Genomic DNA, 288,358 nt, shown 5'->3' with positions numbered 1-288,358 from the left:
GTGCAGAACTTGTGGATGTCTAAGCGTTTCAAGGGCTCGGTTGCTATCTTAGATCCTCTTTTATAAGGCAGATAAGGCAGTTAATCTATAAGTTTGTATTTATTTAGGTTGATTCAAGATCTTTTTATTAACTGTTTATTTAATTTTAGCCACCCAATGCGGTTCTGGCAAGCTCTCAGCATACTTCTGGCTGTCTTGACTGTCTAAAGAGACTTTTGGCAGGGTCCTAGGTCTGGGATTTGCACGCTTTTTCCATCCTAACAAGCATGCTTGAGGCGCCTAACCATACTTAGAAAATGAAAAAGGAACAAACTTCACTTAACCATGAAAGGAGTAGGAAGAGAATCTGTCGCTGCCGTTATTACCTCCGCAGGCCTTGATCTAATTTGGACTTTGATGCTGAAGAAACGCCAACCTGGTTTCTCTTGCACTTAAAGAGAGGCACAAAAGCATAATGAACTGTCTTTTTAATTATTACTTGCTTTTATTTAAAGGAGGAAAGTGTAGCTTTCAGGCTATAGCTGTAATATTTTTCAAATATTCATAGTTATCTGGCAAGGTAACACGTTGCCTCCGGAACAGACTGCAAGCCTAACTTCATATTTTGAGGCTTTTTCTTAAATTATTAGTTGTTTCCTGTGGATTCAGCGCTACTGACCTGAGTTTCATATTAATATGTGTGTGAACTATCACCTTTGGAAAATATTTGCAGCTCCCGTCAAAGCTGTGAATAACAGCTCACAGATAACTCAGTGCTTAATAACACATAATCTTGACTTTTCTTTCTCTTGATGTTGGAATTGGGTTTCTCGGTAGATCCGATGCACAGTCAGAACATGGACGTGGTTTTTAACTGACCCCAACTGAATTATTCAGGGCATTGTGAAGCCAATGGCCAAGGGCAGTCTTCATTTAGAATAAGACATTGGAAATTCCATGCACGTTCTTTATATGGAAATGTTTATACAATATAAACTTCTGCTTAGCAAAGCAACTCTTTTTCATCTGGACAGTCTCTCCACACAATGCATCATGCCAGACAATAGATGAAGTGTTTTAATGGTGGTAAGCAGTGTGCGTGTGGATGTATATACATATTAAAAATATATATTTATAGATATTCGACCACATGTGAAATGTCCTTTCATTTCCTGCCTTTTAAGGGGAGATTGTATCGCAGAGCTACCTACCCCTAGTAGGATGTTTAGCTCCCACATTTGAATGCCTCCGAGCTCATTTTTTTTAATGAGAGAGAGACAAATTACCTCCGTGTTATGAATGGACCAATCTGTCCCTTAGAAATTGGAATTAAAATCCACAGGTTTTGCTACACGTTGCAAAAAAATACAGGAGAAATCACTTTGTAATGGTGATAGCATGTGTAGTAGCTGTTGGAAATCCTGCTACTAATACTAAATTCCTGAATACAATATTGATCTCATGCATACACTTTTGCACGGTCTCTGTGTAGCAGTGGAGACGCTGTATTTCCCAAAATAAGTTTTACTGTTTCAAATGACTGCACGTAAATATTGCAAAAATTGCAAACATCTTTGTCCTTTGTGCTTACAGACGTGATTAAAAATATATGTATTCTAAAACCATTTGTTTACAGTTGCTTTTAGGGATGAAAGGAAGGCGAAGGCAGCACAACAGAGCACTCTTTCTGTAATATTTATGATTGTGATGTAAATAATTTAGTCTAGATTATATTCCAATATTTTCCTCTTGCGTTAAGGAGAAATGGAAAAAGCCTGTCCCCCTCACCTACCGCATGCACTGTCCGAGCGTGGATTCTCTTTATTTAACCATCACATATCCAGCTCTCCGTTCCTTGTGTTAAGAGATGGTCATTTTCTGCATTTCCGATGTACCAGGTACTTCAGATGATACATGAACCTTCGTTAAATCAGTGCGATCTGCGTTGGCTTGAGTGGTTGGACCAGCTCCTGCAGCTTGGACATGGAACAAAAAGACCCATTGACATATTTGAAATAAATATACACCGAAGTAACACTGACCTTGCTGTGAATTAGTATGTGCTTAAGGATTTCCTTAGGGAACTGCTGCTTGCCCCACCATTCTCATTCAGCTTTCACACCAATATTAATTTTGTCCAGGGCATGCTTGTCAGTTCTATTAATGCTGAAAACACACTGAAAATTCAAATGTAGCTTAAAATATATATATTGCAATTGTTAGTCTGTGAGAATAATGGTCAGAATTGGTTCTTTAGAGCCGTAGCCATTACTTGTATCCTTGAGGGCTGTACATTCAACTCTGATGAAAAGCTTTCTTATAAAGCATTAATTTGTCACTAAATATTAGCTGTGAATTTTGAAAGTATGTCGTTCCAAACAATTTCAAAAGGTAACGTGCTTTTGGAATGGGATGGTTTTATTTTCAGTGCTGCTTCTTCAGGGGAAGACTAGACAAGTTCTTGGTAGGTTTTAGTAGGACTGGCTGAGAACGGCTTTTATTTCTTCTGTATGTCTCTTAGTGATGATGGTCATAGATTTGGTTGCCTGGATCGTTACCACATGTTGAGGTAATTTGAAAAAATGAAGTAAAAGTGTTAGAGGTGAAGGTCTTACCAAACCTACGGTTTTGGTAAGACCTGCTCCTGGAATTGTGAGTTTTAGGTGGATCCACATTGGTGGTTCATCATGGCTGGTAAAAGAGTAAAACTCCTCTGGGCTTCATTTGAGGTTTGTTATTGCCTTGTCTTGTGAAGCTGCAGCTGAATCTGGGTGGCCCATCACCCCTGAGCAGAAAGGAGCAGATGTCCTGCAGTGACAGACACCACAACAGGGATTGTCGCTACGTGTGACTGCGAAAGATTGGTCTCGTCATTATGAAATGTTTCCTGAATTTCAATTTGAGCTTGCTTTATACTGATTTTTCCTCCTGCATACTCTTAAGTTGAACAATTTTCAGCTTCCCCATGACTTGGGTGCCATTTTGTTACTCATTTCCTCGGTCCGTCTGTAGTGGTGTGTTGGAAGATGTGGCCACCTGTACCTAGGATTTTATCAGAAAACATATCGAGGTTTAGAAATGACTTTGCAGGGTTGATTTCACTCTGTGGACAAACTGGAGAGGCTGAAGGGGTTGGGGATGTTTCCAGAGCTTCACTGGGCAGCTTCTGATGAGCTGACACGGTCTTCTTGAAAGACAAAACCATCTTCATCCAGGATGGGAAACCAACAGAGGCCAGTTTTGTGTCTTACCAAGCATATGGCGTACGTTGTGTAATACAGAATGTCTCATTCATAATGCTGGGCCTTTCTAAAAATATATCCTATTTCAGACAGTGTTTATTGATGCAGATGTAAAGGAAACTCAGAGAATCTGTTTTCGCAGAAGCTCAAAACGAATACTCAGAGTGACTGACTCTAGCTTTGATATGTAGGCCTATAAAATAATAGAAGAAAGCAAACCTTACGGTATTACCTGTTTTCTTGCGTGTGTCTACGTGCAATACTTTCACAGTCAGTACGTGGTATTTTCTTGCATTTTCTCTTGCAATATGAAGGCACCTTGCCATTTCTCTTCTACAGCACTAAATGGATCTTCCTGTTGCTCTTGGATGGTGCTGAATTCACTGTTTTCATTTTTACCTTTGAAAAGTCAATATTGAAAGAACGAGAGGCAAAAATAATCTGGTTTGGTTGCCTAATATGGGCATGGATATTATTTAATTAGCAAAATAAGTGGTTTAATTTCAGATGAAGTGAGCACCTGTTTTTTGTCCCTGTATTGCTGGGTGGTTTTTTGTTCTGTTTTTATTCTTTCCCCACAGAGGGCCTGACTGCCGACAAAAAATAGCCGAAAAGGATAATCATGTTCTTCTCCATAAGCTATTAGAGCCACAAATGTGTTTTATTTAAAATGTGTAAGGTTCTCTGACAGAGCTCTTGGGCCGCAATAGAGACCGCAGCACATCTATGGGTTTCGTTGTGCTTTTCTGGGGTAGGTAGAGGTGCAGTTTATTTCGACCTGTTGGTTCAGGGAGCGAGGTGGATGGGAGAGCTTTGTAAGGCAAAATCCTCCCCGTGGGCCCTCTCTGGAGGGCAACTCGCTGCCTTTGGAGCCGGACCAGCCATTGGTGTGAACTGCAAGATGTGAGAGCGGCGGGGAAAAAATGCGTCTCCTCTGCCAGATCCCCCGCTGCACCAGAGGAATATTCCCCCCTTCCGTGCCTTGCTCCACGTTCTATCTTTTTAACAGCTTCATTTCCTTTCTTTTCAACGTATCTATCAACGAAATGCTTTCCATCGTTTCGGGCTATTTTTATCCTTTTTATCCGAGTTATTTCCTTGGGTAAATAGTTTTCTGGCGTTGCTGCTGGGAGCTGGAACGCGCGTTCTGGTACAGTAGGTACGGGCTGTGTGGGAGGCGAGAGGCAGCACAATCCTATTCTTTTCCTTGCCTGCTTCAAATATAACAGCCCCCACATCAGCAGGATGGTGCTGGTGAAAGAAGAAAAGAAGGAAAAAATATATATTAAAAAAAAAAAATAAAACAACCCCAGAAAACCCACTGCATTTATGGATATAAAATATATTCTAGAAGTCAAAAGGCAGAATAATTATTTTTTCCAGTTTGCCTGGCTGTGCAATCACTGCATGCTCTTTGCTATATTTTTAGGTAAATTTTTTGCCCTGCAGTTGCTTTGGAGCGATGATGCCTTTTATCCTGGAGGGGGAAGGTTGGTGGTGTGGATGAGGCTGCAGCGTGGACCTTTGATTAGTGTATTTAGAGATTCTCATATATTGTCTAAAATAAATTGGTGTAAACAGGTGGGGACCAAAAAACTCCACTCTGCACAGCAGGAGCATGGAAACCGTGGTACCTGTTCTTCAAGCTCTTATAAGCGTGTGATCCTATATGTGCCTTTTTATGTGCTGTTCGTTATGAGCCTATTCTGACCGGCTCCTTTCAGGTCAATTATTTAGAGGGGTTTTCATGCTGTTCCATCCAGAAAAGTCATTGTTTCCCTACCTACCTTTTTCGGAGGGGATTTTAATGAAGATTCCCTGGGAGCATTTGTTCTGCTTTGTTCCTGATGTTTACTGAATTTATAATCACTCGAAATGTATTAGGAGTGTGGAGGAGGGAATTACATAGATGCCTCTGCAGTTCTCTAGGTCTTGAAAGCTTGTTCTAGAAAATGTCATTGTTTTCCCTAGATTTATGTGAACTCAATACATGAAGTAGTAGCAGAGCAGATACTGATTTAGAAGAAGGCATATCATATGTTAAACTACAGTTTAAAGGGAAGAAAAATATATAAGCACTTTTATAATCTCTTTGAAAAAAAAAACCCACGTTGTTAGGGCTTAATTTAACATTGAAGTGTGTTACCTGTATGACTTTTTAGCATCAAGTTCTGGTAAAGGCATTTTACTCGTTTCTGTTACCTGGATCAGTTCTTGTGTACGCTATGTTAAAATTTTTAAATATTAAAAATACGCTATGTTAAAATTTTTAAATATTAAAAATACTACTGAGTTCTGTAAGACAGAAACAAGTTCTTCAGGTTCTCTGTTGTTCAAAAGGGTTGCCTTGAAGTGAATATAGATGCCTATGTAATACCAGTTTTAAAATTGTAGAGTTAGAAACCCAGCATTTGTTGTGTTTTAAATCAGGCTCGTGGTTACTCAGCCAACCTTGGTATTTATTTTCTTCACCTCCTGTGTTTCCAGCCAAACAAATGTCCTGGCCAATTGAAAAATAGATGGGGCAAATGTTTTTCCAGACTTGTTTGGTAACTTCCTTGGAGCTGCAAGGTAGATCGTATTTGATAATAATTGGATAATAAATGCTGCCTGGGAAAAATGAGACACCGAACTAAAGGCTCCAGTCCAAGGGAGGTCACAGGAGCTTGGAGCGGAGAGGTGACTCTGACAGAAGTTCATTTGATTGTGGTTGTATTTGAAGGCCATTGGAAAGAATTTGGCCGCTGATGGAATCACTTCTGAGAAAAATTCAAACTTGGATCTCTGACTTGCGTTGACTTCAATGAGGTTGTTGTTATTCAGCAGAACGTGGTTGCATTGGTGGTGTAGTGCAATATTCCTTCTCCATGATGACAGTCAACCATATCCGTATTTAAATTGCAGCTTCCATTTTATTATTACCTTAGTTTGTAACTTGATTTTAACTCTATTAATGTTCCCGTTTCTCAGGGTTCAGCCGATTCTATTGCCACAGTGCAGAGAACTCCGCTGCTGTTTGATTTTTGTTTCTGATTAATGCCTTTGAGTTATGCCATGCTCCCACTATTCAAAATTAAGGCTTTAAGATCACCTTTATCTTTGATCGCAGCATTCTCATATCCATTTCGTGCTCCTTCTATTGGATTTTTAACAATAGGTTTTACTTACTAATTTTGCCTTCTATTCTTCTAGATATAATAGCATGTATTACCTGGCTTCACTTAATGAAATAATGATCGTTACCTAAAAATAGCTCTTCAGTGGAAATGTCAAGGATCACTTCCTTGCCTTTAGGCTCACTAGCGTTTCATGCTTTTCTTTTTCTCTCCATTCCAGTAAATTAAATGTATCGATATATCAGAAATACAAGCCACAGCATTATCTGTGCACGCTTTTGATTGCAACAGGATTATGGCTTTTCCAACATGTGAGAGAACCTGGTTTGGACCCTCATCCTCAAGTGCTGAGGTGTGAACCTGCATCTCTTACTGAGTGGTCCAAGAGCATTTGGGTGCAATATTCAGGGTAGGGTTATCTCAGCCCCTTCTTTCCTACAGCCTGGTGAAACAAACATCCTCAGTGTGAGAACTCAAGTCGCTCCCGGCATTCTGCCCACAGCCTGGGTAGGAGGAATTTGGTATGAAATGAGATGTCAACAGGAGAGGAGCCACCTTGGATTGCGACATCCACAGCCTTGTGCAAGGATTTGGTTCAAATAACAGCTTGGGATGGGGCCAGCGGAGAGTTTGAGCCGCAGTGCTGCTCAGAGTCCAAAACTGCCACCGATTCATTTGTCATTTTCTAGATTTGCCTGTGAAAAAACACGGGTTTTAATTTATGCCGTTTAGTATATTCAATTCAAACTCATTACCAGGGATGGTTGAACCAAAATTAGGTTTTAATGGTTAATTTGCTTGCTGAAAAATTCACGCAGCTTTCATAATGGGGATTTTCCAGTGATCATTAGGTAACGTGTTTGTGGCAGTGAGAAGGTCTGTGAAATGACAGAACGATCCAGTTTGTCTTTCTGGCGCTGATATTGGCAAATGTTTCCCCACTTATCAGGAGATCTGCATGTGTGATATCACAGCTGTGTTGTGTGCCGTGGGGTGGAAGAGCAGCACTACGGATGAGGCTGGCATGTTGAGTCTTTATTTTAAAAACTGAGCAAACTATGTATAAGTAGAAAATCCTGTTGTAAATGGAGCATATGGGTGTATCAGGGTGTCTGTAACTTCATAGCACTATGGGAAACACTACAGAAAATCATATCAGTGTTTACTAGAATTGGCATATTTACTATGTAAGATTACCAAGAGCCAAAATTTTGCGCTTCAAGACCAAACTTCTGGTTTGTGAGCAAAAATTACCTGTACATCCTATTGACTGCTATTTCAGTAAAATGAGTGATATTGTTATTAAGCTACTATGTTAGCATGGAGTGGGGTTTTTTGCCTTCGTTTATTAGCAGCAAGTTGTGGAAAATCAAATTAGCAACATCAACTTCTGGAAATGAAATTAATTTTGAAGTAGGTGGGTAAAGAATAGTAACTTGAGCCAAGTTACCATGAGTGATTTCAACCTCCCGTGTGAATTCCAAGCAAAATACCTTGTAAAGGAAGAGTTATGGTTATAGGATAGAGATTCCCAAGGTTCCTTACCAGACCGATGGGAGTAATAGAGGACTTGCACAAATGTACTGTAGTATTAAAAATGTAAACAGTGATTCTCCAGTGATGTGTTTTCAATGCTTTTAATTGACAGCTCTCATTAATTTGGCAATATAAGCAGCAGTGCTTAATCCCAGGTAGAATTTAACAAGATGCCAGCCAGAGAGGCTGCACAAACTTGTTGTTAAAGTTCCTGTTTACCGTCAGTGTATTTATTTCCAAACCTCTCTTGGCCTCTTTCCCATCATAATGTCCTGCAAAGACCTTGCTCTGGTTTTTTGTTTGGTTTTTGTTTTTGTTTTTTAATGCTTTGCTATATGTCCTTCCCATGCTATGTGCAAGTATTTCCATTAGAGTTAATCAATCAGCACCCAATAACAAATGCTTTTAGCATTAATGGGAGTGATGGGTGTGTGAGGACAGAACCGTGCGTGTAAAGGCAGCACGAAGAGCGGGAGGAAGCGCTGGGGGGTATTTGCTGTTGGATAAATCCCAGTCGGTCCATGTTGGATTTATATAGTTACCTATTGAGACAGAGTTGGGTTAGGGGGTGGTAAAATGTTCATGTTGTTTGCTGTCATAGTTATGTGCTTTGCCAGATAATGGAAGTGGGAACGGGGTACTGCTTAAAGTATATAGGAATGGGGGGAAAAGAACATTTCATTTAAGAAACATCCCATCTTTTCCATTTATCAATATGACATACCAGATGAACGTTTTCAGCACATTCTACCTGGAGTTATTGTGGAATATTTGATAGTTTAAATAGCAATTTCTGCTTTTCGTGTAGCATCAGTTAGGTCTGGTGTATTTGCATATATCTAATTTAAGCGTAAGGAGATGTGTAATTAGCTGGTAACGCTACCCGACTTTCTCTGTGAACCTGTCATTGGAAAAAGGCCAAGACACATGGGGACCAAGAAATGTCTGTAAGTGATGTTCAAGGTGGAGGGAACATCACCTGTCATGTTTTCTGTCCTTCAGCTTTTGAGGCCATCTCAGCCTCAAAAAATTGGGAGAAAACTATATACTCGTAGAATCATAGAATAGTTTGGGTTGGAAGGGACTTTCAAAGGTCATCTAGTGCAAACCCTGCCATGAGCAGGGACGTCTTCACCAGTTGCTCGGAACCCTGACACATGGAGGCCAGCAGATGCCAGATGTTTGTTGTGGGCTCAGCAGAGGTGATGGGTGCATGAAGTCAACCAGAGCTCCTCTTGCCACCTTCAACTAACTCTTGGTTAATGCTGTAAACATAAGTGGGTCTTGCCACAGTAGGAGATGACTTAAAACGTGAAATTTATTAATATGGGGACATCTGAACAAGTAGGGGCTGTAAACTGGTGGCTTGAGTGTTGACAGCTCTGAGTGATGTCCCGTTTCATCTCCTGGCTCCTTCCATCAAGGCCCAACGCGGTTGGACCGTGGCCGTGGAGGTTTGGGAGGGGATCAGCCCCCTGTGGAGGGGATGCGAATCCCGCTATACATTGTATACAACGGATTATTTTTCCAATGATGTAATTTTCTGTTTTCTTTTAACTGTAAGACTCCCTCAGATGTGGTTTGAATTAGTGGGCACTTCAGCTTTTCTTCAACAGCAGTGAGGCACAGGCTTAAAAGCAGCTAGTTATACATCCTTGGCATTAGAGGATTTGTACATAAAATTAAATTGCCCTTTAGTCCCCTCAGAGTTTAGCTTGTTTCCTGTAGTTACACTTCCTAAATGGACATCCCTGACTAAGTATATGTGCAATATTCTTAGCCTAGTTTATAGTTGGTTGCTCGGCATCGTTGGTGCTGAACCTTCTTCTACCAGAAATTATTCTCTCGGTGCATTAGGGAAGCAAGAGCATAAGTGCACAAAGAAAACAGTGAATGTTTTATTTTTTGTAATCGTTATTGCAGCATTCAAACAAGTCCCCGTTATTTTGCTTATACCAAAGTGGTTTGTTTTATTAAGTCCTATTTCGAAGAGGTGATAAACCTAGTGATAAAGAGTATGTCTGTTTTTAAAATTATCTGAAGCGAATGGGTTTTTTTTCTTTAAAAAAAAATGTCTGAAGAGACAAATTTCATGTGAATTAAGATCTTTTTCTTAAGTTTCAGTTTATAATACTTTGTCTTGGGGAAGAAAATTCTACAGGATTAGACCAGATCTTTTCACTATGTAACAATCAATTAAAAAAAGTTACAGCCAGTACGGTGGTGTGTTTTTTTTAAAGAAACTATTTTCCATTAAAATTAGGGTAATTTTATTAGTATATTTCTTCACTGTGAAATTTTATTTATTAAAAAGGTGACTAGCGGTATTTTCTTAGTTATTTAACTCCAGTCTCAAGTGAGGGAGAGATTTTCTGTGGAGCTCTTCTTGGTTCACGTTAAGCTAAAACTGCACCTGAATTTTAGCTCCTGTTCTATTAGGCAAACACTTGTGCATTGTTTCAGTTTAGTTCTATCATGAACCTCCATTGAACATGGGTGACTTGAACAGAAATCTCACACATGACAAGTATCTGCTAAAGACTAAGGAAGTTCTGTGTAATCTTAGATGCAAATTAATAGAACTGGATATACAATATGAGTCAAAAGTCACTGTTTGGGGCTAAGGATGACAGTGTTGCCACGAATATTTTAACTAAATTCAGAAAAGAGATTTTTTTCATAGCCCTTTCCAATTTATTTCTTGATAGTTTAGAATTGGTGACAGATATTGATATTTTGTGCAGATTGCGGCAAATTAAACATCGGAACAGAAAGGTTTTTCCCTTTGTAGAAAAATAATTTGCATTTAAAAAAAACCACCCCCCCAACCGAAAAACCACACACACAAAAGCAACCAACCAAAACCCAACCAACATGAATATCTTATTAAGCACAAAAATCTGATTCCTATTGAGAGCGCTTTTCAATAAGCTTAAATGGTGTAGAGTCAAAAGATATCAGGACAATAATTCCCCGCGGGATAAGGCAACATTATTATTACCTTTGCAGGCATGTGTTTGGTTTACCAGGTGGGGTGAGGAAATAAAGGGTAAAAATCTGTTCTTTTTTCCTGTTTTTTTCCTTTATCTTGCTTAATGGGCCACATACAATTCAAATCAATTTTGCAGATGTAAGTTTAAAGAAAAATCCACATTTAGAGTATTCTTCAGTTATAATTAATAACAAGCATTATGGGTCATTCATTGTTTGCAGAAGCATTGAGACATTTATTAATGTCACATTTTGCTAATGATTTAAGGAAGGATAAGTTAATAGCTCCAGTTATGAACTGTAGATACTATTGACTCATTTAGTATTTTGTAATGTTGACTTGAGTGTACTTATGTAGCGTTAAATGTTCTGGGCTGAATCTGATAAAATATTCACACACATTTTAAATTTGGGAAGTTCTGGAGAGGATTAATCCAATTCACACATTGGTGATGGCTGCATTTTCTGTAGGACATCACTCCGGCGTAATTGGAAGGGTGTTGATTAAGCATATTTCATTAATATATAATGAGCTCCATAAATACAGTGACCTTTGAGATAATTGTCATTTATATGTTTTGATTCATTATTGCCTTTTCCTCTTGTTTATTCATCAGGTATGAAAATGTATGAATTTCTTTGCTTCCCGATGCCTAGCAATAGATCATGTGTTTTATGATAACTTGTGAGGGATTTTATAGAGAATCTTCTGCTATTTCAGATGTAAATTCAAGAAATGACACAAGATGGAATTAAGCCCTTCAATTAGCATAGCAATGACTATCCATCACTTCTTGTTCTTTATGAATTTAAATGTAAATATGGAAACAGACTTGATATTTCTTGCGGACAGGTAGATTCACGTAGACATACCCCAAGATGCTCTGCAGCTTTTCTGCTGATTCAGGAGCATCTCTGCTGCTGTGGGGTGAATATTGTGGCCGACACTGGTCATCGTCACACTGGTTTAAAGACAGTTTGGGCACGTCTACATGAGCCGTTGTTGCAGCTTATTGCTAAGGCAGACGTTTCATGTAATTCCTATATTCCTGTTTAACTTGGCAGATATAGATATATTGTTCTGTACATTGGGAGGAAAAAAAAAAAACAAACAAAACCACCCAAGGAACCACAAAAAAACAACCAAAGCAAGCAAGAACATTTCTAATATTTAAATTTCACAAATAACAGTTGACGTGTGATCCTTTCAATTTATCCTCAAACCGTTTGCAAAGCTGATTCAATTGCCATTAGTTTTCTTTTTGCAGGACACACTTAAATGTCAGAGTCTTCTAAAGATTTCGAGGTCAAATTTAATTTTACTATCTGAAAATAGTTTAAGGATAATATTAATTTTCTGTAGTTATTTTCCAGTGAGGGTTAGAGATGACATCGAATAGGTGAAGAACATCATGAGACATGTACGTAGTACATATAGAGTAAACGTGCAGTTGTGACAGGAGTGTTTCTATCCATAAGCAATACTTAGTTGACTCCTCTTAAAAATCAAATTATGATGAAAGAAACCTAAAGGCCATATCATTGCTATTATAATGGCCCAAGTTTTAAAACAAAGCTTCCATTTTCTTTTTCTTTCTCTTTGTATTAAGCTTGCATGTACCCAAAGCAGCAAAATGTTTTAATCAGAAGACCAATAGGCCTTTTTATTTCCACTATCCCGACGATTTGAATCGTTTCCAGACTATTGATTGATAGTAGATCTCATTTTATTAACTCACCATGTTGACTGTTCCTAATGGAGCAATTACCCTCCTGATGCTCTGATTCAGCAACTGTTTTTAATGCACACACATTCCTTTGATTCAATTTCTCTGAAATAAAAGGGCAGCTCCACTGGTGAAGGTTTAATGTCTTGTACCGATGAGCTCTATGCACGACTTCAGCTCACGGGGTCCTTTAAATAATTCCTGGAAGTTGTGTTTCCCTCTTTACGTGAAGTGTTTTGAGCAACAAAGTGCTGTGTGATCTGTTTTTATCTGTAATGCTCCCATAAAACTCACCTAGAGGAGCAGCATCAAGTTGTGAAGGGCACGTTTGGTCTCTTTGCTGCTTGTGGTGGAGCAGATCCCTCGTCCTTTACATGTATGTAACTTCTGGAAGGGTTCTTCAGCCTTTTGGAGATCTCATGGGGTTCAGTTTATTGCACCAAAGAAGCAACCACACGAACAAGAATCATGATCATAGAATCATTTTGGTTGGAAGAGACCCTCAGTCTCATTGAGTCCAACCTAACCAGCTCTGGCACTAAACCATGTCCCTAAGAACCTCATCTAAACACCTTTTAAACCCCTCCAGGGATGGTGACTCCACCACTGCCCTGGGCAGCCTTTTCCAATGTCCAACAGCCCTTTCCATGAAGCATTTTTTCCTAATACCCAATCTAAACCTCCCTGGCACAACTTGAGGCCATATGGACTATATGGCTAAAATGTTAAGATTAAATTCTAATACACCACGTATGAGGGAAGACCAAGATGAGAAAAAAGGGATGCAGAGGGACAGAATCCACAAGCACTGGATACCCTAATGGGGTTTCTCAAGTCTCCAGTCTTATTTTAAACTATTTTTGTACCTAAAGTAAGCTCTTGCAGTCTTGCTGATTTCCCTGTTATCCTCAAAAAAACCCAACCACCCCTTTCCCCTAAAAAACCCAAGAAAACAAACCCCCCAATAAACAAACAAAAAAAACCCCAAACCAAACCACAAAACCCCCAAACCACAAAACTTTCTTGCTTTGAGTTCCACCAATACAGCAGTCTTGCCCTTCTCTCATTATTGTTTCTTGCAAGCCTTAATATGAAAATCCATCATGTTGAGCCCTTGGAGGCTTCTTTTAGAGAAGAAGTGTAATTATCAGGTTAATAATAAGACATGAATGTGAAATTTTGATTCATTGGACTAAATCCTGACAGGCGAATGGTTCAGATTGGCTTTTAATCTGAATACTGTTATTTGTGTTGTCTGGCCCCTTTGGTCTGTCCCTGTGTTGGTGACTAAGGCAGTGATTCCACTTTTATTGGGAATAACAAACTTTTCTCAACAGCAATGACTTCAGAAATATTCCAAGAATACTATTTTTTTTTTTCTGCATGTCCTTGTATCTACGAGAAGGTCTGAATTTTCAGTAAATCATCATTAAAATGATGTTCATCTTGTGCCTTACTTAAAATGCTGATTCATACCCAGATTTAATGAGAGTCTGGATGCAATAAATGGACAGAAAGCTGCTGGAAGCAGTGACTGAGATGGACCAGCCCAGCCTGGGGGCTCCTGCAGTAAGAAGAGATTTTTCCATCTGAATCGAGGAGGAAGAGAAATACGAGTGAGAGGTTATGTTGCATACTTTATAAAGGAAGACTTGGAAGCAAATCCCATTTCAAAAGTCAGTTTGCTTCACAGTATCAGGCTGCACCGTATCTTTTTCTAGGATTTTGCACCTCGTGAAGGTAAATGTTGATTTTTTTCTGAAGTCCATATTCTTGGATGAACTTTATCGTGCGTTTTCACACAAGAGCAGGTTTCAGTGTCTCAGAAGAAAGCCTTATAGTATCTCGGTACTGCTGGTGATAGTCTTTGTTTAGATGTAAGCGATTTAGAAGTCTAGAGCGAACATGAATTGGTTTGAATTTGAATATCTTTCAATCAGGTATTAGTATCCCTTAAAACTATTCCTATGCTAATATATCATCTACCAACATAGAAATAATATGGTAATTTCTTCACACTATAGTTATTTAGGTTTCTATCAGCGTTTTATGGGTGATGGAAAACTGGCAGAGCTTGATCTGGCATGGCTGGACCAGTTGAAACGATTATCAGTTCGCATGTTTGGCATTCTTGGCCTGTTGAGTGTTGTATTTTACAGTCAGTGCTTCAAGATTAACATGATAGATTAGTGTGCTTAGTTAAATGTTTTTACAGTTTATGCTCTTATTAACTGTTCTGTTGATCCTAGGAAATGTCTTTTTTTCGTGATGGATGTCATGTCGCAGTAATACCTCAGCTTGTAAATCAGGCGTCGCTTTATGCTGTAGTGATGTCGGGTTAGAATCAATTTCAGAGGAAAAATACTGAGATAAATATATTTAAACATCAGCAAGGGCAAAAAATCCTTCTGCAGACTTGTGATATAAATTCAGAAACCACCGTGCAAGCTTTATTACTGCAGTGTTATCCATAGATATGATTAAATTTCAAATGAAAGATGCTGGCAAGTCCAAGAGGCATCAGAGTTCAAGAGACACCAAGAGCTTAAGCATCCTTATGCTTAACACCAGGATGCTTAAACTCAAGATCAAGAGCAAGCAGGGCTGTAGAAGGTACGAAGCTTCAGTTTAACTCTTGGCCTAAAGGCTGTATGTGATCTCATATGTGTTTGTGTACGTATATGCATACAATATCTGAGAGTTTGGATACTATCTATGATAACATAAAGAAGTTCTGAGGTGTGTGTGCATAGGCACTATGCAACATCTATATTTCTTTCTCAGTCTGGATTCTGGAATATTGTGTCCCTTAGAAAGCAGCTGGAGACAGAGAATTTTGGATGATATTTCCTTCAGATCTTTTTTTTCCTGGATGCTCTGGATTCCTCAGTTTCTTCTTGTGCCAATGGGCCCTCATTACTGCTGGTCAAGTTACAGAATCACAGAAAGGAAATATATATATGTATAATATCTGCATGGATGTATTTATATAGTTCAGAAAACTAAAGGCTGTGCTCTTAGTCTTTTAACACAGTCACTAATATTTCAGTTTTCTTCCAATGAAAAGGTCATAAATCTTCATTGCTGACCATCTGTACGAATAATTTCTGACAATTTGTATTTAATGATTTTTCAGAGAGAACCTGTGGCTTATTTTGCCCTTGCTCTGAGCTGCTTAAGCATGAGGAAGATCCAACCCGAAACTTAAACCCAGCTGCCTCAGTGTGTTATTGTACCTAAGGGAGTAAGGCCAGGCTCTGAGCTTTGAACTTGAGCTGGCTCGGGCAGATACGGCTCTGAACATACGCTGGATATGAAACACAAACACTGATAACATACATCTCACCCTCCGGGGCCTCGGATCGTTCTGTACTCTTTTAAGTGCCAAACACATACAGTTCTTATGTCCTTCAAAAAGAAAATCTTTTTAAGCAGGCCTGATTTCAACATTCACCTCAAAAAGAATATTGCTTAATACAAGTTAAATTGCATTTTTGAGTGTGAAATAGAATAGGAAACATCGGTGGCTGTGGTTGTCTTTTGAAACAGAATTATGGAATGATTAATTATTATTCTGCATTAATAATTACTGAATTATTAATGCCTTTAGCAGAAGACAACTCTATAGATACCAATTTTTTTCACATGAGGATCTCTAACATGTAGCTTATAGTTAGAAGATCGTGGTAGGAGTTTGTGGATCTCCTTGTTCTACACGTTCGACACCTTGTCCTTAGATGTCTAGAAGCTTCAGTAACGCTTATAGAAACTGCATTAGAACCTCACTGATACCCAGGCTAATTTAATTTCTCTCTATTGTGTAGAAGTAAATGTTAGTTTAGATTGACACTAGACAAACAATACTGAGACACTTTCAAAATAATGCAGGCAAACACTTCCCATGAATATATATATATATTTTTTCTTTTAGCAGTGATTTATTTTTTCTTGTTAACTAAAAATAGATTTTGATGTCAATATATTTCTTAGGCTGAGGAACTAAAGATCTTAGTTATGAGGTTCAGTCCTTAAACGGAGCAGAAAAACCCTCTAACAAATGTTGTGTGGGTAGGTATTTGTAAGCTGCTTTTTCAAATATCACAGTGAGGGGTTTTGTGGAGTGTTTCTTCTTTGCTCTCTCCGTTCTGTTTGCCTCCTCCTTTCCATTCTCCTGAACAGTAATTAATGCCTCGGATCAGCATGGTTGCTGCCGCCATGAGAATATAGCGCAGGGGGAACAAAAGCATGATGTATGCTTTGAAAAAGAGCCAGATAGTGAAAAATGATTACAGCCTGCTTAATTATGGGCTTTGCAGCGCACCAGGTTTAGTTTCGCAGCGCTTCAGAAACTAATAGTTTCATGGCTTTTTGAAAACAAGAGAACAAAAAGAAGTGCTGTATGTTATAAAAGGAACAGCGATTATTTTTTAGTGTAATATCTAGAGAGGTTTAGGCTGTAGAACGACTTTAAATAACTCATTTAATAAAAAGAAACAAATATCACCTAGGTTCATTTTGTTTGGAAGAGACCCTTAAGATCATCAAGCCCAACCATAACCTAACTCATAGTAGTGCTGAGGTATTTTCATGCTAGTTCTAAAATGTTTATTTTTATAACATTGAGAGCAAAAGTAGTTAAATACCACAATTCTATATGCAGGATGAGAATACTTTGTGTGCCTTGCTTCTGTCATATGAAAATCCCTAAAGTGCTTTTGGCAAGTAGGCAACTTAGAAAGAAACTGCTTTAGTGACAAAGAGTTTCAAAAATAAACCTTGAAAGTGAGAATGTGAAACCTGTAATTATTTAATGGATGAGGGAAAAGGCCTTTAAAAGCAAAACAAAAGATGGACACGGGACTTGCTACGGTTATCTGACCGTTCCACCTGCTGTGACATGTCTGTGCATTGTGGAGATGTGTAGGGCATGATTTTCCAGGTCCCCTTTATCTGCTGAATGTTTTGGGTGAGGCACTGGGACCATGAAAACAGCAGAGAAACACACAGAAAACATGTGAGAGCCTGATGTGTTGTTGTACACAAGGTTTTATTGTTTGGAGGGGGATAAATTCCCACGGCAATCTCAGCCTTGGACTGGGCCAGGTTACGGCTGCTGGTGGTACGTGGTAGGCTGGTGTCCAACCCGTGTCCTTCACAAGGGTTTCCTGCCCTTGGAGTTTGGGTCTTATGAAAAGTAGGTTGCAAAAGATCTACTTGGGTCATCAGTAAAGGAAGGTGAAGATCACTCTGAGATCTCCAGGACTCTTGGGGTAGAAGAGACCCCCGCAGCCCACCCATCCTCTCCTTCACCACTTTTACTTTAAACTTATAGTCTTTTCTTGTTTGTCATGACTGTGACTCACTGGTACACAGCATCATCACTGCAAGAGATATTTGCCTCTTTATTCATGAGAAACTCAGCTTATTCTGTACAAATAACTTGTGACCTCTGAGAACTTGTATCCATGGAGAACTTTGGTGAGAAAAAGAATTAGAAGGGGGAGAAGTTTGGTGGATCCTTTTCACGTCCACTAGTATCTGGCATTTTTTGTGGTCACTGATGTCATTCTTAACTGTGATTGAGGCTGGATGATGACTTCACCTCGCCCTTGCTGCCATCTAAAAAAGTGTGTGTTAATATAGGAAACAAAATGTGTGTCTTTGCTGTTGCAGCACGAGGTTTATGTTCATTGCTATGGCAGCTCAGCAAATGTGCCTATTTCTGGGGGCATTTGGCTGGATCATGACAAGTGTAGGTCACGGTGTCTGCGTTGCTGCAGGGCAATGGTTCTTGCATACATGTCTGCATAGGAAATATTAGTGTCAGGGAGCTGAGTAAATCCTTATTCAAGCTGATATATAGCTTTAAAAATGACTCTGCAATGTATTATGTCCCTAAGGAAAATCATAATAGTTTTTGGCTTGTGAAAGACATGAATTTCTTTACTTCCAAAATGCAACTACTCCAGATGGGGATGGGGAGCACCAGCGATTGCAACGACAGAGTGTGGTAACACCCAGAATAAAACAGGGTGAGACAGAAGGAATATAAGGAACCTTGTTAATCTGTTCTGTAGTCCTATCCAGGATAAGGTTGGGATCAGTTTCTGCCACCACTCCAGTACCAGATTTATCCTTTTGAACAGTTACAGTTCACAGCTCTGAGATGCTGCTTTCATGCCTCATGTGTTATGAAGGGTCCCTTTCGGTATTAGAAACAACTTTTGCAATTTAAAAAGTAGCTGGGAAGGTCTGCTGTTCATCCTCAAGGCATCCTACCAAGAAACTGTACGGGATGGTGGAAAGATCACGTCTGATTTAGAGTAATGCAAGGGAAGGACTTCAGTAGGTTTCCTCTGGTTTTTATTTTTTCTGTAGAAGTACCTTGTTTGATGGTTCTACAGTGAAGTTGATGTGCTGTTTTTAACCGCAAGTGTGTACGGAGGTCATCTAAAGATCTTGAATTAGTCAAGCGAAGATTAATACTATCTCTGAAGCTATTTTCTCCTTGGTTAAAGCAAAAACAAACAAAGTGAATTGCATGTGAGTGGGTATAAAGAAGCTGAGAAAACGTTTCTGATAGGCCTCTGTAAATATGCTGGATGATGTTCTATTCCTTGTGCAACTCTACTGACTCACATCCTGTATTTCTTTATCATGAAGTGAGCTTATACAGGCATATAATTAATTATCATAAACAACTTAGAAGCTTTAAAATCTCTTTTCTATCTGTCATTCATTTCAATTAAGTATCCTCTGCATAAACAACTGTGTGGTCTTCAGTACACTGCGTCATGATTTGTTTGTGTAGCTGAACCGAGGACAAAAAATGTCTTTTAGCACATTTGCAGCTTTCCTGTCCTTATGAACCCGCCCTCTACTTTTTCTCAGCTGCATTAAAAAGAAATGCAGGTGGTAGAATACGAATTAGTAGAGGTGCTCCTGTGTCTCATTTGTTCAGTTACCCATGTGGATGGTGACAGCAGCTTCTGCCTTTCTCCTGAACATCCCACGTGTGCAGAAGGATGCTGCTCACCATCCTTTTCCCTTCTCTTCTTTCTTGCCACCTCCCGGACACACCCTCCCTAACGTGGTCCATGCAGCCTCCTTTTCCACCTCAAGGAAAAATGTTGGGGGGTCCCTGGGTCCCCCACAGCCCCTCTGGTGCAGAACTGGGGTCCCAGGTGTCTCCTCGCCGCTGCCCGACCCCCTTGCAGCAGCAAGAAGAGGAAGGGAGGCCATGGAATAGCACTGGGGGGATGTTTTTGTGAGGTGTGGAGGTTGACTTTGTTAATAGGAGAGAAAAATTGGGAGAAGAAAATGCCAGGTTGGGCTATAGGGGGGAAAAAAGAGATGGTGATGGTCTCTTCCAAGCCATAATTCTCTCTGAAATGGAGGTAACTTCAGTGCCTGCGCCTGCATCTGCACAACTGCCTACAGGTACAATGAATTCTCAAGACTGTTATGAGGATGAAGGCAACAAAAATTGAAACACAGAATGAGCATTAGTCTGATTTTAGATCGTTTGCGTTTTATGTCCGTTTAATTAAAAGTTCACTTTTAAAAATCGACCCTAATTGCTTTAGAAGCATTTTCTCTCTCAAGAGATGCTCAATAAAATATAAGCTGGGATTTCAACACCTACATTTCCAGTTGCGGTGTTGTTGTGAAACGTTGTCATCGGTCTGAATGCATTTGGCGACCCACCTGCCTTTCCTTGTCTCTTCTCTTACCTGCTCGTTTCCTTTTGATGTTGATACTGAAAAGCACAAACCTGAAGAAGGCCTCCCTCTGAAAATTTGCTTCTCACATCATGTTCTCCTGCTAATGGTTATTTTATTAGCCCCCTTCTTACCCTGGCAGCAAACGCAATGACGTAGCATTCGGGGCACTTTTCCAAGCTCTGAAATTTTACAAGCAGTACACAGTGGAAACATTTACAAATCTGTTCCAAGATACATATACACTGGCTGTACATATCCAAAATGTAAATATTCAGATCTGTTTGTTAAGTTTTCAATTTGCTAACTTGTTAAAGGTTTAACGTTCGTGTGCCCATGGAGGATCTTTCTGTGGTCAAAATGACAGCAGGTTTCCTAGCGGGGGGAAACAGCCGATTTCTTATCTTGATGTTCCCCACGGCTTATCTGGAACCTTGGAGCATCCACGTACTGGATGTTGGCAAGGAGAGAACTGGCAGCTCGACCAGGGCTGCATTGCTGAGTCGTTCTTGATGCCGAGCGATCTACAAGCTTAGAGAAATCTTCAGAGTTTAAAATTCAGGTTTTATTGCTTGCTGTAATCAAACTTCTTTTTTTTCTCTAAATTACAAGGTATTGACTTGTAGGCAAAATGAACTTATGATGGTTAATAGGTGGTCAGGTTGTCTTGAAAAATGTCATCTTCCAGTATGCAAATTCTGTGTCTGATCAAAGACCTGTGTCTGAAGGAAACCTGAACTTTGAGAAACTGCAGTGTTAATGATTTGCATCTAGATTTGAATTAAACAGATCTTTATAAGAGCCAACCTCTTCCTCAAATACTGTAACCAAAAATTCATAGTTTTGCAAAATTCTGGTCCTGATTTTTACTCAGGTTTATTCCCATTCCTAGGACTTAGTATGGGGGAAATTCTTAAGGGGAGTATCTGGTATAAATCCCTTAGTTTTTAATCATCTACCAGGGAACGTCCCATCAAATGACAGTGAGGATAGAAATAAAATCTTTGAGACAAATGTCTTGGTTTAGTGTCTTTTTTTTTTTTAATTACCAGTCACTTAGTTTGAACCCATCAGTGGTGAGGACATAGATCTTGCAACTTCTAAATAATTGTTTCTTGTCAGAAATCCTTAACCGATGTTGACTTGCTTTCCTGCTCAAGGTCGTTACCTGTTCTGTGCCAGGAAGCCTGTGCTTAATGTTACAGTAAATTCAAAATCAGATAAACCTTGAAAGAATTAGAAGTTACATTGACGATGCTTGGCACGTTTGCAATAGCAATTTCTCAGTTTCTGGTTTTGATGCTGAAGACAGATTTTAATTTGGTAATGCACTTCAAATGTGCTGTGAAACGTTTGGGGGGGTTCGGTAGCAGGAGGGGACGTGATGTTGTCAGCTTCTTAAGGGGATGAACTTGGGTCTGTGGTTTGGGATAAGCCAATCTATAGCACCTGGGCTGCCTTTGAGAAGGTCGTTTGGTCCCTGGTGAGATGTTTGTGCTGTTTCTGGTCATAGTGTGAGCAAACCGAATAATCTCTTGCGTTCCAGCTGGATTTAATGCCTTTATGTAGTTCATTGCATGAGATGCTCAATTGCTGGTAAGAGCCTTAAAGAAGGGCTGGGATCGCAGGATTTGTTTTTCCATAACAACCTGTGCTGACATTGACTTAAAACGCTTGTGATACCTGAGAACCATTTGGGTTTAAAACTCCTTGAGGGCAAGATTATCCTCGTGTTCTGGGGGGTTATGGTGCCTGCAGGGCTCTGCATACATCCCTCCCCGCTACCCACGCACGTTTTACATGTCTAATGTTAATTAATTAACTAACGAACGTTAATTAACTAACGTTAATTTTCAGATTCCTATATCTGAAATATTATGATATCTGGCACATTAGAGAAGTTTGCAGATATGTGAAGTTTGCATATAGCTCTTCACTTTACAAAATTATTAAACTCAATTTCCTGGTGTCAGCATAAGCAAAAAAAGCACGAGAAGGTCCAAACCTTGGTCAGGTCACCTGAGCCTGGGAAGGAAATAATAACCCGTGCTTGATGAAGCTCATGTCTGTGCCTTTTGCTTCCTCTTGACTGAACTGGTATTTGAGAATGTCCTTAAAAGTGAGCACCTGCTCTGATACATTCCTGAATCATGGCCTCAGAAAGAGGAGAACGCTCTCTTCTTGCCTCTTGACCTTTCTAAACATCATCAAAATGCTACACCCAGCTCTGAAAAACCCATACATGGCTTTCCTGCCTGGCACACAGGTGAATCTTGGACATATTTCTTGGATGAAATGTTTTGGAGAAGAGCGGGATGAGGTGGAGACCACAGCCCGTATGTTTGGCCAGGGCATCCCGTTGGACACGTTCTTCTTGAGACGCAGCTGTATTGCAAAATGTTGCTGTAACTTATCCAGCTATAAGCAAGTTCTACCTTTTCGTGGTCTTTTCCTAATGTTACATGGTGTTATTGGTCACGTATTAACTCTTATTGCAAGCACAACTAGGGGAGGACACAATTGTAAGGTTCTGATGTAGAAAAAGCAAATGTGTAGGAATAATCAAGTAAATACAAGGTGGTATTTTTTACATCGTAAACTCAGGTCTGGTAACCCAAGTAGCCCAGCTACCTCAGCTTCAGTTTTCCTACATAATTGCCATTTGAACCTCATAATACTTTGTAGTAAGCTTTGGAAATTTTAATGAATTGTTTGCAGGGTAGAAATTATATGTCATTAGGTTAGAAAGAACAAGTTGAGTCTCCTTGATTCAGTATAAAACATGGTTAATAATTACATGTCTCTGTCTGGATTACTGTCCCTTTACCCAAATAATTAAAGTTGCAGAGAAGAACTGGATTTTGCAGAGGGAATGGCCATAGTTACCAGAGAAGACAGGAGATATTAGGATTTGGGGGAGCAACTGAGAAACAATTTCCGTTGAATTCATCTATATGTGAGTCATGGCAAAGAACACAAATGTAACATGTTCTTGAATGAAATTTCTCATCTATAACTTAGGTAGTTTTATACAAAGCAGTAAAATATTTTGGCTTTTACCAGATTCAATTCTCAATAAAATCTCTTTTATACAGTCCTAAGCCAGTCCATGAGCTCAGTTAGACCTTGATATGTTTGGGGTTTTGCTAATACAGCAGCTAAACCTACCTGGTGGCATTTGGAGTTGTTAGAGAAGAAACAAATGCACACAATGGGGCATAAGATTCACCTTTTTTCTTTAATTCAGGCAAAAATTCAGGAGCTGCTAACCTGCTGTGTGTGTTAGGGGAAAACTGACCCCAGCCAGTGCGAACACAGCTGTTTTCTAAACTTATACCAGGTTCTGTTTTTATTTAATTTAAAAAAAAAATGTTGATTTTTAGATAGAGATCACTTGTGGTCAGGCTATCGTAACAACTGTCAGAGGATGCTGTCACAGTGACAACAGGAGATAAACCCTACTGGAAACACAAACAAAAATATGCCCAATAAAACTAGAAACCATAGTCCTTTCTGATGATCCACGTGATTCTAAAGCTCATCTATTCCGAAGAAAAACAAATTACCACTTGTAATTAACTAAGTCTTGAAATGTCTATACCAGGCCTTCACCTTTTAACAAATAGCTTCTAAATATAGAATCAAATCAAATACTTGAGCAGATGGTTTGTGTTTGCACAGCAGTGTTGCAAACTTCAGCCTCCTGTGTTTTTATACAACTTGTGTCTTTGGTCTGTGCAAAATGTGTTACTAATAATGGTGGTTTTTATTCACGAAATATCCTTTTGGCTGGTCTCTTGGCTCCGGTGGCATCAAATTATAATCTCATTTTTGCAGATGCTCTGGTCAGTGTGGTGTATTGGTGGCTTTGCAGATAAACCACCGTTAGTCTTGATTGTGGGCAAATTGTTTAAATCACACTCTTGGGACAATCTGTGGACTTTTTTACCAAAACAGGGATAACTGGGTGGGGACATGTGCTAGAATGTGGAGGCTGATGTTTAAAACCTGAATTTTCTGCATGGGGTTGTACATTTTGATCTCAGGACTCTCTAGTTCCATAGAGTGCAAATGTTTCTAAATGTGAATACAAATCCTAATGTATAAAGACATTTAAAAGGAAAATGGTAAAAAATAAAATCTAGAGGACGTGAAATACTGAAATGGGCAGGTTAGAGTTTTAAAATAATGAGGAGGTGATTTTTAGCCACAACATATGGTTAAAGTCAGGATCTCCTTGCCAGATGGTTCAGCGGCTCTTAGGTGCCTGAGCTGAAATTCTCATTTTGTAGAAAGGGAACCAGAGAAATGGAGAGGACACGTCTTTTCAGCTGATAACTGCCTGAAGACTAATTAGGGAATGAAAACGGATCATTTGTGGCCAGCCCTGGGCCACAGGCAGAACTTTTCTAGGCTGTGGAGGAGGTGGAGGTGAGTGGAGCCCACCAGCAATGGGATTACAGCGTGAACCCTGCTCATTTATCTTACATTTCTCGTCCTTTAGTCATCTTCACTTAAAACTGAGGCAGCTGGGATCCAAAAAAAGGTACCCACAAAGGATCTTGGTAGTAGTGATGTGTCAAGGGGTGTTCACCCAAATCTTTAGGGGGTTTTTAATGTTCTAAAAAGGCTGAATTTTGCTTTGACCTCTCGTGAAACTCCCAAGATTTTCTGTTGCTTTCCCCTCTTCCAGCTGATGAATCATCATGTTTACCCAAATCGTCCATCACCGGCTAGAAATCAAGTAATTTATTTAGAAATGCTGACTACCACGTTTTATCTGCTAAACTAAGCAAGTGCTAAACGGGCCTCGATCAATGTGCTTCAGTCAAGGGTGCAGCAATTCCCCAGCTCTGACCTTCCCCCGTGTTTGAGACCTTAAAGACAGGGAAGGTCAATGGCAATTACGCCATTTAAGAAATTAATGGAGAGTTAGACAGCTGAATAACTCCAATGATTTAGACCAAAGCTTGATTTCTTCATCTTTTTTTTTTTTTTTTTTTTAAATATTGATATAATCCTTTAGCAGTCAAAGGTTCTTTGGTTTGGGGATGAATGAACAAGGTAGATCCAGCAGTAGTGAGTTAAAATAAATAACCAAAATCTATATTGCACCTCTAAAAACTAGACCTTTAAGCCATCTAGAGAATGATATTAATAAATAATTACCTAGTCACTCTGAAGCTGTTAAAAGACCCACACAACACTACTACAGGCTGCGATACTAGTCCTCATGCATTGGACCAGCCCAGTAAAATCTGCATTTTCAAGGTGTTTCAAGTTGAAAAATTAGAACTAGAAGCCACCAAAGCCCATTAATTTTGTTGTCTCCTAAGGTATGTGAGATGCTTTTAGAAGTTCAAAGGTTGTTGGTTTTCAACACAAAGCAAAATCATCCTTTGAAATGCTTTGCTTCTCAGTGGGTATTGTTTGGGGGATGCCTCAAGACAAAGGACACAATATGGAGAAGGGTCAACAGGTCTAAATTGTTCCCAATTTTGTAATTGACTCCTTCAAAGAATCAAAGCCAAGGTGTCCTGGGCAAGCTTTTTGTGTTTTAACCCTGTGATATGAACACTTCGAGCCATTTCATCCAGTGCAGCACAACAGAAGTAAAATTACATCTTATTTCAACAGCTGGGATAATTTTGTCTTAAGCCTGTTAATGAAAGATCACTTTCTACTCTTTCCTTACTGCACTGTGTATCTGCTGTGTAGGTATAAATGTTGTGTATAACTGCCCATCATGAAGTATTTCAGTGTCTCTCATCAGATTTTGTTTGCCATCCCTATGCGTGATGCTTTGCAGGGGTAACATCAAGGTGGTCACCGCTTTTGCCAAGTCACTGTGTTATTAGCTAAAAATTAACGTTTTCACGGGAAGTCCCGAGTTAAAACGCCCATTTTTGTAGGTGGGTGGCACTGCCACGTGTGACCGATGCCGTGGCATTTGACCCAATGGCGTTTGGAACCGTAGGGCAGCTGCTGGCGTGGGCGTCGGGTCGTCTCCACTCCAGACAATCATCATCCGGAGCAGGATTTGCAGCCTGGTTTTTCTCTGAGATGCTTTTGTTCGCTTTCATCATCTGAATATTCATTGATGCATCAAATTGCAGATTTCTCAAGGAAAATGAGGACTGAGGCTTTTCAGTGCTGCGGATTGAGATGCAAAAATGAACCATAAATCACTTGAAGAATTCTGGCTTTAAATTCCAATATTGCCGTTGCTGTAAGAACACATATTTAAACAACTATCGTCAGTGTTTTCTAAGGAGACTGTGCTTACCACAGCAAATCTGTGATCACCCATATGATGATGTACAAGAAAGAACATTTAACATAATTTGATGTTTCTCAAAGTGCTGCCCTTCCGCTGTGTCCTTTGGGTTCCCATTTGCAGAGGGATTTTCACGAGTGAGGAGACATTGGGTTTATATTCGTTATTAGGAAGTTGTGCAGATGGTCTCATTCCCTCGTAACTATTTTTCTGCAGTAAACTTTCCATTTTTCACATAATAAGTGAAAAATATTAGCATCTGGTCCGGATATCTGCGACAACAGTTGTTTTTTTGTGCATGTATTTTATTTCACCACGCTATGAACACTATTTAAATTTGTATGGAAATAATTTAATGGTGAAATAATTAACTATAGTCTGGAATAAATGTGCATACGTGTGAAGAATGTGCCATTACTGGAAAGACACATTCTTTGTGTGATGAATGCTATTTGTTTTGGAAAGATATAATGAAGAAGAGGCAGAATTATTCTGCTCTTATTTGCTTCTCCTATTAGCACCACAAATGCCTGTTTCTTACTAAGATGCTGATAGTGAGTTTTAACGAATCAATTTAATGGATGCAGGATACTGTCTAGAGGACGCTGGTTAATGTGTGGAAATAAATGCACTTCAGTGTACATGTACTTTGGGAAATTATAGCTGGAAAGAGATGAAGAAGTAAAATCAGCTTGCACAGTTACCTGTGAACGTCAAAAGCATCTTGGTGAACTGAGAAGGGAACTTAAGTGGAGCTTTGAACCCAGTAATTTCATTTTGGGTGGAAATACCTGCAAGACAGTTTATTTCAGGTGATAGTTAAAGTTACTGAAAAAAAACAATGTGCCAGATAATACTTGATTTGCATCTTTTCTGGTTGGCATAAGGGGAAACTGCAGAGAGAGTTTTGTCTCAAGTCTGTGAGGTTCAGAACCATTCACAGACTATAAGTGGTGGTTGTTTACAGTGATTTCAGGTGGAGGTGAGAAATGGAAGTAGGAATGTACTGCGGGAAGGAGAAACATGCAGGATAGAAATAAGTGCATACAAAAGATACTCCAGTTAAGGAGAAAGAATATAGGAAAGCGTTATTAGCATATATTTGAGAAAAACAAAACTGGGTTGATTTGTGTGATTTTTTTTTTTTAATTTAACTTTATTTTCCATGATAAAGCCATAACTTTATCCCACAGAGCTTTTCTTCCTTTCATTTCCAGATGCCACTTGTCCTCTTGCCTGCTGGCTGTGTTGAGCTGGCTGCTATTTTGGGCTCTTTGGTATTTCTTTAGTGTGTTTATTGCCTTCTGCATTGCACTTTAAATGTTAGTAAGGGCATAAACATTTAGGTCGGGTTCAAGCTGAGGTCTTCCGTTAATTCTTAATATTCTGCCTTGAGTAGTTGCATTCTGCTTTTGTGTGCTGCCTCGGAGGAACCTTGTGGTGGTGGAAGCGAAAATAAAGGAAAATCAGCAGGTTTTTTATAGGACTTTTTACAGACTTAGGCAAGAAAACTGCTTTGGGGATTGTAGAAAGAAAGGATTTAACTTTTGTTGCCTTATATTAAAGTCACACAGCCATGGAGATGTAGTAGGAGTATTGAATCCTCTTCAGTTCTTGTAGCCGCATAAAGGAAATCTCTACAACTCAAAGCCTGGAGAATGATATTTAACATCCTACTTTGTTGAATGATGTCCCACTTCCAAAAAGCAGTATTCTCATTGACACATTTTGAGAGGAATAGTATATTAGCCTGTTAATAATAGTGAATTGGAAAACATTTTTCTGTAGTCATTATGGACCATAGTCATCAGTTACATGTGGTTTTATTCTGTCTCCCTTAGCGTTCCCCATTACAGCCTTTTTTCCCTTCCAAAGTCATGTGTGTTTTTTAAGAAAGTGGGACTTCGGTTTATTTTGCTCTATCTGGTGGTCTTTTCCCCTTCTCGCCTACCCTTTCCAGCCTCCTCCTCACACCTTCTGAATCTTCTGACCTATTTTAACCACTGTTTCGGTGATGGGCTGTAATGTTCTTGCCAGTTTGGTGAAAATTGCCACTCAGATGGAAGAGAGAAATCAGATTAGTTCTTCTGCCAACAACAAAAAAATTGCAGTGTGGGCCCATTCTTTCCTAAACCTGCAAAAGAAGAAATGCTGTCAATGCATCTACCACGTAAAACCGAACAAAAATGTTGAACGATGCTCATGTTTTGCTAAAATCCTGCAATTCCAACCACTAGACAAAAAGCCATAGGAAACCAGCTTCATTAGTGCTTCATTAGCTTTACTCAACAGACTCAAAGGGAAATGAGCACTATACACAAGAGCTGAATACTGTTCCAAGTGCTCCAGAGTATTTTCTGACTTCTCATGAGCTGTTTAAATTGGCCAACATCTGCGAAGACAGTACAAATAAAAAGTGTCTGCTACTGGAAAATGGGAACATTCCCCTTCTGCAACCAGCTCCATGGTTCTCCTCTTCTCCCCTCGCTTTCTGCTGAGCTGCTTCCATCTGCTTTTAGGTGGCATTAGCACAATTCAGACTCTGTGAGACTGCTGAACTTTGTCATACATTGACATTCCTTAGAGTCTAAAGTATTTTTCATATATATATATTTATATATATCTGTTTGTATCCACATATTCCTTATACCAGAACTGCTGGATAGACACATAACATGTTGTGTGTTTCTTTTTTTCTTCTGCTGAGACCCTTGCATATTTATGGTCGTTCTTAGCTATATTTAGCTTCTGTGATTGAGTTCTTTCAATTTAAGTGTTTTGAAAGAAAATGTTCTGAAGTGGCCACGTGCCTCCCTCTCACATGGCATTTCTGTTTGATTGCACAGCAGCCGGTGTCAGTGGAACTGAGGCATTTAAAGAAAACACACATTATAAGCTCCAGAGAATATTGACTTAGGCAGCAATGTGAATACTTAAGAAATGCCTTTCCTCATCACAAGTAAGCAGGACTCAGGAATTTTGGAGATCTACGTGTAGTTTCTTTACAACCGCAGAATATCTGTGATTGTGCCTCTGTGCTATGCTGAATTTTTATGAAGAAAGGAGTTGCGGCTTTTTCAAGAAAAGCCATAATGAATTCTGGTACAACTTAATTTTATACTTTTAGGTCACAAGGGGTAATTTACTGTCTTTTTTTCTGCCGGCTCTTGTAAGAATTCGTGTTGCCTAATCTCCTTGCTCTGCTATTAAAACTCACCTTTGTATTTTCCACAGGCTAGAAGAGACTAATCTTAGCTCCTGGTAATTAGTACTCATTTAGTTCTTTGTGCTCTGTGAGTGGCCAACAAAGGCCTAACACAGAATGTGCATATTTTATCTTCACAGTAAGCTAACAATCCAATCAATGAAGAGACTTTTTTTTTCTCCATAATTCCTGTCTTGCCCTTTTTTTCCCCCCCTCTCATCATATAAACCTGTGGATGTATTGAGATAATGAAGCTAAGAATCAATTTAACCGCACTACCGTAGTAATAGCGACAATCAATAGGCAGAGCAGCGCTGCAGAGGCTGAGCAGAAGGTTGACAGAAATGTGTTTGGAAGGAAAAGTGTGTTCATCTGGTGCCAGACCGGCGCTCTTTCCAGGGCTGGATTTTGCAGCTACTAAAGAAACAGAGCAATGCACCTCTTAGGGTGGCATTTACAGAGCGCATCCCACGGCACGAGGTTGGAGAATCATAGAATTGTCTTAGTTGGGAAAGACCATCAAGATCGTTGAGTGCAACCATTAGCCCAACAGTGGCACTAAACCATGTCCCTGAGAACCTCATCTGCACGTCTTTTAAGCCCCTCCAGGGTTGGTGACTCCACCACTGCCCTGGGCAGCCTGTTCCAGTGCCTGACAACCCTTTCCGGAGAGAAATTTTCCCTCATATCCAATCTGAACCTCCCGTGACGCAACTTGAGGCCATTTTTTCTTGTACTATCACTTGTTAGCTGGGAGAAGAGACCAACCCCCTCCACACTCCAAGCTCCTTTCAGGCAGTTCAGAGATCAGAAGGTCTCCCCTCAGCTCCTGTTCTCCAGCTGAACCCCCAGGTCCCTCAGCCGCTCCCATCACACTTGTGCTCCAGCCCCTCACCAGCTCCGTTCCCTTCTCTGAACTCTTTCTGGCACCTCAAGGCCTTTCTTGGCATGAGGGGCCCAAATTTGAACCCAGGATTTGAGGTTTGGCCTCCCCAGTGCCCAGCACCAGGTCACTGCCCTGGTCCTGCTGGCCACACTGGTGCTGGTACAAGCCTCTTTGGCCAATGGCATCCTGGCTTGCATAAGAACTCAGATCTTGGGCTCTTGCCTTTGACCCCCCTCTCTCCCCACAATCCCAGCCACAGCCTTCTTGCTTTTCAGAAACCGGCATTTTAGAAGCTCATCCTGCAGAAAGAATATATTCTTTCCTTTCGGTTAGCGCGTTAGACCAGCGATACCTCCTGGATGAAGGCAGCAGTCTCAAACCTGGGATGCTTCATGGAAGTCTCCCGCTTCTTCCAGCTGGTGACTATTCGGTGATCTGGCAATAAATAGATTGATATCATTTACCTAGCAAAACAAACTGCTGTTGTGAAGCTTGCTATAGAAGGGATATATTTGGACCCTGGTTAACAACCAAATTCAGTGCGCCCTAAAGGTAGAGTGTGTCATGTAAATCCCTGTATTATACACGTCCATATAGTGGGATCTTTTTTACCTATATAAATCCTTAGTTTAAGAAACTGCGCTGAGGATCAAAGACAGGGAGAAGTAAACAGTCAGTTGAAACAATTTGGGAGTACATTTAAAGTAGTAAGTTTTAATGTGTGATTTTCAAACTTTGTAGGAAGGTTTGCTGTTGAACACTATGGTAAATGTAGAACTAAAGTACAGGTAGTTGGTTTTAAGATAGAGGTGCAGGACGCCGACTTTAATCCCAGACAGCAGTTACCAAACATCAGTAACAGCTCCTTGCCATTAACAGGGGAGAATTTCTGCTGTGATTTTCTGCCTTGGGAGTTGGAAGCATGACTATCTGTGCTCTGAAGTCAACCAGACAGGGAAAGCGGCGAGAGCTCTAGTAGAAACTGCTTAATTTTTGGATTTCATTTCCCTTTCCTGTACTGCTGTGAACACCCAAAAACGTTCCCATTGTTTTCGTGGGTTTCGATTTTCAGTGCCAGCGAAGGCTGAATTGTTTCCTGAGGCGACTCCAGTCCTGCCTTTGGGTCGCACAAGAGGCGTCTGCTGCTGCACAGAATCCTACAGACCGATAAGTCGCAGATAAACCTTTTTGTTTGACTTACCAGAATGGAAATGGTTCTCTCGCCCTTCTCTTGTCAGCAAATGCATTTTGTGATGTGAAAGAGGTTCAGGTCCTGGGCTTCATACTAATACTGCACCTTGACAAAGGTGTGCGGGACTGCCCAGTTGTGGGATGTCACAAGCCATCTCCTTGGGTAAAAATCCTCAGTTTTGGGCAGAATTGCAAAAATTATGCAAAGATGTAAACAGTCCACTGTTTCAGAACAGGTAAGCTCGAATGAAAAAGTGGCAGAATAAGCTGAATATTTTGAAGCAAAAGTAGAAAAAAACCTGAAAAGTTGCATCATTGCAAATACTCAGATTGAGTGTGTGTGTCTTGTGCATGACTGGGAGCAGAGCAGCACATTGCGAAATCTGGCGGAATAAGGTACGGTTTAAGGCAGTGGATTTGAAATCTCAGAAAATGTTGTTTCTGAGATCATCTAATTTTTTCCTACACCAGCCTTGTGCTCAGGGTGTCTCCCTTCCCCTCAATATGTTCCTGTTTTACTGGGAAGCATTACTGGTTCACTCGCCCTTCACCTCCCCTCATGTATTTAGGCCACTTTCCTAAGGAACTGAAATGGACTTGATAATTCTGTTGTTCCTTGAGTCTTCCAGTTCCTTTCAAACCCATTTACCAGTTTCAAATACATCTGAAAGAACAGTAAATGCATTGAACCTCCATAAAGATCATTGGCTGTCTAGGGAGAAGGTGCCCAAACTGATCTTCTCATGGAGAAGCTCAAGCTGTGGTGAGGACACTGGAGGTTGTTCAAGAATTTGTGGAAGAAACTCTGCATAGTTTAGGGGAAATAAAGATAGTACCAGGGAGAGGGATGGCAACAGGAGTAGTGAGGTAGCAGTGAAGCAGTTGGTCTTCAGGGACTTGGGGCAAACGTGGGATGTGTCATTGAGAAGGGCAAAGCACAAGGACTCTTAGTGATGGATTGAGGGGTGTATATGGGATGTAGGGCACAAATCCACAGGAGAGGCTTTCTTCTTCCATTACGGGCAGGAGAACTCCTTTCTGGTTGCACCCAATTAATTGTGGTTCTGTTTGATGAATGTTAATATGTCCCTGTCTCATAAAACTGCTGCGTTAGCATTTGTGGATTCATTTGTGAATTCAAGCAGCAGCTTGGCTGTGAGACTGGGTCGGCGTTTCGAAAGACAATAAGTGAACTTGTGCTGACTTTCCACTGCAGGTCAGCTCGTGGCTTTATTCATACATAACTGTTACATCAGCAAGTCAGGGTGGTCAATGAGATGTTACGGTGTAGGTTTGTACGATAGTTTAGTGGGGAACATGAAACACAAATCCAGATAAACAATAATTTGCTGTTGGTAAGAAATTATTTCTCTCAATGGTTTACTGGTACAGATTGTATTTGGACATAGCTGGTTTTAGCATGGAACATTTCTAAAAATATATCTTTCCCTGGAATTATTTCAGGTAGTGCATCACCCTTGTGGGTTGTACAAATCCATTTTTATATGTTTTCATGGCAGTGGCTGCTCTAGCTGCTAAATATTGATTTAAGCATTTTGATATAACGATGAGCTGCCAGCAAATCTTCTGTATGCAAAAATTAAGTAAAATTGAGCTTAACTGTCAAGATGGCGGTGCTCAATTTACATTGACAGAATGACTGTGCTGCAGGACGTATTTCTAGAATGTGCTAAGACTTCATGTGCATTTCATAGTCCAATAAAGCAAAAAAAGTATAATTTGGCAAAGACTGAAATAATTTAATCTTGCAGATTTGATAAATCTTTATTAATGCTATCATTTTGAAGCTTCTTTCATTGTCTGCGCCAGTCAAAACTGAAAATAGGGCAAACAGGACTTGCAGATTTCAAGCTGCAAGTCATTAAGTAGTTAGTGCACATGATTGATGAACAAATGGGAAAAGCATACATCTGATAAATAATATATGCGTAGAAATTGTAGCCTGCCTACAAAGAACCATGAAACAGAACTGAATAAGCAGCAAAATTGGAAATATATTTAGCATTACCTGAAATATTTTGCAAGCATCCAAGGTCAGTAAAGGTATAAACCAGAGATTACAGCGTTACAGTAGTATTAATAGAATGCCCTTCACGTTATAAGTAAAAGTAGTTGCCATATGGTTACTTCTGAGTCCTGCTGTGAATTTGGGTTTGATGAAGCATGTGTTACTGCGTCTCCTTTGGTTGAAGCGTGTGGCAAACCGAGCTTGTTTCCCAGCAGCTGGATGTGTCCCAGCAGGGCCACCTACCCAAGGAGTCACCATATTGCTTGGTGACAACTCTGGTCTGTTGGCGATTTTATTTGGTGTGAGCACTCTTCTGAATACCCGAGTGTTTCTACATCAAATAAGGAGCCCAGGGAAGTGGTGGAGTCACCATCCCTGAAGCTCGTTAAAAGACACATAGACAAGGCTCTTAAGGACGTGGTTTAGTGGCGGACTTGACCATGTTAGGTTTATGGTTGGACTTGATGATCTTAAAGGTCTATTCCAACCAAAATGATTCTATGTTCTGTGCTTGGATGCGTGACTGTTGGCAGGTCTTGCGCCCCTCCTATGTCTTTCCATTTAGTGACCTTTTTCTGACTGTGCTGGCCAAGGGGTAGATGAACACAGAGTTCATTAACATTGCTCCGAGCATCAATTAGTGGTGAAACAGAAACATGGTAGTAGTAGTGAGATAGTGGTACTTGCACAAAATGAATCATTTTTGTCCACTCTCAGAGACACGAGGTGGCAGAGACCAAGCAGGGTGGTCACATAGAACAAGAACCGGAATTATTGTTAGTCTTTAAAAATTTCTTGCAAAGAGCAGCATTTAGCAGAAAATTATAGGTCATCCCACCGGGCACCAGCTGTTGCGCAAACACAGCATTCCGTCTGAAAATGAGGATAAACTTCTTGACTTTGAGGTGCCAGAGCCCTGGAACAGGCTGCCCAGAGAAGTTGTGGAATCTCCTTCTCTGAGACATTCAAACCCACCTGGACACCTTCCTGTGTGATCTGCTCTGGTGAACCTGCTTTAGCAGGTGGGTTGGACTGGATGATCTCCAGAGGTCACTTCAACCCCAACCATCCTGTGGTGCTGTGATTCTGCTCAGTCTGTGCTGTTGTGTCTGTAACAGTTCCTCAAGACGACGCAGCCGAAGACCCTGAGCACTATTGAAAAACAACAGAAAAACCTTACAAACCTAACCTTAAAACAAAGAACACGGATACAGAGCTGCAGCTTTATTTTGCAAATGCACACGAAGAGCCCTGTAGTTAAATGTGAGTTTGGAGTAGTATTAGATGTGAAAGCTTGTGCGGCTGAGTACAGGAGGAGTCAGACTGGCTGTCAGCTTTCGTTTGTCACTCAAAGGATGTTTCTCTATTCATGTCGGGTAGATCAGAGCGGCTGCAACCCGGGGGGGGCTGCTTTAAATCAGTCTGGGTGTTGATGAGAGCCTGAGCGAGCTGTGGAGGAATCTCTTTGCACACAACGTGGGGTGGTGCCAACCACTCAAGTGGGGCGACTACCCTCAGTCTTCTCTCAGTAACAACATAGTAAAAGGATTCAGAGGATACTCGGATGGAAATATCTGAAAGTTTCTGTCCTGGGCATGTGAAGTGCAAGTTATTTTTGATGGTGCTTTGGGTCATTCTTGCGCTGAATGGTTGGTTCTTCCATTGCCGTGAACTTTTCGAGGTGAATGATTTTCAGGTGCACATCCCAAGTCACTGTGTTTCTCAGTGTCTCAGTTCCTTGTCTATATAACGGGGACATATACCTTGTTTTTCCATCCCTTTTCTCTTGTGTCAGTCTATACTGCATGCTGTTTGTGGCAGACACAATTTCTTATGAATATGTACAAAACCCACCTGGATCTCCAGGTTTGGCTGAGTCCTGGAGATGCTGCTGAATACTAATAAAAGAGCAGACCAAAACTGTATTGATAGTCGAGGTTGTGATCATGTGAATTCTTTTTCTGAAGTCTGTTTTCTATAAAGAAACTGGACCGTCTTAGTAAAAACAGGAGAACAAACCTCAGCAAAAAGTTGACGCCCAAAAATGTGAATGTGGTTATTTATCAATTTTGGTTCCTTTTCAGAAAATCTTGTAGAGAGTTCCCAGTAGCTGTCAACACAAATATGGTTATGGACAAATAGCAAAATCCAATTTCCCCAAACTGTAGAATAAATTAATTCTTCCAGTCCTTGAGGAACACACTGAGGTGGTGAACAGGAGGAAACAGAATCCCGTGGGCTACTTTGTGGGGTTTTGTTTGTTTGGTTTTGTTCTTTTTTTGTTGTTCTTCTTCTTTTTTCATTTTCAAAAAAAATATACATCCTAATTGTATGTGCTAACAATTTTTTTTCTTTAAAAGTTATCCTCAATGTACTTCAACCAGATACGAGACTGGGTATTAAGGAGGGCTTTAGTCTTAGCTCACTTATTGTGCCATCTAAGGATATACGAGCAGCATTTTTGTGTCTTACTTTCCTTACGCTGTGGACTGAAAGAGCCCCAAGCTACAGTGTGTAGATGCTTCCAACATTCTTTAATGTTTTTAACATACATAGAAAACTTGGGTGATTTGTTCCTCAGAAATGCCAAGTATCTTGCAATATTTCAATGGAAATTTAAATTAATGGAAACTGTACTTGTGTTTTGGAAGGTGATGGTCTTAATCATAATTTTTTACACTGAGGGTGGTGAAACACTGGTCCATGTTGCCCAGAGAGGTGGTGGATGAACCATCCCTGGAGACATCCCAGACCAGGCTGGACGGGGCTCTGAGCAACCTGAGCTGGTGAAGATGTCCCTGCTCACGGCAGGGGGGACACTGGGTGACCTTTCAAGGTCCCTTCCAACCGAAACCATTCTGTGATAAGCAGAGGTAGTTACAGTATTTACAGAGAGTAAGCGACTATACTACTACAGCCCTTTGTTTCTTGCCAAGAATTAAGAATTATATATGAGCGTACTTAGAAATCCATCAATTAATCAGAAGTGATAAAATATTTAACAAGTGTACTGCAGAGTTCAGATTGTTCAGACTAATGCAGTAAACATGTTCACAATTTTTCAGTTTTCGTGCCCCGCTGAGGACGTCGGGAGGACCCCGGTGCCAGCCTAGTCCTGCCTCAGCACCTGGGGGAGGAAGTTAAGCTGGGCTTTGGCTGCGGGCCATTTCTCTGCTCCCATGTGGAAAGAGCAACCCCTGCTCCGTTCCTTGTTAGAATAATGCTCTTTCCCTTTCCACAGGAGAAAAAGCAGCTCAGCACAGTAAACCTCACCCCCCCCGGTAAAGCAGTGGCCCCTGGTGACCTCCTGTCCCTGGATCTGCTGGATGGTTGTGGTGGGGAGGTGTGGGAGGACCAGACAGCCTGACCCACAGATGGGGGTTAATGCAGCTTTCCCCTGGTTTTCTCCTACCACTCACTTTTACAGTGAAGGGTCGTGTTCTGCCGAAAACCGGCATGTAGTTATTTCATCTATAAAAGGAAGAAAATGATCTCGTTAATGTAAGATGTAGAGCAATAAAATAGTAAATTATATACATAGCGAAACCTAGAGTAAATAGGAATGATAATAATTTATTCCTCTGTAACATTAGGAATTTTTTTAATTACAAACCTGTTTTGCAACCAGTCAGGAAAATTAAATATCTAATTATTCTCACTGCAGAGTAACAAAATGCCTCATTATTAATTGCATGAAAGTTTTTGCCGTTTTACATTAAAATAATCTGTGTTTTGCGAGTCACATTGCAAGCGGGCTTTTAACATCACGGGCATGTCAGTCTTACCAAGTTCCCTGGAAAGCGTCAGCCTTTCTGTAAGACCGAGCTTTGCCTTATAAGCTCTGGGCGAGATTGTGAACGCGTTTCTGCAGCCTGTTGGCCGCGGCTGCCGGGGTGTCCCAGTTTCCCTGGGTATCAATTGGCTCTATCCAGGCACCATCTGCTTGAAACCTTCTGCTGCAACTGGAAGTTCACACTCGAAACGGTGCTAGATCAGATGGGCACATTGCTCCATGCGTCTCGGTTGTTGCGCAGTTAGGAGGCAGCAGGGAAAATAGTGGGATATTTTATCTTTGGATACAGTTTTGCAGGTAGATTAATATAAATAAATGAATAAATTAAATAAAATTGGCCTATATAGCTTAAAATACTATATCTGTTTTTCTCAGCACCCTAAAATATGTATCTTTTATTATATACTATAATAATTTTAAACTAAAAAAATATCTAAGATTTTAAAACTATATTCTACAACATGCTGATTATGAATTAGCCAAAACCAGTGAGATGGACTGTGCAGCAAACCCAACTAATCTTCTTTACTCTTTGCTGCAGTGATTTAAAATAAAAACCCCAAACTTTCCCATGATCTTGAAGAAAAACGCCCGCGCATCAGGGACTTGAGAAGGAAAACTCTTATTGTTAGCTCGCAGCGGGGGATCTACTCCCAGCCAGCCAGCAGGATAATACTATCGGTAAATTGAGCAAATGTCCTTGCCTCTCCAATCAGCCAGTATTTGAAGGGTATTATCCTTGCTAAACTTGTCATCCACTTTAAATGGAAGTTGGACTGCAAATGTACATACTCTACTTACCATGACTTTTGGAGAGTTGCCTCTGCAGTTTGGGGGTTGGATTTAGTTCTTATAGACGTAACTCTGCTGCAGCTTTGTTTAATCTCTGTTTGCTTTCCTATTCTCCAGTTTATAATCTAATCAGTGTGCAGGGAAACTACTACTGAACATGCAAAGTGAACACAAAACATCTTGGAGGAAGAAAAAGGCTGAAAGGCTGAATATCAGTCAGATTCAGTTAATTTCTGTCTTGAAGTAATCAGAAAATAACTGATGCTACTGTATGTCGAGGAGCAGAAGTGATTTTTTTGACATGGAATAGAAAGAGTGATGTGCTAGAATATTCAGTGAAATTGTGGGTCGACCTCTCTAGCCAGTGCGTGCCACATAATTGGAGCTTGAAGTGTGAAAACTTCTGTTGGTTATTGCTGTCGGTTGCCCATTCGACTCCTCTGTTTTGTCCTATTATAGTGACTTTTAAGCCAGATGAACCCAAATATTTGTTAGTCTCTTAATTCCATTGCTTCCTCATCCCAAGACTTGACTATCCAAATCTCTTGCAGAGGAACCGCAGTTTCCAACAGCTTTAGCTGATGTCAACTGATACAGTGTAGGAGGCACATTTTTCCCCTTTTAACATGTATATAATAAATCTATCTCTAAATATGTAAATATATATATTATATTTATATATATATATATATGTAAAATGATGAAGGACATGAAGCAGAGTCTTTGCAGTGCTTAGGCAGTGACTTAGATTAGGTCGTGGTTTCTTATTGCTTATTTTGCATCCCTAGGATATCAGCTCTCTTTCTCTCCTAGCAAAACACATACATATTTGATCAGTTTGCATCAGGAATTCATCTTTTCTGCTTCGGCAGAATACTGGCAGCTGGGGATTTCCACCCAGGGCCTATCTTCCCACCTAACTGTGCGTTATAGAGCAGCAGTTCATCACATCGGTGAGGTGTTATGATCTAAAACTGCGGGTTTATGAACCAGAAAGCACCGGTACGGCTGAACCAGAGGTGATTTAGTAAATTAGACAATACCTAGTGCTCCTCAGTTTCTAAGTAAAAATGAGTTTTTGTGAAAGAACAGACTTAAACTGAGCTAAAGAAATTTAAGTGTTCCGAGGCTGCAGGTGGAGCGGGTGGTTAACCATGGTTTGTGCTCTGTAAGATCTAAAGAGATCCAATATCACAGCTTGGGACAAAAATAGTGACCTTTTGCCTTCCTGCAGCATCAGTTTTGACCAGGTACAGTATTTCTTTTTAATTCATATTCCAAGTCATGGAACCCTCAAGAAAGACGTGGATTGTTACGCAGCTGTTGAACTTCATTCTGGAAGTGGTGCCTTATCAACTTTGGGCATTTCCAGGATGGAATGGAGAGCTGAGGAGAGAGAAGGGAAACCAAACAAGTGTTAGAATTTCTTCGGTAAAGTCTCATGTGCCAGTTCTGTAGAACTAAGATACTAACAAAATGTCTTTGCCTTGACTTGTTAATCAGAAGGTACAATATTAAAAAAGTCATTATTTCCTTCCTAGTAGAATGTTATTGACTTAATCTCCTGCCAAAAGATTTTTGACAGTGCTCATGTATTAATGACCTTTTTTTTTGTCACTCTTTGTACATGAAATAATTAATAATTTTGATGTTTCAAAACAGAAGCCTGAGTAAAACCAACCCTGACATGAATTGCTGTCTGGATTCTTCCTATCAAAAGCTCAGATTCACTTGAAATTGTGATATTTAGCTCTGACAAGGTTGTCTCTGGTGACCTGGATGAACATAATGATAACCTCCAAATATATTTTCATACTAAACTCCACTACAGAAGAAGGTTATTTTTCAGCATTTTCAAATCTTTGGACTTATACAGGTGAGAGGTAATAAAGGGCAGAAAGAAATGAAGGGAAACACTTGGGAAATGTCCCAATATTTCCAGGTGACTCAGCAAGAGGCATGAAATGTTAATTTTCTTCTTTGGGATTTGGGATCTTGTGCTTTGTGGAGATCTTGAAAGATAATCCGAACTGACTGGAGTCTGGTCCTGTGCATTGATTATGATAAATTAATGAAGTAGCTGAAAGGGAAGTCCAATTTAAAAAATGTACTAACGGTGAACAAAGGAGTTGTCTCTAAACCCTTTCTCTTTAGGGAGGAACAGTCCAGTGCTGCTTTGGGAATCACATTATTAGGCATGACACCTATAATGAGGGCTTTTGCCCATTAGTTTAATCTACTTTAAAAGGAAGAGAAGGGAAAATGAATTTTGTGGCAATATCGTGAGGACAGTGTTGAGCAGACGCTCCAGGACGGGCCGCTCATTGCTTAGTTCCTTATTGTCAGAGCAAGGGAGATGCAGTTCAGATTATGAACTATCATTTACAGATCTATTTAGAATGTATAAATTCACGTAAGGTTTTATTTAAAGAAAATAATCTATCAGTATCTAGTCATATATTTGTGTGAAACCAATGATAAAGCACCAGACAGTAGGAGAGATTTACTGTGGGGATGTCTGACACGGTAACTCTATTGAGTCTCGTGAAAATATCCCCGAAGGGCAGTACTGGAGACCTAGTGACCTAGAAATGGTAGCGGCCACCCTTTGACAGAGTCAGAAAGTACAGCACTGAGCAGCAAAGGGCTTTGGGGTTTTAAAATATAAAGTAATTGAAAGGGACTTGCCCTGGGATGACCCGGCTCACCATGTGCTTCCAAGTCCCTGTTGCTCCATGAGAAAACACGTCCAGTTTCTGACTCTGCGGGTGGCAGGAGCGGAACGTGGAGCCGAGACACCGTCCCCACTCTCTAGGAAATCATTGCAGTTTTTCTGCTCTTCACGCCTGTGGCAAAGTGGAGTGTTAATCGGGTGACAAAATTTCACACTCGGTGCCGATCAAAATAGGCTCAGCTTAATACAATTATTGCCTTTCAGGCAACGTAAAGAACTTTGTGAAGCTGTTTAATGCAGTTGTGTGCACTGGTATGAAGGTGGAGATTTGTAGGACACCTCAGCCTGTGTGTGGGGACCGGAGAGGAAGGGGTGACATTATGAACCTCAAGAGAGAGGGATCAGTACCTCGTATGGCCTGGATTAGTGTCTGTTTTTCTCACTTACAGGATAGATGATGATTTTCCCATATTCTGTGGGGAAAATGGCAATCAAACCCATGAGAAAAAAAAAAAAGACAGTATAATAACCCAAATAATTATTGCCATAAAATGTCAGCAACGTGCATCTTGCAATTGTGTTTTTGATAGAGTGGAGTCCCTCAGACTGCATTTTCTTAACCAGGTCTACATAGCTATAGAAATAACTATATATAATAGCTATAGCTGTTGCATTTATGATCTCCCAACAAACAGCAGAAACACCCAGCACAGTGTGGAAAATGAGTTTGTAACACAAAGTGGATTTGGGAAAATAACGGTTGAAGGGTTTGATCTTTGCAACAAGAGTATTTAAAAAGATACTTTCCATGTAAGGTGTTGGTACTATGGCTCACCATAAAGTTAAAAGCTGCTGACCTGATCACAAATGAGCCAACAAGAAAAGATGTATTGGAGAGAATATTGTGTGGGTCACTCTCGCTGAAGCAGTTGAGCGACAAGATTTGAGATGCCAGATTACAGAACTTTTAGTCCAGCGCAGAGATTTATGAGTTGGGTTTAGTGGCTGGTGTTTGACAACTGGCAAAATTGTGCTCTCTCCTCCTCTATAAAAATCTCTGTATCTATAAAAGTAGATGCTACACTGTAGGAAGTGTAAGAATTACAGGTGGCTGAGGCAATATGTATTTTTCAGCATTTCTTGCAAGAATATGGAAGCTCAAGCCTAATGAAATTTGTATTTCTTTTGGATCATACTTGAGTTTTTTGAAACGACCTGACCTTACTGAATCCATTTAATCTGAATACGTGATCACTCCAAACAGTCTGGATGGCATCCCAGAACATTTTATCTTTTATTTTTGTCAGAAAAGACTTTCTTATTTTTTTTCATTGCAAGTAACCCTTGTACTGCAATTTTGGGAGCCCACATTTACTATTTAGTTCACAGCAGATATAACAGTGAACACTTTCTGCTGAATGTGTTCTGCTTTTACTTGTAAAGCGCTGCGATCCAGAAGTAATGCTTGGCTTTTATAGGCAGTTTTATACATTTCTTCTGAGAATCTCAAGTGCCAAACGTGGCTCTTGGCCACCGTGCATTCTAGGGTGGTTTTCAGGAACAAGTTAATTCTGTGTGTCTGTGTAATTGCAATAAGCTCCAGTCACAAATAGGTCCCTGCAGCCTCTAAGGATTGTTTCAGTTCATAGTGCTCGGCTAAGAGAGAATAATTCAGTATATTACCCAGTGATCTCTTGCTTCTAGAGTGGGTGGATTTAAACTCATATTAAAAAAAAAAAAAGAGAGAGGAATCAATTAATATTCAAAATTATTGTGTCAGCTTCTTTGCAGTAGAGTGATGGCTGATGAAAGTACAGCCTAGACAGTCTTAGGTCTGAGTTTAAAAACTTGCAAGTGTTCCTGGGTGGGGAAGTTGTTATTGCTGGAGGCTTTTTTTACTATATCTCTACTGTTCTGGTTGCAGGTCAGCTCAGTTCTCTGTTTGAAGTCCCAGAACTGAATGCTGAGCTGAGAAGAAAACCAGTTTGCATACCACCTTGGGATTGTTGAATGAAGTGCTCTCCGCCTCTGACACTTGTATTTCATAAATATTGCACCGAGGTCAAACGTAGGCGAGCACATTGTAAAAATATATGGCAAAGATTTAGAGATTTCCTGGCCATAATTTTAACATGTCCTGTTTTATGAGTTTTCGTGTAGTTGTTTCTCAGGAGGTTGCTTCATTCATGGAGTGCTGGTTTTCTACGGATGCAGAATTAATTAGGCAAGGGCAGTGTAGGAAAGGGGTGTGTGACTTGCTGTTAGGAATTTGTTTCCTCCAAAATCCCATCATAATCCTGTTTTCCTGCTCTAAGGCTTTACATACTCCATTTAGTCTGCATAAAAACACCTACTGATGTGGATGGTCAGGAGAACGCATCAGCAGGTCTTTCTCTTTCAGTTTGTGTTCATTGAAACCTAGGAGTTATGCAAAAAACCACTGTTTGCCCTTGTGGATTTATTTGAAACAGGAATAAACTACTCAGCTTCAGAACAGGAAGAAATAAAGCTGTTTGTTTTTCCTTTTTATGATATGAAAACTGATTCAGATGGTTGTTTGTCATGGGAGGGCTTCTTGTCCCGTCAGGTTTTTGAGCCTGTTCTTGATGCATCTTTAAGTAGCCGATGAGACCCTGTAACTGAAATTAAACTGAGGTGTCGGATGAGGCCGTCTCTGCAATGGAAAGTACTTAATGCTGGAAGCAAAAGTAACTTTGGAGTTTGGAGCAACAGGTGGTGACTTAAATGTCAGGTTTTTGTTGCTGACCGTCGCTGTCTCACTTGTGGGACTTTGTGTCCCCACATCCATCAGCTTTTATCTTCAGATTTAGCACCTAGGGGAGACAGTCTGTTGGTTTTGGGCTCACACAGGCTACGTTTGTGCTGCTACATAAGAGCTGGGGTGAATTTAGCCACGATGCTGCCTGTGAGCAGGTCCTGGGGCAGGTTATCCCTCCCGTGTGTGCAACATATCCCATGGACCAGGTTCTCCTTGGGTCCCTCGTCCTGCACCCTCCTCTGGCACCAACTGGAACCCTGGGCACCCCTCGATACCACAGCCCAGGGCATGAAACGCACACCCCGAACCCCCTGCCGTAAAACTCCCGGGCTGCAATGCAGTCACCGCGTTATTTCAGGCACTTAACGGCCAGTGAATGATTCCTGGCCCTGTTTTATTTAGCCGTAGTCAAGGAGACTAGAAAGATCGGGCCGTGATTCACGAGCGGAGATAAAGCTGGCAGGGCCTGGTTTTCCCCTGGTCCCCAGGGAAACAGAAAGCGGCTTTAAGTGAATGGGCAATTTCTGCTCGAGATAAACACCAGTACTTAAAAAAGCAGCATCTTCGAGTGCCGGTCGCTAATGCTGGTACTGACCCCCAATCCCTGCGTTGCAGTCGGGGCTTCCACTGCAGCTCATTGCGGAGCAGCGGTGGTCACAACTTTTCCCAAAATCACGGTCTACCCTGTTCACACACTTCTGGGCAGTTGGCAGCAATTTCTACAAGCAGCCAGGTTCGGAAAAGCTCAAAATAGAAATAGCTTATTGCTTTGTAGCCCATGCAAACGATCTCAGGGAGATCTCACCTGTGTTTCCTTAGAAATAGGAGCTTATTGCTTTGTAGCCCGTGCAAACAGTCTCAGGGAGATCTCACCTCTGTTTCCTTGCCTGGTGTCAGTGTGTTCTCCTGGGAATTGCTGGGAGTAAGGACTTTACATGATGTGGTTGAACTTGGCAGAGGTGCCCCAAATCCTGAATCCCAGTACAGCAAAGTGTCCCTGTCTCTGCTCTGTCAGAGACTGAAACGAGAGTGATACACTTTCTGTTTGTCCTCCTGTGACATAATTCTTAATCGCTCTGGTAAAACAGAAGATATTCTGGTCGTTTCATAGTCTATTGTCTTGGTGGAATGAAAGCCTCTTCCACCCTTTCCTTCCTCCACCGAGTTAGCAAAAGCATAAAGCAAAATGCTTCAAGTGAGACTTTTCCCTTAGAAGGGAAAAAGTCCTCGCTCCCAGCAGAGATTCGAGGAGATCCCAGGACTGAGCTTAGTCAGTAAGCCTGGCTTGGTATCTGCAGGCTGGCTGACCTGTCAGAAAGCCGCTGGTGGCCGTTCATCATTTCGAGGTTAATGCTTTTGATGTGCCGAGGCCGGATGCTTTTCTTGTGCGTTGTGTGACACAGACGGCGTGTGGGACTCGAAGGGTTTGCTGGACAACCGACTAACCCAGCACATGCTGCTCAGACCTTTCCAGCTCAGTTTCTGCCTGAATAACCTTCCTGAGTAATTGTTTACTTTTGAATCATAGGAACACACTTTAGCATCCAATGAGTAACAGAGAGTGCGGAGCTGCTGGGGATTAACCAAGCGTGTGCAGTCGATTCAGGGTATTTTGTTTCTTCCTAGTAGTATTTTTTAATTAAGTGAATACCAGGCTTTGAAACGCTGGAAGCAGGATGGAAACACACAGCACAGGTGGCAGAATATTCTCTTTATGTGCCTTGACCTCACTGTAGAGCCAAGTGCTGCGAGTTGCGTGGTGTTCAGTTCTTACCCTTTAATCAGTCTGTATTTATTGTGAGGTGAACAGCTTTGCATTAAGAACTGAATTTATTTCTAAGAAATAGTCAAGAGTTTTCTAGAATGTTGTTTTATTTTCTAAGTCTCCTATTTCTTACTTATTTAGTGAGAGTGGAAATGGTAATTTCGCTGTGAGAAGTTCCCTTCAATAGAATCAGCCCATCTGGTTCCTTGCATATTGGCACCTGCCCTGTTTGTACAGTAATGCTGCAATAACTTAATTTTCTTAAACACGGGGGCAGCAGTTGGATATCTATTTGCATTACCAAAAATGTAGACCTCATTTCCAGTCTAAGGGTAGGAATTTCCTCAGATGCCTCACCACTGCCTAATTTTAAAGCATTTTCTGTGATTCTGCGCAGAATCTTTAGACCTTCACAGTGTAGACATGTCAATTTGAACTGATTGCCTTGGCTCCTTTTATAAAGAACAGAATTACGCATTTTAAGGCTGTGATTCACCTGTTGTAGGCACACCCAATGGGCTGAGCTCAAGTGTGCTCTGGTGGGGCTGACTCTCCTCTTTGACGCCACAGGGAATTCTGGTTAGTCCTGGCTTTTGGCATATCATAATTAAAATTGTTTTTTCAGTTACAGCCTATGTCCTGTATGGATTTTGTTACAGGTGATCTTTTGTCAAACAATCCAAGGTGATCTTTTGTCAAGCTAACTTCTCAACTAATACAGCCTTCAGACACCTTGAGCATGTATTCTTTTGCTTGCAGGCACAGTGAGACTAGTACTATTTTCCTTCTTTTATACTTTTTAATACTTTTCTGCTTTTCACAGTTGTAAACTCCTTCAGCAACAGGAGGATTATAGACCAGCTCAGTCTGCCTTGTGTCACTGAACCCTGCAAGTCCCTTCAAACCATTGGAATTCCAGTGTGGGGTTGCCTTGGAAATAGCAAACGGAGAATGTTGTGTAGAGACTGCAGAAAAAAAGTCAGAGAAAATGTCTTGTACAGCTGAAAGAAGTAGTGATACCAATCAAAAAATGGGAAAAAATTAAGCTTGCATGGTGCTTTTTTATTTTTAGTGTCAGTTTTGCCTAGTAACAGCTGATGGTGGGTTGGATGAATCATACATGAGCCTGGGCTGTTGCAGTTTTCCTGTCTTTATTAAGCTGTTAGGTTCTTCTCAGGCAAACCATAGATTTTTAAATAGGGCTGCTTGCCTGCAGGCTGGGCCATCACACTCCGAGTCCCTTCTAAGTGAACCTCAAGACCTTATCGTGCTCATACAAGTCTGAAAAACACTGTAATTGGTACAAAGAGGTGGCCAAATGACACTGTCTAGATTGTATTGCAAAGCTGGGATTATGTCTTAGGCAGCTCTCTGTTTGTTTTGTTGTAGAAGTGAAGAGCAATAAAGCTGAAATGATAGGCAGGCTTCTGACTGCCCGGGAAAGCCCAGTGAAGAGGATACATGGTCTGAGAATAACTAAAGTGTTTGGTTTGGCTTTAATAACATGAATATCTAAATGATGATATTATAAAATGGAAAGAATGATGATAAGAAATGTCTTCTGTGCATGAATGTTTACTTTTGATCTGTTGTTTTCCTGGCTAGACTGACACTGGATGGGAATTAAGGGATATGCTGCATTGCTGTTCTTCATTTCCTTCATCTGGAACATACAGACATGTTTTTACAGGAACACCTTTTTTTCTTCAAACACAGTGGACATCAGTGTTTCTTCTCCATAGAGAGATAGTTCGTTGTTACATCCCGAAGGCTATGGATGTGCTACAGCATGTTGGCTTAAGCTTTGATTTAGTTGCTGGAGCGCACGTCAGTCATCCATGGTGTCCACAGAAGACGCTGGGTAACTGAAGGACTAACCTTGTGGTCCACGTTCTGAAATTGGACAAGAAATTAAATTGTGATATCGATAATCCACTGGCTCAGGTCAGGGCTCAGCTCCCTTTGTGGAGCAAGAAAACCCTGTTCCTTACCCCATACCCACCAGGTGACTGCAGAGTTGTGTCACTCCTTTGACATTCCTGCTTCCTCCAGAGACCTGCAAACCCCCCGGGGTGAAACTACTAAGGAGCTACTGTTAGTTGTGCGAGAGATTTGATCCTTATCTTTTGTTTGGACTGACCTTGGCTGGTGCATATTCTGAACAGGATTAATTTTAGTCCAGCTGAATCCACTGAAGACAAAAGCAGATCTCAAATTAGTCTGTAATCACGCCTACACACTGGTCTGTTGCTTCACATACCCCTCTGCATTTTAACATATAGGTAAGGTTATGGAGCTCGGTGGATGTAGGGAAAATGTCAGTCCTAATCTAAGAAAACCTGTATTTTTATTTTTATATGTTTTTTCCTCACTCAGACACAAACCTTAGTGACTTTGGGGGGTGTGGGGCAGCATTCATTCTCTCTTCTACCCTCTATTTAAAATTAATAGCTCCATGCTATCAGCTTAATATAGCTCAGTTTTTATCACCGCGCCGTCCCAGCATGTCTTCGGGTATTGTCAGCCACGAACACAGGAAATAATCCCTCATTAGGCTGAATTATCTAGACACAGCACAGGCCAGCTAGGCCAGTGCTTAAATAGTGTTGTATTGACAAGGGCTTCCTGTTTAGTACGGGGAAGTCCAGGCACCCGAGATGAAACCACAGCAGAGATCCAAATTTCATCTCACGGAGTGAAAGGGGCTGATCTAAAACTACCAATCCAACAAAAATGAAACACCAGCTTTGGTGGTGCCAAAAGAGCCCCGTCCAGCCTGGCCTGGGATGTCTCCAGGGATGGTTCATCCACCACCTCTCTGGCCAACCTGGGCCAGTGTTCTAATCTTTTAGTATTATAATCTTTAGCAGCAGCTGATCCTGCACAGCAGTAACAAAGTAAAATGTATTCTTGTGATCATGTATGAACTTGCCATTAAAAAAGAAATATAAGAGCTTCAAGGTCGTTGAATCCCAAGCCTTGTGAGGTGCCCGTGGGTCCTCTCTCTCCTCCTCTCTCCTCCTCTCTCCTCCTCTCTCCTCCTCTCTCCTCCTCTCTCCTCCTCTCTCCTCCTCTCTCCTCCTCTCTCCTCCTCTCTCCTCCTCTCTCCTCCTCTCTCCTCCTCTCTCCTCCTCTCTCCTCCTCTCTCCTCCTCTCTCCTCCTCTCTCCTCCTCTCTCCTCCTCTCTCCTCCTCTCTCCTCCTCTCTCCTCCTCTCTCCTCCTCTCTCCTCCTCTCCTCTTTTTTCCGACCAAAGGAAAGTCTTTAGTTTAAAGCACTTAACCTGTGCTGCTCTAATTTTTTGAGTGTGTTTTGAACAGAATCATGGGATTTTGGGGCAGGCCCCAAAGCACAGGGGTAGGTGCAGGGTCAGGAACCAGGAGGGGTTCTCGGGTACCCCAGTTCTCAGGAGGATGCCCTGGATGGGGTTCCCAGCACTGTCTGGGGGCAGCTTTACATAGCGTTGTATTACAATACCTGCATTTTCCCCATCCTGCCTCCTTGGTGCAATCGTCTGCTGGTCAAAAAAATACTTTAAAGCCTTTATAATGGAAAGAAGCTTCCAATTGCAATGGTACTTCTGTACCATTCACCTGCATAGCTAGACCTGCAAACCCCTGCTGTGCCGAGCTGACCTTGGGTTAGACTTTGACAGGCAGGCAAGGGACACTTGAAATTCTTGCTCTCCCGTTCTGTCATTTAAGAATGGTGCAATAAGTATGTCCTTGATGTTTCTGTATATGGGTTAGAAATTATTCTGTACGCTTTTTTCTTACTGTGTCTGTGAAGTCACCATCTCCCCAGCTCCCTGTAGTAACCTGAGAAAAGGCTGTTTCTTATTGATGCAAAACGTAAGCCCTGTGCATAAGCAAAATTATCATGTTTAAGCATCTAATCCTATACACATCCATAGATATCACTGGCATCCAAGCAACCTGTTTGTATTTTCTTGGCTCTTGCATTACTTATATGCTGCAGAGGTGTCCTGAGCAAAAAATTCCACATGGCTATGTGGAAACCCACTTGGGATAAAGCACCACAGTTCTGTTTAATATATATTACTTCCATTTTAAAGCCTAGGATTGTCCACATGTTTTTCTGTCGCTGCTTAGTTCAAATTTATCCATCCCCCAGATCCTTGTGATCCCCCTTAAGGTACTTACACAGCGCAAGAAGATACCCCCTGTAGCCTTCTCATCTTCAAATACATACGCTTAAGCGCCTCATCCCGTCATCTTAGCAGAGGCCCTTTCTACTTTTGGCCAGACTCGTATCTCTCTTATGGATTTTCTTTAGACGCGCCATGTCGATGAGAGCAGCCCAATATATATGTTTTTCAGTGAAGGTGGTGGAGAAAACGATGCTTTTTTACCAAACTCCAGCAATAAGTGTTTTTCCATGCTGTTTCTTTCAGCTTGGGCGCTAAAATTACTGGTGTTGGAACGTTTCCTTAGAGTATTTGCAGCCCAGTGTTCGAATCGCTTCACTGTTCATGTCTGCAGGAGGTGAGACTGGGCAGCCTGCCTGCTTTGGGCGTAATATACATTGAGAAATAAATGGACAAATGGTGACGGAGCCTGTAAAGGTGTCATTTGTATTATTCCAGGCCAGAAAAGAAGTGTGCACCCAGCCTCGTGCCGTTCGTTAATGACAGCATGGCATAAGGATCAGAGATTTATCTGGGGATTAAGGAGGAAGAGCAAAGGGACTAGAGGTAGGAATAGACAAACCTGTGTGCTCTGGTGCAGAACTCTGGGGTTCAGCTGAATGTATTGAAGGGAAATCTGCGTATATTTATCAATTGTGCTATTTTCAGTCCTTTTCAGCGCCATGAAACTATTCTTCAGCATAACATTTGGTTTAAAAGCATAATTTCCTTCTAAAAAAGGTTAAATCTTGGATTTTTTTTTTCCTTTGGTTCTTGAGTCTTTTTGCCTTTGAGGGAGAGAGGAGTTGGTCCTGTACAATATCTCATCTCCTTTGATAGCTCTCGTGTTGATCCTGCGCTTACCTGATGTTATAGCTAGATGTCAGCCTCAGATGTGAATCGGGGGCTTGTCAGACAGAATCAGATTTATTTTTGCTCCTCATCTCTCCTACCAGGAGGCTGCTGAGATAGCGTGATAACTGTGACTTGCCTCCTGCCCAAAAACCCAGCCTGGGGGTTCAATTATTAAATTTAACAGAGCCACTAGTAAGGATTTGCTTTTAACAGATTTGGAGGAGTATCTGCAATCACAGTAAATTTAGGCTTTCTGTTGGCTTTTCTTTGGAGCCTGCTGGACTTGTTATTTTGCAGGCGATGCCCCCTGCCCATAAAGCTCAGCTCACAACCCTTTCTCTGAATGCCTTCCCTCCAGAATGTGACCTGAACCGGAGCCAGAAGCTTCCACGCCGGCTCTGCGCAGGCTGACGTGGTGAGACGCCGAGGCGAGGACACTTTGAGACCCGGCACAATGACAGCAGCGAGTGTGCTGGAAAATGGGTGATTCAGCTATTCCAGTAACTCGTCACGGTGACCTGACAAGCCTCAGAAAAATAGCAGGTCACGTTTCAGTGGGTTTGGGGATGTACCAGCTCATGAGGGCTGTGACTCACGGGGTGACTTATCCCAGGAGCAGCAGAGGGTGGACGGGCAGAGGCTGGACCGTGGTTCAGAACAGGCTGTTTCGGTTTCGAGCAGCACTGATTTTTGCTCTGCCTGTACGTGCTGTGGGCTGCAGCAGCTCAAGGCCCGTTTTATGGGCAGCTGGAACCAGATGTGCGCTCGGGATGGGGCACACAGCAGGTCCTACTGACTTGGTCAGTCTTTCCAGTCTGTCAGTCCTGCCTGTGAGTCACCATCATGAGATGGGATGAACACACAGATTGTTATTAAATTTTCTTATAAAAGACCTTGATAAGAAAATTAAAGAATATAAGGATTGTACATCCTGTGTTAAAAGCAACCAGGCAAGCGTAAAACCCCTTGTCTTTCTGTGCTAGGCTTCAGAAATGACTGTTTAATGTCTGTGTTGCTGGGAGCTCATTGAGTTGCTACAGACATTTAAATGCAAGTGGTTACCTTACTAAGCTCTGGTCCCTGTCTCTAACACAGTTCAGTTTATCCAACTAATCTTTTTGCCCAATCTTCTTTCTAAGAAGGCCAGAAACTGAGGGACTTCTCTGCAAGTCACTGTGTTTTTCTCCCTCGCTTCAGTAGCTTTAAAGGGAAAACAATTAGCTCCTTAATGCATAGGTGTGCAGGGTAGATATTGTGATGTAGCCTAAAATTAATATATTGAAAAGAAAATATAATGAATGATGGGTTCTCAAGTTTAATAGAACTCATCACTAAACTGGGTTGAAACTCTGTAGCTGTCTTTTCCCCCTCTGAATTACTGTGGTCCCATCTTCTGAATCCCAAGCAAACACCAAAATGCAAATCCCAACACGAGAGCTCGTCCGATGAGCTGGAAATGTCACTCTTACTTTGCCCGTGACATTGCCCATGCCTTTGCTTGCAAAGTCACTTCTCTCGATCCCGTTAATTCCGGCTGCTCGCCGCTGATTTCCATTCCTGCTTTTGTCGCCTGCCAAACGCGGGGCGAGGAAAAGCAGCAGGTGTAAACACAGAGCTGTCAGCAGAGCCAGCGCACGGCCGGAGTTTTGAGTGCTTAGGTGACTCGCTGTAGGAACAGGAATATTTCATTATGATTATTTTTGTTTTGCAAGCAACACTTTTTTCTTTCTTCTTTTTGATTTATTTATTTTCTTTGCCTTTTACAAGAAGACGGAGGTTGCGCTCCTGACTGGGAGGCAGAGATTTGGGCTCTGTGGCTTAATAACAAAGAAATTATGTTGGAAAGGACATTTGGAGGCTGTCTGGGAGTGGGAGTGTGCGTGGGAGCGTCTGGTGGGGTACCAGGGATGTCCCCTGCTCTGCGCAGGGGGCTGGGACGTGGGCACACAGGCTGGTCGTGGCTCTGCCACCTCCTTCCCTGGCACCATCACCTCGGGCTGCTCGGTGCTGCTCAAAGGGGGCGGTAGTTGGACGTGTCTGTTCCCCAGCATTTGGGATTCTCAGCAGAGTCCAACCCTTCCATCACAGGTACAAAGAGCATTAAGGCTTCTGTCACCCCGTCAGTCAGTACTTGATGTGTCTCATGAAGGACATCTCTACTGGGCAGATACTGAGTCATCCTTGTGAAGTGCTTCCAGAAACTGAGCTGAAAGAATGGATGGAAGCACAAAGGCCTTGATTTAGGTTTTCTGTACATCCTCATTCACATCTGGGACTTACTACCCACATATAGCACGGTTGGTTACGACAGGACAAGGGGTTACAGTTTTAGAAGAAGGGGAGATTCAGGGTAGACATGAGGAAGACATTTTTTTACCATGAGGGTGGTGAAACACTAGAATAAATTGCCCAGAGAGGTGGTGGATGAACCATCCCTGGAGACATCCCAGGCCAGGCTGGACGGGGCTCTGAGCAACCTGAGCTGGTGCAGATGTCCCTGCTCATGGCAGGGGTTGCACTGGGGGAGCTTTGGAGGTCCTTTCAACCCAAACCATTCTGTGATTTTATCTCCTGTTACCTGTATTTCAAAACACATTATCCCAGAGGACATACATTATCCCTAGCCCTTGAGAGTGCCTCATTTTTATTGTGAGGCAAGCTGGCCTGCTGACACTTTCTGTTTTTCTTAAAGTAAGCAGAATATACTTTACTCATCAATAATCACATTTTGCAGCGTGTCTTTGTGCATCTCTTGCACCTTGTAGCAGCTACTTTATAGTTGGCACCAGTTTTGGATCTTCATTCATGGCTAAGGCAACTACACATGATATAAATAAAAATAACCTCTGGGTTGTCTGGGAAACAACTGTATCAAATATCCAAACCCAGAGTAATGTAAAAAATGGTTATTTATCTCCTACTCAGTGGTTTCTTTCTTACTAGAAGTAATGAATGCAGACAATTATCTTACGGAATGCTTAGGATTATTAATAATATGTGGTGGGGTGGGAGTTAAAATTGACAGGTGACTGCATTTAATTTTCATTGGAAATGCTTCAAACATCTAGCTTTGCGTTAGCATTGCTACTGATTAACATTTGCTGCGGTGTCATGGAGTTAAACTAGTGCGGTGAACAAGCTTCCCTGTTCAGTATTGGTTCAGACATCCTGGAGGGATGCTCGATTGTACATCAGATAGCCAAAGTGGAGTCAGGTGAGGATGAGCACAGCCCTTGGGTGACAGAGGTGGAGGGGACATGTCCACAAGTGAGAGGGTTGACAATGTCACTCTTGCCTCTGAGTCACTAGCGAGCTACAAATCCGGGCAGAGCACGAGGGGGTGTATTGACAGGTTAAGCGTATTGCTGTCTCAACCTTTACCTCTAATCTTAGGTTCATGTATTTATAGTGTGTAAGGTAACATTTTCTCTCAAGTGAGCCCTCTTGGAGGCCCTGTGGCTGGAAGGAACCGTTTCCTATCAGCATCTTATGAAGAAATACTCCGATTGCTCAAAGGGGATCGTTATTGCCGCCTTGCCAGGTTTTCCTGAGTACATCTTCAGGTTGAATTCAAGAGCTCTAATGGCCTTGATTGCAAACTAATAACGAGCTTTGGTGCCATGCTCAAACCCTGAGTGGGAAGAACAGCAAGCGAAGAAGGAGCTGAAATATGGGACCATTGGGACAGTTTCCAGCTTCGACTTGTGATCTTTCTTTGTGCTCCCAGGCTTTACCCTGTCCATGACTCAATTACTTATTTTATACAAGTAGGAAAGATTGCTCCAATGTGGCTGGTTCTTTGTTTCTGAGGGCTGTTTTCAGCCAATGTCCTTAGCAATTCAATTTGCTTCCGCGTTGTTATATTCAGAGATGCCTTTTATTTGCCGTAATTATCTGCTCCTCGCACAGCTCTGCCGCACAAAGGGCCGTGTGTGAATGTGCCTGGATACAAATGCATTGGAAACCGCTGCCCTTTGTGCTCCAGCTCCAGGTGGTGAAGTGGAATAGGGGAAGGAGGATGAACATTTTGTGTTTTTTGGGATCAAGGGAGGAGAACTAAGTTTTTGAAGTTGCCAGTAGCAGTAGAGTTCCCCCACCTTCCTGTTTATGGGGCAGAGAATCAAAATACTGAAAGTAAAAGGGAAGATAAACAGCACCTGCCTGTATTTCTTCCTTCCCTCAACAGTGTTATCTGCATAACCCACTCCACTTTTCATCTGATTTGTTTGGGACTCGGTAGTGCCATACACATGAAATCAAAACAGATAATCACATCAAAAGAGAGAGCTGATATTTTAGATTGCTTTATATATATATATATATAGTATATCATCTATTCTACTTCATTTATTTATTTCTACCTTTCATTAGCTTGCTTACACATCCCAAAGGTTTTTTTCCAATGGTTTTGTTTTTTTCCATTTGTCAAACTTTGCTTCTCTACCCGTACTTCCACCTGCTCCCCTGTTGTGATTTATATGGGTTTGGAAATAATGATGGCTGTTTTGTCTAACTGCTGCTGCACCCATGTGTATAAGTCCCCATATGTATCAAAGGACCCTTGTTTATAGACTAACCTAGCGAGCTGATGTCAGCTGTACCTTCAGGAACTGCTGTGCTCTGGGACTTTTGGTTTTGTCTTGCTAAAGAGCCCAAAACTTGACCAATTTAAAACGTTGTTTGTTTTTTATTTTTTATTTTAATATGAGACTGGTAAAAGATGCCATATTTAATAGCTTGTTTTCTTTACCAGAAGAATAATTGCTGTGTTTGCCTTGGAGTAACACCTCTCTCTTCCTCTGGATTTGCTCACATACTATTAGTAAAGGCATCTCCACATGCCCTTTAATGCAGAGGAGCCCGGGTTTAGGTATGTTACACAAATGTAGATCAGCACTAGCTACAGCAGTGGAGATTAATTCCGTGTTTAAATGAAATCTCTGTCTGGTAACATCTTGGTATCTCAGGGCCTCCTGTTAACATAGCTGTCACATTTCCTTGGACAGCGTGAAGACATTTTTATCTGCTTTTACAGTTTGTAAAAAAAGAAAACAAAGAAATATATTTCCAAAGCAGCAACTAATTTTGCTTGTTCCTATTTTGGGCGGCCTGATGGGAGGCGTTTGCCGAGCTGTCAGCCCAGCTTGCCCACGCCGAGCTCAGCGGTGGCACCGGCCGCTCATCCCACGCTCTCCACTTCCAATGTCACAACTCTCCTGCAATATAAAGTGCTTTTCTTCCTGAGCTGGTTGGACCTGTCTTGCTCTGTTCTTGTTCTGAAGCTCAAGTTGCGTCGGTGGAGCTCGTGTCCTGGCTGCAAACCCCTGAAGCCCTTGCTGGGGGCAAGGAATAGAGCAGCCCCCTCACCTCGCAGCGTGGCTGGCGACGGAACCCAGCACGTCAGCGTCGCCAAGACCACCGCGATTAAATTGTTGTGCAGATAGGGAAGGCCATCTGCTATTTGTTCCCCCTGCCTGCTGGCCGTTCGGAAAGCTGGTGCTGGACGTGGCTGCCAAGCCTGGGCTGAATGGGTGCCAGGCCGTCATGTGGAACAGGTCTGGCTGCTGCTGGGACTGGGTCAGGGCTTTGGGGTGACCCGTTTGCAGGTGACACTGGACGTAGGTGTGGAAAAGGCTCGGGTTGTCCATTGATGGAGGGAAGTTGTGGCGTGGTCGTCTCTGGATCGCGCCTTTTACAGCTGGTGTCTTTGCACTGCCAGGTGCCAATCCGGGTTGAGCTGATAAAATGTTCTCGCTCTCTTCAGATATACGGCTGTGAGAGCTGGTCTTGTGCCTCCTTTCCTGGAGAGAGAGAGAGGTGTGCGGGACTCGTACCAGCATCACTATAGGGTGACGACCTTAGAGAAGGAGAGGCACGTGTGTGGGACACATCCCGGCATCGCTGTGAGAGGACGGGTGACCTGAGGGTCCTGTGGTCCCCGTGGTGGGACGGATGGAGAGGGGTGGGCAGCCCGTCTGTGCCCAGAGGGTCAGGGCAGCCTATGGGGTGTCTGTGTGGGGCACACGGATGGGGCCTGTGGGCTCCATGCGGTTCTGGTGGCTTCCCAGGTAACAAATAGTCACTGCGAATCTTCCGTGGAAGTGTCTGTTGTTCTTTGATATATTTTCTAATATTGTGAAACAACATCAAATCCCTTAAACAAAACAAAAAAAAATGTGTTTAAAGAATATTATGTTTGCTGAAATACTAAGGTTAAGGATCCAAATCTTAGGAAATGCCAGAAGCAAGATGTTCTAGGTATCTGCTTTGCACATTTGTGACATAAAGTCTTTTATCATGACGATGCAGTTTTTAAGGGCATAATAATATACTGTTTTTCTTATGTTGTCCATACAGAGCAGTCAGTCAGCAAGCAGCTACTTAAAAGTATGTTTTATCAAGTAACAATAGTATGTGAGACTCTAAGCTTCATTTACTGTACTTGACCAAGTTCTTCTTTAAACAAAAAATTCTTATCTTCTCTCCCCGCCATGCCCCCATGGGTTCTTGACAGTGAATAGTACCGTTCAGTATAATACCTAAATATTGTATTGGCCTTAATGTACCTTCACCTCATCTCTGAATGAGATTTGGAGGATTATGGGGATAGTATAGTCTCTATTATGTAGATAAGGGACTGAAACTCTGGGAAAGGGAAAAACGAGTATTTTACTAACTTTGTGGATACAGTATGAACCTGATTTAGGGGCACACACTGTGTAGTCTTTAATAGGCTCAGAGCTTCCATATCCTACTGCTCTCTCTTTTTTATTCCTGGGTGTTCATCCCAGTCCTGTTCCCATCATTGTCTCCACTCTTTGGACCTTCCTCTTTGGAACCAGTTTCCATCTCCATGTTCTTTCACAGTCTATGTATATATATACATCTACCCAAAATACCAGTTGTAGAGATGGATGTTTCTTCTGGTCCCTCTGGGCTGGAGGGGGTTCGGTTCAGTTTGGAAGCGTTGGGAAGGATGGGCTCGGCTGATCTTAGCTGCTCAATTTAAATGTTCTGGTGGAGCATGTGTGAAATGAAATGACTTTTAAATTGGGTGCGTTCTGTGCGTTTTCACGTTAAACTTATTTCTGGCACAAACATGGCTATCTTGCCCAACTGCGAGTTCCTTCTTCACAGCACTGGAGTGCAGAGCTTGATCAAGCAAAGGTCATTGGCGTTTTTGTATGTGGTTGAGTAATGATGTGTCGAGCTACCTCGGTTCTGGCATTTTGGCTAAAATATTCCAAAATTTGCAGCTTGAAGTGGGCTCTGGCACTGTGCACTTAATACAAAATGATTATCTGAGAATGAGGTAGTGAAGTTGGAAATCTCAGTCACCTTTAATAAAATGATGGTGGTGTTTATAACAATTATACTTGATATTTAACTATCCCCTGGGGGTTTTGTAGCTTCCAATGAGCAACAGGAGAGGCGCAGGCCCAGTGCCGCCTGTCCCAGCGCTCCCAGTGCCCAGGCTGGGCTCACAGCGATGGATTCTCATTGATCTTGACTAATGCGAGGGTAAAGCTTTGGTATTTGCTTGTCCTCTAATTTTTATACGCTATGCTAATGACTCTTTTGAATTGGAAATGCTCATTCAGCACAGTGGAAGAGAAATCGGGATCGGCTTCATGATGCTGCGTTGCAAATAGTGTCAAACCTTTCCTTGTTTGTGTAGAAATGCTGTTCTGGTTTTCTCAGGCCAAATTAGACATCACCACATTTTTATTCAGCTCGCAATATGTGTGCACGCGTGCATATGCATACAGAGTTGTAATATTTTATTGTTGCGGTAGGAGCGATAGTGTCCAGAAGAAATCTTTGTCCTAACGTCATGGTGGAAACATGATGATGGTTTTGGAAACAGGTGCGGCTGTCTGAAAATGCAAAAGACAAAATAGAAACACAAATATTTTGCATCTGTGCATAGGAACTAAAAGGTAATTAGCCAAGGATAAATACGTGAGTTTATTTTGAAAGATGCAAAATGTTGATCCAAAATGTTTTGAAAGGTTTTCTGTAGGATGGCATTTCTATGTCCAAAGTTTCAGTCCGTGAATCCTCAAACAAAAGTGATGATTGTTGGCAGGGGAGAGCAACAGAATATTATGCCAGAGATAGGAAATCATCACAGTTTGAAAAGTGAGCATTGCTATTTCAGTTTTTAATTCTGGTAATCAGCAGTAGCAGCTCATCCTCAAATTGCTCTTCTAACACTAGGTGGTCCAGAATTGCATGAGGTACCTTAATGCCATTTTATCCCGACTTTGTAATTGGAAAAAGACAGAAACAGCTAGCTGCTATTAATTGCACAAGCTATTTGCAGCAAAGAAAATTTTGTTTCTCATTTATATACCTACAGAACAGTGTTAGCGCTGCTGCAAAGTGATGCGCTCCAAAGGTCTTGCTTTAATACTGCGCTCTTCAACTAAAATCAGGAGACCTTAAGAATATTACTGACAATGCAGTGAGCAGCAAAGGAACTTACTGAGATGTCCTGGTACTGTAGTTTATATATACATACATAATACCCAAGGGTGAAAAAATGCATTGTGGTTTGCATTTTGTGTCAAAATCATTGCTAATGCAGGCTAGGTAAATGTAAATTGCAAATGTAAGCATCTGTTCACTTAACTCAAAGTGATAACATGTTTGTGTTTGTGAGAGATGTGGGAGAAGAACTGTAAGAAAAATCACACTTAAACACGTGCTGCAATTTTCTTCCTAAAATTTGATCTGCTGGTATCTTCTGCTGGACCTCCCGCCTGAGCATTTCTTGCGATTGACCAGATTATTGTTTGTAGCCCACTTCCACTTAAGGTTCTTCCAATAGATCCTGATGGATTTTTTAAAAATCATTATTGTTTTATCTTTTATGTTGCCCTTTATTTTATTTAGGAATTATTGGGGCGATTCAGATTTGATGGGCCCTCAGGAGGTCTTGACCTTCTGCTCCAAGCAAGGTCAGCTGTGAGATCAGCCCCAGTTACTCAAGGCTTTATCCAGTTGGGTCTTGAAAATATCCAAGAACAGAGGCAGCACAACCCTTCTGGGCCACATGTGCCACCTCCTGACTGTCCTGGCAGTGAAGGGTTCTCCTTATACCTGGTCTGATCCTCTTGTTCAGAGGCGTAGTGTGTATAGATCACAGAATCACAGGATGGTTGGGGTTGAAAGGACCTTTGGAGATCACCCAGTCCAACCCACCTGCTAAAGCAGGTTCACCAGAGCAGATCACACAGGAAGGTGTCCAGGTGGGTTTGAATGTCTCAGAGAAGGAGACTCCACAACCTCTCTGGGCAGCCTGTTCCAGGGCTCTGGCACCTCAAAGTAGTCATTTCTCCTCATATTCAGATGGAATCTCCTGTGTTTCAGTCCGTGCCCGTTGCCCCTCATCCTGTCGTTGGGGACCACTGAAAAGAGTCTGGTCCATCCTCTTGACACCCACTCTTGAGATATTTATAAACATTGATGAGATCCCTTTCAGCTTCTCTTCTCCAGGCTGAACAGACCCAGCTCTCTCAATCTCTCCTCATAAGAAAGGTGCTCTAGGCTCCTAATCATCTTCATAACCTGAATATTGTATTATCTATATATTAATATATAGATGGATGCCCAGTGATGTCTTCCAAAGCAAACTCTAGCAGTGAGATAAGGAGATACCGAGCTGGTTCTGACTAAGGTCAGGACTTGCCTCAATTCTTCGGGAAGCCAGAAGTGCAAAGTCTCCAGGTATAACCGAAGGTGGAATAGATGTTGCATGTGTATTGAAACTTGATTGTGCATCGCTATCGGAAATAGTTTATAATTTTCTAGTTATTTTCCAGATGATCTTTTTTACTGTTCTGCGGTAGCAGATGTGTTTGTTGTATCCACGTCCTGGAAGTCGTTTGGGGAAGTTAAACAGATGGATGCGTTTTGAAATTCAGCGGCGTCTCTTTCAGCATCTGTAACGTCGTCGTTTCATGTGCCAACCGGGAGAGAAGGGAACAGAGCATCTGATTAATACTTTGCCTATGACAAGCTGACCCATTTGCCAACAGCCAATAATACACTAATGTTGTGACAGGAATGATTGACTGCTCCTGCTTTTACAGCAGAGTCGTTCGAGTTTCCAGACAGTTGTCTCTTTTTTTAATCTTGGACTAGCTTGAACACAGGTTGTTTTGCTGCTGGAATAAACAAACCTCATGTTCATTCTCATACAGCTGTCTCAGAACATAGAAAATCATTCCATCAATTGAATTCCATCTGTCTAAAACAAACAGGTTGTATATTACAATGTATATTACAATGATCCTACCACCAAAACGGCAAGAGGAAATATGAAATACAGAAAAATTATCTCTCAGTGCTACACCTTCTGTTTGTTGTTTCTTTTCCAATGATAAACATCAGCCAGATCTTTCTTGAGGGTGATACAGTATATTAGGGCTGTGTGGGGTTTTGACACTGAAATCTTCCCAAAATATTCCAAACAGTGAGAGCAGCGTTATTAAAAATGACCTGATGTGGTGTGTAAGGTAAATACAAGGCTGTTGGGTCTGTGTACTGTAGTGTTAAACAGTGTGAGTTCAATACAGCATCTTGGGTAAAATTCAGGGTTGCCTGAAACCTTAGGACAGAATAGTATCCTGTCATCTTAAAAAAGTAAAATGGATTAAATGTTGAAATATCAAAACCATTTAAGGCAACAAACGTAATTAATCATTACATTGGGAACCTTCTTTGTTTTGGTATGAAACAAAATACTAGGACAACATACTGTGACTTTTTTGTGTCATTTTTGGGTAGTGGATATTACAGAAGGTTGACTTGAGTTATGTCTGTGTAAATGTGAAGAAGTTTCACTAAAATTTCTGGCTTAAAAATTTCAGTAGGACCATTAGTGTGCTGCAGATTTTACCTTCTAAGGACATGCTTTTATTTTCCATAAACATCAAATCAAGACTAATCTTTCTTTAAATGAGCTGTAGAGGTCGGCAACGTTCATATCGGGGCATGGTGTTGGGCACTTTCTGTGTTTCCTTTTATATAATTGTGAACAATCTAGGTATATATACACATAAATATATATAAATATATATATGTATATTTCTTTTTCCTGCTAGCACGTTCAGAAATAGCTGGTGCTTGTAACATTGCAATTAATCATTGTGCCGTTCTGTGGTGCATTGCAGGTGACCTCCGGCAGGGATCTGCTCCCCAATGGTTGCCCTGGGGGGCAACCACTTCCATGGCTCCAGAACTGCCCTGTGCATCGTCAGCTGAAGGGGATGCGTAGGCTCAGTATACAAGAGGATTTTTTAAATATAAATTGATTGGTAATGTGTCCTGATGCGAAGGGAGATAATGTGAGTATAGGATAGCCACTGGAATTCTTATCTAGAGAAGATTTTGATAAATACTTCTAATTTGGAACCTGGATCCTGCTGTTTGCCATAGAGAAACTGCACTGATTTAAAGCAGGTGAAAGTGTGACTCTCCCTGTTTAGTTTGAATAGTGATAGTTTGCTCGTTACAAAACAGCTGAAGTTGCTTCATGATAATCTGGCCAATTTGTGTTTGTTCAAAAGTGCTGATGTGGGAGGGATTGGTGGCAGCTGAGGCTGGGTTGGAATGCTTAAGCAGATACAGTTGAAAAAAAAGCTCTGAAACATAGGCTGCTCTTCCCATCTGCTTCTTTCTACCTTTAGGCTCTGACAATTATTTTCAATGATGGAGCAGGTGTATTTGAAATGTGCCACCAAGGGACAGCAGGGTTACAGAAGGTGACTACCTGATGATGAGAAATTGCTGGCTTGTGAGCAGTGGAATTTTTTCCCTTGTCACTTCTCAAGAAGGCAGGAGAACAGCAGCGCAGGGAAGAGAGCAGTTTTTAGGTCCTTTTCTTCATCTTTCATCTTAACTGGGTGGTTCCTAAAGTCAAGAGTAGTATGTGGTATTTGGATCATCGTCACCTTTTTCCTGTGATATTCTCATTAGTCACAGATGTTTTCTTTGCTTTTTCCAAATATATGAAGCCACAGGCAATGTAAAATCAGGCATAAAATAATATAGGAGTTAGTACTATGAACCTGCTGGAAACAAAGGACACATGAATAGATTGAGAATAGCCAGATATACATCTCTGTTGGGAAGACGTGGTTTGCAAGGATCTTTCTAAAATGGTATTGAAATATTTATTCCAGGTGCTGTTAGTGGCATGGAGAGATGGTATCTCTTCTTATGGTCACAGGCATTAAGAGATACGAAAGTCAAGGTGAGCTATATGTTGGCATGACAAAGCCAGGCTGTTAGGATCATAAAGATTATTCACCCGTATATGTTTTACACAGTGGTGACTACACTATAGACATACAATATGCATCCAAACCTTACAGCTCTGCAGAAAGCATTAATTGAAATAAACTCTTGCATTTCTCATCCCTTTCACTCCTGTTCCCGGTGAGTTTTAAGTCTGAGGAATGAACTCGACATGCAAAGTCAGAGAGATGGACCTTTTCAAAGCCACAGAACCGCTGTCAGTGTGTCTGTCCCCAGCCAGATGAGCCCAATTGTTATTAGATTCTGAGAAACTGGTAAGGCTGCAGATCCAAAAGCAACAGAAACATAATGAAATCAAAGACGTGAATGGTGATCTAAATGCATTTGCTATGACAGTAGAAACTTGTGTAGCTTTAGAGTGAAGCACTACCAGAAATAGATTTGTGTAAAATGGTCACGTAGTGCAGTGATAAACACATCATAAAATAAAAGATGAGCCTGGAACAAGGTGGGAAAAGTATTTCAGTGTAGTCGTGATGCCAGCTCTTACTGTTGGTGCTCACGTTACAAAAGCATGAAGTGTTCTGGTATGGAAAGAGGATTAAACATGAGCATTGTTCTGAAGATGCTAATGTAGAATGGTGCCATTTTGTGTCACCATGCGCAAGTGTGTGCCTGTGGCACTGGTGCGGTTAGTGAAACGTTGTACACACCATCTGAAAACGAGCGTGATGGGTGTTCTTGTGCAGGTGGAACTTAGCTTGTGTATTTGTTAAAACATGACACTGTTATAAAATGAGGTGGAATTAAAACCAGTGTGAATTAGAAACGTGTCAGGGGATTACAAAAGGGATTTTAGATCAGAATTAGTGTGGTGCAGACAAGATTTCTGTGAAAAGAACTGGGCACAGAACCAAGGTTTCCTCCTTTTCTCTCTGCTCTATATAAAGAACTCACATGTACAGATTATAATTGCTGTGGTGAGAGGATGCCAAGTTATATAATGCTTGTACCCACATTCCTCTTTCCTAACCTCTACCGCTCCTCTTCTGGGAACATGACAAAAAATTAGGAGCTTGGTCCCATTTACACCTTCATGGATTCTTTCATGAAATGGTGACATAAATCTGGAGACAGGGTCAAGCTTTTACATATTGGCTGCACTGATGAGGGACAAAAGATGGATGCCAATGTGCAAAATGCCTGCAGTACCAAAAATAGGTCCATATTTATTCCTGTCATAACTTCAGTTTAGTTGGTGGAGTTGTGCCAAGGCTGAATATACGTGCAGTCTATAGGAACAGCTGTCGCCTGGCAGGAGCAACGTTTGACGAGAGTGGTTTTGTAGGAACGATTAAGCCTTCCGATATTGACAGTACGCGATGACATTTTAGGAATATTCACCTCGGCTTAAAACGATTTTCTGGGAGATTTCAAATATATCTGCAATGCCTAAAAGACAAGGATAGCATTGATCAAGGTATTTTCAAGCCTTGAGTTCAGTTCCATCAGCAGTTCTGAACCACCAGAGCAGTTAATGAGGTGTTCTAATTGATATAATAATTCCACACAGTTTTTGCACTTACACTAATGTAACATTTGGCTTCGCTGTGGATGGATATTAACCACGAGTTGAAAGGAAGGTCTGATTCTCTGATCCTACGCTACATTTCATAAAGCTTTTAATTTTATTTGCAGTCACCACATGCGATCCATATAGGCATTTGCTTGCCACTTGGGTCTAGAGTCCCTGTTGGGTTGTTAATTGATAGTGGATGAACAATGAAAGCAGCTTCAATAGTTTTACTGTTCCAGAAACATTCACCTCATTCAGAAAGATCATCTGTTCAAGAGCAGCCAGCCCTGGGTTTTGTTCTGTTTACTGGCTTTGTTTTGGGCAATGTGCTGACTTGCCTACAAGCTCTTCAAATCAAATATTCAAATAGTTTCCACTGATGTGTTAAAGTCTCTGGTTCACACGAGTCTGTCCACTAAAATTTTGAGAATATTCAGCCAGTTCTCAACACCAAACGCTTGGCACTTGAGATGATGCTACGTGATGCTAAGTAGCCACAGCTTGAATCCTGAGCTTAAAAGTCACTCCTATAGACCAAGTCACCAGGGGGTTTTGTGTGTCATTTTTTTGTTGGGTTGCTTTGTTTCCTAACAGGGAATTAAAGTGCTTGTTTATAACATTTTCCCTCCATATTCCCCCATTTGGGGAGTGTGTGGGTGCTCGCTGGACTCTGGGCAGATAAGGGGGAATATTGTGATTATTCAGGCAAAGATACTCATCAAACTTCAAGCTGCAAGGGAATGTTCCCCTAGTTAATGGCTCGTCTGACATTTGTGGCTGGAAGGAATTAAGCTCTTGCTTTTTAGTTAAGATAATTTGCCCGCTTTTTAATATTACTTACTCGTCGTAGAGCTTAGATACAGAAATTTGCTTGATTCAAAATAGGGTAAGGAAAAACTGGTTGGGCTTTGCAAGGAAGATATGGAAGATAGGTTCCCAGATCCCACTGGCTGCCCAAGTAGTTTATTTTTAAAATCCTAGCCTTAAAACCTGGTAAAAATCAATTACATTAAACCAAAACAAAAAACCCAACCCAGCCAACCATAACAACAACCAACCAACCAAATAAACAAAAGTCAAACACAAAAAAAACTAACCAAACAACAAAAACCCAAACAAAACCAACAGCTTGTCACTTCCAAAGATAGACTCAACTTGATGTTGCCCATTTTTGCAGATGTAGCCTGTAATGTGACATATTCCCAATTTATGACCTCATGGTATGGCTGCACTACCCCTGGATACAGTATGTTGCATTTCGGTGGCTTTATGCCATGGTGTTTGGAGAGAAACAGCGAAATACGCATAACGTTAAAAAAAAACAAGTATTAGATGACAATGGAGTAATTATCCAAACTTCTCTCTTAAATAGCTGGTTATTACTGAATCATAATAAGAGAAGCAGTAATTCTAGGCCACTCTCCAAATGTGCTATCACAAATTCACATTAAGCTTTGGTAAAGAAGGGGTTGGTCTGTGTTATAAGTTCGGCAAAATAATTATCAGGAGCATGGACGGAGTGTATTCAGAAGACATCATCTTCACTTCAGTAGGCAGGGCTGCACACCGAGAAAAACTAAAGTCATTTATTCTAACTGTGAAATATTCAATCCACCATCACCACAGGGTCGGATTCAGTAATTGTTAGAGGAGCAATGAAAGGAATCCTTTTCTTTTGCTCGAATTAACTTTGTGCCTGTTTTGGTACCCTGTAACCTGGCCAGTTTTCCGAGGTGAAAACAGAACAACAAAAACTGGCAAGTTCTGTGCATCTGGGATTGGTGGCCTGAACCTCATAAAATGTGTAAGTGAAGAACAGAACATAAAGCTGTCAATTAGATCTTCTAATAGCTTTTAAACATTACTATATTTTATGACTAGACCTAAAATTAGCCTTGTTTTCAGACTTGGATCTTTTTCAAGCTTTTCGTACTTCAGCCCAACCTTCTTTTAGCCAGCAAGGCTGAGTTTTCAGCACTGAACAATGGAAATGGTATCGGAGCATTTGACACATTTCTGCTCCCATAACTACCAGTCCTTTCATTCTTCATCGAGTTATTGGGCTTTGAGATGTTCTATATCGTTGTGTTTAAGCTGACACTGTGCGCAGGGGAGTAAACATGAGAAGATGCGTCTCGGTGAGGTGGCTGAATAGAGATGTGCAGTTTCCAATCTGAGATCAGTGTATAAACAGACTAGGGGGAAAGCAGGTTCTCCTAAAAACAGCAACAACAACAACAAAAATTACCCTCTTCGAGGTCATACAAAGCAGCTTATGGAGCTGGTCTATGTGAAAGCAGATGCACTGAAAAATCCCAGCAACAACCAAAACTCTTGTGTGCTGTGGGAACCTCAATTACACAATCGAGGGACAGTGCTAAGCAGGAGAGATGGCAAACTGAAGTGGTAGTTTTTCCAGGCTTTGCTTTTGGTTTTAAATAATCTAGTTCATGTAAGACACCTCAAACAAGCAAACAAACTCCCCAAACCAGCAACAACAACAAAAAACCCCACGTAGTACAGCTGATGTCTTCTGAAACTGTGTTTTGTTAATAGAGACAGACTGGTTTACATTGCAATGTTGAGGAAGAATGGTACTTTATCATGAGCAGAACACACTTTTCTGACTTTAATTTCCACTTCTGCCACTTACTTACTATTAACTCTTGGTAAGTCATTTGAGATGACATCCACAGAAGGATCCAGGATGGACCTCTCATCTGTTTTCCATTTCCTAGAATCCTATGCTAATCCTGCTACCTAATCCTGGAGACACCTACAATCCAGAAATGCCTCATTTTTCTGTCCGAAAGAGTCTCAGATGTAAAAACCTGGGTTTTGCACATTTAAAACCTTCCCAAAAGTCCGAGCGTCGGCCAGGCAGGACCCAGCTCCCCCTGCAATGGGTGGTGGGGTGTGTTTCAGACCTGCTTCTCCAGGTAGCTCCATGGGTTGGACGCTCACCCAGCTTGTATTTCATGTATTTCAAGGGTGGGTTCATTGCTTGCTGGGGTCACTCCTGTCTTCAGGCAGTGGGTGAGCTGGGAATAAGGAGCTGAAGGAAGTGTCCCTGCTCGGGAAATAATGCCTGTGAGGACAGGCTGAGAGAGCTGGGGTGCTCAGCCTGGAAAAAGGAAGGGTCCACAGAGACCTTTCCATACTTAAAGGAGCCCTACAAGAAAGATGGGGACAGACTTTTTAGCAGGGCCTGTTGTGATAGGACAAGAGCTGCTGGTTTTAAACTAGAAGAGGGGAGATTCAGGCCAGACATGAGGAAGAAATATTTTCCCCTGAGGATGGTAAAACACTGGCCCAGGTTGGGCAGAGAGGTGGTGGATGAACCATCCCTGGAGACATCCCAGGCCAGGCTGGACGGGGCTCTGAGCAACCTGAGCTGCTGCAGATGTCCCTGCTCATGGCAGGGGGGGCACTGGGGGACCTTTGAAGGTCCCTTCAACCCAAACTATTCTGCGATTCTGTGATACCCGGGGCTGTGATGAGGATGTGATTTAAAATGCACATTTCACTCCCACATCTTGTGTTGGCTTTGTGAGATCACTCCAGGGTACCTTCTCTCTATATATAATGTAAGAAGCCTCTGTGGTAACTCAAAGCCTTTGGCTGTCTGAAAATTAGGTGTTGTGGTGGTGTATATTCCACTGCTAAAACGCCCTTACGGGTCCTAAGGCATCTCTTGGTTTCCATGCTGATAACCCTTGATGGTGCCCTGTGGGCAGAGACAGGGATACGGGCACCTCTCAAATGTGTCCTGCATAGGGAGTCAGGGGGATATAAGGGATGGTGGCATCTGCAGAGCAGCACCGGGAGGAACCTGTGACAGTGACAAAAAGAATCCAAAAAGCCAAGTGTTGCTATAATAGGCCTGCATTACTCACTGTGCTTATTCAAATTCCTGTTGACGCTGGCAGCGGCGGTTTTCCCGAACAGCAACGAACAATGAGTCATCTCCAGGTGTTTTTATTTGAAAGCGCTGCTTTTTTTTTTTTTTTTATTTTTTTAAATTTCAAAAAGAACCCGGTTCGCAGCTCCATCCGAGCATCCCTCCCCCTCCGAGCATCGCGCCCCCCGGGCATCCCTCCCCTCGGAGCCGCTTTGCCGGGGGCTCCCTGCCCGCCGCAGGACTCCAGGCCGCTCCTCCCCCTGCAGAGAGCACTGATTTATTTATTATTTGGTGTGTGTTCCCGCTCGGAGCAGGCGGGGCCGGGCCGGGGCCGCCCCCGCTGGGCAGAGGCGCGGGATGCGCCGGGCGGGACCCCGCTCCACTGCGGGAGGAGAAAATGCGGTGGCGGCGGCTGCTTTCCCTTCCCTCTGACAGCTGAATTACTCGCTTTTTGCATTTCTTTTGAATCCTCCAGCACTGGGGGGAGCCGGGAAATTTGGTGGCCATTGGCGTATTTTTGTTTAAAACTGCTGCCGGCGGACGTTTCTCCTTTTACTCCGGCATCGTTGTCCTGTTCGCAGCTATTAAGGCTTAAGAAGCTTGATTCTCTAAGGCTCGTATCCAAGGGCATCAGTCACTAACACACTGAGCTACATCTGCTTCTTGGCTAAGACTGAAGAAAGACATCTTAAGCTGGAAATCCTGCTCACTCGCTCTCCAGTGCGTACGGAAGGGGAAGCATATGCAGCAGCAGGTTCCTTTTCATTTTATTCCAAAAGGCTGCCTCACTTCGGAGATGCAGTGACGAGATAATGGAGTGAAAGTCTCTCATTTCCAGGGAAGAAAATTACAGGAGTCAGCCAGAGAAAGGAAGGAGCAAGTTAAATAACAGCAGAAATAGGAAGGAGGACTGCAGTGAAGAACTGAAAATAATATTAGAGGAAACAGGTGGAAGGCTGGCGTAAAGCTGGGAGATATTTTAGGCTGGAAGTGGTGTGGTTTTATTTTATTTTATTTTTCTTTCCTCCTTTTTCTTTGTTATTATTTTTTTTATTGTTGGTTTTAAATTCTAAGCTGGTTTTGGAGATCCCTGCAGTAAAGCAGACTGCTCCAGTGTAGAGCATCTTCCCCACCGTGTCCTTTTCTCCCTCCCTGCCTGCTGTCTCTGCTGTTGCCGCTGCTGACAGAAACGTGTTAGGAGAGCAGAAAGAGAAAATGCCAGCCATCCTGGTAGCCTCCAAAATGAAATCGGGACTACCTAAACCCATACACAGCGCTGCTCCCATCGTGCACGTCCCGACGGCCAGGACCATCCCACAGCCCTGTTACCTGAAGTTTGGGAACAAGGTGGAGGTGACGAAGCCATTGTATTCCAGCCAGATCCCTCTCAAGTCTCCGAATGGACAAGAGAACGCAGGAGATGGGCTCCCACCAAGGAAGAGCTGCTTGGTAGAGAATGGCTTTGACACACAGGTTAGAACGCACCAAATGCTGGGGAGGTGTATGTGGGAATTTGTGTCTGTATTGAATGTGTAGCAGGTTTTCTGAGGCAAGACAGTGGTGTGACCAGCAGCAAGAGAAGGGCTGCATGTGTGTGTGTGTCTAACAACATCTGTCCGCAGCGGCGGAATGTTTTATATTCCGCATAGTGGCATGTGTTAGCGAGGGGTGGCTTTGTAATTTGGTCAGCATGGTGGAGCTGCTGGGGTGGGGAGGGCTGGAGCCGTGCGTGCCCTTTGCCTCCGTTGCCTTCTCTATCGCCTTTGCTTCAACTTGGGGGATTTGCAGAAGGGAGATGGTAGAGGTGTTGTTTCTGGGGTGTGTTCTTTGTGTTCTTTCTGTAGGTGCTAATTGTCAGGGCTGGGTCGTGCCTGGGATGGGGAGAGACATTGCTGGTTGTCACGAATGTGTTTTGTGTGTGGTCATGTACTGGTGTGGAGCGTCAGTCGTGTGAACGTTTTGTATTTGTAGTTGTGTGGGGAGTGGATGGGAGGCAGTGCTTGATGCTAAATTACAACATGCATGTCGTTCTAATTAAATAGATTATATATTAAATGAATACACAAGTGGAATTGTTTCAGTACTATATGTGCATGACATCATAGGATGCAGCACCTGATCAATATGCATTTTTTAGGTTTCTCTTTCACGTGCATCACTTTTCTAACCTATTTTTATGCATGCTTCTTCCTGTGTGGGGAGGAGGAATGTTCCTTTTCCAGCTCGTTTAATTTTTGTCAGCAGGGCGATGCTCCAGCGTGGCCGGGTCGCCCTGTGCCGCCGATGCCGCGTGTGCTCGGCAGCGGGAGCAGAGCCCGTGTTCGCGTACTACGGTGTGAGCAGAGCAGATGGGCTGCTGCAGCGAGCAGAATTCATTAACGTCCTATAGACACTGCCGTATAGCGGCGTGATGCATTTTGGCAACAGCCATATACATTACAAGCTGCTTCTGCCAATAGCTGAGCCCAGTAGAAGGTGATACCATTATACTGGGATAGGGAAATGACGGCTGATACTTAGCTCTTTTATTTTTCCTCCTTTACTTTCCTTGAGGAATAATGGGCCATCTCTCCCATCTAGATTTTGAAATCTATGTCCTCGTAACCCTGTTCTCTTAAGACAAGTGACTAGACATGTTTGGCCCCATGCCCTGCATTTTGGGATATGCAGGTGACACATCGGGCTGCTCAGACCAGGCAAATATGACTGTAGCAGTTCCTGAGGGACCAGGAGCAGGAAAAGGAGACAGACGAATAGTGGTGGCAGCAGACGGAGCGACCTGCCCATCACATCTTGTTCTTAAAGGAAAAACAAGCAGGCTTTTTTCCTTGTGCTGGAGTCTGTCCTTGGATTATGACATGTCAGCAGAATCTCATTATATGCCGCTCTTTCAGACACACCTCAGTTTCTGCACAGAAATATACATTCCTGCAAAAGTGATTGTTATTCATAAATACTTTCTCATCTTAGATTATAATCTAAGAGATCCTGCCAGTGGCAGCCGTTTGCAGCAAGAGAAGGGAATTGCTACGGGGTTTTTAACCCTTATGCAAATGTGGAGCAAACCTCATTCTTTTCTATCCTGATGATGAAAGGGTCTTCGTGCTAACTTGTTATATTTAAACAGGGAGTGATTTTTGGCCAAAGGAATTTCAGATCATTTTGAGTTTTGAATAACTTCAAGAGCAGGAGAAATCCAAAGCTTTGCCGTTCTCACTAACCTCATTTGGGTAGCGTTCTCAGCAGATGACCAGCACCTTTAAAGGTGTGAACCAGTGAGGTTTGTTTTACTGTCCATTATCCTGAATAAACACGGTCCTTTTTTGTTGGTCTTATTGATCCAACTTTGATCCCTCTGTCCACAGAAGCATGCAGGTCTTTGCCATTCAAGGTGGCAGTTTGGAGCATTGGTCTATATCTAAAGGAGATTCTTCCAGCTCAGTTGTATCAAGGGCACTTTTCTTTCTTGTTCTCCTGTCCATCCCTCCCAAGCGAGAAGGAATGGGATGGGTGGGCAGCTGCCAGGTGCTGTGACAGCAGCTGAAGCATTTTGATCTTGGAAAACCTTCAGCTACATTTTCAGGCTTTCTGATAATAAGCCTAGTAAGGCTTAGTCTTAAACACCGCGTTATGACTAAATATCTCAAGAATCATATAGACATCCTGTGGGGGTGATCACTTGCTTCTCTGGGTATTTTATCTTAAGCACCAATGTGCCCCTCACCATTTTACTGTACAGGCATCTGGTGTCCTCTGTGACTCAGAAGAGTTATATTCTTATCATGACATTTTGCGTTTAGATCCTGAAGTTGGCCTAACACCAAATGTTTTGGCACGTATCTTCTGTGGATCTCGGTCCCCGCATGGAGTTTGCAGCCCATGGGGAAGGACAGAACATCCCCTGTGTGGGTAGACAGAGAATTAAAACAATTGTGGCCGTTGGATCAAAGACCGAAGAGCAGAAATAAGAACGACCAAACTCTATTTAACTTGTGCTGTATTCCATGCTGAGGCTGAACTTGGAGTTTGCAGCCACAAACTCCCTCTTGGAGTTCAAGGATTAAGCTGTTTCTATCGAAACGCAAGGTGATATCAGGCCACTTTCAACACAAGTGGCAAAGAATTGCTTTTGTACAACTGCTGAGCGTTTGCTCAGTGTGGGGTATCTGAGTTCAGTTTCTATTTCAACACAAGGGAATTCAAACTCTTATCTCTGAAGGGTTTCATAATCAACAACCCACAGGATGTTCTGGGAGTATTTTAGGGAGTTGCTCTTAATCCTGTTCAAGTTGCTCCTCTTTGCACTACACAACACAGAATTCAGTTCCGTGTACAGAATAAGGACAGAGCAACTTGACCTCATGTTTAGGACATCTGCCGATGGAAAGAGATGATGATGGCGATGAAACAAAGAGGTTGTACACGTTAATTTTTCTCTCCCGTCATGGTGTATGAACACTTCCACTTGGAATTTGCGTCTGCCTGTTTCTCTGCGCTTACTTTACTGCTTATTCTGGAGAAGTGTCTGGTGCAGAGACCAGAAGTCACCATGTGAAGATACTTGACCATGTTCTAATGCTGGATTAGTGTGTTTGAAGCCACTGGCACACCAGCGCTAGGTTCATGAGCTTTTTTAGTGTCAGGTGGTACCTATCTTGAGCCTCATTCTTCAGATAATAGCACTGAAGGTGCTATTCATTAAAATACTCTTTTTTTTCTTTTTAACTACTGAAAATTAAGGTGTCCCACTTGAGAAATGTGCTGTCAGTGAAAACTCCTCAGTATTTTGAGTTCTTTTTTTTCTTCTTGGTATGGTTTTACATGTCTAAACTGGATTTTATAGTAACTGGAAGTTTTGTGCCTTAAGGCCATATAAGGGCAATGTGTTATTTAAAATGCCGTGCAATTTATAAAAAGCGTTCTTCAGAGTATTTCAGAGCCACTTTCCAAAGAAAGGTCTGAGGGTTTTAGCATCAAGCCCATTGTAAATGCTAGATGGAAATCCTAGGTTGATGAATCATGGCAGTATAATTCCTATTTTATTGTTACTGATACAAACTCTCAATTCATTTTTCCATATTAAATTCCCTGTACCGTGCACAACAGTATCCTAATGTTGCACTGGTGCTTATTTTGTCTAATTTGAAAACACCGCCAATAAATTGTACCCATATTTAGAGAGCATTGTTTTGGAAATATTTAACTTTGTTGCCAGAGAAACTTTGGTCAAGTAGATAGCAAGATAGTGATCTTCCGTATACAAAAGGTTATTTATTAGTTATTGTGAATAAGTCATATTTATTTGGCTACTAAATTTGCATTAGTTACTTAAGACAGAAGTCATTGCCAATTAGAAGTCCATGGGCACGGTAAGATTTTTCATGCAGGCTGCAAGAAGGAAGATGCTGTTCCAGGAATACAGGCTATTGCCATGTTGTTGTGAAAGCCACCAAAGGAGATCATGGATTTAATTACCATGTTTATTGCTGCTATTTTCTGTTTTCTAGCTTCTTGATTTTCATTCTCTGGAGAACCTAAAAAAATAATCCGTTTGTGTCTTAAGCAAGTGTAGCAGTCCTAAAAGCACCAGGACCTGTAAGTCATTGGTCCTACCCTTCCATTAAAACGCTACCAGTTGACAGGCACCTACTGAACCTGGTATTAAATCTGTATGTTCCGCAATTACCCATAACTGTCTTTAATATTTGACAGAGAGGGGTGAGACTTGGTATTTCTTTGCAAGCTTCTTTGCAAATTCATTTGCTGGAAGTTGGGCGATGGTCCTCTTGTGGTGGACACGGAAGGCAGGTGCTCACTAGGTGTTACTGCTCTCTTTGTCTATACCAGGCAAACTAAATTTTTTTAACCTTCTTTTAATTCAGTTCAAAACTGCATAGATATTGTCTGCAATAAAACTACCTTGCTCAGCTAGATTTTTTTTCCCAGTTTGTGAAGATCATATTGAGTTGGTCATTCTAGATCCTGGGCATTCTAGATCTCCCCATCTTCTAGTCTTACACTGAATTTTTCTTCTAGCAATTTAGTTCTTCTTTCCCAGTTTGTGAACATCATCTACATCTGGGCTGTTCTAGATCTAGGTTGTGCTCAAAAAACATTTGCAATACTTGTGGAGATTAGAAGCAACCCTGTTTTTTTGCTGTATAGCCATCCTGTAGTCCAAGTCAATGACAGTGGTATGGAATGGAATTGGTAGAGAAGCTCCACTACAGATCTATTGGGAAGCCATTCCCAGGTTGATAGGACACTACCGACTGATTTCAGGGTGTTTTTCAGTCAGTTTTGCACTGTCTTGAAGTAGAATCATAGAATTATTTCAGTTGGAAGAGACTCTCAGGATCATTGAGTCCAACCATAACCTAATTCTGGCACTAAACCATGTCCCTAAGAAACTCATCTAAATGCCTTTTAGACCCCTCCAGGGTTGGTGACTCCACCACTGCCCTGGGCAGCCTGTCCCAGTGCTTCACAGCCCTTTCCGTGAAGAATTTTTCCCTAATCTCCAATCTAAACCTCCCCTGGTGCAACTTGAGGTCATTTCCTCTCATCCTATCACTTGCTACTTGGGAGAAGAGACCAACCCCCTCCATGCTCCAAGCTCCTTTCAGGCAGTTCAGAGATCAGAAGGTCTCCCCTCAGCCACCAAGCTGCTCACAAATTGATTGATTCATAGGTTGCTCCAGGATTTTTCCACTCTTCAAATTTAGGCTCAGATCAACCATTTGATGAGCCACGTGAGACCTGCAGTCTGTTGGCTGTTGGTTCCTCTGCCTCACCATCCCGTTCCCATGCCATCAGCTGTCCAAATGAAGCCTTATAGTTCAGATATTGCTAATTACTTTTCTACACTTTAATTAACTTTATCAAAAGCCGTTTATACCTCCATATTGCTGTCGTGCTAACGTGAAGCTTCATAGAAAGATGAATGAAGCATATTGCAGGGAAATTATGCCTTCCATTCTCACGTGCATTAGCCATTTTTTGTAGGATACTGGGCTTCACGGTTTTACTACAGAACCCTCTTACAGAAGGGGTAGAAATCAGGCAAATCTTTATCTGGACCCAATTTAATTTTAGATTTACATTGGCTGTTTTGAGTGCCATTATATGAGCTACCTCAGTGGTGTAAAATTTGGTCTCGCTATCAGTGCTGAGCTAATTATAAAAGAAATGATGGGAAATGTGGTGAGTAATACTGATAACCACAAAAGATAGCTTTTTACAATGCTGGAATGAGGTCACGTTTAGGATGTGCACAAAGGAGAAATTTTACTGAAGAGTTGGGAAAATCTAGGAAAAACTATAGATTCAGGCTATCTAAAGATATGACCACAAACATTTTAAATCAGTATAAATGAGGTTGCTTATATAATTATGTACCTAAGTACATTCCTCTAAATAAATCCTTGCTGTATCTTGCCTTCTGATGGACTTTTTTTGACACACTATAAGCAATCTGAGGCTATTAAGTAGCCAGATTCTTTTTCTAGTTATGATTACAATGGTTTTGATAATATGTTTATAGATTCATATCAGTAAATATTAAATCCTTCCGAGCCTCTTACATATGAAATATTACCACAGAGAACACAAGAAAATAATTCTCAAGTTGTTTTATTGTGATTAGTAACATGGAGTTTTCAGTGATCTGTCTTTTAATATAAAGAGCTATGCTTTTTAATGCATTCAAAGAAAATATGTGAGATTGCACTATAAACTCGTGAGATTCTTTGATTATCAAGTTTTCATTTAGAAATGCAAAGGGTCAAACTTGGATTCAAAGTTCCACTTAGTTTTTAATTGTACCGGATAATGAATGAAAATGTTTTTTTGTTCTGACTTCAGTTTAACTGGGACAGTTCTTGAAAAAAAGAGCATTTGTTCATCGTATGATGTTCCTTCCTAAATACAGACACCTTTACTGTCCAATTGCCCAAGATAAGATTTGTAGAGATATTTATTTATTATTGAGCTAATAACGCTGCAGTTGAATTCACTCAAGTTTTTACGGTCCATAGCAGTGGTTTCGAAACACTCATTTATTATGACCTTTTTTCCTGCTTCCAATTTAATTTTTATGCTATTTCTCTGATCTTTGCTAATAGGAGCTTCCAAATTTTGACATACTTAACCTAAGAGCACTCCTTAGAGGTGGGGATATTGTTCTTATTTTATAAATGATTGGCTAAGGCACAAAGAAACTCACCCAAGGTCATGAAGTCTGCAGTGCTGTAGAAAATTACTTGCTAGTCCCCTGACTATTAGATTATCTTTCTCCTTTGCTGCTACTTGTTAATCAGTTCAAAATGCTTATGCATATGGTGTCCATGTGTTCTCCCTCTGCCCTTGAAACTGTTAGTTTATGCCATAAAATTGTGTTTCTTAAGTGAACGCTTTAACTTTCTTCATCCTTGTTTTAATAAGTAATTTTAATCACCTTTTCCCTGATACTTCATTTACGGCTACACCCAAGCAGGACACTTTGGTCCTCTAACCAAAAATTAGTTAATCATTTTTTTCTTCCTCCTTGCATGTCTTTGAAATGGGGAATTTCTTTGACAGCTTTTCAAGGTTTGCTTTTTAATTTCCTAGATTGTTTGTCCATTGTGCATTCCACAGAACTTCTCTTTCACAGAATCCCAGAATGTCAGGGGTTGGAAGGGACCTGGAAAGCTCATCCAGTGCAATCCCCCCATGGAGCAGGAACACCCAGATGAGGTTACACAGGAAGGTGTCCAGGCGGGTTGGAATGTCTGCAGAGAAGGAGACTCCACAACCCCCCTGGGCAGCCTGGGCCAGGCTCTGCCACCCTCACCAGGAACAAGTTTCTTCTCATATTTAAGTGGAACCTCCTGTGTTCCAGTTTGAACCCATTACCCCTTGTCCTATCATTGGTTGTCACTGAGAAGAGCCTGGCTCCATCCTCGTGACACTCACCCTTTATATATTGATAACCATTAATGAGTCCCCCCTCAGTCTCCTCCAGCTCCAGAGCCCCAGCTCCCTCAGCCTTTCCTCACACGGGAGATGCTCCACTCCCTTCAGCATCTTTGTTGCCCTGCGCTGGACTCTCTCCAGCAGTTCCCTGTCCTGCTGGAACTGAGGGGCCACAACTGGACACAATATTGCAGGTGTGGTCTCCCCAGGGCAGAGTAGAGGGGCAGGAGAACCTCTCTGACCTACTGACCACCCCCTTCTAATACACCCCAGGTACCATTGGCCTTCCTGGCCACAAGGGCCCAGTGCTGGCTCATGGTCATCCTGCTGTCCCCAGGACCCCCAGGTCCCTTTCCCCTACGCTGCTCTCTAATAGATCATTCCCCAGCCTTCTTGATGCATGTGTTGTATTTCAGTTCTGATAGACACTCACTCTCTGCTGGGCGCTTGTTGGAACCGAACTTGGCTTCAACACAGAAGAATTAAGTGTTTCCATCTATCCAGCTGCTACCTGATGTATCTGATTTGTGACTGTTCAAATACAGATAGAGAAATTTTAATTTGAGGAGCAAGCGTAACGTGAAGGAACTGAAAGACAAAGCACCTGTGTGTATCATAGACCCAGCACAGGCAGGACTTGAGCAGTACCAGAGTTCTCTCATCAGAAACCTGTCCTGAAGGAATCTCTAGGAGATGCAGAGAGGTACAGGGATATAACTAGAAGAAAACAACAGATACTGTGTTTTAAAATGACTGGTGCTAGACCTGAGCTTCACTTCTCAAAAAGAAAAATCAAATTGTAAAGAAGGGGACTGGTAAACAAAACATGAGCCTTTCTCCAGTTTCAAGTATCTGGGAGGTACCAAAAAGAAATAAAATTATGAGGCCAACACCACCTGTGTTCTTTTTTTCTGGTGAGAGGGTATCAGAAGAAAAGTCTTTATTTTACTGAGATTGGAAGGGCAGATTCAGTTCTTGGGTTTGGAAATTCAGGGCTGCTTTTGGCTATTTTTTATTTCCCTTTGAGAAACATTGTCTGCTCTGTAATTTGTTTCTAGATTATCTCACCACTAGATGTAAATCTCTGTTTATTTCTAGAGTATCTTAATGCTTTAGCCAACAATTCCCCTTTTCCTACCAAATAGAAGAAATAAAGGAGGGATTTAAATCAGTAATTATTTTGTTTGAACTTCCCAAATTTGCAACACAGAATAAATATTTTAAGTGCTGCTTAAGAAGATACAGTTGGATAAAGTGATAGCTGGGCCTTTAGTGGAATGATGTGTGTTCTTTTCTTCCATTTTTCCCCATTTGCTTTCCACTTTTTTAAGCTTTGGAGGCTAATCTTTCTACTTTTATTCTGGTATAAATCAAGAGATGTTCTTAAAATTTAACCCATTAATTTATTTTTTCCTTGCAGCAAACTGTAGAATCTCATTCTCCTGAGAAGTTCACCTGGCTAAAAATACCCTGTTTGAATATTATTTTTAGGAACATCTGTATTTGAAGTATATAAATGGTCAGATTTTATGTGTATTATTAGATATGAACTGTTGGTACATTTTGTAACAGGAAGCTGCTGGTTTTCCATTCACCAAGAACTGGAATTCAGTCAAACACTTGGCACTTACTTGTATGCCTCTAATTTTATCTGTAAATTGTTTTTTCTGCAATAGTTTGTGGAAACATTCTCCGTTTCTTCAGTTTTGCAAATCATAGGCATGGAAATAACAGCTAAAGCTTAGAACAAATAAACCACTTATTAAAATAAATAACAGTGAAACCATTTCACTTCTTAGTTTAAACCAGGGTGAGATCTGTAGCTTTATTATGATTCTACCCCTTTTTTTCATCTTGAAAGTATTTTTAGGTGTGCTATCCTTGGATTATTTTTCATTTTACTTTTCAGTTATTTTAGAGTTGGAAGCAACATGTGGGAAAACAATACATGAGGGGAATGAAATATCTAACTTCTGGATTTCAAAATACACTTTTACCAGGACGTTTCTCCCTATGCGTGTTCAGTTTTGGACTGTAATATCATCATATTTTGACAATGCCTTGTCTATCCCATAGCCTCTTCTTAAATTTTACCTTGTGTCCATCCCTTGTCTTGAATATTACCCTAAGTCCTCTTCCAATTCTCAGCTTGCATGGCCTTTTTCTCTACAGCTATGGCTAGAAGTTGCCATATCCTCTCTTTGATAGTTGGAAAGAGTCCATAAATCTCCTTATTTTACCTGTCCTGTCACTAATATTAGTGTGTTTCTTCTGCCTTGTCCTTTATGTGGTGACCACCATGGTATAATCCAAAAGTGCGTTGTGGTGTGTCCACGTTTATGGTGTAGACTTCAGAATTGTCTGTAGGTAGCAAAGCAAGGCTGTATTGGAGGAACCAGCAGCTGTAGAGAAAGTCCATGGGCTACTTTCCAATAGTAGTTGTCGAGGTTTTATTTTATATAAGCAAGAAGGAAAACTTATGGATTGTAGAGACCAAGGAACGAGGGATTGGCAGGTATTGGTTTGGTAGCAGTAGTACTATGCTTGACAAGAAAACATGGTCAGGTCTGTGAAACGTTAATTCTTGGGCAGTAAATTGATGGATTAATCAGCGTTTCCTTTGAAAGTGGAAGTCTGCCTATTCATAAGAGTTCTAAATGCCATTTATTAGTCCTTCCTTCATGCTCCAGGAGCTCACAGGAGTGGGGGCCAAGGTACGTGATGTGCTGCTCTCTCCATGCCTTGGGTGGAGAAGGATGGGTTCTTCAACACGATGGTCCCAGAGGCATTAAATACATAAACAAAAAAACAGGGCAACCAGACAAGAAAACCCCACAGCAACAACAAAATCCTTGACAGTCTGACTTACTCCCTAATAACACTGTAGAAGCTGACGTGGGCTTTTTGCTAATGGGCAACTACAGTTTTCCAGGTTGTGTAGGAAGACAATCTTCTAGGGTGGATGTCTCAGCCTCTTTGTGACCTGTTTGATGGATCTGCCATTTGGACAACGGAGAGACATTGTCAGTTGTGAAGACTATTGTAGTAATACCTTTTAGTTTCATATGATGAGCTGAATCTTCCCTGACAGGATCACTTATCTCCTACTGAAAGTGCTGACCAGCAATTATTGTTATATTGTATTTTTCTGCCATCTATTAATTCTATATACTTGGCCTTTGGTAGAACAAATTGATACCCTTGCGGGATTTCATGTTGCTGATCCAGATATGTTGTGATGAACACAGATAACGAGACTTTGTTACACTTCCATGTCTTGAAACAAATATTTAGAAACAGATTCCTTTTTCTTTAGCCATGTCCACTGTTGGAAACTCCAGGTGACTTAAGTACCGGTAAGTTAAATAGGCATTTTGTACAAGTCTTTGTAACAGCTATCTTTCCACATCATATCTGTTTTAGCTGTTTCTCAGATTTTGGCTTTAATTAGCAGAAAGCCATTTCTAATCAACTTGCAGAAGGGGTCTAGCAAATTTGCTTCCTCTGTCAGACAGACATCTATCAGGCGTAGTGTTGTAAAATCAAGCAGATATAATGATTCATGTCATGTCTTTTGGAGTCAGAAATACTCCTTAAACTGACGTAGCGTGATGAAATTTTATATTTTCTTCACAAAAATTAATCTGAGAACAGTATCTGTGTGTGCGTGTTGGAGGTTAAGGACCTGGAGCAGATGTAGAGGACACATTTCCATCCACAAAGATCAGTGTGCAACTTTAATTAAAGCTGTTCGACACAATAATAGGTTGGTCTGATAGGACAAATTTGATTCAGTTACAAATCATTCTTCATTTCAAAGAGTCTTACAGATATTTAAGTCTTCCAAACTAATTTTTAAAGTGTCACGTGTGTTCCAAGATCAAATGTGCATCGGCCATTTGCAGCAACAGCTTAGAAATGGGTTCCTCTTTTCTTGCTGGATAACTGTGGGTCAGTCTGCTTCTCAGGACAAGCCGTACGTATTCCAGACTTGCCTGTGCCTTAATTGGGATGGATTATTTTGGGAAGGAGTATTTTCAGCATTACTCCCCCGGGACGGGCTCTGGAGCGCACAGGGTCTGATGCTCCGGGGTACGGTGCCAAAGCAGCCCTGCCAAGGGAAGCTGGCAGAAAGGTGCCTGCCGTCCAGCGCCAGGCTGGGAAGGGGAGGCAGCAGCCGCCTGTTTATCCCCACACAACCTCCCCAGGGGAATTCTAATGAATTTGCTTTAATTTACAAAACAAAAAACCACTTTCTGCTTTTCAAGAGGGAAGAGCAGCGGTTGCCTAGGATCCCGTTTCCCAGCAGTCAGATACAAACTTCCCTCGCTGCGGCAATGGAGATTTTCCTTGCAGTTGCCTGCACGAGGTGGCCTTTCTGTCTTTTACCTGGCAGGGTTTGGCCCACGTGGAGTGATTTGTGGCGCATACGCAGAATTGTGCGGTGGGATCGTACCCACCAGTGGTTTGGTCTCTCAGGTTGGATAGTAAAGCGGCTGTACCCTTATTTTCAACACAGGGGGTAAAAAGGCATATAAAAGAACCTGAAAAAAAACGAGTCTGCGAAGCTCATCGACAACTCCATAGCAGATCCTTCACTCTCCTACGCACCGTTTCAGATTGGTGCTGAAGAAGCTTAATCTCTTGGCTGCAACAACATGAGCTAGATAAGATTTAGTGCTATTGCCTCTTGAGCTCTCTGAAATTCAGCAGAAGATGGGGTTTGCATTGAACAAGCACAAATTTTTATCTGTTATCCTCATAGCCTGAGAAACGTCCTTTAGTGTGAGACAGGGTGGGGACTGATGCCACCCCTAGGCTGCTGTGTCAGCATTTCTGAGCCGACGGCCCGTCAGATCCACTCAGTGTTTATTACACAGCGTTAAGCAAAGAGAGATATTTGAATTTTCAGTATTCCACTGGCAAATAATTTAACTCTAGATAATTTTGCAGTGGTTCTTCGCAGCTCATATTAAATGGATTTTCAACAAATGAAAACGTCAAGCTTTCCCTGCACGCATTTTGGTCGCGTGAACAACACCTGTGGTGGATGGAGTCTCTTGTAAACCATCTTACGAATAGCTGCAGCATCCCTTGGTGCCGTCACCATCCCTCCTCCGTTCTCCTCCAACAGCAGCTGAAATGGCAGAGCTTGGCTTGGCCAGCACTTTGCATCGTTTTTATTGCAATGCCATTAAAGGCTGGGCTGGAATGGCTGGTAGCACAGCTAATTTGCATGATTTAAAATGCCAGCTCGGTTTAATGTAGAGCAGCTGGTATATACTTAACTCCTTCAGGAAAAAACTTAATACCAGCAGATCGCATTATCCGGGGCTATGCTGCGTGCATTTATTTATTTTTATGTTCCGTCTCTTCGCCGCTTCCCAGAACATTTGTAGAGGTGGTTTATGCGTCGCCAGAGAAGGGTTTTGCTCTCTGTTGGTATTTCTATATCTCACAGGGTTCACAAAGGAAATAATTGGTCCTGTCGTGTGACAAATGCTTGTTGCAGCTTCCTGAGCACCCACTTACGCTGACCTTAGCAGACAGGACTCTAAATTAACATGTGACATGATGAAGGGTGGCGAGATTAGTTGGAAGAGGGACAGGTGTAGAGGCCTGGATTACGTGGATTACTGCATACTCAATTTCTTAGGGTTAAATTTCAAGGTTGAAAATGGCTAATTCCACAATTATGGAATTAGGACGTGCCGTGCCGTTCCTCTGGGTGCTGTGCCGGCAGCCGGAGTCACCTTGCGAGGGGAGGAAGAGTTGGGGGATCAAAGAATTCCTTCGCTCCCCTGAAATAATTAGTGCAGCCTCAGTGAGAGGATGGAAGGAGCATAATCTTTTAATACCAACCCTTCTCAAAATTGACCTTGTCACCGGCAGATTCAGCTTCTGGCAGGGGAGCAGATGTGCGATAGAGTCACTCTTACTGCGTCAGAAATGCTGGCACAGTGTTTCATCCCCTGCCAAAATTCTCTTGCCTTTCCATGGGCGATGGGGCCTCTCATGTCAAAGAGCTCTGAACAAGCCTTTGGATGAACTGGGAGATATTGTGCGATGAAGATGGGCTTACAAAGTCAGAGCTTCCTTGAGGCACATATGATGCTGTTTTCCCTTCCTCTGGAAGTTTTTTATTCTCTCGAGTTGTGACTTGAGCTGAGATTTTAAATGGTCAGTTCTGAAGAGCCTTCCTAGTTTCAAGCACGAGTCATTAAGCTGGAGAGAAAACATATCTCTTAGGTTCTTTTGACATGTGTAAATCCTTCACTATTACATCTCAAGTTTAAGCATTTCAATTACCCTTTATAAACCTTTGTGTTAGAACATGCTGTGTAGTTATTCAATTGCCATCAGTGCTGTATTTGGCGTGTAGGACATGAAAGTCACGTCAGTACATCAGAAAGGACAAGTCTTCCCTAATGAAAACTGATTATTGTCTTTTTTTGTTGTGAAAGGGAAACCACTAAGAATATGACGTCCTATAATCTTCTTCCATGAATGTAGACAAGATAAATTGCCCTTAGTGCTGAAATACTTCATTATATCGTCTTGTGTTGTCCACGTGTAAGATCATTAGCATGCCTACGTGCTGTGGAAGATTATAGCCCTGTACTGTATAGTCACATTATTTATGTGGCGTATGTATACCATAACTCAGTTGAACATCCGAATGTCTCTGAGGTATAATATGCAAATAATTTCAGCCATTTGAGGAAAAGGCTTGCTAATGGTTGATCTTAAAGGCAGTAAATTTAGTTAAGCAACGTGTATCCATTCTTTATATGGACAGAAATGATTTTGTGAGACAATTTAGAAGGTTCCGTTATAGCTGAGGTAGAATAGTGTGGTTTAGTGATTGGTTGTCAGGCGCCAGGTCAAAACTTCCAAGAAATGATGCTATTTGTGTTTATCGGGTCTGACTCCAGGCCTCTGGAACAGGGGCAAATTATCCAGCTTTTCAATTACGCTGAGTGCGAGTTACTAAATCCTCATCAACCGTGTCACTTGGGTGTTTTAAGTATTGTTTGTTTCCGTTTTATAACTAAGGGATAAGTTTATTTCTTTTAATGCTTTTCCATTGGTTAATAGAAGCTTTTCAGGCATCCAGGCGCGACCTCTAATGCTTATTATTTCATTCCTTGCTATTTTCCACCACATATATTTTTAACTTGCTGTTTTTAGGACTTTTCCAACTGGTCAAAAGGTTAGGAAAGCCAGTTCCACCAGACTGGACACGCTGTGAAAAAGCTTGAAAGCATGATAAGAGTAGTTTTTATGGCATTTTGAGCTGTGCTTTTCTATCAAGAAGGGTTTCGGTCCTTACGGGGCAGGGAGGACCCCCAGGCCATCAAAGAACCTGCAGAGGAGTCACCTCGTTGCTGCCTCCTGTGATTTGTCAGCAGCATTTCCCTTATCTCACAGGTGTTCTGCGGAGATAAACCCATTATAATTCCAAGCAGCTCAGGTAAAGTGATACCTGGAGCCATGAAATTACCTTAAATAGCTAACTGTGTGACTGGGAAGCCTTCATGCTTCAGTGTGATCTGCTTTTTCCTTGCTGGTTTTTTTTTTTTCTTAAGGTAATACTTGAATCAAAGTAAGTGATATGTGATTTAAAATCCTTTCCACTAATGATTTATGGAGTTTAATATAACTTATGAAGATAGAAGGCACATCATTACCCCTTTGTTAGAAGGCTCTCAACTGCAAACAGATATCATTACTTTTGGCTGTGCCTTCTGAAAACAGCAATTTGTCCTTTAACGCTGAAAATAATGTAAAGAGAAGAATCGAAGAGCTGCGTACACTATTTCAAATGATAATGAGGAGTCTGTGGGCTGTGGGTTACCATCTGCACTCCACTTCCATGCCATCTGCCCACAAGGAGAAAATCACCAGCGGAGAAAATAGTGGGATGTCCTGCAATTACGAAGCCACATAACCACCAGTTACGCATGGAAAACCTTGTGAGATTTGTAATGAAACCCAAGCCTTTGATAGTCCTGCTGTGAAAGAGCAAAAGAGGAGTGTAAAAAGAAAAAGGCTGTTGAGATTTTGGAGGAAAGAAAAAGGGGATTTTAAGCCCCATGAATTGCATGATTGAGCGCGTTAGTAGAAGCCAGGAATCTGCAGAGTGTTAATTCGTAGCATGTAACACAGTCAACTGAGAACTATCTGCGAATTATGCTAATTTATGCAGTTCTCATTGCTACCGCAGTTTAAAAATAGCTGCTTTCCTAGAGATCTGGAGCTACCGTGTTGCTGTGTGCGGCAGGTTGGCTTCGCGTTGAGCTTTGCAGATTTTACTCGGTTTGAACACAGAGCAAAGCCCCGCTCGTGTGGTCGTTTTCTGGGGGGGTCCAGCATTGCATCACTTCAGTTGGAGAGACCGAAAGGAAAACGTTGGTGCTCTGGCTTAGAAATGGCACAGAAGTATTAGCGGATGCTGTGAATAGCTGCGATGTTCGCCCCGAGGCTGAATGCCTGGCAGAATAGTTCAGATTAAAGCGTGTTTTGGGGTTTCTTGGTATCTGGTTTTGTTTTGTGGAGTTTGACACCTGTTGCTCAGACGTGGGGTTATTTGACTGTCCTTCATCCACTCTACACATCGTTGTTTTGGGTGCTTATGAGATGTAAGGAGCAAAAAGAGAGGGGGGGGGGAAAACCCTCCATGTATTAGTTGCGATTAAAGCCAATTTTCAAGTTGTCATATTTGAACTGAATTTCCAATGAGTGTGGGTGAAAGTGTGAAAGAACAAGCATATTGCAGCTGGAGTCAGTGGGTAATTTCATATTCTGATTTCTCATTTTAAATTCTGAAGGAGATAGAATACAACTTGCAGTTAAAGTCATAATTTAGCTTTATGAATAAAATTGCAGATAATACTGGAACTGGTTTTAAAGACCAAAGCAACTCAGGACAAAAAGTCCTGGTGTGTAACTTGCATTTGAACAGCTGCTCCTCTGACAAGAAGGTGCCAAATGGGTTTTGCCTATCAGAAGATAAATCTTTTACATCTTAAGGATGGACATGCTCAGTTTTAGAATGATGCATGGAAGCCAAGAAAATATAATTCCCGTTCCTTCTACCACCTTCTGTTTTCTCCAGTCATGTTTCTTTTCCCAGTCTTGGAATAAGGCTTTTGATATCAGTGGATGTGCCTTAATATTTTGCAGCTGGCTTCTTCTCTTCCCCTCTCCATCACCCAGCTCAGCTTTTCCTGATGACCCTGGTGGGACTGGCAGCTGTTGCTTATCAGCCTTAAGAAGCTGCACATGGGAACGGGGTGTTTCAATTCTGCTTCCCAGCCCATCTCCACAGCAGGGAAAGCCACTGTAGACCATGGGATTGTGCTGGGATAAGTGGGAGGATTCAGGTAGGTGTTTCTTCTGGAGGAGGACCAAGGTCTAGGTTCTCTTCTAGATCACTGTGTTGTGTAGACCTTGGCAGGGTTTTATGGTTTATTACGTGCTTCGAAGTTGGTTAATACCTTGTAGGTAAAACAACACGTAGGAGAGAGATTGTCTGTGTCAGATAGCTCATTTGAAATGATCACTTGTTTGTGTTTTGTTAAAACCTTTTCTCCAACTCAGCTCAGGAAGGACTGTAACTCTTAATGGAGACCTGGGTGTTCATGCTATCTCTTCAGTAGTTGGTATGGAAAGAGATATGGGTGTGGATCCAGAAAAATGAACAGAAAAACCTTAGTAGAAAATAGTGGTTACAATGCAAACCATTCAAGGTTTGCTTTAGGGTTGTATAAAATGTCTTTTGAGTGGGTGAGTTGGTCCTTGCAGACCAGACGGGTGGCTGCTGGTGCTGTGGTGCTGGAACTGGGAGTTACTGGTGGTCTGGAGTCTTCCAGAGCTCAGGATCAGCCTCAAAGTGAGTCTGAAAATCAGGTGTAGATCAGTGACTATGATTTTTGCCTTGTTGTAATTCCAAATGGGATACTGGTGAGGTCACATCAGAGATGTGATCTATATATGAGTTTGCCTAGGACTGTATCCTTTCTACAACTCAGTTTAAAAAACAAACAACCCCAAGATTTGTTTACTAAACTGCCTGAGAAGTTTAGAAACCGTAGTCTTGGGATACTGAATAAGGCCAAATTGCTTTTTGATTTTTAGTATCATAATCTAGTGTGGTGCCTGTAGCTAGATTTACATTTGCACATGGGAACTAATTTCTATACACCAAGCCACTTCTGCCTCGTGGTCAAACTTAAGCAAAATAATTAGTAAAGTAAGACCATCACGTCCTAACTCACTTCTATAGAAACCTCACTGAAAGCTGAGCAATATAAACACCATTTTTGATTGAGCTTTCTGTCCAAATACGGGCCTGGTGTATTTCTATCATTCTTGGATCGTCAAAAAGCATCTTCTTGCTTTTCCAGATGTCATCTTTTTTGAGAGTTTGTATAGTGAATTAGTGTGTTGTGTCCTGTTATGCGAGGGTAAGTATTATTGCATCATTTCATAAGGAGGTTACAAATCAGAAGTAATGGGGTCCTGTGGTAGCAGAAAATGAAGTGTCCTACAGGTACTGGGAGATTCAGGGCCACTTTTTTCACTCTATGGATCAAAAATACACCAAAGGAATGTCAGTTTGCAGAAGTGACGGTGATAGATAAGAGGCAGCTGTGTCTTCTGCACAGAGAGCAGGACTTGCACGGTTGGAAGCATTTATGGATTCTTGGGAGCTACTGTGGTTTGACCCAATCTTTGGACTTTCTCATTAAACAGGAATAGCTGTGGGGGATCTTTTTATTACACGTGGTTAGTCTGACACTGAATTTAACCGCTTGCAAATTTAAAATGAGCTCAGGCCAGGGCTGAGTGAAAGGAAAAAAGACAACAAGCGTTCGTGCAGCAGTTTAGCTGGGCTGCCATTGCCACCTGGTGGTGTTGAACTAAACCAAACCAGACCTTGCTTTCCTCCAGTCTCCGCATCGGAGTTGCATAGGATTAAGTAGCTACTGGGTATCAATTAGGATCATTAAAGATACACTTCTATTATAGATAATTCTCTTAATGAGAGGAAAAAAATCCACTGTGTTTTATGGCAACATTTATGTTGGCATAGTCAATGCTGTAAAATTAAAATACTAATAATAATATATAAAACCATAACTATATCTATATATCTCTCTCTCTATATATATAAAATCGAAGCTCTCTTTGTGCATGATCAGGTTCTGAATAATGACAAGTTTTGGGGGAGCTGGTTGCAAAGTGTGAGAGGTGGTTTTGGAGAAGGAGAAACAGGAGCAGCTGGGGGTATCTGCTCCTGGTAGAACCTGAACTGCCCAGGCTGGGCTTTGGTGGGGGAAGCTCTGCCGTGTTTGGGGGGAAACACTTTGCTCCGGATGTGGTGGGCAGGCGTTACAAGCCCATAGGTTTTCATATAGGTTGGGTAACATATGGCATATATAGCTGCTGTCACTCCGGTACAGCTGAGGCAGAGATAGGCCAGTGGTCAGTGTTTAATTTCTCTTAATTGAGCCTCACATTTAATTGTATCACGTTCAGTACTGGTGGTTAATTTGAGCAAGCGCCTGATTTCCTTTGGGTTGCCAGACACAAGCACTTTTCTAGCTTGAAACCCATGAAATAAATACGATTTGTGAATCCAGACTGTGCCTTTGCTGGTACAGGGTGACATGGCAGGAATCGAACAGGGGGTGACGCGATGTCCTCCCAGCCTCGGAGCGTCTCCGTCAGAAACGCACTGGGATTTGGTGGCATATGGCACAGAGTTAATGAACATCTCTGCATTGCTTCAGCATGGTCCAGCCACTGCATTACCAGTGCAAATTTGATTTCCCTAAGTGATCAGTGTCTTATCTTGCTGAAATTAGTGGATCATTATCAAATTATGACTTTTTTTTTTTGCACTTAGCATAAGTGACTTAATTGTCCTTTGATTATACGGAGTTTCATTGCAGTCCTAGGAGGGGAATGCAGAGAAGATGTAGTTACAAAGGAAAAAGGAGATCCCTCCTCAACCACTCCTGTCTGGTGACAAAGCCACTCTCTGTAGATCCTCTGTCTCTATAAAACATCTGCTGCAGTATTTCAGACCTTCATGATGTTTTCCAGTGAAGTACGGGCGTAATTTATTTGGTATGAATCTTTCAGGCAGCACTCGGGAACCAAGGTCGTCTTTGTCGTGTGTGGAAATCTGATCTGACCTAAATGTCTCTGTTGTAGCTGCCATGTACTATGCTACAAAACCTCTGTTTCGGGGAAAAATGTAAATCCATTAATGTTGCAAGCGTTTGCTTGGGATTTTGGCTGAGAAATTCAATGCCTTGTTAGATCTTAAGAATGAAAGAAAATAATTTTAAGGGGGATGGGAATGTTTTTTGAAGCAGTTTTGCTGTCCTTGTATCATCTTTAGGCTTCTAAAGAAGCATCCCAGGATCTCAGAGGCATCAGGTCCCATAAAACTACCAGAATCAAGAGTACCAGCTGAACGGCCCATGGGATCCCCCATCCCAGACCTGCACTGGGAGCAAACCAGATATAAGGACTTGAATTTGGTGTATAGACTCATAAGACATTTACATGGGCCGCTTGTAGTAATTTGGACTTTTCTTCTCCTGTTAGCAAAGTCCTTTCCCCATTTGTGGTTACCAATACGGTAAGTAAGGCAGAGTGAGCAGATTTCAGAGGACCTGCAATATGTCTAAATGGTTTGCCTTGTGTACAACGTCACCTCCCTCACAAATATCAAATGCAGATTCTTTCACGTGACGTTCCCGCTGTATTTTCAGCTGCAGGAGACTATTCTGACTAGAAACCAGAGTTATTTTGTAACTCGCTATTTTTATTGTTATCAAAAATTACTTGATTTCTGTGTTTATAAGCAGTAATCATAGTTTCACCTAGAAGAGGTTAAACCAGCAGGAAGCAGAACAGTCTTTTTGTCCATCAGTTGTTAACAATTCTGGTTATTAGTTTTCCCTGAAATGGAAGCCAGACCTTATTTCTCATGTGTAATGGTTGGTAGTGGGGTTGTGTGGTTTTTTTTGTTGGTGGTGGTGGTGGTGGGTGGGTTTTGTTGGGTTTTGTTGGGTTTTGTTGGGTTTTGTTGGGTTTTGTTGGGTTTTGTTGGGTTTTGTTGGGTTTTGTTGGGTTTTGTTGGGTTTTGTTGGGTTTTGTTGGGTTTTGTTGGGTTTTGTTGGGTTTTGTTGGGTTTTGTTGGGTTTTGTTGGGTTTTGTTGGGTTTTGTTGGGTTTTGTTGGGTTTTGTTGGGTTTTGTTGGGTTTTGTTGGGTTTTGTTGGGTTTTGTTGGGTTTTGTTGGGTTTTGTTGGGTTTTGTTGGGTTTTGTTGGGTTTTGTTGGGTTTTGTTGGGTTTTGTTGGGTTTTGTTGGGTTTTGTTGGGTTTTGTTGGGTTTTGTTGGGTTTTGTTGGGTTTTGTTGGGTTTTGTTGGGTTTTGTTGGGTTTTGTTGGGTTTTGTTGGGTTTTGTTGGGTTTTGTTGGGTTTTGTTGGGTTTTGTTGGGTTTTGGTTTGTGTGGTGTTTTTTATTGTGTTTGTTATCCTAATGTAGCTGTGGGATTGGGAAAGCTGTGCCTTGTCATGCTGGAGAAGGTCTCTGTGTTGGTGGTTTGTGTCATGGAGCAAGGATCGGTGGAACATTCCTTCATTGAGTAAATGATGAGTGGCACCACTAAAAACTGTATAAACCCTGTCTTTATAATGTCAGACTCGTACAACTGATTTTGGTGGGAATATTCCTGTTTCATCTGGGTTATTTTCATTTAGACAATTTTGTTGAGACCACTCAAAGTTCTTGGGTGTGATATCAAGAGAAATAAAATTGGAACCCAAAGCTATTGTTGAGACCCCTCCAAAAAGTTACATGTTGCCTTTGACTTGAGAGCTGAAGCTCTTTGTTTTCAGTATCAGAACAGGGAATCAGCCCATGAGAAGTTAATTCTTCAACCACACGAAGCCATTTCCTATGGGAAATACAAAATGTATCTCTGCTTTGTCTTTCGGGAAAGTGAAAGATTCGCGTCGTGTGGAAAACAAAGCTTTGCTGGATGGAAAATTTTGGGGAAAAAAACACTGAAGTTGAGGAGCATCCTGTAACTGACTCAGAGATGGCTGCAGAAATTGGGTCTGACTTGGTGTTTGAATCTATGGGCGCTGCGCTTGTTGTTTTGCCAAGGCTTTTGCTGGCATAAAAAAGGGTATTTTGGATCAAAGCGTTTTCTCAGGGTAAACCTTGAGACCCATTTCTTGTTTCCTCTTATAACAAATACCACTGTAACATACAAGGCTTATCAGGGAATGAGCTTAAGGTTTATTATTTATCTAACTTCTAAAATAACATTTAAAAAAAGTAACCTTGTGGTTGCAACTAGCACATTTTAGGATATTCAAAGCATAGGTTGAGACGGGTTTAAAATCTGTTAAATAGCTTGAAAGTATTATTAGAATTTCCTCTTTAGGGCATGGCTTGACATCAGTGCAACGATGTTTAATAAAATTAAGGAATGTTTAATTTTATGTAATAAACGAGGTCCAATTCTTTTCTGCCTTGCAGCTCATATCATTGTAGTTACACAAGTTGAATAAGAAGGTGAATAAGTTACATGGTCAAACTTCAAGGCAAAGAAGAGTCAGATCCAATATATCTTAATCAGAATATATATTTTTTTTAATCATCATATTAAGGTACATTCAGAACAGACCAGTAATAATTTTAGTTCTAAGGCACGTAACTAATTAGACACCCAAGCAGTGTGAAGTGGTGCAGTCAGGGGAAAAAAATTGCCTTGTATTCTATTATGACTTTATATCTAAAATCTGCTTAATTGAAAGCGAGAAAAATACTGATATTCTTGGAGAGGAATCTCAATTTGGAGTTGATAAATAAGTTCTTAGTAAATGCTAATTACTCTGACCAAATCAGACCAGGCTGCAAGTCATAGTCTAGATTTGGCCAGTGTGGGGAGCAAATTAAAGTAATTAGCACTTTTTTTTCGACACTGTCATGTCAATATAGACCAACTTTTAGAGTGATTTGAAGCAGGTTGAAAACAGTAATAAATTCTTTTGGACGTTCACAGAGTCGGGATGCGTTCTGTTCGCTAATGCTCAATACACTGAACTCAGCAAAATGCTTTGGTTATTTACAACGGGGCGTGCTGTAGCTTCTTTATATTTATTCACTTCTTCATATTTTCAGATGCAGAAAAATAAAAATGCCAGTAAGCTGTGGGAGTAATCTTTAGTGATGATAATATATGGGAAAATAGGATTATATTTGAAACCTGTATTCATAGTTCTGTGCTATCTTACTAATCCACCAAAAACATAAACCAAGTTGATTAACTTTTACAGTAGCGTTTTTGTTTTTATTTTCAAGCAAGTGATAATCCCTTTCAAATACCAGAAGCATTAATTCAGCATCAGCTTCGGTGACTAGAAAAGCTTTGTTTAGATAAAAGTTGTTTTCAGGCCCCCTACGTGGGCAGCTCAGCGTTTGTTTACCCTTCAGAGAAATCTGTGCCTTTTAAAGCGGCAGGAATATGTTGAGATTTGGATGTATGTATCTTGAGGTAGAATTTGCATTTCCATTTGATGTAGCCTAGAGCACTCTTTCATTTTAAATATCACCGTCTCCATTCCTTTCTTTGCTGTTGGCGTTTCTGCTTCTCTCCTCAATACCGTTCCTTGCACACACGCGATTGTGCTTCACTAATACTAGGAGTTCCTGCTTGGCTTTTTTAGAGTGGATGATAGTTCTGTCTTTCCATCTTTTTTTCCTAAATCAATGATGCTCTTTCCTGGCCCTCGAATCTTTCAGTTTACCGAATTCATGGAGAGTCCTTTGATCTGGGACATTCTTAGTTTCTCCTTGTTACAACATTATATTTGCTGTATTGAAACGCCTTTTCATGGCTCTGGTCAGCATATATGAGCTACTTTAATTTTGATCATTTTCTTTATCATTTATTTCTCCCATTACTTATGTGCCACCTGCAAATTTTGTAACTGCTTTATGCTCCTTTAAGGCTTGTTCAGAAAAGGGGGCACTGAAAATTATCCCTGCAGATCACAGTCAATCTGCTTATTTTCTTAATGATAATTTCCAGTGTATCATGTATTTTTAAACCAGTTAGCTCCTTTTCAGTCCAGCTGACGTTTGCCGGGTTGATTTGTTATTATTTTGGTTTTCAGCGTGTCAGGAGATGTGAATGCAAGAATCTCGCATCTGCGTTATCGCTTTCACAAGCTGCTGTGAACTCAGCAGAAAATACCGGTTTAACAAGACACGTTTTCCAGAGAGGGATGTTCATTTGCCAGTAATAATACGATCTGCTTCGGCTGTTTATTAATTGAGTTTCTATCCCTCATTTTGTGCTCCTGGCTGGGACTGGTGGGAGCCTGGTAGGTCTGGGACTATCAAGGATGTCTCATTCTTGCTCTTTGAAGGCTGGTACACAGCATGAATTGTCCATCTGCCCTCTAGAACCTCCCGACAACTGCTGTAAATCAAGATTCACCCTTTGGGTAGATCCTCATTGGGTCCTCTAACACTGACCAGTGCAGGGAATCTTATCTGCTGGTTTAGAAGATGTTTAATTTGGTGACTGCTGTTTAACACCATCTTGAGATTTATTCTTTTAGCGTGAAAATTATTATAATCTGTTATAATTCTGAGCTATCCTTCCCTACTCTCCCACATCATACATAACCAATATTATTATTGACAACTTCAGTATTTTTAACCAGTATTTTAATTTTGGAGATATTTCCATTTTGTAAAGCATGAAAGGAAAAACAAAGTGGTTATTGACATTTAGGAAAAATAAATAAAACCCCACCTCTTGGTGAGTAGAAAATTTCAATATTTTTGACCAAAATGCATAGAAGAGCAGTAATAAATTTTTCTAATAATGTGCTTCCTTTTCTAAGTAAAAAACATAACAAAGTGTTATGTGATTAAAAAGCAAAAGTAATTGTAATGACAAGAGTGTGACTGTTTAATGACTGCGGAGCAAGCTGTTAGCGCACATATTTTTCATAGGTAAACAATGGATTATTAGCGAACGGATTTCCCTGAGCTTTCTTTATAGTAAACGTTGCACAGACAATGACCGTACGCACTGAGTTCATTCATAATGTCTCCAGCACCTGTTTCCTCCTGTTTTTCCAGCAGTTTTATTTGGAAAGCGTTGGGAATTGGAGTGATGTCTCATTAGAGCGCGGGCTGTGCTGGGGACACGCGTGTTTCTCTGTCATTGAAAACTTGCTGCTGAATAACAAGTGTATTGTTTAGCGCTTTAATAGGGATGTTTAGATGCCCATTAGAGCTGTAAATAACGTCCTTTTCTGAAGGCTCAACTTAATATCTTCATGTCAACATGTACATGGCGTCAGAGTTCATGATAAAGCTTTCTGGGGAGCTCTAATGCTTTATAGTTTAAGAATTCAACGCAGCGATTGGGGAAGAACTCTGGGGGGCAAGAGGTCGTGCTCGGATTTCGCCAACTTCAATCCCAATCTTATCTCTTTCGCTCTGTCAAGGGAGCCTAAAAGAGAGATAGGAGGATGAAAGGCGGCTCCGAAGTCTTGCTTTTTAATGGAAGAAATAAATGCCGGTTACACCTGGCAACCCTATCAGAACTCTGGTGATCTTCATCCCAAATCAAGGCCAGCTTAGGGGAATCCATTAAATAAAAGCTTCTAAAAGCAACGCAGATCTTAATTAATGATATTAGTTAATTTGAAAAGTGATTTGGAGTTTCACAACTCACACTTTAACCTCAGGAGCTTTGCTTCATTAGTATTTCAGACTGATTACTATCCATGCTCAGTTGGCCCATAAGGGATAAAATGAGGGAATACTCCAAATCTCACCTACGCTTCATTTAATGTAAAAATAGACAGAAAACTGTATTCAAAGAAACATGACTGGTTGGCTGAAGAGTAATTAAAGCCCATGTCCTTCCATCTATATCTGGTCTTTTAATCTGCTTGTTTGTATCTGAGCCCGTCTTTGAGGGGCCAGTTTGGCTCTACCCTGTTCCCCAGGCACTAAAGTGGTAGAAAAAGGTCCCAAAACCAGAATTTCCCCTGCCATGGCAAGACGAGAAACCACCACTTTCCGTGACCTCTCCTTTGCTTCTCTCAATCCCTGGTTTGGTGCCAGGTCGAGGGGTTGAATGAAAACATTTGTCTGCTCAAAGCAGCTGAGCAGATCATCAACAACCTTTTAAGAAGCTTAGGAGATGTCTGAGGCTCCTCGGGCTTGTGCTGTGGGTTGTCTTGGCCCCTTGTATGGGCTGTAATCCTGCGAGTGTAAAGCTCCTTGTGCCTCGGCTCCCTTTTTTCTATAAATTTGTCTTAAGTGTGTGTGTTTTTTGGGAGCAGAGCACAACCTTTCAGTCAGGATATTTAGCCAGGTGCCAGCACATCGATGGCAAAGCCTTGGGATGTTTCCACCGTGTCAGCAGCGGGGAAGGGACACGTTTAAGCACCGCAGCTCCTTGGAGGTGCTGGTAAGATGCTCTTACAAAATCCTTTTGGCATCACACCCGGGCTTCTCCCTCCGAGTGCATTCATTCATTCATTCATTCATTCATTCATTCCTTCATTCAGGGCTCTGTCAGCAGGTTATTGTCCCTGCTTGTGACCCTCCTGAGGACCATACATCTTATATTTGAGCCCTCAAAGGGGCTCTGACCTTCTGCTCTTCTGAATGTCGGAGGAATGACCTTTCAGCAGGGTACTCGCTTATGTAGATTTCCCCGTGCTGGGGCTTTGGTCCACGTTGGTGTGAAGTGAAAGAACAAGGGTTCTTTATTCACAGGATAGGATTCAAATTTTAATTCTGTGGTTCAAATGTAACCTGTGTGTATAAAGTCTTAAACGCTTTCAACATGCAGCTCTTTTTCTGTGTGTTCAGGCTACCAGTATTGGTGGGGAAATTCTTTTTACATTGAAGGAATGTTACTACTCTTTGTTTCTGTAATTATTCCTTCTTTCTTATCACTTAAAAATAATCAGAACAGGATAACAATTACAGACTTACGGAATGAAATCCAAGTCATAGAAATATAACTGTTAAATAAAAGACTTCAATACAGAGATGCATACCTTTTTTTTTTCTTATAGAAATGCATATATGCAGAATTTCAAAAGCTTATTTACTAATTTCTTGTGTTATTCTTCAGCAAGATACTAATGGGTACATGAAACAACCTAGCCAGTAAAATCATGCAATAGTGGCAATTTTAGCTAAGAAAGTGATTGGTTTGGGTACAACTTGGTGTCCCCCCCTTCCTTTTTATTATTTTGCTTTCTTTAATGTCTTAGCTGCACGCTGAGAACAAATTGGGTATAGTTACTTCTTTTGGCCCCAGAAGACTGCGCCTTCAGAAGTACAGGATCACGAATTCAAGTTTTGCAGGTGTAAACCGCATCCCAAAAAAGAGACTCAAGGGCTTCAGCTAAGCAGCAGCCAGTATAAGGACTGTAGTATACTATAATACTATAGTATAAGGACCATATATCTTCACAGGAATATTCAAACGCTTAGAAAATGACAGCAGACTATCAGAAGCTGCTCATGGGCTCCGGATCCTTTAGCCCTGGGTTATGTGTGCAATCGTTTCTTGCCTCCTCCCTATGGAGCCCGCAGTTTTCTTTGCCTGACTCACAATTTGTATTTGAGGAGAGGATGGGAAAAGGGGCAGCCTGGGGAACTGCTTCAAACATGTTATTATTTTCCCATAGTTCCTTATAATTTACTTGTGGCTTGGCAAAACCAAAGCCACCAAAGAAACCATCCCAAAAACCCAGGCTTGGGGTGCTCTGGATAGGGATGTACCTGTGACAGGAGCTCCTGTGGTCTCCTGTCCCCCCAGGTCCCTCTGTCGCATATAGAACCTTCTCCAGAGCAGAAAAGGGTGAGGAGCAACAGCCAAGTGCGTGGTGTGAAGCTCCTTTCCCACTGGTGATTTCATAGGAGCTTGTGCAAGATCTGACCTGAATCTTCCCACAGTTGAGTATCTTGTCTGGACGGCTACACGGGGTAAGACTGTTTGTCCGTCTCAACCCTGACATCAGACACTTCAAGGGAACAGGCAAGAGATTTCAGAAGGATGCAAGAGTGAAGCTGTGGAATAGTCTGGCATTTACATAGATCTTTAATAGCTGTGTATCTTAAATACAGAAAATCTAGCCAACTGTGGTATTTCTTGCCATTGAATACAGTCATTCTGGATATCATAACTACTCTTACTAATCTCTTGAGATGCAAAGCTTATATTCCTGAAGCTGATCTATGATGATCCACACAGTGAAGCATTTTTTGAGGTGTTATACAGGTTGTTTCAAAAAGATGGACCCAGTTTTAAAGATACAGTGACTTCAGATTGGGTCCGTCTTTTTGAAACAACGTGTATTATTCTGTTTTCCTCTTTCCCTTTTACTGAGGGAAAGGCTATTCCTTTCCCATCCAGCAGACTTAAGTACAAATGAAAGTTTAAGTGGAAGCAGCCTAGAGCGCACTAAACGCAGGTAAAACAAGCCACGTTTAGAAGCTGAGCTCCTAGGTTGTCAAATTCAGGAGGAAATCCCCTGTAATTTATTGCTTTGCTCTAAAACGTGCCCAGTACCCTCAGGCATCTTTCTAAACCACGGCTGGCTTGGAACTCTCTTCATTTCTATTTTGTAGGGGTTTATTTTTGCAAAGTATTCTCTTTCACCTTCAGTGCTTCACTACGTCCCTATCCCGCAACTTTAAAAAGTAATAAACGAAACGAAACAAAGCAAGTGTATGTTTTGTTGCGTGGTCCAGCCGGAGCTGGACCCTCCTCCTCGAAGGGGTTAAAGCATCGTCCTCCCGGCGCGGCCGTGGGAGGGAGCAGAGCCCGCCCGGCTCTGGGGCTCGGGATGAGACAGACGGTCGTTCCGTGACCTTCCCGGCCTTCCTCTTCCCCACGGACGATGTATCTCAGCCGATGGGACCGGAGGAGATGAGATGAGGATGAGCGGCCAGCGGGCAGGTGACAGCCGAGGTGCAGCCGCCGCCCGGCCGCAGGTGCTCGCTGGGGACCATGAGCGTGATGCTGTGGCGGTGGGAGCAGAACAACAGCGCCATGAAGCTGGTAAGGACTTCACAACAAAAACCCCTTCAAAAAAACCCTATCTAAAAACAGCGCGTTCGTACGGCACTTTGGGTTTTTTCCTTCCAGTAGCAAACGGGAGCTTTTGTCCAGGTGTGGTAAATAAATAGCTGAGAGATGGTGAAATATGGAAAGGCTGATGCTGAAGCGATGTTCTCCCCAGCTGGAATGCTGTTGTGCAATAGAGTTGCAGCCGGGTCTGTTACTCATTAGTTCATCTTTTGGACTGCTTTAGGTTGTTTCGCATGTTGTTTCATCGCTGGAGTTAAGCTCATTTAAAAGTAAGAATAGAAACAAAGATTATGCATATAGCTCTCCTTCCTTTATCTATTGTGCCTTTTTCTTCTTGGAAACAGTTTTCTCTCAGTCTTGTTAGAATAATTTTGTCAGCTGGGAGCATTTTGGGTTTTTATTTGCTAAACAGTATGTTTTTAAATTCTTCCCTCCCCCCCCTTTATTTTTTCCCCTTCCCAGGAAAGTAAAAACCCCTCTGTTCCCTGTAAGTAGAAAGTGTGTGGCAGCTTCATTCCTCCAGCATAAATGAGATCAGGAAACCCATGTACCTGCCTGTCTGTTTGAATTACTGTCCATACCAAGATTTAAACTCTGCTCAAAACTTAGAGAGAGACTCCCTATGAACAGCTTTCTTTTTAAAGCTATTTGATGTTAACAAAGTATCGAGGCAATGGCTGAGATAGCTTTAAATTCCTTTTCTCTGTCTCGCTGGCAGATTATGTAAACAAAGAAAATTACATTTCTCTGAAGTTTCTATATGAAAGGTTTATTTTGCTGAGGAGTTTGTAATCAAACCCAAGGATTTGCTACAGGTCTAATCCTTTAGCTTTTGTATGTGAAAACTTTCTTGAAATCCATGTGGGAGTCAAAGGTACCTGGCACCTCTTTGTATCAGGCTCTGCGATCATAGAAAATTTATAGTGTGCCCAGTAATTTAACAATCTCTGCTTATTTTCCTTGCCGGGAAAGAGGAGATAAACATGTTTTATTTAAGCATTCTGTTCTAGATAGAAAAGCAGCTCTTCACGTGGGATCAGATAGTTTCGGATATTTCATGCATGAGTAGGCACTGGAATAATGAATTTGTGAGCTGGCAGGGAAAATGTGCGGCTTTGTGTGGGGGTCGCCCAAGCTTGGTTGGAAAGGGAGGTTGGAGTGAGCCCTCCCTCCCTTTTCACATGCAAAGATCTCTTTGGGAAGCGGGAAGAGCTGTGTACACAGGTGTATTAAAAAGTCTTTGCATATCCATTGGCTTTTCAGCCACCCTGTGAATGGACTTTGCAAACAGAATGAGCACCTGTGAGAACCCAAGCACTGAATAGAGCAGAGCAAAGGAGATGTGAGCTGAGAAATTAAATAGCTGCTAAGTGTTCAAGGCACAACAAAATCTGACCAAGTAATACTCAGACTGCTGGAAAAGTGCTGGATTTACCAGGAGGAGAAAAGTATAAAAACCTGAACTGGGTGCCTTACTCCCTGTTAACCAGTGGACATTTATTGTCCCCTGTAATTAGAGAATTGCGGAGATTGCGGGGAGGGCTGTGGGTGCTCCTTGGTCTCAGGGGGTCTGGCAAGGCTCAGCCTAAGGGTCTCAGATGAGCTGAGCTTTGTGCAGAGCTCCTCCATAGGCCTTGACTGGTCTGTAGTGATAAAGTGGATCAAAGAAAGTCAGCTTTATGGTATTTTTTAAATGGAATCCTCAGCTAAGCATCGGAATAAATAGAACAGACAATGCCCAATGAAAATGTCTCAGGCATCTGAAAATACAAAAGGAAAAAATTTTAATTGGCAACAACTAAGAAGAGGAACCGAAGACCAGAATAACAACTTTAAAATAAATAAAACAGCAAATAAATAACCAAGTCTTGTAGGAAATAAGATGGAATGAGACGTCCGCAGCTGTTTGTCGTGGTATTTAGCTGCAAATGAAAATTTGCCTTTCATAACAATCAGTGAAGCTGTACTGTTCTTTCTATGGCCATGAAGTTTTACACGGCATCGATTTAGTGAATATGCTCTTTCTTACAGTTGTCCCTGTTTCTTCAGAAGATGCTGATAAGCATTTGCTGATAAGCATTTGCTTAGAGTCAGCTGGTTACGGTATACCAAAAATAACCACATATATAGTGTTGAGAGTTTTGGGTGGTGATGGTGAGAATCATTGTGTGGTTGAAAGATTCAGACTGCAGAAGATTAAGTTTTTTCCACTTGTAATATAGATCTTTTTAGGCGGCATGGCGTAAATAGCTTTGCCTGCTGTTATCACAGAGTCCCCAGATATCAGATCCTGCAAGACTTAGTGAAGTTTGTAAAAACTGGGATGTTGCTGGAACAGCACAATGCGAAAATAGGTGTCTAACCCTGCTTGAAACTTAGTTTGTGGTAGCTCCTCTTCCAAAATATTGCCCTCGAATTATTTTGGTGAGTGGTAGCCTTATTTCTATCACATCCTGCTTTATAATCCAATTAGCACCCATTTTATTTGTGTGTTTGCTTTATGAAAAGGATGTCAGGGTGATTCTGATGTTCAAAGCACATCTTCATTACTTGCAGCCAAGGGGACTTAGCATAAACTACTCGGGGAAGGCAGTTGTAGAGGGTTAGCAAGCCCACTACAGGTCCAACTCTGATCAGGTTATTGAAAAACTGCACTTGCTACTTCTGTGAATGTAGAAATAGATTCTAAATACAACAGCATAAAAACTAGGGAGTGAAGAGATGGGTGACTTCTGGAAAAGCCCTTTGAGCTACTGCCTTCAGCCTTTGACCCTTTTTATTTTTGGGGGGTTGTTTTATCTCTAAAGCGATGCTGTTCGTTTAGTGCACTTTTCTTGAGAGTTGATGGTTTGGTTGTTGTTGCTTGTGTTAGACTTTCCACCACTTCACTGCTCTTCTCTTGGGTACTTATAACTTTTTAACACCTGAAGGTATTATTTTAAACATTTGGAAATGACTTGTTTCAGAAATATTTGAAAACCATTGCTATATTGGATTGTATACTATTGTGTTGAGGGTAAACCAACCAGACGTAAGGCTATATGTAAATGGCTGTAAAGATGATGCAATAATTTCATTTTGGACATTTTATCTCTTAATTTAGCTTGAGGAACACGTTGATGATGTCTTTTGATAGACAGACACACAAAGCAAATTGCAGTTTTGTTAAGGAAAAGAAGTGTAACCAAGATCTGGAGTTGACTGACTGATTCCTACGGAGCCCTTAAGAGTAACTAACAACTATTCCAGCTACTTCTGTAAATAGAATCACAAAATAACTCAGGTTGGAAGGGACCTCTGGTGGGCTGGGCCAACCCCTTGCTCAAAGTAGAGCTCGCTTCAAAGAAATATCAGGTTGTTATGGGCCAATTGATTTTGCCAAGCTCCAAAAACGCATGGCTCCTATCCCAGTGTTTCAGCACTTCCACTGGGAGATTTTTTTTCCCTAAATCTACCCAGAATTACAGTTTTCCTTGCTTGTTTGCATCGCTTGCAACCGAGCAAGAACTGGCATCTAGCTCCTGAAATGTTCCAGACTTTCATTCTGGAAAACTTTGGAAATCTTCATTTTTGTTAATCATCTGTTTGGGAGAGTAGGAAAGACCTTGACAAAATGTTTGCACAAATCTCTTTGTCATCTGCATAATACAAGGTTGCTTTTATTGCTGGATATATCTCCTGAGCAACTCTGGTGGGCTTTTCTTGCCTGTTTCTGGAGCATATTGGTGTTATTCAGAGGAATGGACAGCCAGTAACTAAGGTGCCTTTTGGTGAATAGGCAGTGCCCGCTTTCTGAAGTACCGCCAATTCTTGGGAGAAAAATAACTGCTTAATTCTGATTTTCTTTCTGTTTTGCATTTGAGAGTAGCAGAACAAATTTTCAACATATAGTGTAAGACCTTCCTCTCTTCTTGTTGTTGTTGTTTAACCGATATGAGTCAGATACACACCTTATGCAAACACGTAATCAATACAAGGATCTTTCCCACTCACAGTTTTATGGCTTGGAGAATTTGCAAAGGGTGATACATTGTTTTTGTGATGATTGAAGGTTGAGGTAAAAGGCATGTGATGCTTTTTCTTTATGTAAGGTTTAAATTGTCCTGGTTTTGAGCAGCCCCAGCCTTGTAGCATGTGTATGGGGCTGTGAAATCTGAGGAGGTTTCCACCTTTTACAAGATTTTCCCTACTATTTTATCAGTAGAAACATGATAACTAACCTATCTGGATATAACTGGCAGTAGATAACCCCAACCCCAAATACAAACCAAAATACACCCTGGAAAGGTTTTCTTGAGCGTATGAGCAACTAATGAATGAAGATGGTGCATGTGTCTCCTAAGTAAAGAAATATTCTGGGTTTGACATGGTATAATAAATGACTCCACAATAAGCCTATATTACAAGTTTTATTTCTTGAAATGGAATAAAATAAACTTGGTTGAAGAGCCACCTTAGTGTCAGCAGGAGCCAGTATTTTATTGTGAAATGTACCATAAATAACAGTGTTTCAAAAACAGTTTTTAGATTAACAAACGTTTGAGCTTGTTAGGATTTTATTTAATGTAGTTTGTAACTTTTTTTTAGGAAGGGAGTAGCTTTTGTCTTAGTTGGGATGAGGCTTATGGGATACAGAGAGCTGGAGAAGACTGAGCAGAGGCTGCTTGGCTGTCACTTTCCACCTCTATTATTGCTGTTTTCAGTTTATAAAACTTCAGTAAGCAGATATAATTCTGGTTTTAGTTTTCTCTCCCTGTAATTAATTTCTGCTTAGATTTTAACATATTCAATAACATGAGACAAAAGAAATGTGCATGTCTTTGCATAAGCACTTTATACATAGGACTATTTGCAAATGATGTCTTCTGCTCATGCAGTGTCGCTCAGCACCATCCCAAATGTGTGCCAGGAGGTCAATGGTGCCAACTAGACCAGAACTTGAGTTTTGCAGAAGTTAATGGGCCATAAGTTGGGTAAAACACTAGATTAAAAACCACTAGGTATAAAATAATTGTAAAATTGTGAGTTAATTCAGAATTTCTCCCGTGAAGAGAGTGTTAAAAGATTTATCCACTGTGTATAAAATTTCTGTCCTGGTTTACACGTGGCATCCCCTTCTATTAAATATTTCGCTTTAATGCTCTTATCTCAATGTGCCTTCTGGGCTAATGTGTAGCACATAGCAACGAAAACATACTTATTTGGAAGAAACACTTCATTCAGGAAGAGATTTTCAAGTGCTTAACTTAAAAACTGCAACAGAAGAATTGACTGGGCTGATAAGACGTTTGAAAAGTTATGGGCTGATAGACCTATTTTTACTAGCTGACTTAGCTGTACGTTTCATTAAGTAATGGAGAGTCGCTGTGGTTCCCTAAGCTTTTGCCGTTTATATTAGTGACTTATAAGCAGTTTATTTGAATAGTCGTAGCATTATCTTGCAGCTGATAATTGACTTGATGTTGCAATCGGATCACAGAGCTTTTCCAAGCTGAAAAGTTTGGAATCTCTGCCAGTTGATAGATGTCTAGATTGAAACCTTAGTCGCTCACACTCTACTCTAAACAGCGAAGTGCAGTTCTGTGTTTCACAGGTTAGGATATTTCTATTGCATATGGTCATATATTTCCCACTATTTTGTTTACTCACAGTTGAAGAAATGTTATTTTGATGCAGAAGCCTGCTCAGCATAGTGTGTTAAAAGGACACACAGATCTTTTTCCCAAGGAGGGTTGGTCAGGAGAAGACAACACAACTGTGAACTTGCAGCATCATGATGCTGTGGAAAAGGTGAATTTGTTCCTAAGAGGTACGCGGGGAGGTAAGTGTGAATGCAGTGAAACTACCAGGAGGCAGGAGAAGCCTTGTACGGAATATTACACACAGTTGTGGTATCACGTATGAAAGATCAGTTCAAAAGGAACAAGAGTTGTTGGCTTGTCCAAGAGGAAGAAAAATCTGTTTCCTTGACGCTCATAACCAGGAAAACAAGGATAATGTGGGCGTAGGAGTGTTCAGTGTGAAGACACCAAAATACAGCAGAGTCTTTCTAATCAGGCTCTTTCCAAGAGGTCAACATCAACATGCCTTTTAGGAGAGACTTTGATCAATTTATGACAGCAGATGTATCATATAGTTGGTACAATTGCTGGCTGCAGGTACTTTCCTATTTAACTCCAGGAGCTCTGGATTCAGTAACAGGAACATGTGTGTGTGTACTGGGACATACCATTAAAAAAATGTACTTTTATTTACTTTTTTCCATCACAAGACACTGAGGGAAGATTAAAAATTATACTCACTTTACTAAAAATCTTATTATTTCATTTATGGTTCATGGTTTTGTGCTAACTATTGTAGGGTACAGAGGGATGCTTGCAGATGGTGAGTATTTAATAGCATGTGAGATGGAGGGATGTTTTTTTAGTCAATGTCAGATTTTACTATTACAATGTACTGCTTACCATAACCATGTCATGTTCATGGATATTAAGTCTTAAAATGGATAAGCTTATATTCTCTTAGTCTTCATGGAAGGCTGCCCCAAAATTTTCCTCCACACTCATCTCCTTTGAGATACCCATAGCTTGTTCATACCCATTTTGGGGGGTTTTGCCAACATGTCTGTTAGCAGTTCTGTTCCTAGACAAAGAACATCTTACTCTGTGAAGTTTAAATAAAACAAATTCTAGAGTTTCCTTTTGCAAGACAGTTTCTTAATTGCCCAAGTCCTTTTCTGTACCATTTCTAGTCCGAATTCCTCCTCCTTCAACACAGGTGTTAAGAACCATATGAGATTTTTCAGCTGAAATCTTATCAGAATATTGTGCAAGGTCTTTAATATGATTAATTTTCGTTAAAATGTTACATGTTTGTAACTATTCAGTTTCTCAACCAACCACTACTTGCACTTTTTATTATCAGATAGTTCATGATTAGGGTCATTATGGTGAGGCCAGGACTGCTCTGATGTTTTCTGTGCTGCCTTTTCTGTCTGAAAAGACTTCAAATATTCACCATTCCCTTCCGATATGCTTGTTTATTGTCATAATGGATCTGCCTTTTCATTTTGAAATGTACACATTTATGTTTTGTTTGACAAACATAAATCCCTTATAGATTATCTGGACAGTTACTAGATTTTATTATAATGATCCTAATCTTGTTGTCTAAGGAAAATGACCTTGCATAACGTCGGTTAAATATTTCTTGAGGGTAATTACTGCGAAGGTGAAGGAGGAAAGATGGTTTTGGTGCGGAAGGGCATTGTACTTCAAAGAGGCTTCTGAACTAAGTAGTTGTGTATCTTTTTTTCTCAATACCTTTTTAAAGGAAGTACTGGAGACCTTCAAGAGCATTCCTGAGTATCCCATTTCAATTAGTTGGGTGCATATTATTGTTCTAGCGTTTTATACCATCATGGCTACATTGCAATTTGCACAACACTCACCTGTGAAATAGTTGGGCATTATAAAGCAAATTGGTTTTTTGCTCTATGCTTCACCTGGCAGCCACTGAGAGATTTGTTAAACCCTTTCTATGGGCTGTTTCCTTTTTCAGAAGTATTTTTTGTGGAGTTTTTTGTTTGTTTGTTGTTGGTGGTTATTTTTATTTGTTTGGTTTGTTTTTAAACCAACCAAAATGCACATAAATAATTTGAGCTCAGAATTAGACTACCACTAGATTAAATACAAGGTATATGGAAAGAACAGTATTTTCTAAGACTTACCTACATTTTGGCTTGGTTTTGGTAGAGTGTTACCTTGTTCTCCTGAGCTCTGTGATGTGTGTTTTAGAATTTAGAAGGTGGAAATATTTGGGTTTTGATTTTGATTAAAGACATTCCAGTGGAAAATTTCCATTAGGAGAGGCTCCACAATATAGGATACCAGGTTTCTTAAGGATGGGATGACTGGGAAATTAATCTGTTCTGGTCTTCTGTAAAAACATATTATTTTCATGACTAAGTGTGGATTTAGGAGGCAATTTTTTTGCCTTTTGAAAAACATTATTTAAATCTTGAGATTGCCTGGGTTCATTTACTGAGATCCCAGCCGTGTTGTGTGAGGTGCTACTGAAATGTGAAGTGGCAGCTCTTGCCCTGGAGGTGTGTAGTATAAATATGTCTAAGAAGTCTTATCTAAATAAGACAGACAAGGGGTGGGAGGGGTGACAGACCTATAGAGAAGAGATTTACTCAGGGCTGAAAACTTTATTTTTAAGGAATAAAAAGAGGAATTACGCCTGCCATTCTGGGCACCTTAGTCTCATGCAGATATGGTTCTTTTTCTGTCGTGTCAACAACCTGTGTTTAAAATATTGAAAATATTGCTGGGTTGGCTTTTTCCTTTGTTGAGAGAGAATGAGTCTATGTAATTAGGTACCGTGCCACCACATCAACGTCTCCTTGTCCCCAGATCACCTGTCATTAACTGATTAACAGCACTGAACGGCCTTTTCTGTCAGGAGAGGAAGCCACTAGGCTTCTTACTTTCTTTAATGCATTTATATTGCATGGAATTCGATTTTTCCTGCTCTGAAGTCATCAGTTGCTGGGCTCAGTCCTGTTTCCACTGAGGTCCACAGCAGGGCAGGAGAACGTGTGGGCTCTTTGGGACGTGTATGTTGACGTGGGTGTTGGTGGGACCATCCAAAATCAGTGGCCACTTCAACATTAGAAGATCTGTTTAAGATGGTACCTTCAGTCTTTGTTTCTTAGACGTGTATATGAATAATCTATAATGTTTTGAAGACTGGAATTAATGAGGGGATAGCACCATACCACTGTACATGTCACTCATTTTCTCATTGAGGGAACCGACCTGACCTGATGATGCGGACAGGAAATTTAATACAGACTTGAGTGGGTGCTTGGGAAGCCTTCCTGTAAGATTAGACATTTTGTACATAAATAGAAGTACACAGAAATATACTGCGGGTCACTTTGAGCTGAAAATAAAATGCTCAGTAAATTGAGTTTGTACTGAGAGGTAAAACAGTACCTTGAATCCAAACTGCATAAAAGCAATAGCTTATTTTTTATGATGATGCTTAATATTAGCCTTACTGTCCATTTTCAAGTATTTTTTTTTGTTTTGTAAGATAAAGATCCTTTAATGTAATTTTAAAGGTAGATTGATTAGAGGACAGAGGATTGGCTACATGTGTTTAACAACAATGTGAACGGGGCCATGTGTTGGGTTCAATTTGGTGTCAGCTGTTCATTGCTGATCTTTGACTGGTTAATTTAATGTTCTCTGACATTTGCTCAACAACCTTTTATTTTTTTTCTCTATCTGAAAAGTGATTGCCAATTAATTGACTAATTAGAGAATAAGAAAGTCTGGAGGCAGCACAAAGCAGAGTGCAATACTTCTGGGGGCCCGTGGATCATTTGCTAAATATTGGAAAGGAGAGGGAAATTTTTAACCTCATGTAGAAGTTATAGGTTTATTACTTTGTTAGACATCTGCTTTACTGGTTAGACACAACTGATGCTAATTGTGTTTAATCCTTCCGTGGGGGTGGAGGTCGGTCCTGGGGCTGGTAAGTGCTTTCATGAGGTCTGCCGGTCTTAGCTGTGCCCGTGGAAAAATCAGTCTGCTAATCTGATCTTTGGGTTATTTGCTTTTTGAGACGAGCATCTGCAGAGAGTTTGGAAAATTAAATGTCAGCAACGTGACGCAGGTGTCCCTGAAGCGTTTGCAAAGCCCTCCCTTACCGTCCCCATCCCTTACCCGAGCATTGTCACCTCGTAGTTTATAAAGAGAAAATGTAAAGGATCACACAAACGTTAAAAACACTACCAAGATGTCATGTAGATAGTCAGAATAATTTACTGTGCTATTTGCTACTAGTTATACTAAAAAAGGAAGAATTGATAATGTAGAAATACAGAAACAAGTGTGCTAAATGCAGTTACATCATTTGTAAATGTTTCACTCAGAATTGTATTGCTAAGAGCTTATTTTCTGCATTGTTGGTTTGCAAAACTCTGGGCAAATGTCAGCAGAAAAAACTGCAGGCGCAAACAACTTCTCCTGTGGGCCACGGCTTGGCTTTGCGAGCTGATGAGTTGGTGATGGATTCAATCCGATTTAGGGTACCAAACATCAGCATTATTCCATACCATGTTTTATACCACATACATACTTGGGTTTTTTAATTTTCCAGCTGTGATCTCAACATCTAAGATGGCTTGATTTTAAACTAAGCCCAATTCTTACCAGTTTTTGCCAAAGCTAGTTCTTACTCAATAATTATTTCTTAGGTCACCTGTGGTGTAGCAGCAGTAAATTTTTGCCTTTTGCACTAATAAAATGAGGTTTGAGGACTTAATGGTACATGCCAAAGCATCCATCCATCCTTCAAAAAACCCTCTAGAAACTTCTGAACCATAGTAAAACAATCTGTATCTTTTCTAGGTGCTACCGTACCAGCTTATCGATATTCTTTACAGTGTGCACTGGGAAAAGTTCCTGCTAGTTCTGCATGCTCTTCAGAACCATCTCTGCATGACTCCCCTGAATATGTGAAGTTAATATATTAATATATTAAGTCAAACGTGAACATATTCTCTAAGTGGAGAAAAACAGCCCTTCAGGGCTAGTGGTTGGCATGGACATAATCACTGCAAATGAGCTCTTCATTGTGCCTTTTCAATCAGAATGGCAAAGGGTAATTTTCCTGGTCAATCTGCAGAAGACAAGACTTTCACCCAGTATTAGAACCTCTGGTGAGCATGAAGTTGTGCTTCAGCTGCTCCTGGTTGTCCGGCACTAAACTGAAAGGACGGAGAAATTTTCATGAAATTTTGAGAGCATTTAACAGAAAACCTGTCTTGATTTGCTGCTTTACATTTTAAACTGAATTCTTGTTAAAGCTGGTAAGATGTTGATGCATTTTGAGTTACTGATTGTTTTTTCATGGCTGTAGTCACTTCATGATGACCTCATGCCCTGAAGCTTCAATATTCCTTATAATGTAGAAGTTTGGCCAATCTATTTTTCAAGGCATTACATAAAAGAAATCAATGAGAATGCTGTTGAATTTAGTTGCTTCTCCCATTTTAAAAATGAGATTGCGTTCTGATTACTTACAGTTTCTTCTATACTCTTCGGGTCTCTTAGTGCTGGGGCCAGAGTGGATGAGCTGAAACTAATTTCTGTAAGGATCCGTTTTTCTCAACTCTAAATATAAATCTGCCCTGTGCAGCAAAGCAGCTGCTGCCTTTGTCAGCTCTGATATAGCTCAGTACGATTTTTTTTTCTCTTTATTGGTCTTTGTGTCAGAATCTGATAGGGACAAGCATGTGCTCCTTTAGCGCTTGCCTACAAATGTCACTCACCTCGGTGCGGTCCTTAAAACGATGTCCATGGCCCAGCTGAAGCAGCCAGATTCTCACAGGGCGTCACCAGTTTATATTTGAAATGCCTTTGTCATTTTGCTGAGGCCGCTGGACGTGTTATAGCGGTAAATACAATCAGGAGGGAAAGGATAATGCTGGGTGGTCCTGCTCTTCGGGAATCCAACAGGAGAAAAACCTGCAAGAGACCTCTGAGAAATTATTTGTAGAGGTAAAAAATGGATCACCCGTTTGACCCTAGTGATTAAGAGACTGCACAAACAAAATCAGCAACAGAAGTACCGCCGAAGCTGTTAGAAACGCTGCCAAAATGACAGTACTGGGGAGTTCTGTAGTGGAATTGCCCCTATTTAAAAAAAAAAAAAAAAAAACAAAACAAAACTCAATGAGCTGCCTTTTTCTTTTACGTTGTTTAATAGTAATTTTAGATTTCATTCACAACTCAACCGTCTGCCTGTGGTTTGATTCATTTGCTACAGTTCCAAGTTTTAGACAATGCACTTAGCCTGCCTTTGAAAACAAATGGCCTGTAACCTAAAATATCTATATATTTCGGCTTGTTTCTAAAGCTTCAAGATTGTGTAGATTGAACTGTAGTTGCCAAAGAATTGGAGCAAGTGGAGAAAGTAATGCTATAAATATTAGTCTTGTTCGAACAGGAAAATACAACAATTACTACCTAGAGTTGGTATCTTTTGTGCTTAATTCTGGAATTAAGATTTTAGGATATGTCTATGCCTAGACCTTTTTATTTTGGACTAGCAGCACGTTCTTTGTTCTGCATTCCTCCAACCCTTGCTCCAGGCAAAAACAAACTGATTTTGCTGATGTCCATAAGCCTTGTTTCTGTGCCGCAGGCTCTGTCCTCCCAAATGATCACCAGTAAATTGCTCTGATTTTTATCTGCAGCTAAGCCAGTATTCTTATCTGACGTTAATTTAAACCGTACTCAGTTTCATACATAAATGTGCTTTCACCTACATCCTGTGCTGAAAATTTGACCAGAATATATCATGGATCAAAATGAACGTTCTTGTCTGAAGGGTTTTTGATGAAGCTCCTTGCTGCTGTATAACTGTTAGAAGAGTATTAATAATAACAATATTTACACTGTCCACATTTTTAAAGTTATGTATCAACAGAGAGGATAAGGAGGTAAAATAATCAAGTCCTAGCCTGGTGGGTCGTCCTGTTGAAGACTTAGCAATTCCCATTAAATATCTTTTTGTTAAAACCCTTTGTGCTGAAAATAGATGAAATCTACAATGGATCTGCCTCGTAACTACTCATTAAGGACTGTACTATATATATTTCTGAATAAAGCTTCAGAACAAGTGGAAGGTGCAGAATGCCTTTCAGTGGCCACCAGTTGTGCAAGGAGGTGCCTGAGCCTCCTACGCTTGTGGGAATTATGCTTTCATTTCTTGATCAGCCATGAAATATTATTTTAAATTATTAATCTCCAGCTTGCTATAAATTTCCCTTCACTGGATTTTTCTTTTTCCTTTTGTAGAAGGTTTTGGTGGGCGTTCAATATCAGGAATTGTAGTAAAACCCTACAGCGCTGATTTTAATCGCCGGATCAATGAACGCGTAGGCTGGTGTCACTTTAATGACCCTCCCTAATTAGGAGCAGAGGATTTGCCATCGCAGTTGGGTCTGATGAGTTCATGGGTCTGGCCCCATCTCATCCCCAATAACTCACAAGGTCAGCGGGGAATGAAGAAACTGAATTTTCCTCTTATATCAAGAAGAGAATCCTTCTTCACCCCAAAGGCAGTGAATTGGTGACTGGGGTCTTGTGCAACATATTCATAAATGGCATTTAGGGATAAAAATACTTGTCCTTTTATATAGCCATAAACTCTAATTATGTACAGACTAGCAGTTTCCTGTTAGGAGGGGTATTTCTTAAATTCCTCATGAATACACAAATACATTTGACTGAAAATGTCTCTTTTTGTGACACAGACTGTAGTGGAGAAAGGGGATCTCAGGAGTTTTCACTATAACATATGTACTTAGTAATTTTTTCCTGTATTCCCTCAGTTTGCATCCTCAATGAGGACATTGCTCTTCTGAGTTTGATCTGGTGCCGAATGTGCGGCTTTAACCCCTACCAGTTGTCTTCTAACTATATAATGGGCATATAGATCACTATATAGAGAGCACTCCGAACGCTTTAAATGGAAGCAGGAGGAACTAAGCTGGGTCAGCATAGACAATTTAATTTAGAAAGTTATCAGTCAGTAGAAGATTCAGTTAGATTCGTATCTGTGAAACAGATGGCCAACTGCAAAATGATTATGTTAGGTTTGTTATGTTTGTGGAAATTAATTCAGCAGGGTTTTTTTGCTTTTGTTTTGTATAATTTGGTAATGACGTAGCAGGAAAAATTTATGGAGACCACCTTAATCTTTTGTATAAAAAGATGGCCAAACCCTGGTGATCCCTCGATATGCAGAAAGCTTTTTGCTGTAGCCTGATTTATAGGATATGTGGCAACGTAATAAATGATATAACAATGACATAACAAAAATGGAAATGCTGCCACCTATGGATAAACAGTTATTAGTATTTTCAAATGCAAGAATTTCATCTCAAGATCTCATTAGCAAAGTATTTAGGGCCAGACACCTTTGTGGGCTGTGTCCCCTCATCTGTGTGTTAATGCAAATATATATGTATATATTCCTTCTTCTGTATTCAAAAGTGAGGATCAGGTTTTTTTTAATGCTGGAAATTTAGCACTTTTTTGGGTTTTTTTAAAGTATCTGCAGTTTTCTGAAAATTTAGTTGTTTATTTTGATGGGTAAGTGGAAGTTGAGTGCCTGTGATAATGTGGCTCTAACTGGGATGCTGAACCCTTCTGAGATTCTTAATCTTTTCATGTGTCTTTAGGATTGAGTCTTTGCCACACAAATTAATGCTCAGCTGTCACAGAGCATTTTTCACTATCTTAAAAATGCAGCTTAAAATAAAAATAGGTCTTTCAAAAGTAGGTCATACCCAAGATTTGTCTAGCCAACTGTCCCACTTCTGACAGTGCCCAAGAGCAGGAGGAGCATTAGAAGAGCGTCAGAAATAGGAACATGAGTAGAAGATACAAAAACTTTTTAGAAAGGTAATTGTCCCCTTCTCATCCTCTTGCTCTTACCATGAATCTTTAGAAATAACAGAATTAATATGTGATTCTCTAACGACCACCTTCAGTCAGGCTTCCTGTTCAGAAGAGCTAAATGTGTGTGAAGTAATTGAGACTTGAGTAAGTGCTTGAAGTGAGCGTGTCGTCAAGTGCTTCCCCAAGTTTGGGTCTTGCTTCCTCCTCCTTTTGTTCCTTCCATCTCCAGATTTTGCATTCATCTTGCTTGGCAGATCTAGTGATGAATAGGCTGTTGGCCTTGCTAATCAGCTGCACTGACTTTTCATCCATGGCTCGGTTATATCTTGCTTTATGTCCTTCCAAGTGTTGGAGAGCACTACCCCTTGCCAGCTTTTGGCAACTGCAGAAGCTCTGCCTTTTGTGAAAAATCTTGGACACTGAACTAAGTTACATTTTATGGAGTGGTAAGGGTAGTGCAGATGATTGATGGTTTTTTGAGTAGCATTGGACATCCCGCTCACGGGAGCAGAGGATGGTTTGCTGGTGACTTCACAGTGTTGGTATGGACTGAACCTGCCCAGCCCCTGGTTTTGAAAACTCCATTTTTTCAATTAAGCACCAAGCAGACTCAAAAGGGATTTCTGTCTTGTCTTTCTTGGCTAAAAGAGATCTAGGATTTGGTCTCTTGGGCAAGACAAATTCCCTTATTCCCTCAGCAAATTGTCTTTGTTAAAAATTAAGAAAAGCCTTTGCAATGTTTCTGGCCTCACTATTTGGATTTTGTCTTCACACGTCACTAGGAGTTGAAATGGTTTCGAGTCCTGTGCCTTTGAGACCAACTTTCATTTGGAGTTGCTTCACAACTGTGAACGTTGTTTTGGTGAATTAATCCTCTAAGCAATCAAGGGAAAATGAAATAGAGGAATGAGTTTGTGCTTCAGATGCTACATGGCAAGTCAGGTTTCATTTCCAGCCCTCTGCAGATTGTTATTGTCTCTTGGAGTCTTTTCCTTAGCCTTTTTCTCCGAGTACAATAGAGCACTGACAGTTCTGATCCCGCACACAGCCGTGGCGCTCTGCCCAGAGGAGATGATACTGAAGCCATGCAGATTTGTAACCCCAGGTGAAAAATACCCATGAAGTTATAGCAGCTGTTTGGAACAGTCTGTCACACCTTTTCCAAAAAGAGAAAATGAGTCTGTCTTAATTAGAAAAGTTTAGAAGACTTATTTGCTGTCAAAGGCCACGTGTGCCAAAATCACATTGAGTTTTGGGAACTAACCACGTTGAGTATTGGATGCTTATAGCAGAAGGGTTTATTTAAGACTGTGGCATTCTCTCTTCCTTCTTCAATTGTCAGAGTTTTTTGGGGGAATATGGGCAACAGAGCTGGTGAAGGGTCTAAAGAACAAGTCTTATGAGGAATGGCTGAGAGACCTGGAGAACAGGAGCTGAGGGGAGAGCTTCTCACTCTTTACAACTACCTGAAAGGAGGTTGGAGCATGGAGGGTGTTGGTCTCTTCTCCCAAGTAGCAAGTGATAGGACAAGAGGAAATGGCCTCAAGTTGTGCCAGGGGAGGTTTAGATTGGATATTAGGGAAAATTTCTTCACTGAAAGGGTTGTTGGATATTGGAACAGGCTGCCGGGGGAAGTGGTAGAGTCACCATCCCTGGAGGGATTTAAAAGACACAGAGATGAGGCTCTTAGGGACACAGTTTAGTACCAGAGTTAGCTTATGATTGGATTGTATGATCTTGAAGGTCTCTTCCAAACAAAATATTTCTGTGGTTCTAAACCTCCCCCCTTCTCATGAAATGCGTTTCTTCTCTTTGCATGAACAGAGTTGTTGCTCATAGCAAAGTCAAGCGTTCCGGGGCACATCAGAGCTGCAGCACTTGGTGCTGTGTAGGTGGAGCAGCCACTCTGTGTCCTGGATAGTCACAGGTTATTATGTTCTCTTCAAACTCCATCAAAGCCCCGTTCATCCCCCACGTCCCCAAAACAAACGCGCGCCCTGGCCAGCGGTGCGTGGGCTTTGCTGGAGGGCAGAGCTGGTGTGGAGCCGCGGTGGCGACCAAATTATTTACTTTTCGTGGGGCAGTTAAAAGACCCGTATAGATTTTACTCTGGCAGAAGTGAGGCCTTTGAAAAATAAACAGTGAAAATGTCAGACATCTGTCTTTCAACTTGGCAAGAGGGGAGGTGAAGCAGTCATTGCTTCTCACCTTGGCAACACTGGCAACGTTATTTTTTTAATATTAAAAATTTAAGCAAAGCAGCTTACAGGGGCTGATTCTCTATATTTTTAAGGAATGCCAGTGACATGGTCAGACCGACCATGGGATTTGGGGTGACTTGCATGTGTTGGGGTCCTGCCCTTGTTCCAGGTCTTGCTCAGGACAATGGGCAGGTTGTGCAGGTGTCCACTTGAGGTCTAATTCAGCCTTATACTTTTTAGCTTGCATTTGTAACAGATGCAGCCTTCAAAGTTTTGACCAATGTTGTGGAACCTTCCAATTTTGAAAAAAAGGATATTTGGGGATTTTTGTTTGGCCTGTTACAAAAACATGGGCAGCATGCAAAATCTTGGGTTTCTGTTCAGATTTTCAGATTTCCACAGGCGTTGGGAGCATTTAGATGGACAGGAGCGTCCCTATAGTGGGTAGAAAGTCTTCCAATTCTGTTAACAAACAAACAAACAAAAACAAACAAAAAAAACCACAACCAAACCAATATTTTCAGTGATTTTCTTCTCGTGCCTACAGTATCTGACAGAAAAGACCTACCGAACTTTATGCTGCAAATAGCTTTGTTCTTTCAGGCTGTATATAAAATACATTGATCCTGTTTGATGTCAAACATGGCAACTCTGTGTTGCAGATGTTAATTGGTGAGAGAAGAGAGCAGTGGGGGTGTAAGGGAAGCGCTGCAGGAGGGGTGGGAGTTTTTAAATGCGACAGTGTAGGAAATCTGAGCTACATGCACGCGTGACTTCAGCTAAAATTAACCGTCCAGGCTTTGCATGCCGGCATATATATCATGATTTAACTGTAGACCCCTTGAGAAGGACGAGCAAGCTGGACTCGAGCAGTATATATTCATGTTAAATATGCCCATAAGTAGTACGGCCTTTCAGATCCCTGCTCGCGGGAGAAGTAAATTTTCCTGTGACCATTATAAAACAGTAAGCAGCTCTTGGCTCCTTGATAATGGCTGTCGAACAGGAACTAACTTCAGCCTCAGAAGTGATGTTTTTATTCCCCTCTTCCCCTTTCTTCTGCAGCTTCTTAAGATTTTCTGTGGTTTCTCTTCGGAGTAGGAATGTATCACCTTTCAGATAAGCCCTTTTCTGTTGCTATTTGTGTGTGGTAGTAGGTATAAATGGGTTTATTTCATGTCTGAGAACTGTGATATTTGAAAGCAGCTTGGTGCGCGCGGTAGGCGACTTTTTAGAAAACGCTGAAAAAATTAGTACATTTGCTTCTCTTGTTCTCTGAGGTCAATTATATTTTGCTGGCGTGAGATCAAATCAGTTGATTCACCGTGGCCAAGTACGGCTTGGAATGGGCTTTGCTGATCGGCTCAGCAAACTAAACTCTATTTCTCTTTTGGATAGGCAAAGGAAATGGTGCAGGTGTGAATGTAATCTCATTTCTATTCAGGATTTAAAATGTTTTGCAAGGGGGAATGAGAGGGTGGCCACCTGCTTGGCGCGGTGTGTGGTTCCAGCTTGAGGGGGATTTGTATATGGTAAAAGTGTATAATGGGAGCATTGAGAGCAGAGCGTGCCGGATACCGCTACAATTACTGGCCTCGTTTCACCTTCTAGCTGGTCTGTAGGAAAATGTTGCTTTGATATGAAATGTAGAGGCAGTAATGGGGTTCAGAAATTGTGCAAGTGGGGGGGAAGAAAGAAGAAAACATCTCTATTCTCCTCTTTATATTAACTGTAGTAAAATATTCAGTAGGTTAAGAGTAACTAAGGCGCTGGGTAGGGAATTTAAAGCGTATTACTTGTTTAGCATCCACCAGAGGTTTGTTTTACACAATCTCAGAGGCAGCAGTTCAAGGCTCTGTTACTGGAAGGGCTTGCAGGCTGTGAAAATGTACACATATGCTTGGCTGTGTGTGCTGTGAGTCAGCCCATCGCCTTTGAATGGTGGTCATCTGCATGAGAATAGCTCTCCCCAATCGAGAATAAGGCTTTAAAGAGAGAGAAATGAATAGTCCCAGTGGCCTTTGTTTAAATTACCCATTTCTCAGTTTAATTTCCAAAGGGTAGTTAATGTACGTAAGTGTCCAGTAAAATGTAATATACAGCGGAATGCCTCCCACCAGCTGACTAATAATTTAATGCTGTTCCAACAGACATTTGCACATGTGAGTAGATTAAATAATTTTCTTTAGTTCCACTTAATAAATGGTAAAAAACCATAGTTGCCTCTGTTTCCACAGAGGAGTGGAAACTAAGACCTCAGTTTGTTACAGCCAATACTTGAGGATACTTGGGAAGTTCTAGCACTTTAGATAATTGGTGGCATTTTACTGGTATCATATTAGATACTAATTAGTAGCTAATTATTGTGACAACTATTTTTAGGGGTTCGCAAACGTATGGGTTCCTTTCAGGAGGGTCCTTTTACCATCTCACCTGCCTCTCAGGAGGAGTCCACCTGCAATCCAGCCCATCACCACCTCAAACTTGGAGTTTCTGGTGGTTTCCTCCCTTCTTGCAAGTAGGATGGAGTAAACAAGTCCCCAGGCTCCATCCTCACTTCCAAAGTGCTACCAGCGTCTCTGAGCTCAAAGGAGACAGACCCAGCCTAAGGCTGATGTGTCCAACCTGGCTTAACTGTTCCCTGCCTGCCCATGTCCACCTCTCCCTCTGAGCTGGGAATCACTGGGGACTCGGGGGCATCCCTGAGGACAGGGTATTTTTATTTTTGCTTCATATTCTACTCCCTACATACCTTAAGCAATGTTCTTAAAGAAAATGAGCAGACAGAGGTCTTTCCTCTAAGTCCACTAATACATTTTATTTAATATGGAGAAATGTGACCGTATGTTATATGGTATTTGTGCCCTGCGTTTTGGGTTTTTTTCTTCTTGCAAGGGCTTACATTGAGAAAACAACCCAGTCTTGGATACCAGCTTGAAGCTTCACTTGTTCTAAGAAAGTCCTTTCATTGGGATTTTTGTCCTGGTACAGATGTACAGATACAGGATCCCTGCAGGATTTAGGAAGCGCATGGGGGCAAATAAGGCCACAATTTATAAGAAAACTCTGATAAAAGGTCTGTGACAAATGCTGTTAAAATTGATGTTTTAGTATTTTCTTTTTACCATGTGCTTCTTAGTTGTCCTTTTGCCAGTAACTCAGCAAAACGTCACCCGTATTATTGTCGGGGCCATCATCTCTATGCGCTCTCAAAATAGCTGTTATCACCAGGGTGCTCCCTTGGAGCCAGAGATGCTTCCGAGTTGTTCAGCCAAGCCTTTGGCTTTAGCTGTTTACCTCCGGGCTTTGCAGCGTGATATCTGTTAATTAGATCATTATATTGGAGTGCAGCATGGACCGGCATGAGGCTGCAATTAATGTTAGCAGTCAAAAATCGTGATTTCGTGGATCCGCATGTGTAAATCCCGTTATGTCGGGTAGCAGTGAGTATCTGATGGGCTCTTCTCCCCCCGTATAGCACTGTGACAACTGCAGGCATTCCCATTAGGATCATTTCAATAATTTGTGTCTATTTTTAGGTTTCGGGGGTTTTTTGCCCCCGTGAACTTCAGTAGGCAGCGTGGTCAGCGGCAACACAGGCTTTGCATTGTACTGGGTGTTCTGGTGGAGTTCGTCGGTGTGACTAACCCTTGCTATTAAATGATGAAAAAAGCCTCGTTCTGCTCTAATTATACTACGTGATGTCAAAAAGATGCTCTTCAGCTGTTGCCACATCCACGAGAGCCTGATTCATGATAATTATTGGAAGAAAACAATCAGAGTGTGATTAGTTAGTAACCGGTGGTGAGGGAGGGAAAGAAAGGCTTGGAAATATACTCGGGCATTTATTGTAATGAGAATTTTTCTGTGGAAATGAGGGGTAAGGAAGGAGTTCAGGCATATTTTCTACTTGCATAAAAGAGGGGAATTCTTTTTTGAGTAGTTTTGTGTGAACCCTTTCCATAATGAGCATATTTTAAAATACTAATGGGGAGGCAAAAAACAGTGCATAGTTCTTGCATTCCCATTTGGATCTAAACTCTGTTTAAAGGAGACTCTGGAGTACATGATAATACCCAGAACCTTAACATTGCAGCTCCAGGGATGTGATGGGTCTCCTCTATGATCTCTAAAGGCTCCACATGGATTCATTGCTCTCCTGAGTCTTTTCAGACCCTGTTCCCTGGGTTCAACTGTGGGAGCAGAGGAACATAGTCCTATAGATACCGTGTTTGGCCCTGTCCACCAGCAGATCAAGCAGAACCTGCCCATCGGCATCTCTGAGCACCCAGGTACCGGCCTGTTGCCTCCAAAATGGGATCTGGAGAAAGGAACAACACAGTTTGAGATTCCAGCTTCAGACTGTTACGGCCAGCTAGGCGAGCTCTAGTTTATTTGGCTTTTTGGTTGATTTTCCCAAGGTTGAAAAGGCTGGATTACTTTTAAGCAAACAGAAGCTTTAGGCATTTTGCTGTTTGGCGCTCACTGTGTTCCCCAGCCCTCCCCAAGTCCTCAGTGGTGGTTGCGTGGTCTCGAAGAAAAAACCCCGTTCCGCAAAAGTCACTTTTTTTTGCTGATTCAATATTCAATACGGTGCTGGAGATTCAAATTGACAAGAAAGTGCCAAGTTTCCTAGCTAGAAAGTAAGACTTTTCGCTGCCCTTCAGACCTCTGTCTCTAGTCTAAAACGTGCTTTAAACAAGCAGGTGTAATGCGAAGGAAACGGGAGGGGGGAGAAACCCAGCTGAATTTCAAAATATGGTGTTCTTGCTGATTGAACGCTTACTGTTCTTTATAGACAACTTTCAAAAGCTTTAGATGTTTTTTTTCCTCAAAACCATGCTACTTTGTGCAATAGTGGTTTAGCCATGACTCATAACATGCTGAATGCTTCCAAAACCAATATTTACCTGTAATGCCCTTAATTCAATCCTGATAGAATCAGGCTTTACCTGGAACACTTAATTCAAACCTGATGGATTGAGTGGGGAGGGAAAGAGAGAAGGAAAAAGAAATCCCATTTGTTTTTAATTTGTTCCCAGATAACTGGACTCCTAAGACCGTAGACTACAGAGAAAAATAAGCTACTGGGCAGCTGAGTCCACCTTTAACAAAAGCCAGAACTTAGACCCGAGTTAAACATTAAACTGGCTGGTCTCAGGCACAAAGACCTGCTTATGGTGATAATGTCCAAATCACATTTTTCACTCGATTTTGTTAACTAAGATAACGAAGCTGCCTCCAATGATTTTTGTACTGTGTGAAATCACTGACAAGTTTTAGAAACCCATACCGGTATATATATGTTAATAATAAAGCGGTATCTCTTTGGTTGTGGTGGGTCAAATATTTCACATTGCAAGATTTTGTACTTTTAAGCTATTGACAGATTAGTTTATTTTCCTGTGAATATTCAAACACGTGGCTTTGTAACCTGCTTGCTGAATGTGCCCAAGGAACATTCAAAATTCATGTGCAGAGACAGACATGTATGAATGGAAAGTTTCTCAGCAGCGCTTTCCTAGTTCTTTTATTATTGTTTTCCCAATTATTTGCCTGTTTTTGAATATTTGAAAACACTATGTGCTTTGAAACATTTTTCGTGTGTCTAGAAATAGCAACCATTGTACACTTATATTTTTTTTCACACGTTTGTATGGAAAAGGAAAAGAAACATTAGGAATCGTGTTTGTGCAGTACATTACAAAGACTTGCAACAAACAGGTTTTGAAAACATCCTGGAACGTTTCCATAATTAGCTTAATATATGCCATAAAAATGAGCAGTGAGCATCAAGAGCTACTACGATATGCTTGGGTAATACCCCAGCCATTAGAATGCTTCAGAGTCACTTAAAAAGGCATATTATTCATATTGCAAAATAATGGGTTATGATAAAGTTTTTAAAAGAGAAGCACAGATTTATTTTATCTGTATTTTCCTGCAAAGGGCTTTCCTAATCAACTATTTGAATGAAATAAGCTACTCCACACCCTTAAATACCCCAGGAACAGATATGTTCTCCATAGTGGTATGCATTAGTGATGCATTTAATTGAATATTTTATAATGAGCACAAAAGCTCTGCGTGCAATTTGGATACCAAACACAGACCTTGACTTCAACACACCAAGTAGGACTTACAAGAAGCATTTGCCAACAGAGGGATTTTCTTTATGTGTTATTGGAGACAGTGAATCAGAGAGCGGGTATTTTGGGGGTGTTTCAAGTTGTCTCCTTGACCAGGAGGATTTGTGATGCAAATTAGGAATTTCTTTCACGCGGTTCTGTTTATTTGCAGGGTATGAATACAAAGTCTGGTGTTCCTGGGTGCAGCAGGGATTAGTGCAGTAGGAAACCGCTCTGAAATGTTGGGTTTGCAACGCCAGCCCTGCGTTCTCACAGTGGTTTGACTCAAAAATCAATCCCAACCAGCTCTCAAGGTCTTGCTGATGCTGTAATTTCAGGCTTTGCCAGGAGGGGTCTGCTCTGCCCGTTCTCTGCTCTTGGGATTTCCAAACTCCAGAGCTCATCCAAACATTTGCTGGATTGCGTGATGATTTGCATCGTGGAAATGATCCAGGCTGGAAATGATGCATCAAAGTATAATCTTATATTAGCTGAAAGTCCTCCTGCAATAAACTGGGACATTAATCACAGCCTTCCCATGAGAAAATACAGTTATTGTGTTTGATAAGTTGCTTGTCAGCTGAATGACAGTATCACTGTAGGGGTGTGTGGACCTTGGAAGTAGTTTCCAACCCCTTTCCTGATGTGTCTTGGAGACAAGCAAACTAGAGCCATGGGGCAGAAAAACAGGCGAAGTCCATTCCAGTTCCTTAAAGTAATTCGATCTTTACAAGCATCTTCCTGTTATGGAAAATGTTTTCTTGTAAAAGGAGTTGAGGAACACAGTGTTTGGTTTGTGCAAAGTGTGTGTGGGGGGTTTTCCCTTTTCTTCTTTTGTTGTGTTAGGAAAATCACTCATGTACTCAGCGTTTATTTCATTGAGATGTTTTTTCATTGAGATGTTTGCTCTGAAGGTGGAAGTAGAGGATAAATGTTGGAAAATGCAGCCATGTGTTTTAGATTTTGAGTGGTTTGTTCATTGCTGGTACCAGTAGCATATTACAGGTTTTAAAAAAAGCACGAATGAAGACTTTATAACTGAAATAACTCCAGTCAAAATATCTGTTCTTCGTTTTATCATATTAACACTGAATCGGCATGTGGAAGGGGAGCGTGAAATTACAGTCCTTGTATTATTTCCAGGTTCCCCTGTCCGGTGTGGCAAATATTTGACCGTAGACGTGGGAGTTGGCCTTTGACTCCTGTGAAAGAGAAGGACTTAAGTCTTGCATTTTCTATGTGATGCTGAAGATGCTTCTGAAATCAGTAGCCATGGCTATGCTTGGTCATGTTAGTTGATAAGTTAAAGGCTTTGTGTTGATACACGATGGTCTGGGGAGTTCCTGGGTGATTCACTGGGTTTCTGGGGAGTTAATACAGTTGTGCGGACATTTCCTTCCAGATCAGTGATTCCCCCGCTCATATGAGACAATTATCACCAGCATAATACTTTAATTAAAATAATAATAATAATAACCTAGTACATGGTGGTTTATAGAGACTGTGGACAATTGGCAAGGGTTATGCACATTGCATCTCCTCCTGCTTACTGATATTGGGATGAAGGTATTTGTAATATGCTAGAGATTCTTGAGAGTTGGGGTGAACCTTAATATTTGTCTGGGTATTTGAAAGATAAAATCCTGATTTTTAGTTGGTTTTACTTTACTTCTTTGGAATATAAACAGATCATATTAAAAAAGTCTTCCCTTGAATTTTGTCCTATATGAAGAACAAAAAATGTTATTTAATTCAGAAGCATAAATTCCTAGTCTAGTACTTTTCCTTCTTTTTGGTAACCTGGCATGAGAAAAGCAGTGCTTAATGCAAATGAAAGAGAGGTTTTGTCTGTTTTGTTAACTTAGTTCTCAAATAATATGTTTTAAAATAAATCCCAACAATTAGAAGTTTGTATGAGAGACTCAAACCAATTTAATAGGCCTATTTAATCTGTGAGCTGGAATTTATTAGAATTGGTAGATTTTTAAGACCTCTAAAGGCTTGTTGGGGAATATAACAAAGGAGTTTCCTCAAAATTATATTGCTATATGGCTAATATGTACCAGAAGTGGTTCTTGGAAAATAATTTTTAAAAATTCTCAATAACAGATAAAGAATGTCAGAAGAAAAATGTAAAGAAATACTTGGGTGTAAGTTGAAATCTCTTCTACATCCTCGTTACTGCTGTAGAATGTTAAGTTGACTGCCCGATGATCCATTCAAGCTGTAACACGTTCAGGAGTTTATTATCATCTTTTGTGAGCTTTGATGTCACATTTCTGAGTAGGAAAAGCCACATTATAGTAAACTGAATACTCAATCTGCACAATGCCTTGAATTTTAATGTTGTTGACTTCTTTCAAAGAGCAAATATGCAATGATCTTATATCAGCCTCTTGGATACTGAGAGAAACAAAGAACTGTCATTATTCAGGTTGATGTTATAACCAACAATTTCTTTTTGTTTATCTCCTAACAGATTTACACGGATTGGGCTAATCACTATCTAGCAAAGTCTGGTCACAAGAGATTGATAAAGGATCTACAGCAAGATGTGACCGATGGAGTCTTATTGGCTGAAATAATCCAGGTTGTAGGTGAGTGACTTTCTCTTTTTGTACCAGGCATTCACCGTCTCGCTCAGAAATTCACTGTCTTCTACATAAACACAGGGAGGAGCAAATCCATCCAACTGCATAAATTATGTAGATAATTTTCCTTCAGAGACTTGGCTGATTCATTTGATAAAGCCTGGTCTTAAAGCATAGTGGAAAAATACTTGATGTTGCTGATAAGCTTTCCTGACACAACAGCATCACTGCACGCAGCTGAATGTTAAAAATGCAGCCGATGAGGGGTATTTTTCTCCTAGGATGCTGTTAGCCTTCACTGTCTCTATTTCTGATACCTTCTGGGGATTGATCTGAACAAAATACACAGTACTGGCCTGCTGTGTTGAACCTTCTGCTCCAGGCAGCTTTGGAAAATCCACATCTGCAGCTAGGAAAGGAAATAAAAAATATACCCCTTTATTATAAGTATTTCATAATGAGTTTTCAGGTGAGAAAAATTATTTATCATTAGGACAACTCTCAAATATAGGCTAAGTTCTACAAAGCCTTTGGTTGCCTTTGTTTGCACTAATATTTTTAGATAATGAAGGTTCTAAACAACATTGTCCATTGTCCTCCCGTAAAACTACATATTTTATCGTGTTCCCTTGGGCCTGGATCCGTCATTAGTCCCTTCACAGGCTCATCCGTCTGGTCCTTGGGATGCCACAAAACACACGCACGGGCCAATGGAGATGGATGGGATGGGAAAACCTGCTAATGGGAATTAGGACAAGTATCGTTGGAAACAAACTGGCAGATCTGCGATGCAAATTAAGAAGACAGCACTGAAGTAACGAGACATCAGTGCATGCATATTTATGTGTTTGAGATGCTGTAAACGAGCTAGTTCCTTCGTTTAACGCATAAATCTGCAAGCCCTGGTTGAAATGGCGAGGCATGATGCCAGTGAATCACTGGAGCTGCACTGGAATCCGTCCAAAAAGATTTAGTCTCAACATACAGAGCAACATTATATCTCAGTAGCATTCTGCAGCCCCAGATGTATAAAAACAGGCCATAAATTGATTGTGTATGGACAGGTATTCACTATGGACTACGCTTCATCCTGTGTATGTTTCCTTTAATAGGGAAAATTTTTGGAATCCCAGCAAATTAGGCGTTGGCTTCTTTCATAAATACCTTGTTACCCTCATTAATGCCGTTGTAGAGAACTCCTGTGTGAGAACATGGGTGAGAATACCACCATCAAAATGGGAAGGTGGTTGTTCCAAGTATTTCAGTGTAGCTGTTTGAGTGTCGATTTGTGAAAACTCTATGAAATTCAAATTATTCCCTCTAAAACACACATCAATAATATTGCTTACTGTATTTTGCTTTGATTCTCCTTTGCATTTTTTTTAGCCATTCTATTTTACTTTGATTTACCTTTGTGTTTGTTTTTCTTTAGCCATTCTTAGAGTTGCCTTTTGGCTAATATTTAGGATTAGGTCTGCAAGCTTTCAAAAGTTGAAGTACAAGGTGAAGGATTTAACTTCCAGAGAATGTTTTCCATGTGAAACAAAGTTCACAGAATCCCAGAATGTCAGGGACTGGAAGGGACCTGGAAAGCTCATCCAGTGCAATCCCCCCATGGAGCAGGAACACCCAGATGAGGTTACACAGGAAGGTGTCCAAGCGGGTTTGAATGTCGGCAGAGAAGGAGACTCCACAACCCCCCTGGGCAGCCTGGGCCAGTGCTCTGGCACCCTCACCATGAAGAAGTTTCTTCTCATATTTAAGTGGAACATCCTGTGTTCCAGTTTGAACCCATTACCCCTTGTCCTATCATTGGTTATCACCGAGAAGAGCCTGGCTCCATCCTCCTGACACTCACTCTTTCCATACTGATCCCCAGGAATGAGTCCCCCCTCAGTCTCCTCTTCTCCAGCTCCAGAGCCCCAGCTCCCTCAGCCTTTCCTCACACGGGAGATGCTCCACTCCCTTCAGCATCTTTATTGCCCTGTGCTGGACTCTCTCCAGCAGTTCCCTGTCCTGCTGGAACTGAGGGGCCACAACTGGACACAAGTTCATATTTAAACATAACTCAGTTCAATCCTCCAAATTAACGGTGAAGGGAAAGTCATTTGTATCCGCTGCCTATAGCCTTAGACACGCTGCCTCTCCTTGTCACAAAGATGGTGACATCTTTCACACCTAGAAGCAGCTTTAACTGCAGCCTGCAAAATAACAGCCTTTTTTTTCTCTAACAAAGAAGACTATGTAGTAAGACACCTGCTATATGCAGTGCAGGAGAGGTTTTAAATGCAGCCATGAAGATCCTTCCTTCTTTTTTGTCGTGTGCTGGGAATATCTGGAGATTCTCCAAAGTCATCAAAAATGGATTCAGGTTTAATTATCAGTGACACAATTTTTCTTTTGTTTACCATCTGAGATTTACATCACAGATGTTGAATCTTGAAGTACTACTCCATAACCAAACCAGAAAAAGAATAAATGTGTTTCTGGTGATTTATTTATTTTTTTTTAAATGAAGACTTCATAAGAGTTAATGATTATAAAGAGACAGTGATCACAGTCCTTTCTGCTTCCCTTTCTTAAGTGAAATAGCTGCATATTTAGGAAAATAAAATTTTAAAATTATTAATAACTAGGTAGTACTTTTACCTTAGCATACAAACAAGGAGCAAAACTAAAAAGACATTAAACCAAACATCACTGCGTTTGATTTTAGGGGAGATAATCCTCAAACTTCAAAAACGCTGATGATAATATAGCAGTGTTATGGGGTGACAGGTTTTTTTTCTATTTTGAAGTCAGTTAAAATGTATTCATAGCATTCTGATTTATTTCAGTTTTAAATTTATGAGTCTACCAGAGAATGCACAATTAATATATGTCTTAGTAATGCCATATAAACATAGTAGCTATATTTAGCTTCTTGAATGCAGATATACCGGGGCTGTGTATGCTCTGAAATTGGGAGTATATCAAATTGTCGGTTGGTTCCCTGTGAAAATCTTCAATGTGCTAAAATTAAACTTTAACCCAGTTGAACAGGACTTTTCCTACTGATGCCTAGGATATTTTGTGGAGTATTTTAATTGATCAGTTACAACCAAAGTTAGATGGCATACAAAAGCTGTGGTTTTATAAACATGGATGCAAACAAGACATCTTACAGGTATATCTGACTATCCTGGGTAATGTGTGTTCCGATTGTAATTAATTGCATTGACTCAAGCAGAGTAGATCTTTGCTCTGAGTTTCAAAGTCATTCGTGATTACTCCAGGTAACTATTGCAATTCAAATTCATGCCGTGGCTTATCTCGGTACAGCTTTTGTCTGCTGTCATGAAAATTGTACTATTGCGTTTGCAGAGGAAGTTTACAGGTTTATGTTTCAAACCAGTATCTTGAGGTCAAGCCCAGCAGTACCATCCAGGGATAATTTTTTATCGTGTTTTGGGTGGGACATCACACAAAGGTTTCTTCTAATATTTGAGTGGCTGTTCAGTTAAAAGCTGCAGGTGACAATTCTGACGCAGGTGACGCAAATCTGTTCAACTCATCAAACGGGATGTGAACGCCAACTTTGGAAACCCAACTTTGATGATAAGTGGTTCTTCAGTCTAGCACACAAGTCGTTTCAGAGTCCAACACTGAAATGTGAAACTGAGCAAACTAAGACTCTAAGGCAAACATTTAACTTAATTATTGCACTTGAGACTTGAAAGATTGGAACTATTCTTTTTCTGGATGTTGCATTGCGAGTAAGCCATGGACAAGAAGCTTGGAAAGTAGTCTTGTGGTTTGTGCTTTAAGAAAAAAATAACAAAAGTAGTATCAGAGTAATTTTCCCATCTAAATTTTAAATATATATTCACTCTATAAGCAAATCAATTGATGTGCAACCATCTGTACGTACGTAGCGTTCACTTTTCCACCCCGCGGTGATTCAGTTTGCAGAGTTTAAATCTTGTCTGTAGTTCGAAGGAGTTACCCGTCACCGCACGAGATGTTGTGGGAGCAGTTGTTTCCTGCTCCCAGCTGTCTCGGGAGGCACAACCCACTAGAAAACTCCAGCTGCCTTTTTCTTTTGATGGGTCTCAGTGTTTCACACGTTCACTTTGACTGGACAGCTACAATCTGAAAGCCCTTTATTTAGCTAGCAGCAAGTGCTCTGGAAATAATTGCAATAGAAGTCCTTGGTATAGTTGTTTTGTTTTCTTCATTTTCTCCTTTTTGCCTTTCAGCAAATGAAAAGATTGAAGACATCAATGGCTGCCCAAAAAATAGGTCTCAAATGGTAAGTAGTAAAGTGGTTGGTTTGTGTGTTGAGTTGAGTATTGAGTGCGAGTGTGTGACTTCCATGTCTGAGACTTTTAATAACAAACTTTAATTAGTTTTTCACAGTAGTGACAGCAAAGGTATAATCTGAAGAATATTAATATTACAGTTCTTGCCCCATTGCACACCACAGTAATTGAATTAGGCCATGTCATTTATCACATACTTACAATCAATATTATTCTTACATTGGTATTTTATATTTCTGAAATATCCCATAGTAAACAGCAATATATAAAAATAAAATTTGCTTCCTCCATGTAGACGGTAGTATTGCAAAAGCAGCATTAGATATTTATTTCCAAGTTGGGTTAAAAGTTCATATGTCCCTTGAAAAGAGGCAAAATAAATTAGTAAAATGCCCTAAATGAAAAAAAAAATGAATTGCAGGCTTCAAGGTATTTTATGTATGCAACTTTTTTGACTGATAAGTTTTAATTTGTAAAAGAAAAAGTTGTTTATCTTGCTTGTATATAATATTTCAAACTGCAGAACTAAAATTAGTGTAGTAAAATTAAAAGCCCATAGTACCTGAAGAGTGTGTCTGCTCTGAATATTGGTGAAGCTAAAATTACAGAGAATAAGAAACCAGTTTTTATAACGCATCCTAAGAGTGTTTAAAATTTCTGACCTTTTAAAGAAGGTTATTTCCTTCTGTATTTTGTGAACAAAACTCATTTTGCAGTATAAATTCTGAAGTCTTCTCTTTGCCTTGCAAATTCTCACTGTGGGACATTTGTTCTGTGGGTGAAGCTGTGTTGATGTTTTTCATTTCTGTGGCTGTTCCCAACTGTCCCGACCTCCACGCCTGCAACTTGAGCACGAGCACCCGCGTAGTTAAGGATCTGATGAGAGTTTGCCATCTTAAGGCAGAAACCACGCTGCGTTCTGCTGTTCCGCTTTGGCTTTTTGGGTCTTTCCTTGGAAGTTATCAATCTTGCTCCATAAAATGAAGATGTCCAAAAGATTTATCATTGCTACTTTTAAGTGCTTTGAAGAGGTTGTGCTATTCTTGCTATAGCCACAGCAGCTGTCTGGAGTATAAATAATAGAGGAAATTTTGACAATTACTATAATTTAATGTGTCACAAGTGTATGCCAAGAACTGAATTTCATTCAGGACCGGAGTCTGTAACAAATTCCAGGACATCGTAGCTAAAAGTCACTTTAAGTCATTACTCTCAATGAAGGAGCAGCGTTGTTCTGTTGGATGCATGCTATAGGTTGCTTATATTATAGAAGTCAGATCTGGTTATAACCAGGCACGTAGTGAGGGCACGTGCTGGGTCAGGAATTGTGAAGAGTACTGGAAAATAAGGGTTTGCTCCGTGCCTCCTCCTCTGCTGTTACTCTGGTTGCTCATTCAGTAGGATGTGTCCCCATCTCATGAGGCATCCCCAGCGGCTTTCCTCACGTGAGAAGAACAAGGATTATGCTTATGGCTTGTTGTTATTAACTCTGCATGCTTACAGAGCTCTTTATCATCTTACAGTAAAGATTCTAAGGCAAGAACATAAGTATCTTCATAGAGGTGGTGTTCACAAGGTTGCTTGCGGTCTTTAAGGAGACAACCCTTCTCCAGATCTCCTGCATTCTTGAAAAAAAACAGGTGGTACACATTGAACACTTAAGATTCAGCTGGACAGGGTGCTGGGCCATCTTGTCTAGACTGTGCTTTGGCCAAGAAATATTGGAACAGATGATCCTGTGGTCCCTTCTAACCTGGTTTTCCATAATATAGAGGTTTGGGGTTTTTTGGGTATTTTTGGTTGGGTTTTTTTTTGAGAGATTACATTCTTCACCCTTTGCATTTTAATGCATTCTCCTCTGAATACAGCTTACAACCATTCCTTAGCTTGTGAGAGCTGGTGTTTGTGTCTGGTACTTCTGCTTTGGAGAAGTGGCAGAGGCAAGGCTACCTGGTCAGCTCAGACACTCAACCAGCTCATGTCTAGTCTTATGTTTTCAAATTATTTTTGATTACAGATGTCTGTATCTATATTGTAGCCTCTGTAACGTGAGCATCACAGATGAGTAGATTTGAATTAAAAAAAAAGGCAACATAAATGAAAATCTAACTTGGCTCATTAAATAGAAATACAGCAGAGTTTAGAGGGAAGCCTTCTCCCATCATCTGTCCCCCTGTGGCTCTTATCTCATTTGTAGACTCACGATGCCATGAGCAGAGACTCGTGACCTGAATTGTGGAGAGCCAGATCACGTCCAGCCAGATGTATCAGCACAGCTGGAGCAAATCTGTGTCTCCCAAGCCCATTAAAGGGGGTGTGGAAGCAAGTGTATTTGCTTCCATGTGGCACAGCCCTAGGCCAGTAAAACCCGCCAAACCTGAGCAAACTCAACACAGAGCCAGATCAGGTCTCTTTGAGTTGTTGTTCTCATTGCTACAGTGTTGGAGAGCATCGTACGAATTTACCCAAACCGAGCGTTAGAGGCAGCTTGGGTCTGTCAGGCTCCAAGCCAGCGCTAATAAGCCTTGTCAAATTAAGTTTAGTATTGCGGAACCATTTGGGACCATCCGTGCTTATCAACCTCGTCCCAATGCCAGAAATGACATGACAAGGACCCCCACTGGCTCCATGAAAAATCACTTAGATGAGAACATATTCCCCCTCGTCGTCTTGTCTGGGTTTCTCTGCTGCGAGGCGTATCCTTCTCTTCCTTTCCTCCAGATACGAGTTGGCTGGCTTTTATAAAATCTATTATAGACTCTTCTGTATCTTGTCCTCTGCATAAGACCTGTTTCAGGTTTGGTTGTTGTTTTTTTCCAAACCTCTGTGGTTTTGTACTGTAGAAATTCCCCTAAACAAAAGCCTGTAATTGCGATGATTAGTTCCAGCTGACATGCAGAAAATCCTGTGGTTGATAGAGGATGTCGTATGGAGAAGAGGCTCTGGGACCAAGGAGGTTTGGAGACAGTCATCACAACTGCGTTTAGGCTTTTAGAATGAAGCACAAGAAAATATTGGTATGGTTCTTGAGAACAGGGCAGGGGAGGGTAAAATAAGACTGGTTTCATCTCCTACACACTCCTGAAAATAAAAGACTGAGGTCAATAAACCCGAGTAGGCCTATCTTTGTTATTTATTTATAGAAACACAGGGATCTCTTTCTTTCTTCCAATTTGCCTCTTGTTTTGGGGGTGACATTAGAGCTCAACTTTTGGCATTCTGTAGGGTAATGGACTATATAGGAGGTACTGTCTAGTCTATTCCCTTCTAGGTGGTGAAAAATTATTCTTATTCATGTGGGTACCTTTGCAATAATTACAATAGTTACCTATTGTAAAAGGTTCGTATCACTTATATTTGTAAAATGATAAGCAAACAGAAAATCAAGCGCTTAGGTGAGTTGCTATATGTTGTAATGGCAGTCTGTAGAAAACTTGCTCTGTAGGGGCTGGGCTGTGTTCTGCCTTTGTAAAATACAGTTTTTGAAGGAAGTTTCACAGCGACATTTTAGCAGAGTGTGAGAGCTGAGTACTTTGTTTTGTACATTAATGTATGGTTTTTGCATAGCACTGCAAGGAGGGGAGAGAGGGAGGTTGTTATGTTACCTATTACATGCAAGTGATAAATCGTAACAGATGATAAAATGGTAAAGATTAGATGATTTAAGAAAGCAGCAAAGGACAAGATGTTTGAAAGATCAGACCATTAAAGTGGAGAGCAAGGTGAGGGAAAGGAAAAGATCCATACCAGCTAGACTAGAAGTGACTGAGGAGAGAGCTGAGTAAAGAAAGTTAATTTTATAAATATGAATTTGAAGACAAAGAAGAGAAGAGATAATTGCCAGAGAAGGGATATGTTGGCAGACACAGGCAACACAACTGAAGATGGGACTGGACGAAGGGGTAAAAGAAGTAGCAGCAGTGTGGCTCATAGGAGGGGCAGAGGGGTTTTGCCACCTTAAATGGAAAGATAAGAAATACTTAATGTGGCGGTGGAAAGAAATAAGACATATCTCTCTATATATTTAAGAAAAAAAGTATGAGAAGAGACTGATGAGAAAACAGATTTATTTTTTGTCTGGGAAGCGATAGTCGATGGTGAAGGGAGGAGGATGGGGGAGTCTGTAGGTGGATGAAGCAGACTCTCAGCTTCCCCTGCTAAGCCTGAGGAAGTTGTGGGACACCCAAGGCAAGAATTTGGAGCAACAGGAAGGATTGTAGGCTGACCCAACACCACAGCTCCCTCCTGTAAATAGAGTAGGAAATAACCGTGGTTCTCATGTGGGTTTGCGGTTGGGTTTTATTGTTTTAAAGCGTGATCACTTTGTGTATGTAAGTATCTATGTTATCAAAGAACAAAGAGGAGGTATTTATTTTTTTTATGTGTTGACCAGAAGTTTTTCAAGAATCATCCCTTTCTGATGCAGATATTAAACTGTAGTAGTAAAATAACACTGTTCAGTCTTTCTACTACTGTTTGTCTTGCAAACGTAGATAATCCTATAGTGCAGCCTGGGTCAGAGCCTGAATTTCTTCCCAAGGACTTTGTGAAAATTGAGATGAAGGCCATATCTCCAATATGATGACTTCATTTGCAAGGAAGCCTTACTCCAATGATGGCAATTTGACTATTATTTTAATATTTGACTGATTTCTTGTATTCTGACCATGAGCTGTATGTAACACACAAAGTCAAAGAATCACTTGTATGAAAATTTTCCAGCCTGATAGGGATCTTGGTTTTAAATTGAGCAGCACTGGGATTTTTAATTTAGTTGTTAGAGCCCGGTGGCCACTTCCCTCCTCAGCATAGACCCTTGCCAGCTCCATCCCCTGCTTTATGAATCCTTTTTTTGTTGAAAATCTTCATTTTTATTTGTATGTTGGATGCTATACATATATCTGTGTCATTGTTCTCAAAGAATTGAGATAATAAATGTGAATGCTGCTGTGATATGGCCCATACTTAGAGGGTATAGCTGGCGACACGTTAATTAGTTGGATGTCAGGAAAAAAATGAGGTGAAATGATCTGTATCACCTGAGCAGTTAACTATGTGGGGGTCACATCCGCTAAGTGGGTGAGCGGATGTGTTCTGTGTGACTGCTGTAAAAATAAATACTCTTAGCTATTTGTATTTTTCTCATGGAAAACAATTGTCTTTACTCTTCAAGAGCAGACATCCAGTTTAACCCGCTCCTCGATACACATTGAGCATTTCTATACATCCGGTGTTATCTAAATGTCGCCATAGCTGACCACAATAAATCTGGAAGGCTGTTGCTCCAAACCCTCCGTGTTGGTGGGGCTGCAGTCTGGTTGCTGTGCTGCCCGTTCCCCAGAGCCAAGGAGGACTCTGCTGCTAATTCAGGAGCAGCTCTGCCGGGAGGATCAAAAGCATCACAAGCATTTTTTTCCCTCTGCAAATTCCTGGCGTAGGATCTTGGAAACGTATCCCAGTGGTTAAATATAGTCATATATTCTCAAATAATCCTATTCCGAGGTTGCGCTGAGAAATGTTATAAAGGGCGCTTTTCCATCTTTTGGTAGGACTTCCCCTTGGGAGTTTGTCTCTATTGCCAGTGTATGTTTAGAAATTTAATCTGTTTAACGTTACTATGCTAACAAATGGGTATCTTTTGGCCCGAATCCATGGTATGTTTCCCCCCAGCTGGAGGGGAAGACATTACCCGGAGCCATCCCACCCCAGCCAGTTGCAAATACCAGTTTAGCCCCTTCAACTGCTTGTGGAGGCACTTGGCCAAGTATTGAGTTTAGGAATGCTCAAAGCATTTTCTCCAAGTGTCCTGTGTTTCTGTTGGTCATGTATGAAGCCGTGTTGTCATGTAGACAAGAGTGATTTACTATAGAGGTGATCTGCCAGGATGCTTGTACTTAGATGTCCTTCTTCCTCACTTTATAATGACTATTGCTCCTAGAAAAAAGTCATTTTACTGTCTCTACTTCTTTGCAGAGATCCAGACTGCTGTTTTGCTATTATGCTTACCATTTGTGGTAAGCAGTACAGTGAAACATCATATTTAACAAGACTCTGTTAAATTTCTCTGTCACGTTTGTGATATAAGAATTAAAGCTGTTTGTATGGCAACTTCTTCTAGTGCCCAGGTCTTTGTTTCTTTTTACAGGATAGGTACTACTCAGCTCTTAACTCTTGAGTATCTGAAACAGACCATAGCTTTTACAAAGGATTATACAGCTCAGAGGAATAAATTTTGTGTGTCTTGTCTTAAATCTTTGATTTCCAACCCTTGTTTATACACTGAAACTGTGTGATAATTATTTTATTAGTAATTAGTAATACATATCCAGAAAATTTTATTCTTTGCTTTTTATGTAGGATGATTTTTACATATTTGAACAGTACAGTTGCGCTTGTTGCAAGCAATTATGCAGGAGAATTTCAGTAGGAGATGTTATGCAGGATCCAGGTGCAAGGAAGGAGGGGGCACATGTGTCCCTCCAGCCACCAGAATAAATCAGTTGGGAACAGGTGACACTGTGACCCTTGGGCCCCGAGACATAATTCTGCACGTCAGCCAAGTCGGAGGGTGCGCTGGGCCTGGGAATGGGCTGCGGCCGCACCTCCCGTCCCAAGGGGCTATTTTAGAAACGAACAACTGTCAATATATTGCAAGAGGTCCTTCAAATGACACAGCCATGAGATGACCATTCCCACTTCTTTAATCTGAATAAACAAAACCAGCTCATATGCTGGTTTACTCTCATTCTACCCTCAATAATTACAAATCTCTAATTTACTTGGGTTACTTAAAATCAGTTTTTGATTGTTAGGTTATTTTATTTTTGTAAGCAGTCAGTTAATAGAGTGCAACATTATTAATGCAACACCTTTTTCTGAGGTAAAAGCTGTTTGTGATAAAATGTTCTGTGTAGTTCATTCTAGGTGAGTTTTGTTAAATTCTGGATTCCTGCTGCAAATTCAAGTTAGTGACACACAGAGCTTTCCATACTTGAGCCGTTTCCCTGAAAATAAGACAGGGTCTTATATTAATTTTTGCTCCAAAAGATGCTTGCTTTTTTACATGTATAGCTGCCTGGACACTATTTAAATTTACTTATTTATTAACTGTAACTAGGGCTTTTTTTTGGAGTAGGGCTTTTATTTCGAGCATCCTCAAAAATCCTGAAAAATCATGCTAGGGCTTATTTTCAGGGTAGGTCTTACTTTCAGGGAAACAGGGTAGTATTTGCGAACATACAACAGTGTACAAAAGCCAGCACTTACTGCATTGAGTGGCTTTAGTGTCAGTCCTTCCTTTTAAACATTTATGTTCTTTTAAAAATATTGTTTTATGTAGAATTCAAGGTGGAAATGAGGAATTCCTGGGACTCGCCACCCTCCTCTTTATGTATTTTCTGATCACAGCCACAGCTTCTCCCTGTCTGCTCCTGTCTTCAGTTATACATAAGCAGAGATTTAGTGCCAATAACGTACAATTAGTGTGATATGTGCTAAAATCTAGTCAAGTGTCTATTGAGACCAGCAAAGCGTTTCATCTGTAGCTTAAATTAATGATTCTCCAGAGGCAGGATACTCTGTTGACATTTGTTTTGCAAAGTTGAACTTCTTGTTGCTTAACTAATCGTCATTTAGAACATCTCAAGCTTTCAAATTGCGCACAAATTATCCACTTCAGCTTTTCTAATATACTTACGGCCTGATCCTGAGAAGCTGATCCAGAAACAATATTTCCAGGAATATTTTTCAAATAAATTAGCCTTTTTTTTTTTTTTTCCCCATAGGAAAGTTTCAGTTTTGAATAAATAAAAGTGAATTTCAAAATAAACTAGGAAAATTCATAATACAAGAACACCCTTTGGATGCTTCTTGATGCGATTAGAAATCTTGGCCATCATGAATTGGAGCTTTCTCTGTGGTGCATACTGCCCCCGTTTCTATTTATATTAGTCATGTTGTGAGTGTATATTGAATATCTGTCCCAATATTTCCAGAAGAAGAGCCGAGGCACAGGACAGCCAAGGTTTTACCAGGGTCACAGTGCCCAAATTGTCCTTTTCTTTAAAAACCCCAAATAATGAAATTGTAACAGAGAAGTTCAACTCTTCACATAGTCGTAAGAAGTGTACCTGTAACAATAGATATTTATTTCTATGGCTAGATCTGTTACAACTTGGCTTCAGAATTTGGATGAGCTTTATTTGCCTTTGTTTTACATGTTAGTTCAGTTCTAAGACATCCACTAAGTCCCAACAAAATCCTGAAACTTAATTTCGAGAGACGTTTTAATCCAAATAGTCGGGAGCAGTGCATGAACACTTGGAGCAATGTATTATTTTATTTCAGAGAAGATACATTTTGATTTGGATAACTATAAATGAAGATGTATTTTAAACAAAGTGATAATTGTTTTTATATGTATCCTTCTGGGGAAAATGGCATTTGCAATTTTACCTTGATGTTTCTTATGTATAATTATATTTAGGAAATAGTGTAAATGAGACATTATTTAAGAGGAGAGCCGCTCTCGCTCAAAACTTCAGGCTTTTATGAATTGCCCATGTCATGGCTTAAGATTTTAAGGCTCTTCCTACACTTTGAAGTAATAATACTGAGTGTAAAAGCTTGATCTGAAAATACAGACGAGGAATATATTTTGCCTTAAACAGCTTGTGTTGGGCTCTTCCCTTGTTTCCTCATTGTATGTGAAGTCTGTTGGAATATTGCATAAGAGTTTTGTGAAGCTTTAGAAACTTTCACATGAAATCAATCTTCCTTTTCTCCTTTGAAAACTAATATACTGGCCATAACAGGGAGCCTCAAATTAAATGGAAAGCACTGTTTTCAATACAAGCAGTGATTTTTCTGGATAAGCTCATAAAAACGCCACATCTATCACTGTAGAAGTTGGGAGCAGGGGTCTTGCATCATAACATGAGAAATTTCCTGTGGTTTCTAAGTGAAGGAACCTACAGTAAGTTTAATTTTGATTTTTGTTTGAGAAAAACATGTCTGTCACAAGGGCAACACTAGTTCTCATTTACCTTGTGTATTTGCCTTGGCAGAATAGGATGGACAGCTTTGGCTGTAGAGTTTCCATATTCGAGTCTTTGTCTAATATAGTCGACATTCCACATACATCGGTGCCCACGTATGGGTCTCCTTTTACAGGCTACAAGCTGAGGATTTGTTTTTTCTTCCTTCTTTTTCTGGTGTGTCTTATTCTGCTCATACAGGCCAGGGCATGTTTCCAGATCTTTTTCTTTCTAGCACCGACAAGAACAGAAATGGCAATTGCTGTTATATGACAAGTGCAACAACTTGGGTGTGGTGGCCAGTGTTGGAAATGCATAATTACCGCAAGGTACTTTTGAGGCAAATCTGAGTGAAATACCTGGGAAAGCAATAGCGGAATGAGAATTAAATAAATGTATTTTGATCCACACGTAGGAATTCAGTGTTAAACTTGTGTGTGCTTGAGTTTTGTGGATGTAGACACTGGGAAGGAATGAGGAGCGTGTAGGTCTGGTGGGAATTGAAAACGGTGATGTGCAAGGATGTCATTGACAAAAATACTTAGAAATCAGTAAATATGCACCACCAGCTTTTCATGCTGCTTTTCCAGCAAGAGGCTGATGGTCTTGCTGGTGTAACAAAGCAACAGCTGCTGGTTTGGTTCTTGAAGATGATGTGTGTGCAATAGTCCTTAGCCATGGCACCTTCTGCTCCCATCTTGCTGGGTAGGAGATGCCACCCAGAGGTGCATGTTCAGAGGGAGTTCTCAGGTAGCTGACTGAAACACGCATTTTGCTCCTGTGAATATGACAATGGGAGCTGCGACACTTGATGTGGTGTTTCTGAACAGAAGTGTAATTCTATAGGGCTTTTATTTTTTTGTATAGTCTCCTAATTATAAGAAAGGAGGAGGAGCCTTCGGAGGTGGGCAGCCCCTTGGGTGCAGGCTGTGCCGTCCTCGGTTGACATTTAGGGACATTTCAGAATAAATAACTCTAACATAGGGCGTGGGACTGATGAGGCGCTTTGCTAGTTGAGCATAAGTGAAATGGTTTATGTGCAACAGTTCAAAATTGCAAATTCATTTGATGCTTTTGGCCAGGAAGTGTAACACACAAGGCTCAGTTTTGGACACTCCCAGCAATGTATCTGAGTGAGATAATCGGTGTCTGTCCTTGGTTTTCCTCCTCCTTTTGCACTGCTTTCTGCTATTCAGAGTAGGTGGGAAACAAGAGCATCCAACTGCCATCATTCCTGCTTTGCCTCTGCTGCTTTGAACGTTGCTGGCAAAGCAAACGAGAAATCGGAATTGTCAGCCAAAAAAACAATTGTAGCTCAGAGTGAAGAAGAAAATACTCCCCTTTGGCAAATCCAGTCCTTTCACATCTGCTTAAAGAGTTTAAGTGATACACAGACTCGGCCAGTCTAGGAGAGGACGCGTCTCCTCACAGCTGTGGGAGACTGAAGGTGTTCTTGGAATGATGCAGACTTGTTAAGTGCAGGCAGAAGAAACTGATGGATGCTCTGGTGTGGTGTTTATTCTTGCAAAGATGAACTTTGGCTTTCCAGTTAAGTCCCAAATCCCCTCAATAAAAGGGCCGTGTTGAAAACATGAAAGTGTTCTTGAGCACTGAGGAAGGAAACAAGTGGAGATTGACTGTTGTGTCCTGTTGAACTGTCAATAAATGGACCTTTGAACTGCACCGTGCTACAAGCTTCAGGGTCTGAACATTACAGGAGATCTGTCCTTTGCCATTGGTCTGGGTTTGGAAGTATATAGTATGCTCAAGTCTATATATTTTGATACAGTATACCTCAAAATATAATGTGGTTGATAGAAGTTTTGAGTATATCGGTGTTTATGATTGTTGAAATCACAGTTAGGTAATGCCAATAACTTTTTTTTTTTCCCATGATAGAAGATAGTGTTTGTATTGTTGTATTTATAGACAATAAATGAAATTACCTTGAGAGAAATCCATGGTGGTGGTTTTCTGGCAGCCTCCCTTGTACTTTTTAATTAGTAGGAAAAGGACGGGAAGCGCAGGGCAGGTGCTGGCGGTTCAGCCCCATAACACCACAGGACCTGACAGGGAAGCTGCATCTTCCACATTCCTTTTTGATATCAGGCTCCAAACTTCACAGAAGAAAAGGCAGTGAGGTGATAGCAAGTGTGGGGATTGGCGTATGCCTCCTTTTTGATCTATGAAGTGAAAGCAGTGTTTGCTTGCGATGTTTTGGGAATTAATAAATTAACGTTTGCAAGATGTTCAAACACGGAGACTCACTTACTGATTACCACGAGAAGAGTGAAGGTTACTCAGTGGTATTATCCAAAAGCCTTCACGTGAAACACGTGTTATTTCCCAAAATGTTGTTCCTCGCAGCTTCTCGTGGTGCGTAGGCTTAGGCTTCTGCAGAGAAGCCCTTTGGTCTGGGGGGGCTGGTGTCTCTCTGCACCTTCTGGGTACCATAGCAGAGCTTTGATGGTAGCTTGGTGGGAAAACATTACTGCAAGATCTCTATCGTCATGTCGAGATACGGGGGAAGAAATGCTTAACTTGTCTAAGCTTTCTGGAGTTCTCTCTTAGGCAGGATTTGAGTCCAGTCTGTACAGAGCACTAACAGACCTGATGTGCAGAAGACCCTACCTGCTCAAAATTCATTTTATCCCGTGCAATTTAGTGCCGTTGCGCCATCTCTCAGAAGGGCAGGATTTGCCCCGCGGTGGCGACCGGAGCTGCCTGTCATTTCTGACATGCGGAGGATGTCGCGAGGGAATGTTTTTTGGATTCCAGCTGGGGTTTCCAGTTACGGTTTTTATATTTGACCGCTTTTGTGGCTGGAAACTTTTGCCAGCTGTCAACTTCAGAGCAAGTGGCAATCTGCCTTCTCAAGCAAATGCGGCCTCCGTGTTTATTTTCAGTTTCGTGTTTGTTATACTTGCTGTAGGTTAAGAATCCTGGCGTAACATCCTTGACCCTTTAGCAAGATATGTAGTGATCGCCTTTTGTGGTTCAAGTATTAACTAACTTGCTTCGGGCAAGTGCAAATAACAGAAAGTCCCAACCCACGTAACACTCAATCAATTTAGGACCTTAGTAACTGAGGAGGTTTCATATTATGGTCTCCACATAACGAGCAACGGGACTTTTTATGTGATATAAAGACTGAGTGCAATAAAGGGTGGCGGGAGATGAAAGCAAACAATTATTACAATCCATTTTCTTTTTGTGTCTCTTTTTTTGTTTGTTTGTTCTCGAACAGATTGAAAACATAGATGCATGCCTGAGTTTCTTGGCTGCCAAGGGGATTAACATACAGGGGCTGTCAGCAGAAGGTAAGTCAATCAGTTGTTTAAAATTGATTTTTAAAGGAGCAACCTGGATTACTGCTTATGACTGTAATCAGCACAGGAAGTGTAATGGAAGATTAATACGGATAATTTAAAGTTTTGACAGTCTTTGCTTCTTGTTTCCCCATCCCAGTATGAAAGGTAGGTGAAATACGTATCTAATCTTCACGCAGCTGACTTGTAAAAACAATCGATGAGACCAAATTAGAATTCAGTCAGTTTGTTTCTGTCTGTTAAAAAAACAAATCTGTCATCTAAGTTGTGTAATTGGCACATTGATCAGAGTTACATTTTGCAGATATTTAAAGTGAACTGCTGGCGGCTGTCTGCCTTTGGAGACAGAAATTTATTTCCTCATTCTTCAATGAGGAAGTATCCTGCTTTCTTTTCTTTTTTAAATAATTATATTTTTTAAAGTTCATTTTTGAAATGCACAAACCAATAAAATCCAAGTGTTCTGAAACAAAAGAAAAAAAGACATTTCAACCTCTAATTAATCATTGAAGAGCACCAGAATTTTTCTGAAACCCCAACATGACTCAGCATACTGTATCCTTTTATGCCAGTGCATGATGTATGTCAGGATGTATGGTACCTTTTGGCTTAGAAGATACTTAACTGCTGAGTTATTAAGGAATCAGATTTCTATCGTTCTCAGCACCAACTTTGACTTATCCTTTCATTAAAGTATTCTGGAGTAGCAGTCGGGTTTGGCAGCTGCTGAGGCAAACTTTGAGTTAATTATCTGACATCTTCAGTGCTTCACAGGACAAATAATTGGATGTGTCAAGATGTCAGGTGAGATTTGGTGACTAGGTCTCTTTGCTAACTTAGTTTTGGGGAGGACGTTATATCATCAAATCATACACATACTTCTACTTGTGTGTGAATAACTTAATAGCCTGGATGTTTAAGGCTGCATTTTCTTCCTCTGAAGGAATCCTATAGCTCCAGCAAGGAAGGCAAGAAAGGTTGTGTAGGTGTGGTGGGCTGAGCACTGGAGAGAATAGGAGGAGCAAAAGCGAGGAAAAAACACATGGGTAAAGATAAAGAGAGTTCAATGAGCAAAGGAACGAGGAAGAGATGACCAAAACAAGCGACGCCAAGGCGATCACTCACCACCTCCCACACGTAGAGACACCTCCAGCAGTTTCCTACGAAGCCACCTCAGCTTTTATTCCTGAGCCTGACGTTGTATGGCCTGGAATGTCCCTTCGGTCAGTTGGGGTCACTGTCCTGGCTCTGTCCCCTCCTTGAGGCTGCACAAGTGTTGCTTGTCAATAGCCTCATCAACCCTGATGTCTTATCAACCCCGGTGCGTTATCAGTATTTAGTCACAAACTCAGGCCCCAGCAGCGTACGCTTTATGATCGTGATTTGAAATCTGAGCTGAAACGTACCTTCCCTTTTTGTTGGTAAATGACGTTTAGAAAACGTATCCCAGGTAACCACTGTGGATGAAATTTATGGTGAAACCGTCGTGTACAGAAGTTTTATAGATGTACGTTACATTTTAAAATACTGCAAAGATACAAAAGCGTTCATAACACTAGTAAAGAATTAAAGCTGTCATTAAAAATTACAATTTAAAATTGCATTTTGACAATATGAAACATAGCTTAAAGAATTCCTTGCTGCCCTGGAAACGAAGCCCCATCCTAGTCTATGAGATCTTACAAGCCACTCGAAAATGTGTATTTGAAATGTAATTTCCCTACGCTTGAGGTGGTTTGTAAGTGTGGAAAGCAAAGTAGCAGATATTTAGTACATGTTGTCCCTAACTTGCTGTTACCACAACTAGTAGGAGAAGAGGGGGCTGACGGTTAGCTGTGTTTTTCGGTGATGTATCCTTAAGCTGGGTTAGAACACCAGTAACAAGTATTTTTCTCCAAAGAGAAGCTTTAACGTGGTCAGCCCAAGTGCTGCCTGTGTTAGATGCCTTGATAGCTCAGTTATAATCAGAAGGATTCTCATGTCAAGAAATGAGATTACAAGCTAAAACTTCTGTCAGTGGAAAGTTTATTTACCAGGAAATCGCTAAAAAAAAAATGCAACTGAGTCCCTTGTAAGAGCCAATTTTGACCTTGACGTGCTATATAAATACTGTAAAAATGTAATAAATTTCGTATTATTCACCTGTCTTGATAAAATGCAATATATAAGAAAAATAGCAGCCTGGTTGATGGGAAGACTCATTGTGCAGATTTGCCAGCATGGTGGTGTTCACGGGACAGCAAGATTAATGTTCATTGCTCTCCTGCTAAATCATAAGGCAGCAGGATATAGGTTGTCCCATGACTTTGCTGATTCTGTATTTCTTCTTCTAAACTGTCTAGGAGTTTAACAGTTAAATGATACAGAAGTTAATAAGAAACCAGTGATGCTGCTTGACACACGAATGAGGATATTTATGTTAGAAGACCTGTATTCAACAATAAATTCAGTTTCTATTCTTACACACTTCCTTAACTAATCTGAGGAAGAAAGGGAAAGCTGAACAAGAGAGAACCCAGAATCACTTAAAGTGAAGAGTGCCGTAACCAAACAAGCCAGAGTTTCTGCACAAGTTGCCAAGACCCGCTAGGTCAACTGCAAATAACTATGTTTACTTCACTGGCAGATCCTCATCTAGAAGGAAGCAGAAGATTGTGATTGCTTCCAAATGGGAATAAACATTGAAGTCTCTCTTGGGTTGCTTGGGAACATGTATTTTTCAATAGTGCAGCTTCAGCATGGAGGGAAGTCAATGATTCAAAACTGGAATTTGGATGACTCCTGAATGTTGAAGTAATTTGGGACTTCATGTATTGTATCCTTCCAGTATTACAAATTCCTGCTTTGATATGTGTGTGCCACTTAGACATGGTCTTTTTAAATGGATTTATACAGTGAAGATGCTAAGGATCTGCAATCACTGATAGTGATCATGCTGTGCTAGGGACAGGTATTCCCTTCTCAAAGATTCTTAAATCCTAAAATCTCCATTTGTAGTCACTATATAAAACTATGGGCGTGCTGGAGAGTTCTTGCTGTGATTTTATTGTATTTTTTTTAATTGCCCATCACTTCAAGCAGTCTCTCCATAACTTGTTCCCACACTGAGCTGGGTTTTAGACTCCTGGAATTGCAACTGCCCAGCTAAGCTTTCCCTCGTTCACACAGTGTCTCCTCTCTGCCAAGATTTTGTAGATTACAAAGAATGTAGACGTGTAGTAGAAACTCCAACTGATGTCATAGATAACAGCTGCACCTCTTGTGGGTAACAGATTAGCTGGATAACGATCATGAAACCATAAAGTGATTAAAAGAAGATTTCTCGCTAGACTTTGGAACAACCATGATTCAGCTTAGGCTTTTGCCTCTGGAATGACTTGCACACTTCTGTAGGTGCATGAATTTCAGTGTGCACACTCTACAGTAATGCAGCTTATACATTTTAGGTCCTTTAGGTGCTTTCCAGCATCAAGGTGGAGTTTTTCTTTCTGCAGCACAAATATCCCGCAGTGCTATTTTAAGCATACCTGATCGGGGCTCTTACCATGCTGCCAAATTTTGATGATACCAGACTAAGTACAGTTATGTACAGTCTTCAAAAAATTACTCTTTAATTATCAAAAAATGCCTGCAGATCCAGTGTATGCGGTGGGACTTAATTCCTTGTGTATTTCCCTGCCTTGTTACTATGACATTCCAAAGTATTCAGATATTCATATCACATATGTATTCATATTCAGATCACATTTCTCAGTAGAGTCCACAGAGCTCATCCCAAGGCTGTTTTGGTAGCTTTGGATCCCTAAAGTCAGCTTAGAGCCCCATCAGCCTCAAACACTTTTGCTGACTGAGGTTGAGTCTGTCTGGACTTTGTGATGTGTCCTGGATTAACTGTGAAGTATCTCTACTTCTCAGCATTTTGTCTTAAATTCAGACCTTCTTGTAGTTATTTTGGCCCTTTCTCTCCTCTCCCGTCATTCACTGTGGACAGAATTTCCTGCTTTTTTACATTTTGTGCTGTTCCGCAGCCCATCTTGCCCCATCTCTTAAATGAGCGAAGAAGGGTTGATGGGGACCATGTGCAGAATCCCTCAATGGTCAACCCTAAGAAATGTGCAGTGATTCTTCATTTGCACTCCTCTTTGGCCGACCACTCTAGTCCTTGTAAACAAGTTCTGGTTTTTCTAGTCCCTTGTGCTTTACAGAATCAGATATAAAATAAACTTTATGGAAGCAGATGCAAACAAGCTTGACTAACAGTGGTGGGTTGTGTTCCTTGATTCGCTTTGATCTGTGTTCTGTACACAATGAGTAGTTTATGATTTGCAGAAACTTTATTCCAAAGTGTTAAAGGAATCACTTGACATTTCTCTGGTAACCTATCCAGCAGAACTTTCTTTTTGTCCTGAACTGATTATTTTTCCTTAATTTCCACCAAGTCTAGTGTATTTTTGTTGAGGCAGAGAAGGATGATTGGCAAGCTACAGTGGTGGAAGTTCCAGCTGTAGGTGAAACGAGCAGCAAAAGAGAGAACACCAGGATGGACATTTCCAAAGGGTGGATTTGTGAGGATTCTCTGGAAGCCAATTCAAATGTCTAGCATTTGTTTCAAATTTACAAGATGAGCCATTTTGGGCTCCAAATTTAAAATGAGTGGGTGACACGCCTGTCCTTATCTAAGTTAATATGTATATTTAAGCCGAAGCAGGAAGCAGTTGAGCCTGCGCTGATGGGCAGAGCGGGAGGTTGAAGTGCTCTTTCTTTTGAAATACTCTTTTTGTACAAAGTGCAGGGGCAAACTGCCAGGTGAATTACCTCAGCCTGTCTTTGAGATAAGAGAAACAAAACCACCTCTGAAAGTCCCGTTTGAAATATTTCCCTTAAAACCCAGAAGGGAAAAAAACTGCTTCTTTTGGAATTCACTAAAGGTGTTTTTCTTTTGATTATTATTTTTTTGGTCACCTTAGAAAAATGTCCAAAGCGGGTTGTTCTTCTGGAAAGTGCAGCAGAAGACAGGCAGACATAGAAAGCAATAGGTTTTAGGTGGGGTTATTGTTATAATCGCCTCTCCCTTCACACTGAATTCCCACTGCATACACCTTTGCTAAGTTTCAACATGCAGACCCATGGTAACGTCTTTTATCTTCTGGCCCCTATTTGTTAAGCTTCTCAATGCCTCCAGGTCTGTTTAGTTATTCTAAACGACCTGTGATTAAGTGCTGCTTTCCTTACAATTCCCATGAGTAATTTGAGTTCTTTGCTGAAGATAAGGAGATCTTTTTCACTGCGCTTGGCTGTCTTTTGTGTCTGTTTTACTTTGTCTACTTCCATCCCTCCCTTGCTAAACACGGGCAGATTAGAGAAGGAACCTGCCTGATGCAGGTGTCATTGCAGATGGGTTTGTGGCATGGGAGCAGGAGTGGACTGGGGAAAAGGGGAAATAAGCAGAATTCATTGGGAACCCCCACTGAGACTAAAATTGGCTGGGAAAACAAAGGAAGACAGAAAACGGCTGCTCAAGGGCCCTGGGATTGATAATGGTTTAAAGAAGGGAACTGGGGCAGCGATGGGAAGGAGCACTGGTGGAGGGGCCAGGCTGCAGGGATGGAAAAATGGGTAAGAAATAAATAGTCAAGAATAGGGAAGGAAGGGAAAGGAATATCCTGGATCTGCGTGATGACCAGGACCACTTAGCTGAGGTCTGGGGGTTGCTGAGGGCATGAACATGGGCCAAAAACAAAATTAAGAAAGTAAATTGGATTAGCGGCTATGAAAAAAAGCTGGACTGAGGCACATATAGGCAAGAAGAGCAAAGCTGGAAGCTGGTATAGAAAGGGGAGCAAAGTTTTAAGCTGTGAACCTCAGATTTGCTGAGTAAAGGCTCTAGGGCTAAGAACAGAAGCTTGTTACCCGGCAAAGATCAGCAAAGGGAGGAGAAAGGAGACTGGGAGAGGGAATAAAGGATATAGCGGGGCCCACCAAAAGTCAAAGGAACTCTCAGCTGGAATTGCATCAGAAATTGAAATGCTGGTTTTCACCTTTGTGCTTGGCCGCTGTTTTGCCACATGTCCTTTCCTTCCCCTCTTGCACTAATCTGTGTAAGATTAGATTTAAATCCTATTTTAAAAGCACAGGGCATCAGTAAGTTTTATTAGTTCAGGTGGTCTATGTAGCGCATGCAAAAGTTCAGCTGTTTGATCTAGCTTCTTTAATTCACTTTTTGTAATAAAGTTAGGAAATTAAACCTGCTAAATAAGTTGCAGCACATCAGTAAGATTGTCTGCAAGACTGAATCAGCCCTGTTACGTGTTAATTATGATACAGCTGTTAACTGCATATTCTCGTACGTCTTTATCTTTGTATTTCTGTTTGTTTTTACATTTTCACATTTGATATTGCATAGAACAACACAATGACTTTTAGGAGTTGAAATGTTTATTCATTCACTGACAAGCTACCTATAGGTATTTGGGTATCCATTCTTTATCAGCTGTGATGGTATCAATTTGGTAATTATCCGTTTTTATACAGCAGTTTCACCCAATAATCATATTTTCTAGTGCAAAGCTTGCATCAGGTTTTCTTAGTGGAAACAATTAGTTGGGTATTCCAGAAATTGTATGATACTGTGTGATAACTGAGTAGTTTCTTTTCCTCTTTCAAATTTAGGATTGAGAAATTGTTTACAGTGTGCTGTTTTTAATATGCCTGTGGGGTTTTTGCTTTGATTAGTTTAAAGGAGCTATGTAAAGGAACTATCTTTTTAAGCATGCTGCTGTTAACATACAGACTATAGCAGAAATGGAAGATATCATGCAGGAACCTAGTTCAGACACATGATGATGAGCACAGTGACTATCGAGTGACTTCTGACCATTGCCTTGCAGAAATCAGGAATGGGAATCTAAAGGCCATCTTGGGCCTTTTCTTCAGTTTATCTCGATACAAGCAACAGCAACAGCAGCCGCAGAAACAGCAACCACAACACCATCCGTCCCAACAAGCTCCCCCAGTGTCCCAGCAAGCGGGGTCTCCGTCCCAGTGCCAGGTCGGGGCACCGCAGGCTGGGCAGCATCCCTTCAAAGCACAACCAGAAATGCAGTCCAGGTGGGGAAATTACCTTTAAGTTTTTATTTTTTGTTATTTTTTTAATTCATTGTTTATTTCTTTAATGTTTTTTTCTTCTTGTTAAAGGTCTTCAAAAGCCAAAGAAATGTCTCTCTTTGCTCTAGAATAAAGAGCGTGTTGGAAATTGAACGCTGGGTAGCGATTGGCTTCACGCCTTTGGAAATCAAAACTCGTGCTAAATATGTTCTCAGTGCTGGAAATATACAGTCCAACAGGTGTAAAATACCTGCTAGACCGCGTAACCACAGTATTTTATAAGGATGCTTTTCTCAGTATTCCTTTTGCTTCTGTCTACTTGCTAAGCTTATCATTGCCCTTACGGAATATTTATTCTGGGCATGTGAAAACCAACTTTGGTTTTCAGTTTACAAGAGTTTCAGTCCTCACTAAGAAGGGGAAGGCTCTGACAGTGGTGAAAGAAATAGAGCTCCTCATAGTTGGTGACAGTCAAAATCAAATCTAGGCTTATTGGTCAAAAATTATGTGCCGCTGGCTTGCATGAAAATCAGTTTTCACGATTGGTGTTTGTTGGCGCTTCTAGATCAGAATCCAGATAAATAGAGGGGGGGAGGGGGGTCTTTGTCTCTTGAATGTCTTCAATGGCAGGGATGCTCTTTCCAGGTTGGAATAAAAGCAATTTATGAAGGCAGGTACAGCATTCTGCTTGTCTGACCCTTCCATTGCCCATTCATTGAGAATGAGGGGTTTAGTGGTGATAAGTGGGCAGGATTAAAGGCTGAAGCCATATTTACATGATTACTAAAGTATGAAGGCTTTTTTATTTAATATCTCAAGGCTTATTTGTGTAAAAATAACACATATGAAGGTGAATACTAGCTTAAGTGCTGCTTTATGAGGGATATAAACAGTTTAAATGAAGCCTTCCAATGAGACTATTCAGAGCTTATTTGTTTTTTTCTTATGTCTTTCTTCATGAATCAATCTCATTTTAGGTGTAAACAATATTTTCATAGAGTTGAAAAACATAGTGTTACTACAGCGTGTATAAACTTGTACAGGAAATAATTACTGCGGAACAGAGATGTATTTGAACATATTTCTGTGACTTTTCTGTCAAAAACATGCAGAGATGCAAGGGATCATTTGAATATTGCTTTGATATATTCAGTCCATTGTATGGATTGTGCTGGGTTTCAAATAATTTAAGAGTATCTAATTTGAAGTTCTTAAAAGTCATATTTTCTTAGTATATGCTTAAGTTAAATTGCTCAGATTCTGCAGAAAATACATATAAAAGATTTAGAAGGAAAAGAGTAATAAAGTTGGGGTTTGCTTGTAGAATTGCATGTTCATTACTCTATAAAAATCAATTCATTTCAGATATTAGAAGTTTTGACCAGAAGTCAGACTTAGGCAAGAAGTTTTTTTTTCCTGTGACGTTAATAAAAACTCTTTCCTCCCTAAAACTAATCACTAAGTTCAGTGGCTTAAAAGAAAAGAAGTTTCGTTGTTCAATGTTATCTTCCGCTTTTTCTTTCCTGTCACAGTGCATCTCCCAGGGACTCATCTCAAAGCAAAATCATCCGATTCACTCTTGGTCAGAAAAAGTCTTCTAGGTCAGCATTTCCTCATCTTCTGCAAAGCATGAATAATCCCTTCGCAATATTTCCGGATGCATGTGTAGGGTTCCTGTTGATAATAGTTTATAATTAGGCGTTTTACAAACAGCTGAGATATGGAAGTGTCAGATGCATATAATTTTTGAGGTGTGGAATGCACTGACCCGCAAGAAAATGATTTGATTTTCTTGTCCTTATGAGCTTTGGCTTTTGAGAACAAAACATGGTTCTGGGAGTTCTCTACCCCCTGTACATGTCTGTATTAATTGTGTTTAGATCTGGATTATTGAAATAACTAGCATCAGGTTAGTGTCTTGGCTAGTGAGGACAGCATCACGTGCATCTTATATATGTGCCTGAGCACATCTAATCTCCCTGAAAATGGTTAATAGGTATTTCAGTCTATTTTTTTTCCATGCATGCCAGCTAGTATGACCATCTCATCTCAGCGATCATAAGGTTTGCTGTGTTGTTGATCATGTTTACTTTTACAACTATTACGTATCAAAATGTTTCACTAGGAATTTTTAGATAGTTATACATTGATAAACCATACTACACCATTTTTGCTGAGCTTGTGCACTATTATGATTTTTATTCAGCTTGCCTAGTTTGTATAGACTGTCAGTGCTGCTGTATAATTTGAATATATTTCCCCCGTGTTATTTATCACAACAGTGAAGGTCTGCAATACAACCCCTGTTAAAATGTCCCATGTTTCTTTTTCATGTTCTCTCTTGATCATAATTATGGCTTGACAGTTTGTATTTGCCTAGAAGAGGTGCTGAAGAGCAGTAATGGAGAATATGCTCCAAGCTCACCACCTTGTCTCTAGTAGCAAGAATCTACAAACGTCTCCCTGACCCTATTTTATTTTCCTCCTAGATGTCATGGGCACTGCTGAGAAATAACTTGGCCTAATACCAAAAATAGAAGCTTAAAATCAGTCAAACTACAGGGTGGAAAAAAAAAATCTAAGGGAAATAATATCTTCTTCAAGAGTGTTTTTAACACTTTTTTTTTAATTCTCGGTATGTTTTCATTGGCAGCGACAATACTGACTTGAATCGAAAACTTGTCACTTCTTGAGTGCTCACATGGTTTGAGTAGCTTTATTTACTTTAAAATGTGACAGTTTTGCAAAAGCCTGTGTGGGCATGTGTGAGGAGCCTTTTCTGACCCATCGGTACAAGAATATTCCCTTCCCTCCTGCCAAGCCCTGCTAGAAAGCTCTCCTAGAAGGCTCCTGTAGCCTCCTGCAGTGCTTGGCCCCTACGCACAGTGTTTTATTTCTGGATAAAAACGTTCAGCTGAGGTTTCTTGTGTGTCCTTCCTACCCATCAGAAACCTAGCTCGTTTCCTATTAAGCAAAAAAATCTCTTAATGAACTTACTTGTCTTGGTGGCTTCCAAGTTCTCCAGAACAGCAGCGTTTGGCCCCACTTTACCTCTTGTTTTTTCCCCCGTGGTGAGATGAAACATCTCCGGGGTGTTCTCATTTACACCTTACTGCAACCGTGAGTATGGACAACTTGCTAGCACCCCCCAGCGTTGAAAAAAAGGCTGGATAAATTAAATGGATGATCTAAAAGGCTTCAGCAAAATCAACCTCAGAACCATGATGTGCTGCGCCAGATCTGTGTCGGTTTGAGTTTGTACATTTATTTTTTGCGTGTGCGTTTGAATGATGCCCTTATGTCATATCCTCTTTTGAGCTTTGAAAGCATGTGCATGCAGCTGCTGACGTTTTTGTTCCTTTCCTTCGTATTTCTTTTCACATTTCCTATGTCTTCGCTAGTCTTGGAGCAGTCACTTTATTTGGGAAGCCCTGCCAAGCTCCTTTCTGGCTTCTCTTCCTTCCCAGAGGCACAACGGTGATTTGGTCGGTTGCATCCTCATTCTCTCTGACAACTGGGACTTCTTCATTTTAACCCATTACTGGCACAAGTTATTGAAGGCAGATTTTTCTGTTTTACATAAAGAAGTTTTAAAGATATTCTACCATACAGAAAACAGCTGCTGTAGGTGACTTGAACTGGTTCTATCTTTTAGTCTTTAATGGGATGTCCTTGCTTTTCAAAACACTGATCTGATTCACTGGCTCTTCAGTATGCATTTTGAGCAGCTACCAGATCTTTCAATTTTTAATATTTTACCTGTTTGGGATTTAGGAATAGGTGCTCTTTAGCACACAAAATACAGTACAAACATGGGAACTTTATGTATGAACTTGGACTTTGAGGGACTCAAGCACACGTGTTGTTCTGAGTTGTGATGCCAGTGGCTTTCGTAATTCTGTCAAGTTTTTTAGAAAAGCCTTCCCGCTCCCCTTTTGCCTGAAAAGCATGAAAGTGGTGTCCTTCCCTGTCTGCTTACTCCAAATCCTAACTACATATTTTTTCTAGGTAAACGGCTAAATCTCATAAATAAAGGTTACGGTAAGGAAATGCTGGAAGAGATTGACCCAGTTTAAACCAGAGGCTTATACCAGCTCACTGATAATGTGGTGGCCCTAAGAAGGGGCACTTAAGCTTTGTGTGATTTTTAAAGCTCAAATAATTAAAGCAAGTTAAAGTTTTGCTGGGCTTGGCTGCTGGGATTTGTGGCTTTCAGAGCAGAGATGGGATGTGCTTCTCTACAAGGGAAAATGCTTTCTGTCTCATTATTTAAAAAATAAGGGTAGCCTTTATGTGTCCAGCATATATTAAAGGGTCCAGCAGTCTGGTTTAAAAACAGTAGTCTTAACCTTGTACCAGTGGTATTGCTCCACTGAATTTATATGCAACTATTTCTTATTCACAAGATTTATGGCAAGTAACCATTAATTTCAGCTCAGAGTTATTGAGCTCAGATTTTGGTTTTTTGTTCTTTTGTTGTTGTTGTTTTGTTCTTTTAATGTAGAACAATTCAGACTGTAGCTCGTTTGAAAGATATTTTTTCATCTAGGTTGATTTTTAAAATTTTTTCTCAAAAAGAACAAAGACCCTTACGAGTATGTACTTGTGCTATTGATTATTTTCTTTTCAACTTCAGTTTCTTTCCCAGAGTGTTTTTAAAATATATTTAATGGTATTATAATTCTTTCATCAGACTTCCAGGCCCCACCACGAGGGTGTCCGCTGCGGGCAGTGAGGCCAAAGCTCGTGGTTCTATTAGTGCCAACAATCGACGCAGCCAGAGCTTTAATAATTACGACAAATCTAAGCCTGGACTTCCCCTTCCAACACCAACAAGCAGCAATGACAAAGGTAAGCACCTGAGATCTTGGCATCCTCAGATTTTTTAATAATACTGGCTTCTTCAAGGGAAGTTCAATTTTCCATTAAGCTTCGGAAGTTGTAAGACTATCTCAAAGCTGTATGTTGTAAACATGACATTTACAATCCAGAAACAAGCTGGTTTTTTATTGAAAAATATATAGTCCTCCTTTAATATGACTGAAGCTGTGACTTGCTGTCCTGAAGGTACCTGCAAAAAAAATAGCTTCAAGAAAAACTGGCACTGGTGAAACTTTTTGCTTCAAACACAGATAAGGGGGAGTGAATTAATCAAAGAATAAGACATTTTGATGAGTAGTTTGACAGGAGTGGAAAATGACCACTAAATATTTCAATTTTTTTATATGATAAGTAGTACCATTTGCTTTCCTTTCCTCTGCTATCACGGAAGATCCTTTAAGTTACAAAAGTACATGATTTAAATATAATGTCAAGAATTGTAGAGCATAGGGTTTGAAGGCAGTAATGTGTTACAGTTTTATAAGCGTTGCGGTGAAACCGTGTCTGTGGCAGCGCATCTGAAATGAAAAATACTGTGTTCTATCCGAAGTGGGGCTTTTTCGAATGACGTTTGCTGACTTTGTGTCCACTCCCTAAGCCATTATAGCAATCTGACAGCATTGATTAGCTGGAGCTCTGAGCTCTATAACGCAGCATTTGCCAGTGGAGGTTTGGGGGATGTGGCTGGTGAGAATGGAGCAGATCCCTCTAGTCTGATGCGCTCAAATGGTTGGTGTAGGCTGGTAGCTAATTCTGTTTCCTTCCCAAAGTCATTGCACTTACAAATATAGATCAGCGTTGGGTTTCAGTGAGATCTCCTTGTCGTGACTTGGCAGTCGCACCCATTAGGCTCAAGTGTCCTTGTTGTATGTGTGTAACTTCTATTAACGGTAATGAGGATTGTGCTTGAGGGAAAAATACCGGTCCGTTTCAGCTTCCCTGTGGTTCTCATGCTTGTTTCTTTTCAGGAAATACTGTTTTTCTTTCCCTAGAAACTTGCCCTATGTTGGAATGTTGCCCCATCTAGCCATTACAGCCCTAAACCACATTTTGTGGTGATGGAGATGGAGGGGGGTCCTCAGCATCCTCCAGGGACATTCTGAATTGCCCTCATCAGACCTTGTATAAGAAGAAATTTACATTCACAGTTGAATAATATAATTATTATATTACAATGTATTAGCATAACATGCTAATAAATTAGCAACATTCTACCTTTGTAAATGCTTGCTCACTATTTCAGAAGGTACAGTATGTCAACAGTAGTGATTTAACTGAACATCAGCATGTAATAGCCATCTCTACATCTGAATTAGATCTGGCTTTCAGTTGAAAGAACAAGCTGACCAGTTATGGCGTGATCTGATGAAACCTTGTTGTCCTGTGTAATGTTTCCCCAGTCTCCCTTTGCCTTCTCTTTGTCAATATTCTCCTATTTTGCTCATGTCCAATAACTCCTGGACCGGGAGTGTGGGATGTGTCTCATCTTGAGACATGTTGGTTGGCCAGATGATCCCTACCTGGACATGGGTGCTGTGCCGTTAGGCTGCATTGAAGAGAAAACTTGAACTATCTTGGCTTTTCCTCAGCTTACCAAGATGACTAAATAAGGAAAGGAAACTACTGTTTTCATTCTTAAAAAAAAAAAAAAAATAGTCCTCACACATATAGAGAAATAACAATAATTTGTCAACTGAGTAACTTAAATATCAACTGCTCTTAGGCAGACAGTTTTGTGAACCCTCATTGCAATCCATCTCTTCAGAAAGATAAACTGGTTGCTGAAGAAGCATACAAGATAATTTACATCCTATATTAGAAATGACTGAAAGAAACAGGGTTGAGTTTTCGGTTGACAACCTGCATAAATTGCATTAAATACTCAGAATTTTGCTCTGGTCAAAACTTCCAGTCATAAGTTATGGTCTTAAAAAAAAAATGAGCACTTATGTAAGTTGAACTTGAACTTTGCTTAAAAGTATAATCATGACACAAAGTTGGTCTGCGTCCATGAGAAACAAAAGCAGTTGGTCTGACAAATTTTTGGCTCATTTTAAGTTAATGGTAACGTTGCCAGACAAAGTTTATTGTCAAAGTGCTAAGACAATTCGAGTTTTGTGACCCATATCCTGTATTTTGCTTAAGGAAATGAGGCTCACATGACCTTGTTGTGTTCCAGTCTTGGTGAGTTTTCATCTCTTTACCCAGGACTAGCTCCGTTGTGTGTTTTTGGAGAAGGAAATGGGAGAAAGAGAAATCCGCCTGTTTTGGCACAAGTGGTCACTGTGTGATAGAAGGGAGCCCTCGGTGGTTTCCGTTTGAATAATTTCTTACAAAGTAGGTTGTAATTTTCAGCTTTTATTAATCTGTGGCTTTTACCTCCAAATGCGAAATGTCTTGTTAGTCAATTGTCTGTGTCTCATGGCAATGAAAGTGCGTTAATTGAAAGCAGAACACATCAGAAATGAAGAGGACAGTAAATGGAGCATTGAGGAATAGCTAGCTACTAGAAAATAAATAACCTAGAATTTTTAGAAGGATTTCATTAATCAATGAATGATAAGACCACTGTTTTTCTAGAAATCTTGGGGCAAGAATTTATGTAACATCAGAAACTATTACACTATTGCATAAAATAAGAGATTTTCGGATGCGTACGTATTTATTGTGAGATGCGTACGTACTCTTAGCAAAGGAGCACATGGAACGAGAAGCGAGTCTCGCTTCCCCACAGCCTACATGGTGTCTTCAGTATTTTATTTTGCTTTCTCACGCTTTGCGTGCTGTCTGACACCAGTTTCAAGATATGGAGAAGAGATGTATTAATACATCTTCTCTAGGAGGGATGACTTAGAGACCTGGTTCATTCCTATGGACACCCTTAAGGTTAGGGCATGGTGGATTTAATTGCTTTTTGGAGTTGGCCCCACAGTTCATGTGCAAAATTCCTGTCAAAATAGGAATTTTAGTGCCCTCATTCCTCATGTCATAAAATGGCAACACACTATAGTACAGTTTTCTCTTTATTGTCACAGTGATCAGCCATTTGTAATTGCAGTAGCATTCAAGGCAGCATATTTTAATGTGTGTAATTGCTGTTTCAGGCTTTTTTTCCTTAAGAAAAATACAGTTAAAGTCTCATTGCATTTTTGGATTGTGGGGAAATAATAAGCTGCTCAGGCTTGTGATTTTTTATTTTCATCGTAATCCCTTCAAACAATTTAATTCACTTCTGAATTGTCAGAGTTATTGAGTCCAAGCATATGTAAGTACACCTTTGGTTTACTATCGTGTCCTTTAATTTCTTTTAACACCACAAGAATACTATTGCATGAAAAGCATCAACCACTTCCCAACATCACTACTGAACTCATCTGAATTATCAAAAACATTTCTGAGGAATGTAAAGAGGCAAATAGAGCTTTAAATTGTTGTGCCTGTATGTGAATGATTAGTCACTAGTTATCTTGAGGCCCCATGTTACCACGTCCTTTTAATTGTCTAGTATGATCACCAAATAAAAAATACCCAGAATTTTATTAGCGCGTCCAATTTAGAATAAATAAATGTGGTGGGTTTGTCCATGGCAAGAAGGTACAGAACTGTCCTGGGTAGTATCAAGGATGAAACTCAGATATTGGCGCATACAACTTCAGTAAAGACTTCGATACAGTAGATTTTCTGATTAATTTATTTCAGTGTCTTGCGTCGCTACATGAAATTGAGAGTCTTTTGAGACATGCTTTGATAGGAATCTGCAGTTCTGCAAAATGGTGGCTTTTTTTACAAGCTCTGACCACCCTCATATAATCCCTGTCTTCACTGCCCATCAGGCACTCAGTTTTCATTTTGCAGTTGCAGAAGTCTGGTAATGTTGTATGGGAATATTCGGCGTATGACTTCCTGATTTATATCCATAGTCTGTGAAATACCTGAACTTATGAAGCACTGAGAAACATCAGCTTAATATACCATCTGCAGTATGTTTATGAAGTGATACAGTAATGTGACATACATACTTCCTTTTTCATTTTTTCTTCTGCTTTGTTCCTAATATTTTATTTAAAATAATCCTACAGAGGGCAGTAGAAGGCTGTGGGAAAAATAACACTTTTCCTTTGGATTGAATGCGAGTTAAAATGTCAGTTAAAAAAAAAAATCACTACCAGGCTTTGACTGTTCCCAAATGAGATGAAGAGAAATGTTTATTGTTCAGGTTTATGAAGAAGGCAGTGCTAATAACGTCAGGTTTCTCTTAAACAGGTGGTATTAGGACAATGAAAATAAAAGAATACATGCATACAGATTAATGCACTCAGAGGAAATAAATGGCTGTTTTAATAGCAGTGTTCTTGCAAAATTACTTGATATTCTACAAGTCTCATGAGGGGTTTCGGAAACCAGGTCCTGCTGACTCAGCTATAATCTTAGCCCCGCGTGTCTTGATTTCCAGGTGTGGATTTACTATGTGGGCAGGAGAATAAGAAAAGCATGTGCTGCTCTGTTTGATGCTCCTTTCGCTTCTTTCAAATTTTGGGGGATCCCTTTGAACTTGGAATGCAGTATTTATTTAACATTTATTTAATATGTAGAGGATATTCACAAGGATGCATAGTGACAGGACAAGAGCCTATGGGCACAAGTTTCTTTAGGGGAATTTCTGTCTGGGAATAGCAATGAAATTCTTCAATATTAGGAGAATTAAACATCGGAGAATTTTGTCCAGAGGAACTGGTGGAGTCTCCCTTGTTGGGGCTATTCAGGACTTGCCTTTTCAGAGCCCTGGATAACTTCTCAGGCCCTGCTTTCCACTGTAGGGTGGAAGGAATCATCTCCAGAAGTTTCTTCCAATCTTGACTGTTCTACAATTTCTACAATTTAAACGTATGGTTGTTTTTGTAGAGTGTTAGAAGTATAGTGGACATTGACTTTAGAATTACCAGTGATTTACTTAAGAGACTCTGTGGGGGAAAAAAGGCAAAGGAAAATTGAAGCATCCTTCAGGACTGATATTTCTACCTGTTAAGACAAATATTTGATACTACATTTTGATACCTTTAAATAATATTTCCTTTTAACTTTATTAAGTATGAAATAGTTAAATAGTAAGAGATACTACGGTATTTCAAAGGGCAGTTAAGGCATTTCTTTCCTATAACTTTTTAACTTCGTGTTATCAAAATAGGGCTGACTACCAAGTCAGTGACATGTTAGCAAGGAAATGTAACCTCCCCTCAGGCTTATCGGTGTATGGTTACATACACCAAATGTGTGCTAAAAATGTGTGCACTTTATAAGTTGGCAGTTATATTTAAAAGTATAGTTCAAAAGGGCATGGCATGTCTTGTCATGGCATTAGTGCAAATGACTCTTCAAATTTAAACCTGTAGAGCTGCAATGAGGTTTTCACAAGTAGATGTATAAGAATCCATGTGGTATTGATCCCTGGATGTGCATTGCTCAGAAGGGCACCGGGGGATTCTCCAAGGTGCTTGTACATTCCTGTTGCATGAATTAGACCGCACACATAAACTAAAATTAAATTAAAAAAACAAACAAAAAACTAACCAAACAAAACCCCATGAAACAAAAAAACCCACACAACAGTATTTGTCCAGAGTTGGTTTAGAAGGTAATCTTCTATTTCACTGAAGTTGATGCAAACTGTAGTTTTTCATGCCAACTTTACTGTGAAATCCATATTTATTTGTTTAAATGTCCTTTTGTGTAAAGAGTAGAAAATCCTAAATCTGGAACTGAACCACTTGAGATTTCTCTTTGTAATGACTCAAATGTTTCATATTAAATCCTGCATTGATACGAAAAGTACATTGGGAAACACTCTTACAGCTTAGTTATATGTGATACTGAACTTGTCTTGAATTCAGCGTTGTTTAAGGTCATTTAAAAGTGGCAGATATGGATTGCTTCAAACCCCAAGATTCAATTTAAAGATGCTGCTTTAGAAATAGAGAGGGAAAACTCTCGTCCTTACAAGGAGCAAGGGGAGACGTGTTTAATGAGATCAAAACGTGGTAGTTCTTCTGAGTAGCATCTTGAAGGCTAAAATTTTCAGCAGTATTTAAATGGTCTTGGGAAAAGACGAGCACCGCATGAGTAGAAGTTTGGAAAAACTTTAGGTATTTAAAATGTTAATTTATGTTCTTTGTCTAAAAGAAGGTATCTACAAGAAACTTGTAGGGAGGGAGATTTTGAGTCATAAGGATTCTTTATTACCTCTAGAGATAGCATACAAGTATCCATTTGTTTGGAATTTGAAATTAGCCTAATTCAGGCCACAAACTAGATACAAATTTTAAGAGTGAGGATTATTAGCCATTGAAAGAGATAAATTGGACATAATGAGTCAAAATTTGATGTTTGCCCAGTGCTCATGTTCAGACAGAGGTTACAGTTCTAGCTCATAAATTACCGAGCAAAATTCTCTGAACTATATTATCTTTAAGATCAACTCAGATGATCCTAGTAGTTTTCTTGAATGACAAATGGTTTAAGCACATGAAAATGGACAACAGCCCTCTTCTGTAGCTGCGCATAAAATCAGATGAACTATTTCATGTTCTGAATGACCGGGTTGGCTCCTGTACCAAGTACAGGATGGTCAAGTGATGTTCCACAACCCTCCTCACTGGAACCCCTATGTTCTGCTTAACCTCATGAAGTTTTTCCACTCCAGATAAATCCATAATAATAAACAGAGACAAAACGCAGGCTTTTGCCTTTCTGCCAAATAATACTCTAAAAATTTTTAAAAGTGATGAAGAAAGAGCTCTGAGACTTGTAAAGCATGATAAAAATTCCTGTTAGAGAGTTAACATTCTATTATTTTTTTACCCATTTCTAGTAGCATTCAGCATAGAAGCCTGAATGTGAAAGAAAGGGCTTATTCTGGCTGCAGGTACAGCGGTGTTAATCATAACAACTATGGCAGCGGAGATGAGGCATCGCATTCAACTCCTGTAGCGTTGAGCCAGTTTGACTTAGGCCTGGCATGGGTTATTGTGTACAGTCTTTTCCTACTGGAAGCTACATATATGACCAGCCTGTTCCAGTACTCAGTGCCCACCTCATCTCCCCCTTCTCCTGGCCAAAGAAAAAGCCATTCCTTTTGATATTTAATCATTGAGACGATTGGGATTACAAGTGTTATATTTAAAGCAAAACCCAAACCACTAGCTGTTTGGTGATGATCAAGTGATCATCATTTGGTGATGATCAGGTTGTCAGCTACAGTGTGAACGTTTCAATGCTGGGTGTGTTAATGACCAACCTGGGCTGATGTGAACTCATTTCAAGTGACTGTTGTGCTCTGGAAGAAAAAAGTTAAATAAACCTTACTGTCCCTGCTCATAGAATCATTGAATAGTTTGGGTTGGAAGGGACCTTCAAAGCTCCCTCAGTGCCACCCCTGCCATGAGCAGGGACATCTTCACCAGCTCAGGTTGCTCAGAGCCCCGTCCAGCCTGGCCTGTGATGTCTCCAGGGATGGTTCATCCACCACCTCTCTGGGCAACCTGGGCCAGCGTTTCACCACCCTCAGCGTAAAAAATTTCCTCTTCATACCAGCTCAATTTGTATCTACAGCTCATAACTACCTCATAAAATTTTCATTCAACTGTAGGAGACAATAACAACACTCAATGTTGGCCAGTCAGTCTCTTCAGGCATGAAATAGTAGTTGTCCTCTGTGGTCTTGTCCATTTAAGTGATCAGGCTGGAGGAGTTACTAGGCAGGATTGCTTGGCTGAGTAAGAAGAGTTAAAATAAAAGCAGGTCCTCTGGATTTGGTCTTTAAGCATTGAGAAGAGTTCTTTTATTGGCGTTGTACTGAACAACTATGGTTTTTGAGGTTCATCAGGATCTGTGGTTGATTATTCTTGTTCAGAAACTATCTTGAAGTAACAAGGGGGTGCTTTTCAGAGAGAATGGTGGGGATTGTCTTTTAAAGCAATCTCAAAACCATTTGTGATGTTCTCCTGGTCTGTTTAAAAAGTCTTTGTAATGTTGGTAGCACATAGAAGCTATAAACTGTCGTAAGAGTTGTTATATATGTAAAATATGTATTATATACACGTATATATATGGCAGTTGTTATAATACGTCTGAGCCTTTTGAGTGACATCTTTACTAATCAAAGTCTACATAGTTCTGAAATGTTCAGGTGGGTGGTATGTTATAGGAGGAGGAGTTAATACAAACCTAGAAAGTTAATTTGTGACTGGGAAGACTCCCTGTTTTTCAGTGCTTCCCAACCTGTGGTGGCACACAGACGTGTTCCTAAATAAGACAGAAATATGAAATATTGGTTATCTCAACCAATGTCCTTTATGGGCAGCACGATGCTGTGGATGTACTTCAATGGGTACTGAAAAGGCACCGACCCTTTTTGTGCAAACTGCCAGATCATCACTGAAACTGGTTTTAATTGTGCCAGGGGACTAGCGCTGAGCCCAGCTCTGCAGGGCTGCTGAGAGAGGGAGGGGGAGCGACGGGGGGAGGAAGGCTTTTGGAAAAAAGAGCAGCAGGAAGATTTAACAGTTCACTAGAGACTGGCATAAACAAGCTGAGTTCCTGAGATGGAAAGATTCCTTATCGATGAACAGCGTATGGATGACAGAAAGCTGGGAAGTGATTTTATAGAATGAAACAGCTGGCTCGTGCAACAGATAACAGTAAGTTAAAGATTATTTTATTTTATTATTTTGGCAGTTATAACTTTCTTCATGACTGAAAATTGCGTCCATATAGATTTAGAAAAAACTTATTTAATTTGATTTTTTGAAGCAGTTACTTTCACTCCTGTTCTATATCCTCCTTTTTTTATTAGTTTTCTTTTTAGGTTTCTCTTCCTTTAAAAAATTAGATTAACCTAATGTTTACTTTTGAAGTGTTGACTTGATAAGACTGTGCAGAAGTCACTAAGATTAAAAGGACTGCAAAAGTGGCAAAGGCTTTATTTTTTTAAAGTGGCGTAAATCCTTGAAGTTTGAAACCAATCTACCCACACTTTCAGATTTTCACTGGGAAATAAATGTGGTTGGCTCAACAAAATAAGAGTATGATAATTTAATAAATTTTAGTCATTCCACCCTTAAAAAATGTGTAAATGTTTCATCTAAGTCAAGTATGAAGCAAACAGCATATTCTCGTTAGTGTTGAGGATGCTGCGTCTGATGGTAAAATAACTTTACATAATTTGTCTTGACAAATCCACAACCAGCATAGTTGTGATTTTCTATTGTTCTACTGTATGCGCTACCAAAAAGCAGATTCTGGCATAACCCTATCCAGTTTTTTACGTATAACTTGCATTTAAGGTGTTTACCAAATGATCAGTATAATTTATTTGGCTTTGATTATAGTACAGTGATCATTAATTTGATGTGGCAAGAGAAAAAAATAGAAATCGAGAGAGAAATGAAGGAGTGTGGGATAATCTGAAGGAAACCCTGAGAACCTGGTGCTTTGGTTTGTACTTTCTTCCTTGGCAGAATCTATAGGGGTTTTTTTTGTCCCTTAGTCTAGAACTGCTTCTCATATCCTTACACAAATCTGAGCCGTAACTTTGCAGTGTAGACATGCCTTCTGGCTTTAACTCCATTTAAAGAACTGTGTTAAAATTATGATGTTTTCAGCGTACATTATGTATTTATAGAATTGCAGCCATAAATAACCAGGGGATTTTGTTCTCTCAGTGTGAAGCAAAATCATCTGTACCTGTACCCGAGAGGTGTTTGCTACTCTGTTCTGAAATGTCTCGTGACATGGGGTTGATGGTCTCAATAAGTGTATCCCTTCCGGTGTCCATTTGGTTGTAAAGAAAACATAAAACTATGATTCTGGCTAAAAATTAAGACCATTTTTGTTCTTCCTTGATTCTCTGTCCTGTTTATAACAGTCTTCATATATTTGAAGGCTTACCATGTCTTCTTTCTTCTAGATTGAACAACCCCAACTATTTCAACCTTCTTCTCGTAGGTTCTTTGTGATAAGTCTCTCTGATGATCTCTTTTGGCCTCTTCCCATTCAGCCAGTCTCTCTTGGAGGGTGCTGGGGCTGGACGTGATGCTTCACCTTGTGTCGTTCTCTAGTGCTGAGCAGGATGGAACATTTATGTCCTCTGTCTTATATGATACCCATGATGCGTTCCTGAATGCTGTTAGTTTTTCCTTAGGGTCCCGTTATAGAGGTGTGCAGTTGTGGTCTACTCTAACTCCCGTTTCTTTTCTGCAGTACTGCTGCATAGCTGACTTTTTGAAATTTTAGACTTAGGCATCCAATTCCTCCTTTCTAAGCACAGAACTTTGCACTCGGCATCAATGACTGTAATGTTATTGACCCAGTCTATTTCTCCAATTAAGCAAATGAATTATTGCCTCTGTGTTCCCCAAACATAAGGTTACTGGCTTATATCATAAGGAGACCCTCACGAGAGTCATTAGTGTCAAACAAAACGCTTATCTTCGGGCAATTGATACCTTTATGTATCCTGGGGTATTGTCTGCATCCTCTCGCTTTTCTAATCAATTTTTTTTTTGAAAGGTTGGCTCATCTTAGTGAATCTGCAGCAACATATTTATGTTGGGTGTGTGCCCATAAAACAGCTTAAAGACTGTCAGAATATAACAAGTAGTATGGCACATTTATAGGACAAGATATGAGTACACAGTAAATCATATTAATGCTTAATTTTACAACTGCCCAGCTGGCTGAATTTGGCATTAAAAAGTATGTCCTCTTTTGCCTAAATGAAGGCTGACTGAAGGCTTGATCAGAGCTGAAGTGGAGCTTTACAAGACCACGGAACCTTGTCATAGTTGGTATAAACTTTTTAAATATCTAAACCAACCAAAAATGTATTTAAATAAAGTTTTTGAAAAAAAAAAAAATCCTAAAAGAATAGCCAATGACATGTTCTTAACTGTATAGTTAATGAGGATAAAAACCCTGAGCTTTGAAGTTAAATGTAACCTTGAGAAGAAGCTTCTTGCCCAGTGTACATCTGCAGAGCTGCACTGGAGCCATGTTAATTTATACCAGCTGAAGAGCTGGCCCACAGCTCCTAGATGTTTCCTTTCAAAATAAATATTTACAATTTATTGTCAATTTATTGCTGGGTGAATTGTGCCAGCACAGCCGTGGAGATGGAAGTTGAATGTTAAATCATAGGGAAGCAAACAGCAATGGTGCTACATCCCAGACTTTTCTAAGTGCCAGCATGTTTCTACCATACCTGCAGCAGCCTCCTCTGCCTGGGTAAGAACATCTCCCAACCTCTCTGGTCCCTTCCATTCTTGCCTTCTCTACTGAACTTTTGCCTGTTCCTCATCCATAACCAAATATACCTAAAGAATCTGTGACTGCCACCAGCTCTCAAGTGGCTGATGAGCATAAAGCCGTGGCCCATCCCTTCTTTACTGCCATGAGTAGCAGATCGGTACCTGCACGTTGGCCTGGTTTGAAAGATCTGCTGCTACAGGTTGTAGTGTAGTTTCATTGACCAGAGTGAGGAAATGAAGACCCCAATATAAAAAGTAACGTGTGCCTGTCAGCTGGTTTTGATATAAAAATGTAATAGATTTTTGCATATTCGTGTGTGTTTGTATACAATAAATAAATATAGATGATGGTAAAGTATTGGTAATTCTGTATGGTGTGGTTTGACTCCTCTGTTTATACATAGATTATCCATGTTCAAGAGTGCGTTGTTTTTCACCACTTAACTCTTTGCAGCTGAACGGTCGCATGACTTCTTACTGAGCAGAGTAAGACATTTCTGAGTTAAAAAGTAGTTTAGCTGGGCGTATTGACTGATCAGTGGGAGGATTTTTGGTATTTTTTTCTTATTGCTTGTCCCTTTTCTGTTAAAATTCTGCCTCCATGGTGATTCCAAGCCCAGACTGCAGCCACTACTGTTACAATAATCAAAAGAGGCCAATGGACAATATTCCGTAAGTGCAAATCTCAGACCACTAACATGTACATGGTGTATTGTGTATAACCTACATGCAGGAGAGATGTGTTAGATCAAGGCTGCTAAGTGCACATATTGTCCACCCCAGCTATTTATAAAATCTAACGAAAGATTCTATAACAGCTCCCTGCCTGGAATTCATTAATGCTTCTGAATAACTCTGTTATGAGAACTCTTGGGGGATTGGATTGTACACACAATGAGAAGAAAATGGAGAGTAATGAGCAAGAATGGTATTTGTCTAGTATTAAATGGAGAGTGTGACTTGTTTCGAATGGCACAGGAAACATGGTTTTATTATTTTTCCGATGATCTAACCAGTATGTGGTCGATAGAGGTCCCTCCAGCCTCTTTCTTAGGCAGTCATGTGGACAGTATTTTGAATTTTACAGTAAATAAACAACACCAAGGAACTGAAATGTCTCAGTCGGTTATGTCAAGACAATGAGAAAAGTGTCACTTGTGCTCCCATTTTATTTCCCTGCACCTCAGCAAAAATGCCGAGTCTTGGCAATGTAAACACCAGTCAACAGCAGAACTGTTGTTTCACTGGAGCTCTGTGTGGATGAAAAGGACTGCACAGATGTGGACAGAAGTTGAAGGAACCAATTCTGCTCAGCTTGGCGAAGGTTTTTTACTCAGCAAAGCAAAATGTTGCCTATCTGGGCTTCTCTTGGGTTTGCCGAATTTCCTGATCTGGCAATTTCTGCTTTAAGAAAATGTTTCTGTTGGTTTTTGTTGTGGTCTAGAGTAGGAGAGACAACACAAGGCTTCAGTCATCCTGCAGGTAGAGGCCTTGGCTCTTGTCCACCCAGAGCCGGTAAATCAGCCAGTCCCTTCCACCCAGCTCTCCGGTCAACAGCATTACAATCGAAATAGAAACTTTTGTGGGCCAGAAGAGTTGTGCTTGTTTTGAAGAAGGGCTGTGTGCCAGGTTGCTCTGGTTGGGAATGTTCTGCTCTACCTGCTCGTGGTTTGGATTGTGGAAAGACTGTGATTTTTATAGCCAGCCCCTGGCAGAAATGCAGGCATTTCCATACTTCAGGGGTTTGCTGAGCATGATAAATCGCTACTGAAGAAGAGAACAGCTCAGCTAAAAATCTTTTCTCTGTAGGGCTCTTATTTGTAGTGCTTTGAAGGAGAGTTTTCTGGTGGGTGGATGGGAAGGGTCAGGACTCACCAGTATTTCTATATATTTCTATAGATGGGAAACGATGAAACTGCCACAGTGGTTCCTGCAGTTCTGACACTGTAATGTGATAGAGCAGATCTGCTTTTACTTCCTAAATTAGAATTTTGTTGTAGAGTTGCTTTTAACTCAGTTATCTAATCTATGGGCTGGACTAAAAGATATTTCTCTTCGTGAGAAGTTCTTATGTTTTTTTCCCATAGCTGTGAATAAAAAATGACAGCTTGTTCATTCTAAAAATGAATTAAAATGCTATTAGGTTCTTGACCCTCCTAAGGAGAAATAACTACGAGAACATCCTTTGTCTATATGTTGCCTTTCATGCTTGTAATGATTGTTTTTGAAAGTTTTCAGTTACAGCAAATCAAAGTCCGCTTGCTTAGGGCGAACATGACAGATGATGGGAAATTGCATATATTTTCTCCTGACCTTATTATAACATAAGCTCTCAAAGACTGCAGTGGAAGAATTAAATCATAAGCCTTCAGACCCTTTTTTCCATCAGAAATGGGTAGGTTCGCAGATGCAGCTAAGAGCTTGCAGGAGCAGCTGAAATCAGATTTACCCATGCTACAGTGCGTATTGGCATTGGAACTAGACCACCAACATCTTTTTTAACAGGAACGCTTGGAACAAAATAGATTTCAGGCCAAGATTTGACTTTGAAAAGGGGAAAGCGATCATTATTTATTGTAGACTGTAGCTTGGGTTTGAAAACATTTCTTTTATAGTCAGTTTTAGTTAATGCAGGTTGCTGAAGAATGAAAATATCTCCCTTACAAAGGAACACATGGGAAATAATAAGCTTATTAATCGAATGCATGAAACCTGCTCTGCTTTTCATGAAAGAAGGGCCTATGCTATGCTGAATAACACGTTCCCCTTTGCATGCTGATGTGTTATCCACATATTGATGTTACTGCTTCATTAGGAAACCTCGCGTTTGAATCTACATTCTGGCAGCAGAACCCCTTTCGTTTACCAAGATTGGGCTGAGGAGTGAAAGAGCCAGCACACTTGCTCGTAAGAAAGAAACAGAGAATCTTTAAAAGGCTGAAGTTTTCTTAAGTTGAGGCCATTTTTCATGAACGTGTTCTACGGTGAACTTGTTATTTCTCGCATAAACTTTCTGTGATGCAATGTAACAAAAACTGGAGGACTTTGAATTTCCAGTTTCACTGCATTTGACCTGACTGTGAATCAAAATCCTCTGTCCTTGTGTAAGAAAATACCTTCTTTCCTTCCCCAAAGCTTAAAATGTATATTGAAGAATTTCTAAATATTTTTCATTGATATTCGATGCACAGCATCCAACATTCATAGAATTTACTTCCTGGAAAATGTTAGGTAGAGACTCTGAAAATTACACAAACATCCCCCTTACATTCAGTTTTTTAAATATGACAGTCATAGTATTCTTGTGCTAATTCTGATTTCTCTGGCATGTCTGTAAATAAGGAGCGCCTCTGTAAATGGAGTTGCATTGTGCTCATCCTACACCACTGGCAACAGAAGCACAATTAGGTTCCAAATAGGAGGGTGTATGTGGGGGAGTTGGGAACAAAGCAAACGCTGTGTTTAAAAACAAACAAACAAAAAAACAAGTGTATTTTGGTCGCTGACCAACATAATTCAAAAAATAAAATCCTGAAAACATTCAGAGAAAGGAGAAATGAAAAATTTTGTTGGGAAATAAATTTTGAAAAATACTTTCGGTACTTGATAAAAAAGCCATTTCACTTGATGCAGGCAAAGCTTTTTCCCTAAAAGTCCATGGACTGGAGCACTCACCTGGAGTGTGAGGAAGAAGTTGACATCCTGAATGATCCTCACCTTCCATTCACTTCAGGAGAACATTGCAGAGCTCACAGGAAGCCTGTTTTGATGTGGATTGCCTCTGGTTTCTGCTCCCACAGCTGCTCTTGCAGCATGTTAACAGCTCGCTCGGTGTTTGAGATGGAATCGGGCTTTACAGCTGGTTACGGACCTGGAACTTGGGTCACTTCTATCTCAGGCATGTTCCTTAACCTATGGATCACAGCTCATGCAAGGACTCTGCTTAGACTCTGAGTTCTGCTGGATGCAGGATGGCTTCGTTCATAATGCTACATGCGTTACCTCTATTTTTTTCACACTCTTATGAACCTTTTTGAGAAGAACACAGGTTTCTTGTACAAGTCTGTTCAGTTGGCTGTCAGCTCCGACTGAACACGGTTTCACCCCTGGCTGGGTTTGTGTTGCTGCACACGTTGTACCACCTGAGTGTGCAACCAGCTCTTCCTCCAGTTCTCGCTGGCTTCTCTATGTGTATGTAAAGCAAAAAGCACTACTTTGTAGAGGGATCCCCTACCAATAGTTTTCAATTTGTCCCCCTTATATTGCCCCAGTCCCATTACTCCTTGAGACTCAGTTTTTCTGAGAAAGTAAAAGGTTCCCTCCCCATGTCGATTAGTACAGTGGGTTCATTCCTGGACCCAGCCATAAATTTGTCCTAAGCATGTTCCTGAATCTCAGATAGCTCTGATGTTTTACGGACATGGGTATGCTTTGTGCTGAGATTTCATTGTTTAGCTTGATTAGGCATTTGCATTAGGACCTTAGTGTTGGAAATACTGTGAATCTCCACTTCCTGTAGAAGTAACCAGAGACTGAGACGGATAATTATTATTTTTTTAAAAGAAGCTGAACAAACTAATGGTAAGTGATGCACAATTGGGAGTTTCATGAAGCTTTCAGTACATTGCTTGGTGTCTTCTGTGGAAGGCGGGCTGAGACAAAGGCTTGCTTGTTCAGGGTTTACAAAAGGACCATGGTGCGGTGTTGCAATAAGAAGTAGATTAGGATGAGTAGGAGGACTTCAGGAATTAAAAATAATAACAAAGCAGTGGTGTATGGTAAAGAGGCAGGAAGGCAAAAGCAATGGTGCACAGCTTTTGAAAGCAGAGGGAGTAACATCTCCAACAGCTTCTGAGTTAGTTACGACCTTCCTTCCTCTGTGGGCAGGACTGATGGTGGGTCACTTGCACCAGAGTCACTGTTGTTCCTACACTGTCACTTCTTAGTTCTCCTTAAACCATCAGATTGAACTGGCTTGAGCTGAGAGGACAAGGTGGTATGGCTGTTTGGGACATTTGCTGGCTTGGTTTTCCTTCTGTACTAGAGTAAAACAGGATTAATGCCCGGGAAGTCAGCAGGCTGGCACTAGCTTAAAAGAAGTATTATTCCTTTCTGTGTCTGTAATCCAAGTCTTGCGTCCTTCCATATCCATGTGGGTCGTTTGCCATGGGAAAAGGACTAGCAAAACTGGCCAATATAATGGTTATTGGTTAATAACAGAGTCCTGGAAACCTTCTGACTTCAGTAATATTTTTTAAAGTATCATTAATTCCTGCTATGTCCATAACCACAAGAAATGACTGAGTTTATTGTTAAGGAGACTCTAATACTCTAAGAAACCCGATTCTCCCCTAAGTCAGGAAGATGTATGTGCTTTAAATCTGCAGTAGATCTGGTTTGGATCAGAGGAGGGGAGGTTAACAGAGCCGTATCTTCACTGAGCAGCTGAAAGTGAAGTAAAACAGTCCCTGTGTGGTTGCAGCGGCTCATGATTTACAGCGCCGAATTCACAGGGCTGCTCCTGCTGCCGAAAACGCACGCTCTCAACCGCTGTTGATTTTTGAATTAAAAAAATGCAGCTCTATACACAGTTTACTTTATTGCTGGAGGGCAGGGAAATATAGGTAAGAGCCGTTAATCCCCAGCAGGCTGCTGGGCAGGCAAACAGACAGAGATGACAAAAGTTAATTGGAAACATGAGCAGTTTAACAGAAAACATATTTGTGATAATTGAGAGAGTAACGTCTCCAGAAAGGAAACTCTGCAAAGAGAAACTTCAGAGGAGAAGTGGCCACTGGTAGGTGAGTGTGATTTTTCAAGCTCTCTTTAGGCTCTGAACTAATTTCTTAACAAGAGCAAATAACATTAAAAAGGAACTAAATAAAGAAAATATTTGCTTTCTCTGAGGGAGGAGGGCTGTGCAGCTACTGCCACTAGTTTCTCTTATAGCTGGACTAAGATATGTGGTAATACTTAATTTAGGTTCTTCGCGTAAGGACACAAGTGGTTTTATTTTTGTACACGGAGTTTTCTTCTACCTTTTGCATATGAAGATTTCATTCCCCCCCCCCCCCAATAACTGAAAGGACTTCAGTTTTAATTTTTTCCTTACTCTCGCATTTTTCTTTTATACGTTTGTGGTTTTTCTAAGAATCAAACTTGGACGCAAATATTGTGCCAAAAGCAGAGGGAACCCTTAGTGCTGTGTTTTTGCTAATGAAAAGGTATTATGGACTTAATAAGGGAGAAGACGTTGCAAAACACATTTTGGTTTGAATTGGAGGAGATTCTTTTTCTTTCTTTTTCTTGAAGCAGCAAGTAAATGTAAATTACATAGTTGGAGCTGCTTGCTGTTCTGCTGGGTAGGAAAAGAAAACTGGCTTTTATTTTCTTTACGTGATACTGATGTTGAAAATAGTGATATGCATCTATCATCTTAATGTTATTAGTGTAAAGTTCCTAATATTTCATTACAGAAAGAATCTCAAACTAGCTGTAATATCAGCTACTACTGTGTTGATTTTTTGGGGATGCTTTTTGTTTGTTTTTCCAGAGCCTGCAGACAGCACAGCCTCCCAGCCCACAGGAATGAATGAAAATGTCTCATCCTCCGTTCAAAGCTGCGGCAGTTCTGTTGGTTGCAATAACTCATCAGCCATCCCTCAGCCCAGCTCCGCTATTAAACCCTGGCGCAGCAAGTCCCTCAGTGCTAAGCACACAGCTACGTCTTCCATGTTATCGGTCAAGCAGCCCGTGTCGGAGCCTCCAAAGCCACCCTCGGAAATCGCCAAAACGGCTCCCAACGGTCAAAAATCCATGCTCGAGAAATTAAAACTCTTCAATAGCAAAGGAGGCTCCAAAGCGGGAGGGACAACGCTCGAGTGCCCGGGGTCTAGGGACAACAGTTGTGAAAAGCTGGAGATGCTTCTCAGCCTCGAGGAGAGCGAAGAAATCGATGCCACCAACCAGAATGTGAACAATCCGGGATCCATGTCCAGTAGTCCCAAAATTGCACTCAAGGGAATTGCACAAAGGACTTTTAGCCGGGCGCTGACTAATAAGAAAAGCTCTCCCAAGGGTAATGAGAAGGAGAAAGAAAAGCAGAAAGAAAAAGAGAAAAGTAAAGACGTTGCAAAGAGAACATCTATCACGGAAAAGCTGGATGTGAAAGAGGAACCAAAAGAAGACCAGACAGCACTAGCAACAACAGAGATGCCAAAAAAGTCCTCCAAGATCGCAAGCTTTATCCCTAAAGGAGGAAAGCTCAATAGTGCCAAGAAGGAGCCCTCTGCCCCTTCGCACAGCGGAATACCAAAACCAGGCATGAAAAACACCACAGGGAAATCCTCAAGTGCCCCCATTCCTGCAAAGGAAGGCGAGAGAGGCCGCGGCGGGAAAGCCGGCTCGGGGCTCTCTCACCAGAAGTCCCAGCTGGACAGCAGACATTCCAGCTCCTCGTCCAGCCTCGCCTCCTCGGAAGGAAAAGGCGTAGGAGGCCTCAACAGCAGCAGCAGCAGCCAAACCGTCAACGGACCCACCGCCACGACACACACCACGGGGAGCAATACCGTGAGTGTTCAGCTACCTCATCCCCAACAGCAATACAGCCACCCGAACACCGCCACGGTAGCTCCCTTCATGTACAGGTACGGTCAGCTTCTCCTGTGGACTGTTTTGAACATGATGCTTAGGTAGGAAGATTCATTTTGGATGCTTCTTCAGGGAGTGAGGCAGTAAGATCATGGAATCACAGAATGGTTGGGGTTGGAAGGGACCTCTGGAGATCATCCAGTCCAACCCACCTGCTAAAGCAGGTTCACCAGAGCAGATCACACAGGAAGGTGTCCAGGCAGGTTTGAATGTCTCAGAGAAGGAGACTCCACAACCTCTCTGGGCAGCCTGTTCCAGGGCTCTGGCACCTCAAAGTAAAGAAGTTTTTCCTCATATTCAGATGGAACCTCCTGTGCTTCAGTCTGTGCCCGTTGCCCCTCATCCTATCGTTGGGCATCCTCTTGACACCCACCCTTGAGATATTTATCAACATTGATGAGATGCCCTCTCAGCTTCTCTTCTCCAGGCTGAACAGCCCCAACTCTCTTAGTCTTTCCTCACAAGAAAGATGCTCCAGACCCCTCATCATCCTCATAGCCCGATGAATGCCACGTCATGTAAAAATTTCTTGCTTTAAAGAGTAGATAACATATACACATTCACACAAAAACTGTTGGGGAGGGCTGTCAGACTAAGATGTATAAGAAACTGTGATAAAGAGGAGGATGAATAATAGTTGTACTAACCCTTAAAGTGAGAAAATGCTGACACCTTCTTAACCAGGTACTGCTCTTACCTGTTGTTGTACCACGTGGATTTATTTTATGCATCAGAGCTTTAAAAGTTTTAGCAAGGCCCATTTATCCCATATACGCTCATGCTCTTTGGTGTGGCTAACAGTGGTAAAACTGCTGCGCTGTAAGTAGAAATGGGAAATCTTAAAAAATGGAGTAAAAATATGGATCTCATAATATGGGTAAGGCCGGGCACAAAATCTTCTGCTCTGCGCATTAAGCCTGAATGAGATAAGCAAAAGAGCAGCCATATGGGGTCACAACTAACCTCCTTCTAGTCCAGCATCTTCTGTTGGACAGTGGCAGTAGAGGATAGGTGCAGAAGAGCAACAAGAGGAAAATCAATAAAAAAGCTTCCTAAGGACATGCTCTCCAGCCATGACACAAGAAATGCCTCAGTCAGATGGCGGGATTTATGTTTTGACAGCCATCTCCTAGTTTTATTTGACACTGCTTAATTCTTTCAAAGGAAGAGAATGAAAGTGATTGTTCTGTCTTCATCATCTTCTTGCTACTTATGATTTGAGAGACCTCCATCATATCCTTCCCTCCATTAGGACGTGTCTTTTCTAGGCTAAGGTGTCGTAGCCTGGTTAGTTTTAACTTGTAGACATGCTGTTTGTAACCTTTGGTCATCTTTGTCTCCCTTTCCCATCATCTGTTCAGTTCTACTATATGCATTTTTGCCTTTCAACTCTTGGGAGATGTAGCATAAGAAATGGTTTGCCACATTTTTAAATAAAAGTGAATGTAAATGGAATAAACCTGAAGGAGAGGGATGCAAAAGGCCTAGACAAGAATACCAAATGGGAAGAGCGACCCTTGAGTCTTCTGACCCCTTGAATGTTCTCCCTGTGCACATGGAATAAAATGCCAGATGTCCTTCTGGGATGTGGTCACTTGGAAAGGAACCAGTTGGGAAAAATTAATCTAAAACTTGTATTAATAGTACAGTGCTTGATTTCCCTTGCTCTTGGATTAATCTACCTATATCAGCATTATTGTTGTGTCTTTGGCTGTAGGTGGGATCTACTAATAGTAATTTTTGGAGGTTGGAGTTAAATATTGCCAGTGTGGTTTGTACTATTTTAACCCATAATTAAATAGAAAATTGTGTTTACAAACTGATCGCACTCTTGTTTATCTCTCCTATCATCCAAAAATGTGTTCATGATGCTTTGGCTCAAGTTTATCACTACAATGTCCTATCAAAAGATAAAATGCAAAGCACTCTGCTTGATGTTCATTTTAGTTTGAACATATCTAAATTTGAACATCCTCTGAAGTGTAAAAGCAGATGCAATCCATACATTTTCTATAATCTACACACACTGATAAACTCTAGGTGGTAATTATTTGACTTTTTAGAAAAAGCAGTAATGCACCTACCTATTGGCAGCTGGAGAAAATACTGAGAATTAAAAAAAGCATGTTTTCTTCTCAGCATTGGAGGTAAAAAGGCCAAACTGTGTAATCTTGCTGGCTTTAAAAGGAGAGAAAAAAGTCACATTGTATTGATCTCCAAGGTAAATATATAGCATTATTATAAATTTACTATCTGGACACTTTTTGGATGTGAGGAATGCACTTGTTAATACATTGCTGTGGTAGTCTCAGTGTTTTTCTGCTATCAGTTAAGGTTACTTTAATCTAGACTTTTCACCTGCTTGTAGACTTACTTTTTGGTTTGGGTGTTTTTTAGGTTTTGTGGGTTTTCGTTTGTTTTTAAGAAAAGACATAAATTGTTCTACATTTCACATAGGGTCAATGGCAATTAAGAATATTGCAATAATAATTCCCTGCTGTGTCTTCACTTTTGTCCAGCACTTACCCTTTGGGCAGGAGAACTTCCAGCCGCTTGTTGACCTGGCTCTACGAGCAAAACACAGTAAACTAGTAAAATTAAATGAGTCAAGACGTATTACTCAAATCTGACAATAGATTCTTACGACATCACCTTTCGCTACCTGACAGCCACAGTGTCAGACGATAAATTGGAGTTTGAAGTTGGTTGTACCCAGTCGTTTATTTTGGAATATAAGTGAGTGACGTTGCTAGTTATCAAAGAAATTAGCAGGAGTGTAATGTGCCATCACACCCTCCCTGCTTTATATTTGTGGAATACAGATTTTATTAGAGAGGATCAGATTAGCCACATGATATTATGGATAATTAAAATTTAGCTGGAAATCTAAGTGTCTTAAGACCCTGACTAAAGAGCTGTGGAGCCTGTCTTTGACTATGAATTTTTTATTTTTTACAGCTGAGTGCATGTTTCCATTTCTAGGACATAGTTCAACATGGGACTAATGAATTATGTAAAATCAGTCTGCTGGTCTGTTCTGGGGAGAAGGACGGAGCGGTGGATGGCGGGTGCGATCATCTAGTTGTTGTTCTTGAGATACTTTTGATGGAGGGTGGCTGCACGTCTCTCTTTTGTTTCGCCTCCCAGATCGCAGACAGACAACGAAGGGAACGTAACAGCCGAGGCCACCACAGGGGGGGTCACCATGGATTCTGCTCTTTATGTCAAGACTGGACAGCCCGCTCTCGAAGACCTCTCAGGTACGTCTTGCAACACGACTTTTCCTGACTGTGGTCTGGTTAAATAAGAATGGGCTAAAGCAAGTTTTGTAGTCAGGAGCTCCCTCTTTAGGGGGGATTTAATTTGGTTTTCTACCCAAAACTTTATTTCTTACTAGTTCTGATATTTCTTTCAGCTCTTAGTGATGGAAACAGGGTGTCAATAATCTGAACGCTAGATGCTCAAGTTCTACACAATTGTGTGCCCCCCCAGATTCCTTGAATTCTGGGCGCTTAATGTTCTTTTAGGAGATGTGCGGCACCTTTTTGAATTAAGCTATTATAAAGACCCTAAGTATTCCCAAACATTTCGTATTTATTTTTTACTTTTTAAAACTTTGCTTCAGAGCTCACAGAAGAGATTAAGTTATTTTTCTTGATATTTTGGTTCATATATAGGTTTGGAGGAATCTCATAATTTACTCACACGAGTCTGATGAATTTGTGAAGTGCTCTTTGTAGCAATAGGAGATTAAAATCCAACCACAGTTTACTGTGTCCAGCATACACAAGCTGAAACTGGTTGTGATTAGAATGATAGCAGTCTAAGTTACAAAGTACTTCATATGTTTATCTAGAATTCCTGCTAATGTGAGAAGTATATGATTAATATGATACGATAATTACCAATAATTTTTTAAGCTTATCAATATAACAGAGCAATTTTTAACAAACATATTCTACTAAAGATCTAAAATGTGTTTGTGGAGTCACAGTGAAGTTTACTCCTATTCCAATTTCAGCAATTTCTGTGACTTTGTGTATTGCATACTATTGCAGCATATCTCATCAGCAGAATATCTCAGGTTTTTTATCTACTTAATCTTGATGTCCTCCACTTCAATATGAGTTATGAAATGGATTGTCTTGCTTGGGAAAATCCTGTGGCTGAAAGTTTCACAATTGGATTAATTTCATACCACATTACATATTCTGTCAATGCTGCATTTACACCTGTGTGCACATATACTGATGGCAAAGTTATTGGTGAGGAGAAGGGCTGCAGAAATGCATAAATGAGCATATCTGTGTGTATGATTTATATATGGAGATATATATTTGGATTAAATATTTAAAAGGCAAATAATGGCACAAGGGATAAAATTCTTCAGAACATTTTGGGGGCGATATTTAAATATAGAAGCCAGTTTACAGTAAGAAGCACAGAGTGTCCAGCTGCTTTACGCTTTTTCAGTATTAACCGTCATATTGCCTAGATGTATTTCAGCCTGTAAACTGAGAAGTGTTTGTAGATCACAGAAGGTCTTTAGTCTTTAATGGCAGATGTTATATAAATACAAACTTATTGTTCAAGTAGAATATGTAAGTTTTGGGATCCAGAAATGGAAGACAGCGACAGCCTCAAACAATGGAGATGGCAAACCCAGCTGTGTGCGGGTGAACCCCCAGCGAGCAGCGCTCCATAAAGGAGTCTCGGGGGAAAAGGAGCACACAAAACAACATGGTCCCTCAAGCCAAACAAATTAGAAGAAATAAGAGACAGATTTCTGCTCTCCCTACCTAGCAGCTACTGATGCTTTTAATTTAGAAGCACATATAAACCAAAAGAGAGGATAGGTGGGGAAAACTGCAAGCTAAATAGTTTAATGATACTGCCTATTCATTAAGAGCTAAGGGATTTAATAATGAAGTTCTAGTGGCACTATACAATGTCTTTCTTTTAAGTGTACTTATAATTTAAGCAATTGGATGTCATTTAAGTAAAAATTTTGTATCAATTTAGGCATAAGAATGATTGCAATATGAATTGGTTTATCTAGTCTCATCTGTGTTCTCTTAAGAAGTTATCTACTGTTTGCCTTCGTATCTATGAGAGAAATTATCCGTAAAAGAGCACTGTGACCTTTGCTAGGCTAAAGGCCTGTAAATATTTTATGTTCTTTACTGCAAAAATTTGTAGATCCATCAATGTAGAAAATATTTTCTGTCCCAGAGACCCGTTGGCTCAAGGAATCTGGCTTGTTAAGTGGCTGTTTCCAGTCCAACAAGATCGTAATTGTTTGACCATTTGGCCCAAGTGAATTGTGTCTCAGGGAGTAGAGGCCTATTAAAAAAAAATAGCTAATGTGGGCACTACCTGAGCCAATGTTGTTCGTCTGAGAAAGGCTAATGACTGTATAAACATTAAAGTCTATCTTCCCCTCCCTAGATAGTTCACTGTAGTCAGGGCTCCGGCACTTTGGTGAGTAGTAGCAACATGAAGTTTAAAGCAAAGAATGTGGAAAGTTCCAACAACAGCCTGTTTATCTGATCCTTAACGCTTCTGATATTTGTAATATATAGATAACCATCTAAACTAGCATGGGTGACCAGTGTCCTGGCAGCCTAAGAGCACATCGCTTGTGAACTTCGAAAAGTTTTGAATACGCTGTAGTATTTTCTTTACTCATGAGTTGTTCACCCTCTAGAATGAAATAATTTCCTTCTCAGCAACCGAAGCGTTTCTTAATTGACAGCTGAGAGCAAGTAAATAAATTATGCTGAGGCATTAATTAAATTATTAATTTTATAAAAATAAATTATTCTGAGGCACTGCAAGGAATTTTTTAATGTATGTAAACTCTGCTTTTATAGTTAAAGAACAGAACATAAAGATGTTTTGGAACAGAGTATATAAAGAATAGGATTTCTAAGGGCTAAGGAAAGTAAAAGTCACCCCCCAACTTCATGTCATTTAGCACATTGAAGTCACAATAGATGTTGTGCTGTGGACAAGCAACAACTTTTTCTATTTTATCTAAAACATCACTCAGCATGGAGCACCCAGTCAACACAATTTTACTGGAAAGCTGCTGTTGTCAAATGAGATCTGTTTAAAATGGGAAGAAAAAAGGCCTGGTGAAAATCTAGCATTGGAGAAATTGGCTGTGTCGGGTTGATTTAAATTGTGTCAATATATGAGATGGAAAGGGTGGTATTGATGGAGTATATCTTGTAATGAGGTTGAAAGTTAACCAGGATTTAAATTGGGTCATGTGGGGAAACAACAATACAGAAACATCTGGTGCAAAGGCAGCCTGTGAAATAAAGTGAACAGCACAGAGCTCATTCCCGGTCCGGCTGCGGCCACGGCAGGTGCCTGCCCTAGGGACATGGAATCTGCATCGTGATCACTTCAGGGTGTTAAAGAACAGAAAGTCAGAAAAAAATGCATTTGAGACAGACTGAGGCAGAGGTAGCAGCTCAGCAAGGCGGTGTTTCATGCCTTGTCCTTTCTAATGGTTTATTTTCCACGTAGGAGAGGATCCAGAAACTCGGCGGTTACGAACTGTGAAAAACATCGCTGATCTTCGGCAGAACTTAGAGGAAACCATGTCCAGTTTACGGGGAACCCAGGTCACTCACAGGTAATGTCATGATTTTGTTTATAAGAAACTGGAAATCATGGTGCTCTTACTTTACATCTCGTAATCTGGCTGCTTTGCATCCTTGAAAAACAGCTGACACTGACAGTGGAAGATACTGATCTGGTACTTTTTCTCTGTAAAGCACAGATTCTGAACTATGTTCAGTGTTTATTGAGATTTACAATGCGTAATTGGTGGTGGCGGGTTGTATATAGAATGAAAGGTGGAGAATAATCAGTGCTTGTTAAATGTGTTAGGTGGTGTTTGAGTGTAGGTTAAGGTTTAAAATGTTTCTTCATCTTATTCTTGAACAATTTCAGTGCATTGCACCCATCTCCACCTATGTGTAATATTTTGTTTAAATAAGCAGGTGAACTGTGCTTGACCCACTTTATCAAGTGCATAACTTGAATTCCTGACCAATCTTTGGGCAAACAGATTTTTCCAATATTATTAGTCATCCATGTATGTAACTGCTTTTTCTTTGTAAAGCAGCATTTGGAAATCTTCGGCAATACTTAAAATATGCTCTAAATAAACAAAGACTGCTATTACATTTAAACGCTCTGTGACTCAGATCTTCTCAGTGGAGGTTTGGGAGAATAAGCTGTTTGGCCCCTGATGAGGTCGGGGTCCTACTTAGTGCTTGGTGCCTTATGGACCTCAGCCCTGAATGAGTTCATTGGGCGAACACTTTGTGTTTTGGCTTTGTATCTAAAACCGAGGCAGTGCTTGCAAACATGAACTCCCAATGCTGTTTTTATTTTCAAATTTCAATTAACATGACAGCTCATTATGATTTAATTACTATCACTGGAGGATACACAGGTTTTTACAGCGCACGCATAACATCACGCTGTGAACAGTACAGTGCTGCTTATTTTAACAAATATCCACAATTAAAAAAAAAGAAATAGCACTGTGTTAGCTGAGCAGGAAAGCAAAAGGGGAGTTAATGTGAGTAAAAGATGTTGCAGCTATGGATTAGCTGCAACTAAATTAGCTGCAACTAAGCTGCGAGTGTTAAGATTGTAGGGTCTTGGAATCTCTACACATCACCTGAAATCTCATGGTGTTGCCGTCCCATTTTTAAGGTTCCAATTAGCAGTCTACATTTAATCTAATGCATTTATTTTTTTAAGCATGTTGGAAAATACTTTTGACACCAATATCACTACTGAGATAAGTGGTCACAGCGTTCCCAGACCGTACTGGCATTGCTGTGGGAACGATGCAACATATTCGCTGTCTCAGATGTGCAGAGTGGAAGATTTCTCATAGCTGATGCTAGTCAAAAACTGTATTTACAAGCTGTGACCTAAAACACTTTTGTAACCAGAGCTCTCTATAAACATTATCAATATTTTGAAAATATATTCCGTTCATTAATGTATAAAATATATATTGAAAAAGAAATTTGTTTTGCCTTTCCTCTTATTTTTTTCATTTAATCCTTTCCCCAGTGTAGATAAAACTGCCATCTTGGTGCTGGACACATCTCCAGAGTATTAAGGCTTTCATGAATACAGCCAAAAAAAGAAAATGTATCAGAGAAATAGTACTGTAGTTGGTTTTCCTTTAGTCAGTTTAATATCCTACTCCCTTGCCTAGAGCAGCAATGGTGTAACAGAGTTATATACGATTGAAGATGAAAAAGTTATGCTTTGATACTGTGGATAATCCAATAAAAAGTTCCTGCTTAAGTCTTCTCATATATATGTTGAACACCTGCTGGCCTGGGTGCAAGAGAAACATTATTTAAGAACAGTGTTTGAGGAATGGACCCAATTTCAAGGTGTTGTAGCAGGTAACTTCTGTTAATCACAGAAACCCAGAATGTCAGGGGTTGGAAGGGCCCTGGAAAGCTCATACAGTGCAGTCCCCCCATGGAGCAGGAACACCCAGCTGAGGTTACACAGGAAGGTGTCCAGGCGGGTTGGAATGTCTGCAGAGAAGGAGACTCCACAACCCCCCTGGGCAGCCTGGGCCAGGCTCTGCCACCCTCACCATGAAGAAGTTTCTTCTCATATTTAAGCGGAACCTCTTGTGTTCCAGTTTGAACCCGTTACCCCTTGTCTTACCATTGGTTGTCACCGAGAAGAGCCTGGCTCCATCCTCCTGACACTCACCCTTTATATATTCATAAACATTAATGAGGTCATTAATGCTTTTACTTACGATATGTAACTTGGTGAGCGTTCAGGGTGCAGTGTCACCTGAAATAGCTCCATATAGCAAGCCACGCTTAATAAAATGCACTTCTTTTTTTTTACAGCACATTGGAAACTACCTTCGACACCAACGTCACTACCGAGATCAGCGGCCGCAGCATCCTCAGCCTGACGGGACGACCCACCCCCTTGTCGTGGAGACTGGGGCAGTCCAGCCCCCGCCTGCAGGCAGGCGACGCTCCATCCATGGGCAACGGGTACCCGCCGCGCGGGAACGCCAGCCGCTTCATCAACACCGAGGCGGGACGCTACGTGTACTCGGCGCCTCTGCGGAGGCAGCTGGCGACCCGCGGCAGCAGCGTCTGCCACGTGGACATCTCGGACAAGGGCAGCGACGAGATGGAGCTGGAAGGCATCGCCATGGATGCCACCGGCTATATGAGCGACGGGGATGTGTTGGGCAAGAATATCAGAGCTGATGACATCACGAGCGGGTAAGCGCCTTGATTTTTCTTCTTAAGTACTACATGTGATTCTTGCTTTGTGTTTAAATGGAGCTCTGTTCCCATAATTACTTATAGAAAGGTAAAAAAAAACCCACCACAAATATATTCTACTGGTTTCTAGTGGTTTTAACGAGCTCATTATCACAGTTAATTTAGTCAGTGGGATTTAAGCACATGATTTAAGTGCTTGTTAAAACCTTATCAGTCTCTAGGAGTACCTGAAAGGAGGTTGGAGCATGGAGGGTGTTGGTCTCTTCTCTCAAGTAGAAAGCAACAGGACAAGAGGAAATGGCCTCAAGTTGTGCCAGGGGAGGTTTAGATTGGATATTAGGAAAAAAATATTCATGGAAAGGGTTGTCAGGCATTGGAACAGGCTGCCCAGGGCAGTGCTGGAGTCACCATCCCTGGAGGGGTTTAAAAGACGTCTAGATGAGGTTCTTAGGAACATGGTTTAGAGGTGGACTTGGCAGTGCTAGATTAGTGTTTGGACTCAATGATCGTAAAGGTCTTTTTCAAACCAAAATGATTGTATAAGAAGATTTTCCTATATATGAACATACTCGTGCACATGATTAAATGTTTTCCTGAGTCAGGGTTTATTGTGGTCGAAACAAACACGCGCTGCAACATTCATTTATGCCCACAAGATGGAGATAGTGAGGCGTTTTCTCTACTTTTACTGAACCCTTTTGCTGTCAGAACATTCAGGGCACAGTTCACTGGGAGCAAATGAGTTTGCACCTCTGTGTAGGGTAAAACAGTTGTACATGCAAAATAAAATCTAAATAACAAGTTACTGTGCAGAAACATGGACTGGTAGACAATCATTAGCAAGGTTTTACATCAATGTTTTACCTCTGTCTTGACTGGAAAAAGCATTTGTTCTTTGCTCCAAAGCCAGTATTTAGTTCAATATTTTCAGTTCCTTCCAGAAGGTACAGTCGTGTTTCTTTAGCTCAAGTACATCAGCATTATATTGATGTTAAAACTGATCTTTGATATGCATGTGGCGTATTTGTTTTTGTGGCAGCCTTTTCCCCATCTTACCATCTTAAAACCTTTGCTTTTCTGTAATTTTTTTTATCAGTGGTATTTCTTATAGCATTGGCTTATTTGCAAGATGTAATGTCTCTCACTGAAATAGAAAGCTGGAATCCAGCTGCTGCTTTGTCACTAACTTAGCTGGTTAAGTTACACAATCTGGAAATATTTGGATGTTTTCACACTGTCCTTTTTGAAAAGTCAGACACTTTGTTTTTAATTATTAATTAGGGAAGAATATAGTAAAGAAGCTGATGCAAAACCCAGTATAAAGTTATATTTCAGATAAAGCACCAGTAGCTGTTGCTGTATTAATAACATATCACATCACTAAAGCACCTTGTGTTTTCCTCAGATGAATCAGCGTTTACCTGAGTTTTGCAATGTTTATTATAGTAAAAGTTATTGCTTTTCCTTTGGACTACGACTTTCATTCAAACTCGTGGCTGTAATTTTGGTCTAGAGGTAAGGAAAATAAATCCTGATCAGCACCGTGATTTGTATAAAACACCAAAAATATGGGCTGAGAAGCGTCCCTGGCAGAATATTCTCAGTTCAGGCTTTCCAAAGGGGCTCCAGTCTTTGCAGATCTTAGTGTATAAAGTTCAGAGCCCATGTTGAGGAAAAGGAAAGAATTAAGAAAGCTCTTGAGTTTATGAATGAGAAATTTGTGGCTTCACTCATCTCTGCATATGATTTAGTTTTCTGTCCTATCTGGTCATCCTGTAAGATTAACAAAATTGAAGTCTCCGTAGTCTGAAAATACAGGAGTGGTCTTTTAGATTCTGGGTCTAAAAGACTAATAATGTAATAAAACGTTTTTGCCACATGGCACCTCTGTCACCAAGGCAGTGAGTTATACACCAAGAATAATATCAAAATGGTGAATACATCATTTAGCAGAAGGGTCATATGCACCACAACAGCTCATCTCTAGGCCTGAGCGTCAGAGCACCTTTAGCCACATACCTGACTTATTTCCCACTCGTTTTTAAAGGAGGAAGGTAACTTCCCATTTCACAGAATCACACCATTTTTACTCATGTAAGTAGTCACAGATTGATAAATGACATCTCAATTTCAATTTCTTAGGACAAGTTATGTGTACGAATGTCTTTTTCTTTTCCACATCTTTTGCCTTCAGCTACACAAGCCTATTCCACTAAATAATGTGAGTTTGTTTATTGATTTATACAGTACTGTTGTAGTCATTGACCAAGTTCCAAGGGCAGAATCTGTATTGTGGGTCAGTCCATGGTCAGAAAAGATCCAGCTCCATTTCCAGGTTGTGGGCAGGGTTTGGACGTTGGGTGGTTTGGAGGTCCTCTCATTGCTGAACTGATGGGTGTCTGAAAGGAACGTTCCCAAAAGCAGCCCCAAAATGTTGGGGTTACATAGTCTGTGGAGTGTAATCGTTGTGTGCGGACTCCCTGAGAAGGAAGCATTGCAGTATTGAATTGCAATGACAGCATCAGATGTAATTCAAATATCATTTGAGAGACAAAAAAAATGAGGATATTGCCTTTGATGAATCTCACTGACACCTAATAATGCTGGATTACCATCTTCAGTATGAACAGATGTTTTTGTAGCCTGTTTCATGAGTTATCTCCCCAATGTCAGTTTATTCTCAATAATAAAAAAAAGAAGATAGCCTTGTATCTTTGGGGGCGGGAATAACATACCACTTAGAAATCGGAGAGGTTGCTTGTAAAGAAAGCATCCGTGTAACTTGCCGCAGAACAGATCTCTGAGATCGGTGTCAGGGCAAACAGGCCCAATATTTCCAGAAGCTGAGTTACAGTCAGCACAAGAGGGCATTGATAGCATGAATAGCTCTTTATTAGCTGGTGTGTGTTTCACTTTGTCATTTTTCAGAATTGCTACAATCCTGCAGTCTGAAAACCTCGAATCTGTGTTTTCATTGGCAAACTGATAGGGAAGGAAGCCAAAATATTTGTTACAGCCAAAATAAATCCAATAGCCAAGAAAAACTATTTTAGCCCTGTGATCCTGATGCTTTCTCTGAAATGTCCTGGGTCATGGGAAGTTTCGTTTGGCCTCCTTCAATAAGTCAGCTCAAGCAGAGCTCTGGCAGACACCAAGATTGCTTTCATAGGGTTAGAAATTCTGAGTATCTTTCCAAACGGGCAGAAAATATCGCTTAAATGAAGAAAGTCTCCAGGGGAGGAATCCAAGGTAAGAAGTGGTCTCATTGCGGGAGCTGAAACATCAACCGAATGGCGAAGGAGCTTCGGTGGGAAGGGGGGTGAGCTCAGGGCTCCAGAGCCTCATCAGAAAGTGGCACCTCTCAAGCCCAGAACTGTCCCCCAAAGATTGTTCCAGGTGGGGACATTAACTCTCATGGCTTTTGGGGGGTTGTTCAGAAGGTTTTGGTCGCTTCAATCTCCCTCTGGCTACTAACATACACATTCCTACCTCATTTTGTCCTTTTTTCCCCAGTTCTCTCTAATGAGGCATCCAGTTAATTTACTTTTCATCTGTCCTTGGAAGGGAGCGACAGAGCCGTTGGTCAGAAAGGCCTTTTAAAATTATTTTCTTTTAGCGTAATTAATCCTCTGTCCCTGTTTTCATTAACCTAGTGTGCAGCTTTCTATGCAGAATTAACAGTGTGCATATATCGATTAGTGCTGGTCACAAATTTTCTCAGGAAATGGCTTTGGATCTGCAAATGCAACTTGTCAAAACGATTTTCTGCAGAAGCGTGGCTGTTCCAGCTATGTGCTGGCAAAATGCGCATCTGATGGTTTGACAGCTCGGCTGCCCTAGAGCCTGGATTTTGAGACGGGGCAGATGTGAGCAGCCCTGTGTGTGGATTATGGGGCTGAGCCCAGCTCCCTCTTTGGAGTGTTTCGCCTCCACGCGATGTTCAGGAGCCTTTTGCACAAATTCTCCCTGCAGTGGCTGCTTTGGGGGGCAGATTCTTTACCATTCTATTAACCTCCCCCTTTGTTTGATGCTTTGGGGCTGATAAATTCCCATTCTAGATCTGTTTTCACAGCCTTTAATGTGTTTGTGTGTGCAGTGCTCGTGGGATTATGATTCTTTCTTGTTTACCGAAGCCTTTATACTCCCTGAGGATCTTTCTGCAAGCAGGTGAATTGGGAACACGGATGAAGGGATGCTCAAAGGGGGAGCAGGCCACTCGGAGCTGGGGAGTCAGGCTTTACCTGCTGCTTCTGCTCAAGTCAATCAAATCCACCCAAAAGCATCGTGCCCTAGGTACATTTGTTGTGCAGAGGGCTTGACTAACATGGACCAAAATGATGGTTGGAATAGGGTTCTGTTGCAGGCTGAGATTTAGTAGTTGTATCTATTAAGAGGCAAAGAAGCTATGCTTTTGCTATGAAGAACTGAAATTGAGGACTGATTTTGTTGCATGTTGAATAGTGTGATTGATACTTGTAGGATTCTTGTGGCTCAATTGCTTGATTCTCTACTGTTTATCAGAGATGCGTCTTTTTCAGGTATCAGGCTCATACATGGCGTAACAGCCCTTCACTTGGGCGAAGATTTTAGAGGAGGAAAAGGAGGACTATGCAGTTTGCTGCTAATGAGAATTTGTAGTAAAGAGAAGTAATTTCCTTCTAAGCTGTTTGCAACAGGAATGGTTGCAGGTGAAGGTAACTCATGGATAGATAGAAGTCATGGGGGGCCAAGATAATCATGGTCTGAATGAGAACCTGTTCACCCTGTACATTAATTCAATATAGCTATAGTCTTTTCCGACCTATTTTTTCTTCTGTACTCTTTGAGTTACAGTGGGTTAGTCATTTTACTGGACGTTGCACTTTAAACCAATATGATTTTAGCAATAAGCTTTCATCTAAACACAGGGCATGGGTAAAACCGTGTTCCTTATATGGCTATAACACTTCAACATGACTAAGAATCAATAGGAGGTTTATTTCATTTTTCTCCTCTGAGCAGAGTGTTTATTTGAACTCTCTTCTGTCTTGCTAGGACTGGCTTCTTATATCTTGATCTTTTCAACATTGCACAATAGTAGCTATATATGGTAAAGAGATAATTAAATAATGAAGGGGTCAGGCAAGCAATCTCAAAATTTTGACTTATATGAAATGGTAATAGGAAGCTTTGATTTTTGATTTCTTAGTAAGCTATGTTGAAATGAGTTCAGAAGTAGCTTTTGAATTTAGTCACAGATGCCATGATGCTGTGAGAAGGAAAAGAAAAAAAATATGGCAGCGTTTAAATCAAAATAATATTCTTATTCTAATAACTCTATTTAAAGATCTTTATAGGAGACATGACTAGACTATTACATAAGCATTTTCAGTATTATTAATGTTGTATATGATTTTAAATATTCTTAAATATTGCACTCGGTTCAGGAATAGTTCTGTTGGCAGATTCATCAATGAGATGGTGTTTGATTTATCACAAATGCGATCTCGGATAATGTGCCTTCGTATAAATTTGCTTGCAACGTAGAATTCAGTGCAGGAAGATATTGTAGGTCTATAAGCCATAACCTTATAGATCAGCTGCAATCAAGCATTTTATATATTATACTGCTAAAAAGGGCCACGTTAGGTTGTATGTAGTGTTTGTTAGTAAAATGAATTCCCAAGTTGTGTTGTATTTTTTGCTTACTTATACATACTGTCCTATTGTCAATGACTACCAAAATACCATTTAATAGGCATTAACCCACTCTGGGCTTGTTTCTGTAATAAACACCTCGGCAGTGTTTGAACTGCTGCTTCGGTGCCAACAGGTTTTTGTAATTTGAGCAAAAAGATGGCTTTGAAAGGACAAAATACGGTCCCGCTCTGGGACTCGCCAGCAGAGGGAGATGCAATCATACACAGCTTGTCCATGGAAATCATCTGCAGGGAAGGATTAGGTAAAAAAGGAGTAGTGACCAAAAATCGTTATCTGATGGCTGCTGAATGACTCCTGTGCCAGGCAGTCTTAAAACATCTCCGAATTGATTTCACAGAAGCCACTTTCTCTCTTTAGATTTCTTCTATTTTCTTTTTTTCCCTAGAAAAAGGTCTGAGAATTAAGTAGTTTACAGGACTGAACTTTTGCTTCTAGACTGGTATGGACAGTATGAACAACGAGCTACTGTTCCATGTTGTTAGTGCTTTACAGGTGAGAGGTTTCCTGAGCAAACTATAAAACCTAAATATACTTACTGAGTTTTGCACGATCTCATTTTTCCTGTTTTACCTGTTAGTGGAACAGGTATCTCTTTCTTCCTATCTGTGATAATGATTTTTCAGACTGCAAGTTGTTTATTGTTTTTTCTGGGTTTACTCCATGTTTGTCTTCGAGCATCTTCAAACAATTAGTAGTTCACTCATTAGTTTCTTAATTGCAAGTAGCTACTGATTATTAGTAAAAGTATTAATTTATAAACTATAGGCTGCCTTAAATATAAAGTAAAATAAATTTTAGATTAAATGAGCAATAGGTTTGTGCTTCTATGAACCTGAAAGGTAATATTTTGTCTAATGTTAGGGATTTGGGCATTGTATTAGCAGTCCCGGCCTGAAAGCTCAGGAACTAATTGTGTTCGTGAATGAGTTTGTTGAAGTTTACATGGATCAAAGATGGAATTTAAACCAGCGGCAGGTTTGTGGACTTTGTAAATGTTCAACCCTTTGGTTAGAGAGATGAACAACTGTGCTGATGTGGTGGGCATTGCAACAGAGAGTGGTCAGGCAGGAATAATGAATGGAAACACAAGAAAAGATCGTATGATCTAATTCCAATGTCATGATGGAAAATGCAGACCAGCTTCATACTGACCTGAGAAGTTTGGGGTTGTCATCATCCTGCTGCTAAGTTTTCTTTTTCAGTCAGATTTAGAACAAATTCCTGGTTGCAGTCACAGGATTGTTTTGATCCCGTCTATCATATCTTAGAAACAGCACTGGAGAATTTTCTGCTGTTGGTGGTTTTTAGCAACTGGCAAAGTTAGACTCCTTTGATACTTAAAGCTTGTTAAGCCGCTTGATCTCGTTTAACTGACTGTAATGACGAGGCAGGTGAAGCCTAGTGAAAATAAACATTTAAAGGAAAACATTAAGGATAACAGTGTTATTGCAGCAGCTAAAAGAGAACACTTTTGAGTGTCAAAGCAGATGATGATACATGGAATAATCCAAAACCTGTAATTCCTACAAGCTTTTTCTTTCAAGTTCCAAGCGCTTGGGTTGACGGGCAAGTCTTCTGCCAGGTGGCACCTCAGCAGGCATTTCCAAACTAACCTTGAATCAAAAGCACCAAGAAGAAGACAGGAGCACCTGGGGTGAGTCAGCTCCAGTTTTGGGACACGATGCTGCTCTCCTGCTCCTGGGTTTGGGATTACGGAGCCGCACGATGCTGAGCAGATCGGGGCAGGCTTGGCCGCTCCGTTGTGCGCTGCTGATTTACCTGCTGCTCCTTCTCCTAACGCTTAAGTAAAGAATGCCTGTCCCTTGGCTATCTGTTTTCAAAACTGGAAAATCCGTATTCATACGTTAAGGAGTGAAACGGATATATATGAAGTGGTGGAGTTGTCAGACCATAAAAGCAGGAGCCTGTTGGCTGCATACATGGGTCAGCGGGGAGTGCGGACAGAACTCAAGTGACTCGTACCACTGGATTTTTACTGATCACTGTTTCCGTAATTCCTGTTTCCTCAGTGTGCCTTTCAGGAAAGGGAAATAAATCACTTCAGCATCAGAAATACCCTAAAAATATTGCACTTGGAAGAACTTATTACAGCATTCAAAATTTCAGAGGCACAGAAAGGGTGTGTTTGGCTAAAGAAAAGAGAAGTTCAAAGGTCCAGGTTGTCCAGGGAATTCCAAAGCAAATTACTTTATGCCTGTAATACAGGGCGGGGAGCCACTTTCTTATAGAGAAAAAGTGTCGCCTAGAAAGTGGGCTGGAAGTTCCAGTTGTGTGTTAGAAGTGCATAATGCTGCTCTTGTTTAACTTGAGTCTTTTCTTAATCAAAGAAGTTTGGTTCATTTTGTTTCCTTGCTGATGAAGAGTGAAACTGTGGAGATGAGGATTAAACATGAATTCCTGAAAATATTAGAAGCTTCTTTTAAGCAACATCATCACTATCTCACTGTCCATTCATTAGGTATTATTATATTCGTCTTCATTAAAGACAGTCATTCCTCATTGGCTCTTGGTACCATCACCAAAGCACCTGAGCTATTAAATTTTTGGAACATGTAGAATTTACCCATCTGTACAGAAGTCAGGGAGTCTGGATACTATGCTTTTTCCCAGATCATATATTTAAACTTTTTCTTATTTGGGGGCAGGTATAAAAATACTTCAAAGCGCTTCTTTTTGCACTGAATGTGCTTGCAGAGTTCATAGATTTGTGAATCTGGCAAGTCAGCTAGTGCAAATTTGTCATGTTTCTTAATAAGAAAAGTCAAAGAAATAACACCTAATCAATAACTGCCCTAATACAATTGCTTGGATTGCAGTGGGTGGTTGTAGAGGCGAGCCTGGTACACTGGCATTCCATATTGTGTACATGTAGGATAAGGCAATACATTCAGATAGCATTGAGAACTGTTAGAATTATATGCATGCAGGATAATATTTCCTGGGTTTATTTTTACTCCCCAAGTAAAGCCTTATAGGATTGTCTTTAGAAAAATATACTTTCATTATATTCTTCTTCCTCATAAAGCAAAAACCTGTTGTATTCATAAAGGCAAGATGGCTTCTGAGAGCAAAGACAGTTTTAGGTTTGAAGTGATGGAATCGAAGGAAAAGAAATTGACGGCTGGAGGCTTGTGGCACCAGTAACACTCTGGATAGTCAAGAATGTATTGTTTCATTTTCTTTAAAAATGTATTTATTGTGTGTTTTTCTCCATAGAATTTAGAATATGGTATTTCCCCTTGTTCTTGCACCTCACTGTTGCACACATGACTTTAAGCATCGTTGCTTTTGGCATCTTTTTGGAATTAAACGTTCCTGGGTAGAGGACATTGTGTGTAATAAACATAAGATATAAAGCTTTCAATCTGTGATTACACAAACCTGTTTCAAAATACAAAAATCTATCTTGTGTTGTTCTGGCGTGTAAGAAAGTTGTTCTATGGGTATAGTGGGTAAAAGTTGTCATCTATGTCTGCGCTTTTTGACAGGGTCTTGGTTAGAAAAACTCACCATCTAGTTGCCAAAGATGCCAAAGGCATCCAGCTTCTGTTGACTTACGTAAGATTTATGAGTGCTGAAAACCACTGGAAATCCAACTGTTAGTTTTTGGTTTGATGCAACTGCTGAATTATTCTTATCTGTCAGATTGCTGAGCTTCTGCATGAAGGATGGAATCTGTCGGTGTTAGTAAAGGGGCTTTCCATTGATTTCAGCATGGCTAAGTCTAATGAGTAATACGTTTTATTTCATGTATTTTGGGTAATGAACATGGAGAACAATCTATTTCAGCTGTAGTTGATCTTTTTTATCAAAGGACTAGTCATACTCCAGAAATCTGACAGCAAAGCCAAAAGTTGCATTTTCCAGTACGTGTACAACAGGTAATCATACAGAAACATGTTTAGTGTGCAGGCAAGTATCTACAATAAACCAACTAGTGTATGTACATTAGATGTTTTTGCAAAATGCTGTTTGCCTGCTTGTATAACAATATGGTCTTAAGCTCCACTTTTCTTTCCCTTTATTTCAGTAGCTTAAGGAAAAAAAATATTCTTCCATGATAAAATATTTATGAACTATGTGAAACACAAGTTAGAATGCGAGACCTAAGGCGAATTCCGCACAAGTTACAGTGCAACTGCTCCTCTTGCTTTTTTAATGTGTTTGTTTATGAGTTTGGAGAATCATGTCCCCACAGATCTGCTGAACAGAAAATACTCTTGTGTCCGACTCGCCAGGCTTAGCAACCTCCGTGTTGGACTCCCCAGAGAGACTCCTCAGTTGTTCTGGGAAAACCCGCACAGATTTATACATCCAACTGAAACACTAACCAGCAGATTGTGCAAGGCTTGTCGACTCTTTACCATCCCATTCTTATAAATGTAGTAATCAAATTTGACTTGGGTAAAGTACATCTCCTGCGGTAACATCTCGCCAGGCATTGCTGGCTACAGTTGGGGGCGTCTCTCTTGTCTTGCTGTGGATGAGGGTGTCTCGTTTTGGGGGAAAAAGCTCTGTGCTTTGTTAAACCAGCAGAAAGTGTCCTGTGTATGTGGATGTTATTCTGTGGCTGCTGTCAATTGGTGAAGAGTGGCTAGAGGATTAAGACGATACAATCCCATCAGCTCCTAACTCGGTGAGGTATGTGACGTCCACTGGTACGCCAGAGACAGCAGCCGCCTTGCTGGAGTTGTTATGAGTTATTTCAGTCTCAGGTGTGTGAAAAATTGTTTACACAACTGTCGGTGCTGCTCCTGTAGATGTACCTGGGCTGATGGTGGTAGCACAGAGCTCTCTCCACGCCATGTCTTGAGAGGCAAACGGGACTTGTCTTTCTAGTTTAAAGCTAGCTCGCATGTATCTGTAGGCAGAAATACTTGTAGAAATGAAGAAAAACCAATAGAAAAATCCTCCTGTTTTGACACTTTGAACTTATTCACCTATTACTATTGTGAAAGGCCACAAAATACTTTGAAACATTATTGAGATATTGATGTATGACAGCTCTTTGGGAAGCTACTGAAGAAGACTGGAGTAACTAATTAATTTCAGTATTAACATACTAAAATAGTTGATTTTGAAACTGAACCAAAGTGGTAGGTAGTTGGTATGATTTTTAAAACTTTATTTTCTTGGTTACCACCACATCCTGAAGTTACACGACGTGATGGCAGCTGCTGTCTGCATTGGTACAGGCTTCAGCAGAAATGCTGCATGACACAGCCTCAATTATTGTGAGGAATTGTTCCTGGTGATCAACAAAATCAACCTATTCTTGTCCACCAAGTGTCATCTCTGTGCCCTTTAAGATGCATTTTTCATTTGTCTGAACTGGAAAGTAAGAAATGTGCAGTCTTAGGAACTTGTGAACTATAATATATACACTTGGAACTTCTTAATATCTAAGAACAGTCGCTTTAAATGCAGACGTCTCTAGGTCACAGTTGCAGACAGAGTACAGTGTAGGAGCCAAAACAAGGTTGAAAAAAACCTTTTGTTCATGCTGCAACTTTCATTTCTCACAATAGACCTTGGCATATTCATTATTCATCGACGATTGACAAAACTAGGTTTAATTCCATGTGCTTTTTTGCAGTTAACTTCTAAAAGAGTTGAGATTTCCATTGTGTTGTTTTAGCCCACACAAAATAGTTCAGGATGGTATTAACCATGCATCTTTTGGACAGGAAAGGGTAATTAATGGTAGCGTTCACAAATATTAAATTACTTCCATCTAGGCATCCTGAATGAAAGTTAAGTGTCCTTCCTTTGTCACAATTATGTTGAAATGCAGTTCTATTGATGAGAGAGGAGAGTGAAGAGAGGCAAAAAGTTTATCAGATTTAATCAAGAAAAAAGCTTTCCTTGCTTCGTATTGCAAGTAATATTCTTCACTTAAAAGTGGGCGAATTGCAATATACAGTTAAAAACATTAAGAAGATATGGGCTACACTAATACCTAAAAGTTTTATTGTTTTATTAAGGATAACGTTGCGTTTTGCTGTTTTGAAGGTACATGACGGATGGTGGTCTGGGGCTGTACACGCGAAGGCTGAACCGGCTGCCGGACGGCATGGCCGCGGTGCGGGAGACCATGCAGCGCAACACCTCGCTGGGACTCGGAGATGCTGACAGGTAAGGTCTTATCCAGCAAATAATATAACGGCACACTTGCTTCAAGCTGTATCTAATGCTTATTTGATCTCTAAGATTAATTAGCTTTGGGAGTTCAGGTACTGAATACACAGAGAGAAGCTTCTCCAGAGTATTTTAGGTGATATGTTTTGGTGTCAGGATAAATGTTGCCTTTATGTCTTCTGATTGCGTTGCTGAAATCTTATCTGGGGTTTTGTGCACAGGATGCAACACAAGAAAACGTAAAACTTCTATTTTAATAGTGTTTGAAATAAAAAAGACCTAATTGTGTCCTCATTTCCACTGATTCTTCCAAGTCCAGTGATTCAGTGTGAACCGTCAAGGCCAAAGATCAAAAATTAGGGGACTAAAAATCCATAATTTACGGAAGCATGATCATAAAGGAAGCCAGGGAGACAGACATTAATGAGACCTGTATTCTGTTAAAGTTGAGATAAATGGGTTAAATACTTTTAATACTTTTGCTTTTAACGGCATCAGCCTATAGCTGCTGCTTGCCCTTCCACATCCAAACCCTGATGAGTGTTAATGTTGATGCAGTAAGTGAACCGTATCCCTTTTCTTCCCTGAGGGGCCCCTGCATGGATTTTGAGATACAGGTTTGAACCAATTTCTGAACTAAAGGGTTTTTTTCTTTTACTTTTGTTATCAATAAGTCTTTCCCGGGACATAATGCAGTTGACTGAATTTGATATGGCTGATACTTTAGTGATGCATGGTTTACTAAAGAAACACAAGTGATAAAGAATTTAGCCTTGTTTTCAAAGAAAGCCATACTAAATTTACCTTGTTGTTCGCTTAATGCAAGTAAAGAGCAGGATGGTAAATCTCAACAAAAGAACTAAAACCTGTTACAGAATCTCAGCTCAGTTTCAGTTACTAAGTCAACATATGCCTGCCAGTTGTAAAATATGCCCGGATTTTTCAGGAGCTCATATCTGTTTCTGAAATTTGCACCTCGAAACCTCCCCTTGGCCAACAGCATTTGCTCCTGGTTGACCGCGGGTGAAGGCATTGCCACCTGGTATGCAAGTGAAGACTCATCAATTATCGTCTCCATCTGTAGCTGTGGCTTCTGAATATTGCCACATTAACAGAAGCTATCTGTTTACAATACAGAATTGGTCTGATATAAATTATATTATTGTTTAAGTAACAGTCAGCCTTCTGGAGAGCTAGTGATACATTCCTTGTCATCGATGCCTTCCCCCCTCCAATATTTCCTGTGCTTGCAACACTTTTTCTTGGCATGTAAGTTATTATCGTGTTTAATTTGCTAAGCTTCCCTGAAGACACCACATGAGGACCCATTATGTACATTCAACAAGAGAGATTATTTGTATGTTTAAAATATATTCCACTTAAAAATGGGACTGCGACACACTGAAATGCAATTTGTAGTTTACATCAGTTGTTTCAGCTTTGAAAATCATTCTTTCAGTTCACATGGAGGGGATGGACTTTACACACAATAAAGACTCTGTAAGGCTGGCAATTTAGCTGCGGCACGGGATCACAGAAAAATTACCCTTGGTCCCAGATTTGGTGACATGATGATGTGTTGTTTTGATTTAGTCTTTTCTATTAATAATGCAAGCTTGCTCACCTTATGCAGGAAATCACTTTTCTGACAAGAGGGCAGTGATTTAAAATTAGCTTCTCTTTGGTTGCTGGGTGATCACGATGTGCAGCTTAAACAAAAAATTAATCTTGGTTTGAGAGGCAGTTTTCCAGGGTGAAAATTGGCATAAGGAAAAGGAGTTGAACGAAATGGGGCAGTAACGAATCACTTTCTTAATTCTGTGAATGGAGGCAAGCAGGAGTTCTGCTTTATTGGTACACGGAGAAAATGTATGAAGATTAAATTTAACTTGCTCAAAGCAGATGTTAATTAATTGAATGCATGGGAGAACAAGTGTGAAAGACTATGAACCTTTCAAGCATGAGGTTAATCATTAAAAACTGATCAGGGGGATTTGTGCAATTTGCTTACTTGGTTTAGTTTCTTTTGTTATTAATTGTAGAAGTTCAGTTGTGAAGGTTTAACTCATTGGCTCTGGTAACATAACGCACAGACCTTAGAAGGTACATTTTCCCCTGCAGCAGGGAAATCCAAACAAGGCAATTTAATTTAATGCTTGAGTGCAAGGTTAATGGAATCATTGCACAACACAGCTGAGCTTATTTATTCACTTCAAGACAATTTGTGTTTGCATAGAACAAAGGCGCTTTTAATGAAAAAAGCATTAAAAATGTCCTTTTTCATTTAGTTCATGATTTTCTTTTTTTTTTAATGTTGCAAATTAGCTATCTATGGTTTTGTCTCTTCTGCCTATATGGGCTTGGTGTGTACCATCTGGCTATTTAACTTGATTTCACTTTGTCAGGTGCAGCTGCTTGATCCGAGACTTAACTCTGCCCTTACTTTCATAAATGTAACATGCATTTACGGACACGTATAGATAAGAGAGAAGATATTTGGAACTTATATTTCCATAAACCTTTCTGTAATTTCTTATTTGTTTAACCTGTTATTTAGATAAGATAATCCAGACCTGTGCTGATTTATTGTATCCTTGTGAATAGGACAAGAGATTGTATTAAGGAATGTGAGCTTGTCAAGAGTAACTGTAATGCTGCTATTGGGGAAATATCTATATGACTTCTTAAAATACCCTCAGTGAGGAAGTGCTTAACTCCTTTCTGAGCATGATTAATTTGGATTTTTTCACTTTTGCAGTTTAATTTGGGGTTGCATGAATTACATGTCTTTGCATGAGAGTATAAAGCATATAAAGGTCTTCTGAGCTTCTGGCTTTAAGGACCGGTCTCAACAGAATAGCAGATTACATTTCTTGGTACTTCCAACAGCTACAGCATTGGTGAAATGTAAGTAAAACACAGCTCAGGTGTAGGACTGAACCATTCTAAAAGCGTTGCTGTCTCATGGTTCAGATCTATGATGATGACAATGACAGTCTTGGCTCACTCTTGTCACACTGCAGTTCAAACAAGACCATATTGAGTGTAGGACTTTTGACTCAAGCCATCTCCTGGCATTTCAGCAGCATTTCCTGCTTTTGGCAAGATTTTTGGGTAGCCCCAGGTGAGAATGTGGAACCGGCAGAGGGGATGGACAGGAAGGAAGAATTGGAAGTGAAGCAGAAACTGAGCAGAAAGCCAGGGGATGTTTCATGCAGAGCGTGGATATAGAATTATTAATAGGAATGTAATAAAGTGCAGATTTTTTCAGATGCTACGATTTATAGTAATTTCTACAAATGATAAAAATTATGCCTTTCAAAAATAGCTGAAGAGTAGTTTTTGCCGTTATTTTGCATTTTATAAAAACATATTAAAGCTATTTATATGTCTCTTGGCTCAGGTAGCAGACAACACTTCACATTCATTTGTGGAGTAAAACCCTTTGACTGAAGTATGTTTAAATTCATTAACTGCAATTTAATTTCTTGAATCCTGCTAAAGTGATGAGATTACTATGAGGACGGGTTAGTGTTCAGTGCTGGAGGGAGATCGTCAGGTTACCTTCATGACCATGGGAACCTGGATCGCACTTCAGAAGAGCTGAAAAGCAAGTTGGGGCAAATAATCAGATGGGGGGCAATGTTGGCCTGTTCTGAAAAGTGGGGGGAGAAAGGGGCATCACTGCTTTTGGAAAGAGGCAAATTCCACCCAAAGCAGGATTACAGGCATGGTGCTGGTGGGTATCACATAAGAAGCTACATCAAATTTTCTTCTTTTTAGGTGCTACTTTATTGTAGGCAATGGAAAAATGTTACAATATAAGAAAGAAAAAAAAAAAAAAAGACATTTTTGTTAAGATATTCTTCATGTAGTTTTATAGTAGGATAAGGCAGCTTTAAGTCCTACACCTGTTTTGTCAGTTTTTCCTCCTAAGTGAGAAAATGCAGCTAAAATTAAATGAAGGTGTCTGCAAGTGCTGGCTTTGCAGATGAGGAGTTAAGTCCTCCATTCACAGGGAATATCTGTTAGGAATAATATCCCATTACTACCCATCTGGTCATAGCTTTGCTCCTCTAGCAACGGTAGCAGGATGCATAAGAAAAGGGGAAAAACAGAGAAAATGTGTCTGAAATAGCCACATAGACAGGATAGAGTTTGTCCTAAAATGTTAAAACATGACTGGGTTTTATCTTCAACTTCAGATGGACCCAACTATTGTAAAAATACATAGCAATAGATATTCCTGCATTGTAATGGCAGTGGAATTCCCATCATCTCCTTCCTCCACAGCATCTCCTGCTCATGCAATGCTCCCTCAGGAGGGTTGACATAAGTGTTTGTGGATTTGCACAGTCAATGAACTTGCAGGGAGATTCATCTGGTATTTTACGTGAATGGGTTTGTGGAGGAAGGGTGTCCTTGCTGTCAGAAGGGGTAACATTTAAGTCATCTACAGACCTCAGGAGATCTCAGCTAAGAAAGAAAATTTCATGCCATCAGCTCACAGTTCCTGCACTTCCAGAAAACTCTGGCAATTGCTCTTGCATTCCGTTGTTATGATTAAAATAATTTATCAATTCTGCTTTTCCCATTTTTGCTAGGGCAGCGGAACACCCCTGTATAAGGATCCCAGATAACAAATAAGCATAGTTTTCTTGAAAATAATTTAATTTATTTTTAATATAAAACAGATCAAAAAGTAAAGTGCCATCACCTAAGCGTTCATTTCTCAATATATTTATGCTGTGAGTCACTGCAATTTGTAAATATATGTCCGTGTATAGTGGCAAAGTCACAGAACTGGTGAGATTATTCATGCTTAACAGTTCTCCTACTCTGCTTGACCAGCTGTTTGGATTTTATCACTAAGCTAGAAAAAATAGTACTGCTTCTAACTATTCAAGTTGTACCTATAGATACATATCTGTCTCTGAAAGATCCTGCATTTATCTTGAAAGCTGACTTGCAGAAACAGGGAAATTCACATTGCAAAGATTCTTTGAAGTTTATGGCCTTGGGATCTGCTGATTAAAATCACAATACCATATACTTTTATTTTCCAAGGAATCTTTTTACAAGCTGTAATCCAAAGTGGTTTTAGGTTACATAAAGTAATTGCGAAGTTAAGCAACAAATAGTAGTTGAAAGCAAAGGTATAGTAGCTATACCCGAGGGCCAAAATTAGCAGTTACCAAAAGGAAAATTTAAAAAATAAATACATTCTGCTTTCAAACAAGGCAAAGTTAGTGAAGGGAAACAAAGTTTCAGTGGGCTAAAGATGACAAATTCTGGATACATAAGCATTTCTTCACGTCTAAAACAGAAGCAAGTTTTTTCATTATTAAATACAAGTTGAAAATAGTTGCCTTAAGTTTACCTGGATGTGATAGTAATTTAGACTAACTCTTAAAGCCAGGCAATACCGAAGAAGCAGAGGAAGATTTAGCAAGGACAGGCATGACATGATGTTTCTGTGCTGTAGAAAAGAGAGACATGGATGATTTATCGCCTGAGTAATGTGGAGGAGTTAACTGGGGAGAGGGAGAAATTACTACAGGCTGTAAAGGCTGTTTCTTTATGAATCTATGGCTTTTAATATCCACCAGAGTTATTATTTTAATACTCTGGTTTATTCTTTGAAGATGTTTTATAGAACTCTCTTGAAGATGAGAAGGAAGAGGTCAAGTGTGAGAATTGCCCCCTTTGGTAACCAGGTTCTTCTCGACTTCGTGGCTTACATGTGAATTCATTCAGTGGGCATAGTAATACTGTGTTTTGGGTTATTTTAAATTCTTTCTTCCACACACGTACTTTTGGAGATACATATGGTACGCTGGATGAAGCCTACTACATTCTGGGACGTACTTACACAGGCGATAACATCAGCTCTGTTTAGAGAGGCATGATGGAATGGAGATACGTTGGAAAGGTTTGTTTTTCTCAGGCTTGGTCTGATTTTACTCATTGTATGATGGTCAGAAAAGTGTTTGCTTCCAGCAATCAGCTTAGTGAGGCCGGGAGCTCCTTGGAGGCCAGAAAGAGTTTCAAGGATGAGTTAAGGAGTGATGTAATTTTTCAGCAGAGATGGTGTTTGTTTAAAACTTTCTGTCTAGGCTCTAGGTTATCACATCATGTAACATTAGTGGATGGTTGATGTGCAGGGTTTTGGTTCTTGAACCAGTTTTGTGCCTATTATATAACTGATTTTTTCTTAAAATGCAATTTGTTTACCTATTGGAGAGTCTCTTTTCCATCTATTCATGGGGGGAAAAAAAGGCAGATTTTACTGCAGTTAAGACCTGTGTGCATCCAAGAAGCCAAGAATTGTCTTGTTCTTTTCTTTTAACTAATAGCTATTTTAGTAGCCGTGTGGGCTGACAATGCGGTTGAGAGAGTTTTTCACCATTTTTCAGAACTTTCTTCCATTGAGGACATACAATTCTATCACTTGACACCAAAAATAAACCAACTATCCAGAACACCCCACAACTGCAAGTTGTTCCCTCCAAAATTAGTAGAGTGGACAATTTTTACGTGCTTGACTGTGGCTGTATTTTTAAACAACTTCTTCAGAATTGGTTTTTTTGCTTAGATGTAAACACTGAAGACACAAGCTGGATCTAGGCTTTAGGAACTGCATTTCTTGTTGACACTTTTTTCTTCATGTCATGCCCTTCACTTTTGTTGCTGTAATTCTGATTCTGCATTCCTTCATGTTTTAGGGTGTATTTCTACCTCTAACACCTAATTAAAATGTTTAAGGCGGGAGGTGAAGTTCTCTACAAAGCTAATGGAAGGTGGCAGGTGCCTCAAGGGAGAAACTCACCATGACTAAGTCAGAACCTTCTTTTTGCCCATATATTCCACTGTGGATGGTTTGTCCTGTCCCCTAGAAGGCTGCATTGCAGCGTATGTACATGTGAAGGGACCTTTACCTTTTTTACAATTGTGGATACTAATTCCATGGAAATAGGAAAAACTGCCTAATTCGAGCAGCTGTGTAATTTGCATCTAGGGATGGCAAAATCATGATCCTACACCATGAGAACTAGATTTTCCTCAAGTGAAATTTCCTTTCACACACACCCACTTTATGTGTATAAGTATAAAGTTGATCTAACTGCTGATTTGGAAGCTCTTCTGAAACCCTCAATATTTCTGGTTCCATTGCCAGAGATTAGCGCTGTCTTTTCTGTTGTATGAAGTGGCTTTTAAAACACTTTAGGCATGTGGGAAATTAAGCTTGTATTCCAAGGGTAAACAAGGTTGTAGATACAAAGACAATTTTGAACTGTATCAGGGTCTTTGTGCTTTGCATGACAAACCGAAGAATGTGAAATGCTTGCTGACATAGTGCAGACTTTGTTATTTGGTTTTCCATGTCGAATGGCAAGAGGGTCAACATAGTCTCACAACTGACCTACACCAGTAACCTCTGAGTTTGGGATTTGGAGATTGAATAGATAAAACTAATAGCAGACAGCTGTCGGACTCCAAAAGAAGAATCCCAGTTTGGGGCTCTTTGACGAGCGTGGAAGCTCATTATGGCTGTAAAGCAAATTTCAAGACCAGATGATATTTTCAGATGTTGTGTGCTTTTCTAAATGTCTCATTACCCCAAAACCTAAAGATTCTCCCTTTGGTCTTAGTTTGCCCTTCTCAGATAGTTTGTTGTGGCTTTGGATTTGTCCGTAATTATCATTAGAAGTCTTCATTAGGGTTTTTGCTTCTGTTCTACAGCTATGTGTTCTTCTGTAGTTACAATAATATTCTATTAGTATCAGCTTACATGTTAATAGAAATATTAATGTGAATAGCCATGATCTAAGCTTTCTGTTTAGTGGCTGAATGTTTTCTATGATTGTATTGCTTGGAAAATGATATCAAAATTCCAAGCCCATATGTCAGATGCATGTCTCTTCTTGCATGCTCTTCCAAGCTTTGCTGGGGTTCCTTGTTTCTTTATCTTTGCTCTGTTGATTACGTTTATTGAATATTCAGTTGATCCTTGTGGTCCCTTCCAACCTGGTATTTATGATTCTATTATTCTCAGTTTTGTCCCCTCCAATGAAGAGCTTTCAAATGTAATACTGCAGATGGGGTGAGGGGACACCTATGTCTTTAGTGAGAAGCCAAAGAACTCAGGTTATCCGGATGCTTTGATCCATTGCCTAGACAGGGAAATGAGACTCCTAATTTGGACAGCTAACTGAACTGTTTAACGTTGGGTGGTACTAATAGGCCTGAATATCCAATATACATCCACATCTGCAGCACAGCAGGAGAAGCTGTAAGGTATCTACAACTTTATGCTCGTATCTAAAATGTGATGTATTTCATAAGCAGTGATCTCCTTCAGCTGTCCTGGATGGCAGCTCCTGTGTTAAGAAGGTAATGAAGGAAGGGGGCTACTTTTGGGCTGCTTTTAAAACAAACTAAAACATCCCTGACCCAGCACTCATTAAGGCAGAAGATACATTCAGATAAAATGAAGGTTCACTCCCTATTTCCGTGGCACTTCAGAAAGAGGTGCGCTCTCTTCTGTCCTCTCGCAGACCTTCTCTACCAACTATAACTGGGTTGTCATAAAGAAGGTAATGTCTCATTTCCCACTTATGTCTACACAGATGGAAGTGTACAAATTGGGACATATGGACTGTGTAGAATAAACGTCTCTCTTCAATGAAAAGGCTTTAGCCTGGAAAACTGGAGCTGAGGGGGAGACCTTTTTGCTCTCTGAAAATACCTGAAAGGAGGTTGGAGCATGGAGAGTGTTGGTCTCTTCTCCCAACTAACAAGCGATATGACGAGAGGGAGTGGCCTCAGGTTGTGCCAGGAGAGGTTTAGATTGGATATTAGGAAAAATTTCTTCTCGGAAAGGGTTGTCGGGCATTGGAACAGGCTGCCCAACAAGTGGTGGAGTCACCGGTCCTGAAGGGGTTGAAAAGATGTGTAGATTAGGTTCTTAGGGACATGGTTTTGTGACAGTGTTAACGGTTGGACTTGATGATCTTGAGAGCCTTTTCCAACCAAAATGATTCTATGATACTGTGGATAATCCATTAAAAAGCTCCTGCTTAAGTCTTCTTGCATGTTCTATGACTTCCCAGCTCTGGAGAGCAGCTGTGCTGCATTTTGCAGTGGGGCGGAGTGACAGGGACAGAAATGCCTAACTCTATTTTTGCTACCCTGGGATTCTTGAAGCTACCGTATTTATATCAGGCTGTTATTTGGTGTCACAATAACTTCCTTGGTGGCCAACAAGCTATTCCATACTGTGGGTCTGTACCCTTCTTATCTCCAAGTCCTACTCTGCTCTTCTCCATTCCTCAGCTTCCTCATAGTATAGGGATTTTTCCAGCAGTATGATAAGGTGACTTTGTGACCTTTTTATGACAGCTAGTGGCGTTCGCAGTGAAGTTGAGACTCTGCAGAACAAGTAGTCACTTTGCTCCTGATCTTTCTGAGTTGAGCCCCAACATCCTGAGGCTTAAACAGCCCAGTGTTAATGCAGCTGCGTGGGGCTTAAAAACGCTCTGCTATTACATAAACAGGCATTAAGGCTTTCATGTGAGAGTCTTATGTTGCTTTAGTATATACAGTTAAATATACATTTGGCCAGGATAAATAATTGTATGCAGCAGAAACACTTGGAGCTACATTGTGCTCTTAAAGCCATATTATGAGAATGTGTGTAATTTGTTTTTATTAGTAAAAGTTTTTGATATTCTCACCAAAAATAAAACACCTAATTTTATTAACACTGATTGCTGCAATTTGAGACTAATTAATTTGACGTAAGTCGCATTAGAAAAGTGCGAAACCTGTGTGCAGAGTGAGCATGGGGAGCCTGAGTAACTACGGCACTGCTAGAGGCTCTTTATGTGTGGCCAGGTATATATGGTCAATAAGTAGCCAGAGGATCAGTGCTAAACATTGGCATTCTGATTAGTGCCTGAGCAAAGTCCAGGGGCTGAGGTCGGCTCTTTTTTAACTATATGATTTTTTGTTGTTGTTGTTTCTTAACTGACAAAGGCTCAGCTCAGCAGTTACTGTGGAGTTACCATGTGCTCTCGTCAGCCTCAAGTAATATTTTTTTATCTTTTTAATCTAATTTTAACTTTAAAGTTTATCTTCTCTGATTATGTTGTTAGTTTAAGTTAATTTTCATATATATCAACTAATTCATTCGTTTTGGTTTGGGGGAAAGGAGCAAACCACCTTGAGTGTTCAAAAAGGTTTTATTCCCTCTTTCATGTTCGTTGCCAAGATTGATTTATTCTTGTTATGAAACTTGCAGCTAGAAATACTCTTTGTAACATGACTTAATGCCTTAGACATCTCTTTGAAACGGTTGATGTTATTTGATACTATCTGATACGCACATGCATAGTTTTACGTTTCATTTGCATTTTTATGCAAAGGTTTCATTTTTATTTTCAGAGATGACTGAAACATAATGTTGCATTTGCAAAACTAGAACTGTTTTGAATGCGGAAGGGAAGAATGAAATATTATCAGGAAATAGCTGGAATTATTTGTAGACAACCGTATATCTCTATGGAAAGAGAGCAGGGGGGGAAAGGAGGAGGAAGAATCACCAACCTGAGCTTCTGGGAAAGAGATATGAGTATCCCGTGCCAATTCAAATTCACAGGGGTTATGTTCATCTGGGAAAGCCTTATACTCCACTTAATCTGTATTTTGGGACTACGTGTATTCTCTGACTACTCCTAGATAGAGAATTTATTTATCTGTGCTTTGAGAGCATTTCACCAAAGGACTCACGAGATGGATCAGGTGGTGGCAAGAAATCTGCATTTACACACATCTGCTGTCTTAAATGTCCATGCAAAATAAAGACACAACTTTTACGAAATCAGAAGATGGTGATTCTGAACTGAAGACAGGATATAAGTTCTGTTCTCTGATTTCTGCTGAAATTCTTTGTTGGCTTGTAACAATAACCACTAAGCTTTTTTTATTTGTTAATATAGATTAAAAGCAAGTATGCCTTATGGCAAGATGAAGTTTCTTGTCGTTGCTTTTGGTCAAAGTGTGCTGGTGGTCTGGCCTCCCGCACCAAGATCCAGAGTGTAGAATCAGAGGTGTCTTCCACACTGTGGCTTAGTTTGGGTCCCTTCCTGCAATAGCTTCTGACTATTTCTAGATTTTAGCGACGTTCTGCTTCTGTCTCACCATGTTTTTATGGGCTGACCTTACATTAGCCATAATGAGCTTAAACATATGACTGATAAAATAATCATTCCTTCCTGTGAGTCATACCATATGTTTTCCCCGCCCTCCACCACCTCAATTCCACTCATACTTGACCCAGTTATTTTGCCTTTCCTACATCATCCACTCTATGCTACCAAATCATTTTTTCTTGTAGTCATTTATTTCTTTCCAAGCAATGCACTGTGCTTTCAATGATGGGCTTTCATCCTGTCTACCTTTGTCCTCAATGAGTAACTGAGACCCAACTTTGTCCCTGAAACATATTTGAATCTTAAAGTCGCTCCCCACTTGGGATACATTCTCCTCTTATGTAATGACATCAGCCTCCGATTTCACTTTTAGATTTTAACATGGTTGGAATGGGGCAGCTTGCAATACATGGCGATGCGTTTTATTATGGCAATGTATATGTTATCGAATCATTTAGGAACAAGGGATTATTTTAGAAAGAAAAATACGAGAGCCAAAGGTAACTTATGACTTGGCTAAGCAAGGGTGGGTGAGATCATGGGAGGAGAACAAAACTTGCTTCGGACATTTTCAGGAATAGTAGTGAATTGTAGCTATAACTTAAGCAGAATGGATTTAGGGAAGACAAGGAGAACATAGAGTTATTGTAAGGAAGACCTCTCTGGCACTTACTGACTTGTAAACGAGTCTCTAGGAAGTCTGTCCTCTGGGGCTTTGAAAATCTGTACGAGCCAAAGCACAATTGCACATGAGAGGGAAATTGGTGTGAATAACCAAAGAGGGGTTTTCCAGATTAATCTTTGCTTATTTCATTATTAATACTAAAGGCAAGGACTTACACTTTGCTAGGCGTGCCTGCTAGATGCAAAATATTAATGGTTGCATAAATTTAACTGAAGTTTTTTTTTTTTCCTTTTTTTGTGTGATTTTTTTAAAGTCCTTTCATCTTGTCATCCCTTGTGCAGTTCACTTCATTGAAATCTCCAAACAAAGATATCTAATGGCCACTCCTTAATTCAAGAAGAATTCACTGAACTAGAGCTATCTTTATCAGTACGAGTTTACATTAAGTCTCTGATAGCGAAGTGAGAGACCAGTTCACAGCTCGTCCTTAACAAGATGGCCACATTCTGCTGATGTTGAAATAGCACATATTGACGCTGGTTTAAAATTGTTTTCATTTCATTATTGTACTGGGATAAAACAGAAAATAAGGATTTTGATAATTTTTTTGTTGTTTTTCCCATAGACAGAGTAATGATACAGTGATTAAGGTTCTAATGTAAAAAGTCAAGTTGAGGTCTCTGCTGGGCCTGGCTGGAGCAGTTTTGCCCTTCTCCATTTGGGGTGTTTCTTTAAGAATATTTCTCTCTGTCTCTCCTGCCAAATTATTTGCTGGAAATTATATCAACACAAGATAATGAAAGGTGTTAATTGGACTCTTGGCTATTGTAGAGCTTATCAGGTCACAGAAGTGGGATGGAAAGAATTGAGTTTGAAGTCCTTGAACTCCCACATCACCCTGCATGATTTAACAATGAAAATTAACAAATGATCCAAGGGAGTCATCTCAGTGTTGTGAAGAGTTATATTTTTTAAATAAACCAACAGGATATTTAATGATATTTAGTCAAAAAATCCAAACCATCTGTAAATCATCACCGTAGCCGTAGCAAAACTGGCAGTTCTTGAGTATTATCTAAAGCATGCAAAAAAGAGGAGAGGAAACCGTGCCTTAAACCCTATTTTTAACAATATAGATTTCTGACTGGATTCCAGTTTCTGTTTCCAAGCTGCTTTTGTGTCACCACTGTGGTGTAAAGGTGTTGTATTTGGTTACAAGGTAGGCCTATGAAGTTCTCAGGATCTCAAAGATGGAATGAGTGGTAGGGAACAATTTGGGTCTATACATGTATTGCACATGAAAAACTGCATTAACAGGAAAATGAGGCTGTGCATGTTCCATCTGCTGTAACGAGTAGATGGGTTTCCCTGAGTGAGAGCTGTCACTGTGGTAGAACAGGGATCCAGCTCTGCAGCAGATGTATCTCCTGCAGTCACAAAGAAATCATTAAAAGAAAAATAAAAAGGCATCCCATCATGGAGGGATATATCAAAACATGTCTATACAGACAATTTCAGTTCTGATGTTTCCCTTACAATTTGTCCCACACCTATTTTTTTCTTCTCCAGTCCCACTTGACTCTTCTTGTCCCAGTTCTATTGCTTTTGTGCAGCAGGTCCCAGCCTCCAACTTCAGTGTTTTCATCTATATTTGTTTTCCCTTTTTTTTTCCCACTTATTTTCCACAGTCTCAGCTTCACTTCTAGACTTATTGTCCCTCTTCTCCAGAGCCCTCCAGAACCAAATAACATATTTATATCGCAAGACAAGGCTTCTCAGGGAAGATCAATATAACTTAATAGTAAAATCATGTATATTTTCTAACAATACTCTGAAGTTGTGCTATTTTTAACTGAGACCAAAGTCTATCTGTAGCTTGGCATGCAGTTTGGAAAACTTCAGGCCAAACAGCTCAATTTTGGACAAACAATAAATAACTGAAATCATCTCCCCCCGGTAATTATTTCATTACTGTAACACAGCCATCTCTGAAGCAGAGGGTGTAACCTCTGAGAAAACAAATAACGAGGCGCAAAACCCAGCAGGGCTGGGGAAGGAATTACTGGGCAAGGAACAGTTTTGCAAGATTTTGCTCTTAGAGAAATGCTAAGAAAGGTTAAAGAGTCCTGCAGAGACCCTGGGGCATCAGGACTTGTGCAGGGTAGGGACAGCGTCAGCATCAGTGACACAGACCTCTCAGAAGTAAAATTGTAAAGAAAAAAATAAAAATAAAAAAGAAGTCTAACTGCTTTTAACTTGTTACCAATTAAGAATTAATGTAGGTGAGGTTGCATATATTAACGGATCATTTAAACATCCTGCAGTTCAGGGATGATGGGGTTGGGAAGGGAGTGCAGCATCATAGGAGAGGCTCTGCTGAGCTTTGAACTGGGTCAGATGCTTGAGGGCAATTAAGCAGACAAGATTTCCCCCTTTAAACAAAGGCACAGAAGGGAGTCTCCCTGTTTTCTGTGCTGTTAATCATCAGGAGGAGAGAAGAATGTGTAAACGAAGAAGGAAAAGATGGTGCTGTTTAAAGGAAGGATGTTAGACCCCAGCAGGATGCCTGCTTGAGTTGCATCTCAATAAATAATAAGCACTTGTTATGCTAATAGTCACTATTTCAGTAACGTGATTTGCATACAGATCATATGCATATGTTAATTACACTGTGCACAGAGCCAATAATGCACATCTTGGGTTTTGTCGTTAGCATTTTCATTTGTAAAATGATGCATCATGTTAATGAATATTGCAAAGTTTTGGAGTGCAAATAAACAGCTAATACAACAAGGAGCACCGCACATACCAGAGACGTTTGTGTAAGAAGCCCAGGATTAGTGTCACCTCTGGCACTGACAACATCTGTCCTTGCACCTGAGATTATCATGAAAATCCAATGGAACAAAAGGGTGCGTGAAGACATGATAATGCAATGATGCATGATAATAATTAACCCAGTGTTGGCTAATTACTAGGTGCATGCTTGTGGATATTGCTGTGCCTTTATACCAGAGCACAAAGTTCAGTTTTATGCCACATAGGGGAGGACAGGTGAGGCCTGACTTTGAGGAGAGGTAGAATAATGTGGGCTTAGATACTCCTTGAAAGATTTTGGAACACGTGAATCAGAGCTGTGTGTGTATTAGATCGGTGCTTTGCATCCTGTGACCATGGTATTTCTGACCATTAGGAAGACTGCGCTTTTGGTGAGCTGGGGCTGAAGGGCAGTTCCATGGATCCTTTTTTCTCTTCCCTGCTTTCCCACACATCTTCTGGATGCTTAGCATTTCTCATTTCATTATGTCTAATTGGAAGTTCTCACTTGTCCTCCTAACTAACTTCAATGAAATCAGACGAGTAGAAATTGGCCCATAGGGTGAGTGTCCAGCAACAGAAATGAGTGACACTCTATAAAATGTAATGATGTGACAGCTGAGGTTGTGTCGTGCTGAATCTGCCTTGCATCCAGAACCACTTGAGTATCTTCAGATGTTTATCTGTAAAGCATAATGCAGCACGAGTTCAGGAATCTCTGAACCCTGTTCCGTAACACCGTGTAGCTGTGCCTTCTGTATTTATAGCTGTACTGGTTTTTTCTGTATTCTGACACCACTGAGCTCTGCTTTCAGTCTATTACAATGACATTAAAAAAAAAAAAATATTGGGAAAAGACTTAGGAGCTGTTATCTGGCATTCCAGACTAAATATTTAACATAGTTCATAAGATATATAATAGAAATATTTACCTGTTAGGAAACTGTAAGAATATAATTTACAAGTTATTACCAGATTAATTTTTCAGGTATCAGATAACAATATCAGGTATCAGATAATCTGAGCCCTATAAGGCACAGATGTTTGGAATTAGTCGTTCAGTTTCAAAAGAAAATAACTCTTAAATGCAATAGCTCACCACATCAATATTCGGCTTTTATTGCCATTGGTGTTCCCGTGTCCCATTGCAGCTCACTCTGTGTGTCTATAGTTATCCTAGTATCTATAGCAATTGAAAGTATTTGTTTTTCCAGTGAAAAATTAAAGGGTTTGAGCAGGTGCCCCTCGCTCCAGTTCACTCGGCATAGGTGGAACTATTCTGCAAGTTCTGGCTCTGCCGATGGGGAGCAGCAAGGGGGATGCAACCCCTCTGCAGATGGACTTGTGTCCAGGCAGCCCATGGATGGTTCCACACTCATTCCATGGTGTTCAGTCCTTAGGTGGGATCTGAAGGAAATGTTACACCGGCCCTGTCATGCACCCATTAAACTTTGCTGTTCCTTCTGCAGATCCTCTGCTTCCCGAGCATTCTTCTAAACTCTAACTGCAGTTGTCCACTGTGTCTACATCAACCTTGATCCCTGGTGTGGAAAACGTGAACAGAACCTGCTCAGTCATGTACTGGCTGCACCCTCTGCTCCGAGTAGCATTCTATGGGTAGGAAACCTTCTGTACCTCACCACCAGGCTTATGGTCGCTACCATTTTTCTGAGGAATCTTCTGCTGAGCATCTGTGGAAGGACAGAGGTTGAGTAGCATTGGGTGGCAGAGTTGTTGATCAGGGTCACAGGCAACCATGGCAAAGCCCCTTGGTACCCTGCAGAGTCTAAACGTGTCCTTCTGGTGAAATAAAAGCAGAACATTTCACCCTTAAAGGCTTTCCATATTTGCAAGGAGAAGAGTGTTTTCTTGCTAAGTGAATAATTTTTGAGCAATGGAAAATAAGTTTTCAGTTTACTGATGCTGCAGGTAAAATCTTGACCTTTTGATAAGAGCGCGTCTACCCGCTGAAATTGCCTTGGTCAAGCTTTCATAAAGCCACTATCTTAGCTACCTGAAATGCATGCTGCAATACCCTAATCTGGAGGATCATTAGTCTTCTCAGATGATCTACAGCTACAATTTTATTAGGGTTTAGCGAAGGTCAGAAGTTCACATGGGCAAGTTGTGATTGCCAGAGGTGTTTATGAGAGAAGGGGTTTCATGGAGGGCATACTTCTCATCAGCTGCAATTTTCAAATATAACTTTTAATTATTTTTTTTCTGACAAAATTGGGGTTTTGCTGCTGCTTAATTTAGAATTTCTGTTTCCAAATGAGCAAAAATACAGAGTCTGTAAGAGTTGGTGGCGTTATTCACAAAACCATAAAATGCAGAGCTAGGCAAGACTTTTGTTCAAAAGTACACACTAGTTAGAGCTGCTGACTTGTAGGTACGTGGTTCAGTTCACTTGCCTTTTGTGTTAGGAAGATTATAAATTCAATGAAAACTTAGTAGTTTTCTTATCCAGACAGAGGTAACAGTGGCAGGGAGGAGAAATGTCTGAAATTCTATATTGCGTTAATAGCCTATTGTGAATTTGGAAATAGCAAGTTCGCCTATTTGACAGGCAGTACCACTAAGAATAAGAAAAAACCAATTCATATAGGAAAGCATTTTCAAGAGAGTGAAAAGGTTTTGCAAGGTAATCTGAGCAGGAGGCTTGTCTTTTGGCTTGGAAACAATCCATGAAACATCTTTGTGTTGCATGGGTGAAATAGATACCTTTGTTTTATAAAGGAAAATGCAGGTGGATTCTCAAAATAAAGGAAAATTATTTTTTGTTGAAGTTGAGAGTTTGAATTTTGTTCTTTGCTCATTACTCTGTTGTTTATGTACTTTGAATGGTTATAGACTCAGTAATACAGAGGATTTGCAAACACTAAAGATCAAGCTATAATGATGCTAGTTTGATTTAATTGTTCTACTTCAATTAGGATAAATAAGTTTTCTTTCCTAGTGGGATATAGTAGCTTTTTGACAGCCCCAGGAACAATAACCAACTATAAATGTAGATATGTATCTAATTAGGAGGATGCCAAATCAATTCAGATGGGCAAACTCGATTGATCACAACTGCACCGGATTTGATGAATATATGTATGGTTGGCAGCAGTGCTTTTACAGGGGATGCCATGCAGTGGTTAATGACTGCAAGGAGAGGGTTAATGACTACTATTGATTAAGCTGTAATGATTACAGTATTTTGTTGGGGATATGTAGGAGGGTAAATCAAGTTTTACAGGTCTTTTCAAAACCATACAACTACTTGGAGAGCTGCGTATTCAACCAGAAGTATCTAAGTGTAGTTCTGTAGATATTACACTTGGCATATCCTTCTTGGGCCTGAATGCATCTTCTGACATAGTCCACTGGTCCAGCTGCTGAAACAAAACCTATAATTCAAATTTTATCTTTTACCGAGTTGTTCTCTACCTTATTGGCCATGAGGAACATTGCTGCTAAATGATGGATTTGTATAGCTGCTTTCATATCTGTGTCACTGTTCTCTTCTATATTGCCTGTTGACAAATACATTATGTTGGAAAGCTCAGAAAACAAACTGTAAATCATTTATGGTCATCTGTCATATATTCATCCCAAAGCATTTTTTCAGAGTCCTGAGAAGAAAGCAGTCATGGCAGCTTTACTGTTTTTTAACTTCATATGTTGGGGATCAAGCTGAAAATCCTAATTGTTGCAGAAGACATGAAAGTCTTATAACAATGTGGAAGTAAACTGTTATTCTATTCAGCAGCTTAGACTGGAAGAATTAAACTCTTCTCCTTAGTCAATGGCATGTATGTTACAACCTGTGATTGGCAGCGTTACGTTCTTTGGAAGGAGGACGGATTTTTAGGGTTTGGAGTATGCAAAGAAAACTGCATTTATAACAATGGGAATGATATTTCACTCTTGTGTTAACTGTTTGCATTTTAAGATCAGATTTTTTTTTTTCCATTTTGTATAGACTTTTCTTACTAATGAGCTATTTGCCCTGTAATAATAGATTTTTTAAAAATTATTTTATTATTTGCTCTATCTGGAAAAAAATAACATAGGAAACAGATACCAAAGCATATACATGTGTATGTAGTAAATACGTTAACAGTATTTCTCACTCGAGGAATTTGGGACTTGCTAACGTGTTTAAATTTAGAAACAAATGTTTGGATCACCCGAGCATAACCCCTGCATTCAGCATCCATTTGGAATTCCTCTCGGATAATGGCGTGCAAGCTGCATCGCTGCTCAGCATCCTCCGTTTTTGTTGGATGCTCTCCAGTTGCCTGCCTTCTTCTTTCTCCACTGCCACTAGAAAGGTTGTGTTTATCCACCCCGATGTGCTCGTTCATTTGAAGTGGGTATGGCACAAAGTACACCTCACACTTGTGTCAACACACGTGCTCTGTGTAGGCTACTGGTGTTTCTTAAACAATCATGGAAGTTAATGTAAAATGGTATAAAACCATTTTTTATTGCGTATTACACATACGTAAATAGTCTTTTCTTCTCCGCCAGGCATGCATGTCACCTTGGCGGAGGAAGCTGTGGTTTTCTTAGCGGTTGGTCAGGGAAAACAAATTCCCGTTTGATGCTAAGTCTGTCTCATGCTATTTTACTGATGCATTATCGATGCGATAATTATTAATCTTATCCCATATTTGGCTTTTCTGTGTATGCACAGTCTTTTCAGCACCAAAATCCCTGCTCTTCAAGTCAAGTGAAGTTTTGCCATTGGCTTAAGTGGCAAGAAACTTGGAAGAAATCTTACCATCTTTCCCTAAATCTATAATATGACTGGTCAGTTCCTATGGATTGCACACTACCCATGCCATAGAGCACACTGGTGATTTCTTTTTACTTTTTTTTCAGTATGGTACTACTCACATAAGTAATTTTAACAAAATCCTAAAGTATTAATTTATGTTGCTTCCAGTGTTCCTCTAGATTTAACTAGAAATACTTTTCCAGGACTGACAATTATACGTGAGTACAAGAAGTTGGTTTTGGGGTTGGTTGGTTTGTTTGTTTATTAAACTTACTTAAACACAAGCCATAGTGTATTTAGGTTGATACACAGAATTTCAGCCCTGTAGTGTGATCCACAATAGTTGTGATGATGCAGCAGTATTGCTGTGCTCCTGCTTTTGTTTTCTCATGCATATAAGTACTTTTAAAATGTACTTTTTTGTTGTTTAATGACCTCGAGTTAGGACAGAGCATGTTCAAAAGCATGTTTCAGTCTGTTCAGAATATGTTTTGTCTTTACAAACATATTTTTTCCTCATTTAATCTTAAGTGTTGTTTAGGAGGAAAAAAGAAGGAGAGAAGAAGTCTTTAAAAATTACTGTTGAGATTATTTGAAGACATCAATTTAGCCCCTTGTAATGGAGTCTCTTCCATGGTGAAATGCGACAGATGCTTTGTACCACACATCATAGAACAGTTTACAAAGACTCTGAAGCGCAATGGCTTTACAGTCTACACCGCTTGCACTACTTCTGTAATCACTGCAGTCATCAAATGCAGACATTTTATAAGCTCCTAACTGATATATCTCAGCTAATAAGAAAAAAACAAATAAAGGAAATTAACAGATTGCAGTACAACCCCAATTTTCAGGCGTTTTGGTGTTCTCTAAGGGAGGGTTTGAAAAGCAGCAAGATCTGTCCTGCTTTAGCCTAGAATGCAAACCCGTAATTATGGTTTGGGGCTTTTTTCAAATAAGAATCAAACCACACATTTCTTTGATAAGTCTTTTTTTATCGTTGCGTACAGTTTGAGCTCAGCTCAGACCATGAATGTGATTCTTACTGATGTTAATGGGAATAGCACACGAGTGTGGGGAGAGAGAACAAGCAATTGGAGGTGCAGTGATTTTATTACACTGAGTATTAGGACACTTTGCAGCCGTTTCTAAGCAGCTGTTCTTTAGGTAAATTAATACCTGGGGTCTCTTTATTTCTCCCTAACTTTAACTACCATAAAGCAACTTAATGTAAAGCTGTTCACAGTTTATCTCACCCCATTGCTATGCGAAACTTCTAACACAAGCGCTTTTATAAACTGCAGCCATAACATGCTAATCTTCTGAACTTCCTGACCCATAAAACTATGATTATTGGTACATGTAAAATTCATCTGGAAATATCTCTCTGTATTTAGTGTTATGGGTATTATGTTGCAAAACCTCTCCTCCTTTGCAGTGTAAAGGCTGCCAGGAAAGCGAAGGGCAACTCTTGGTGTAGAGAGACTAACGCTGCACCTTAATCTTGTGATTTGGGTTTTATTTCCAGCTGGTGATTCAACAGATGGGATGTGCTGATTCTTTTCTTTTCCCTGGGTTACAGTTTCAGATTTGATTGTTTTTGGAATTAGAATATTTTTGGCTGCTCTTATTTACCGTTAGCACTGGGTCAGTCGCTTATTTCCTATACAACTCTGTGAGCAGATAATTAAGAGACATCACGTTTGTGGGAGCCGTTTTGGTGAAGACAGGATGTCAGAGATGAGAAGAAAGGTTTACTTTTCCAGTTGGGATTCTTTTATGTATCTGTAATTTCTGAGATTTATCTCTAGTAACTCTTCTGTTATTTAAGTAATGAATGGGGAGCAGTTTATTGGATTTGTTAATAAAAGATACTGGTTAAACTCAGCAGAGGCAAGGAAGGATTAATAGTAGTCCATCAGTATCTTTACCTTCATTTTCATTATGGATAATACATATTTATTTTTTTTTTAAGTCTATTTAATTCTTGTTTAATCTTCAACAGAGATAATGACATCTGCAGCTTTGCATTTATACGCATTGCAAAGGGGGTGCGTTGAGTACACTCCAGGGTGAAGACATACCAAAAAGCACAAGAGTCATGTTTCTATCTTTTATTCACCACTCGACTAACTTAATATAGATAATTGTCCATCTGGGGGGAAAGAAATAATTAAATGAAGGGCCTTTTTTCATTTTAAAACACAAACATTTGTGTTAAATGATGCTTTTCCCAAGCCGTTTTTATTAGTAGTATTGTTCTAAATTGCAAGTTGTCACATCCACCAGCCTCTAAATTACCAGTCCTCCGTGTTGCTATAGTAACACCGTGGCCACTAAAATACAGACTCCGGCATAGAAAGGCAAGCTCAGACTGCGACTCATTTATTTGAAGGTTTTGGCAGCAGAATATCTCCATGGAGTCTTTATTTTATAACCTTTGAATACTTGCATTTTAACTCTTTCAACCAAAAGTACAAGGTTGTACTAAAAGATGTGTTTTATTTAACAGAGGGTACCCAAGCTGAACAGAGTTAATAACTATATGGGTGTAGCTGACTTCTGACTACTTTTTCCCTCTCTTCTCTTTGATTTGGGGCCAAACAATTGATGGTTTTCTTGAGGTGAGGCTAAGAGGACAGTATGGTATTGTCTTCTCCGCTTTCTCCATCTGAAATGCTGCCCATCTTTTCATGACGTGATCCCTCATCAGTAACCCGGACAGCGGAAATCTACCCTCGTTGGATTAGAAATGTAGTTTCTTGCTTAATGAACAAGTCTTTCCTTAACAAAGGGAATGCACTTGTGTATTCCCATTTGGCTGGAAGTCAGTGTGTTGGTCAATGCTGGTAACCGTAGAAACTACAGCAAGAATGTCTTATGTGTCCCCATTTAAACAACAAAACATGATAAAAACTACAGGCTCTGTCTTGGATTGAATCCCTTCTCCTTGTGCATATATACTATAATATGCTCTTAATTTCATGAGCTCAGACTTTTTTGCTAATCTGTTTTCTCCATTTTGCAGTCCAATTCAATGAGTTTCAGCCGTTTGTCAAGTTCATCTTATCTCCCCACCATGGCTTTACGTCTGATAGATGTCTCTTTTCAACCCCAGACCAGCTTCCTAGACCTCACTCCTAACCTCAGTTTCCCTATTCCAGTTCCTTGTCCCCAGTCTCTTCACATATCTACTTGTGGCATTTCTTCCACTGACCTTATTCTGCTTACAGTGACCTTGAATCAGTCCCTTGGGTCTTCATCACCCATGGGCTTCCTGTTGGCTCATAATAGTCTTCTCCAAGCTCCAGTGCTGCCTTCCATGCTCAGCTAGTCACAGCTATCCAACACCACTGTATTATAGAATCTCAGAATGGGTTGGGTTGGAATGAATCTTCAAAGGTCATCTAGTCCAACCCCTGCCATGAGCAGGGACATCTTCACCAGCTCAGGTTGCTCAGAGCCCCGTCCAGCCTGGCCTGGGATGTCTCCAAGGATGGTTCATCCACCACCTCTCTGGGCAACCTGGGCCAGTGTCTCATCACCCTTATAACACAAGAATTTGTTTCATCATCTGTGTTCCTCTTGTATTTCTACAGTTTCTCTTTTTTGAGGGTACGTGTATCTTTTCCTGCTCTGTGCCTGAGCCCATTAGCACAAAGGAGACTCCGTAAGTGATGAGTCTACATGTGCTATAAGTGACCAGCTTTCCAATTCTCACTGTCTTACAGGTTTTCTAACATATACAGGTTATGTTCATGCAGCATCTAGCATAAGGGTAATTAATGCCTCAGAGCACTGCTTCCCCCAGTAAAACACAACTGCTGTAATTTCCCATATTAGAATAAAAAAAATCCCACATATATGGCAGAATGGAGAGGTCTGGGAAGAATCCTGTCAGAAAGTATTTATATTAGGCTAAAATAGGAGTTTTGAATGCTAACAACCAGAAATGTTTATCAACTAAATATGTATAAATACTCATCTCTATTCCACTTGAAATAAAGGGAAGTATTAAGCCCCTTACTTTACAACTGTAAATAGGGTTTAGTTTGTTCAGTCCCTACTTGGAGAAATTGTACATATCTTGTCCCATTTTCATAAAGTCTTTATTGGGGATACGAGTGGGATAAGTTGATATTTTCAGTACTATCTTTATTGAAAAATTATTTTATACCCCCCCAAAAAAAAAATTATAGCAGTATTTCAAATATTTTGTGTTAAAACATTTGGGGTATGTCTCCTGATACTTTCTCATAAAATCATAGTTGTTTCAGCAGCCACGCTGTTGAATCCATCTGTAAAAGCGGAGTAAGGAATACGCTTTTCCAGATCGTGGGCTTTTAGCCGAGATCAAATGCTGTCATTTAGTAGCTCCAAGTGCGGGGTTGCTGACATGAGCTTTGGCTTCATCGGACACGGTATGTGATCCGGAGGCACCCAGTCTGCCTCCCGTCCCACCATCAGGTCACAGCTCCGCACAGATGACCCGCTCCCAGCAGAAAACCTTGACCTCTCGCTTTTTTCAGCACTTCAGAGGTTAATTTTGTGGAGGGATCAGATTTCTTTCTAGGGGAAGTTTCTGATGATCACCTTCTAGCCAGAGCTTTACTTTGCAGTGTCTTTCAGAGCTGCTGAATGGTCAGGGCTCTGCTGGAAAACAACCTTGCTCCAGTTTTCTTATTTTTGTTTTAAGTCTCTTCCTAGTTAATCAAGTCACAAGCTGCTTTATTTAGGAGGGCGTTGGATGGTATCCTAATGAAGGTATCAACCTGCAAAATAAATCTAAGCCCCTTTTCTGGAATTCTTCATGGGCAACAAGGTAGAGAAGCGCTTTGGCCAGGGAATATTGCAAGGTAAGAGATTTTTCTGTGCTTTCGGAAGCCTGCAAGTGTGTTGTGTTACACCTTTGTGTTTAGCTTTTTAAATGCTGGCAGCAACGGAAACGCAGGAAATAAGGGAGTAAATCTGAGAAGTTTTCTCCCTGCTCTATCTATTTCATTTGAATCGCTGTCTGCTACGTGAAATCAACATATTTTTAGTAGATTACAAATATTTGAATAACATAATAGGACATTCTGTATGTGAGAACTGACAGCTATTGCTGTATTTGTTTTTTTTTTTTTTTTTCTGGCTTTATTTCAGTATTCTGCGAGATCTCTTGACTGGTTATTAGCGTCTCACAGGTTGCAATCTAACCGGTTATCTTTCCACTAGAGTTACAGGCTTTTAGCCTCAGAAAACTGTGGGGCTTTGTTATATTTTAGCACTGTAAGTTTGCTTTCTGTGCAGAGGAGGCACCTCTATGGGAATGAGCTCACTCTGCAGGGAAACAAAGGCGAGTTGGGGGCTTTTTAAGGCCGGATCACAGCCCAGAGTGCACTTGCTTTTTAGGACATAATATGCCGCTCTTATTCTCGCTCCTGTGCAAATTTCTGTCGGCTTCCTGATTTGTCTGAGTTAGGCTAGATCTTTTTTACAGTTTCTTTCAAATAAGCCCGATTTTAAAGGCTAATATAAACCAGGATTTATTGGTACTACTTAGGATGTTGCAGCTCTGCAACAGCAGAAGAAACCTGCTCTCAGAAGTGGTAGTAGCTGACATCTTCCACACATCTCCACATTACAAAGAATAAAGTCTTTCACTTGATTGTGTGTCTGTGCTGTAAATCACTGGTGTGATAATAACGACGGTTGTTTTTCAGTGGTTTAACTTCCTGAGGGACTGTGCTGAGCCCTGTGATCAAATTGACACCTTTTATTGCCAAGTTCAGCTTTATTTTAAGACGTACATCTGTATGTCTTAATGCAGGCTGTAATGCATTCAGAAAGGAAATTTTGTGGTTTTCTCCTTTTTTTTTTGGATGGGGGAAGAGTGTGCAAGCGTATGTGTTATCTTTGTCTCCATGTGTGCAGCTGCAGCTGATGCAGCGTGAGGAGCGGTTCTGGTGTGTGAAATCTGCGTTTTGCTGTGCACAGGGTTTTGCCTTGTTCAGTTTATAGAATCTAATGCAGAAGCTGGATAGTGTATTCTGAATAAAGAACTTCAGCAGTGCCCGTGAATTGCTTCAAGCCTTCATGCACGTATGTCGCTTCTTCATTTTCTGCCTGCATGTTTCTTGCTCAGGATTACAGCGTGTAGACCTTAAAGGATTTATATTAGTGGAGTTATAGCATCAGGAGGGATTAAAACAACACTGGGAAATTAAGGAGCCATATTCTGCCTGCCAGATGCTGGAGGTTTGGACCCTTTTTCCCCTGGGTGAGGCTGCCCAATGGTCCCAGTTGACTCTTTGTGCTGGAGGAGTTGGGTGGGTGAGTGGCCCTGGCTGGGGGACAAGTGGCCGCAGGGACAGGTGGGTCCTGTCTTCCCACTCAGCAGCAGGGACTTTGAATGCCTGTTGCATATTTTTGTTTCCATACAACCCTTCATTCCTTTCCTTCCACGTTTTAGTTACGTCAGTCCTGTAAGAATTTAGCTAATCTATTATTTTTCTTCTTAGTGTTGAAGGCTGGTTTTATTGTGTTTTGGGGATTTTGGCAAAGGAGGCTGCCAGGTACCAGTAACCTGGTGAGCTGCTGAGCTCTCACCAGCTCAGCCCAGTGCTGGAGGAGTGTGCAGGTGGGAGACAAGTGTCAGAAACCACGTCAGTGTTTTCAATAAGTGCCGCCTCTTTAAGTCCTAACTTAAATAGTGCCTTTGTGTGAAGAGGTGATGTGATCCTGAAGGTATATGCTTTTAGGGGACAAGTATAAACTTTTAAGTAAGGCAGAGGAAGGAAACAAGCACAATCTGCTGTTTGGTTATGGTAGCTCTCCAGGGCAATTTCTCTGCCTGCCTGGAGGAGGGAGATGTTTGGGCTGGGACGTGGCCGAGCAGGATGAGAAGGCATATTGCAGTGGTGATCCACAGCTGGATCTGTGCCAGGGAACTCCTCCCCGTCCCTCACTGCAGGGGAGTGCAAGGATCTGGGACTGTCCATTGCAGCATCTCCAGACTCTTTGGCTTGACCTCTGGTCCATTGCAGCATCTCCAGACGCTTTGGCTTGACCTCTGGTCCATCGCAGCATCTCCAGACACTTTGGCTTGACCTCTGGTCCATCGCAGCATCTCCAGATGCTTTGGCTTGACCTCTGGTCCATCGCAGCATCTCCAGACACTTTGGCTTGACCTCTGGTCCATTGCAGCATCTCCAGATGCTTTGGTGCGACCTCTGATCCATCGCAGCATCTCCAGACACTTTGGCTTGACCTCTGGTCCATCGCAGCATCTCCAGCTGCTGTGGCTTGACCTCTGGTCCATCGCAGCATCCACAGCTGCTTTGGCTTGACCGCTGTGGATTTGTTCAGTTCATCACTGTTGCAAGCAAGCTGTGCACTTCAGGGATTTATTTTCTGGAGAGCACGAGGAGTTTTGTACGTAAACAAGGGTTTTTGACCTTCATTAGAAGACTTTTCTCACTGTCTTGGGAACAAAGGCATAACAAACAAAACATGTTTTTTAACATAATAACTAAGATTTAACGCTGACCTAATTGTGGTATGAAGACACTGATTTTCCTTTCCAGCTTTCACGGGTGCAAATAATTTGGAGTCACTGGAGTCATACAGAAATGGTCAGGGATTAGTATCAATCCTATGGTCTTCAAAGCAGGGAGGTGAAGGTGCCACTGGTCACAGGGGTGCTCTATGTTCCCAGTGTAGGGCTGGTCTATTAGCTGGTTTATGAACAGAGTAAATCCTCAGGCAGAACAGTAAATGGGGACACGCACACCCCAAAATTACAGTTTGTGGATTGTGAGTTCAGGGGAAAAAAGGGTTGGTAGCTGGTTGGAGCTTTTTACACTAAATTTTTCAGACCTAGCTGGGATTGTGTTCCTCCAGCACTTGGGTTGAGGGCAGTGCCTTGCCCTGGTTCCTCACCTTCCCCCGAGGCTCTGCAATCCCAGAGGAACCTTTGTTGTGAACAGTGGCCAAAAAAACAAGTTCCACCAGTCAGGTATTTTACAACTGAATACAGTGCTGGTTGCTGCCTTTAGTGCTTCTAAACAGTGAACGACTGAAGATCTCTGAGCAAAATGTGTGCAGATGAAGAAGTTGCCATTGGAATTTCTGCTTTAGAGCAGGAGATAACGAGTTTCGCTATAAAATCAGATTACTTTCATGAAGCTTTGGGGTGTTTCAAATGGGAAACTCCCTGAGATTAGCTGGGTTTAGCACCTCCGATGTCTGTGCACTCAGTTGTGTTCACTTGAAGATTGACTATGGCTTGGTCAAATTCCTGGTCAGATTTTAAGGCAAAAAATAAAATCTAGTGTTATTTTTATAAGGTTGTCAGCACTGATATAAAAAAGATATAATTAAAAGAGTTTGCGGAGTTTTGTAGCTTCTACAAATGTTTTCTTACCCAACTTTTTTCAACACTAATTGTTAGTTTTCTTCTGTGAGTTATTATCTTTTACAAATAGGTATTTTAAATGTAAATCATGAAACCTTACCTTAAATGAATTCTAAACCAAGCTGCATTTCAGCTTGTTGGTGGTAAACCATATAGTCACTAAACATGAAAGTGGCCTGAATAGCTTACAGCACAGTTACGGTAGTTTAACTCCACATTAAAAATAAAAGTCATTAAAAGGATTAGATTCTGCTCCAGAAAGAACAGCTGGAAATGGTCTATATTCATTTTGCCTGCTTTACTTTTCACTTTTCATGATCTGGCTTTAGAAAGTGTTTCACGGTAACAGTCCTGTCCCTGGGCTCCATCTTTGGTTAGAAACAAGGTGGCTTATTTTAAAATGCCTATAATGAGGTGTAATAAAAAGAGAGCAACTGAAGATGAAGGTGGGTGATAAATAACAGCCATGGAAGATACGTCAATTACTTCAACAGAAGTAAATTTCCATCCATTATTTTGCAAACACTTATTTGTCACTTTTCATAACAATTTGAAGGGAAAACCATACAAGGGTCCCTGAGTGGTTTTTGGATTTCTGAGACAGTGATGTCAATACTGTAGGAAATCCCAGAAAATGGAAAGTGGAAACTGCAGTATTTAGTGTCTTGCTTTATAGCACAGTGACATTTTACTGGCTTTTTTATTTTTCCTTCTAATTCTTTAAAGTCGCTGTGAAGATTCAATCATTTTACACCTTGACTTTCTTTTTGTTCCCCCGTCAACTCATAAACAGTTAATTTTTTAGGTAGAAGAGGGTAATTACCATGTTTCCACTTGAAATATTGTAGAGCCCCAAGGCCTTGTCTTGGACAAATGTATTTTTCAGCAGCTCGTTGTAATTTTGGTTTTGTCTAAAGATCCAGCGAAGTTAAAATCCACACCCACCCATAGAGGAGGGTGCATTTTCAGCCTCTAACAATGGCTTTATTTAGAAGTGGTTTAATGCCTCCTTTGCTTTGGACTTGCAAAGGGGGAAGATCTTTGCAATGAGGGGGCATTGCAGGGTGGTTGGTGCCGTCCAAGTTGACAAAGAAAAGCCCATTCTGTGCGTGGTGATTATGCAAGATGGAAAAGTGCTGATAGACTGTGGAAAAAAAATACAAGTCTGAGCCCAACGGCTTTGCAAACCTGTTTGGAAAAGCAGCTTTGAGTCGTTGACCTGGTGCTGTACGTGGGCGATCTGTGGTAACGATGTTTTTTAGTTGCTTTAGGGATGAGTAGGTTGAGATGCGGGGAGAAGAGGGTGCTCAGGGTGCTTGGTTTCATAGGGACGAGGTAGCTTTGTGGGAGTTTCTAAGTGGTTGCGGTAGTGATGGTTTTTAAGTGTGTGGTTGTATAATTTTAATATATAATAGACTTTTAATTTTTTTTTTTTTGTAATTTTCAGTAATCAAAGTAAAGTTTCAGGTGATTGATCAAATAGGGAAAGGAAAGCCCGAACATTTCAGCTTCAGGTTATGGTTGAGTAGACTCTTGCTGACATCAGAAATTATTAATCGCACCAGCTAAATTACAAAGATGTTATCTTGGCTCTGGGAGCCAAGAACACCTTAATTAGGACTGTTAGATTCCCCATTCTGCTTCCTTGCTTTTGACTTTAACCATCAAGGCGCTGGATCAAGGTAAAAGTGAACTAGTTTATGTGGAGGGCTTGGGGTTGTTTGAAGAACAATGTGAAATAGAGATACCTCAATTTGTTATCAGATGCTGTCCTCTCGAGAAACTGCAGTTTTTGCCCATGTGTCCAGTATTGTTGGATATTACACCAAATACGGTGTGATGGGCTTATTTGGGGCAAAGAGCTTTTAGTGTATTGTGTCATTGACAGCAGTTTAAACAGTATATGTGCTTTAATTGCATTACTTTTTAGCAGTATATATTCTGTGCTCATAATGTTGCTTGCATTGGCATATATCTAATTTACAGAGTTCAGTGAATTCTACGCTGGTCTCACTTGCATTAAAACCATGTCTAGTGTTACTGCAAAGGCCAGCATCAATAATCGTTTATGTAGGTTTAAAAAATAATTTTAAATTTCTTAAGATGTGTTTTCTTGTTCTCTTACCTCCTGTTGTTCTTCTAGCTAGAGACTGACCCCTCCTGCCCTCCCACCCTTACTGAAGTGATTTATTTAAAATAAAGGTAAATGTGAGATGGCTGGTTTTAGCTGATAGAGCTTCTTAACTTGTCAGAAGAGCCACGTGCATCAATATCATCGCTTGGTGTCATCAGAAGTTGTGGGTGACCCATCCCTGGAACAGTTCAAGGCCAGGTTGAACGGGGCTTTGAGCAGCCTGGTCTGGTTGAAGATGTCCCTGCCCATGGCACAGGGTTGGAATGAGACAACTTTTAAGGTCCCTTCCAACCCAAACCATTCTGTGATTCTATGATCAGCTGCGTTGCTTAGCTTCTGGCAGCCAGGACGCGAGACATCTGTCTTTGGACCTCAGAATGGGTGATCTCTTTTAGTTTAGTAAACTTGAAAATACAGAGTTTGACTCGTTCGTACTTTGCATCAGAACATAAAAGACCTAAAGCCCGTAAAATACTTACAGGGAAGCCACAAGCATCAATGTATTCAGGTGCATGTTTGTACCTTTGTCCTTAGGCACGTGTCCCGGTTCAGAAGGGCGATTAAATATTTCTGTAATGCCTTAGATTGCCCTGATGAAGTCAACAAGGACTGGTTGATGCCAGTAAAACTATGATTAACATGAGCCACATTCTTTAGATGCTGATGAACTGGGTCCTGTGATAGTCTAAGAGTGGCAAATGGTTGGAAATGAGAAGTTTCTGTTCATTCAAGATGGAAATAATGAGTCACACGAAAGAATAGTATTGTTAGGGATTTGGGTTTTCTGTTGTTTGGGGAGGGTTTTCTTTGGCCATTGCCCTATCTCTATAAGAAGTAAATGCAACTGTTAAATATGGAAAACATTGGTATTGCTGATATTATTATGATTATGGTTGCATTATAGATGCAGAAATAGAAAGGAAATATTGCTACACAAAACTTGAGAAAATGAGGAGCATATTCTTTTATGCAGTTATTTTAATAACAGCTTTGTAACCTTATTTGTAGACTTCTAAAATCTAGGAAATGTAATTGCTTTATGTAATATGTTTTGAAGTACAAGTAAATATCAGTTACAGGACCTGGTTTTAAAAACCAAAAATTAGAAGTAGTATAACTCTGAATATTTTGCATTATATTTAATTGTTTACTCTAAAAAAAAAATGGTGCTTCAAAGAAATCTTTCATTTCTTGCCCAAGTTTTCAATTTTTCCATCCTAGGTACTAGGAGAAAAAATAGGGTTTTTTTTCTCCTCTCCCTTTACATTCCATGGGTTTCTCTGTATGGTCAGCACATCTTTCATTCCATTATGCTGAGGAAGATTTTGGAAATCAGTAAATAAAACCGTTGTGTCGAATCTGGCTGGCTGGCTTTCTCAGACTCAACGGGTCTCACGTTGTATATGGTGTTTTATTTTATTTTACCGGGTACATCTATTTTGTATTACAGCAGATTCCTTCTAAAAACATCCAGGTGAAGGCAAATCTAGAAAAAAAAAAGAAAAAAAAAATGTATATCTATATCTATGTCTATATATCTTACCTTTAAATTGTAGCATCACCAGCACTGTAGAGTACAGATTTCTTTCTCATCAGGAGAGCTGGAGTGTTTGTGGATTTATCCAATGGTGTTCGGAAAATCTTCTTGCAAAGGCAGGGCCTTGCCAGTAACTGGTACACTCCAGGACGTCCATCAGAACTGCCAGGAGTGGGTTTTTGTAAGTTGAAGGACACCAAATAAAGGGCCAACTTGAGGCTCGGTGAAGGGGAGCCCACAGCAGGGTCAGCGGCTTGTCCCAGTGCCTCTCCCTGTCTACCCCTGTTCACCCATATTTATCCCTCTTTATCCCTTTTCATCCCTGTCCATCCCCATCCATCCCTGTCCCTTTTCATCTCAGTCCATCCCCATCCCTTTTCATCCCTGTCCATCCCCACCCATCCCTGTCCCTTTTCATCTCAGTCCATCCCCATCCCTTTTCATCCCTGTCCATCCCCATCCATCCCTGTCACTTTTCATCCCCGTCCATCCCCATCCATCCTGTCCCCCTCCATCTCCATCTATTCCTGTCCCTTTTCATCCCCGTCCATCCCCATCCATCCCTGTCCCTTTTCACCCCTGTCCATCCCCATCCACCCTGTCCCCATCCATCTCCATCCATCCCATCCCTTTTCATCCCTGTCTATCCCCATCCATCCCTGTCCATTTTCACCCCATCCATCCTGTCCCTTTCCATCCCTGTTCATCCATGTCCCTGTCCATCTCATTCTAACTCTTTCCATCCCTGTCCAACCCTGTCACTATCCATCCCTGTCCATCCATGTCCCTTTTCATCCCTGTCCATCCCTTTTCATCCCTGTCCATTGCCAGCAGAGCAGCATGGCTGAGCACTCCCAGATTTCCTGAAGGGACAAAATGAATCCATCTCGCTGAAACTGTTGATCCGAGCTTCCCAGCTGGCCTTGTTGGTGGCAATACCGCGAGAACTGGCACAACTCGGGGCGCTGGCAGATTGATGGTGACCGTATCTGGGAACAAAGCGGTAGCGAGGAGCAGCTGGGAGCAATAAAACCCTTTCTGCAGCACTCAGAGGAGCCTGTCCCCATGGCCACTGCTCCTCCTGTGGTTCAGTGCTTGTGCTGCTGGTTAAGCTGTGCTCAGTTCCCTAATAGGCCTTACGGAGATATGGATGAACAAAATATTCCCAAGTAAGCAAAAAGCAATTAAAAATTATGAAAGCATTGTTAAAATCCATATGGGCAGCTGTTTTGTAATGCTTAGAAAAATGAATTGCTTTTCATTTCAAAGTGGCCAAAGGTTATATAGTAAGGCTATTTAGTAAGTCAGTGGTGGAGCTGTGAAGAAAACTCAAGAAACCAGATACAGATTGCCTTTCTTTACATAGTTCAATTACAATTTTAAATGCATATATTAAATATCCAGTATATCAAGTTGCGAATGGCTTCCACTCTACAGACAAAAAACTCACTGCAATCTCTTTGTTATAAGTTTGTAAAGCAAAGAGAAATGCAATAGGGAGGAGCGTCTGGAGCTCCCAAAATCTGAGGCTGTGGTGATAAACAGCTGGAGAGCTGCCAGGAGATGGGCTTTTACTGCTGGCTTTCAAAAACGATCTATGAAATATGTGCTTATTTATTTCCAGCAGTAGTTATCCACCAGTGGACTGAAATACCTTTGCAGAGCTACTTCCAGGACCGTGCTTCAGTCCAAGCTTTATTATTCTTGGAGATGGAGCACTTGTAAACCAGTTTATAAATCCCTTCCTTAAGCAGATTATTTTTACGGGCATTTTTGGAGTGCAGCATCCGGCTTGACTTTTAGATCATTTTGATTCTGTCTGTTCCAACACTCAAGTTGCTTCAGGCATGGACATTTTTTGTGGGTGCGTTCTGTATCCTAAACTTCCAGTTAGTCTTTCTCATTCACTAGAAAACGTTGAAGCTGTCACACGGTGAAAGATGGTGGTCCTGAGTATTAAGCTGCTAATAGATCTCCTTGAAAAAGATGTGTTGTGTGGCTCGGCATGGTTATGTACCATTTGTACAACTAAACTTTCCAATAGAGAATCACAGAATGGCTGGGGTTGGAAGGGACCTCTGGAGATCATCCAGTCCAACCCACCTGCTAAAGCAGGTTCACCAGAGCAGATCACACAGGAATGTGTCCAGGTGGGTTTGAATGTCTCAGAGAAGGAGACTCCACAACCTCTCTGGGCAGCCTGTTCCAGGGCTCTGGCACCCTCAGAGTAAAGAAGTTTCTTCTCATATTCAAATGGAACCTCCTGTGCTTCAGTCTGTGCCCGTTGTCCCTCATCCTGTCGTTGGGCACCACTGAAAAGAGTCTGGTCCCATCCTCTTGACACCCACCCTTGAGATATTTATCAACATTGATGAGATGCCCTCTCAGCTTCTCTTCTCCAGGCTGAACAGCCCCAGCTCTCTTAGTCTTTCTTCATAAGAAAGATGCTCCAGACCCCTCATCATTGCTGTGTGACAGTCAGATAGTCAATGAGCTGTACGAATTTAGACTTGGAAGTGCAATGAAGGTAGGTTAGGAAAATGAGCGTACAATTTTAATTTGGCAGTCGCAGGTAGGATAAGGCTCATAGAAATAATACTTCTCCTTTTGAATGATGTGTTGTCTTTTGCCCCTTGTTTTCTACCTTTGTTGTTTTTTTCTCCAGCTGGGATGACAGCAGCTCTGTCAGCAGTGGGATCAGTGACACCATAGATAATCTCAGTACCGATGACATTAACACCAGCTCCTCTATCAGCTCCTACGCCAACACACCTGCCTCCTCCCGCAAAAACATAGATGCACAGGTAAGATTTCTGGTTTAAACAAGTAACATTGATATTTATTCTTTTCTCTGTGCAGTAGGTATAATTAAGTTGGATGAACCTGAGTGCACAACCTTCACTACAGATGGTGTCAGTGAAAGGGCAATGTCAAGCAATAGTAACCACCTTGTTGTATGTGGCATTTATTCATATTTCTTTTGTGCATGGAATCCGTGGCATCTCTGTTCCGATGGTGTGGCAACAAATGAGTTCTGCCTTGCTGGCGGCACTGCTGTACAGAAAACGTGATCAGTAGATGGGATTTCTTTTTTAGCTCTAGAAAAAATATTATGTTTTTTCTTGAATAATAGAATTCAATTAAGTCGACATGAAGGTGCGAAGATTATTTACACTTCCATCAGAAATATAAGCATGCTAGGCAAATTAAATACATTTTTTTAAACTTCCAGAGCTGTGTGTTACTGTAGACTTTGTATTTTTGGCAGCATTTCCTAGGAGGGCAAATTTTATGCCCACAAGCAGCCTACACGTACGTTTTGTTCTCAGACATCACAGAGCCAAAGAGGGTATAACAAGTGAAGGTATCGAGCAGTTTTACACTCATCAATTAAACTGCATAGTACAGAGATTTGCAGTAATATAAACTGTTTGGTTTTTTTTTCCTCCAAATGTATAGAATTTGATTTGGAAAAGTGGGTGAGTAAGAAGCCAAGCCTTGTTCTTTTTACACCCATCTGCTCGAGGGACTCAGGTGCTGTGTGAAAGGGATGTCGCTGTGACCTTCTCTCATGTTTCTATCCTCTTTTATTCATGACCGGACCCTAAACCTGGTTTTAACTTCAGTTTTAATGTACACGTGTGGTTGCTGTGAACTGTAACTCTGCCTACAGGACTGTGGTGCAAGCATATATTACTCTTTGTTCCCTTGCCACGAAATGCATATTTGAGCCTACATTAAAGATTTCCAGTTAGCCTCTGGTTGTGTATCAGCGATTGCATGTGTGCTTGAAACTGCTAATACAAGTCCCATACAAGTTGAGAGGAGTTAAGATCTATGAACTGTGTTTTTCGGTATGTAACAGAGTAACGTAGACAACTAGAAGTCCTTTTTGACAATTGTTCCTGTCTCAACATTGTAATACTATTGAAGGAAAAGAGAAAAAGGGAGACGTGACTAAACATTAACCAAGGAAAAAAAAATAGAAACTCATTTGACTTCTGTCTTCTGATGGATCAGATTCTTGGAAACACCTCTGAGAGATCGAAATCTGTGTTGACGAACTCCTCTTCCTCCTCCACAATGCTTACAGCATCCAAGAGGGTGCAGACATACACCAGAACAAAAGCAGCTGAAGGTTGTGCAGACAGTAGAGCACAGTCACTACAAGTTGCGTTTGCAGATTTTTTAGTGTCCGTGACCTGCTTCTCTCCTCATTTTTCATGGCTGACAGTATTTATTCTAGATATTACTGTTATCTGCAAATTATTATCCATAAAATACTTTGTTTTCATTTGAATGGAATATCCTAATCGTCTCAACCAAGGGAGTGAAAATAACTTGGAGTGATGGAACCAAGCATAGCTTGCAGGGTTGATTTTTTTGCTGCCCAAAGTAGACCTCACAGCTCATGAAACAGTGACTAATATATATCCATATATATATATATATATATATTTTCTGTGTTACCTGGAGGTACTGTGTGAAGGCCTGTGCCCAGGTTTGCATTCCCCCGTGTGGTGAACCACAAAGGACTGGCAGACATCTGCAGAGGGATGTGGACTTTTCTTCTCAGGGTATCCACTGCTTTGGTTCTCCTTAATAGCAGCACTTAACTTTTAAGCTGCTGTGATTCTACCACGTCTTTTTGAGGTGGTAGAGAAGCTGGATTTCAGCTAATTAAAGAGGGAGCTTGAAGCTAATACATGTGCAACTGGGAGTCCAAATAATACAGCAACATCAAAGGGAGAGAGCCCTGACATGTCAGTGTCTGCTGATAAAATCAGTAACTTATGCAGAATCATCTCTGCAAAGGAAGAAGACATGGTAGGAAAAAGGTCTCTGCTAAGAAATAGATTGTTCAGAGCTGCTGGGTACCCCATACTCCAGAAGCGGTAGTTTCTCTGTCTTTGAGAAGCAGGACTTAAAGATACTATATTAACTCCATAAGCATTCATTGTTGTAGCCTCTTTTTGTAACAATTCTGTGAGGATGTTTGCAAGTTGGTTCTGAACAGGTCGGTGATTGGAACCAGAATTTGCCTTACCACGTTCTTGTGTCTTGCTCTGATTGTGCCAAGTGCCAGACCACAAAAGCCATACTGCTTTTGGGGCCCTTGTATTTCTCTCTGATATCTCGCAGATTTAGATATGTTACCTTTTAATACAGAGCTGCCTTTGAAGTCATGTCATGCACATATTTTTAAGGAGAAATTTAAGACCTGGTGGACATTTGAAAATAACTTATTTAACCGAAATAAGATGGAAGAGATCAAGTAATAATCTTGTTCACATAGTGCTAAAAAGATCTGAAGATGGAAAGGAAAAGACATAGTTCCTCTCAATAGATAGCAGCAGCATCTTTAAGCTGTTGCATCAAGATGACTTCTCAGTTTAATTGGAGCAAGGCTGCGTTTCGTCTGCTCACAGCTGCATGAATAGATTTCCAAAACTGGAGGAATAAATTGTGAAATCGTGGTGGTTACTGCTCCTCCCAGCTCAGTGGGATGGCAGAGCTTGCTCCCAGATGGGCTCGCCACGTCTTGCCATGACCTCCAGCAAACAGCATTTCCACTTTCACCCACTCCAGGCCTTTCGGGCAGGTGGGGTTTCAGCTGCAATCCCGAAGTTTCACCCTGTTTTGCTTTTGATTCCTTAGTCATGTTTCTGTGCCGTTCTCAGTGTTTACTGTTAAACAGAAACGTCTCTGGCCGGAGGGCTCCAAGGGTGGATGTTGCAGCATTTCAAAGCCTACAGAAAACCTTTGGCTGTGAGTGTAGCGGTGGAATGAAATGGAAGAGAGCAAAGGTAGAGGACTTCTTGTAGTGCTGTTCTCTCTTTTGAGACTGCGCTATTCTTACGCATGTGAAGGGAGGGAACGTAAAAGGTACAGGAATATTTCGTAGTCAACCAAAACTAGAATAAGCCCTTTATTAGCAAATTGACGTATTTCTTGAACACTAACAGTGTAAATAAGCAATTCCAGATGAGGTACTTGAAGCACGGTACCAATGAGAGCATGTGAGGGATGATGATATGGTTTTGTTCATTGATTATTTGTTACTCTTGCCTGTGCTTTTTTCCAAGGTCTGTAAATTTACATGAAATGATGATTTTAAAGAAACACAGGACACAAAGACAGTAGCGCTGTGAATTTATTACGCACCTACCAAGGGTCGTAAATAGAAAGGGAACCATCCCCAAACCTTGTGCTGAGTTGCTCTCTTGGAATGGAGAAGCAGGGAAACAACATTTGCATAACACGAGGAAAGTACAAGAAAACAATATCTAAATCTGTAATTCAGTAAACGCTTCATAGTCTAATGGCTCGATATGCAGACAAATAACCCAGGCCCTAACTATTTCACGTGACTGAAGGAAGATGATTATGATGTGTGGTGTCAGCTTTCACATGCTCATTGCTTAGACTCGTTTTTCAGGCTTAAAAAGAAAAAAAAAAAAAAAAGTAATTACAGTAAAAAGCAGAGGAAATTAAACCACAACCCCCATAGATGCTTTAATATTAATGGTGTGATCTGGCAAGCAAATAAAAGTCATAAACTTGAAACGTACTTTAGGAACTTACAAATAAAATAAAGCATTTTTGATGAAAGTGTGGTAAACGATCATGCATCCTTTCCTTTCTTCTGCTGTGCTTTTCTGGTTATCCAAAGGGAGTAAAAGGTTGTGCGCCTTAATGCTTTGGGGCATTTAAAATAATTAACTTTTAAGTGGTATTACCATTCAACTGCTGCACAGGTACTGAGTACATTTATCTTCTAGTGAGGCTGCAAGGAAGAGGTGGCACCCAACATCTTGCCAAAATTCACCAGCTTTTCCTTGGGAGCTTCATAATGCACTGTTAAATGGGCAGACCCTTTCATGATACTGTGATGGTTGGAAAATGCCTCAACAATGATTGGTGTTGCGAAATTTGCCCAAATTAATCAGCAGCATTTGACAGGAGTAGAATTCTGCAAGAGTAATCATCAACAATAGAAACCGTAATGTATTGGGAATATATTACATATATAGTGTAATAGATTTAATTCAAGCATCTCTGAGAATTTTGAAAAGACTTGCTAATGAGAAAATTCTATATTTTGTGTTGATTTTTGCAAAATTATCCATAAAAGACTGTCAGCACAATCAATCTGTATAAGGAATAGGGAAAAAATGTTTGTAGGTGTTGAATATAAATTAAAAACAAATGTAATTTGTGTATTTAAGTCAGACCTGAGTATCGTTAGAAAGTTGTTGGGGATTTATTTTTCTTCAGTTCTTGGGTGTCCTCCTAATATGTTAGATTAGAATGAACAGCATTCTACATCTTCAAATCTGTTCAAAAAGCTGCTTCGTTATGCTCTGGAGATCAGATTGCCAGACAAGAGATAGCAAAGCAGCAAGAACAAAGGAAAGCTGGCTGCACAGGTTTGAAACGTTCCTTTGGCATTACAGTAAAAGGGTTCATCAGAAATTCGAGATGGAGGATTATAAATGTCATGGAGCTGAATATGTCCTTTATAAATGAAGTGCTTTTTTTTCCACCTTTTTTTTCTTTTTTTCATTCTAAGGGGCATAAGGGGCACGACTGTTATGTTTTTTGTATTTTTTTTCCCCTAACGTAGTTTTAAGAAATGTCATTGCTGGGGTTCATTTCTTGCTGCGACATTTCTTTCTCAAAGGCATATTATGTTTGTTGGTACTCAGAGGTGACTGCTGAGTTTATTAATCATTTTGACAGTTCTCATTTGTGAAGCTTGTTAAAAGAAAGGCTCGCTCTGAAGGTTGTATTACAATTGCTTATCTGTCCTAGACTGATGCAGAGAAGCATTCCCAGGTCGAGCGGAATTCCTTGTGGTCCGGTGATGAAGTCAAGAAATCAGACGGAGGATCCGATAGCGGCATAAAAATGGAGCCAGGATCTAAATGGAGGCGGAATCCCTCTGATGTGTCGGATGAATCTGATAAGAGCACTTCTGGTAGGAAGAACACTGTTATTTCGCAGACGGGCTCCTGGCGACGGGGCATGTCAGCTCAGGTTGGCATCACCACACCAAGGACTAAACCTTCAACCACCTCAGGCACATTAAAGACACCTGGAACAGGTGAGAAAAGGTGTAAAGATGTAAACAAGCCAAAAAGTGTGTTCGGTATGAAAACAGTTTAAATACTTTCCAGAGGCAGAACCTGAACTTCAGGTAATCCTGTCTTTATTTTTAGGTATTGTTTTAGGCTATGCAGCACCTCGTATGTCTGCATTTCTACTTCTGTTCATTTGAAAATGCATATTTTGGATTAGTACACCATGAAAGGTGTTTTCCTGACAACTCTGGTCTTAAGCCAAGCTATTTATTTGACACAATCTTGCCATATGAAAAATAAATAATATAACTTCAGCTTTTGAAGTCATGGTTAACTTCAAGAATATAAAGTATGTGTGGTTTAGGAGATTCCCCCCCACCCCCAATACTAAACCAGCATGTTAATTTATACTAAACACTCTTAAGTTCTGGATTTTTTTATAAATGTATTTAGCAATTTTAGCACTTGCAGCTGTGTGAATGAAAATTGCCTTGATTTTGCATAACCAAGTAATATAAGTTAATATCTCTCCTCTTATCTGGTTGTGTACGCAATTGTACATGAAAAAGTGGAAGTTGGATGCTTTCTTGAGCAATGCCTTTTAGGAAAATTGTACTAATGGTCTAACACAACTTCTGTCTAACGATAAAAAAGGATCAATATGTGGCAGCTACAGAGGGAAACATGTTTTTTTTCCTATCTGTCATAATTACATAAGACTGTTCTGCTTTTCATATTCTCGAGGGCAAACACCACATACTTTCTCTGGCAAGTCTGCATGTGTAAGTCACTAGAGTGGCATGTAAGTCCAGTGCAGACTAGTTCATAACTTCTAACCACACTCCGGTGGCTAACACGCTTTTGCTTTTCATGCTGCTTTGAGTTTCATCATTTGCTTGATGTTTTCAAGTCATTAAATATTAGAATTCTTTTTCTATTTTTGTAGGGAAAACTGATGACGCCAAGGTATCAGAAAAGGGTAGACTATCTCCTAAAGCTGGACATGTTAAACGTTCCCCATCAGATGCAGGACGCAGCAGTGGTGATGAATCCAAAAAGCTTCCCACAAGTAACTCTAGAACAACTGCTGCTAATGCTAATACATTTGGATTTAAGAAACAGAGCGGGTCAGCCGTAGGCATGACTATAATCACTGCCAGTGGGGCAACTATCACCAGTAGATCGGCTACCCTGGGAAAAATCCCAAAGTCATCTGGACTCATGGGTAGGACCACTGGTCGGAAGACTAGTGTTGATGGCTCACAGAACCAGGATGATGGCTACTTAGCACTTAGCGCCCGAACTAATCTTCAGTACCGTAGTTTACCCCGTCCCAGTAAATCCAGTAGCAGAAGTGGAGCTGGGAATAGATCTAGCACAAGTAGCATAGACTCCAACGTAAGCAGCAAGTCAGCTGGGTTGCCTGTCCCTAAAATGAGAGAGCCTGCCAAGGTAATCCTTGGGAGCTCTCTGCCAGGATTAGTCAACCAGACTGATAAAGAGAAAGGGATTTCGTCTGACAACGAAAGCGTGGCCTCATGTAATTCTGTTAAAGTGAACCCTGCATCACAGACTGCTGCTAGCGGAGCCCCAAGTACCCACCAGCAAGGAGCCAAGTACCCCGATGTGGCCTCTCCCACTTTGCGCAGGTAGGCAATAAATCCGTTGATCGTGCGATGATGTTAGTCGGAGCTGAATGACCAGGACTCTTCAAGCCAGGCCTGGCTGTGTTTTGTGGAGCACTTACTATCTAGTGTCCTACATCAAGGTCTTTGTATTTACATTTAATTTCGCGTGAACAGGTTGGCCAGTGTTGTAAATGCTCAGTACGTCACGTGGCAGCAGTAAAAATTTAACATTTGGAAGAAAATAACGGTCTGGCAGAAAGTTTGGCAATTGTAATATGAGTCTCTTTGTTACAAAAATCATACCCAAAGGCCTTATCCGTGCAGGTATCACAGGAATAAAAGTTTTCTTACTGAAGGTTCCTAGAGAATTCTTGCACTAATGTATGTGTATCAAACCTGGAAATACTCCCAGTGATGGATCAAATTCTAAACTGACAACAGGAGGGTTATTGCAGATTTTCATTATGACAGATGCATAATTTGACTTACCACACTTAGATTCACGTGCCAAACCCAAACCGATCTTTTAGTTGTGTGGATTAGACCCATGTGTTCTGAGACTCATAACATCAGGTTGTTTGACTGTGTAGAAAAACCCTAAGTAAACTTACTGTCCAAACTGGGTTGAATTTTCTTATTTTAATATATTTTCTTTAAACAAATATCTTACCTGTCTTCTGTTTCTCCACCACTGCTCCACACATGCTTTTAACAATATTGAGTTGGTCAGGAACTGATTTGTTGATGCAGTGTGCATCAAAGCCTTGATATTGGTGACAAGTTTCGTTAGTATTATTTTTCAATTTAATTTGACATTGAGTAGCTTGTCTGTTTCAAGTTTCGGTGTTTTGCATCTCATTTTGTCTTGACGCCCATAATACCCATACAATTATGCTACATCATCCTGCTTCCAGTGATGTGAGAAAGCCACATTCCATCTGAGGCTCCAGCGCAAGCATAATGGCTGTGACGGCAGCTTAGGCTAAAGCTGTAAAAAACTGTGAATTGTTTAATTTTTTAGATGGGTGGTTTTATTTGAAGAACCTATGTGAGGATAATTCAAGACACTCCCTGTATATTATTCCTGTTTATCATTCGATAAGCCATTTCCTTTGGAACATTTAAATTCCATCAATGGTTACTTAATAAGAAAAAGTCCATTAGACCGTTCGTTTTAATAGTGTAGCCCATGAGAAATGTAAATTTTCAGTGTTGCAAGCCTCAGGCACATTAATCTTGAAATTTGATTGGAATTTTTTTTGTTACTATAAGCCACATTGCAAGCCATGTTAATTGAAGCACTACATTAGAAATACATGACACTTCAAAGAGAAGGCACTGAGGCTCCATTTCACTATTTCCCTTAGTTGACTTACAGTTTCACTGTTGAATTTTCACTAGATTGTCTAAATAGTCAAGTATTGAAATGCATCAGAGTTGAATTTGGCCTCGTCTGCTTATTTCTAGAATGAAAATTAAGACGATTTTCAGCTTAATTTTTATAGTAAATTGAGATGAGTTGCATACGTTTCTTGCATATTTCCTCTCGGCCCTGTAATTGTTTAATATTATACAATAAATGAGAACCCGTACCGTTGTAATGATACAGATTTAACTCCAAGTCTGCAAACTTACATAACTTCTATGCTACCATAAACAGTGAAATCCTATAATTCTGCCATGAGACCCATCCCTGTCTGTTTTTTTCTCAGTATTCCCTTTAGCTCCGGTATTATGGTATCTGCCATGTCCCTTAAGCAAAACCATCCTTTTATCTTGATACATTTTTTTAATTAAATTGGGTCTTCATGCTTTGCAGTGAACAATATGCTGCTTTTTGGTTAAAGAGAGATGTGCATGACCCAAGAAACAGCTCAGATATGTCAAAAATAGGAGCAAAAAGATGTCCTTCCTTGGAGGGGATGTGTTTCCAGAGTTAATCTCTGGATTGATGTGACTGTCTTGCTGGGTTGGACTGAAAGGAACACTCTCCAGACTGCGTCCTCTCCTGAAGGTGCTTGTTATGACATTATGGTTCCACCAGACGTTGCCTTTGGCAGCAACACGTTTCTGTTTGTGCCACAGCAGCCTTTAAGTTGTATTAGCGGTGCTGTGAAACAGCTTGGGGAAGACTGCGTAGCTTTTAAAATGGTTGCGTGGGCGGTTGGGTTGTTTTAAAACTATAGGATCCTATCTTTAAGATTACAGTTCCCCTGGTACAACTGAAGAGGTGGTGTGCAATGGCATAGGAACAGGGATACCCTAAGGTGGTATTGCTGCTGAAGGCCTTGCATCATTGGAGTATGATTTGACATTTTTCTTCATACTCACTCTAATAGCATTTATTATAAATAAAGCCTAGACTCTACGTGTCTCTAAATCCAAACAGGAATGGGTTTTCTCATTCAGACTGACTTGTCTAAGTCAGCGTCTCCTAATCAGTGAGGTGTGGTGTCCAGGTGAACCGAGTTTGCCAGATCTGTGGTGGTTTGTGAATGTCTGCACCACGTGCTGAGAGGATCATGGCACAGAGGATTACTGGATTATGAGATAGGTGTAGATGAGCATCTCAGCCTGATCCAGCGGTGTCATCCAGGTGCTTTGTGGCAAGTACGCAACAGCAGCCACCCAGCTGAAACCTGTTCAGGCATCTTGCACAGGTACCCTGGAGCTGCAGGCAGCACCTGGGCATCACTGCACTTATTGCACATGTGGGTGCCCAGATATATTACACAACCTGTGCTTCTGGGAGGTGTTGGGCAAAGCGACTTGGTGTGCATGTGTTGTACAGACAACCTGGACGTAATCAAAAGCAGAGGAAGTTCTGCGTGGTGCATAGCCACTCAAAAGTCTTCAGGAGCTCTTGTATAGAAGTGCTGTAGTCCTCTATTCTGAGGACTATAATCTGATAGACACGCGCTTTGAAAGGTTTCATCCCCAATATGCCACACTTTTGATAAGAAAAAAGCAAATCCATATCGTTATCCGTGAGGAACACTGAAGTTCCAAAGGCGGTGACAGGAGCTAAGTGGCAGAAACAGAAGCAACACCTTGGGGTGGATGTTTGAAGCAAGAGTCAAAAGCTACCTTTCCTCCATAATTTTGAGGATCGGTTTTAGAATGATTGATAGTCTGGTTATAAGCATATTTACTCCTAAGACACTTGTGCGCTTTGGAGAACTTTTTCTGTCAGCTGTTAATGAGGGAACCGAAGTGTCCTCTTCATTGGTGGTGCAGTTGTTGGAGAAGCTGCAGTCATCCCCTCCAACCACACTGTTGTGTCCCCTCTTTTGCGTTAGTTCTGCCACTCAGTCTTTTACTGAGCCAGTTCCAGATGCCAAACCAGGTAAAATTTCATTCTACACTCCAAGAAAATAGTTTTCAGCCAGCTTGGCTCCTGAAATGAGACAAACCTACATTTGATGCCAGTAAATACTTTCTTCCTGTTACATCCCAGCAAAAGCTGGTTCTGTGCAGGTCATTCAGTGATTTGCACTGAATTTACCTGGACAACTAGCTTTCATCTCTAATATTCCACACCTTAGATTAATCAGTGCAGTGTTTCTCTGATACCCTTTTTCCTTAAGGAGCAGAAGATGATATGGCTGTATTTTAGTTCTTTGAAGCTGTATTTTAGCTTTGTGAAAGTAGTGTTTGATTCAGAGAAAACACACCTAAGACAGATTTGAAGCTATCATAATTGTCTCTGGGCTTAATTGAAGGCGGAGTGAACACAAGGAGATTCATAATTTTATAGTTATGTCCAATCTAGCATCATTTACTTAATGTTGGTTTTCTGAAGCTAAGAAGATGTATGTTCTAGATAAAAAGTATCATTGCATTTAATATTCCATCTTATGTATTTTTCACGTTGTCTTTTTTTTTACAGACTTTTCGGTGGCAAGCCTAATAAACAAGTTCCCATCACAACAGCAGAAAATATGAAAAACTCGGTAGTCATCTCCAATCCTCACGCCACTATGAACCAGCAGGGTAACCTGGATTCACCATCTGGCAGCGGGATGCTGAGCAGCGGGGGCAGCAGCCCTCTGTATAGTAAAAACCCCGATATGAACCAGTCTCCACTAGCTTCTAGTCCCAGTTCAGCGCATTCGGCTCCTTCCAACAGTTTAACGTGGGGCACCAACGCCAGCAGCTCTTCTGCTGTCAGCAAGGATGGCATTGGGTATCAGTCCGTCAGCAGCCTTCACACCAGCTGCGAGTCCATCGATATCTCTCTGAGCAGTGGAGGCGGGCTGAGCCACAACTCCTCCACTGGCTTGATTCCAGCCTCTAAAGATGATTCTCTGACTCCCTTTGTGCGAACCAACAGCGTTAAGACTACGTTGTCTGAAAGGTTAGTAGGTTTTTCTCTCGTTTCCATTAGGCTTTATGTATCTCAAACGTGAATGAAGTCCTGGCAGCAGTAGCCGACGCTGCAGATACAAATCAAGTTGTGCTTCTTGCAAGATAATACAGAATGGTGTTACTGGAACATACAAAGAAGCTGTTCCAGGCAAGGAGCCAAATTCAGAGCAAGACAATGGGTTTGGGCGAGACTTTTAATTTGCTGTGGTAGCCAACATGACAACGTTTCTTGCTACCATAATATACCTAATATTTGAATTTTATATGTTATCCTTCCAAAGATCTCCTGTTAGTTGATCTGATAGTGATATTTAAAAAAACCCTCTATCATTAATATAATTTTGATTTGAGAAACCAACTGTTTCTCATTAAACTTCTTGTTTATAACCATTTGACAAGCTCTTAAACTGGGTGTCGTGCTGAAAAGAGACGTCCTGGTCCCCCTGCTCACTCGATCCCTCCTTGGCCTCTCCCTGCTGCCCTGTCCCGTCTCCAGCTGCTCCCCACAGTGTTTTGGGACAGGCATTCATGTGGATGCTTAGTGAACCCAACTGGGAGATGGATCCAACTGAAAAATGATCACCTGAATTGTATTTTGGACTCATCAGTTCCCCAGCTCATTACACGATGAGATCCATCGGTGTCTGTGTGGACAGAGCAGGAGCTGGGAACAGACGGAGCAGGGAGGAGGGAACAGGACGGATTTTTCAGCGTCAGAACTGCATTAACAGCACCTTGAGCTAACATTGGGATAAACCGGACAATGACCTGCAGTAGTACCCTTGCAAGCCTAGGAAATCAGCTTTATCCTGATGTGTAACTCTGCAGTCATGTCGCAAAATTTTTGGAGTTGCATCTCAATGGAGAAAATTACCACTGAATATAATGTTTGGGTTTCTGTTTGTGTTTTATTATAACTCCTTTCTGTTCTCTCCTCTTTTCATTCTAATATTCCTTCTCTTGTTTTGTGTCTTGTTGGACTGATTCTTCTAGCCCTCTTTCTTCCCCCGCCGCTAGCCCCAAATTCTGCCGCAATACTTTGCCCAGGAGGCAGGACAGGTAATGCTGTCTCAGGACAGGAGTGTGCACAAGGCTGTAGGTTTTGTTGCCCATCTCGGTGAAGCAAATTGTTTTGTGACAGACTGTGCTCAGTTGAGTCCTCTGCTGTGTTCATCGTTCAGGTGTGAACTGACACTAAGACATGCCAGTGAGAGTCCCCTCAAACACCCCATCGATCTGCCAAAATCAATCTGGAGAACGGCATACGGCAGAGTTGGCATGTTTTTGGTGTTGCTCTTGTTACTGGGAACTTCGTTTGGTTTGAAGGGGTATTTTTTTTTCACCCCTCGTTTCTTTGCCAAAGGGCAATTTGAAAATCTTGACTTTTTTTTTTTTGCTACCAATCTAAACTCTCACTTGCATTTCAGCATCCCTCTGGCATGCTGCTTTTCCCACTGCCTTCCAGGCCTGTCCTTTTTGTCGTGAAGTCCCCGTGTCATTCAGTGTCGTCCGTCTTATATTGCAGTTTGGCTTGCGAGTGTCTTGCGGGGACTTGGGTACATCTGTCTTTGTAAAAGTGAATGCAAACGTTGGGAAAAGATGACCCAAATCTAAACATTCCAGCTCACTTTTCCTCACTGCTGTAATTTTAGTCACTCCCATGCCGTAATTTAGTTACATGGATTGTCATTAAATTGATTAATTTAAGCACATGGGTATTTTCTTCAAAATCAAATTAACAGACTCTGTTCAGTTACAAGTTCATCAGTTGTAAAAACATAGGCTTAAATATTTGGGTTTTGGATGGCTAATACATTCATTTTACTTTGCTAATGGAATTTAAGCTAAGATTTGAAAATTTAAACAGTCGGGACCCAGTACTTTTAATGCTACACATTGCAGCTGCGTAACAGTAATTAGCTGCGTTCCAAAAATGGTGTCTGCTGAAAGAAATGATGGGAAAGTGGTTTACACTTGAAGATTCTCATCAGTTTTCACAAACAGTCTGCTGAAAAGCATCTTTTTAAGCATCTACTTGACATTTAAAGATTCATTTTTTGTTCATTGTGGGTAGGAGAAATAGCAAAACCATGTTGTGAACAGATGTGAGATTCATTGGCATGGTACCAGATGCATGTTGGTGCAAATCCACACCTGGGTAAGGAGGTTTCTGCATGTTTCTGTAGGAAGGTCCCAACACCTTTTCCTCCGAAAAGGTGATGCAGATGTTTGTACGTCCTTCTTCGTCCTGATCTTATTCTTCCCTTTTGTTCTTCTCTGAAGTTCTTTTCTTTTAACTTTTCTGCAGCGACCCACATCTTGATAGGAACACTTTGCCTAAGAAGGGACTCAGGTATTGGTGTTTCCACACGGTTTAACGGCTTTTGTTGTGGCTTTGGAGTTTGCTTTGTGTTTCTGTTGTGGCTGGTGGTGATGGTCGCAGTTTGCAAGAGGTGGCAACAATATTGTTCTTTTCGTTCTTTTCTTTAATTCTCAAGATGGCCATTGACCGCTGTGCTTTTTTTCATCCAGTGGCTTCTCCGCTTGAGCAAGAACTGTGGCTTTTGCTGGCTGAATTGCTGAAAGCATCTCCTAAACCATCAGTGGGCTTGACATGAAAACAATAATTTTGCAGCTTGTATGGCTAGTACATGCAATGACTTGAGATCTTTTTTCACCCCGGGAAGCTTGGTGTTGATATACAAATAGAAAGGATTTTCAATATCAGCCTTTTAGGATGAAATTGGACACACTAATTTAAAAAGATATTTGCATCATAATATGTAAATGTATAGGGCCCGTGGAGATAACTTTTTCTCTTCTAGAAAAGAGGAAAAATAATCCCGAAAAAAACTTTTGTCTATTGTCTTCTCATACATTTTGTATATCTCTAAGGTTGTCATTTTTATAACATAAAAAAATGCACCAAAAAAGATTCTTCCGTTGATACATGCAGTTCTAGCAAGATAATCAACACGAGGTCTATTAATTAAATGTTTAATGTGTTACAGAATTTACAAAAGGTATCTTAGGCAATTTAAAAAATAACATCTTAGGAATTGCTTAAAGCAGCTTGCAGGATCACTGAGTTGATGCCTTGAAATTGCAGCTGCAGGTTATTCTGTGCTACACACGCTGTTCTTCACAGCAGCTTTATCCCGTGAAGCCAAGTGCTAAAAGCCTTTCTTAAAATGGTATTTTGTTTAAAATGTTTCTGTGGTTATCAAGTGTGTCTCTAATGAATAAAGACTCTCTTTTAAGACTGAAATATTTGAATGCTGAAGAGGTGGGTATTAATGCTGCAGAAAAAAATCCTTATTGTGTTAAAATGACTGTTCAAAGCCCCTTATTAAACTGATACATGTGCAAAGTTTAAGAGATGCAGATAGTCAGGGACTGTTGCTTAAGTGTTGAGGCATAAGCAGAGGAATGAATGTATTTTTTGAAAGTAGTTTGAGTTTTTGCACTACTATTGTAGTGTTCACATTGATTTAAAATAGTCTTAGTAAGTGATATCTTACATTAGGGTATTGAGTTGGAGGGAATCTAATGAATTAAATAGATAATATCACCTAATAATAGGCTCCAAGCGTTTAGTTTTTGGAAGGAGGACCAGTAAGTCATAAATATTTCTCAGAAGCAGATAGCATAGTGTAAGACTATAAAATCCATCAGCAGACAAGTGTTTCCATGATGCTCTTTCTGTTGATACCTGTGCCCTATCACGTATTTCACATAACACCTGTGATAACATTACCGGTTTTTCAGTCATATAGAGAAGCTGATTTAAAACTTTGCTTAAGCTGAAGCCAGCGGGTGTTTTGCCATTGATATTGGCATAGACAATGTTTCCACTATTTTCTCTGCCTTCAGAAAAGGCTGAACACAGTCTCCTTTATGATGGTTTAAGGCTATTAGTTTTGAACTAAATGGGATACACCTCCACAGGCCTTTAGGTGAACATCTCTGGAATAGGAATTATTGGGTCACAACTTGTTGAAAAATCTGATAATGGATTTGTTGACTTGAATTTGGTTATAATATGACAAAGAGCCAGCTAAGCTTAGTAATGCACCAAAATAGTAAAACAGTGATAGAATTTTGGCATAACCTAAGGAAAGGATTTCCAAATTGTGGCTTTATTTTTAAATCATGCATGTGTAATACACGCCATATTTTGTGCTAGAGTGCACAACTTCTATCTATAGCTGTTCTCTAGTAATTTGGTTACTACTGAAGCCGTAGCAAAGGGTTTTGTGGGATTTTTTTCCCAAACGGAGGTAGTATGAATTAGAAAGAGCTTAGAACAGCTTGGAGCAGCTCCTTCATTCAGAATTGTAATGGGTTTATATAATTTTAATCTTTACATTTCATATGAGAGTTCTTCCATCTTTCCCTCTCTCCCTCCCCAAGTCTTGTGACATTTTGTGGTTGTTTGTTTTTTTCTAATTTTAAATAAATGACAAAGTTCATTTTGCAAAAATGGTATGTTTTTGCAGGTATACTCCATCCTCCCAACTCCGTAATCAAGAAGATGCCAAAGAATGGCTACGCTCCCATTCAGCAGGAGGACTTCAGGACACTGCTGGCAATTCTCCATTTTCATCTGGATCCAGCATAACATCACCCTCTGGAACTAGATTTAACTTCTCGCAGCTTGGTGAATAATTATCTGTTTGAATAATCATAGCAATACATTGCGTGTCTTGAGAATAGCATATGGCACAATCTAATTTCCTTTCAGCAGGTCTGAGTCCCACATTCAACCTCAGGAAGCACTTTCATTGAAATGAGTGTGACTAATTAGCGTTATTATCTCGTATGCCCAAAGGTGGCATACTTGCAATAACTCTTTGAAAATACTTCTCTAGGAGTAATCAGAGGCCTCAGTATAAATAGTGAGCTATGCAGCAGAGTTATTAATATCACACATTGGTGTGTTTAAAGGACTTAAGATGTTGCTTAGTAAAGAATCCAAGTTAGTTAAAATCCAAGCATATTAATTGATATATTTGCCAGCCCTCATCAGCTCAAGTTATGTATTTTTCAGGTGGTTTGTTGGAAAATGGCGTGAAGCTCGGTCTGAAATAATATATACAACTAAGTCAGATAAAATACCATTGCTTCACTTAATTACACTGATAAAAGTAAACACTTTTTAAATGAAGGAAACAATAAAAGTTGCTTGTCAGGATCCATAAAGCGTTGCAGATTTTAGTTGACCATATCTGCAGTTGAAATATACCTAATTTAAAGTGCTGGTAGTGTTTATCTCTGGTGTGCTGATTAAATATTACTTAGTTGCCTTTGCAATTTGTTTAGGTATGTAAATCAATCCTGACAGTATATATTGTCTTTAAGTCAAGTGACATTTGGAAAGTGCTATATCAAACAGGTGTTTTCTGCTTCTTTTTGACGTACAGAATCCCCTCCATCTCTTTTAGAACAATAAAGAAATAATGTACGGAATAATTAGGCCCATAGTTAGGAATTTCTAGTGTGAATTTGCGGCAGTCACTTATTTCTAGTGCAGTTTTGAGTTGCAGCAGTGACATTTTAGAGCCTTTCTCTGAGTGCACTGAAGAGAAACAATTAAACAGCTTTAAATAAACCGACACTTAACAAAATTTCAGCTGAATATGTAGACAGTGTAATTACATTGCCAACAGCTAACAAACTGTCATGAAAGTACCTTAATGGTCCAAAAAAAAAAAAGAAGTGTAGTCCTAGGCCCAGAAAGTTAACTCTTTATGGAGAATATTGAAGATTATTTACTTTAATAAGCTTAAAATGCTGTGCAGCCACAGGCAATTAACAAAAGAAAAATATATTCTGTGTTCTTAAGAAAAGATCTTGGAGATGTTGGAGTCAAGATAGGTCGCTGAGTTTAATAGAAGATGTTGATATGAAAGTTGAGCACCTTTAAACTGAATTATTGTGTCTTCTACAGTCGCCTGTATCAGTTGATGGTTTGTATAGAAACAGGTAATGACAGCGCAGCAAGAGGAACCTGCTAGCAGTTCTGTTGTTCTCTTTCTTTTCCCACAAATAAGTAGTTCTTAATACATAACAGATACAATTTTAGAACAAAAGTCCTTTAAAAAAATGTGAAACTAGAGTAGACGTACTCTAAACACTGGCTGGGAGAATATTGGCTTTTGAGGGCAAATTGGTGGTTTATAATTCTTAGGACCTAACAGTGGAAATAAACTATTAGGAAACTAAAGCTCTTAAAATTTGTGACTTAAATGCATAGAAAAATGTCATTTTCTGAGAACTCGAAAGCTTTGGAGGAGGTAGTTCTTAAGGCCTGTTCTATATAGCCAAAGTGGTAGTTTAAATTCCTTCAGGTGTTTTAGTCCTTTTTGAGGAAGGACTGTTCCAAATTAAATGAGGGTTAATTAGTTCATGCCTACAAGGTGTTAATGAGTTGACTGAGCTTGTCTGCAGAAGCGTAGACATATCATCCAGTGTTTAAAATTACATTATTTACTTGAGTTTTCTTACTCACTAAATTGATTTGCATGCCTCTTATTTGAATTCACTGAATTTAGAAAAAAAATGAAGCCTGGAGAGGATGACATCAAAAATGTGTGTCTTTTGGCAGTTGCACAAAAATTAGGTGTGAAAATTTGCGGTCGAGCAAATAAATTGGTGTTTATTCTTCGCTTTATAGCAAGCCCAACCACTGCAGCCCAGATGAGCCTGTCAAATCCAACCATGCTCCGGACCCACAGCCTTTCCAACGCAGATGGTCCTTATGACCCCTACAGTGACACGCGCTTCAGGAACAGCTCCATGTCCCTGGACGAGAAGAGCAGAACGATGAGCCGGTCCGGCTCCTTCCGCGATGGCTTTGAAGAAGGTCAGTGAACTATGCGGTGGTGCTGGAAACATTTGGAAGATGGCATTCTTACATAAACCAAGTATAAATTTGGTGCTTTTCAGTTCAGCGTAGGGGTCATTTCAGAGCAAAGTTCTCTTTGTGTGGAGCTCTCAGTGTTAAATAGAACTTCAGTCCTGATCGTCATTGTTCTGATGATGTTCATTCAGTGATCCCTCTGACATAGGAAAGCAAGTAAGTGTTTTACCTAGACCATCACTGCTCAAGAAATTGTTCAAACGCATCCTGTGCTTCATTTTTGTGATCTCAGAATAACTCGAGTTCATGCTTAGAGTTGGCATATTAAAGTGCTTCCATGAGTAGGACTGTTCTTCTGAATCTGGGCCTCCACATTTCTGTTTCTAGTATAAATAATTGATACCAGCCAGACTGTTGTTTCTATCCTGATTATAATTTTTCCAGTATTTAATTTGTATTCAAATCGTCTTTAATGGTTATTTCTACTCAATGTCCTGAGCTGATATCACACGGATTCCACAGGAGAGACCTGATTAGTTCTTCAAAACATGTAGTCTCTTCTTGTTCATAGAATCATACAATAGTTTTGTTGGGAAGGTCATTTGGTCCAACCCTCCTGCAATGAGCAGGGACATCTTCAACCGGATCAGTGTGCTCAGAGCCCTTAATTTAATTAGTCTTTATCTTTTCAAATATGTAATCATACCTGATCAAAGAAATGCAAGTCCAGCGAGGGTTGAGCTCTGAGAAGGGGTCATGGGGAGTTCATAGGAAGGTCTTTGAGTCTTCAACCTCCTTCCTGGCAAGGATTGGGAGCTTGGTTGTATATGAAGGCTAATTCATTATTGAATTTCCCAACCTAACTCCATTACATTTAATTGTGTTTTAGAGGACTATGGCTGAGGGTTTTCATTAGGGGTTGAAAATTATTAGAATAATGCTGTAGGCTTGAAAACAGCGTCCTTGCAGGAATTAACCTTTGTTTGTGCTGTGCCCTCAGAAAGCTAGATGGTCATGAACTGTCAGAGACTGCCTGATACCGGGTTGAATTCCATGCTGAGATGAACAGTTCTGCTCTTCCTAAAGAGTTCCTTAATATAACCTGTGAAGGAATTTAAATCACAGCATCTGTGTTGTATTTAGATGATTTGTTGGAAGACCTACTGTAGCAAAATTTAGTCAAGTTTTATTCTTAAAAATTTGTAACCTTAGTCTTTAAGTGTGCTTAAGATTTCAGCAAATCCATTTTGGAGGTTAAACTATCTGTTATAATTCAGAAATTATTGTCCAGGAGAATTTGGCCCTGCAGTGGTAATGCTGAGGAAGTCTCTTTCAGATTTTCCTAAATTTTTGGCACCTAAACGGATAATAACATTTTACTAGATGGGCTTAATGTTTAGGTGCAGTCTCTGTTCAGTTTAAGGATCTTCCGTCACTTCTCTGGCCGTACAGAAGGCAGGCGTAGCCTGCTCATTATCTCCTGCTGACCTCTCAGGGAATCACAAATTATAATTGAACAAGCGCTTCTGAATATGGAATATGTTGTCCTCTGCTTTCAAATCCATGGATGTGTAATTCACCTTCACAGAATGAGAGAATAGATCAAAAGTATGAATACATCATTCACCTTCAACCAGAGACAATGGGTTAAAAAGTATTATAGAAATTAAATTTGTTGTTAATAGACAAATTAATTTTTTACAGTTATACAGTGTCAATAAAGCATAAATCCAGGTCTTAAATAAAGCTTACCAACCTACTTCTTAATTATTTATTACAGACTGCAAGACCTTTGTTTCTTATTAACACCAGCAGGGCCAGGATTTATTCTTAAAAGCCTTTTTTCTTCTGTTTGCATAGTGTGAAGTACAGTCATGTTCTCTCCTCTGTTTAGGGCAAAATGGTAGTTGGCCTTGCAGTGCCTAAACTCTGATAACGAAGGGTTTCAGGACTAGAGAGATGGAGCAGGATCAGCCCCCGAACTACCCAGAACTTCAGGGAAAAACAATATATAAAATATAAGTGGTCTTTTGTCGATGAAGTTTCCCCTCTTCCTTGACCACCATTCTTCCCGCTGACTCCATACGGATACTTCCACCTCCTAGAGAGAACGGAATCAAATTGATTGTCATTGGGATATAAATTTTTTCATTCATTTTTGTGCTACTGACTGTAGGGTAGGACCTGTTCTTTCTACTCATAGGACAGTTGATCACAATTAGACCATTTATTTTCTAACATTAAAAATGATACATGCTTGCGTATGCGTTTAGAGTGCTTTAAAATAATAGCTCCAAAACAATTTGGGTTTGTAGCCTGCGTGCAGATGCACGTTAAATTCAAAAAAACAGCAATCACATCAAGAACATAACTGCCTTCAGGCTCCTAATTAAATAGCCTAAAAGTAGCCATCTGCAGATACTTTAAAAAGAAATTAGGCAAAAATATTAACTCCTTAGTTGTCATTGAAACTAGACATCTCAAATGAAACGCACACTCAAATGATGCAATTGTGACGTATTATAAGGCAGGAGTATGATGCCCAGAGTTACGTGTGCTTTCACTTATTGCATTTTGAGTCTTCTTTCCTCCTTTTGAAGTCCCAATGTGATCTTAAAAAATCCAAGTTAATGCTGATTCAGAAATGCCTGTGTCCCAGTCCATTGCAAGATCTGGTTCTTCTCTGGCTGGTTGGTACGGTTGCTTTCTTCAGTACATTTCTATTAGAAAAAAATTGAACAAAAGAATATAGAGAGACAAACCAGAAAATATTATCGTGTTCTCTGGCTTTCCGTCTTAAAAAAAGGTGAACCTAAGGGTAAAATGCAGGTAAGAAGAAAAGCAACAAGGAGCTCTTAGGTGCCTAACGTCTGTGGTATGAAGAAAGTTAAAATAGTTTAGGAATCTTCAGCTTAGAAAAATAGTGACTGAAGGGAGGGGATAATATATAATTTAGTGCATTGCAAAGATGTTTATCCATTACTTCCCATATCACAGGGGTGTGGAGACAGTCAAGGAACTCACTGACTGATTCAGCAGCAGGTCTAAACTGCAAATAGTTATATTTCTAAACACAAGAAGAGTGTTTTTTGTTACAGACAAAATGTGTCGGTGGGTTCAGAAGTCGTTAACTAAGTTAACGACGGTCGGTAGGGCACAGCGACTATGAAAAATAATGGTCTGAGTGCAGTTTCCATCTCAGGAATTGCCATCTCTGCTGATTCCCAGAAGATGCAAAGGTTGTACCTGGGCAGAAATCACGGGGTGTCCGTCTCCTCCTTGCATCCTTCTCCCTAAACACGGGCTGAGGCTGCAGCCAGAGATGCTGTGTACGATTACACAGACCCTGCCTCTGACTCACACTCGTTATTTTTATGTTCTTAATGCAGTACAGTCCTTAACATCTACCTATAAAGATCATTTTAATTGAAAATATGATTAACTAGAAAAAGCAAATGGGTGTGAGGGGTTTTTTAGACTTTCTTGTGGGTTTTTTAAATTCTCTTAAATTCCACCAGAAGCCAACTTAGACTTTGTTTACTTCTCTTTCCAGCCTTGCCTTAGGATATAATGTCAATGGGAAAGCAGAGACCATTTATTATGAATGTAGGAGAATTTCAGTAGGTAACTAGAGCAAAATGGCAGCTTTTCTAAACTTTTTCTTTTGGCTGCAGGATTTAGATCAAAGAAGTGATTTGATACAATTTAATATGATTTATATGAAGTTACCTGAATGAAAGTTTCAGTTAAGTGCATTTTGTTTCTAAAAATAGAAATAAAGGGAACGTAAATTTGCATGTTTCAGTAGCAGAAAGAGTAGCTTCAGATAGGTTGTTGTGTTTTTTTAATAGCATAAGCAAAAATAAAATTATGTATATGTAAATCCTAACACCAGGGTGATGGTAACAAACTTGAGAATCAATGTATATGTATTTCTCCTACTGAATTAATATTTAAATGCAAAAACTGTTTGACTTGAATTCTTCTTTCCATAAAAGGTTTTGTAGGTCTGGTTATTTTCCTGTGAGAGAACAAACCTTGCCTTGTTAAAGAAATATAATAATTGCTTTAAAGAAAGACAAAAACCCCTGCAGAAATAGGGAATGTTCAGCTCCTCAGTGCCCATGATACAGCTCCTTGCAGCCAGAAGAAGGAAGATACAGCTGCATGTCCCCAAAACCCAGTATGGTTAAATTGTTAAAAGAGCTTTACCAACTCAAAGTTTATGGATTGTATCACCTGGCCATGTATTCTTCAACCTGTACAGTATTGATATAATAATGTAATGAAGTTTATGATGGATAATGGAATTTGTGAAAGTATTTCTTCAGTAGGCTGGTCATTGGTAGTGGATGATTTGTGATGATTCCACTGTGTGGTTGCTGTATTTATATTAATTGTGTTTATTTTCTTTCCTTTAGTGCATGGTTCTTCCCTGTCTTTGGTATCCAGTACGTCATCTATTTATTCGACGGTGAGTATAATGACATGAACAATTTGGGATTACTGATCAAAATTATTGAATTGACTGGTCTTACTGTACTAATCATTTTTGCCACTCAACGATAAGGAAAAAAAAAGTGCTTTTCATTTGATTATGTTCGGAGTGCCAGCTATGAAAGAAACGTTTATAAATGTTTATAAACAATTTATAAAGATGTCTGTGGATATTTAGCAGTATCCTCATTAAGCGCAGACATTAATGGCCTAAAAGCAGCAGTTTATTTTTGGAGTCAGTATTTTACAACTACACTAAATAAGTTTTGCTACAAAGGACCTCGGAAGATCTGAGGAGATTTGAACTTCATTACCTAAAGCACTTCAGAATTTGCTGAATGAAGTCATTCCAGCCTCGTGTTAATGAGTTGCTACTGAAGAAGTTTGAGTAGGTTTTTTAATGCACAGATTTTCAACCTCGCATTCTGTGATTTTAATAATCCTAAAGAAGCCATTTGTTCACTATGCCAGTAATATTTTCTCCAAAAGTATGTGTTCATTTAGGTTATCTGATCCTAAAATAAGACTTCTACTGGAGTTTCAAAATACAGGGTTTTTTTTAAATGCAGTTTGCATTTGCTTATTTTCTTCTAATAGTCTCAGGAAGGGTTTTCCATTTGAATATATGCTATGGAAGATCTTTCAAGTTAAGACCACACCTGTGCTGTCCTGGGGGGGTGTTGTCAATATCCCAGTTCCCCAGATTAAAGGTGGGCCGTGTATTCCTGGGATGCTATGATCACGATTTTGTGGGGTTCTTAAAGCACAGCCCTTTAAAAAAACAAGCAATGGATAGTAATTACTTCTGAAACGTTGGACAGGATCTTTAATTTCAAATTGTTGTGCAAGTGCACTGCATCTTCACGCTTATCACACGTCCATGGTTGAAACAAGCATATGTGATACAACAGTGTATGGAAGAACTTGCTCTTGGCAGATCATATGTAATTGTCTGAGGAGTCTGTCAAACCAGCATAGTGTTATTTAGTGTTATTTCACATATGTGTTTCGCCTTTAAGAAGCTACGTGTGTAACATGGCCTTAAGACCTTGATAATAAATGGAAAATGCCACCTTTCATTGTTGACCTTGCCTCAAGCAAGGTCCTGATGAAGCCAAAATGGATAAAACCTATTGGAAGAATGGAAAACAGACCTTTTCCTCTGGGCTGCTGTCCATAACCCCAGGAGCCACAAGGAAAATACTCAGCAGCTGCTCTCTAAGCTCAGTTTTATGTGTTCTTGGGTGTAATTTTCATGGTGGCTGGTAGTGGAGGGTTTACATAAGGATGGTAGAGTAACTCCCTACCATATACATCAGCTAATAACTTGGGTTAGAAACAAGCCCTTCATGTGTTTTCCTCTGTTTTTATTTTATAGCCTGAAGAGAAGTGCCAGTCAGAGGTAAGAGCACATCGTGTTTGACGGGCATCAGTGTTCTGTCAAGACACCGCATTTTGCGTCTTGCTATTTTATTTCTCCGTATCATGGTGCAGTAAAGTGCTCTCTTAAAATATATAGATTCGCAAGCTACGAAGAGAGTTGGATGCATCCCAAGAAAAAGTGTCAGCTCTGACAACTCAGTTGACTGCCAATGTGAGTACAACTCTGAGAACAAACGCTAACAGAGAATACATTTAACGTACCAATTACCACCCCAGTTTTTAATGAGTGACAGAAAGATTTCATGTGTGTAACATTTGTTTCGCATGGCCTCTGTGTTTAAAAAAATAACTACATGCATGTGAGACCTTCCCAAAAATAACATCCTCTGTCCTACTGAATTGTCTTACGTCATTCTTTAAATGCTGAATCATAATATTAATTTGGCTTTATACATATACAAACCGTCTTCACATCTTGTGGAAATCGTTGAAGACAGTGTCTTTTTTTATAAATAGTGTCTTGTTTTGTCGTTCGGGTGGGGTGAGGTACAGATGAAGGTTATAATCAGTAGCAATAGAAATCGGTGGAAACGTGGATTGAAATGCATTATGCTTTGCTACTGCATAAAGATGTGGGCTGATGACAGGTAATAGTGGCATGAAGGGCTCTGAGAACTTATTTATGGAGTGGACATCCCTGATTTTTACCAGTATGAGCAATACTTCTGCTTGTTTCCTCTGAGGAATTTGAATAAGTAATGTAAAACACTTGGGGGAAATATATATTTGGAAGCCAGGAGATGTCGAAGCGGTGCTGTGCGTGACCCTGAGCAAGTTTATTTATGTGTTCTGTGCTGCAGAAATCTGCAAAACACAAGCTTGCTAGAAAAATAAGCAATTCTAGGGTAAATAAGCTACAGATGAATAGTCATTACATCATATCATACTGACATCCTAGTTTGTGGGAATGAATAAACATCCGAACGCATGCTACTGGAGAGGATATTCCTGTCCATCAGCTCTCCGAATGGGGGGAATACCAAACTTGGCACAGTAAAAGCAGCTTTCATCTGACTGGATACCTGAGCTGGTTTGCATCCAGAAGTATCTTTTGTGTGTAAGAAAGGAACAGAGTCTTGCATACATTTTTTTTTTTTTTTTAATCATCAGATTGTTAAATAACCCAGCTTGTGTCCATCAAGTAACTTGTTGGTTCTGCAACTCATCCAGCTCTGGCTTAGCTTTGTTACGTTCTTCTTCACTCACGGTTCAGATTCATCAGACTTACTCAACACAGTAGTAGCCTGTGTGCAAGAGCAATGAGTAGCACATGCTGTGCCTGCCCCAGCTTCCATTAATTTACTGAGGAATTCGAGTGTGGTCGCTGCTACTGTCTTTGCAGAGAATAGTTTTCAACAGATGCTGCTGCTGTACATTTTTTATTTGGGGGGCCTTTAGGTTTTTTTGGATTTTTTTGTTTGTTTGTGGTTTTTCTTTTTTGTCTCTCAAAAATATTAGAATAAATTATTTTGCTGCTATTCCATTTTTCCTTCGTTCACTTAACTAAAACTTGGGGCTTTTTTTATTCATGCTATTTCAACTTCTTAGACTTGGACCTGTCCCTTATTTGTCAATAGAACAGCTACAGTCCACTGCAGAGGTGGTGCTATAACTGCTCTAGTACTATAGTTTGGTCTTTAGCTGCCTCTTTTCAAGAGAACATACTCTTTCCATGTAAAAGGCCAGGTTCGTTCCCAAAAATATCAAGACTAATAAGTGCTGTTGAGACGCTGCTTTATGAATGTTTCCTTGACACAAGAGTTTTGGGGTTTTTTTAAATGCTTTTAACTTAGGCAATTTTAATTAATCTCGTTATTTATGGTTCCCCCCCTGAATTTTCCTGTATACGCTCTGAAGATTTGATGCTTCTCAAGCCGTCAGGGGCAAGAATTTTGAAAAGGTTCTGCTCCAACTATGAAGGGAGGATAACTATTTTCTGTAGCAGACTGTACAATTTCCAGATAGGAATAATTACAAGGTGCCTGATCCAATTTTGAAAGCAACTTTTTATTAAGGTCAAAGCATAAGGGTTTGTATCCCATTATTAATCCGTGTGGACCCACTTGCCTGTTTATTTTTTGCTTTTGCAAAGTATCACTGAGGATTCTTGGATATCACTTTTGTTGTTCCCTGTTCATCCTCCCCAACAGAAACTTTGCAGACTGTGTTTTTAAAACAAATATTTAGGTTTTCAAACATGTGTAGTGTGAGGGTTTAAATTACTTTTTTGCTATTTTCTCACAGTCTCAGCTTTGCTTATTTTCATAGGGGCTGATGGGAATGAGAGATGCACATCTCCGTGTTATTGTAGTGCTCGTGTTTGTTTTCATTGCGAATGTGAGAACAGTTATTTAGGATAAGTCAGCTGTGTACTGCTGATTAATACGTCTGGAATAGCACTGTGAAGGATTTTGCTATTCTGTATATATTTAAGCAAATGTCCTTTTCCGCTTGGAAGGATTTCGCACAATTCTTCTTGTTGGTGTGTGCATAGAATTATTTTTAATAGAGAAATAAAATGTTATTTTCTATGGTTAGTGTAGATTATTGTGGCTAATGAGGCAAATATATATTGAACTATTCCTGTGTCCAGTTATTTGTGTACATACATACGCATGTATATGTATGAAACAGTGGCATGTCATTGGCACTATTTATCAAGTTCCTTTCCATCTTTTCAATCTACTTTTCCTTCTTTTTACTTCTCAATAATGTTCAGTTCTTAGCTGGTGGCCTTAATATAATCGACAATGAGTTCTCAGTGCTTCATAGGAAAAGAAAAAAGGGTAATTGGCCAAGCACCAGGAAGTTTTGGGTGATATTTAGCACATAGACCTTGGTTGCAGGCAAGGTGCACTCCAGTGTTGGAGAAGTCATTGAGTCACCTTTTACATGTTAATGATGTCCCACATAAAAAGTCAAAGATTGATTTCAAAAATGAGCAGCAGGAGATGTTTAGAATCTCTCTGTATTTCGTGATAGGAGGTCTTTACATGTCATCGCTTGCAATAGCTTGGGGACATGGCTAGATAACCAAGGACATACTTTCAGGTGACAAGATGCATTCCCTGAAGCATCCTTTAAAAGCCACAGTATTGCAGGATTGCACGTTTTACTGAATAAATGAGAATTTCAAACTGGAAAAAAATCCCACCTTTCTGCTCTGTTAGAATAGATGTGAAATAAGTGTCCTGGCTATTGCAGTTGTGGTATCAAAGATGTGGATGTAGCAGCTGAGTGAGAAGCCACCTCCAGAAAATGTCCTCCTGATGTCCCAGGTCACAGCGTTACTCCTGTATCTGTTTTCTAAAGCTGTTGGGAGCAGCTGCTGCCAAGCAGGGCAGGGTTTAACTGCATCGTAACAAAAAATGCAATGCGGGAGATGGTTCATTTAAATACGTGTTAAATTCATGTTTTGGGCGGAAAACAAACTGTTTCTGTGTGGTTGAACTTTCAGGCTCACCTGGTGGCAGCATTTGAGCAGAGCCTGGGGAACATGACGATCAGACTGCAGAGCCTGACCATGACAGCAGAACAAAAGGCAAGCTTGAAAAATATGTGGGGAACTCTTAACTTCAGTTTCCAACATTGTTGCTTGTGCTCCCTCTGTAGTTGAGCGGGAAGAAAATAACCCAATTTGCCTTAGTTTCCTCAGTTGTGGTGACAGAGCAAGATTTATAAAACCTTTTATAAAACACTGATTTTTCTCACTGGGATGTTGTGGCAACTAATCAGGTTACTCCAATAAATTGTTGCTTTGGACACAAGCCTTTAATAGTGCAGATTTTTGTAACTAATTTCTTCCCAATGAATCCACATGCATGCGCTTTCAAGAGAAACACCAAGAGGAATCCTTGCAAGACAGATAATATTGGATTTTTGGACAGTGTACTTGAATGCACATTATTTTTGTATTACAGAGCATGTACATATTTTTTATCATAATAACAAAGCCATTTTGCAACATATTGAGGCCAGACTTTCCCAGGTATACCAAACCACATTTTCGTCTCCTTGTACATACATATTCCGTAAATTCTCTACTACAAATGCTTAGATTGAAAGGTGGCTCCTTTGGAGCGGTTCAATACCATCTGCATTTTCGAGCTTATCACCCCTTTTTTTGTTCTTATTCAAGGACTCAGAACTGAACGAGTTAAGGAAGACAATTGAACTACTGAAGAAGCAAAATGCTGCTGCCCAGGCTGCCATCAACGGAGTCATCAACACACCTGAGCTCAACTGCAAAGGTGAGAAGCAAACGCCACGTATAGCAACCATGGGGTGCCCATGAGACTTTAGTCCGCTTGGTAGTAGCTGATGTAACCGTCAGGGATGAGCTTTGTCTCTTGGCCATGCTCTAGGTGCTTGTTTTGGTATCGTGGGGATTTGAAATCAGATCTGTGTTAATAGTGCGATATGTTCTATAGAAGTAAATGGGTGTGTTGGGTACGTGAGAAGGCATTTTAACAAAGCTTTTCCACCTTCTGTGTGAACTCATTAAATTTATTATAAGCATTTAGTAGTTCATAGAATCATTTTGGTTGGAAGAGTCCATCAAGTCCAACCATAACCTAACTCTAGCACTAAACCATGTCCCTGAGAACCTCATCGTTTAAACCTTTCCAGGGATGGTGACTCCACCACTTCCCTGGGCAGCCCGTTCCAGTGTTTCACAACCCTTTCCATGAAGAAATTTTTCCTAGTATCCAATCTGAATTCACCCATTTCAGAGCTGTCAGGCGCTTTACTTTCTTTGGCATTTTCAGCAATTCCTAATGTAGAGTCCGAACGCAATCCTGTCTTATCTCACTTCTCTTGCTCATGCCCATAATTTACACTTATATCCAATTTCTTACTTAATTTTGACACGTCCTCTGCCGGTATTCAGGACCTGGAGCTGCTCAACCCGCAGACCTGCGGATCCGAAGGCAACACTCTTCAGACAGCGTCTCCAGTATCAACAGCGCTACCAGTCACTCCAGCGTGGGCAGCAACATCGAGAGCGATTCGAAGAAAAAGAAGAGGAAGAACTGGGTGAGTGTATTTTAACAGATTGCGTGGGTTTTATATAAAATTGTCAGAACATGCACGGTGAAATCGAGCTGCTCAGCTCCTCCTTCCTCCCCTCACGCGACAGGTCAGCACAAGGACTACGCGTGGTTTAAATCCTGTGTAAACTCTCTTTTGAAGGCTTAATTGAGTCCTAAGTGATGTATATGCTTGTGTTGACTCTGCCTGGGATTGAATTTTAGCTTAACAGCCAAAAGGCCAGTCTTAAATTAGAAATAGCTGTCAAAGATCAAGTCTGGCTAAAAGTAATATGATGTCCAGCCCCTTAGGGAAAATGCAACGTCTGTCATTAAAGTAAAACAAATCGACAATGAAAGATCATTCTTACTTTTTTTCTTTTGGCTCATAGGTCTTTCTTTTAAGTGAACGCGTTAAGCACTTAAAGAACTCTGTTTTGAACGTTACCCTTGAGTTCTACAACAAAAAGCCACCGATTTTTAAACATTTATTGTGCTGGACCTTTATTTTGCAAGATTTTGGAATACTTACCTGTCATTTCCCATTTTTCCTTCTTTGCTCATCATATACTGTGTACAAGGTACCCTGTACTGGAGGAAAGGTACATTATATTAAACTCCATTTTCAATTAGACCATAAGTGCCTTAGTGACCTAGTCTGATTGTAGTTTGGACTAAAGTCCCTAGATCCTTTATTGTAGCCAGTAAAACAATCCACCCCTTCCTTCCCGCTGAATTTAAATCTCCCTGGACCTTTTGGGTGTACAGATAAGTCTGTATAGATACAAAACGTGGTTTCAGCTGGTAAAAGCTTGATTTATATTTGCACAATATCCTCTCAGAAATGTTTATGAAATTCCTGAACTGTAAGAAACAGCTTCCTGAGCAGGTTCTTGGTTTTATTTCTCTCTTATTCCCGTAGTTTTATTTTGATATCTTGCCAGCTTCTTCATAACAAAAGTGTTTCCACTCTGCCCATTAAATAACTGGCTGAATGGAAATAATGTCATCTCCAAATCCTTCTTGTGCTGGGTTATACATTAGCTATAGACAAAGTAAATTGCTGTAACTTTTAAATTGCCAACGACTCTTAATTTGTGAGACAAACCTTTTGTAATCATTAAGCCTTAGTTCAGATAAAACACTTCTTAATTTTTTGCTTTAGCTTCTACTCTTTGTTATTGTAACCTGGTAAATATTATCTTACATCAGCCTACAGTTCTCATACATCAGATGACTATTTTTAGACAAGGTTAAGGAAAAATGCCCTTATTTCAAAGAGAAACGAAGTCTTCATAAAGTAGAAAAAAACAGGATAGTATTTTGATGTTGTTATTAAAAATGAGTACATCCTTGCTGCAAAATGAAGACTGGAAATTAAACCAGTAATTTACTGAGAAAAATATGTAAGTTGAGTCTGAATCACACATTGGTAATTCCCAAATACCGAGGAAGTCCTCATCCAAGATCTTTTTGTTATAAATGGAAACAATGCAGCTGTCAGTTCAGAGCTGAAACACCAGATTTTCAACATTTCTCACTGTAGGAGTCTTTGTCTAGTTTAAAAATAACTTTCAGCTCATATTAAGCCAGCTTGTTTACAACATATAATTTGCAATAGCGTTAAATGGTGTTCATAGAATATCCTGAGTTGGAAGGGAGTGACTCGGTACAGGGCAACTTAAAAGTTAAACTATATGTCTAACAGTGTTGTCCAAACACTTCTTGAATGCTAACTGTTAAGCTGTAACTTTGGGATAACATCAGTTTAATCACATGAATATGTATTCTTTTGGTTGTTTGGAAAATGGCGGTCACATTAACAGCGGTTATTTTAGCTGCAGTTAGGTAGAGAACGTTCAGTCTTCCCACCTGGTTGAAATACCTGTTCCCGCAAGGAAAAACACAGTATTAACTTGGCTGTGAGCCAAAACATTCTGTCCGAGCCAAGGAAAAAATATAATTAAAGTAGTTAAGAGATCTGGGTCTGGCATCTCCCTCAAGTAGTGCAAAAATGACCTTATGTTGTTTGAAACACCTGGTTCTGGAAAGTACAGGGTTCCGGTTTTAAAGTAACTGTTGGTCTTTGTTGATTATTGGTGATGTTTGTCTTAGGAATCCAAAGCTTTCCTTATCACTGGCCTTATCTGTTAAAACATGTCTTTTTTCCTTCCCCCACTTCCTTTTGCTTGCGCTTCCTCCGGCAGGTCAATGAGGTAAGGAAGAACTACTTTAAACTACGAGATCCAAAGCTAACCCGTCCATTTACATGACTAACCATGTCAGCACCATTAACCTTGGCTGAGCCACGTTACGTTAAAGCTGCAAGTTGCTACAACATCGCTTGTTGCACTGAACGGAATTTGCTGTAAAATAGTTATCTTAAAAATAGGAAGCGTTGATATCCAATCCCATTGACCTTATTAATCTCATAAAATAGTTAAGGAAAAAAAAAAAGCTTTTTAATTTGTTTTTTACTCGTATTAAAATACGTGAGTTTGGCTGTATGGTTTGGAGTATTTGCATGTTGGAGTTTTTACTCTGCGGCTTTTTCTGCCTGCTTTCATTCTTAATGATGTGCCTACTGTTGTGGTCTTGTTTTTTTCAGCTACGCAGCTCCTTCAAGCAAGCTTTTGGTAAAAAGAAATCTCCCAAGTCAGCATCTTCTCATTCAGATATTGAGGAGATGACTGATTCTTCGTTACCTTCTTCACCAAAGCTACCACACCATAACACCGCTGTTTCAACGCCATTGCTGAGAGCTTCCCATTCCAACTCTCTGTAAGTGATTTACTTGGTTTTTAAATAGAAAATTAAAAAGAATGAGCAAAAAATCACACTTTCAACTCCTGCCAGTTTTGAATGTTCCATAGTCCAAGGGGATTACAGGCAGAGGGCAGAAAATTTGTATGCATGTATACAGAGAATTAAATATATTTAAGCTGACTCCCAACACAGCACCTTTGTCTTAGTGTCCAGGAAGCCAAAAATCATTGCATTGTTACTGTAGTGCAATTTAATATTTCATCGGGGTGCTCTCTCAGCAGAACATATTGAGTATGAAGAGTATTTATAACCAGGGCGACCTTGGAGTGCAGAATTAATTGGATCTCTTGCTGTTAATGAAACAATCCAGGCCAAGCCTGGGATTTTGTTTTCTCTGTTGACTAAGGCAGTGCGCTAATCTGCCATGATTAGTTCCCAATTAAGTTGACAAATTCACATAAAAGTGAGAATGTACTGGAAATCAAAGCATGGTTTAGTGACAGAGCTGAACTTGAGTAGTAGCAAGCTGTTATGTAGGCTCATCTGTAGGACCAAACCATACCCTTCTGCCTGTGTTTGTACGAGAATGAGATGTAGATGCATGCTTAACCCATTTTATGTTCATGGGAAGGTCACAGGCGATCTCAAGGCTTCATTTTGACCACCTGTGAAATAAAGTTCAATAATAGCCATACAGCACTGTTTCGAGTCTGAACTCACATTTAGAAAGTGCTTGGAAAACTTTGTAGAACGGATTTTACGTTAATTCTGTCAGTAGTTTCATCGCTTGAGTAAGATAAATACAGACAGTTGTAAGAGGCAGTATTGTGAAATATATAATTACCAGCCAGCCTTACGACCTTGTAGATGTCATGCAAAGCTTGAGCCTGATTTCAGAACAAATGCATTGGAGTAAGTACCCAAACGTGAAGTTTTGTCCATCCCTTGTTTCACAATAGCAATAATTTCCAGCCGTATAATAGCGATGAAATGTTAGTAGCAGAAGATAATCCCCCGTGAATTTTTTTAAGCTTCTCCAGTCTCTTGAGCCGCACTCAGTGAGTTTCTGGTGACGGAGGCAAATTGTGCTTCAGAACTCTAAGGCCAGAAAGTTGTCAAATGATGATCCCATCTGTCATCAGTCAAAACGCTGTGTGCATACGTCTCATCTTGACATGAAAGCCAAAAGGCTAAACATGAGAAAAGAGTAAATATGGGAACTGAGGCAAGGCTAGAGCACAAGTAAAACTTGTGTATTTTGGCCTATTGACTTTTTGATGGGGAAAACATCTCTCATTAACCTGATTTAGAGAGGGACGTTTAAAATTAATCTCCCTTAAAGCATGCAGCTGTGTAGTTGATCTTTATATAGATACACTTATGAATGTGCTGAAATGTTACTCACCCAGATTTTTTTTTTTGTGGGAGGAGGGAAGAAAAATGCCACCAAAAATTTTTAAAGCGTGAGTGCTTTAAAGTGAGCAGGAATTTATCACGCTTGAATAGGTGTAGAGTTCCAAAGCCCTCCAGAACAGTTCAGGGAAACCCAGCTGTGCACACCTGGTGAGCTTTAAATCTGTCTGTAAACTCATCAATCTCCAACCAACTGCTGTTACTGCCTGCACCCCCTTAATTTATTTAGAGTTTGGCTTTAGAAGTTTTCCTTTATGGCAACTACCATGAAAGAAAATGAGGACTATCCAATAGTATTTGATTTCCAGAATTCTGTTCAGATGCTGATTTCACTACTCTCTAATGTTTCCATGACCTATTTAATATCTGATTTATGGTATCACTAATTCAGCAACCCCAAATTGTTGCCTGCCTCCTGCAGAATAAAAGGGTTTTATTCCTCCTTTGCTAGTGAGTGCTGGGGAAGCACCACCTGAAAAGTGACAAATGGTCTCGTTCAGTGTCTGGTTTTCCATCTTCTGCAGTATTTCTGAATGCACTGACAGTGAAGCTGAAACGGTCATGCAGTTACGAAACGAGCTGAGAGATAAGGAGATGAAGTTGACCGATATTCGTCTGGAAGCCCTTAGCTCCGCTCATCAGCTCGACCAGCTTCGGGAGGCGATGAACAGAATGCAGGTAAGAGATAACCACCCCAAGTACTGCAGCCTGTGTTGGTGTGTTAAAGGTTGGCCAACCTGCCACACAGTAAAGAGCGGAAAGAAGGTAAATCAGAAGTTTTTGAATGCTTATTAGAAGTTGGGTCTAGTTTTGTGCCAGTGTTAAGCCTTGTACCTTCATTAAAAGTCACCTTGAATGTATAAAGTCTGCTGCCCTCAACTCTGCAGCTGCAACTGTTTCAACCCTAGAAACCTTATGGGGGGGATAATTTTGTTGACTGTCATCAACTTCTTAAGATGTTCCCTTGCTCTCTGCTTTAAAGTAGCTGCATTTCAGTGATCAGTGAATTCCCACATATTTATGTTTTTCTAAGATACTTTGAAAGGTTTTGTGGAAGGGACTTTGCAATAATTAAAATAATTAATTTATTAAAGTAAATTGAAGTAATACGAAAATGGCATTTCTGCTAGACTACTATTTATTCTTCAGTTACTTATGTTGCTCTCTTTTAAGTGTACGTTTTCACTGTGCCTTCTAACTCCCGGCTTGTCTTTTCAAGAGTGAGATTGAAAAATTAAAAGCAGAAAACGATCGGCTGAAATCCGAAAACCACGGCAGCTGTAGCAGGGCTCAGTCTCAGGTTTCCATTTCATCCTCTCCGAGACATTCAGTGGGTCTCTCTCAACACAGTTTGAACCTCACGGAGTCAACCAGTCTCGGTGAGTTTAATGAGAAAGGCGGTGGGCAGGTTTTGTCCTGCACTTGGGAAGGTTTGGTTTGGTTAGCCGTGGAAAAATGAAAGCATGAAAATTATTAACAGTTGAGGTGTGGAAATATGTCAGGAGCTGGCACAAAGCCTTCTTTTAAAATGTCGTCATGAGTCTGCTACGCCCTGGATCGGAGTTGTCCAATTATGACCTCAGCTGCGAAGAGTCGTGTTTAAAGCCATTTAATGGTGTACATTTGCCAGGGGATATATCGTAGGAAGGAAAATACAGAGTAACCAGCTAATAATTTTCAATGACATTCACTTTTTAAGAGTGATACTGATATTTGGTAGGGAAGTCAGTAAACTGGTTCTTACGTTGTTACTTCTGGGCGTGTGAAGCCCAGGTATGTTGTGTTTGACTACAATAGACAAGTTGGTGTAAATCAGAATAGTCTTCGTTGTTATTAAGACACAGCTGTGAAGCAGTTGATGTTTTCTGTTCACAGACATGCTGTTAGATGACACTGGGGATGGGTCTGCACGGAAAGAAGGAGGCAGGCACGTCAAAATAGTTGTCAACTTTCAGGATGAAATGAAGTGGAAGGAGGTGAGTTGTGCATCGTCCCCAGCTTTGAAATATAAGTGACTTTGGAATGGGGCAGAGAATTCAAATTGTTTTGGAGGCTTTTATTTGCAAAATATTTTTTACAATTTTCTCTTAAGAATAGTACTTTGGTGTATCACTAGTGATAGCCAAGGTGCTCAGCTCTCTTCTGCTTCCTTGGAACTGCTGGCAGCCAACACCACCAGTTCAGGTTGTCTCGTCGACTCAACCCGCCGTTACTTTTTATTTTACAGCTTCTTGTTGGTGCCATCAGCATTGATGGCCACGAACCTTGAAAGTAGCACAGGGCTGCTAGACTAGACCATATGTCAGTGATATAGGCGATAACGTTAGGATTTAAGCCTTTCAGTAGCACCTCTGAAAATGAGGCCACTCTTTCAGCATCAAGGACTAATCTGAACCTTGGGACAGCATCTGTTTAAGACTGATGTGTTAAAAGCTGCAAAAAGCTCTTGAGCCTTTCAGTTAAACATCAATAAAATTGTAAGTAATAGCTAAAGTAATCCAATGCATTGATAGAAGATGCACCAAAATGCTAGAAGCACCAATATTCTGGAAGAACTTAATGGATCCAGACTGGGAGAACTATAGCTTATTGTTCTAGTTCAAGTTGTCCTCTCTGGTACAGGTATCCTGTTTTGAATGACATCTTTCAGATGTTCTCCATTCTCAGGTAATTGAAAGAATCCTGAATACCCGAATACATTTCAGATATTGTAAAATTGCGGCCCACGTTGTGTGTGTAATGCATGAGTGGATGTACTATGCAATCTTTACCAAGCACTGACCTTGCTGTCTCACAGTATTAGTACATGTAAAAGCATATTTAAGAAATAATTTGATGTCTTTTGTAAGAGAGGGACAACAGTCTAAATAATAGGAAATAAAATTGACTCAGCAGATCTTTCCATTGAATACTATTTTTGCATTAAGAAATTGCAGACCTATTTAAGCAAATTAACATTAAAACTATATTGCTAGTTCTGTCAGACTCCACTGTGCTCACAGTGAAATGATTCCTTAGATTTTAGTTAGACTTGAAGTCTTACTATAGAAATGAGATTATATAAAACTATATGTATACACACATATATAACTATATATATGTATAATCATGTATAATTTCTATAAATCTATTTAGATTTGTATGTCTGTGGCAGGATTTCTAGAAGTAAATAGGATAAACCTTGCAAATGCCTCATATTTGGTCCTGAAGTTGTGGAACTATGAATATGCCATGGACTTTTCTGCCTAGAATTTTCCTAAGAGTCTTTCTGTCTTTTTCCAAAAGTATCATCCTCTCAGAGGCTTTTGAATTGTTGATGAATTAATTAATAAGCACCTTTTACCTAATATTAGTACCAATCTAAGTATCCTTTAGGTTTGTGACTCCAACAGTGTAGAAAAGAAGGATTTTTGTGTAGCGTTCAGAATTCACTAGTGGTAAATATGTACCATAATTTAAAAAAAAAAAACAAAAGGGATTTATTTATTAACTTAAATTTACATTTCTATGCATCCAGGATTCGAGGCCTCGCACCTTCCTCATAGGCTGCATCGGAGTCAGTGGCAAAACCAAATGGGATGTTCTGGATGGGGTTGTGAGGCGCTTGTTTAAGGTTAGTGAGTACAATTTGCTGCGTGCTTGAGTTCTCCTGTTAGGTTTTGGTGGTACCAAGCAATGTTTAACTTGCTGTGATTATTACTGTTATAGCGTAGAACAAAGTCACGGAGATCTCAATGCTTCCTAACTTTTTGCGTCCCTTTTTCGCCCCAGGAATACATAATTCACGTGGATCCCGTCAGCCAGCTGGGTCTGAATTCAGACAGTGTTCTGGGCTACAGCATCGGAGAAATCAAACGCACCAACAGCGCTGAGACACCCGAGTTGTTGCCCTGTGGCTACCTGGTTGGAGAAAACAACACTATTTCAGTGACCGTCAAAGGTAATTACGCTTGACCTGTCTGTTGTAGTTCTCACTAATTACAGTTACTAGTCCTATTTTCATTTGATAGAGATAGCGCTTAGGCGATGCTAACCCTATAAATTCAGCAGTTTTTTGAAGTGGAATGGTAGGTATAATTACACACACGCAGTTTTCTCCACATATCTTGAACTGACGCCTGGAGATGTCCCGGAGAGGATGTCACACCACAAGGGACATTGTGGAGGTGTTTGAGCACTAAATACCTTCCAAATGAGTAAAGCCTCAGAATTACATTACCTCTTTGTGACAGCTATAGTTGTTATTTCTTTCATGCAAAGTGAAAAGAATCTTGATGTCGCTTGTGATTTGCCTCACTGAACAGTCCCTTTTCAGGCACCAGTAGAGAGGGATCCCAGAATTCATCCCAGGGACACCTTAAAATCAGGGCTTTTTCAGAATGTATGGTTTTCACACTTCTCATCAAATTCATTAGATCATGCTGATTAAGAATTCGATGCTTTTATTTCTCATGTGGTTTCTCATTTGGTTTCTCCGAGAAACATTTTTCTATGAAAGTTGTACTATGAAGTGAGATTTGAGGGAAAAAATCCTCAGCCACTTCATTTTAAATGTACATTAGTTTGCTCGAAGTTATACCAGTGAAAGCTCGAGCATAGATCTGCATCTGGACGGTAGAGTATTTGAGAGCATTGCCAAACACTCTGCAGCTCATTTTCCCTATGGTATTTGACTGAGAGTTAGTTGGATTTTTTTGAATATTGGTGTAAAAAATCGGTTACCTTGGGTAGCAAATCAGTGGGCAGGAAGACAAAATAAGCCATGACATGTCTCAATTTACTGAGGCTTGATGTGAACCCAGGCTATTCTGCTTACTTAGAAAACATTGTCCAACAGTAGATTCCAACTGAAATATTGCTTAAGGTCTAGGCATATCTGTAGAGCTTAAATCTGATTTTATATTTAACTTGCATTGGCTTGACTAGTGCTTTGAAGGTTCCTATGTGATAACAGTTTTCAATAAAATAGAAATGTATTTAATCAATTCATGGAAAAACGCATATACCTTTGAGATATAAAGCTGCCTGTACAAATATTTAATATTCCAAGTAGCCATTGAGGTGCAAACATTTCTCTGTGTGATCTGCCAACTTCCCTTTCTGCTGTTTATTTTGAAGCACTGTGTATTTTCCCTGAGCCAATTCTGCCTCAAGTGACTGCTGACATCGCGTAAATGCTTATCAGCAGGAGTTTTATGTTAGAAGAGATAACTATCAGCATACAGAGGAGGAGTTTAATTACAAGCGTGTGGGAAAGTAGGGGGAGTTGATGATAACTCTTTTCTTCGTCTAGCGATTCAAAAGTAAACAGGTAAATTCCGGATGAACGCGGACCGGACGTGGCGAAACGCTGCAAAATGGATGTTTTGTGTGTGAAAAACGTGGCCTGGAATTATTTACTATGGCGAGTCTTGCAAGGTCTTAGATACACCATAGGGTGCAGCTGAGCTCATTGAAAACTGGGAGAGCTGAAGGTTAAGCCCACAGGTCTTTTCTGCACTTGTTTTATTAATTTCAGCTTCATATGTGCCCCTCTCGATCATGGGGGATACCAGAGTGGGGAAGGGAATTGTCTCTGAAGTGAGAAACACCTTGGTCAGGTCGGATCTAAATCTGTTGGGTTCAAGTGTTATTTTGGGGGGTTTTCTCCTCCTGTTGCTGGGCCCGAGTACATTCACAAAACACATTTTTCAGCCCTCCAGTTTGACTGTCTAGTCATTTCAACTAATCTTGGTTTATTCAAACTCCACTAACAGGATTGCTTTGCAGCTTTACAGCTACTTAGCAAGAAAGGAGAAAACAACCAAACCAACCAACCAAAAAACCCACCAAACACAACAAAAAAAAGCACCATGCTTTAAAAAATGCAGATAATTTGATAAAAAATAGGAATCCCACTAAATAAGATTTATTTTTTCTTGGTGCAGGTATCTGCGAGAACAGTTTGGACGGTCTGGTGTTTGAATCACTGATCCCAAAGCCTATACTGCAGCGTTATGTCTCTCTCCTGATGGAACACAGACGGATTATCTTATCTGGCCCCAGTGGCACTGGTAAAACGTACCTAGCGAACCGTCTCTCTGAGTATATGGTCCTTAGAGAGGGCAGGGAGCTGGCCGATGGCATTATTGCAACCTTCAATGTGGACCATAAATCCAGTAAGGTGAGGAAATGGAAATCATCCTTGCACAATTAATGCTACTGTGTATCAAAATCGGAGATTCCTCCTTTATTAATCCATCAAAAGCTGATTTTAAACTAATCTTTCTTTTTAAAACATTATGTTAATCTTGAAGGGAGTAAATTGAAGATTTTCAAAACTGCAGATTCACCCGATGATGGGCCTGAAATAGCAGGCTTCCAGGTGTATATTTAAACATCTAAAAGTCTCACGATTTTCAAGTGCTTAGGAGCCTGAGAATTGCTGGGGAAATTAAACCGCTGCGTAAAATTCCCAGCAACTTAAGCAATCCCTATTGCATGGGGATGTTTTTATCCCCAAAACCCTCAAATGCATCTCTAGGCTGTCAGGAGGTTCTGCAGCTGCAAGTATCAGCAGTTGTGATCTGCGTACGCTGGTTTGGAGTGACTGTTGTCCAGACACATTCCTGCACTTGGTCAAAACATGTCTCTGCTTTTTATGTGCTGCTGGTTTTGCTGTATATACCTCCAGATTAAAAAAAAAAAAAGGTATGTTTGATGTCCTTAGGCATAGTTTCCTCTGGAGGAAAGGAATGGTTTAAAGTGTGGTTGTAGACCACTGGTATAATTTGAGACATGCTAGGGAATACATGATTTAAAGCTGGGGAGAGCATTTCAACCACACCCGGTCACCTGGCAGCAGCCCCACGAGCTCGATCTTCTTTCATGGTGTGACTGAAGCATCTGAATTTGGCCTCTGCTGAGGGATGCTTTATTCCAGATTAATTTTGTTGGCGGCATTTCGATAGAAACACAGCGGCAAGCAGATGTAACAAACCTAGCTGGGTTGCAAAGTTCGCTTTGCTGCACTACGGAGAGTTGAACAAGTTCCCAAAAAGAAAGAAAAATACATTTCTGAGCTCCGAGTGTAAGATTAGGACAGAGTGAATGAAAACACAGAGACCCAGACAAGAACACAGTAACCCCGCTTGAGGCCCTTATCTCACACAGGATTTCTGATATAGTCTTTAAATCTTCAGCATAACCTACAAAAGAGAAAGAAAACCATATTCTTCTGTTTTCTCATGGACAATGTGTGCATTTTAAGACAGCAGGCTCTTTTGCTTTACATTTCATTACAATGCCAGCAGATTATTTATCTTACCTGGATTTTCAAGGAGTATGAAGAAAACTCTCTTTATCTTTAATTTTATGTTTTTTCTTAATTTTCTTTATGTATGCTTTACAGGAACTCCGCCAATATCTGTCCAACCTAGCAGACCAGTGTAACAGTGAAAATAACGCCGTGGACATGCCTCTCGTTATCATTTTGGATAATTTGCATCACGTCAGCTCACTGGGAGAGATCTTTAATGGGCTTCTGAACTGCAAGTACCACAAATGGTAAGGAAATAATATTAGAACACATTCTGAATTTCAATACTGCAGTCAGACCACTGCCATTGCAAAATGTGGTCACAAAGCCAAACTCTAGATTAAGTTGGTAAAATGGACTGTCTATATTATGGACAGCACTTTAGAGGTATTTTCCTTTATAACATGATCAATTCCTTTGAAATCAGTAATAAAAAGGAGTGTAGAGTTTGGGTAATTTGCATTCACTTCACCCAGTAGCTCTTCGGTACTAAAACCCCATTTTTTGTGAAAGTTTCCTGCTTTGAGATTCCTGTTTTGCTTTCAGAATTTGATGTTCTCAGAAGTCAGATTCTCAGCAGAGAATTTGGTCATTAGTAACTACAAAAATCTTTTTGACAAAAGAGGTTTGAACAACCCTTTTAAATGTTGAGATCTTACTAAAAAGTTGTTTTTCAAAATTTACAATTATGATTTGCTTGTTTGTTTGTTTTTTAATAGTCCATATATTATTGGCACAATGAACCAAGCCACCTCCTCAACACCTAATCTTCAGCTTCACCATAATTTCAGGTACTGTTTATTCATGTTTCTTATTTATGTTTGTGGGCTGGCACGGGCGCAATGGCTACTGAGTCACCTGAAATTGTTCTTATCAGACGAAACAGCAAACCGAGAGAGAAATACCATCTGTTACTAGTTGCTGTCCTAACATGTGCAGCTTTGTTATGATGCTGTTATTAAAGTAACTTCAGTTCATAAAACTTTCATTTTCAGAGTATTGTTAAGATATTTGATCCTCTAACAAATTGTAAATAAGACTATTGGCAAGGCAGATACTGAATGAGAAATAAGCTTAAGCAATGTGCGTTACAAATTGTTTCATCTAGAGAACTCATCGTTACAAAATTTTTGCTAAGAAACATATGTGACTGGGCAGTCATTTTGATCATGATAGTAATCTAGAAATAACAAAAGAAACTTAGCCCAGAATAGATACGTTCAGTAGCTTGAAAGAGCAATAATGGACATTTCTGCTGTTCTGCCGTAGATGGGTGCTATGTGCAAACCACACCGAGCCGGTCAAAGGCTTTCTCGGTCGTTTCTTAAGAAGAAAACTAATTGAAACAGAGATCAGTGGCAGGATGAGAAATGCAGAGCTGGTCAAAATTATTGATTGGATTCCCAAGGTCTGGCAGCATCTGAACAAATTCTTGGAGGCTCACAGCTCCTCTGATGTTACTATTGGTAAGTGCTCTGCCCATATGCCCGGGCATATATAAATATGTGTCTTTTATTTCCTTGTATATCAGGTGCATCCTTGTGTATCCCCTTGTGCTCCACCAGGTAAAAACGGTTTCTTTAAAACCCTGTTTTTAGAGGGCAGCGTGCTCTGAGGCAAACTGTACAAAAAGTAATTGTGTTATGAAATCTGGTTAATTGTTCTTGCCTCGAAAGGTATAGTTTTTCAAGTAGATTCAGAGGATTTTTGAGCTCTCAGGAAGACCTACTTATTTTCTTTCATCCTTGGCTTCTTTCTCCAGAGAACTAAAGTTGTTATTTGGTCTTATTTTGAGGTGTATCTTGATGGGATTGTAATACCTGAATTTCTCGTTCCAGGTCCACGGCTCTTCCTCTCCTGTCCGATAGATGTAGACGGTTCTAGAGTTTGGTTTACTGACTTGTGGAACTACTCCATCATCCCCTATCTTCTGGAGGCAGTTAGAGAAGGGCTACAGGTGAGTAGGCAAAAGTGAAAAATTACAGATCATAGAATTGTTTTGGTTGGAAAAGACCTCCAAGATCATTGAGTCCAATCATTAACCTACCACTACCCGTCTTGAATGGTATCTGTTTTAAAGGAAACACAGCATTGGACAAAACTGAAGAATGCCAACATTTTCTTTAGATACAGCTTTGCACACTGAATACCTACGTGTCTGTGAAAATGGCGCTTAAATTGTCATTAATTTCAGGCAGAATTATTCCCTTCAAACTATTTTGAAAAATGGAGTGGAAGCACTGAAAGTCCAGATTAGATTGGGGTTTTTTAAAGCTGTTCAGATGCCAAATTGCTGATGTTTGTGGTGGGGGGAGTTAGTCACCCAAATATCTTTCAATAATCTGTTCCAGAAGCACACCCTAAAATTGTATTGTACCTCTGAAAAATGTGTTATTGGTATTCACTGAGTTATGTGGGATTTTCCTTTGTGAATCAAATCTTTCAACAGAGGAGAAACAAAGCTGTGTATGGAGAGAAACACATTAATGAGTGACAGGATCAGTATCGGTGACATTTTGATTGCTTCTCAGTCTACAGAATGAATTTTTTAGTAGATTCCTTCATAATTCTTTCAGAGGCCATAGTGAAATAATCATCGATTGCCTGTACTTAGTAACTGATTCATACTCTAGCAACTTGGATAGGTTTAAGCATTACCACACAATTCTTAGTGCATCTGTGACAACAAAGCATGTTGGAATCAGGAGGAAGGTTCCACAGAGGATTGCTATTGACTTACCATGCAACTGGAAAAAGTGACCTTTTTTTATTCTTCAGTCCTCTCTTCACAAAGTAAGTGTGACAGCATAACATGTAAAAGACAGATTTTGAGATAAAAGAATCAAATATCAGTAAATTCTGGGCATTGCATGCATGAAAGCTAAAAAAGAGATCACACAGAAATAAAAAGGTGGAGCACAGAATCTAGAGGACTGAAAAAGGGCTAAAGGTAGATGGAAAATAGGGAATTATGACAATGCATTGGGAGCTTCTGTTTTGGTAAGAGGACAAATGCCTTTTTGAGGGCATAAGCTATAAATACAGCTGTAAAGGTAGGAGAAGAGTAGTACTTCTGTATGTAAAAAGACTTAGAAAGTTAAAGTGGAAAGGCTTCAGAAGAGAGCAGTGGGTATCAGTAAGATACAGGAATCGTTCAGTGAGAGATGAGAAGCCCAATCTATTCAGTTTATTCAAGAGGAAGCTAAAATGTTACGTGATCTATGGAGTCTCCTGTTTCAGTCTTGCAGGGAAAAAATCTAGTGGATGTTTGACAAGTTTGGACTAGAAAAATTCAAACTATAGGCAAGACATGGCTTGTTATGAGTAAGAATAATTAACAGCTATGAAATTGTACTTGCAGAAGCAATAGATTGTCTATCACGTATGCCTCTGTGTCTGAAGTCTTTCTGAAAAATTAAATTACTCCAAGTACAAGCTCCATGGAGAGCCACTTGTGTTGCAGAATGGTTCGGTCATGTTTTTGAAAACAGTTCTCTCCATTCTGCTCCTGCTGAGGGTTCACCATTGCAGTGTTTGGTAGGATGTCTTGCCATTAAGATATGTTCAAGTATAAAAGATTTCTTTTGGAAAATACTGGGATTTTGGTTTGATTTGCTTGCTTATGACGTTTCTTTTCTATGCACTACCCTTTCTGTATTAGAGGTTCAGTCTGAGTACTTGTAGAAGTACTATATTAAAAAAAGGGGGGGGGATTTTACATTGTCCAGTGACGACCACCTTGGGCTTCATTTGCTGTCTGTACAGCAGAGATTTATAGATATTAGCGGAGAGAGAAGACAACCTTGTCATAGAAAACAGCTGTTACTAATGGCTCCTTACAATTCTATGAAATACATGAATTGTATCATTGGTTGGGTCAGAATGTGTGCAAGCTGTGTTTACTATTGAAAATTTGTCGTTGCCTGAAGACCTCATTTTCTCTGAGATAATTGTGTTAAGCTCTTAGATCTGAAGGACATGATAGGTCCTAAAATACAACACACACAGAGGAACTTTCCTAGAAACAGAACAGAACCATTTTACATAAAACTTCCCATTATTGGCTCCGGTTACTTTCCTTTATATTTTTGACCTAAAACAAGTGACAGGAGAACATGTGACTTTGTTTCCTCCTGAAAAGGAGAAAACTGATCCTCGCAGGGATGCTTGGGCTCCTTGTACTCTGTGTTGAAGCTCTTGTATTGACTGATCAGTAGTTGTAGAAAGCATTGAAAAATTAGTAACAGAAACACAGAGAAAGAACGACAATTAATAAAACCATATTCTTGTTTGCTTGTTTTGCCTGTTTTCCACATCTGTCCTTAGGTTATTTGAATTGCTTGTGTTCCAAGTATAAGGATTTCAGTTTCTCATTTTGTGCTTTAGGTTCTGTATCCACTTCAGTCCCATTTCCCTGAATTCCACTAGTTCATTTCCATTTAAATCGTTTATCTGTTTATTCTCGAACTTCTTTTGTTGACTCAGTACTCAAAGAGTAGCCAGAGTTGTGCTAATTAATATTCAAATGCTAGAAATGTGTTTCATTTGGGGATATTTTCTGCCCCTTACCTTCTCCAAGAACACATCTGCTCTTGTGAAATTGCCTGCCAGAAAGGAAGGGTGGACTTCTCATTTCACTCCGATCCCTGTGGATCTGACCTGAACTATTTTTATATTTCTGTTTCTCATTTAGAGAACTATTTTGGGTCAAAGGCGAGTGAGCCAAATGGATCCTTACAATAATTGCTCCCATTGGAGCTGAGTGTTTTGTTCCTTCAAAACAAAGATGTGAAAATTAGAAGGTTGGATAAAACCCCAGTTCTTCCTGCTTGGTTTATTGATACAAGAAGAGGACCCAGAGTCCCTGTGGCTTCCTGCCACTGTCACTCGCACTCTGGTGGTTTCTCTTTGGTGCTTTGTGAAGCAACCGGTTTGATTTTTGCCTCCTTAACTGCTCTCTAGAAAACACACGTGTGAAAGGGACCGACAGAACTAGTTGCTCTGGAAGATAATAGCGAATTCGTCATTCAGTCTCTCATCATCTGCTGCAGATATGTCGTATATTTATATGGGAATTTTACTTATTAACTAATTTTATGTGATATAGTTATATGGGAATCTCACCTACTAGCTAATTTTGTGTGATATAGTTATATGGGAATCTCACCTACTAGCTAATTTTGTGTGATACAGTTATATGGGAATCTCACCTACTAGCTAATTTTCAGAAATGAGCTCGGATCCATACAAACCTTCTAGGTGAAAAAGACATGGAAAATATAAAATCCTTTCCACTTACCAACTGGCATGTGCTGCTGTAGATTAAAATAGGGGATCTGGTTTACCGCAGCCTGAAGACGTTATGCTGAGAAAAGAATCCAGTACAGCTCAGGGGTGAGGAGTTTGAAGGATGCTTGGCTCCATCTGCTGGGCACCTCTGCTCTGGGCTGGGACTCGCTGGGTTCTGCCTCAGAATAAAGCAGATGTTGGTATTTAGAGCAATTTAATGCTTTGTGAATTTGTGCGTGGCGTTTGGCTGCCATCTGTGGCCAAGTTCGCGTTCACATCTATCATCTGTGCTTCACTTAATTTGGGTTTCTCGTAACACTTACAGGGAGGCTCTAGTAGAATCAAGGGCTTCATTCGGCGTGTGGAAATTAATACAGCCAAATTTTCAGATAAAGGATTAGGCTGTGAGTTACGTGATGTCATTTAGAATGAAAGCTGTTGTTATTCTGTAATATTGCCCACGAAATCTGTGTCAAAGCGCCGTTCTGCCAGCACTTGCCTGATGGATACCTGCAGAAACACCCTGCTACCATGCGGGAAGATCAGATTTGGGTCCGTTAACCATGCATCTGGATGAAATTGGGCTTTTGCATTCTGTTTGGATGCAGCATTTCAGGGACATGGTTGCACTGGAAGCAGGGATTTGCTTCTGTGCTGCAAGAATGTTCCAGGGACTTGTGGTAAAGTAAAGAACAGCACTTGAAAGCTGTAAGGTTTGCTTTAACTGCTGCTGTTTGGCAATGGGAGGATAATAAAATGGGGGTATGTGAAAAATAAAGCCACCAAAGAAAAAAAAAGCTATTAAGAAAGTGAAGTAGTGTTGGATCCATCAGAGAACTGATGAATTTCTCTGTTAAACCACTGCTTTTACCACTCTGTGTTGTGCAGAAAAGGCAGAATTCTCTGAATTCAAGTGACAAATGCCAGTGACAAACTCCAGTTGCTGAAGGATTCTTAGGATGAAATTTATTAAACAGAAGCAAACGCTTTTTTTTTAAGTCACTTGAAGTTGTATGTATGCTTTTGAAATTCATGTAGCATTACATTAATTTATTATCTAATTAAGGCAAACTTAACCAAATAGAACAAGAATACATTGGGATTTGGTAACACAGCTTGTTCAGAACAGAAAAAGTTTTTGAAATAGAGCTTGCTTACGTGAAGTAGGAACATGAACGTAGCAAAATCCTGCTGGTGCTTTTTCTTGATTGAATACAAAGAAAACTCCCCGACTTGAAAACCTTTTGCTATGACAGCCGTCATTATTACCTGGTGACAGGTCTGACGTTCCTCCAACACATTCCACTGACGGCGCGTTCCGGACGGCAGCAAACATAGATAAGGCAGTTGCCGGTGCGGTCCAGATGTCAACATTGACAGTTTCTTTTGTGTAGTGACTTTATTTAAGTTAACTTTATCAAGCGAGGTTATTTTCAGGTCTCCCTTTCTTCAACTGGTGCCAACAGAAGGGCACTACGTCCTCAAAGGAGGCGAGCAGCCTCTCCCAAATCAGTCGCCATTAAAAATAGCTAAAGCTTTATATGTCATTAGGGCAAGGGAAACCTCATTTGGTTTTGTTCAGCCCTGCTTGCAAGACCATTCTGCAATACAAGACTCACAGCACGTTCATTTTGGGTTTGGTAGGCACTGAATTAAATGGTAGACTAAGAGGAACGTTTTACGTGTTTTTATGCTTTTCCAGTTGTATGGGAGGAGAGCACCCTGGGAGGATCCCGCCAAATGGGTGATGGACACCTACCCCTGGGCGGCCACCCCACAGCACCATGAGTGGCCTCCTCTGCTACAGCTGCGACCCGAAGACGTGGGCTTCGATGGCTACTCCGTGTCCCGGGAAGGCTCCACCAGCAAACAAATTCCAGTGAGTGATGCCGAAGGAGATCCTTTGGTAAGCTCTCACTTTCGAAACAGCAGAACCACTTGTTTCCCATGTTTCTAGGGTTCATAAGCAGGAATAACGAAGTCAAGGACAGTTGGGGAGTGTTTAGAAGTTTTAGAACAAGAAGGCGATGTTTCTGGGAAAGTCATCAAGTCAACTTGCAGAATGCCTTAGCACAGAAAGCTTGTACAGTTTTGCAAGAAACAATAGTAGAAGCTTTTCAAATTCATTTGTTGAGGATTCATCTTTGCCAAGTGACAGGGGATGTGTGTAATCAAATTTGTTTCTACACTGTGGAATTAAATATGTGATCTTGTTAGACATACTTGAATAACAGAGTGGAACCATTTAATTGAGCCTGTTTTGCCACAATCACAAAATAGCCATGTTGCTTTGCTTCACATGTTTTTTAGAGCTGTATTCTTGACACCAGATGAAAATGGAAGTTTTCAAAGACTATATGAACTAATAGTGTCCATGACTGGTGTCTAATTTATGCATCAGAAATACCATACAAGCATATAGGGAAATGTTAACAAGAATTTGTATAGAACGTATAAATTGAACTTGAAGGTAACACTAAATACCCAGTTTCTTCCAATGGGAAGCAGTTACTGAAACTACTGTGCAAACTGGGAATGCCCCGAAGCTGTTCTGTTGAGGTGTACATTTTTCTGGACAGTTGAGAGTATAGAATGTATGTTGCAGTTTTTACTAGCTTATATATACATATACAAATACTTAGCCAGATATCGGGACATTTGGATTCATTTGGATTTGCCTCTTTTGACTCATCTGTCTGTATTTCCATGGGTCAGAGCAAGAGAGGGGTGGGATGCTTGCAGAATCCTGTTGAGTACGGCTCTGGACTAATCCCTTCAAACTTCTCATTTTCACCTTGACTGGAAAAGCATACTTTTCATTACTAACTTGCATGATGCTGTAACATGTTCTACAATTAATATCTCTTTCCAGAAACTCAGTATTAATTACCCCAGTTGTCTCTTCCTTCCCTTTGTTACCCACTGGCAAAGTGAATGCCACAGTAGCTTTCATGTGGAGTCTATAATCTTTTTTACCCCAGAATACAGATAATTGTGAACTTCTGTGCCTTTGCAGATGAACATGCTAATGAGACTGCAAGAAGCAGCCAACTACTCAAGTCCCCAGAGTTACGACAGTGACTCTAACAGCAACAGCCATCACGATGACATCCTCGATTCATCTCTGGAGTCAACGTTGTGATCTTCCTCGGATAGAAATAGGTTTTTTACATTGTTGCTCCCTGACTCGGCAAGAACTCTTAATCACAGACTCATGAAAACAGCACGTTCCTGGGCTGGGATCTCAGTATTAGAGCTGCAAGAACAACAAGACACTTGGAGTCAGTCTTGAACCTGGGTGCAGGCAACCCAAGCAACCTTTGTATTGTTTTTCCTTTTGACGATGATGAGAACTGCACTATTCCTTTGTTTTCTTCTGTTTAGTTGCTGTAAGCTCTCATGCCTAAGATCCTGAAGATGTTAAAAATATTCGTCATGACTAAAAGTTGTAGGGCGAGGGGGCGAACTTCACAGCTATGGAGCAAACAGCTTTGTGCCATGTACTGTCCAGAAGGAGAGGGGAGAGGAATTTTTTGCCTATGCTGCTTCTGACCAAACACATTTAGGTGAGGGCTGGACTTTTACCAGTCAGCTTTGCAAATTTAACTCAGCTTCCTATAGTTCTGGTGCTATAACGATATCACTTGCCTTGGTAATAATACTCAATAAAGGCAAAGCTACAAAACAAGGAAGTTTGAATAAATATTAAAAAAAAAAGAGAAAAGAAAAAAAAATATAAAAGAAAAAGCGCTGCTCTCCTTGCCAGTCTGAGACCTTGGCTTTCTTTCATTGTGTGTTTATAAAGATTATATATATAAATAGGAATATATAAAAATATATATACGGTCTGAACAAATCAGGTTTTTTCAAACACTGTGTAACAATCAGTCCTACTTACAAGTGAATGATCAGGTGGCCCTTGGCAAGTCAGGGCCTGATTCTCTTCCCACTTACATCCATGTAACCCAACCGGGTTGACTTTGGGGGCGTTAACACCCCGTTCAATGACGCCGAGAGCGAGTTTCCCTCCTCCAGAAGTTGGCGCGAGGGCCGTGCCCTGGGAAACCCTGCGGCTCCAGAGGACCTTGGGCGGCGCGCAGGCGTTGAGCCCTCACACAGGGGTGAGCTGCACCCCCGAAAGGGGCTCATCAGGCTTTCCGTTTCCTAATCCTTGCCATGAAATGTTACAGCCGTTTTCTAAAAGATTTTGGGTGCTTTTTTTGTTTTTGTTTTTTGTTTTTTTCAAAGTATTTGTTCCAATCAGCACAACCATAAATGGGTTAATTAAAACTCAGCTCTGTGACAGTTCCAGTTTTTAATTAAAAAAAGTATTTTAGCAGTATTCAGATCTGGAATAAAAACAAAAGGAGGGAAGGTACCGCGTCTTTTCAGTTGAGCTGGGCCATGCTTTCGCCTTTTGGCAGAGCTGTGAACCTGGTTTTATTTCTCCTCTGAACGCACACACCTACACGATCAGTGTTAAGGCTGGTACTTCTGTTGGGGAACAACACCACCTCCCAAAGACTTGCACTTTCCTTTTTATGGAAGCGAATGCTTTTTATACCATCACCACGTCAGCTGTACCTCAGCAAAAACAGCACTCCTCAATATTGATTTGTACTAGCCTTTCCAGCTATCTTTTTGGTGCTGACTTTTAAAGCGATGCCTTATTTTTTACTAATTGTGTTTGATTAAATTAGTGCTGTATATTGTGGGGTCTTATTTAAAGAGACAGGGCTAAAGTCATCTCTTGGAATATCATAAGTTGCTGTGAATACTGTTTGTATGAGATACTAGGATTTGTTTAAATGTGACAAAAAAAGGAGGGAAATGACATAACTTTTCAGGTTCATATCAATCTGCAGCTAATAAATCACTGAAGAGTTGTTTTATCCATGCAGGAGGAAAACAAAAAGCTTTTCAACTATAGCAAATGCTGTCATTAATAAATTACAGGATTATGCTGGTTTTTCAATGTACAGAAAGAAAACTTATTACAAACACTTTTTTAAGAACTTGTGGGTTTAAAATAATGTAACAGACAAGTTCATGCTTCTGTGACTCAGCTTGAGAGGATGGTTTTATTATACCTCATGACTTTCTGTAACATAACTGTACTTTGTCTTACTGAGCTGGTCTTGAATCTGCTCCTGTTACAACTTTTAAGTGCTGATGATTTTTTTTTTTTTTTAAGAAAAATACTGTAAAAGAAAAAAATTAACTATTTTAATGATGGGGGGGAAGAGCTTGGTGTTGTTAGTTTTAACCTTATGGACTGTGTTTCATTATTTCACTGAATGAAATACCAAGGGTTACTCAGCCAATGTTCCTAATCTTGGTACTGTAAAAATGGGATAAATCTGTATGGAATCCAATTCATAGCATGCTGACGACGAGTTTGAGAGAGGTTGATTTTTCCAGTAGTCTTGACAATTCTGCTTCCCAGCACTGACTTTACCTGCTACTACTGTGAATTTTGGTACCTGATCCCCCAACTGAATCCATGCAGATAGAGCATGTGCCTGTAAAATACTCCAGTTGCAGGGCTAGGGCTTTACATGGACTTAATACCCTAGAAAATGCCTCGGTTAACTGAGCGCTATAAGGCATAAAATGGTGTTTTATTTGTGGGGAACGGGGTATTTTTTTTTTTCTCTTTTAATTTTGAATCCCGCGCTTAAGCTCGGGAAGGAATTTCTGTTATCTGTAATTTGTTTTGACAGTAGCTTGGATTACAGCGAGCGAGGCAATTTTTGGTAGGCCGGTCATTCTGAGCATCACAATATTCAGTGTGTTTTCTCAAGCTTCGGGAAGCAGGGTTACCCGTTGTGCACACATCTTAGTTTCTATCAAGACTTTTCATAGATTAAGTCTTTCTTTAAGTGACTTTGTTCTCATTTAAGGCTTTTTCAAGACGCTTCCTTTTTTTCCTTACCAAGTTGGCTTGTTTGAAAAAAGAAATCCACAAGAAAGAAATGCAAGATTCTATGCAACATTCGTGTTGAGTTGTAAATTGAAAGTATAAAGCATTCTCTTTCCTACACAACTGCCAAGAACGATACAGGCCATAAACAAGATGTGGTTTATCTGGGGAAAGGGGGGAGGGGGTTGGTTAGCCTTTTTGTACATTTTGGAAGAAGCAAACTGCTATTTCATTGTTGATGCTTAACTTCAATATTACGTGTATGGAAACTTGTCTAAATGTGGCAATTTTCTTTCGAGAAAAAAATACAAAAACAAAGCAAAAAAAACTCTTTGTCGATATTAAATGGAAGGTTGCTGTTTTGATCTAGTCGTTTCCAGTGGAACAGTTTATGAAATATGTTCTATAAGATGTACATTTTTTCATTGTAACATAGAAATGTAAATATTTGATTAAAAGTGCTGCATTTTGATGAATTTTTTCTAGCCATTTTTAAAGAGAAAAACTAGGAATTGAGTATTTTGTGTACGTTTATGATGTTTTCCATTTGCTCCTCTCCCTATTTAATTTTCAGTTCTCATTTAGGATTGGAATTCGTGAATGGTCTGTTTGAGATCATGCCTCTCCTTTCTCACTCTCCCCGTTTCTCCCCATTCCCCATCCCCCTGTGTCATGGAGAATAAAGCTGATGATTGTACCAGTCTTAAATTATTCATGATTCAATAAAATTGATGCTTATTTATTCAGATTTGTGGCTTCCCAGAACTTTTTGTCCCTTCTTAATCAACATTTATTACAATTTCCTCTTCACCTATTTTATAGAGACACTGTGATTATACAGTAATAAATTTACATTGGTCATTAAGAACATGTAGCGATCTTATCTCCTTCGTTTCAAATAAATGCTCTAACTTGGAAAAATAAAGAACTCTCTTTTCAGAAAGCATAAATCCAATAACCTCTGCACATAAAGTGTAAGAGATAATTCTCAACAGTAGTATTTTTTTTCCTGGAGACTACTATCTATTCCTATTTCTGCTTATTTGACAGTTCCTTGTAGTTTTCTTGTCCTCTGCTCGCTGATTCGAGCTATGAATGTCGATAGGACAGATTCACCTATATCGAAGAAAAAGTTTTGAAAGATAATAAATTCTGCTAAAAATTCAAGATGTACATTCAAGTTAGTTTATAGCCTTCATTTTTCTTTTAATAATGCAGCAGTGCAAACTAACTCAGAGTTGAGCTGTAGTGTGGGCTTCAGCTGTCCCTCTGCAGCAATTTTCCAGAGGCAGAATAGAGTTGGACACGCTCAAGTGGACTTTTCTATGTTCCGTAACCTTCCTTTGATTCGCAGAATTGCATGTTTTAGAATTGGCGCTAGAAAACACTCCAGCCCTGATCTTCAACAGCGTTTGAATCAATACTGGACTGGCATCACAATGCTTAATATCTCTCAGGAATTCTTCTTCCCTTTCTTTCCTTTTTTGGCTTCCTCATTCCTTCTCCATGTTCTTGTTCTTCTCTGCTCTGTGCACACCGTGTCGTACACTCATCTTCACTTTCTTTTTTAACCTTTATTGAGAAGGCACAGGTCCGTTGCTGAACAGCACAGGGAAACCAGTTACAAATACTGCCAACAAGGCAGGGGGATTTAAGGACATCTTTGCCTCTGTCTTTACTGGCTCTGCTGGAACCAAGATCACATCCTCAAGCAGCTACAACAATATCCATGTTGACCCACCAGAAGTGGAAGGAGGGCTGGTCTGCATCCTCTTGCAAGGGCTCCATCCTCATAAATCTCTGGGGCTGGGAAGAGAAGGGACTGACATTGTTGCAAGGCCACTGTCTGTAATCCTCGAAAAGCTGTGGACATCAGGGGGTACCCCTGACAACTAGAAGAGGGTAAATGTCAAACCCAACAGAGGTCCCAGGAAACTGCTGGCCCATTAGTCTTACTTCAATCCCTGAGCCAAGTCCTCATAGAAACTACTACAAACCAAATAAAACAGGTGATTGGGAGAACCTAGCATGGATTTACCAAAGGTAAATCATGCCAGACCTACATGATCACCTTCTACAACAAAATAACATTTTCTGTCTACGGGGGGTGCGGGGGGTGGGGAGCACAGTAGATGTTGTTCATCTGGATTTCAGCAAAGCGTTCAACAGTTTCCCAGAGCCCTCTCCTGGACAAACTGGCAAAATACAGATTGGGTGGGTGATGAATTAGGAAACTGCTACCAGGCAGCACTCAGAGTGTGGTGGTCGATAGGTTTTTTTACTCAATGGTGGGGTCCTCCAGGAATCAACAGTGGGCCCCATGCTGTTCAATATCTTCTGATGATGGGATTGAAAGCACCCTCACCAAGTGGTGACACTAAACCAAGTGGTGAGGTGGACACATCAGAAGAGAGCCGTCTTGAAGAAAGATGTGGACAAGTGGGCTAGCAAGAGCAGTGTGAAGTTTAACAAAGTCAAGTGCAAGGTCCTGCACCTGGGATGATGGAACCAGGGAGCTGGGAAGCAGCCTCGCTGAAATGGACCTGGAGGTCCTGGACAACAAACTGAACATGAGTCAGCAGCATAACGAAGGCAAATTAGACCCTGGGCTGCATCTGCAGGGGCATTATTAACAGAGATAAGAGATGTGCTCATCCCACGCTACTCAGCACTTGTTGGGACATACCTGGAGTACCGTGCCCAGTTCTGGTCCCCACAATTACAAAATAATGTGAATAGATGGGAAAAGGTCCAAAGGAGATCCACATGGAAGATCAGAGGGTAAAAGAAACTGCAGTATGGTGAAAGACTGAACTAGTTAGGACTCTCCTCACAGCAAAAAGAAGGCTCAGGCTGGATGTCACCACAATATTCTGGTACTGACAGGGCAGCTACAAAGAGGATGGAGTGTCTCTTTTCACAAAGACCCATATGGAGAAGACAAGAGGCAATGGGTACAAATTGCACTGGGAAAGACAGTGTTTCATATAAATGGGATAAACATACCTTCCTGCATATGGTGTTACCGTCTGTACCTTATTAGATGATTTCTACGCATACACATACATGTTTTTTTCAATGGGCACATGGCAGGATTGGCACAGTGCTCCCAGTACAGGGCTGTGCAGGACGCTGTGTTCCTTGCCTGGCCTGGCTGTGGCACTGATGACAATGGTTCCAGTTCCCCCAGTTTGTGCGGGGCACAAACAGCCCTTCAGCTGGGGAGGGGACTGGAGGGGTGACATGGTGGGACCATGCGCATCCCAGGCACAATCTGGGGCTCACGGCCAAGGATGCCGTACGGCTTTACAGGTAATAACAGCACAGACTCTCTAAGAAAGTGATTGATTTTCTTTTCTTCCCCGTTCCAAAAGCCGCTCTCCCACGCTGGGGGGGAGCAGAGTTACAGCAGGCACAGATGTTGAACCAGCTGGGTTCTCAAGGGATGAAATAATTGAGTATTTGCTGCCCTGAGCTCACAGTCACCAAAGATAAATCCCCTTCTCCGCCTTTCCCATTCCCCAGTGTCAGATATTTCCGTCTTGGCTGTGAGAAGGAAGAACAGACACACAAGACCACTTGGGCCACTGAGTCTTTAAAAAGAGCACTTTAATATCACAAAGCAGCAGTTGTTGTGGGAGTGCATTACACACAGGATTACTTTGTTCCAGAGTTTCAAAACCTGTGGATGCTACTAGTCAATATGGAAATCTTTCCATTCCTGTGAAGCCAGGAAAGGCTTGTTATCACTTTTCCTCCTTTCCCAAAGCATACAGAGGGTTTCATTAAAAAAATAAATGCATTTTTTTAAAAAAAAAACAAAACCATTCTAGGGTCAGCAGTTTGGTATTAGCCTGACCACGATCAGTGAGCTTCAGGGAATAGGGGTGGGGTGGCCTCTGACACTCTTGATGTCAACAACAAATTATGAAATGTTTTGCTCTTAGAAACACACCCCAGCTGAGCTCCCAGCCTCGTGCACACCAGGAACAAACCCGATTGTCATCAGATCCTCCTAAAGCAACTGGAATCTCTCCACATTTGAAGTAAGAGACTAAGTATATGCCTCTGATATGAGCCTTCAGAAAGGGCAGGTACTTCTGCAGGGCTCCCCTTGGCACAGCTGTCCTGCGTGAGCCATCACATGGCAGCTGTGAGCTTTGCCCTCACCATCCAGCTTTAAAATGGGAGCCTTGGAGGAGGAGGCTCCTCTCCTGTAAGTTACAGATATGGCCTGGCAGTTGGTGATAAGTAAGAAATTAATAAATTAATAAGCTCTTTAATTTTATGTTAAGTTATCCCTGAATCTCAAGCGGTTGTGCTTGGTGGTCATACAACGTTCTTTTTGCTACAAGACCATTGAAGGAGGCAGGGGAAGAGTAAGACTGATGAATGTCACATTTCAGGTAAGGTGTTTTCTCCCTTGAATGGCAATTCCAGGTTATTCTTCCTTTAATAAGGATATTTGCGTGGCAGAATAAGATGTAATAGCACTCATGGTGAAAGGACTAGTCTGAAATAACTGGTTTTGGTAACATTCTAAGTGCAGACAAGCTGTGAAGAGCAGAGGGTGTCAGATAATTAGTAGCTTCTGTTGAACATTGAATCAGAAGGGATTATTTATAAGTGATATCTGTTGTTGTTTGGAACATGCTTCTTTCTTGAGTATTGTGGTGTGTGTGATGGTACCTGTGGTTTCTGGAGTAGCCAATGAATTTTAAAACAGAATATGTGTTTTGAATTAGATCTGTCTTTATAGGTCAGTTAACTATGGTCTTCTGCTTATTGTACTAGTAAAATTTAAGGTATAGATAATTGTTGCGGTGTGCTCTATCACTTAAGGAGTCAATAGGTGGGTAACAATACATTCTCCAATATATGCATTGTTGATAATGCATGCAACAGCTCTTTTGAGCCTGGATGAGCATTTGGGTAGACTGTGCGAGTTGCTGTTTAACTTGTGTTTGTGTGACCTTTTAGGTATATTTCTGTGCTTCTGTTTTGGTAAAAGGTGTTGTGGTTTTGGGTTTTTTTTTTTAAGAAAAAACAAAAAAAAACCCACAACAACAACAACATATTGGCTGTTTCACTTTCTTTTGTGTTTTGTGGGATAAACACTGCCCTGCTATCTCAGGTGTGAGTTATCAACTGCTAATGGCTGCAAGGTGTTAGAGGCGTTGAAGATGATCACAGTGACAATGTGTCCCGGCTTAGCTGTGTCCAATTGCCTAATTGCAGAGCAGCTGGAGACCTGGAACAGGCTTCCTAGAGGGGTGGTTGGTGCCCCATGCCTGGAGTGTTCTGGATACATCTGGGCAATGTCCTTATTAACGTGCTTTATTTCTGGTCAGGACTAGATGATGGTTGTAGGTCCCTTTTGAGGAGAATCATTCTCTTCTCCCTTTCCTGCCTTTCCTCGAGGCCGTGGCAATGGAGCACACAGGGACAGTCGTGTTTGGGTGATATCTGCTGCGTTTATTTCTTTTCTTTTACCACACCATGAGTGGTGGGCATTGGAGTCTGTGGAGCAGAAAATAAGCTTCAAAATGAACTCTCTGTTTCAGCAGAATTGTGCTACCTGTACGCAAGGAGGAGAACGTTGTTATTTCTGTAATGTGTGTTTGAATCTAAATGCATTTATGGGTTTGCCTTGTGTTGTAAAAGCGAATCTTGAGTGGACTCGAGGCTGAAGAGCTGTCTTAAGACTATCTTTTCCATTCTGTTTTTCTACCCCATAAGACTATTTTAATTATATGTTCCTGGTCTACAAACTGTAGTATCTTAGCAGGATCATGCAGGGCAAGTGTTCACCCCCTGGGCAATAACTGGAAGGAAGGAAGGAAGGAGGAGAGTCAGAAGGGCTTTTGGGGGGAGTGCAGCAGAAATTAAGTTGCATTTAAATGCAAAGGAGGAAAACCTGTATTCATTTTAACTGCAGAAAATCTTCAATCCTTTGGTGGTGTTGCTCCTTAGTTAAAATGCAGGTAGATATTCTTGTAAGTTTACTTAATTTGAAGCTGATGAATTCTTATCGAATCACTATGCTGTTGACAAAATGTAGTTTTGTTTTCTTACTCCGCTCAGTCCCAGACACAACCTACAACAACCTGTAAACAGAAATCAAGTACTACTGAATGATCAAACTTGGAAATCTACTCTTTTATTTGGCAATCATTTACTTTATTATATATACATATTTAAAGTCTGTACATGGTAAAATACAAAATAAAAGCTTTTCTTTATAAGTTACACAATTAAACAGCTACACTTGTCTGTACTTTAGCTGTCATTTAATTAAAAAAAGGAGAGAAATCTTGAGCCGTTGTTATGTTCATTCACAATAACCTGGGTATAAAACATCCATACAGAGTAAGTGTACAAAATAGTGTACAGTTCATATAAGCTGTGCAAAGACAGCAAAGTTCAGTCAAAAATCAAAGAGGCATATCCACTTTCCTCTGTCCACATCATGGAGAGCAGAAGCAAAGTGGAAAATAAGCTTGTGGGCAAAAAAGATGGGTTAGACAGTGCTCCCAATGCAATATTGATGCATAAATTAAAATGAAAAACATATATAAGGTTGCCATTACACGAGGCAAACTTGCATTATACATTAGAAGTCATTCCAGGGATTTCAGTGGTTGTGCTGTGCAAGTATTGTGCTATTTGGGGTGAGGAGGGAGACAGCGTTTGTTCTGTGTCCTTCAATAATGTCATTTTTGGACGGAAGGGTTGCTGGTTCAGACCAGTCTTTGCTGTTTTGAAATCTTAATAGTAGCTGGAAATTCACTTGAAAGGTAGTGAAAGTGGTCACAGCATCTATATCGTATTTTTTTGTTGTTTCTTATTTGGAGAAAAAGTTTCCCCTCTCAACAGGATGTACTTTCCTCCCTGCTATAAAGCGAGGAGCTACCTGTTGCTTGCTTTCAAGAGAAAGCACCTGATTGAGCAGATGTTGATTGGTAAGCAGATAAAGTTATGAGAAGGTTAGCAGATGCTATGAATATAGAAACCTCGACATGGGGTAAAAAAATAAGGAATAGCTATAAGTAGAAAGCCTTGCAGCTATGTGATGAAGAACCTGCTCTGGAGAAGTATGTGGACTTTTGGGTGGGACATCACCTCTTCAATTTATAGGATTCTGTTTTATTTACAACTTTGCAATGTCCCCATGTGACGGTAGGGGCAGGCAGAGTGATCTAAGAGACCGTAATCTCCTCCTCTTCATCTTCCCCTTCATCGTCCTCTTCTTCTGAGTCTGAGAAGTCTGAAGGTTTGCTGGGGCTGCTAGAATGGGATGGAGAAGGAGACGTATGGGAGTCCAGTCTGTCCCTCAAGTGTAGATGTTCTGGGGACTGGTGGTAGGTTAAGGGATGCCGGGGGCTGGGTGGGCACACGGGGGGAACTTCTTCCTCCTCCTCCTCTCCTGAACATTTCTTGCCCACGTCACTGAGGTCTGGGTGAGGGTTGAACTTGGTGGGTAGAGTCTGTTCTCTGCAGCCACCAGAAGAGAGGAGCTCTCTTTCTTTGGAGTTTCTCCACTTCATCCTCCTGTTCTGGAACCAGATCTTCACCTGGGGGATGAAGCAAAACAGAAATGAAACAGTTCAGTAACACAGGGACCAAGAAAAGCCTTTTTGTTGCACGCCCGAAACCCTGCTTGTGCTCAACCAAAGCTAACGGGAACCACTAAACCTGACCTTTGGAGACCCTAGGAGAGGGGCTAGGGGGCAATAAGGCCATGGTCCATCCTGGTCCCGTTTTCCTCCCCTTCTCTCAAGCTGCCGCAGAGGTGGGCAGCCCAGCTCCCCACACACCCCCTCTGCCCTCCCCACCCGCTGCTTCTCTCACCTGCGAGTCCTTGAGGCCCAGCTTGGCCGCCAACTTCTTCCTGTCAGGTTTGCTGATGTACTTCTGCTTCTGGAACATCTTCTCCAGGGCCTTGCGCTGCACGTCGGAGAAGACGGCGCGGCGCAGCATCCCCCGGCGGGGTTTGCCACGGGCGGCCAGCGGCCAGGAGAAGGTCCCGGGGATGGGGACCACGGCGGAGGCAGCTGTGGGGGGGGACACACAGCACTGAGCAGAGCAGAAACAGCCCCCACCGCCCCCCTCCCTTTGGGTGGGCACCCATCAACCTGGGGCCGTGAAAAGGAGATTTAGGCTTAACTAAGCACCAAACCCCCCTTTCAGCCAGCGATCGCTGGGATTAGATCTATCAACTCAAACGTGTAAAATGGATCAATAGTGGCCGGTTTTGTTGGGAGATTCAAAGGTCTCTGGCCTGAAAAGGCAAAGCGAGGCGTACCGGCTAAGATAGAGGTATAATAAAAAAGCTTTCCCTCCCACTCAGAAGCATTTGATTTTTTTTTTTTTTTTCAGATGCTTTTATATTTCAAGATGCTTTATTATGCTCGAGATGAAAATGAGGACTTTTCTGATTCTGAACAAAACCGCTCCTCTTCAGATGCAGTTTTGATCAATCAGTATTCATCTTTTTATATTAATCTCTTCTCTCCCCCACCCCTCCAAAGTTGGAGGATTCAAGCCGAAGACATGAAAAGTAACAGCTAATTAGCACATTGCCTAGTTCCCAATGGCATTGGTATGATAAAAAGGGCAGAGTTTCTCCTTAAAAAAAAAAAAGGGGGGGGGACCTCCCCAAGAGAGACAGAGATGCTAATGAAGCGTGAATGGTAATTGTGTAGTAATGAACTAACAGAAAAAGACTGAGGACAAGCAGCTAACGCCATATATTATTGGAACAAAAGAGATTTACACTTTCAAACTAAACACAACGGCATGCCAGGCTCCTCGGGAGAATACTGATGGCACAATCGTCCCTTTCCCCAAATCATTTTCATTAAATGGACATGAAAAGCTATTTATAAAGCTCAAGTTGTTTTTGTTAGGCTATTCACAAGCTGGAGAAAGGAAGCAAATTCCATTATCCGGAGGATGAATGGAAGAGCTTGGGTTATTTTTTTCCCCTCTCTCCCCTTCCCTGTTTTCTTTTTAAATTAATAGCTTGTTTGTGTAATCAGATTTTTTTTTAATTGTTCCCTCAGCATCATAATACTTCAGTGCTGTAAGAATCCTACCCCTGTAGCTTTGCTTTCTCGCCGAGACCTTGTCGTTTGAATAACCAGTGAGGGTCTGAACGCCAAGCGATGAGCCCGAGGGGAAGAGGGGAGGGTCGGTACGTGGAAGGGAGTCACGCCGTGCGCTCCATCCGCATGTCAGCGCGGAGCGGGGGGGAGGCAAGATTTGGGGAGGGGACGGGGGAAACAGGGCGGAGCGCAGGTGTGCAGGAGGGCTGAGGTTCGCAGGGGAGCGCAGGTTTGCGGAGCAGCGCGCTGCCTCCCTCCGCCTGCGCGGGGTTTGCGCGGGCGCGGAGCGGCGGGAGCTGACCGCTCCCCTCGTGGTGCTGAAAGCGGCGGCGGGCGGGAGGGGCTGCCCGGGAGGGAGGAGTTGGGGGGGGGGGACCTGCCTCGCCTTGGGACCG

General features: G+C 40.5%; 2 protein-coding genes and 1 long non-coding RNA gene across 11 annotated transcripts in view; 1 reads left to right on the top strand and 2 right to left on the bottom strand.

Annotated features, from left to right (window-relative positions):
* Positions 1 to 38,403: 38,403 nt before the first annotated feature.
* LOC309442028 lies at positions 38,404 to 45,084 on the bottom strand. The gene is made up of 3 exons (XR_014184529.1): positions 44,812 to 45,084; positions 41,194 to 41,331; positions 38,404 to 39,871 (listed from the first exon to the last, which is right to left on the bottom strand). It is a non-coding gene; the product is annotated as an uncharacterized lncRNA (long non-coding RNA).
* A 23,671-nt stretch (positions 45,085 to 68,755) lies between these two features.
* Positions 68,756 to 279,604, top strand: NAV2 (neuron navigator 2). 9 transcript variants are annotated; one of them, XM_082058909.1, is made up of 40 exons: positions 68,756 to 69,921; positions 123,877 to 123,994; positions 128,227 to 128,279; positions 140,572 to 140,644; positions 147,541 to 147,760; positions 149,290 to 149,358; positions 152,451 to 152,608; positions 164,554 to 164,610; positions 170,492 to 171,584; positions 174,736 to 174,848; positions 178,126 to 178,234; positions 180,510 to 180,899; positions 192,636 to 192,758; positions 226,922 to 227,060; positions 232,072 to 232,363; positions 233,287 to 233,989; positions 237,858 to 238,325; positions 239,330 to 239,395; positions 240,645 to 240,689; positions 242,836 to 242,996; positions 245,013 to 245,201; positions 249,620 to 249,672; positions 251,074 to 251,097; positions 251,215 to 251,289; positions 254,596 to 254,679; positions 255,277 to 255,388; positions 256,030 to 256,175; positions 258,777 to 258,949; positions 260,872 to 261,025; positions 261,567 to 261,726; positions 262,223 to 262,323; positions 263,865 to 263,960; positions 264,119 to 264,287; positions 266,275 to 266,510; positions 267,738 to 267,892; positions 268,364 to 268,435; positions 268,914 to 269,110; positions 269,483 to 269,601; positions 274,636 to 274,839; positions 275,950 to 279,604. In XM_082058909.1, exons 1-40 carry the CDS (start codon positions 69,664 to 69,666, stop codon positions 276,073 to 276,075), a joined length of 7,353 nt encoding a protein of 2,450 aa, XP_081915035.1. In that variant the 5' UTR covers positions 68,756 to 69,663; the 3' UTR covers positions 276,076 to 279,604. The 9 variants fall into 9 exon arrangements, with proteins under 9 accessions (XP_081915035.1, XP_081915038.1, XP_081915037.1 ...); XM_082058916.1 differs by lacking the exon at positions 68,756 to 69,921 and adding an exon at positions 116,130 to 116,235; XM_082058912.1 differs by lacking the exon at positions 149,290 to 149,358.
* Positions 279,605 to 286,055: 6,451 nt separating this feature from the next.
* Positions 286,056 to 288,358, bottom strand: part of DBX1 (developing brain homeobox 1) — a gene marked incomplete at both ends in the record, with an annotated part of 3,440 nt that continues 1,137 nt past the window's right edge. The window contains 2 exons of the mRNA XM_082058762.1: positions 286,056 to 286,430; positions 286,708 to 286,910. Coding sequence (XP_081914888.1) covers positions 286,056 to 286,430; positions 286,708 to 286,910 — 578 coding nt within the window. The remainder of the gene's footprint in view (positions 286,431 to 286,707; positions 286,911 to 288,358) is intronic.

This window comes from Streptopelia decaocto, assembly GCF_964273445.1.
Source record: "Streptopelia decaocto genome assembly, chromosome: 7".
Lineage (NCBI taxonomy): Eukaryota > Metazoa > Chordata > Aves > Columbiformes > Columbidae > Streptopelia > Streptopelia decaocto.
This window is presented reverse-complemented; position numbering and strand designations above follow the sequence as displayed.

What these genes read in the sequence shown, in the direction of transcription:
- NAV2 (XM_082058909.1), top strand. Translation starts at nt 69,664, where the DNA reads ATGCCAGCCATCCTGGTAGCCTCCAAAATGAAATCGGGACTACCTAAA. An exon ending in AACAAGCAGCAATGACAAAG is followed by an intron (nt 152,609 to 164,553) that starts GTAAGCACCTGA and finishes GGTGATTCCAAG; the next exon opens with CCCAGACTGCAGCCACTACT. An exon ending in GCCTCTCCCACTTTGCGCAG is followed by an intron (nt 233,990 to 237,857) that starts GTAGGCAATAAA and finishes TTTTTTTTACAG; the next exon opens with ACTTTTCGGTGGCAAGCCTA.